The 252,975-nt window shown below is 45.8% G+C and overlaps 38 protein-coding genes, 1 long non-coding RNA gene, 1 other non-coding gene and 3 pseudogenes across 52 annotated transcripts in view; 22 read left to right on the top strand and 21 right to left on the bottom strand.

Moving 5' to 3' along the window:
• Positions 1 to 16,039: 16,039 nt before the first annotated feature.
• Positions 16,040 to 17,020, bottom strand: LOC140222080 (uncharacterized). The gene has a single exon (XM_072292262.1). The coding sequence runs from the start codon at positions 17,018 to 17,020 to the stop codon at positions 16,040 to 16,042; it is 981 nt and encodes a 326-aa protein (XP_072148363.1).
• A 257-nt stretch (positions 17,021 to 17,277) lies between these two features.
• LOC117847110 (uncharacterized) lies at positions 17,278 to 20,300 on the bottom strand. 2 transcript variants are annotated; one of them, XR_011897702.1, is made up of 4 exons: positions 20,075 to 20,300; positions 19,902 to 19,955; positions 17,871 to 19,226; positions 17,278 to 17,693 (listed from the first exon to the last, which is right to left on the bottom strand). It is a non-coding gene; the product is annotated as an uncharacterized lncRNA (long non-coding RNA). The 2 variants fall into 2 exon arrangements; XR_011897701.1 differs by having other exon boundaries at positions 17,279 to 17,693; positions 17,871 to 19,955; positions 20,075 to 20,284.
• A 1,085-nt stretch (positions 20,301 to 21,385) lies between these two features.
• On the bottom strand, positions 21,386 to 24,297 carry LOC140222325 (G-type lectin S-receptor-like serine/threonine-protein kinase At2g19130). The gene has a single exon (XM_072292528.1). The coding sequence runs from the start codon at positions 24,029 to 24,031 to the stop codon at positions 21,482 to 21,484; it is 2,550 nt and encodes an 849-aa protein (XP_072148629.1). The 5' UTR covers positions 24,032 to 24,297; the 3' UTR covers positions 21,386 to 21,481.
• Positions 24,298 to 25,214: 917 nt separating this feature from the next.
• LOC117847478 (G-type lectin S-receptor-like serine/threonine-protein kinase At2g19130) lies at positions 25,215 to 28,047 on the bottom strand (annotated as a pseudogene).
• A 2,500-nt stretch (positions 28,048 to 30,547) lies between these two features.
• On the bottom strand, positions 30,548 to 33,234 carry LOC117850347 (G-type lectin S-receptor-like serine/threonine-protein kinase At2g19130). The gene has a single exon (XM_034732177.2). It carries the CDS (start codon positions 33,112 to 33,114, stop codon positions 30,634 to 30,636), a length of 2,481 nt encoding a protein of 826 aa, XP_034588068.1. The 5' UTR covers positions 33,115 to 33,234; the 3' UTR covers positions 30,548 to 30,633.
• A 5,357-nt stretch (positions 33,235 to 38,591) lies between these two features.
• Positions 38,592 to 40,338, bottom strand: LOC117850055 (G-type lectin S-receptor-like serine/threonine-protein kinase At2g19130; annotated as a pseudogene).
• Positions 40,339 to 50,181: 9,843 nt separating this feature from the next.
• Positions 50,182 to 56,200, bottom strand: LOC117849768 (uncharacterized). The gene is made up of 8 exons (XM_034731435.2): positions 55,648 to 56,200; positions 54,864 to 55,556; positions 52,010 to 54,222; positions 51,665 to 51,934; positions 51,499 to 51,579; positions 50,893 to 51,004; positions 50,742 to 50,808; positions 50,182 to 50,641 (listed from the first exon to the last, which is right to left on the bottom strand). Exons 1-8 carry the CDS (start codon positions 55,748 to 55,750, stop codon positions 50,536 to 50,538), a joined length of 3,645 nt encoding a protein of 1,214 aa, XP_034587326.1. The 5' UTR covers positions 55,751 to 56,200; the 3' UTR covers positions 50,182 to 50,535.
• A 1,168-nt stretch (positions 56,201 to 57,368) lies between these two features.
• On the top strand, positions 57,369 to 62,827 carry LOC117849755 (uncharacterized). Its single transcript, XM_034731423.2, has 14 exons — positions 57,369 to 57,527; positions 58,470 to 58,514; positions 58,628 to 58,719; positions 58,815 to 59,637; positions 59,747 to 59,814; positions 59,947 to 60,029; positions 60,192 to 60,291; positions 60,488 to 60,573; positions 60,675 to 60,757; positions 60,859 to 60,995; positions 61,087 to 61,197; positions 61,297 to 61,590; positions 61,678 to 61,800; positions 62,214 to 62,827. Exons 2-14 carry the CDS (start codon positions 58,508 to 58,510, stop codon positions 62,601 to 62,603), a joined length of 2,397 nt encoding a protein of 798 aa, XP_034587314.1. The 5' UTR covers positions 57,369 to 57,527; positions 58,470 to 58,507; the 3' UTR covers positions 62,604 to 62,827.
• Positions 62,828 to 63,172: 345 nt separating this feature from the next.
• LOC117849756 (uncharacterized) lies at positions 63,173 to 66,613 on the top strand. Its single transcript, XM_072292261.1, has 9 exons — positions 63,173 to 63,380; positions 63,657 to 63,782; positions 63,857 to 64,029; positions 64,685 to 64,766; positions 65,339 to 65,520; positions 65,626 to 65,747; positions 66,105 to 66,245; positions 66,349 to 66,433; positions 66,539 to 66,613. The coding sequence occupies exons 1-9, from the start codon at positions 63,173 to 63,175 to the stop codon at positions 66,611 to 66,613; spliced, it is 1,194 nt and encodes a 397-aa protein (XP_072148362.1).
• A 1,220-nt stretch (positions 66,614 to 67,833) lies between these two features.
• On the bottom strand, positions 67,834 to 70,192 carry LOC117849627 (probable calcium-binding protein CML22). Of its 4 annotated transcripts, XM_034731245.2 has the most exons (5): positions 69,417 to 70,192; positions 68,971 to 69,201; positions 68,700 to 68,899; positions 68,427 to 68,601; positions 67,834 to 68,353 (listed from the first exon to the last, which is right to left on the bottom strand). In XM_034731245.2, the coding sequence occupies exons 1-5, from the start codon at positions 69,481 to 69,483 to the stop codon at positions 68,238 to 68,240; spliced, it is 789 nt and encodes a 262-aa protein (XP_034587136.1). In that variant the 5' UTR covers positions 69,484 to 70,192; the 3' UTR covers positions 67,834 to 68,237. The 4 variants fall into 4 exon arrangements, with proteins under 4 accessions (XP_034587136.1, XP_034587135.1, XP_034587132.1 ...); XM_034731244.2 differs by having other exon boundaries at positions 67,834 to 68,601; positions 68,971 to 69,248; XM_034731241.2 differs by having other exon boundaries at positions 67,834 to 68,601.
• A 154-nt stretch (positions 70,193 to 70,346) lies between these two features.
• Positions 70,347 to 76,066, bottom strand: LOC117849625 (T-complex protein 1 subunit zeta 1). The gene is made up of 15 exons (XM_034731240.2): positions 75,779 to 76,066; positions 75,192 to 75,255; positions 74,865 to 75,000; positions 74,033 to 74,184; positions 73,896 to 73,943; positions 73,711 to 73,803; positions 73,264 to 73,370; positions 72,764 to 72,878; positions 72,597 to 72,683; positions 71,849 to 72,053; positions 71,671 to 71,765; positions 71,180 to 71,248; positions 70,959 to 71,066; positions 70,741 to 70,859; positions 70,347 to 70,630 (listed from the first exon to the last, which is right to left on the bottom strand). Exons 1-15 carry the CDS (start codon positions 75,910 to 75,912, stop codon positions 70,555 to 70,557), a joined length of 1,608 nt encoding a protein of 535 aa, XP_034587131.1. The 5' UTR covers positions 75,913 to 76,066; the 3' UTR covers positions 70,347 to 70,554.
• A 9,022-nt stretch (positions 76,067 to 85,088) lies between these two features.
• On the top strand, positions 85,089 to 93,529 carry LOC117849717 (protease Do-like 2, chloroplastic). The gene is made up of 21 exons (XM_034731364.2): positions 85,089 to 85,315; positions 85,449 to 85,568; positions 86,196 to 86,249; positions 86,511 to 86,584; positions 86,896 to 86,959; positions 87,188 to 87,232; positions 87,902 to 88,009; positions 88,298 to 88,375; positions 88,988 to 89,054; positions 89,214 to 89,272; positions 89,920 to 90,019; positions 90,296 to 90,375; positions 90,999 to 91,055; positions 91,203 to 91,306; positions 91,936 to 92,023; positions 92,115 to 92,200; positions 92,290 to 92,314; positions 92,413 to 92,484; positions 92,577 to 92,627; positions 92,708 to 92,768; positions 92,855 to 93,529. Exons 1-21 carry the CDS (start codon positions 85,154 to 85,156, stop codon positions 93,097 to 93,099), a joined length of 1,800 nt encoding a protein of 599 aa, XP_034587255.1. The 5' UTR covers positions 85,089 to 85,153; the 3' UTR covers positions 93,100 to 93,529.
• Positions 93,530 to 94,158: 629 nt separating this feature from the next.
• Positions 94,159 to 96,398, top strand: LOC117847488 (uncharacterized; annotated as a pseudogene).
• A 128-nt stretch (positions 96,399 to 96,526) lies between these two features.
• On the top strand, positions 96,527 to 98,927 carry LOC117847489 (pentatricopeptide repeat-containing protein At3g05340). The gene has a single exon (XM_034728702.2). The coding sequence runs from the start codon at positions 96,862 to 96,864 to the stop codon at positions 98,704 to 98,706; it is 1,845 nt and encodes a 614-aa protein (XP_034584593.1). The 5' UTR covers positions 96,527 to 96,861; the 3' UTR covers positions 98,707 to 98,927.
• A 1,088-nt stretch (positions 98,928 to 100,015) lies between these two features.
• LOC117848743 (uncharacterized) lies at positions 100,016 to 101,942 on the bottom strand. Of its 2 annotated transcripts, none has more exons than XM_034730267.2 (2): positions 100,683 to 101,942; positions 100,016 to 100,390 (listed from the first exon to the last, which is right to left on the bottom strand). In XM_034730267.2, exon 1 carries the CDS (start codon positions 101,859 to 101,861, stop codon positions 100,698 to 100,700), a length of 1,164 nt encoding a protein of 387 aa, XP_034586158.1. In that variant the 5' UTR covers positions 101,862 to 101,942; the 3' UTR covers positions 100,016 to 100,390; positions 100,683 to 100,697. The 2 variants fall into 2 exon arrangements, with proteins under 2 accessions (XP_034586158.1, XP_034586157.1); XM_034730266.2 differs by having other exon boundaries at positions 100,676 to 101,939.
• A 150-nt stretch (positions 101,943 to 102,092) lies between these two features.
• On the top strand, positions 102,093 to 104,584 carry LOC117848744 (small ribosomal subunit protein mS33). Its single transcript, XM_034730268.2, has 2 exons — positions 102,093 to 102,364; positions 104,335 to 104,584. Exons 1-2 carry the CDS (start codon positions 102,141 to 102,143, stop codon positions 104,423 to 104,425), a joined length of 315 nt encoding a protein of 104 aa, XP_034586159.1. The 5' UTR covers positions 102,093 to 102,140; the 3' UTR covers positions 104,426 to 104,584.
• A 1,154-nt stretch (positions 104,585 to 105,738) lies between these two features.
• Positions 105,739 to 113,548, bottom strand: LOC117848111 (uncharacterized). Its single transcript, XM_034729429.2, has 17 exons — positions 113,117 to 113,548; positions 112,776 to 112,954; positions 111,787 to 111,850; positions 111,505 to 111,546; positions 111,355 to 111,417; positions 110,571 to 110,620; positions 110,463 to 110,490; positions 110,215 to 110,292; positions 110,005 to 110,115; positions 109,866 to 109,926; positions 109,240 to 109,353; positions 108,652 to 108,770; positions 108,180 to 108,237; positions 107,261 to 107,299; positions 107,118 to 107,158; positions 106,422 to 106,548; positions 105,739 to 106,131 (listed from the first exon to the last, which is right to left on the bottom strand). The coding sequence occupies exons 1-17, from the start codon at positions 113,546 to 113,548 to the stop codon at positions 106,010 to 106,012; spliced, it is 1,728 nt and encodes a 575-aa protein (XP_034585320.1). The 3' UTR covers positions 105,739 to 106,009.
• Positions 113,549 to 114,051: 503 nt separating this feature from the next.
• On the bottom strand, positions 114,052 to 119,963 carry LOC117849900 (sodium/hydrogen exchanger 1). Its single transcript, XM_034731634.2, has 15 exons — positions 119,793 to 119,963; positions 119,228 to 119,433; positions 119,013 to 119,131; positions 118,290 to 118,387; positions 117,270 to 117,329; positions 117,113 to 117,159; positions 116,835 to 117,029; positions 116,638 to 116,684; positions 116,462 to 116,528; positions 116,143 to 116,243; positions 115,928 to 116,029; positions 115,363 to 115,501; positions 115,216 to 115,278; positions 115,010 to 115,093; positions 114,052 to 114,743 (listed from the first exon to the last, which is right to left on the bottom strand). The coding sequence occupies exons 2-15, from the start codon at positions 119,396 to 119,398 to the stop codon at positions 114,396 to 114,398; spliced, it is 1,641 nt and encodes a 546-aa protein (XP_034587525.1). The 5' UTR covers positions 119,399 to 119,433; positions 119,793 to 119,963; the 3' UTR covers positions 114,052 to 114,395.
• Positions 119,964 to 120,854: 891 nt separating this feature from the next.
• Positions 120,855 to 122,439, top strand: LOC117847251 (asparagine--tRNA ligase, cytoplasmic 3-like). Its single transcript, XM_072292527.1, has 2 exons — positions 120,855 to 121,508; positions 121,859 to 122,439. Exons 1-2 carry the CDS (start codon positions 121,041 to 121,043, stop codon positions 122,291 to 122,293), a joined length of 903 nt encoding a protein of 300 aa, XP_072148628.1. The 5' UTR covers positions 120,855 to 121,040; the 3' UTR covers positions 122,294 to 122,439.
• A 506-nt stretch (positions 122,440 to 122,945) lies between these two features.
• LOC117847252 (glutathione S-transferase 4) lies at positions 122,946 to 125,293 on the top strand. The gene is made up of 5 exons (XM_034728423.2): positions 122,946 to 123,050; positions 123,418 to 123,472; positions 123,614 to 124,451; positions 124,553 to 124,601; positions 124,687 to 125,293. Exons 3-5 carry the CDS (start codon positions 124,302 to 124,304, stop codon positions 125,151 to 125,153), a joined length of 666 nt encoding a protein of 221 aa, XP_034584314.1. The 5' UTR covers positions 122,946 to 123,050; positions 123,418 to 123,472; positions 123,614 to 124,301; the 3' UTR covers positions 125,154 to 125,293.
• A 1,936-nt stretch (positions 125,294 to 127,229) lies between these two features.
• LOC117847694 (glutathione S-transferase 4) lies at positions 127,230 to 129,051 on the top strand. Its single transcript, XM_034728945.2, has 3 exons — positions 127,230 to 127,706; positions 127,818 to 127,866; positions 128,462 to 129,051. The coding sequence occupies exons 1-3, from the start codon at positions 127,554 to 127,556 to the stop codon at positions 128,920 to 128,922; spliced, it is 663 nt and encodes a 220-aa protein (XP_034584836.1). The 5' UTR covers positions 127,230 to 127,553; the 3' UTR covers positions 128,923 to 129,051.
• Positions 129,052 to 130,673: 1,622 nt separating this feature from the next.
• On the top strand, positions 130,674 to 132,508 carry LOC117847544 (glutathione S-transferase 4). The gene is made up of 3 exons (XM_034728764.2): positions 130,674 to 131,448; positions 131,557 to 131,605; positions 131,758 to 132,508. The coding sequence occupies exons 1-3, from the start codon at positions 131,287 to 131,289 to the stop codon at positions 132,225 to 132,227; spliced, it is 681 nt and encodes a 226-aa protein (XP_034584655.1). The 5' UTR covers positions 130,674 to 131,286; the 3' UTR covers positions 132,228 to 132,508.
• A 1,267-nt stretch (positions 132,509 to 133,775) lies between these two features.
• On the top strand, positions 133,776 to 134,941 carry LOC117847665 (probable glutathione S-transferase GSTF1). The gene is made up of 3 exons (XM_034728909.2): positions 133,776 to 134,067; positions 134,164 to 134,212; positions 134,358 to 134,941. Exons 1-3 carry the CDS (start codon positions 133,912 to 133,914, stop codon positions 134,816 to 134,818), a joined length of 666 nt encoding a protein of 221 aa, XP_034584800.1. The 5' UTR covers positions 133,776 to 133,911; the 3' UTR covers positions 134,819 to 134,941.
• Positions 134,942 to 135,082: 141 nt separating this feature from the next.
• LOC117847666 (pectinesterase inhibitor 8) lies at positions 135,083 to 135,960 on the top strand. The gene has a single exon (XM_034728910.2). The coding sequence runs from the start codon at positions 135,083 to 135,085 to the stop codon at positions 135,650 to 135,652; it is 570 nt and encodes a 189-aa protein (XP_034584801.1). The 3' UTR covers positions 135,653 to 135,960.
• Positions 135,961 to 136,183: 223 nt separating this feature from the next.
• LOC117848110 (protein SRC2) lies at positions 136,184 to 137,499 on the bottom strand. The gene has a single exon (XM_034729427.2). The coding sequence runs from the start codon at positions 137,129 to 137,131 to the stop codon at positions 136,292 to 136,294; it is 840 nt and encodes a 279-aa protein (XP_034585318.1). The 5' UTR covers positions 137,132 to 137,499; the 3' UTR covers positions 136,184 to 136,291.
• A 4,030-nt stretch (positions 137,500 to 141,529) lies between these two features.
• Positions 141,530 to 148,352, top strand: LOC117847744 (PWWP domain-containing protein 1). The gene is made up of 2 exons (XM_034729022.2): positions 141,530 to 142,362; positions 145,824 to 148,352. The coding sequence occupies exons 1-2, from the start codon at positions 141,630 to 141,632 to the stop codon at positions 147,983 to 147,985; spliced, it is 2,895 nt and encodes a 964-aa protein (XP_034584913.1). The 5' UTR covers positions 141,530 to 141,629; the 3' UTR covers positions 147,986 to 148,352.
• Positions 148,353 to 149,242: 890 nt separating this feature from the next.
• Positions 149,243 to 150,825, bottom strand: LOC117847745 (1-aminocyclopropane-1-carboxylate oxidase). Its single transcript, XM_034729024.2, has 2 exons — positions 150,550 to 150,825; positions 149,243 to 150,420 (listed from the first exon to the last, which is right to left on the bottom strand). The coding sequence occupies exons 1-2, from the start codon at positions 150,655 to 150,657 to the stop codon at positions 149,590 to 149,592; spliced, it is 939 nt and encodes a 312-aa protein (XP_034584915.1). The 5' UTR covers positions 150,658 to 150,825; the 3' UTR covers positions 149,243 to 149,589.
• A 7,501-nt stretch (positions 150,826 to 158,326) lies between these two features.
• On the top strand, positions 158,327 to 159,930 carry LOC117851022 (1-aminocyclopropane-1-carboxylate oxidase). Its single transcript, XM_034732923.2, has 2 exons — positions 158,327 to 158,653; positions 158,775 to 159,930. Exons 1-2 carry the CDS (start codon positions 158,546 to 158,548, stop codon positions 159,603 to 159,605), a joined length of 939 nt encoding a protein of 312 aa, XP_034588814.1. The 5' UTR covers positions 158,327 to 158,545; the 3' UTR covers positions 159,606 to 159,930.
• Positions 159,931 to 161,543: 1,613 nt separating this feature from the next.
• LOC117848411 (uncharacterized) lies at positions 161,544 to 163,977 on the top strand. Of its 2 annotated transcripts, none has more exons than XM_034729814.2 (5): positions 161,544 to 161,843; positions 161,949 to 162,125; positions 162,234 to 162,880; positions 163,039 to 163,293; positions 163,381 to 163,977. In XM_034729814.2, exons 1-5 carry the CDS (start codon positions 161,823 to 161,825, stop codon positions 163,838 to 163,840), a joined length of 1,560 nt encoding a protein of 519 aa, XP_034585705.1. In that variant the 5' UTR covers positions 161,544 to 161,822; the 3' UTR covers positions 163,841 to 163,977. The 2 variants fall into 2 exon arrangements, with proteins under 2 accessions (XP_034585705.1, XP_034585706.1); XM_034729815.2 differs by having other exon boundaries at positions 161,552 to 161,843; positions 162,234 to 162,874.
• A 390-nt stretch (positions 163,978 to 164,367) lies between these two features.
• Positions 164,368 to 170,784, bottom strand: LOC117848410 (cullin-1). Its single transcript, XM_034729813.2, has 18 exons — positions 170,517 to 170,784; positions 170,251 to 170,350; positions 168,742 to 168,927; positions 168,611 to 168,658; positions 168,086 to 168,289; positions 167,930 to 168,007; positions 167,671 to 167,760; positions 167,506 to 167,586; positions 167,330 to 167,392; positions 166,992 to 167,027; positions 166,829 to 166,915; positions 166,592 to 166,741; positions 166,446 to 166,501; positions 166,054 to 166,336; positions 165,812 to 165,955; positions 165,513 to 165,731; positions 165,244 to 165,411; positions 164,368 to 164,824 (listed from the first exon to the last, which is right to left on the bottom strand). Exons 1-18 carry the CDS (start codon positions 170,654 to 170,656, stop codon positions 164,723 to 164,725), a joined length of 2,235 nt encoding a protein of 744 aa, XP_034585704.1. The 5' UTR covers positions 170,657 to 170,784; the 3' UTR covers positions 164,368 to 164,722.
• Positions 170,785 to 173,399: 2,615 nt separating this feature from the next.
• On the top strand, positions 173,400 to 178,124 carry LOC117848283 (probable serine/threonine-protein phosphatase 2A regulatory subunit B'' subunit TON2). The gene is made up of 12 exons (XM_034729626.2): positions 173,400 to 173,583; positions 174,137 to 174,228; positions 174,555 to 174,617; positions 174,740 to 174,838; positions 175,001 to 175,159; positions 175,447 to 175,518; positions 175,639 to 175,771; positions 175,870 to 175,934; positions 176,085 to 176,160; positions 176,305 to 176,406; positions 176,541 to 176,733; positions 177,574 to 178,124. Exons 1-12 carry the CDS (start codon positions 173,415 to 173,417, stop codon positions 177,812 to 177,814), a joined length of 1,464 nt encoding a protein of 487 aa, XP_034585517.1. The 5' UTR covers positions 173,400 to 173,414; the 3' UTR covers positions 177,815 to 178,124.
• LOC117851086 (small nucleolar RNA snoR104) lies at positions 177,179 to 177,297 on the top strand. The gene has a single exon (XR_004639451.1). It is a non-coding gene; the product is annotated as a small nucleolar RNA snoR104 (small nucleolar RNA).
• Positions 178,125 to 178,567: 443 nt separating the features above from the next.
• LOC117848282 (anaphase-promoting complex subunit 7) lies at positions 178,568 to 185,899 on the top strand. Of its 4 annotated transcripts, none has more exons than XM_072292526.1 (18): positions 178,568 to 178,772; positions 179,039 to 179,107; positions 179,331 to 179,381; positions 179,485 to 179,622; positions 179,721 to 179,783; positions 179,900 to 180,015; positions 180,178 to 180,262; positions 180,820 to 180,879; positions 181,832 to 181,877; positions 182,267 to 182,340; positions 182,551 to 182,601; positions 182,703 to 182,903; positions 183,013 to 183,060; positions 183,258 to 183,351; positions 183,427 to 183,572; positions 184,249 to 184,478; positions 185,204 to 185,264; positions 185,408 to 185,899. In XM_072292526.1, exons 1-18 carry the CDS (start codon positions 178,704 to 178,706, stop codon positions 185,492 to 185,494), a joined length of 1,689 nt encoding a protein of 562 aa, XP_072148627.1. In that variant the 5' UTR covers positions 178,568 to 178,703; the 3' UTR covers positions 185,495 to 185,899. The 4 variants fall into 4 exon arrangements, with proteins under 4 accessions (XP_072148627.1, XP_072148626.1, XP_034585516.1 ...); XM_072292525.1 differs by having other exon boundaries at positions 182,968 to 183,060; XM_034729624.2 differs by lacking the exon at positions 183,013 to 183,060 and adding an exon at positions 182,968 to 183,012 and having other exon boundaries at positions 178,571 to 178,772.
• A 2,316-nt stretch (positions 185,900 to 188,215) lies between these two features.
• Positions 188,216 to 191,555, bottom strand: LOC117846810 (uncharacterized). Its single transcript, XM_034727900.2, has 7 exons — positions 191,198 to 191,555; positions 190,233 to 190,299; positions 189,718 to 189,764; positions 189,180 to 189,267; positions 188,788 to 188,921; positions 188,605 to 188,703; positions 188,216 to 188,517 (listed from the first exon to the last, which is right to left on the bottom strand). Exons 1-7 carry the CDS (start codon positions 191,417 to 191,419, stop codon positions 188,443 to 188,445), a joined length of 732 nt encoding a protein of 243 aa, XP_034583791.1. The 5' UTR covers positions 191,420 to 191,555; the 3' UTR covers positions 188,216 to 188,442.
• A 1,732-nt stretch (positions 191,556 to 193,287) lies between these two features.
• On the bottom strand, positions 193,288 to 198,119 carry LOC117849608 (double-stranded RNA-binding protein 2). 3 transcript variants are annotated; one of them, XM_034731220.1, is made up of 5 exons: positions 197,741 to 198,119; positions 197,015 to 197,147; positions 196,634 to 196,881; positions 194,972 to 195,191; positions 193,288 to 194,714 (listed from the first exon to the last, which is right to left on the bottom strand). In XM_034731220.1, exons 3-5 carry the CDS (start codon positions 196,877 to 196,879, stop codon positions 193,552 to 193,554), a joined length of 1,629 nt encoding a protein of 542 aa, XP_034587111.1. In that variant the 5' UTR covers positions 196,880 to 196,881; positions 197,015 to 197,147; positions 197,741 to 198,119; the 3' UTR covers positions 193,288 to 193,551. The 3 variants fall into 3 exon arrangements, with proteins under 3 accessions (XP_034587111.1, XP_034587110.1, XP_034587109.1); XM_034731219.2 differs by having other exon boundaries at positions 196,634 to 196,914; positions 197,015 to 197,152; positions 197,741 to 197,882; XM_034731218.2 differs by having other exon boundaries at positions 197,015 to 197,152; positions 197,741 to 197,882.
• Positions 198,120 to 204,990: 6,871 nt separating this feature from the next.
• LOC117848474 (transport inhibitor response 1-like protein Os05g0150500) lies at positions 204,991 to 211,131 on the bottom strand. The gene is made up of 3 exons (XM_034729900.2): positions 210,435 to 211,131; positions 206,676 to 207,168; positions 204,991 to 206,228 (listed from the first exon to the last, which is right to left on the bottom strand). The coding sequence occupies exons 1-3, from the start codon at positions 210,932 to 210,934 to the stop codon at positions 205,449 to 205,451; spliced, it is 1,773 nt and encodes a 590-aa protein (XP_034585791.1). The 5' UTR covers positions 210,935 to 211,131; the 3' UTR covers positions 204,991 to 205,448.
• A 7,250-nt stretch (positions 211,132 to 218,381) lies between these two features.
• Positions 218,382 to 226,383, bottom strand: LOC117849799 (ATP-dependent DNA helicase Q-like SIM). Of its 2 annotated transcripts, XM_034731492.2 has the most exons (15): positions 225,462 to 226,382; positions 225,124 to 225,343; positions 224,936 to 225,046; positions 224,543 to 224,732; positions 224,063 to 224,366; positions 223,709 to 223,902; positions 223,486 to 223,542; positions 222,360 to 222,440; positions 221,939 to 222,002; positions 221,125 to 221,224; positions 220,964 to 221,047; positions 220,747 to 220,834; positions 219,888 to 220,001; positions 219,537 to 219,629; positions 218,382 to 218,920 (listed from the first exon to the last, which is right to left on the bottom strand). In XM_034731492.2, exons 1-15 carry the CDS (start codon positions 226,060 to 226,062, stop codon positions 218,600 to 218,602), a joined length of 2,622 nt encoding a protein of 873 aa, XP_034587383.1. In that variant the 5' UTR covers positions 226,063 to 226,382; the 3' UTR covers positions 218,382 to 218,599. The 2 variants fall into 2 exon arrangements, with proteins under 2 accessions (XP_034587383.1, XP_034587384.1); XM_034731493.2 differs by lacking the exon at positions 222,360 to 222,440 and having other exon boundaries at positions 225,462 to 226,383.
• Positions 226,384 to 227,178: 795 nt separating this feature from the next.
• On the top strand, positions 227,179 to 229,217 carry LOC117847466 (uncharacterized). The gene is made up of 3 exons (XM_034728682.2): positions 227,179 to 227,439; positions 227,526 to 227,601; positions 228,038 to 229,217. The coding sequence occupies exons 1-3, from the start codon at positions 227,398 to 227,400 to the stop codon at positions 228,997 to 228,999; spliced, it is 1,080 nt and encodes a 359-aa protein (XP_034584573.1). The 5' UTR covers positions 227,179 to 227,397; the 3' UTR covers positions 229,000 to 229,217.
• A 5,097-nt stretch (positions 229,218 to 234,314) lies between these two features.
• On the top strand, positions 234,315 to 236,749 carry LOC117848495 (bifunctional protein FolD 2). The gene is made up of 5 exons (XM_034729924.2): positions 234,315 to 234,473; positions 234,593 to 234,776; positions 235,811 to 235,968; positions 236,079 to 236,291; positions 236,398 to 236,749. Exons 1-5 carry the CDS (start codon positions 234,381 to 234,383, stop codon positions 236,626 to 236,628), a joined length of 879 nt encoding a protein of 292 aa, XP_034585815.1. The 5' UTR covers positions 234,315 to 234,380; the 3' UTR covers positions 236,629 to 236,749.
• A 54-nt stretch (positions 236,750 to 236,803) lies between these two features.
• LOC117848494 (histidine--tRNA ligase, cytoplasmic) lies at positions 236,804 to 240,526 on the bottom strand. Its single transcript, XM_034729923.2, has 6 exons — positions 239,123 to 240,526; positions 238,825 to 239,004; positions 238,202 to 238,594; positions 237,804 to 238,085; positions 237,420 to 237,560; positions 236,804 to 237,340 (listed from the first exon to the last, which is right to left on the bottom strand). The coding sequence occupies exons 1-6, from the start codon at positions 240,476 to 240,478 to the stop codon at positions 237,038 to 237,040; spliced, it is 2,655 nt and encodes an 884-aa protein (XP_034585814.1). The 5' UTR covers positions 240,479 to 240,526; the 3' UTR covers positions 236,804 to 237,037.
• A 3,433-nt stretch (positions 240,527 to 243,959) lies between these two features.
• LOC117849909 (ferritin-like catalase Nec2) lies at positions 243,960 to 245,257 on the top strand. Its single transcript, XM_072292524.1, has 2 exons — positions 243,960 to 244,660; positions 244,761 to 245,257. The coding sequence occupies exons 1-2, from the start codon at positions 243,986 to 243,988 to the stop codon at positions 245,142 to 245,144; spliced, it is 1,059 nt and encodes a 352-aa protein (XP_072148625.1). The 5' UTR covers positions 243,960 to 243,985; the 3' UTR covers positions 245,145 to 245,257.
• Positions 245,258 to 245,599: 342 nt separating this feature from the next.
• Positions 245,600 to 248,013, bottom strand: LOC117849910 (small ribosomal subunit protein eS4). The gene is made up of 5 exons (XM_034731647.2): positions 247,858 to 248,013; positions 246,936 to 247,013; positions 246,667 to 246,847; positions 246,484 to 246,581; positions 245,600 to 246,212 (listed from the first exon to the last, which is right to left on the bottom strand). The coding sequence occupies exons 1-5, from the start codon at positions 247,858 to 247,860 to the stop codon at positions 245,775 to 245,777; spliced, it is 798 nt and encodes a 265-aa protein (XP_034587538.1). The 5' UTR covers positions 247,861 to 248,013; the 3' UTR covers positions 245,600 to 245,774.
• A 3,871-nt stretch (positions 248,014 to 251,884) lies between these two features.
• LOC117849599 (phenylalanine--tRNA ligase beta subunit, cytoplasmic) overlaps positions 251,885 to 252,975 on the top strand; it is a 7,243-nt gene continuing 6,152 nt past the window's right edge. Inside the window, exons 1-3 of the mRNA XM_034731204.2 lie at positions 251,885 to 252,043; positions 252,142 to 252,197; positions 252,285 to 252,388. Of these exons, the coding sequence (XP_034587095.1) occupies positions 251,986 to 252,043; positions 252,142 to 252,197; positions 252,285 to 252,388 (218 nt within the window). The 5' untranslated portion in view covers positions 251,885 to 251,985. The remainder of the gene's footprint in view (positions 252,044 to 252,141; positions 252,198 to 252,284; positions 252,389 to 252,975) is intronic.

Genomic DNA, 252,975 nt, shown 5'->3' with positions numbered 1-252,975 from the left:
GCAAAGTTTAAATCTTGATATGCGTGTGCGCCTTATAAAGATAAACAGAGGGAGTATATTTAGCATGCAGAACAATTTAAAATAATATTAATGGTTTTGTCATGAAAACATTCCCCATCATCATCATCATCATCATCATCATCATTATGATACTCATGCGTAGTACAAGATTTGAATTTTGATACTCATTTCACCTCTTTCTCTCTACCTCGAACTCAAAAGACAAGGACACAACAATTAATTTGCCTGCGACAAACTGGCGTTATGAATGAGAACTCGCCGACTTCTGGTCGAGAGGAAAACGTCACAGAAATTTTGGAACTTTTATTCGAGTAATTGCCAGTTGCCATGACCAAGAAATGACAAGAATCTTACAAGCTCAACAAATAACAAGCCTAGGATGCATAAATGCACGCTGCCAGAAACACGCCTCTTGGCTCACGCGCGCATGCCAGCAAGCATCACGCAGGCGGTGGTTGGAAGCTGTAACTGTTGCCCCCCTCGCTAGGCCCGGAGGGAGGGATGACCTTTCTCGCCGCCAAGCCGCGCCGGCTCACCAAACTTCCCGGCAACGGCCAGGAGCCGCCGTCAGACGTCGCGGCGCCTGGCGCTTTGGAAGAAGAAGCAACAACCTTCTTCACCAGCACGCCGGCAACGACGGAAACCTCGAGCAGCTCGACACCAGTCGCCGGCGCTGGCGGGGCAGATGGCGGCGGGGTGGGGGTATTGGAACGCGCCGCCGACGCCAGCGAGACGGGCATTGCCGCCGCTGGTAGTAGAAGCAGAAGCAGCAGCGCCGCCGGCACTCTGGTGATGGTTGTCGTGTTGTGCATGCTGCCCATCCCTTTTTCTCACTCTCTAAATAATCTCCAAATTGTAGGGTTGAGTGAGACAGTGAGATTCTTATAATCTTGTAGATGGATTATTTTTTATAATCGATGCAAGATTTTAGGATATATATAGATCCCATCAAGATTGTTTTAATTGATTTCTATAACCTTCATGAGATCCAACAGGCCCTAGGTCTAGTCACACAACATGTTCTTAGATGCAGAATGAACATATTGCAGCTTTTTGGGCCTAAGGTCTTGCGGCTCTAGATCGTTATGGCTCGGCCCACTAGCACGAGATTGATATTTTCCTGCACATACACTACAGATGAATAGTTTTCAATTTCGTTCAATCAATGATATCATGAGCATATATAAGCTCACAAATTTGTTGCTCATAGTATAGAAAAATTAAATCCTATGCTGGCCTCTTTAAAAAAATTGCACTCAACCAATTTTAATTAAAAGTCACACCTCTAGCATTTTGAAAGAAAAAACTCTCAAAAAAACAAGACCGAGCCAAAATGCAGTTAAGCACTAAGCCTCTTTAAGGACAACCACCATGCTTGGCCAAGATATCCATAGCCTTGGTCTCGAGCGACTCGGTAAGCTCTCTTTAGATATGATCTCTTGCTCTCCTTCCATAGAATGCTCTAACACCGGCGACCTCTGTGTTGTTTTGCTTGTTTGGTAGTTTCTGTAGGCAGTCTTCGTTTCGATGTTTTTTTAATCCTACATGTTGTCAGTTGTATGGGTCGTAGTTTTCAGTTGTATCAGTTGTTCCTTTAGTTACGTGTTTAGATGTGGGGTGAGTGGGGTTTTTTGTTCTTATGCTAGAGATCATCTGTTACTGCATGCGTGGCATCTTATAATTGTGTTATAAGATTTTTCTTGAGTCTGCGTCGTTATAATTCTGCTAATGAAACATGTGCTCAGGGACGTTTGCATAAAAGATGTTGGATATATTTTTTATTATCACAGTCTCACAGAAACATCAGTCATCACCCTGTCCGATATCATTTTGACAAATATTATTGCTCATAAACCATGTACTCGATCGTCATCCTACGGCTTCCTCAGCGCCGACGACAAGTCGGCAGGGTCCTCCGGCAACGCTGCCGGTGCCCGCTCATCTACGGATCGGCGGGCAAGTCCATGTCCAGGTGCCCACCGGAGTGTGGAGGAGGTTTGATCGGCGACGGGTAGACGATCGGCGGGTTCCACGGGGTTTGCGGCGTCGGGTAGATTATCGGGGCTTCCCATTTGCCATGACCAGGATGCTTGCGCACCGCCTCCGACACCGTGGAGGAGAGCATCAGCGGCAGCAGCATGAGGAGGAGCGCCGCCGTGGCGGCCGGCGTCGTCGTCGTCGCGTTGCTCTTGTGCCCGGCCGCCGCCATTGTCGGTAGCAGCTGGCTTAGCCTGAGCTTCTTTCGATCGATCGATGCTTCTTGGATGAGTTGTGCAAACTCTGCTCAAGGGGGGCGGTTATCTATAGTGTCCAGTCGCTGTCTCGATTTGATTACTGCTTGAAATTGAGTGGGTTAGTTTGGCAAGCGCGATGCTTAACTTTAGCATGGATCGATTATTGCGTCGGCTAAACTAGGAGGTGATTTAATGTTTGGTTTGAGCGAGAGATGCTAAAACTAGCAGTGTCTAGCAGGACGATCGATTACTTTGGAATGAATTTTAGTGCTCGTTATTTATAGTTTCCCTTTGTTTCTCCTTTGTTTAGTTTTTTCTATATTCGAAACATAACTTCAGGTCTTCAGCTAGTACTGTTTACTACATCTTATAACTTGATATCAATATGTGTTATTTTCCCTTGCTGCAAATATATAAGTTGTTTCATATTTCCATCAGTCAAATCCTTTTGCCTTTGACCACCGCTATGTATAAAAGTGTTACATAGATTGACAGTGCAAAGCTAATGTTGGTAATAGGTTGACCGTGAAAAAGGTTTTTAATAAGAAATCCCATATACTTTTTTCAAGAATTGCATGTCCAAGTTGTACCCTGTAAACAATTGCGTGTCATTGTTGAACATACTTGTGATATCACAACCATTCACATCCATCGCAAAATTTATACAGACCAATATATATAGGTATGATTTGAGATTTGACTTTGCGACCAATATGTTCAAAATTGTACCACTAACATTTTACAAAGGTCTGCAACAAGTACGTTCAAAATTACAAAGATTGGCTATACGAAACTTACATTACCAATGCCTTTAAAAATGAGTTATGATTTTGCAACTCTGGCTAATCACAAATTGGTCTCAAACATTTATCAAAGAATAAATAAAAAAGAATAGGTATGATATCACTAAGAAACAATCATCCAGCTTAGTTTAATTTACAAGATCAAATGGATGCAATTAGCTTAATTTTTATAGCTCGTTCAAGGATATAATTTATTTAGTAAAATACGTTAGGGTCCTTGAATTTTTTTTCCTGAATTCTCACATAAAGGAAACTAAGTGGTTCACTCTAAAGACAATGGTCAGATGCACGTTCTTCTAATTTGTTTCCCGCGAACGTATTCGGAAGCACTCCATGTTTTCAGCTCCACTCCAAAACCTTAAGCCAAACTCCCTGGTTCCACCAACTCCAATTCCAGAAACAACAACGTAGACCAGGCTTGATCCGAATTCTGAGCATTGCTGGGCCGGTCGTGAAAATGTTTACGGCCGGCCCTTCCTGGCTTGTGATCTGTGGCCCAAAAAGGAAATGGAAGCAAGACGGGCCCACATACATGACAGCTAATCTGGTCCGAGGACGTCATATGTTGGGCCATTCCCACGTTAAAGGTCCAACAATCGGGCAGAGAACTCACCTTCCATGCGCCCCATTTTATCCCGATTTAAAATTGGTCTGGGATAAAAGGTTCACCAACCGGGACTAAAGCTCGGTCACTGGCGGGGGCTCACCAATCGAGACCTTTTATCCCGGTTGCAAAGGCTAGTGGAAAAAAAGACCCCGAGAGACCTTTTATCCCGGTTTGAAACACCAACGGGGTGGCTGAAGGAGGACTAAATCCCTCGAAACCTTTGGGTCCCCCACGAGTTAATATAAAAGGATTGCATCTCCTATATAGTCAAATGTACTGTGTAGGTGGGATGGCAAGGAAGCTACGCGTGAGGCTGAAGGTCGTGGGTTCGAATCCCACGCAACGCGCACGCGCATATATCGCGTGACTTGTGTGACGTGCACGTGTGGGGGGCCTCCCGGGATTTTTTTTGCAGCGCCTGGTGTGGTGACCCATTTTATCCCGGTTGGTATTATCTCTTTTATCTCGATTGGTTTATCCCGGATGTATTTTCGAGAAATTTGCACCCTACCAACCAGGACTAATACCAAGTTCGGTTAATGAAAATCAATCACACGCTGGCATCAACTTTCAGACTTGAAGAGCAACTGATGGACAAAACAGCAATCACATTTCTTTTGCGCACTTGAATGCGTGCTTACAACATACCGCTATACCAAAGACAGTTTCACACAGTGATAACCACAAGCATAAACCTTAAGAAACTCTTATTATTCCTCAAAACATTCAGTCACCCTACGGCTTAATTGCCCGGCGCCGACGGCCAGTAGGTCTGCGGCTGCGGCGCATCCGGATAGCACCCGCCGGGGCGCCCGGAGGGCACTTGGATAATGTACGGCGATGGAGCCGCCGGCATCGTCACTTGCAGAGGCGACGGTGATGCGTCTCCTTTCTTCTGCGGCGGGGGAGGGTCGGGGAAGGGATAGATGACGGCGCTTCTTCCACCTAAGTGGCGCGCCACCGCCGCCGCCGTTGAGGACAGCATCAGGAGGAGGAGGAGTGCTGCGGCGGCGGGTGTTGCGGAGCTCTTGTGCGCGGCCATTGCTGGAGCTCACTGCCCGTGGCTGAGCTTCTATGGATCCGGTCGGTGCGGTGCTCGGTTGTGTAACAACTTGTGTTGCATGGAGCCGCGGCTATATATAGCATAGTGGTTGCTCGCCAGATGGCTTGAAGTGGAGTGCGGCGGTTGCTGCGGCCTAAAAATAAACTGCGCCGCCTTACAAAAGTAAAGGTTTGATCGCTCAGCTTACTAGTAGGCATGCAAAAAAAAGTTTGTCCTGATCATTTTGGATAGACCTAAAATCTTGAAAAATAAACTAGAATAACATTTTATACAATTAATCAGCCGAATTAGAAAAATACTATCTGGTATCCACTCACACCACTAGCTAGCAACCGATCAAAATTAAGTTTTGCCACGGGACAGAGGATAAATCTGTACGAAACAAAGATCTTGCTATATGTTCCAAGATGAAAACATGACGATTTGACATGAACAATTTTGCTACATATATATACTTATTCGTCAGATAAAAACGTTTTCTCTCGGCACTGATGGCTAGTAGACATGCGGGGGCGACACGCCCACGCCGGGCTGCTCGGAGGGCACGTGAATAATATTGGGCGCCTAGGCCACCGGGGTCGGGGTCGGAGGATGGTTCGGCGGCGGCGGGTAGACGATTATGGGATCGTGGGGGAAGGGAGGGGTCCTTCCGACCGGCCGGCGTGCCGTTGCCGCCGGGGTCGGGGCTGGAGGATGGGTCGGTGGTGTGGGGTAGACGATTATGGGATCGTGGGGGAAGGGAGGGGTCCTTCCAGCCGGAACGCGCGCCGCCGCCGTGGTGGAGGAGGAGAGCATCAGCAGCAGCGGGAGCAGCAGGAGGAGCGTTGCCGCGCCGGCGGAAGTTGTGGTGGCGTTCTTCTTGTGCGCTGCCATTGCCTGAGCTGCCTCTGGGTGCTTCTTGGACGTGTTGTTTGCGAGCTAGCTGCGTGCATGGGGTGTTTTATAGTGCGGACACTGAGATCCAAACGTGCCCGAAGGATTTCCACCATTTACTGCTATGCGATAATGCCATGATGACTGTATTGCAGTACATAATTGAGCAAGGATTTGCGTCGGCTAAATACATAGGGGAATCATTTTCGTGCCTGCATTAAGAGGGCGGGCTGGAAATGATGAATTATGAGCGCTTCCGCTCCCGGCCCGGCCCGCTCCGACATGTTTATGGCCTTTCTGGGCTTGAGGCATGAGGCCCGAAAGCAAATGGAGGGAGAAAGGCTGGCGAAGAAGAGATTAGCAAAACAACGCATCGGCCGATACCCTTCCACCTCTTTCCAGATCCCTCAGCTACAGTTGAGAGAGGGCGATAAGACGGCGCAGATATGGCGCCGATTTCCTCCATCCCCCCTCCACTCCGGCGGCCGGATCGGCTCCGAAGAGGATGGGGAACGGGGATTCAGGTGGTCGTTGTATATAGTCATGCCTGGTATAGGTAGTTTAGGTCTAGGCGGTGTTCGTAGGGTGGAGGCAGCGTCATGGAATAAGCGTCTCCCGCTCCTTCTCCACCTCGCTAGTATGTGTTCCGGTGCCAGCGAAGAGCTGTTGAGGTGTGAGCTCGTCGGATCTGGAGATCTAGTGGCTGCTCCAGATCTCGTCAGGTTTTCTTCTTGTCCCTCCCTCGTCTCTGTCGTCATTGACGACCTTTCCGGCGGGAGTCTTGGGAAGTATGTCTACCAATGCGACGAGAAATCGGGTTGGCTTTTGGTTCCCACCTATTCTGGTGGTTTGGTTCCCGTTCGGGTTGTGTTGTCATCTGGTGAGCTGGGCTTGCTTGTGGTTCTTGAGGCGCCAGATCCCTTGTCTCTCGACGATGTGATGGCTGGTGGCCATCTTGTTCAGCCAGGGCTTTCAACAGTTATAGAGTATATCAGTGTTCGATGTGCTGTTCTTAGTGGCAACAAAAAATTGTGATGTTCCTTCGTCGGGAAGGAGGTCAGCTTCAAGTTGCAAACTTGGTGCGTCTCCTCTCCAACCTTTGGTGCGACAGGAGTGCGTCGTGTGCCTACTCCGACTGCCGGCGGCGAGGACTTCCGGAGGATCTTGCAAGGACTAAGCTGTATTTTTTCTTCTTCAAGGGTGTCTTTGTAAGAACTGTAATGTAAACATTAAGAAATATATGTGAAATATAAACCCGGTTTCAAAAAAAAAACAACGCATTGACGTCTAAACAATGAGATATAACACTGATGGCTGATGCGTAATTCTCCTGTTCAAATGAAATCCAAGTGCTGTGAAAGTTCAAAACATAACAACGTGAGTACCTGATAATTCACATCATGAACTCATGAATTCCATCAGTAACAATTATTTACTGCCAAGTTCGATCCAGTTATCCAAAAGATCAAAACAAAACCCAAACAAAACAAAAGGATTATGCTATTACAAAGTACGATTAGCACGATGAAGGCTCAACGCATGACAATGGCGGCACACACATCAAAATCGCCACACACGCACGCTCATCAGATGTCGATCAAGTACGTGTCATCTAGGAGCTACCAGCCCGCGCGCTGTCAGCAGCGCCGGGACTCAAGCGCTCGTGGTCACTGGCGGAGCGGCGGCGGCGGCGGGGGGTCGCTGGTCTTGGAGTTTGGTCCATTAGGAACCTTCCTCAGAACCGAGAAGTCGTCGGTGCTTGTGGCCGCCGCCGGCGTAGGTGGCGGATCGCTGGTCATGGGGTTAGGTCCAATGGGTACCTTCCTCAGCACCGGGAAGTCGACGATGGAGCTCGTGGCCAGTGCCGGCGGTGGCGGGGGATCACTGGTCTCGCGGTTCGGTCCAGTGGGAACCTTCCGCAGCACGGGGAAGTCGACGACGGAGCTCGTGGCCACTGACGGCGGCGGCGGCGGGTCGCTGGTCTCGCGGTTCGGTCCAGTGGGAACCTTCCGCAGCACCGGGAAGTCGACGTCGGAGCTCGTGGCCACCGCTGGCGGCGGCGGCGGGTCGCTGGTCTCATTGTTCGGTCCAGTGGGAACCTTCCGCAGCACCGGGAACTCCTCCGTGCTCGCCGGCGGCGGCGGCGAGCGGCGCGCGGCTGAAGCGGTGGAAGTGAGCATCAACATCACCAGCGGCAGGAGGAGCAGAGGCAGCAACGCCACGGCGGCGTTCTTGTGCCCGGCCATGGCTTGCTACTGGAAGTTCTTGTGCTTGTGGGTGTCGTAGCAACGCTCCACGGTGTACGTATTTATAGGGGTCTCTGGCACTGCGAAGCTTGTAAAAATGGCAGGTTGATAATTTGTTCAACGCTGAAACGATTACCTGGCGGTAAATTCAGTATACCAGTGCGGGAAATTTGGCACGGTTACCTAATATAATCACCACCAATTAATCCTCTCAATCAGTCTCGCTGAATTTTCTCCTCTGGGCCCGGTTTTGCTTTCCATTCTCCTGGCCGTGCTGCATGCGCCAAATCAATTCAAACCAAACCAGAATTAGGAATGATTTCGTTTCTACTCTCAGCCTGGTGGCATTTGGGACATCGTGGATCTACACCTTCGTTGGGCCTTCACCGGAATGAGGAATGCAGGCCCAATATAAATGAGGCAGGGAAGGGGAAAAACATTTGACTATATATCAAAATGATCATAGTGTCCGAAATGAACAGGACACTGGAAAAATTCGATTATCATAAAAATTGAGACGTTGAAGCTCACTCATGCTGGTATTGATCGGGAATCTAAAAGTCATGTGTCATGAAAATCTCCGAACCATAGCACCATGACAGAGTGTGATGTACTGGGCTTAGGGCAATTACTTGAACTATGAGGGCGCATCTTGTGGGTTAAGACTTCTGCAACCGTTCTTCGGTCCCCTTGTGCGATTTACCGATTTTATCTGCAGAATGAGACCCGACCCAGCAATACTGGCAAAACAAAGGTCAGATTCCCGTGGTCAAGCTAAATTTCAGTGCAAATTGAACATGGATTATGCTATCGAGGATAAGTAAAGATTTTAGTTTAGGTTTATAATAGCATGACTGTGTCTGTGTGTACAGGGGAGACAACGTGATCGGGGCGAGCAGCTTGTGCGTGGAAGGGTCGAAAATAATCCGAACGATATAAAACTGAAAATATGTTAGGAAATTGCCCAAAAGAAGATATAAAGACCCAACCGAATTCCAATCTTTTTTTAAGAGGTACCCCTCCGCATCGCTCTCAGGTGACGGGAGGGGCGATTCCGTCGCCCACCAAAAACTCCCCACCAGCAGCTCTAGCCGGCCGCCGCCGCCACCGCCGCCAGACGGCGCGCGGCGGCGGCCACGGTGGTGCCAAAGCCGTTGACCAACCGCAACCCTCTCTCTTCACCTCCCCCTCGCTTTTCCTCTCTATCTTCAAGCGTGAGCAGCCATTTCTCCGGCGAGATGCCATTCGTTTGCCAGCTTTTGAGGCCCCAGCTCGACGTCTCCAGCCCGGATCTGCCCCCTCCAGCCCGGATCTGCCCCCTCCCTCCGTCTTCCGACTGAGGATGGGGGAGCTCGAGGGTCCCTGTCCAACTCCGGCCCTCAGCGGTGGCGGCTGGAGCATGACTCCCCCCTCACCGGATCCGGCCTCTTGCGATCCTAATCCGGTCCCTCCGGTGGGGGAGCTCGGGGTACAGAGCTCACGTCCAGCTACTGCTCCCCCGGAGTGGCGGCGAGCGAGATGGGGCTGCTGTTGAGGTGGGGCTCTGTTGCCTTTGGGTTCCATTGCCCAGCGACGACGGCGGCCAACTCGACTACCCTTCACCAGATGCAGCTTCCTGGTTCCTCTGGTGGGGGAGCTCGGGGCACGGAGCTTGTGGACCTCCAGCTCTGATTCCCCCGATGTGGTGGTGGTCGGGGCTGCTGCAGAGTGGAGGCCCTGTGCCTCTGGGCATCAGAGTCCCACGACGACGGCGGCCGAGGGCGACCTGTCCTCGGTCCTCATGTCCCCTCCGTTGCCGCCGCCACCTTGGCCAGTTAGGGACTCTACTCGGCGCTCTCAGCATGTGGTTGGCCATATTCCACAGCACGTCAATTGTAGCCGGTGGCCCTGGGATTGCCAGGAGAAATCCAAGCATGGCTTTGTGCCGTGCCGACAACAACGACACGCTCAGGTGCCGTTCTTCCTCCTTGGAGGTGTTGTTTCGAGGCGTCCCTGCCCACATGTTTTGGATGCATTTGCGCTGGTCTGGGAGGTTTTGTTCAGGAGAAATCCTAGCCTGGTTCTGCACCAGTGTCGTCATCAATGACGCCCTCGGGCACCATTGTCCTTCTTGGAGGCGATGACGAGAGACCACTCCCCATTGGGACCATGTGCACCACTTTGATGAAGGCATCGCTTTGGAGATCCCCTCGTGCCGCCATCATGACCGCTAATGGTTTTGGTGCTTCTCGTTCTACATCACCCATACACTTCTTTGATCTAGCGACTAATGGTTGTTGACCTCCGTCGTGATTCCCTAAGTGTTCCCCATCTGGCACCTCTATTCCGTCGGCTGTCTCCTTGTTGATGGTGCCATCAAATCTTATGCCGGGTGGTGTTTCCACCTCTATTGCCATTCCCCTCGAGGTTTCCTCCCCTTGTACGGCGTTGGATGGCGGTGAGCCCGGATGTGCGGTGAATGGTGTTACCATCAGCTTCAAAGGAGATCATCGTGTCCGATGAGTTTTGGTTTGCGCACCTCTTGCCACCTTTAGTCCCCATTCCATTGGCTTGGCTCTCAGATGGAAGGTGACACTAGAATGACGTAGCTACGAGAGGTGGACTGGATGTGCAATGGTCACGGCGCACTTGGCGAGCATGTTGTTCAATGGTGACTCTAATTGGCGAGTATGTTGTTCAATGGTGACTCTAATTGGCGAACGGTGGTTGTTCTTTTGGCCTGAATGATGGCTTGTCAATTTGAAGTGTCTGTGTGTTTGGGTTTTTTTTCTCCCTTTTGTATTCCAGTTGTAACCTGTGTTTTATGTTGCTGAAAATCTTGTACTAATTTTGGCCTACCCAAGACCTTTAATGCGGGATTCTCTCCCCCGTCAAAAAAAATCTTTTTTAAAGAAAAAATCTCACAGCTCATCTCCATCACTGGCTAATAATTAGCTCGATCAGCGGATCAGCCACTGGCCACTGCTAATCGTGTCAGCGACTACCAAATCTGCCATTGACAGCGCAGCTTCACACTGCGCACCCAGCAGAGGCTATCGAGCCCCCTATAAATATCAAAGCAAGGTCGCCACTATACTCGCAGCACAAGCAGAACAGGAGGGTGTGTACTGGTAGCAGAGAACAGCCAGTTGCCATGGCCGCGAACAAGAACGTCGTCGCGCCGTCGGCGGCGGCGCTGCTGGTGCTCCTTCCGCTGATGATGCTGGTGTCCACGGCGTTGGCGGCGCGCCACTCGCTGGTGGGGGCGTCCCACCTGGCCCTGACACCTCCCTACTTCCAGCGCCGAACTCCCCCTCCGCCGCCGACGGCGAGCGCAGACGACGACGCCTCGCCGCTGAGGAAGGTTCCCAGGGGACCCGACCCCAGCCCGAACGACCCCTCGCCGCCGCCGCCATCGGCCCTCGTCACTGCGAAGCTCCCTCTGCTGATCGGCGAGGAGGTCGCATCGGAGCATCCTACAGGGTATTCGAGAGACTCCATCGACGGACCGAAGCCGACGGTGGAACACTAGCCAGCTTCCCGGTGCCGGACAAGACGTAGAGCGTTTGCTAAAATAAACGAATCGATGTATATACATCGATAGATTGCTCGAGAAAAGAAATGGAGATCATGGAGGTATTGTATTTGTGAGGTGTTTCTGGATGCATGCGCCACCGCCTTTGTTTGTTCCTCCATGCTTCGTGCAGAAACTGCTTTTGTGTAATGGCGTGATGCATCTCATATACTGACCGAGTGACGCTCGTGTCAATTACTCCATGGAAATAATTTGCTCCGCAAACGCAAATTACTCCCATATCTTACAAATCTACAAGGTAACTTCTTCTACTGGCAGGGGTAAACTAATTTCCCAATAATCCATCTCACGGAATTTCTCCTGCCGACACGATGAAATACGGTTCTCGTGCAAAATTAGGCCGTTGCTGCTACAAATCTTTCTCCAATAGAAGAAACTAACCAGCCGGACAAATTGAAGTGACAAGAAAATGCTTCAGGCCAGTTCTGTAGTGAGTTTATAACGATGCTCACCTCACCATGGAGGATCGCATCACACCTGATGACCTCCGTCTCCGGCAATCAATCTGTTCCTGCGTCCACCTTGACAAACTCAAGTGTCATGCCATCGTCGTCACTCATGTCTACCATATGTTTTTTTTCAAAAGAAAAACTTTCCCGAAGCTCTCCACTAGGTAACAGATCAGTTCAACAACTCGGCCACCCAACAAAGACTCGGTTCCCAACCCATGATCAGGGGCCCATGCAAGACTAATAATCCAAGCTCCGCTCCAAACCTGATCACATATAGGGTTGCGTGGCATGAACCAGCAACTATGGTAAAAAGTGACAAGTTACGTGACTAGATTCCCAAAGATTAAGGGGTATTACACCCCACTAAAATTTAGCACCTGTCACATCGGATATTTGGATATAGGAGTATTAAATATAGGCTAATTATAAACTAATTGCACAGATGGAGTCTAATTTGCGAGACGAATTTATTAAGCCTAATTAGCCCATGATTTGACAATGTGGTGCTACAGTAACCATTTGCTAATGACGGATTAATTAGGCTTAACAGATTCGTCTTACGAATTAGCACATGGTTCTGCAATTAGTTTTATAATTAGCTCATATTTAGTTTTCCTAATTAGCATCCGAACGTTCGATGTGACACTGCTAAAGTTTAAGTATCCAAACACCTTTAGCAGATGAAAACTAGATTTTAACAATGACGTGTAGAAATGTAGGGTTTGACAGGACAGCAGACAGAGAGAAACCTGTCTACAGACTTCTTGGACTAGCGTTCACTGCGTGGTATTGTACTGGTATAGTACAAGGATGCCTTTTAACAAAGGAAAGGTTTATAAAGTTATGCTATTGCTTCCACATGTCCTGGTCTCATAAGCTGAAATTGTCCAATGGAGCAATATCACACTCCTGATTGTCCTAAAATCTACATGGACTATAGTATGTGGGAATATGTTTCATTCTATTTCAAATGGTTAAAGGTGTCTATTTTGGGGCATTCTTAGTTAGTCAAGTCCTTGAGTAGTACATATTTTAGTTTACCCATTATCAGGTCTACTCAAAACTTCATCAAAACACTTAGGGGGCGTTTTCTTCCACTGACTTATTTTTAGCACGTGTCACATCGAATGTTTAGATACTAATTAGGAGTATTAAATGTAGACTATTTACAAAACCCATTACATAAGACGAATCTAAACGGCGAGACGAATCTATTAAGCCTAATTAAGCCTAATTAATCCATCATTAGCCAATGTTTACTGTAGCAACACATTGTCAAATCATGGACTAATTAGGCTTAATAGATTCGTCTTGCCGTTTAGATTCGTCTTATGTAATGAGTTTTGTAAATAGTCTAGTTTAATACTCCTAATTAGTATCTAAACATTCGATATGACTGGTGCTAAAAATAAGTCAGTAGAAGAAAACGGGACCATAATCTTTTGGAATCGTTGAACTCCAGCATCACCTTTAGTACAGAGTTGTCAGAATATTTCCTTCTCCTTAACAGATTAAAATGCGACCAAGGTGATATGCTTTCCCCTCTTCATACAGAATAGAAGAGTGCTTGTCCCTATCCTTTACGAAAATCAACAACATTTTCCATTTGTTTCCCATATAGCAGAATAGATTACCTTCTAACCTATTACAGATAATGTGCAAAGACTTACAAAGTCATAAGCTGTAGATGCCACGTCATACTCCTTCCGCCTGAATGCCATATCTGAGAATAGCTTTTCTTCTTTTACTTTGTCGTTCATCCTAAACAATTAAATAAAAAATTTAAATGCAACCCTCATTGAAGATTCTAGAGCAAAACATTGTTTTCTAGGATTATTTACACAAGAAAAAACTTAAACATCTCTATCTCTAAAATTCTTTATAGGTCGGTAGCTAAAAGGCTAGCTCCTTACACATGCTTATGCAGCAATGCAAGTGCATATGCTACTATGCCGAGATGTCAAAGCCTCAGAGCTCTTAGCCTCCAATCTTCATCAACCACAGAAGCCTAATACTAGAATGGGTGTATAAAATTTGGTATTGCAGATGAGTATTGAGTGGGGTCTCAAATAAAATTGATATATCAGAAGAATGGTTACTATAGTGATTACTTCTATTTGTTAATGTGGGGTTCTATTTAGAGTTTTGGACACAAACATGAAAATCAAGGTCTTATAAAGGACCAAACTCAAACAATAAGAGATTCAAAGGGAATCATACAAAATTAAAGGTCCAAAAGTAGCCTCAAAACTGAGGGACAAAAGGGGTCTCTCTACTTCAACGGAATATCACAGTAAAGCAGCCTATCGCAACATTCAAACATCATTTTATGACAAGAGCATTCCAGTTATACATAACATACCAATGGCTTTGAATTTTTCAATTTTGCACGCGAGATTACTCCATCAACACTCCAGTTTGGGACGTCTGGAATTGGCAAAGTCAAGGAAACAGCAATTTGACTTCGTCTCTGCAATCATTTAAGGCAGCAAGCTCTATTGGCAACCTACCCAGCTGCAATAGGAAGAGGGGACAGTCATTTCTGTAAAATTAACAACAAAATTCAACAAATAACTTAAAGGTGCCTAGAATTGAACAAAGAAACCAGGATATAGAGAATTTTGGAGCAAGATTTCAAAAAGAATTTAACACAACAGACATATACTCTCAATTTTCTAGCTTTGGAGAGTGGTGCTGTTAAAACTATGCTATTGACAACTAGTGCATGTTGACATGGGGGAAAGATCTTCCATGAGAAAGGACTCAAAGAGATGTACTAATGCAAGAGTTAAGACTAACGAAGTAACAAGAATATCTAGTTATATCCTGCTTTACACAATTACACGTCTCCACTCTCCATCAGTTATACAAGAAGTAGCCACATCATTTGGTCCACGACAACACCAGGTAGAATGCATGCTGTGATAAATGTATTGATATAAAGTATAAACTAATAGAATAGAAGGCAAAAGAGAAAAATATCCCTAATGGTTAGGCACAAATGTAATGTATTTTCAAAGCAGCCAAAAGTCATTGCTAAAATAGCCACCCAACACAATCAAAGAAGTTGGATAATACTAAGGATAGAATAATCAGGAGAACATCTAGAAAATATGTAAAACATACATCATCTGGAATGTTAGGGTCTGCTCCAGCCTTTAACAGTAACTGAATGAAGTTGGTATAACCTCCGCGCTCTGTAGCGATCAACAGAGGGGATGTAATAGTACCTTTGCCATTAACATCAGCACCAGCCTGTGAAAATGATTGTACAATAGAAATAATAAAGTCCATACAGGGAGATCAGGCTGTGAGTGCATATGGAGCTCATCACTGATTTAACGACTGCCAACCTCCCCGCCTTGCTCATGAGCTGTGCTTTCCATGTTGGGATAGTGTTGGATATCTTGTCGATAAGTGGTTGGAAATGCAGCTTTCTCAACCTACCCACTGCTACCGGCAGTCCCAGATATTGGATTGGGAACTCAGTTAGCTGTGCAGGGAAAAAATTCCTGATCCTGTCGATCTGTTCTTGTGAGCAGGAGATCGGTGCAATTAAGCTTTTTTGTAGGTTCGTTTTCAGGCCCGAGGCATTTCCAAAGAAGTCAAGCACCTGCTTTATTGTGATGACGTCCTGTACGTTTGGCGTTGAGAAGATGACCACGTCGTCGGCGTACAGAGAGCACTAATGGTGGATGCCCTGATCAGCCGGGGGAGCCAAAAGCCCCTGTTGTGCAGCCTTCTTAAGCAAGCGATGCAGCACCTCCATCAGCAAACTAAATAGCATGGGGGATAAGGGGTCCCCTTGCCTTAAACCCCGTGCGTTGTGTATGATGTTGCCTAGTATGCCGTTCAGAATAACTCGAGTGGTGGCAGTGGAGATGAGTACCGACACCCAGTCACGCCATTTATCCCCGAAACCCTGTGCTTGGAGTACTTGCAACAGAAATGGCCAGCACACCGTATCAAATGCCTTGGAGATGTCTAGCTTGAGTAGCAAGCTGGCCTTTCTCTTTCGGTGTGAAGCTTTCGCTGCCTGTTCGACAAACTTAAAGTTGTCATGGATCGAGCGTTGTTTGACGAAGGCACTCTGATTGACATCAACCAACTTATGTAGCTCAGGTGCTAGCCGATTAGACAGTAGCTTTGCCACCAATTTGGCGAAGCTATGTATGAGGCTTATTGGCCTGTAATCTCCCGGTGAGGCAGCATCTTGTTTCTTGGGCACTAGTGTTATCAGGGCGCTGTTGAGCCGGCTGAACTGAGCACACGCATTTCGGTAGAAAAGCGTTGAGTGCTGCCACCACATCCCCTTTAATCATTGGCCATGATGCTTTGTAAAATTTTGCAGTGAAGCCGTCTGGTCCGGGAGCTCGTTCATTTGGCATACTTCTGATCGTGTTCCAGATTTCTTGCTCGGAGAAAGGCGCATCCAGGTGACCAAGCTCGAAGGCCTGAAAGTCCAGCGCCAGGAGATCAATGTGTTCTGTTCTAGCTGAGGGCGTCCCCATGATCGCCTTGAAGTGATTGAACAGGAGCTGCTCTTTGTCTTCCTGGGTGAGCCCGACAGCACCATCGTGCTCTAGTTTGACAATGTGCTTCTTTTTTATGCTGTAGCTCGAGTGCATATGAAAAAGCTTCGTATTTGCATCCCCCTCCCGTAGGAACAGCAATCGTGTACGCTGCCTCGCCATAGTTCGCTCAAGGGACGCCAGGCCAAGTGATTTGCACTTTAGCTGTTTCCTGAGGTCCCTTTCATCAGCAGTAAGGATTCTTTGCTCTTGTGCTTTATCCAGCCAGAGAATGAGAGTCTTCGCTACAAGGAGCTGTGTTCTGATTTGGCCAATACTTCGACTGCTCCATTTTTGAAGCTCTTTCGCCGTATTCTTGAGCTTGTGGTCCAGGCAGACAAACGGATCCGAGGAGGCGCAGCGAGAAGACCAAGCTCGGGTGACCGTGTCCTGGTAGCCAGGCAGTTTCGGCCACCAAGGCTCAAAATGGAAACGGCGTTTCACTGTAAACATAGCATTGGTGGCGAGATGTAGGGGGCAGTGGTCGGAGGCATAAGAGGAGAGGGCCTGAAGGAAGGCAAACGGAAAACGCGCATCCCAGTCGATCGAGACCAGCACCCTGTCCAGTTGCGCCATTGTTGGATCCTCTCGTTCGTTACTCCAAGTATAGCGGCGGCCATGCAAATAAACATCTTTGAGTTGCAGTTCATCGACGAACCGCCGAAACCTCCCTAGATTGCGCCGGTTTATGTTGTTTCTGTTCTTGTCAGACGCACGCAGGAGGAGGTTGAAGTCGCCGGCGATAACCCACAAGGCCGTGGCGAGTTGCTGAACAGAACGTAATTCGTCCAAGAACTCCACCTTATCTGCTTCTGGCTGAGGACCATAAACCGCTGTTAGACTCCAAGGCGCGTCCTGCCCGTTTACCGTCACTGTGGCAGTGATGGAGTAACGTCCCGCGTGCAACAAGGTGCACACGGCGTCCGGGTTTTTGCAGGCGATCAGAATGCCCCCTCTGGTGCCCGAGGCCGGCAGAGAGACGAAAGTGGAGAAGCCGCTTCCTAGCATCTCAGCAACAAGAAAAGAGTTGATTACATTTAACTTCGTCTCTTGGACGCACACAATGGAGGCGCCAGCTTCGGCAACCGCATCTCGTAGGACGTCGCGTCGACAACGGGCGTTCAAGCCACGAACATTCCGCACCAGCACGTTGACGTTTGCAGCTTCCATGGCGTGTGGAGACGACCGGCAGTGGAGCAGCAGACGCGCCGGACGTTCAGGCGCTCACCCGTCCTGCCTGGGCCGCAATCTGCAATAGTTGGGCGTCAGACAGCTCGTTAGCCATGGGGGAAGATATCCCTGACAGCAGCAAAATGCTGTGGCTGCATTGCGGTGGACAGAAATTTGTCAAATTGTTGCGAGGAGATGCAGTCAGCATCAGCATCTTGGCTGATGACGCCGAGCTTCTTCATGGTGAGAAGCTCACCCTTCTTCGATGGCCGGATTGTGAGGTTCAGAGGTTTGCTCGCGAGACGATCGCTTCGTCTTGGCGTCGTCGTCGGCATCGCGGGTATGGGCGCAGCTGGGGCGAACTTCCTGTCCACCAATGGCGTTTGAACGGCGAGTCGCAGGCTGTTTATGAAAGCCGCTGTCTTCCGTCTTGCCACCGTCGAGGAGCCTGGCGCAGCAGGCGAGTCCGGAGGCGCAGTTCGTGGGGCCGGCGTGGCCGGGGATGTCGGACTGCCTGGCTGGCCGTTGGAAGGCGGTGGTGTAGCGCCGCGCGGTGGCGTGGGTGTGGCCGCGACAGTCTGGGCGGTGCACTCATTTAGCTGGTCGGTCACTGCATCTTGCGGGGGAACGTTGCTCGTGCGCGCGCGCCGGGAGTAAGTTCGAATCGGTGAGGTGTGTTGCGCGGGTCGTGGCACTAGGCTGGCTGTGCTTAGCGGGTGTTTGGATTCATGTCACATCGACTGTTTAGACACTAATTATGAGTATTAAATATAGGCTAATTACAAAATCAATTTCACAATCCGACTAAATCGCGAGACGAATCTATTAAGCTTAATTAGTCCATGATTTGATAATATGGTACTATAGTAAACATTTGCTAATGATGGATTAATTAGGCTTAATACATTCATCTTGTGATTTAGTCTAGGGGTTCTGCAATTAATTTTGTAATTAGCTCGTACTCCTAGCATCCGAATATTCCACGCAGGATCCAAATACCCCTACGCTGGGGTCTTGCACCGGCAGGCAACAACTTCGATCAGCGTAGGATCTTCATGGCGCCTAGTTGGGCTGGGCTGCCGTGGCAGCAGCTCAACAGGGAGTAGCTCGGCGCTAGCAGGCGTAGGGGGATCATATGTGTGTGAGTCACGAGCCTGCGTTCCCGCGCCTGGAAGGACGCACTGTAGCGTCGTCATCGTGCCAGGGTATGGGCGCGCCGCTTGCTGGTCAGCAACAGTGGCACATGTCGCCGTCACCTCACGTCTTGGAGCCTGTGCCGTCACGGGAGGGCGCGGTGCTGCTGTGTTCGCCGTCTTGGCGCCCAAACGCGTTGACTCAGTCGCCGTCGCCGGAACGCACCCTCGGGGCCGCCATTGCCGCGTCGACGGCCTCCTGGGGGAAGACACCTGGTCACGGCCGAGTCGGGGGAACGAGGGAGAAGCTGCATGCGCCTGCTGCACCGTGTGCGACGGTGGCGGCGTAGCGGCAACTCTCCTAGCACTCGGCCCGGACGGCGCGACGTCGTCGGGGTTGTAGCTGGAGCCATGCTTGTTAGTATAAGAAAAGACTGCTGCTCGGTTGCCAGTTCCTATGCCAAGGGTCTTGATGATGCCTTTCGCTCAAAGCAAACACAAAAGTAAAATTATCACGCTGAGGAAGCAAATAATCACACAATCACAAACCACAACCTCACCAAAATGAAGGTAACGAAGCAAGATGCAACAAACACAGCATTCTACAAGACGCATATCACAAAGAATTACATAGTACTTGAGAATATGTAAATCGAAGAGGATGGAATTATAATAATGGTATATCCCACACCCGGTCAAGCACTAGAGTTAAGATCAATAAACTAAGGGTGTGATCCTGCAATCACTATGTGACAGAATAATTTGCCATGTACACCAGTAATACAAAGCCCAATGCTAATTCATGATCAGAGCAGAGCAGAGCAGGCATATATCATAACCTTTTTTCAACAAATAACTTCCAAAGACACGGCGCAATGAAATGGATTTTATAGCCGAGGTACACGCATCATCATTGCAGATTAACTCCGAAGAGGTGATGTAATCAAGTTTATATGCAAGCGTGAACACAAATCAAACATGGCATAGCATCAGGGAGGTAGCCGAAACAGCCCAACACCAAATTGAAATGGACCGCGTAATTCGATTCCGCAGGGGCGCAGAGGAGCACGCAAGGGCAAGCAAACTTCACAGTTCACACTGGATCAATGGATCGAAGCGGTGAAGAGGAGAGAGTATGGCTGGCTGGTGATTACCTTTGACGCGGGCGAGGTCTCCGTCGAAGGCAGCCTTGAGGAGAGCGTCTTCGGCTGCAACACACATACACACAGAGCGCGCGAGAATGAGAGATCGCCATCAGAAATCGCGCCCCTCTCGAGATCAGTAGAAGAAATGGAAGGGGAAGGGAAAGGGAGCGTCGACACCGTACTGTTGCCTTCGATGGAGGAGCGGCAGTAGATGAAGGGCGCCGCCATGGCTCCGCTCTCGCCTGATCGCCTGGGCTCGTCTCGTGGTGGGGAGGGAGGAGAGAAGCTTCCGGTGGAAGGAAATGGAGGAAACCCTGCGCCGATCCGCGTTGTGGGAGTGGGGTTTCTAGAGAATCTCTCGAACAGACTGCCCATTTTTTACTATCTCTATTTTTTTTATTTTTTTCTATTTTTTGACTTTTTACAGACTGCCCATTCAGGTGTACCTTGAGTAATGGGCTCGGCGTACCAAGAATCGGTGCACGGGGCACTCGGCTGCGCGCGCGTGGGGATGGAGATGGGTTATGGAATTTCGCAGCCCAGTAGCAGCCAGCCAGGCCCCCCGAATGGGCCTAGGTCCCGGCAAGCCCCCAGCTGAAACGCGAAAGCTGTTGCGGCGGCGACCGGCGACTGACGGCGGAAGGCGATGGGATGGCGTCGTCTTCCATTGGCGGTGGTGCCGGACGTCATCGCGGTGACCTCTACTATGTGTCCCGGAGCGGCAGGCAGCGGCCACGGCTAGCCTTTGGCCGGAGCAAGAACCCTTCCCCCTTCAGGATGGATCGTACTGACAAATTGAAACCAACTGGTACTCACTACACTGTTTCAGTTACATAGCGGCACAATTTACAGTCTTCACCTTGGAAGATCACATCTGATCAACTGCATATTTTCCAGCTCTGCGTAGTTGTATCTTCAGCTGTGACTGTGAGGTCTGAAGATGAATTGACTTGGAAGATCACATCGCACCTGAATACCTGATCAATTGCACATTTCACTGAAAGAGAATGGGAGAGGGATTCTTCAGATGTACCGTTGTATCTTCAGATATAGATGTTCTTCAAAATCCACAGCTCTGAATTTCATTGGACAGCAAGTGCTCAGCACCAACCTGAATGCTAAGCAAGAAGCCAAGAACCAAACACGAAGCAATTGCATTGGTGGAGGCAGGTTTGCTGTGGCATGATTCTGGGGTCGGCCAAGCAAGGGGCTGGCCATGAAACCAATCACACCCTTTGACATCTAAATAAAAAACCTGCTCCAGGAAACTCTGCTCTAGATAACAGAGTAGAACAACTCGGCCAGCACACATGCCTGCAAAGAAGTGACATCTCTCAGCCGAGCAGTAAGTAGTGGCAGACATCAAATTCTCCTTCAATTTAAGGTTACATGTCGACTCACCATTCCATAAAGCATAAACATATTTCGAGGTTTGCTGTATTTTGATCAATCATAAGAAAATCAGTAGGTAAAGGGAGATCACAGGCACCATAAAACAAATAGCAATGGCAAGTTTGCCAGCTCCACATTACATCTTTCAAATTTGCTGAAACAATTTTTTTTACATCAATTACAAAGTACTTTAATTATTAAAATGAAGCTGCATCAGAGCCTTGCGTTATTGCTGCAAGTAGTCTTGGCATTGGGGGTATCTCAAACTCCTGGAGACCCTCAAGAGCCCGAACCACTTCAACCATTTCCGGCCGATCAAACTCACTATCTTGGATGCACCAACATGCAACTTTGCAAACTCTTACAGCCTCTTGCAGATTGAAATCACCTTGTAACTGTGGATCCATCAAACTCTGCAGGTCTCCCTCATGAAGTTTGTCAATGGCTTGCACAGGGAAATAAGCAACATGATAACCGTTACTACTGTGTACTTCTGGTGAGTTCCTCCTTCCTGATATGATTTCCAACAGTACCATGCCAAAGCTATAGACATCAACTTTTGGTGTGACAGCGACACCGCTAAGCCACTCAGGGGCAAGATACCCTGCAGTGCCTCTGAATGTAGTTAGAACTCGACTGTAATCCCTTCCTACAAAGGCTGCCATCCCGAAGTCTGCAATTTTAGGAACAAATGATGCGTCCAACAATATGTTTTCTGGCTTAATATCACAGTGTATGATGCATTCGTGGCAACTCTTATGCAAATAGAGCAATCCTCTAGCAACTCCTATGGCTATTTGATACCTGGTGCTCCAACTAAGGACAGGAGCATTGCTCTGAAATAGATGGCCATCAAGAGACCCATTTAGCATGTGTTCATACACAAGTAGTCTCTTATCACCTCCACAACAAAAACCAATCAATTTAACTAGGTTGATATGCTGGATCAATCCGATTGAGCTCACCTCAGCCCTGAATTGCTTCTCCCCTTGTCGGGCACCATCAAGCCTTTTCACTGCTATAGTAGTTGAGTCACTTAACACTCCCTTGAATACAGATCCAAAACCACCACCTCCAAGCCTCTCGGAGAAATTTTTAGTAGCACGGCATAAATCATTGTATCTAAAGGCTATAATTCCACCACCACTACCTTGAATGCCATGTAATGGCACACCACACAACTTGAATCTGCTCCTCCAAATCAACAACAGCACGAGCATTAGGAACCCCAAACTAGCAATGCAAGCAACAATAAGAACTTTTGGTATTCTTTTGTTATTTTTTGTAAAACTTTGCAAATCTCTTGCAGCAAGGCGAATGTAAAGAACATCTTGAGAAGTAATGCCATTGCCATCATCCTGATTTACATTAAGCAATTCTCCATGCCATACAGAGCATATACTTTTGTTATAGGCATAAGCAGTGCAGGAGCAGTCGTTGAGGCAAGCTTTTGCGCAACTGCTTTGTGTGGTGGCATCTTCTAATCTCCGGGGACCATAGGGCAGTGTAACATGAGCTATAGGGTGGAACACATCTGTGGAACTTGTTGTGCTTTTGTTGCTAGCAATGCAGTCTAAAGGAGTATTTCTGGCACACCCTTCTGTTAGATCATCAAGCTGCCAATCCTGAGGCGACTTTTGATAGAAGCTCTCCATACAGTTACAGAATGGACTCGAATTACCATTGCAGACCGTGAAAGGTCCACAGACGGCATACGTTGTGCAGAAATCAGAAGGCTGGGCATATATGTTCTGCCAAGACTCTGTGGCTTGCGACCAAACTTTCAGCTTAAGTTGACCAGTAATGTCTACTGGAACGAATACAGAAGATGATTCATCCAACAAGGTGTACGTGAAGTACACCTCTTTGTCGTTATCAACATACGTGGGCTTAAGTAAACCTTTGGTCCGTGGATCCATTTCTAGCAGTGCACTCAGTGCTGATACAAGTTCTCCTAATTTTCCAGATGGCCAAGACCAGTACACTACAAAGGGGGGCTTGCGACTTCTGAGGAGCAACACTCCGTTGGTGTCTATTTCGACAGAGTATGAGCCAAGACCTGGATCAATCATGCTCTTCTTTGAGATGAACTTGTGGTTAAAACCAGTGACCTTATTTCGGCCTACCTTGGCGCCAGGAAGCCCAACATCCGTTGGGTCGTCAAAGCTCTGCCATAACGGTGCTTCATCAGATAAGGTTTCCGGTATGAGGGCAAGGTTTCCATTATTCATGAGAACGGCACTAGTGGTATTGTTTGTGCTATTGAAAACAACGCCAGTAGTAGACCAGATTATGGATTCAGTACTGGCATTATTGTTAAAGATGATGACAAGATTGCCATCTCTTGAAATTTTGAGCTGTGCTTGCTTGAGGTCATGGTCAGTGATGGGCTTCTCCCTATTAGCGATCCAGACAGTGGTAAAAACTGGTATCTTATTGAACCATATGCCAAGGTACCAGCCGGGGGAGGAGGAAGTGGTGGTGGTGGTGGTGTTGGGAGACTTACTGGTGGTGCCTGGGCTTTGCTGGAACTGGAAGAAGCCAAGCGCAAACTTGCCGTTTCTTGATATGAGCTTGTCACCAGCGGCAAGGGCCTCACCTGCTGCAAGAGTATCACCATTCGCAGTTGCAGCGAAACTTGTGTGCAAGGAAGAGAAGAGAAGAAGCCCTCCGAGTAATATGTACAGGGGTGACATGGCCGGAGAAAAGCTGGAGAAGTGACTGACGATGGATGGATGGGCTGCCATTCAGAGAAGGTAGAAGAGGATATATAGAGAGTGGATGCATCGAATGTAATGAACCTTCGACTGCAGCTGCATGCATGATGCATGTTCAGCTAATGCAGAAGAATCAGCAACGACCCTGCAGGTCCAACTGCCTGCATTTTCAGCACTACCTATTTTTGTTGCGAAGATCAGCACTGCCCAGTGCCCACCAGCCTGCCAGTTGTACAAGCTAATTGGTACAACCAGGCCACGAGGTATTCCTTAACCCCAAAATAGGCATCACCTGATCGACAAAGGCTATGCTCTGGTTACCAGTTTCTATGGAAATGTCATTTCAAATAAAAGGATTTTATGTTATGAAACTATTTTTTAAGGTGAATAGAACAACAATAACTTTATGTTCCCAATCTACATGATTTTTTTATCATTTTTATTGATAAAAAACCATACAAATTTGACCGGGCAGAATCCTAAAGCTGTCTCAAATTTCAGATCAAAGGGAGTCCCACAGGGGGGGTGGGGGGTGGGGGTGGGGGTGGGGGGGGGGGGGGGGGCGTGGGCTTAGCCGCCCTATACATTCTAGTCATTTATTTCAAAAGAAAAAAAATTCTAGTCTCCCTCAACTTAATTGACCAGGCAGGGCTGCCAGCCATGCTCAATCACGAGGCTTCCCACCAAGCTGCAGGTGCAGGTGTGCAGCTGATGCCTCCTGGCTCGCGCAATACATGGAGCTGAGATGCTGCACATGGTACATGCGTGAAAGAGTACAGCTTCACATTCATGCCATGTTCTGGGGCAGAGAATTCTAATTCTGAATGTTTAAAGCACCCAAAATAACAAACAGAGTCTCCTCCTGTGAGGCTCAGAAGAAAGTACAGAGATAGCAAGAAGAAAAGCCCCCAAAACCTTCATCCAAAGAACAGAACTTGGAGTCACTTTGACATCTATATTTTTTTTATAAAAAAACAGCTCCCAGAAGCTCTGCCCTAGATATCAGAGCTGAAAAACTCAGCCAGCACACATACCCTGTGAAGAAGTGGATCTCTAAGGCAAGCAGTCAGTGATGGCATACATACAATTTTCCTTCAATTTAGGATATGTCGACTCTCCCATCAATAATGTTTCTAGCTTTGCCGTACTTTGCTACAGCCAGTCATTAACAAAGTAAATAGGCAAATGGGAGACAACATGCACCAAAAAAAAATAATTAGAAACTGCAAGCTTGCCCTTTTATTACTTCAGCTCCACAATACAGCTTACAAATTTGCTGAAACCACTTTCCGGAAAAAAAAACCATTGCTGAAACGAAAAAGAAAACACCAAACACAAAGTATTGACGAATTATTACACTGAATCAGAGCGTTCCGTTATAGCTGCAAGTAGTCTTGGCATTGGGGGCATATTGAGCTCCTGAAGGCCCTCAAGAACACGGACCACTTCACCCATTGTCGGCCGATCACATTCATTGTCTTGGATGCACCAAAATGCAACTTTGCAAACCCTTTCAGCCTCTTCCAAGTCGAAGTCACCATGTAACTGTCGATCCACCAAACTCTGCAAGTCTCCCTCATGAAGCTTGCTGATGGCTTGCACGGGAAAATAAGCAGCATCATAACTGCTCTTACTGCACACTTCTGGTGTGTTCCTCTTTCCAGATATGATTTCCAATAGTACCATACCAAAGCTATAAACATCAACTTTCGGTGTTATAGCAACTCCGCTAAGCCACTCTGGGGCAAGATACCCTACAGTTCCTCTGAATGTAGTTAGAACTCGGCTAAATTCCCTTCCTACAAATGCTGCCATCCCAAAGTCTGCAATTTTAGGAACAAATGACGCGTCGAGAAGTATGTTTTCTGGCTTAATATCACAATGTATGATGCATTCACGGCAACTCTGATGCAAATAGCATAATCCTCTAGCAACTCCTATGGCTATTTGATACCTTGTGCTCCAATTTAGGATGATAGCATCGCTCTTAAATAAATGGGCATCAAGAGACCCATTTGGCATGTGCTCATAAACAAGTAGCCTCTTGTCACCTTCGCAGCAGAAACCAATCAATTTCACTAGGTTTATATGTTGAATCAACCCAATTGAGCTCACCTCAGCTCTAAATTGCTTCTCTCCTTGGCGAGCACCATCAACCCTTTTGACTGCAATTGTAGTTGTTTGACTTAACACTCCCTTGAATACAGAACCGAAACCACCACTTCCTAGCATTTCTGAGAAATTTTTAGTTGCGCGGCCTAAATCGGTGTACCTAAAGGCCACAATTCCACCACTATTTTGAATGCCATGTATTGGCACACTGAACCATTTGAATCCGTTTCCAATCCAAACCATCAACAACACCATCAGCATTAGAAACCCAAAACTAACAATGCTTGCACCAATAATAACTCTTGGTATTCTTTTGTTGTGCTCCCTCAAACTTTGAAAATCTCTTGCAGCAAGACGAAGGTAAAGAACATCTTGAGAAGAAATACCAATCCCATCGTCCAGATTGACATTGAGCAATTCCCCGTGCCAGACAGAGCATTTACTATTCTCATAGGAATAAGCGGTGCAGGAGCAGTTATTGAGACAAGCTTCTGCACAATCAGTTTGCGTGGCAGCATCTTCTATTCTCTGTTCGTCATAGGGCAACGTAACGCGAGATATGGGGTGAAACACATCTGTTGAACTTGTCTTGCTTTTGTTGCTACCTATGCAATCTAAGGGAGTATTTCTAACACACCCTCCTGTTCGATCACCAAGGTCCCAATCTCGAGGCGATTTCCGAGAGAAGGTCTCCATACAGTCACAGAATAATGGGCCCGAATTGCCATTGCAGACCGTGAAAGGTCCACATACAGCATATGCTGAGCAAAAAGTAGAAGGCTGGGCGTATACAGTTTCCCAAGATTCTTTGGCTCGCGACCAAACATTCAGCTTGAGCTGACCGGAGATGCCTATTTCGACGAATACAGAAGCTGATTCATCCGTTTTGTTGTACGAGAAGTACACCTCTTGGTCATTTTCTTGATATCTAGGTGTAAGCAAACCCTTGGTCCGTGGATCCGAGTCCATCAACCCATCGAGTACTTGTACAAGTTGTGCTAATTTTCCTGGTGGCCAAGACCAATACACTACATAGCGGGATATGCGACTTGTAAGGCGCAACGCCCCATCAGTGCCTACTTCAATTGAGTATGAGCCAAAACTTGGATCAATTAGGCTCTTCTTAGAGATGCCAAACCTATTCAAGCCGATGACCTTATCCCAGCCTATCTTTGCTGAAGGAAGCCCGACATCTGCTGGGTAGTCAAAGCTCTGCCACAATGGTACACCATTCGATGGGGCTTTTGGTAGGACGGCAAGGTTTCCGGTGTTCATGAGAACGACACTGCTACTTCTTGTTCTATTGGCAATAGTGCCATTAGTGGTCCAGAATATGGATTTGATCCTGGTATGATTGTGCAAGATGGCGACAACGAGGTCGCCATCTGTTGATATTTTGAGCCGTGTGGCCTTGAGTTCGGATTCGGCGATTGGCCTCTCCCGGTTAGCAATCCACACGGGGGTGCAAACCGGGATCTTATCGAACCATATGCCAAGATACCATCCGGGGGAGGAGATTGTGGTGTTCTTGTCGGTGGACTTACCAATGGCAGCGAGGCTTTGCCGGAAGCGGAAAAAGCCGAGCGCGAACTTGCCGTTTCTTGAGACGAGCTTGTCACCGACGGCAAGCGCCTGGCCTGCAGCGAGAGTGTCAACATTTGGCGTCGTCGCGGCGGAACCGAAAGGATTGTGGGGGGCGAAGACAAGGAAATAAGCCCAACCAGCAGTACTATGTAGAGGGGAGCCATGGCCGGACAAGTGCTGTGCTGTGCTGTTTCGGAGAAGAGGAGCCTTCATGTGTATATATACAGAAGAAGGCTAACTGTACGTGACGCACCAGAGGACGGCCGCATTCATGTCCAGTTGACGGACGAGGAACACAGTACGGCGAGCCGGGAGCATCCCTGTAAGCGCGGTGGTTGACCGTTGACCTCACGGTTCCTCGTCGTGGTGATGCCCTGTCCTCGTCGGCGGCTTCGAGTCCCTGACGGAAACGCCTTGTCGTGAAGGACCCGGCGCAGGTCGTCGATCCAGTACAATGAAACAGGCTAGCAGCATGGTGCTGTCGCGTGGGATAGCAAGGGGTCGCTAGAGGCCACCCGTCGTCAAAAGAAAAATCTCCAAGTGATCAGTGTAGACAAAACATACAATGTTATCAGGATGTATAGAAAAGGTCAACAAATAGAGTAGCCGATATAGGTAGGGCAAACAGGCTGGCTTGCTTGACATGTAGTAGTGCTCGATTCGTGCGAGGCAATCTGTCATCAAGCTAGCTAGCTCCTTGCTCGTGCAATATATTGGCACTGCAAGCTTTTTAATGGTAATCATTCCCCTCCCGTCTCTATTGTTTATGATTATACAATGCTTTAGTGGGTATGAGGAAAACAAACTTGGATGGTTCTACTCATATGGGATTAATCCTAAGTTGATGTATTACGTATCTCACAAATGCGGCTATTTATTATAGAGCTCTTTTACAGTACACAATATTAAACTATACTAGTGTTCGAGAAGATTTAGTATAAAAACATTCGATGTTCATGATTAATTGTATATTACTAAAATCTTCACATGTGTTATTAGTAGTATACATGAGTAGTATAGGTAGTATAAGGGTATCACGGTAAAAAAACACAAATAGCATCACTATAATTTTATTTTTGACACTAGCATAAAGTTTAAAAAACCATTTCATTTGAAATATCAATTTTTACAATAAAATAATTAATGAATTATCCATAATAATGAATGGTTAGATCTTATATATACTTACATACCACTGACTAGTAGTACCGTAAAAGAGCTTAATATGTCTTAGTATCCAAATATGGTATAGAGTTTTCACTCTCACACATCTTTCTCTTTCTCTTTTAAAAAAAAGAACATGATACAAATTCACTATTGCGCACACACGCTCGTATCTATGAACTGTCTACAATAAACTGGGCAAATAGATTTGAGATGGATAGTCATCATAGGTGCGTCGATGTTGTTGAACATGTCATCTACACATTTAAACATATTTCTTGGTGGTTTTAATGAAACCAGTTTGATGGTGCAGTATTGATGAATTTTTCCATAAACTTGACTAACTTGGAAAAGTTTAACTTAGAATAAAACTAAAATCATGCTGTCCCCCCCCCCCCCCCCCCCCCCCCCCCCAAACGGTGGCTCCCCATCGCCAGATCCTCCATGACCACTCCCACTCGCCATGGTAACATGTTGGAGTAAGTTCCCTCTGCCTTCACCTTCTCCGTAGGCCATCCTCCGCCACCCTCACCGGCGAAGGCGAGAGCCGCATTGCCGCCCTAGCACCAACCACAGAACTACCTTAACTTCCAGGTCCCTCGTCCTTCCATCTAACTACATTCCAAATCCTCAACCTTATCTTATGGAATCCCCAAATCGTGTTGGAGAGAGGGTGGAGATTGAGGGAAAAAGTAACTTGAGTCTTTCTTGCTGTTTATTCTTGAAACCGGGCGGCAGGTGTGGTCCGTGTGCTGTTCAGCTGGCACGGATATGCAGGTGAGAACACCAAACATGGCGTAACATGCTCATAGTCGTCAGGGCTGCGCGGAATGCGCGGCCGGATGGGTCAAGATGTCTGGCATTGAGCTCGGCAGGAGATGGTGTGAACCAACGGGTTTGCGCTGGTCAGGGTGTTTCGAGGACGACGACGACTACAGGCAGGAGCCTAACTGACAGTTCAGTAACGATGGGCACATCAACCAAAAACCCAGGCAAATACTGTAGTCGGCGACGAGAAGAAACAGTCTGGCGACAGGACAATTCGGTCTGGTGCTGGACGCATCATCCATCGATGAAGACTGTTTATATGACGGGGTATTCTTCACACCTAGTACAATGTATAATTTACAGCCCACCAAGATCACATCACACCTGAACAACTGCACATTTCCCTGAAAGAGAATAGGAGAAGTATTCTTCAGAGTTCAGAGATAGCATTGTATCTTCAGATGCGGCTCAGAAGAAGTCTTATTCTGAACGTTCAGGGCACCCAAAGTAACAAACAGAGTCTCCTCCTGAGGTTCTGAAGAACGTATAGAGACAGCAAAAAAAAAAAAATCCCTCAAAATTGCGGAACCGCTCCTTTCTACCAGAGAACCGAACGCGGGGTTACTTTGACATCTCGGGAAAAAAAAAACTCACAGTTGCTCTGCCCCGGATAACAGAGCTGAACAACTCAGACAGCACACACATACCCTGCAGAGAAGAAGTGGAATATCTCTAAGGCAAGCAATCAGCAGTGGCATACATCAAATGCTCCTTCAATTTAAGGATATATGTTGACTCTTTCATCAATATGCAGACACATATTTCTAGCTTTGCCGTATTTTGCTAGAGTTAGTCACTAAAACAGCGTAACGTAAATAGGCAAATGGGTGACCACATGCACCAAAAAACTCAATTAGATATTGCAAGCTTGTCCTTTTATTCCTTCAGCTCCAAAATACAACTTCCAAATTTGCTGAAACAAAAATAAACATCAACTGCAATTATTACATTGAAGCTGCATCAGAGCGTTCCGTTATAGCTGCAAGTAGTCTTGGCATCGGGGGCATATTGAGCTCCTGAAGGCCCTCAAGAACACGGACTACTTCACCCATTGTCGGCCGATCACATTCATTGTCTTGGATGCACCAAAATGCAACTTTGCAAACCCTTTCAGCCTCTTCCAAGTCGAAGTCACCATGTAACTGTCGATCCACCAAACTCTGCAGGTCTCCCTCATGAAGCTTGCTGATGGCCTGCACTGGGAAAAACGCAACCTGATAACTGCTCTTACTATTTACTTCCGGTGTGTTCCTCTTTCCGGATATGATTTCCAACAGTACCATACCAAAACTGTAAACATCCACTTTTGGTGTAATAGCAACTCCACTAAGCCACTCCGGGGCAAGATACCCTGCGGTTCCTCTGAATGTAGTCAGAACTCGGCTAAAATCCCTCCCTACAAACGCTGCCATCCCAAAGTCTGCAATTTTAGGAGCAAATGATGCGTCGAGAAGTATGTTTTCTGGCTTAATATCACAGTGTATGATGCATTCACGGCAACTTTCATGCAAGTAGCATAATCCTCTAGCAACTCCTATGGCTATTTGATACCTTGTGCTCCATTTTAGGATGATAGCATTGCTCTGAAATAAATGGGCATCAAGAGACCCATTTGACATGTGCTCATACACAAGTAGCCTCTTATCACCCTCACAACAGAAACCAATCAATTTCACTAGGTTGATATGTTGAATCAACCCGATTGAGCTCACCTCGGCTCTGAATTGCTTCTCTCCCTGACGGGCACCATCAAGCCTTTTCACTGCAATAGTAGTTGACTCACTTAACACTCCCTTGAACACAGAACCAAAACCACCACCTCCTAGCCTTTCTGAGAAATTTTTAGTAGCATGGACTAAATCAGTATATCTAAAGGCTATAATTCCACCGCTACCTGGAATGTCGTGTAACGATGCATTGAACCTCTTGAATCTGGTCCTCCAAACCAACAATAACAGCATGAGCATTAGTAACCCAAAACTAACAATGCTTGCAGCAATAATAGCTCTTGGTTTTCTTTTGTTGTTCTTGCTCAAACTTTGAAAATCGGTTGCGGCCAGGCGAAGGTAAAGAACATCTTGAGAAGAAATACCAATCCCATCGTCCATATTTACATTGAGCAATTCCCCGTGCCAGACAGAGCATTTACTATTGTCATATGAATAACCGGTGCAGGAGCAGTCATTGAGACAAGCTTCTTCACAATTGCTTTGCGTGGTAGCGTCTTCTATACTCCGAGGATTACCAGGCAATGTAACTTTAGGTATAGGGTGGAACACATCTGTTGAACTTGTCTGGCTTTTGTTGCTAGTTATGCAATGTAAGGGAGTATTTCTAGCACACCCTCCTCTTCGATCACCAAGCTCCCAATCCAGTGGCGATTTCTGAGAGAAGGTCTCCATACAGTCACAGAATAATGGGCGTGAATTGCTGTTGCAGACCGCGAAAGGTCCGCAGACAGCCGGTGCTATGCAGAAATCAGAAGGCTGGGCGTATACAGTTTCCCAAGTTTCTTTGGCTTGCGACCAAACATTTAACTTAAGCTGACCGGAGATGTCTATTGGGACGAATACGGAAGCTGATTCATTCGTTATGGTGTATGAGAAGTACACCTCTTCATCGTTATCTTGATATGTGGGTTTAAGCAAACCCTTGGTCCGTGGATCCGAGTCCATCAACCCATCGAGTGCTTTTACAAGTTGTGCTAGTCCTCCAGATGTCCAAGACCAGTACACTACAGAGGGGGAGCTGCGACTTGCAAGGCGCAGCGCCCCATCAATGCTTAGTTCGATGGAGTATGAGCCAAAACCTGGATCAATTAGGCTCTTCTTTGAGACGAACGACCAGTTGAAACCGGTGACCTTGTTACGGCCAATCTTTGCGGTAGGAAGCCCGACATCCGTTGGGCAGTCAAAGCTCTGCCACAACGGTTCTCCACTAGATGGGGTTTTTTGCACGAGGGCAAAGTTCCCGGTGTTGTTGAGAACAGCACTGATACTAGTATCTGTGCTATTGGCAACTTCAGTGAACCATAGTCTGGATTCAGTGCTGGTGTTTTTGTTTAAGGCAAAGATGACGAGGTTGCCATCTCCTGAGATCCTGAGCTGCGTTGTGTTGAGGTCGGACTCAGCGATTGGCTTGTCCCGGTTAGCGACCCAGACGGTGGTGCAAACCGGGATCTTGTTGAACCATATGCCAAGGTACCAGCCGGGGGAGGAGACGGCCTTACCGGCTACGCTGTGACGGAGCTGGAAGAAGCCGAGCGCGAACTTGCCGTTCCTTGAGACGAGCTTGTCGCCGATGGCGAGCGCCTTGCCTGCCGCGAGCGTGTCGCCAATTGCAGTTGCGTTGGAGCATGGAGCAGCGGTGTGCAGCGAAGAGAAGAGGATGAGCCCGGCCAGTGCTACCACGTAGAGGGGAGGCATGGCCGGAGAGAGAGAGTGAGGGAGGGTTGATGGCAGAGAGCTAGGAGTATATATGCATAGCCGTGCGTGCTGATGCTGTGCTGTTGGGAGGAGGAAGAGGGGGCTATGTGGCTTTGTGTTTACTGTTTAGAGAAAAAAGTCTCAGCTGAACAGTACGCTTGACAGTTTGACACGGCAAGGAAGGATGTGACTGAAAGCTCCATGGACGCAACGCAACGAATAGCGCGTGCATGAACGTCCAGCTGATCATCAATCTGTCAAATTAACCATGACCGTTGATCACGGCAGCGTCCGTCGCTTGCGGGTCAAATAGTTCATTAAGACCGCGTTGATGATGACAGCAACGGTGACTTGTGTGCCGTCGTAATCGACAGTGCTCGGTTTTGGCAGCTCGTTGCTTCGGGTCCAGGGAGTCGCGCATGGCGTGAAGAACCCGGTGACCGGGTCGTCGATCAAGTAGGATGGTGATGTCGCGTCGGGGCGTAGGCCGGAAAGGACGACAGAGGCCGCCCGTCGGCACTCGGCAGCAGCATCTCCGAAGGCTACAAAGTTTCCAACACTGCTGATCGATGCAGACACACACGCACACTCGCTCTGTTTTCGGGATAGCTGCTCCTTTGCGCAGTGCGATCGGCACTACAGAGACAGACTTCTCAACGCGGCCACTCCCGTCACATCTCTGGAAAACTCTCTATGGTCGGATACAATACTAGACCTTCCTTTATCAGAAAAAAAATATATGGTCGGATACAATTCAATACAAATACAATCCGATGGTCTGAAATTTTCTGGGCAAGCGGCGGTCGCTGTGCCGTTCTTTTTCAGCGGCTGGCGCACACCGGCCGGCGAGAGGTCTCGGCGGATATGTGCGGCGGCGAGGTGACTCGCCAAGAACATGTGCCGGGCAATTCTAGTCTCCGTCGAGTCAGCTTTGAGCAAGCTGGATGACCTCGACTACTCAGGCAGCGCCTGCACCAGTTTTTCCAATGAAGATTCCAACTGCCTTCATAGCTCGGTCCATCCACGCACGGAAGTCAAGCACGGGGCGAGGCTTCCATCCCAATCCCAAGCAATGAAATACGCTGCTGATGTGCAGCCTCCCTCAATATAACCATCGCATTAATTTGGTCCAGCCACTGCCAAACAAAGGTGGGCATGGAAGTTTGGAACACAGTTGTGAAGTATACAGTAATAATCAGTTCACCACGCCTACGTACGAGTGTAGTTCAGAGTTTACCATGCTCACCTTTAGATGAATGGCGACCATCACCTCACGCCTGAATCCTCGTCTCCAGCAATCAACTCACAACTGGTCCTTGTCATCGTACTTGAGCCGCTGAAAGATCATTCCATCATGCATGGTCGTCCGGAAGAGCGGTGAGAATGAAGATCGTTAGTCAAAGCTCAGAACTGACCATAGGAAATCACAGTAAAAATAATAATGTCCTCCTGAGGCGACCGAGAACGTAAAAGGACAACGGCAATGCAGCCAAAAGCCACAAAAATTGTTCAACAACTCCCATAGAACAAAAAACCTGAGGCATGTCATCTGGACAAAGGAAGATAGCAAATGGCACCAGCATATTTCTAGTTGAGAGTAGTTCCATAATTCCTGATGCACGTCAAACCAACATACTTGAAAAAAATATAAAGCATTAGTGCTGTGTCCGTGCGAATGTGGTGGGAGAGCTCCACCGTACCGCCTCCAGAGCAGTTTTAGGAATGAACTTCTGAACAAGTATGCTTTAGGATCACACACATATTTCTAGTCCTGACATAATTGAGACCATTCAAAAAGAGAGAGAGACCCATCATATATATAATTTAACAATTGAAAACCTGCCTTGCTTTATTCCTTCCAATCCACATTAGAAATTTGAACATTGCTGCAAACTATGAAGCATATGTGACAGGTACCCTTAGGAAATGGGCTTAGGGCAATCGGCATCAAAAGGCCAAATGCCTAATAGTTGAAAGCATCCTAGAAACGGCCCAGATGACATTGCGGTCCACCACCCGACCTCCCTTGGTCGGAAGTTAAGAGTCATGACTCACCGGCTCAGCCAACTCGGGGGCGGGGTCCGCAAGGGGCCCACAGCACCTCACCCACTCCTTGACTCAGGAAGACCTGCACTGTACGAGAGGTATTAAATGCGAGGCGTGACCCCGCCGACCACTCCATGCCAAAGACATGACCGGGCAAGGGGAGCTAGCCTTTAACCAGGAGGTCCGAGGGTAAGACTACACCCTTTGAACCGCCTAGGACGGCCTGCAGGACGAGGCCACGCACAGCCGTACGTGCCCATGTGCCCCGACGTCATCATCACCTTCGCCGTCAAGGAGACCATTAAGATCAAGGACCCGGTCCCGTAGGCGAGGTGGGACCCAACGACAGACATCATGGTGAGGAGCAGCTGTGAGCGCACTAAAGAGGTCGGGGAAAGTCGGGACGAGCGGCACGTCCCGTCCAGGCCACTAATCTAGGGGACATGTCTGTTGAACTTGTTCTGTTTTCCTTAATATTGCAATCTAAGGGAGTATTTCTAACACACCCTCCTGTGTGGTCATCAAGCTCCCAATCCTGAGGTGATTTCAGAGAGAAGCTCTTCATACAGTTACAGAATGGGTTTTAATTGCTGTTGCAGACTGTGAAAGGTCCACAGGTAGCATACGCAGTGCAGGGAATAGTAGGTTGGGCATATAATGTTTGCCAAGACTGTCTGGCTTGTGACCAAACATTCATCTTGATCTAACCAGAGATGTCTAGTAAGGCGAATATCAAAGATGGTTCATCCAATAAGGTGTATGTGTAGTACTCCTCTTCATTGTTATCAATATATATGGGGCTAATCAACCCTTTGGTCTGTGGATTCGTGTATAGTATCGCCTTGAATAGTGGAACAAGTTTAGAGGATAATGAATTTCCTAATGACCAAGACCAATACATTGTAGAGGGGTTACGGCTCCTTAGGATCATTGCCCCATTGGTGTCAAGTTCAATACAGTATGAGCCAAGACCCGGATCAATCAGGTTCTTCTTTGAGATGTACTGACGATTCAAACCGGTGACCTTATGACCTGTCAAACTTGGCGACAGGAAGAAAAACATGTGTTGGGTAGTCAAAGCTCTGCCACAACGGTTTGTGTCTTATTGATAATGTGAGTGGACCAGATTACGGATCCAGTGGCATGATTTAAGATGACAAGATTGCCATCTCCTGAGATTTTCAGCTGTATTAGCTAGGTTGAGCTTGGGATTGCTGATTGGCTTGTTCCTATTAGCAACCCATACAACGGTAAAAATACTGATGATGCCTTTTTTATTTTTTAACTTTCAGTGGCACGAGCACTGCCTTTCATTTAAGAAGAAGAGCATCTAGTTTGCGATTACATAAAAATGAGGATGCCTGAGCTTGGCTGGAAGAAGCCGAGCGCAAACTTTGTTTCTTGAGACAAGCTTGTCACCGACAGCGAGTGCTTGGCCTACCATGAGAGTATCATCATTCCCACTTGCAGCGGAGCATGGAGCAGGAGTGTGCAAGGAAGAGAAGATTACAAGAAGCCAATATAGGGGGTGTTTATAGGGGGTGTTTGTTTCTTTAGTCGCTTCTAAAATTTCTGTCACATCGAATGTTTAGATACTAATTAGGAGTATTAAATATAGACTAATTACAAAATCAATTGCACAGATGGAGACTAATTTGCGAGACGAATCTACTAAGCCTAATTATTCCATGATTTGACAATGTGATGCTACAGTAAACATGTGCTAATGATGAATTAATTAGACTTAATAGATTCGTCTCATGAAAACTTAGCCTCCATCAGTGTAATTAGTTTTATAATTAGTTCATGTTTAGTTCTCCTAATTAGCCTTCGAGTATTCGATGCGACATAAATTTTAATCCGGACTAAAGATCCAAATACCCCATAGTAATATGTTGAGGTTAGGCATAGCCGCATGGGGAAGAGAATTGGAAAAGAGAGGTACTATGACTGACTGACAATGGATGGTTGACTGCACGATTATGCGTGGCGTGGTGCCCTGCTCCGATTTTTGGACTTCGGGGGAAGAACGAGGAGGAGACATATCTAGAAAGAGAATGAGGTTGATTCAGCTTGCTGATCAGGACAGCACTACTGAAAACCACCTGTTCTACTCGGTAGTGGAAGTGCAACCATGGGCACCCACGCGCTCTCTTTATTCTATACAATGGCTATATTTTCCGGAGAAACCACGGGCTAGTCTCCGGGTTGCAGCCTCTGGTCAGCTTTGGTCCTAGTAGTACTCTAGTGCAGGATACGATCGAGAGAAGAGCATCAATGCATCATAACCAAGGCTTTCAATAACGAGCTGGCGGTTGTTGCCGTCCGGATCTCTCGATGCACGGTGCACAGTGGCGGGGGCAGGAATGCAGGATTCGACCGAGCCCGGGGTCCACGGCTCAAACCACACATGACACACCAGGAGCACAATGGGCACAAACACACAATTTATCGAGAAATTCTACAGGATGCAGTTCAGATGGTTTCAGATTGCAGTCAATGCAAATGATTCATGATCCGCTAATTCCAGCGATTTCATCTTTGGATCGGCCTACTTAAGTCTCAAGTTAAACAGTGGATGGTTACCTGAGTCTTTGGCCAAAGAACCCTGCATGGCTGCAATGCCATGGGGGTGGCCGCAGGCCCGCTGTCTGAACGCTAGCCCCGATGCTCCCTTCTCACTGCACACCGGACCGGACCGCGGGCAACGGAGAGCGCGGAGTGCTCGGCGGACGGCGGCGCGGAGTGCTCGGCGGACGGCGGCGCGGCCGCACGGGCACTGGTCCCCTCCGCGCGCGGAGTCAGGAAGGGCAGCACCTAGCGGAGGCAGGAGGGCTAATGCAGAACGCCGGCAGCAGGCACGAATTGTCGAGCTGAGCGGCGGAGCCGAGGTCCGACTGTCCGAGCAGAGCAGGCCGGACCGCCGGAGAGCGAAGCACTGAGCAGCGGCGGCGCCACCGTGGAAAGGGTTCGCGTGGTGTCGTGGCCCGTGGACCTGAAGTGGTCGCATGGTGGGCTACTGGGCTTGGGCTGCCTTCTTCTGGGCCGAAAATAGGGAGGTGCGTGGTAATTTTTTAGACCAGAAGAACCGGGGCCATGGCCCATTTTAGCCCAGCTCTGCCTCTCGTGTATACAATCCGGGCGGGTGTCCAGTGTCCTTTGTTTTAGCCCTAATAAAAAAAACATTTCCCAAAAAATACAGGGATCAATTGACCTTTTTTATTTTGGAAAGATCAGAATGCCTGAAAATGAACTGCAGGTGGGAGAGAGGAGTGTCTATGAGTAGCTGTTGATGGATCTGCAGGTGTGTAGTGCTGGGTGCTTCTCTGCTGTTGGGGGAAGGAATAAGGGATTAAGGGGATTGCAAGTTCATAGAAAAAGGTTGAGCAGAGTTCGCACACACTGGTTCTTGTCGTCTAACTCGAGCTGCTGATTTTTTTAAAGCAGAAGTCGCCATTGGCTACAGTGTAGCCGAGCCCTGGTAATCAGAGGATCATCAATAAGAACAGACCAAATAAACAAACAGTCCGCTGAGGTGCTGTACAAAGTGCAAACAATAATGCAGAAACAAACAAAACCACGAAATTTGCTTGGAGGTCTCCAACTCCCATCCCAGACCTATGACTGACAGCTGAAGGAAGGCTGAACGAACTGAACATCTGAAAATAAAGAATGATGTTGTCTACTTTGACATCTGAAAATAAAAATCAACTAGAAAGAATTTATGAATTATTACATTGAAGTCACATCAGAGCGTTCTGTAATAGCTGCAAGTAGTCTTGGCATTGGGAGCATATCAACCTCCTAGAGACCCTCAAGAACCCGGACAACTTCAACCATTGTCGGACGATGAACCTCGTTATCTTGAATGCACCAACATGCAACCTTGCATACCCTTTCAGCCTCTGCTAAATCAAAGTCATCTCGTAACTGTGGGTCCACCAAACTCTGCACATCTCCCTCATGGAGCTTGCTGCTGGCTTGCACTGGGAAATAAACAGCCTGATAACTGTTGCTGGTGTATGCTTCGGATGAGTTCCTTCTTCCTGATATGATTTCCAACAGTACCATACCAAAGCTGTAGACATCAACTTTTGGTGTAATAGCAACTCCGCTGAGCCACTCTGGGGCAAGATACCCTGCGGTGCCTCTAAATGTAGTCAGAACTCGGCTAAAATCCCTTCCTACAATTGCTGCCATCCCAAAGTCTGTAATCTTAGGAAGAAATGATGCATCTAAAAGTATATTTTCTGGCTTAATATCACAATGTATGATGCATTCTCGGCAACTATGATGCAAGTAGGACAGTCCCCTAGCAACTCCTATGGCTATTTGATACCTGGTGCTCCAGCTAAGGATAGTAGAAGCATTGCTCTGAAATAGATCGGCATTAAGAGAACCATTTGACATGTGCTCATACACGAGTAGCCTCTTATCACCTTCACAGCAGAATCCAATAAGTTTGACTAGGTTGATGTGTTGGATCAATCCAATTGAGCTCACCTCGGCCTGAATTGCTTTTCTCCTTGACGGGCACCATCAAGCCTTTTCACAGCTATAGAAGTCCGGTCACTTAACACTCTCTTAAATACAGAACCAAAACCACCTCCTCCCAGCCTTTGTGAGAAGTTTTTAGTAGCATGGCCTAAATCAGTATATCTGAAGGCTATAATTCCACCACCACTACCTTGACTTCCAAGTAATGGCACACCACACCACTTGATTTTTTTGCTCCAAAACATTAGCATGAAAATTAGTAATCCGCAACTAGCAATGCCTGCAGCAATAACAATTCTTGATCTTACTTTGTTGTTTTCCCCCAAACTTTGCATACCTCTGGTAGCAAGGCGAAGGTAAAGATCATTATCAGAAAAATTTTCAATGCCATCAGTTTGACTTAGACTGAACAATTCACCATACCAGATAGAGCATCTGCCACTGCTATAGGAATAAGCAGTGCAAGAGCAATTATTAAGACAAGCTTCTTCACATTCACTCTGAGTTGTAACATCTTCTATGTTATGGGGGTAAGAGGGTAATGTAACATGAGCTATGGTGTGGAACATGTCTGTTGAACTTGTCGTGTTTTTGTAACCTGTTGTGCAGTCTAAGTGAGTATTTCTGACGCATCCTGCAGTTGGATCATCGACTTCCCAATCCTAAGGTGACTTTGGAGAGAAGCCCTCCATACAGCCACAAAATGGATGCGAATTGGCGTTGCAGACTGTGAAAGGTCCACAAGCAGCCAGTAGATTGCACTAATCAGCAGGTTGGGCATATATGGTTTGCCAAGATTGTTCAGCTTGCGACCAAATATTCAGTTTAATCTAACCAAAGATGTCTATTGAGACGAATGTGGAAGATGATTCATCTGATGAGGTGTACATGAAGCACTCCTCTTCATTGTTGTTGACATATGCGGGTTTAAGCGAACATTTATTGATACGTGGATCTAAGCCTAGCAGCCCGTTGAGTACTGATATAAGTGTATATGCCAATTTGCCGGATGACCAAGACCAATACACTACAAAAGGGGGCTTACGACGCTTATGGGACAACATCCCATTGGAGTCTAGTTCAAGGATGTAAGAGCCAAGACCTGGATCAATGAGACTCTTCTTTGATATTAAACGCCGGTTCAAACCGGTGACCTTATTCCGGCCTAACTTGGCACCAGGAAGCCCGACATCTGTTGGGTAGTCAAAGCTCTGCCACAATGAGGTTCCATTCGATGAGCTTTCTGCTATGAGGACAAGGTTTCCATTGTTCATGAGAATAGCGGCAGTAGTAGTGTTTGTGCTAGTTCTTGTTGACTTGTTGACGAAGTGAGTAGTGGACTGTCACACCCGGTTTCTGAACAAAATCGAATGCATCGCATATGTGTGCCAGGATCCGTTCTCACACATATGTTGACATCATCAGTGAATACATCAAAGACAGTGCTCAAAAACGTACATAAACCAATAGGAACTTTATTACACTCAGCGTGATAGACACGAAGGTCTTTAATCGTTCACCGATAACTTAACACGCGCACACACACTTTGCGCAGCTTCTCCACAGGCTTGACTAGTGAACGCCTGCCTCGAACTCCTCGAAGTCGTCGAAGAACTCCACATCGTCACAAGCTTCTGAACAGCGTTTGGGCAAAGGTGAGTACACTTATGGTTGGTACTTAGCAAGTGGGGGAAACATGCAAGGCTCACGAGGAATGGCTCAAGGCTTTAAGCGATTAGCATTTTAGTTGGTCAAATTTTATTTAGCAGCACCTAATTACTAGATGTAGGTTTATACCAACCCAATTAAGCATATAACATTAACATTAACCCAAAGGTAAAGGTAACACAGTTTAATCTCATCTTTAAGTTCAATTATCATGTGAGGGTCCAAGCCGCTCTTAACCGTGAGCACGGCTGATATATCAGTTTTCACTCTGCAGAGGTTGTACACTTTACCCACAACTCGTGGTCCCCCGTGTCGCCCGGGTTTGCAAAGCCCTTAAACACTTCCTTTGGTGAGTGGCTAGGGGGGTCCACTACGAAGCCTTTACAAAGACACGCAGGTAACTGGTAGCCCGCTAGAGTTTCAGTAGCGATGCGGACCACAACCCGTTAATGAGATAGCACCTTAGCGAAGGCTACTGCTCCGGATCGTGCACCCAACACCTTCCCCCTCCTTGCCCTTTCGGTAAAGCCACCAGCTAACCACATGCCTAATTATTCGGCTAAGATCAGGGCCATGTGATGTTGTGGTTGTACTGTTTTCTTGGGTGGTTCTCCATGTTCCGATTAAAACAAGTGTTCTTGCAATTAAACATGTATAGCAACATAAATAAAACATGATTAACATTCTTCTCATTATTAAGACATTACCAGCCCAAATTAAGCGACTAGCAAGTCTACCCAACATGATTAAACAGGTTTTCAAGGAATAAGGATTAAAACTAGGTAAGTCCTTAATAGGCATTCCCGTCAAATTTATGCACATACAAGAAATAAATAAAGTGTTTAATCATGATATTATTGGGACAAAAAGAACATGCAGGGGGAGAATACCACTTGCCTTCCTCGGCAAACTGGGAGTACTCTTCTTCGAACGGTGGCTGCTCCTGAACTTGCTCCTCCGCGAACGTCACATCGTCTACACGATCACACAAGGCAAGCAAATAAAGAATGAGTAAAACAGTACAACAAACATATGCAAAGGCTTACAACAAACTCCTAAAACTAACGTTCATGCAGAGACGATAGCGTGAGCGCGAGAATCGTTGAAATCGGATTTAAAACGATGAAGATATGAGATAAACAAGTTTCAGGGGCTAAAACAGAATTAACTATATACTTCAGGGGCTAGCAAGGAAGTTTAGAAAGATATACTGAACAGAACATGTAATTACAGAAAAGAACAAGGTTACATGTGCAAGATTACATGGCTCGGGTTAAAAAGAAAGAATACAGGAACTTCAGGGGCTTCTCTGGAAGAGTGGCAAGACACAAGGAATAAAAACAAAAATAAACAGAGACTCCAGGGGCTAGAACGCGAAAACTCCATCTTCTTCCTCCTTTTACCAGAGGCACGGCACAGCCATTTAATCTTGATTTTTAACCATTTAAATAGTTGTATCCTGATTTTTAACTTAAACATTTTAGGCAAATTTCATTTAATGGAAATGGATTTTTAATAGTCATGTTCTGATGTTTATATCTTCTCAGATCTGATAATTTTTTATTTGGTATAGTTGTATCCCTCGACTGCATATTGGCATGAAACTTTCAGCAATCAAATTTCTGGATCCTATTCAGATAGAGGCAATCTCTCGGAAGTGTAACATTGATGAGGGTTTGATTGTTCAAGATGTACAAGTTCTTATTCTGTGGAACATGTCCCTTTGCTGTAATGTTTTTTTACTGGTGCACATTATCAAAGTAATTTATTGCCAAAGTGAACCACAGGTGTCTGATGGGTCAAGTGCCGAGAGGCAAGGAATCAGGACTGGTGATATCCTTCAATGTTGGAATGGAGTGTATATTTCTACCACAGTTGAGGTAGGTGAAGTAACAATTTATTATGTTCCCTTTAAGTGAACAGAAAGAATAACCACGAGCCACTAATAAAGCAGACATAAAAGGGACAAAAAAGCGAAGATATTAGCAATTGTAAATATTGATGAAGATGTTTATTTGGTGGTGGATAGAAATTATGTTTCACGCATCTGCAATTCTTGTTGCTGTTGTCAGTTGGAGAACCTCCTATTGAAAATAGGCGAGGAGCATTTGGACAAAGGAAACAAGATAGATTCCAATGTGGAAGTTGAAGTAAGTTTAGTTAAAACAAGTCATTTGTTTTAATTGTGATTTAGTCTGCTATTTGTTACAAAATATTTCTTTGAGCAAGGATGTCACACAGAGGCTCAAACATCCAACTGTAAGACTAGTAGGAGTATCTGCATGATTAAAAACTAAAAACATTCAGAATTTGTCCCTATTTATTTATCTGTATTTACACACCTTTTTTGAATGGGGAGACCATAGAGAGGCCTGAATAACATTAATTTATATTTTCAAGGTAAACTAGGCAGTTATCACATGAATGAAAACTAAAAAGGTTTAGACTTTATAGTATATTGCAGAATTTTTTATGTTGCTCTTCTACCTTGTGAATAACAAGGATTTCACATACTACTTCCATACTATATTAAGTGGTGTTTTACTTTCGAAAATTCTGCTGTTTCTAAGTGTTCCAAGTAGATTGATGAATATCTTCATAAAATGAGCTTCATGGAACCCTCTGTCTCTTTTATCTACCTAAGACTGAAATATTGATAATTGCTATTAAGAAATATATTATTTTAACTTGCAGGTTGGTATATTTCAAACACACAATGGTTTGGGTTGCACTAAAAAGCTTGCAGTAAAAGTATCTCATGACAGAGAAGTGTTTTCAAGGGGTATGCATTTTTAAAGTTTACAGATTATGCATTTACGTTTGTGGTTGGGGTTGATACAACTATAGGACTTTGCCAAGCATTTATTTGCAGAAGTTGCATGTTGTGTGAAAATGTTACTTGCAGATACTTATTTGTTTCCTGTCATTAACAATGGTGTACTTATTTGTTTCCCTTCATTAACAATGGTGTTTCTATTCTATAGGAACATATCCTGTCTTTGATGGAATGTCTAATGATTATGTGTGTGAAGGTAAGTTAACTTCATTGTTTGCTTTTAGCTGCTACTAAACATCAATAAATGAAATAAAGACAGGTCAAATATGTTAAAGTCAATAGCTGTTTTTTACAGCTTAAACAAATATTTTTTATCTACAAGGAATAAGCAATGCTTTTAAATTGCAGCTTAATTCTTTCTTTTTGATGATGATTTTTATGTAAAAATAATAATTGTAGTGATGCAAGATGTGCAAATAAATTAGTTTGGTATAAATACTTGTACAGTTTATAAATTTTTTGAAGCTAATTATCCCATCAAGAAACAAAGTGACTGCAAAAACAAATTGTCAATCTAGCACTTCTCAAGTTTGATCTCTTAGATGGATAGTTTTTAAGTTTTGCTACTGCTGGTTTGAAGATTTAAGCAAATTTTGCTGGTTTAAAGTGTTAATCAAAATATGCTGGTTTGAAGCTTTAAGCTCTTAGATGGATGTGTGTTTACTGAACTAGATTCAATGGCGTGGTTGATCTGCAAATTTTCTGGCAGTTTGTATGTTTAACAGATATAAGTAGAATATATAGGGGATGATCTGCAATAGCATTTTCTAATGCTTGTTTCATAGTTCATCAATTTATATTAAATTTGGCAACAAACTTCTGAAATGGAGGAAATAAAAACCTAAGTATTCTAGGAAAGCCTTGAGGTAGTGTCATCTTTAGCTGACCACAACTTGCTTGGATTAAACGTTTGTTGTAGTTGTATCATTTAGTTAGAGCTGCATAGAGTGCAGCACCTAACTACTTTGGAAAGGAATGTGTGCGCTTATCATGTGAATAGTATTATTTTGTAAATGCGTCAGTAGCTGGCAATGAATTGTTTTTGTATACAGAGGAAGGAGGCACTTCATGTTAGAGGGGATGTTCATGTTTGCGATGACTGAATGGTGGCCTTTTTCTGAGTATGTAAGGACTGTTATGCTAGTAATCTATCATTCTATCCCTTTATGTGTCTATTGTGACCCAGCAATAATGATCTTTTTTTTACTGCCAGGAGACAATCTCGGGCAACATGGAGAACAAAGACAATGACTATGTAAATGTTTTGTCGTTTGCTTGAATGGAGAAGATTGTAGAACATAACGTATCGACAAATGTAGATTGTTCCTTCTCTAGGAAAAAGCTACCTCAACTCATAAAATATTAGGGTTAGGTATCGTAGTACTTCCTGCATATGACTTGTTCAAAACCTCTAGGAATTGTTGCAAGGAAGATATATGTAAAACTTTTAGTTTTTCCTTGCTGTTGTTGACTGCGTACGGTTGCAACTTGCAATGCTCTAACGTGACTTGGTATTGTTTGTCACGCTAGTGCTATGAGTGTGTTTTACGGGGTCGCGTCTGTCTTGCTTTTTCTCGCTACTGTTTTACTCGGAACGATTAGTTATTCACTTGCGCATGTAGTCCATACTAGGCATTGGTAGAGTGAGGTGTGCTTCGTTGTTTTCGTTATAAGTTGCAGTGGTGCTCTAGTTCCCAAATATCTCCTTAATCGCCCTCGCTCGGCTGGAGAGAAAATCTGTCGAAAACTGTTTATGCTGCACTAGTTGAACTCTGATGTTGCAAGCATTATTATATCATGTCAGTCCATTCACTCTGTCTACAGAGGTGCTGTGCTAGGAATCCCCCGAAGAAAGGTGAGCAAGTGAAGCGAACGATGCGTCCAGATACCCAAAGGTGCTGTGTTGGGAAGAATGAACCATACTGCGGAGCCTGGACGATGCACTCCCAAGTTCAACACTCAACTTTGGTAGTAGCTCCTCCTAAATATCTCGCCGGACGTCACGCGCCACGTACTCATTGTTTTTTTTTTGATAAAACTAGGAAGCAGTCGACGACAACGTTCCTAGTAATCCTTGGGATGTAAGCCGTTCTGGTATAATGTTTGTGCGGAAATGGCGCCTTCTGTACGTACAAGACTGTACTGATCAAGAGCGGATCACCAAGACTTACGATTGGCGGTGTAAAATCGAGAAAACAACAAGAAACCCCTGTTCTATCAACCAACCAACCATCATGCATTTCCGATGTATCAACAACCCCCTCAATTACGTACGTGTACGTAGCAGACGTTGCCACTCTCGATGTCTTCCCAAACTCACACCGGCGGTCACCATGCGAAATCAGCACACGACCGCGTCTCTTATGCTTTGTCAGATGTGCATCGATCGTTTGCCGTTCATCTGCGTTGCACGAATATCAAAACAATGTTGCCCCTCCTCTCTCGTTACGTTGTGCCTTGACTCTAACCTAACCCCATCCAACTGAACCCAAAACTCGCACGAGAAGATATGAATATATACGGTGTCATTTCTCAAGAAGAAAATGACGAACACCAATTAGATTACTTGGAACGCACGGAAGAGGTCGTTGTTTCGCGAAACAGTCGCCTCATGAGCTAGATTTAAAACCACGAGACAACTTCCCCATCATTATATGAATCGTGGTTGCCATGCAACTCATAATATTTCTTATTTTCACAAATTAAGGAAATAAAATTACTACGAGACAACCTAATAAAAAGACAATATATTATGCAAATTATTTTTTAAGTTGTCTCAACATTACATCTTGTAGCTATTTATATACCGCGTCCTGTTCCCGTTTAGAGATTGGGGAATCTAGTCATCTTGTAGCCTGAGCTATTATGTTAGTTTCTGTGTCAGTAATCGGTGAAAATGTGACGGTTTGCGAGCGGTGTCAGGTTAGTACCTATCCACCGTTGGTTTAGCATTCAAGTAATCCTTGTATAGGTGGGCATTTAGACTTAATTATCCTAGGATTAGCTTTATAGCTGTCATTAACACCTATGCCTGCGTGCAGATCATGGACGGAGGTTCACTCTTAGCCTGTCCAGTGAGACATCACCTCATTTATGTAATCCTCAACTATATAACCCTTTAGGCACTATGGGCTTATTTATTTGAGCTGCAGCTTTCGGCGCTAGCTCCAACAGGGACTCCAGCATGGAGAGCTGCCACATACTCCCCAGATCCATTCAACAGCAGCGCACCAGAGGAACCCTTTTCTGATGTGATGTTCACCTCGGCAAGCCTCATACTGTAGCCAAAAGGATTTCCAACAGACACAGAGCTGATCAATCGCCCTGGGTGCGATGCCTCCCCACTTACTGATGTCCGATGCCGATTTGGTGGCCAAGACAGCATAGCAACCCTTTGAAGCGGACCTGGAGGATTTGGGGCAATAGAAAGTATGCGGTGACTTTGGTTGCAGTAGTTTGCAAACTGTCCTCTCGGTACAGATAGAAGAATCAGATCCTTTGCACAACTTATTTGAGCCACACGTGCTTTACAGTAGATTCTCGCCAAGTCTTCCCTCATCTTGAACCTTTGCTCACGATGGTCACACAAAATCCTTGCTTCAAAGAGTTATTCAACTTGCTTAGCTGTGATTGGACGAGTAGCATTGAAAGCAGGACCATAACGTGGGCACATGTCAGTATCCAAATGTGTCTGTTGGCATCTTTTATAATGGAACCAGTTGAATAGTGACTTTCTTGACTTTCCTTCTCCCTTTCAAGGATTCTCTCTGTATCAGCACTGTGAATTTTATGGATTGCATTCCACCTTGGAAAAACCAATTGCTGCTGGTGAAATTGAGCAATTGTATCAGACTTTTGTGATAATCTTTTATGCAATGTTATGCGCACCCTTAGTGCCTAGTGATCAATCTTTTTTTCCTAACAGATAACTAAGTGTCTTCATGTTGTCTTTCGGGTGGCAAGAGGTCAAATGATGCATTATTGCAATGAACCTCACAAATCGGTGATTTTTTAGTAGCAGATCTGCTAAGGCATTGAGGCATGTTGTTATGTTATCTTGGCCTTTATCTTGACATCGGACTACTGTTCATGGTCATATCTCACACCGTGGTAGAACCATCCCTAATATATCTAGAGACAATCCCTATGGTTTCACAATGAGATTGACTGAAGTTGACATTACATCAGAGTCTGAAAGTTTAGGAGCTCCGTGTTTTGATGGATGGGGCGATAGTGTTTGTTTCGAAATCAGCACCCCGAACTTGACACCGACTTCCTACAAGTAGCACCAAAGTAGTATTCTACCACTTCTTTTGTAGACCCTTACCCACACTACTTCGAGAAGGCCTTCCCACTGACATCAATGTGGGAGACTAACTCTTTACAAGGAAACTTAAATCTTTATTCACTACTCAATTTGATACAAGACTCACTTGCACACTCTTTTTGTGACTATCCTACCATGACACCACTATACTACATGACTACCTTGCAATCTCCTACTTGAAACTCTTATGTCATAGTATGGCTAGGAGGGAGGGAAGCACCTCTATTTATAGATGCTCATGATCATTGTGATGTTGCCATATGACAACTTCCATACTCTTCCATACAAAATATCCTAATTCTAGAACCCTCATCATCCTTATCTAGTTTTCTTATATTTTTACCATGCTAAAATATCTAGTTATAGAGTATTCTACACTTCACCATGAAGTATGGCAACTATGAATCATGTATTCTCTCTTATTTTTTAAATCTTCTTAGCTTGCCGTAACCTTATCCTTATACATGATAAAATTAACCTCTTGACATCTCCACAATCTTCTAGAGTATTCCAAATACACATTGCATGTTTCAACAGTATTGGAGTGCTACATGGTGGCGATGGGCGCTTCTCATACTTTATTCCTCTGAATGTGGTTAGACAAACTTGGGCACAGTGGGGTAAGTACCAACGCATCCCGTTGCTTTATTTCGTTACATTTAAAAAGGGCTGTAAATGTTTCTAACATTGATTTTGTTGTATTTGCAGGCTTTGGCATGTATGCTGATGAATGATTCTGAAGCCTTCCGAAGGCTTTGCTCCAGAACTACCTCTTTCAGTTGCTCCAGAACTACATGCAGCATTTATCTTTCCACCAACTCTGTAACAAGTCCGGTTACCTGCAGTATGTGTGCTTGGGGTCCAGTGTAACCTTGAGCTGAGCAGTAGTTTTCACTTTTCACTGTTCTTGTGGCTATTTATATACCGCGCCCTGTTCCCGTATGGGGGAATCTGGTCATCTTGTAGCCTGAGCTATTGTGTTAGTTTCTGTTCTTGTCAGTAATCGGTGAAATTGAGTGTGGATGTCGATGCCACTAACTAGCTGCTGACTGTGCATCCCATCCTGCTTAACGATGGTCAAAATTTAAACAAGGTGTTGGCAATGGTTTTGGTTGAGCTAAGTTTCAGAAATTCCTACTCATTCACCACGAACAGATATCCGAAATGACATTCCGAGACAGTACGCACGCTTGACTGGTGTCCCTGCTTAGGACTAGGTGTTCTCCTTCCGCTGGTAAGACCGCATTTCACGGGCACAAGGTCACATTCACGCGAGATACGCGCCTGAAAGTCTGTTAGTTCGTCCTGTGTCGTTGCATACATGAGCAGAGCACTACTAAGTAATGGCAGTATAGCATAGTCCAAGAGCAGCAGAGCACACTTGCGCTAATTTCCGAACACGCTTAGATTTGTTGCCTGCTCGACCACACCCTTGCAGCACCCCTCCTCATCAAACAGGCTCTAATGATGTGGGACTTGCTGGTGGCATATGTCGATCTGCATCCAGCAGCCACATATTCATTAAGTAGAGTGCACACGCATACTCATCCTAGCTTGATTGCAGGTAAAAGAGAAACCACTTCCAAGTTTGTCTGATAAGATTTTACACCTGATTTAGTTTCCCCAGCTTGTCACCAACAGATTTGTCACCTGCATCACTACATTGGACTTCGACCGCCAGTCAAGACGCGAGTACAGCCGAATGTATACATTTCATCAAACAACACTCCTTTAACACACTTTCATAGCAGTTTCAGTTATAAGCGCCAGGTAAACGCATGATCTGAAGCGCAAGGGGAAAAAAAAAGGAAGGCTACAAAACATGAACACCAACATTACAAATTTACAGATGAGCAAGACTCCACGTTCTGCACAGGGCAAATGCGTTTGCGGTACATTTACAGTGGTCTAGAGCTGGAGAGGCTAGGGGATGAGCAAGCATTCATTGTTTGGCCTGACATATTTACACTGGTCTTGAGTGGGGAGACTGGTGAAGCAGGAGCATAATTTAGCTGAAAATAAAATATCTGCACCACCCATGTTCTCCTTAGCCACGGGGACGCTTGGGTACATGTACAAACCGGTCACGGACTGTGTCCTTCAACCACCTCGACGAGCGGGTCTGCCTGACTCGGTCCGTGAAGAGGCGGTGCCTGTGCAAACATCACCAGAGAAAGAATGTTAATCCACGGAGGAACAGTAATGGAGAGAATGCCTGGTTCAATGGTTGAAAAAAGCTTAAGGTTCGCTCACCTCTCGTACTCCAGCTTCTGAATGACTATACCGTTTAGTAGAAGCTCCGTGCTGAAAATGATGGCACCTATTTGGTACTCGTGTATGTTAGCTGACTGCCCAGATTCTCAGAAGGAAATATTATGCAAAGTATGGTGTAAGTAGTTCTTACCTTTCTCAAGCAGCGGTGCGCAAGTTTGGTAGTCTTCTTCACATGAGATAACCAGTAGGTCATCAGGTACATCGTTTTCCTTCATTATAGATCGCCCTACCCTCTCTAGTGGCTGTAAAAACAAAAACAAAAGTTATGCAAAATCCTATTTAATTTGCCACGTTTGAGAACAGCGTACAGGTCTGCCAAGGGCATAATACAAGCTTTCACATCCCAACTAGGTTCAGACTTCACACACATGGATGGATGATTGCATAAATTTGTCCCTTTGAAAAGTGTAAACATGGGAGGGTTCTTTTCCCCCGAAGACTACGCAGGATGGCAGGAGAGTTGTGTATCTTTTTCATTATAAGAAGGAAAATAGGTAAAGTTTACAAAACCAGCAGTCTGCATATTACATGGAATTAATCATTTTGGGTGGTGTTGAAAAGGCATTAGTCAAAATTGAACCAAACCAAGCACTTTGATATTTTAACCAGTAAGGATCCCCCTACTGTTTCCTACAAAAATGAATATTATACATCCTAGCTTACAAATCATACAGCAACATGTAATTTAAACACGAAGAAAAGCTTAGAGTATTTTGGGAAATAAAATATAGCTAACCTGTCCTGATGATGCTTTAACCAAGCTAGTCACCACTACTTGACTTGGTTTCACATTCGATGTTACAAAGACTCTTTTTCCCTGCACAAATGATTTTTCAGTTGAAAAAACAATTTTTTTATCTAGGACAGGCAGAGATGAAATAGAATTACAATATCCACTGTACCAGCAGAAGAGGATGCTTGACAGCTGAGGCCAGTGACATAGGCATGCTGAAACCTAACTCCTTTTCTTTTTTGGCATCCCTCAGAATATACTTCCTCTCATCAATAAAACAGCCTGCTTGTCCACAATTTTCGAGCCACATTGATGTAACTACTGGCTTGCCAAGAGTTATTGCTTCTAACATATTCCTTGTGCGGAAAAAACTATCTGCCACAAAGTGTGTTGCATCGGCCATGGAAAATGCTTCACAAACTCCCAAGCGTGCCAAGATCTGCAACATAGGTCGTCATGAATATACCTCATTCAAAGTGATTGCTATCAGAATGTAAATAGAAGTATAGTTTACCTTTTTCTGACGCTTGATCACATCGTCATCCAAATGATGGCTGAATAAAATACTAACAGTAGCCATATCCATCCTTCTTCTGGAATCATTTCTCTGCTGATTTGATAGCGCACTTTCAGGATCTAGCTTCAGTAATTCTCTTGCAACAGAAGACTTTGACAAGCTTCTATTTGAGCCTGTTGATGGATTCACAGGACTGAAAGTGGGTGACAGCTCCTTAACAACTTTTGAAGGCGTTCTGATGACACTATTCTGAACTTGAGCATTGCTTTTTGGTGATTTGCTTGTATCCTCAACATGGGAGGATTCCTTCAGTCTCTGTGCAGAGCTACTGAGATCAGAAGTTTTCCCATCATCTCTTACAGAAGAATTAAGTATAGGAGAAGCTATAATACTGGACAGGATAGAAGCTGATCTTCCATTGGAAGGTTCCCTCTTTGCATACTTTAGTAAATCAGAAACACTTCTTACAAAAATTCGCCTTTTCTTGGATGGTCTTGCCACTTCTGCGGGTATTTCATGTTTTGCGGCAGTGGTAGGCTTTGACCGCACCATTGCTGTAGGTGTTCTTCGCTGTTTGGGGTGTGATGGGGAACCTCTGCATGGAACATCAGTTGTTGGCTCAACTCGGCAAGCTACAAGGTTTTGAACATTATTTACACCGGTACGTTGTGTGCTACCATTCCTAGACTGCTGAAGATCCTGATCATCATTTGCACAAGTATGTTCTGCACTTTCTTTTTCAAAATGACTCGAACCAGATTCAGTTGTTTTCTCACTAATCAAAGGTTTCTCCGGATTATTCTTAATATGTTTTTTTTGCACTTCCCCAACAGTGGAGCCATCACCTGTCAATTTCTTGCCTCTCTTCAACTGCTTATTAGAACATAAGTCGGTAAATTCAGAAGGGTCATTCCTACCACAATGCCTAGTGCGGTGAGCAACAGGTGTACCACAGTACTTGTTTTCATCGATAAATTTCTTTGAAACTTTGCTCTTCAATGGTACAGACTTCGTCTGCTTATGTTTTATTTTCACTATACGTTCTGAATTTTCTTGCATCTTTTCTTTCTGAGGGTTGGTGTTGGACGCAGTTACTTTTCTTCTTTTGGAACGTGTTGTGACACCTTGGATGCTGCTAGTTCTCTTTTGAGGAGAATCATTCTTTGAATGACTTTTAGCTATTCTAGACTTCTCAGCTCTAGTATCTCTATCCGACAGAGGTTGACCTTTAGCGGGTGAACATTGTACCAGTGCTTCCATAGCTTCAACAGCCATTTGAGTATCTGGACCAACATCATGCAAAGCTACATCAGCCTTTTCCTGTTCTTCTTCCAAAGGTTTGCCATTTGATAGATCATCCAGGTCCTTGAAAAGGTTTTTCTTAGTCCTGTTTCCAGAAGCCCGCTTACTCTTCACATCACTTTTGAGTAGTCTTGAATCTGACAAAGGAAGAGTTTCAGACCTCCCAGGTAGTTTGAGACTTCTTTTGTTCTTGGATTCCCCTATTTTATTTTCTCCGGGTGAATTTTTTGAGGACATCTTTGCCCTGGTAGAATGGCTCCTTTGTTTTCCTCTGCCAGCTGGTTTCTGCAACAATATGTCTTTGTTTTTACTGAAAAAATCACCTCCTCCATCATCTTCACGGCTATCCACCCACTCAAATATTTCTGCCTTCCCATTGGAACTTCTACCAATGTCAACCTTCTCAGCCAACATTAAAGTCCCTCTCTTAGTTGAAACACGTGGCTTTGCCATTTCCAATTTGTTTGGGGTTGTTTCTTGAGATGATAATCCACCATTAATTGAAATCAACTTATCCACAACATCAAAAGCATTTGCCTGTGACAGATCACCAGGCTCCTGTGATCCAATATAACTTAATCCAGCAAGACATCTGATGTTGCTTTCACCATCCTCAGCTGTCGTGTCAGCAAAAAGCTTTTTTGCTGTTGAACACTTGTCTCTGCTCTTAGTTCCATCTTTATCATGGTTCTGTACATAACCACGGGAGTCATTATCAATCCCACCAAAGGAGGTGCTAAACGAAGTAGATTCATCTAAAATTTTTGGCAGGGGATGTATTGCACTGGATGAGAACTTTTGTTTCCCTTGCTGCATACCATTCACAGACATTGTGCCCCGAGCTTCAGAAATTCCACATGTCCGTACAGATGCAACACGAACAGAAGGCAATTTCATCTGGATGTGACCTAGATGTCGACAAATGATGGCATTAGGATAATTTTAAGTTACAGTAAATTCCAGATTAAGTTTAGGAAGCAAAGCATTTTGTAGAAACAAGGGTAGTATAAAATAAGAATCATGTGCAATTCTTCATGATGTTAAAACTGGAGATCCAAAACATTTTTGCCATTTGAGAATATTGTTTCCCTTTACTTGCCTTTGAGTAAAAAATAAAGCATTGGTAACTAAAATTGCCCCCGCGGTGAATATGTAAAGCTCAACCACTCTATCAGGGAAAACAGAGACCAAAATGTAATAAAATCTCAACAAAGCACCTGTACCTCTAATGCATACATAAGAGAGTACACATTGTGATTGTCCAGTGTTCAACTAAACATACTTCTGTTATCGGACGAAACCATGACAGATAAGTTCTGATTCTAAAATAAGAGACAGAACAAACAGTCTGGAGACTGCTCGACAACTTGATAGCTTTACGCATCTCTCAATGTAAGAACTATAAAAGCTACAGGGCACTTCCTGTAAGAATTACCTTGTACATTTTATAGAATGATCCTAATGAATTGTTACACTTAGAACAGATACATATTGTTATATTATCTGACAAGGGTAGGAATAATAGCACAGTAAGTAGCTGGTAACTAACCTGAACCCGTGTCACCCTCCTCATCTGTTGAAGCATCAGATTCTACCAAATTCTCATCGCCACCAAGCTTCTCAACCCCCCCATTTAACCCCTCAATATTTCCTTCCATTCCCAACTCCACATCCATTTTATCCATTCCTGACTTTGCATCCCTCTCATCACCAGACAAGCTCTCATCATCACTCAGTACTTGAGTTCTGTCACTCAACTCATCATCACCTATCTCTTCATCAGAGTCTTCAACCAACTGGGTCTTGCCCCACTCATCGACACTCAGTTCATCACCGCCATTTACTCCATCCTCCTCTTCTTCCTCCTCAGAATCCTCAACCAACTGGGTCTCAACCATGCCACCAACACCATTGTTCACTCCATCCACCTCACATTCTTGAATCAACTGGGTCCTAGTCCAATTACCGGCATTATCCTCTGCGCCACCACCATCATCCCCATTTTCCACCTCCAGCTGCGTCTTCACTTGGTCACCATCATCACAATCATCCTCCTCGCCACTCTCCACCAACTGTGTCTCGCCCCAATCGCCAGCCACATCCTCCTCTTCCTCCTCCTCCTCATCCACCCCATCTACTAGCTGGGTCTCAGCCTCGTCCACGGGCTGCGTTTCGTCATACAGATCACCATCATCGCCCCCGCTCTGTGTCGCATCGCTGTCGCTGTCGCTCGCCGGAGAACCTAACCGCAAGGCACATCCAATAACCAAATCAACACCTTGACGCCAACCGGTCGAACAAACAGAAGCAATGAACAAACAAGGCGCGCTCACCAAACGGAGGCGTCCCGCCGTCCAGCACTTGGGTATCCCCGCCGCCGCCGCCGCCATTGCCGGCCGTGCCGCCCATCGCAGCAGGGGAAGGGGCGGCCTTCATACGGGAGATGCGTATTCAACCGAACCCCCAGAATATTCGCACGAAGAACCGCGCCAACACCTCGGCAAGATTGTATCTTGCGCGCCGAGGGGGAAGAACCCAATCGAACCGCCAATGTATTGGCAAGATTATATTGGATTAACAGGGAACCACCGCGCAGGCGCGCAAATCGACAACGAGATCGACGGAGCGAGAAAAGAAAAAAATTGGAACAAAAAAACAAAACTGACACCAAAACAACCCGTCCGGAAACAGTGAAGCCCGGGGCAAGGGGGATAGGGGCAGGGCGGTGCCTATCGCCGGACCCCGGTGGGGGAAAAGGGCCTGATTTGTTTGTGGGCGAGTTCGCTGGCGGCGAGGGCGGCGTCGGTGCGGTGCGCGTGGCGGATCGTGGCGGCGGGAAAAGAGGAGTTGGGGGAGCGGAGAGCGCGCGCGGGGATAGGAACAGAAAGGGGAAAAAACCCAAACCCTGGAGCAGTGGAGCGTCCCTTGCGCTCGCCGGTTCGAGTTTTTCGAGGGAAAAAACCGGCCGGTTCGGGTGGGTTCGCGGGACCGTCTTGGAAGCGAATCAGGGCGCGCCAGGTTTTCCATAATCCGTAGTCGCGTTCGGTTTCTGATTCGAATTTCGGTCACTCAACGGTATGTTATGCCATTTTTTATTTGAATGACAAACGGGTGTTCCGCTTGGTTTGGCTAGCCAAAACTTACCGTTTGGATTCGCAAAACGAAATAGAAAAATAGTGGAATTCCATTCCAAATGAATAGATTTTGTTTGCCAAATACTCTCCGAGGAATAAAGGAATTACGGGGGAGTAAATCACGACTTGGTCTCGGTGAAAAAAAAATATCTTCTTTTCTCAGATTTATATTTATACTATTAAAAACATGACCCTTAGTAGAGAAATTTAGTGATGAATTAATCTAAGTGTTGCTATGTTATAAAGAACGAGAAGGGAAATGTGAAGGAGTTAGACAAGTATACATTTAGCCTTTTAAAAAATGTTCAGTTTTCTACTTATAATTATTCAAAAATAGTAATTTTTCAATCAAAAGTTGTGCGCGAACTGTCCTCTTGTGTCGAAGTCATGGATTCAGCGTTTTTCAGTTAATTTATTTTTTTCAGTGGTAAGGGACATGACCATTAACAATGAGACGCCATCATGTTGCGATTATGCATTATAGTGCCACTTGCTGCATAAACTTTCCAAAATTGCGTTCCTTTTGGCAACGAAAAATTCCACCGTGAAACATTTGGGTGGCAAAAGGACATATCTCAAACTTTGAGTGACGCTTTTCTTAAGAAAATCCCTTCGTGAAAAAAAGAAAGTGACCAAGCAATGATGACCTGAAGGGGCTTTTCGATGTTAAACTGTTTATTAGATGATGTCATGAACTGGCATGATGATCTACAACTGCAATCCTTTTTTTTAGAGAAACCTACAACTATACCATCATTCATCATGCAAGTAATAAATGGTCGTAAAATGTGCATAACACGGCCCAAGATACCCGTACTTGAGGCCCGCATCCTTACTGTTGGTGTTATCCCACAATTCTGATCAAAAGCCCAGTGGCCCAGTTAACCCATCTCCTCGTGCCTTCAAAGGAGTTTCTCCCCTCCCTTCTCCGGTTCTCCCTCAGCGGCGGCTGCGCTTAGGCGAGGAGCCGAACCGAGCACGCCGCCGCCGCCGGGGCGTCGTGGTCACCGGGTTGGAAGCGGGGCGTTAGCGAGCACGTGCCTAAGAGGCGACGGCGGCGGAGAGGCAGCGTTCACCAGGTTAGTACACCCCTCCGTCCCCTCCGCCGCCACAGCAACCGCCGGTTTCCCCCTCCTCTCATGCACCACGCCTCTCGTCCCTTTCTGCATCGTGAGTCCGTCGCATCGGCCGCCAAATCGAAACCCTAGGGCCTTGCAGCTCTCAGGTCCGGCTCCTCGCCAGACAAACCCGCCCGCCCAGGCTTTACCAGCGCTGCTGGGCGCTAGGAACCCCCGGCTCGACTCCGTTCTCCGCCCAACGCACGCCAAGGCACCCCGCGCCGCCCCAGCCCCTAACGCTGGAATAGTGCCGGCCGGCGGCCGTCTTGCGCGCCAATGCGGGCCCCCGCCGTCCGGTGACCCTGCTGAGCGCCTGCACCCCGCCGACGCCCCGCGCCGCTCTCGCTGGTACTGCTGCTATATTCGTACTCCTTCACGATTACAGTTGCTGCTTGCTCTGTGCGATTCCCTTAATTTGATGCCTGTAGTCCGATTTAGCATCATACGTGCTGCTCTCAGCCAGTCAGCCTCAGCGCAAGCAGTCAGCACATCCCCACTCACCCTCGGTTACTTGTACTGCTAATTACATTGGTTTAGGGAGCCTCTACTGACCCAAATAATAATCAGTTAGCTACTTTCATATTACTTCATTATTTTGTCTTAATCAATTACTAATCTAACTAGTATATGTTGTTCAGTAGTTCAAGCATGTTATCAAATTTCCACTTGCCCATAACTTTTCTTTTTCTTGAGCATGACTCGGTATCAGTAGTTTGATTTCCTTTCGGTTTTGGCCCTAGTCTTGGTAGAATCCTGGCTCGCCAATGGCTGGAGCCTGACCGACACAGCCGTCGTGGCAACCCTTTTTCCTGAGAGAATGATGTCTTCTTCTTTCTTCTGTGATATCTGATCCAATCTATTAATCCGATAGGGAATATTAATCTCTTGTTACCCTATTTGCAGCCCCAATCGATTACTCGTCAGGAGCACTTGGAGTAATCATGGCAGGTAAGGTTTTTATCTGAGTCTCAAATAGCACATTCCTCTTTCTGTGCATTTGAGCATGCTCTGTGATGAATTATCACTGATGATTGGACGATTTCCCTTGGTGCTCATTCCAGGGAAATCTGAGCAGAAATCTCGGAAAGAGAGACGGAAAGAGGCGAGATCGGAGAAGCAGAAGCTGCGGTTTCTCTCTTGGGTTCAGCACCAGGTGAGCTTGCTAAGCTTCTGAGAAGAGAGTGTGAAATGACTTGTTTTGGCCTTCTTTACTGTCTTGATTCTGATGCGCAAAATTTATCGAGTTAGGGTGGCAAAAAGAAGAAGCTGGCAATGCCAGCAGTAGAGCCAAGCCCAGCAGAGGAGAAGAAACCAAAGAAAGAACCTGCTGCTGTGAAGAAAAAGAGGAAGAGGGAAGTAGAGGGTAAACACAAGCCCAAGTCGAACTTTCAGGAATATCTTGAGATGGAGATGGGTGGAGCTGTGAGCATGGAGGAGGATCTGGAGATGGAGAGGAGGCTTGCGAAAAAGCTCAAAGTGAAGAAAGGAAAGTTGGGAGGTCCGGATGATGGTATGGATGAACTTTTTGCGGACCTTGGGTTTGGTGGCGACTTCGGGTTGGATGATGAAGCAAATGCGTATGATTGGAATGTGGAAGATGACACTAAGCTGGACAGAAAAGGGAAAAATAAAAAGAAGAAAGTCGAAAAGGATGACATGGAGACAGAGGAACTGAATGTTGGGTATGAAGAGATCGATCGGAAAAAGAAAAAGAAGAAGGTGAAGGAGGATGACATGGAGACGGAGGAACTGGATGTCGGGGATGAAGAGAATGAACGGAAACAGAAAAAGAAAAAGAAGAAGGTGAAGAAGGATGGCATGGAGATGGAGGAACCTGATTACGTAAAGAAGAAGAAGAAGGTGAAGAAGGATGACATGGAGGTTGAAGATCCAGATGACGGGGGTGTTGACATGGATGAAGAGAATGATGGGGCAGTTCTGGAATCTGAGGATGGAGAGGCTAATGTGATTGCACCCACAGAATCAAAAGGGAAGTATGTACCTCCAAGTTTGCGTGCTGCTTCCAATTCAGAATCAGAAGAGATTGCTCAGATGCGTCGGAGAGTAAGAGGTTTGAGCCTAAATTCCATCTTTTATTTGCTTGATGCGTCACATTTACTTTTTTTTTTTGGTTTTGCAAGTATATTCCCTTGTATGACCTAATGTTTGATGTGCATCAGGACTTCTGAACAGACTCTCAGAGTCAAATGTGGAGTCTATTACTCAGGAAATTGCCACGCTTTTTCGAGTATGGTCCTTTGACTAATTAATCTCTTGATTCTTCTAAGTGTATGTTACTGTATGTCTTACAGATTTTTTTGGGTATTGCTTAATTGTGGGGCTCTTTTCCCCCCGGTTTTGTTGTTTTATCTATCAACAGTCTGTTCCACGAAGTGTTGGCTCTCAGATAATTGGTGATGAAGTTTTGGCTAGCTGTTCCCGAGGACCTCGTGGCAATGAACAGTTAAGGATCTTCCTTATTAATCAGATATATATTTTGTTTAGACTGATTAAGCATGAATATCTTGTTCTACAAACCCATTTTCGTGTGCTGTTCTAAGGATCCTGTTGGAGTTTGATATAGTTTACAGTTTACTCCTAGTAACACTTTTGCCATTTGAGCAGGTATGCTGCTGTTTTTGCAGCCTTTGTTGCAGGCATGTCTTGCTTGGTTGGTCTTGACTTCAGCGCCAAGATCCTTGCGTCCATTGCTAAGACGTTTGAGGTATGTCTATTCTGATTATGAATAAGCATGACCTATTAAGTTCTCTGGCTACTCAAATACCCCTGTATTAGCATTCTGTATATCTGCTTACCTTCAGGATTCTTGAATCAGTTTCTCTTATGTGATGATACCAATGGAGTTTTAGACTTTTAGTTAGATGAGCTGATCTTTTTCTCTCTCTTGTGAGTTGTGACAGGATGAGTACTCAAAAGAAGATGGTCTATCTCTGAGAAATCTTACCTTACTCTTCTGCTATCTGTGTATATTTGGTGTCATCTCAAGGTCTGTGGTTTGAATGGAACAGTGTACTGTGTTTCTGTAAAACCCCTTGAAGATAAAATATCCTAATATTCACCGATGCATCCTGTTGTCTGATATTGCAGTGATCTCGTGTATGATCTTCTATCAACTCTGAGCAAGCGCTTGACAGAGCTGGATGTCTCTACAGTAGTGACCATCCTACAGTGTATGACATTATATCAACCATTACAACAATTCCTGTATAGCCATACCCTCCTTTTCTGTTTCTGAGTGAAGATGGGAATATGCTTTCATCTGGATGGACAGGCTGCGGAATGAAGCTGCGGGGTGATGATCCAGGTGCTATGAAAGATTTTGTCCTCGGTATTCAGAACTCTGCGAATCAGTTGAAATTGCACTCTGGTGTTCGAGAAGACGGAGAAACAGAAAGACACGGCAAAAGAGTAATTTGTCTTGCTCAATACACCTATTTAAGAAGCATTATTTTCCAGCTAGGTTTAAATTTCACTGACTGGTTTTAAACTTACCACCCAGATGGAATTTATGCTCAATACCATATGTGACATTAAGAACAATAAGAAAAGGCCTAAAGATGATCCTTCACACTCCTCAAACCATACTCGAATAAAAAAGTGGCTTCAAAAGGTTTGTACCAGAACAACTTATCCGTCATCTGCAGTTATGAATTGTGATTTCACAATGCAGTTAACACTTTATTTTTTTTCCTTTTCTACACACTGACAGCTTAAGGCAGAAGATGTCCTCTTGCGAGGGCTAACATGGAGTAGGCTTTTGGACCCTGATAAGAAAGGGCAATGGTGGTTGTCTGGGGATGTTCCATCCACAGCAGGTAATATTGAAGATGTTGCTGCTGTAATAAGCAAGGATGTTGCGGAGACACAAAAGCTTCTTCAGCTTGCAGCAGCTCAGCGGATGAACACGGACATACGAAGAGCAATCTTTTGTATTATAATGAGTGCCGAAGACTATGTAGATGCTTTTGAGAAGCTCTTGAGGCTGGGCCTTTCTGGGAAGCAGGCATGCATTAATGCTTTTGAAGATGAGTTGTTCTGTATGTATATCACAATATTAATTATTTATCCCTTTTCCTTTGTTGATATGCAGGATCGAGAAATTATAAGGGTCATTGTTGACTGTTGTCTGCAAGAAAAGATGTTCAATAAGTACTACACTGTCCTTGTTTCCAAGCTATGCAGCCATGAGAAAAATCACAAGTTCAGCTTGCAGGTATACTGTCATATTTTTACCATGTTTGCTACCTATGTTAATGCCTCAGAAATTACTCTTTCTAATAGCTTATGTACGTTTATTTTCCTTAATATATTTTAGACCATTCTTTTCCGTAATAAAGAATCTTATAGATGAGACATTTTTGCAGTAGGATGAATCAAACATTCTACTATGACAAGCCTAGACCTTGGTGAACTAAACTTGGCATTTTTCAAATATTTCATATTGGTAACTGATGTGAATACCACATTAGCATTGCAAGACTGGTAGCCTATATGGACAAATGCAGATTTGGATAGAACCCTCTAGGCTTTGTGTTTAATTCTTGTAGCTTTCTTTCAGCATAGGTGGTGACATAGCTTTGTTTTTTCTGATTATGCATTCTCTGGTTTATTCTGGTGTTATTGCAGTACTGCATCTGGGATCATTTCAAGGAGCTAGACAATATGGAGCCAAACCGAACCATGAACCTTGCAAAACTAGTTGCAGAGATGTTGTCAAATTTCACCCTCTCCCTCGCAACTTTGAAGGTTGTCAACCTGTCAAACCCAGTGGAGATGACTCCGGAGAGGATCACCCATTTCCAAATGTTGTTTGAGACCTTACTACGGAAAGACGATGCGCTGGTGTGGAATGTCTTCACCCGTATCGCTGGTCTTCCAGAGCTCGAGATATTGAGAGATGGCATTGTGCTGTTCATCAAGCGGCATGTGATTGCTGAGGACTCTGGGAAGGACTTGGCTAGCAAATTCAAGATTGCAAAGAAGGCACTTGACAATGCTGCTGGAGTCCTGATGTAAGTTGCATGGGAAGTGGGGTTCAAACTTCAAAGTCGGTGCCTTCCAAGCCCATTGCCATTTTTTGCATCTTCGACACCCTTGTTTTCATTTTTCGCTTTGTTCTTTCGGAGAAAGAAAGGATAAAGTCCTCCCTGTACCCATACTAGGAATTAGAGAAAATGCTATCCCGAAGTTTTACATGAAGTTCCATCCGGTCCTAACAACTTCGGATCGAGTTGCAATAATGCGTTGTTGCTCAAACCATTTGCATTGCGCGTTAAAAAAAAATTGAAATGCCGCCAAAATTGCTCCTTGCATTACATAACATATATAACCGAACTGGAAATCTGTCGCTGGTTAAAAAGGAAAACATTAGGGAGAGGCCAGGAAAATGTGGCGTGCATGAAGGCTCCTCGTTGTCGATCGTCCTGTTTGAATGCATTGCGTTTACAATGCGCGCGGCTTTAAACCCAATCCCAGCCGATACGTCCGGAACGGCGGCGTGATACACTCGGAGGCAGAGGATCGGAGTGATCGCGCTTGAGATCCCACTTGCCACCCACATGGACGGCGAGCCCCCTGTCCCCGCAATGGCGGCCGCCAGAGCTTGGACAACCCCCGCAGAGGAGGAGGAGGCGACGGCGGCGGAAGCTTCGTCTGCCACAGCGGCCAGCAAGAGGCGACGTCTCTCCTCTCCACAACACCCTCGTGGCATGCCGCCCACACCGGCGGCTGCAGGGGAAGCGGCCGCCGGAAAGGAAGAGGTGGAGGCCGTGACGGAGTCAGTTGCTGCTGCAGGTGCCTTTATACCCAACTCTCCCATCTGCCGGCCGTACATGGTGGAGTATGATTCCAACGGAGAGGAACTCAGCGAACCATCCCTTTCCCCGGACCCAGTGTTATCCGAAGCCTACGAAAAGGCGGAACAAAAATACTCCAAGAAAATAGGTTCTAATTTCAGTCCACCGTTTCCTCTGTGTACTGTCTAGGACCAAAGAACAACAACTGGTGTTTAGATAAACATCATCCTTTTTTTCACTTTGTTTTTTTCTTTTCTTGTGCATGTATGTGTAGCTCAACTACCCAAGCTTCCGACATTGGACGATGAGACTTATTTTGATTCAAATCCAATTCAAGAAAGTGCAGCAGATACAATCCTTACAGCCTCAAAGTTCGTTTTGGGGCTCTCTGCATATATCGGTACATGGGATTCTTGTATTTAGTTGCACTATATACAGAGTTTGTTGTCATTTCCTAACACACGGCGTATGCAGATGGTGTGTTACTAAAACAATGCTCGGGAATTTTGATGGAGTGGAGTGAGGGCACTGGAACCATTTTAACGACTGCGGATCTAATTTGCTCAAGGCATCAACATGTGGATGAGTGGTTAGGCGGAGAAGAATATGCTCCAAATGCTGAGGTAAGTTTTTTCGAAATAAAGAAAGTAGTATCTTCTTTTAAGAGAGCAATTTATATGTGTTAATTTTAAGCATAGTTTGATGCGCCATATCGAATAATAAGAAAATTCAACCCAAAGTGGGAGTGGCAGATTGTCCGTTAAAGGTTCTATGCACATTTTTACTTCTGTACCATTCCTTGATATCTCTGATGGTGTAGATAGCTAAAATATGATAACTCCCTCTCCTTCTCTAGATGCTTTAGTTGTAAATTTAATTGATTATGTTGTGCATTTCTATAAAGGTACTTTATGCCATCTTCTCTTTGCAAGATTGTCCTTAGTTAGGATCACTCCCTTCTTCTTATGGTATTTGAAGAAGGGAGTGATCCTAACTAAGGACAATCTTGCAAAGAGAAGATGGCAAGGTAGTACCAAGTGTTGTTTTTGCAACGATGAAGAAACGGTGCAACACCTATTCTTTGATTGCCATTTAGCAAGATGCATTTGGAATACAGTTTTCTTTTCATTTGGAATTCAACCGCCTGTTAGTGGTCCTAATATGCTGGGTTCTTGGGCTAGAGATTATCCCTGGAAATATAGAAACCAGATGATTGTAGGAGCTGTTGCACTATGCTGGGCTATTTGGTTGAATAGAAATGATGTGATGTTCAAAGGAAATACCACTAACTCCTTTTTGCAGGTAATGTTCAGAGGGACTTATTGGGCAAGGGCATGGGCGATGCTATCTAAGGAGGAAGAGAAAATTGATTTGAAGAAGAACTGTAGCAGACTTGAAATTACTGCTTTGGATTTCTTCCATAAATATGGATGGAACTTTAGGAGAAGATTGATGTCTTAGGCTGTCTGGCGTCAGGGCAGATCTTGAAAGGTTTATGTGCTGATGGCGTGGGTCTTTCTTCAGTTTACCTGGAAGCTGTCTCTAGATCTGGGACCTTGGTCTGTTTTAGTTCGATCCTAAGAAGTATCACAGATCTTGTTTAGTCTTGTCTGAACTCCGTTTTGGAACCAGACTATAGACCTAGGAGCTTGGTCTGTTTTAGTTCGATCCTACCTTGTTTAGTCTTATCTAAACTGTATTTTGGCTCTAGTAGTTTCAGGAGCAGCCTGAGAGCTGCTTGTTTTGTGTCCAGGTTGTAAGTTGGTGGCTGTAGACATCCAATTAAGGATGATCGAGGCCGGACAATGTTCCTTAATCTAAAAAAAATCAGAAAGATAACATCATGTATTTTCCAACTTTTGTTTAGGTCCATGTTCAGTTATTGCATATGGATGATACTTAGGTGACGGGTAAATTGGTGTATTTAGACAAGCAATATTGTTTTGCTCTGATCAGTACCTATCGATCCACCAAAAAGGTTACCTCGTTTTAGAAAGGAAGTGATGTTTGCTGACGATATTTTTCTACTTGGAAGAGATAAGTTGGATTTGCAGATAGGGGATGGCAAAGTGCTGAACAAAGGTGCAGGCTCGTGTCAGCGTCACCATTACATGTACTACGATGGTGGTATATTTCCGGTACAATTCATTTCTGCTTTGAGATTAAATTATTTGATTTCTTTTTATTTTGATTTGCATGCCTACACATGCTGTTTTCTAATATTAACAACACAAATATTGTAGTGTGGTTTTGGAGGGGCAGTCATAGACTTGGAAGGAGATGTTATTGGAATGGTACATAGTTCCATAGATTTCATACCTTCTTCAACCATTCTCAAGTGCTTGCATCTTTGGAGGACATTCAGGTATGTTTCTGTTTTATTTCTATTTTCTATAATATTGCTCAGCCCTCTTTGAATATAAGCCTTTTGTTAGTTCATGGTTTGTAAAAGGCTAGTTAGGATGAAACTGTGTTTTGTCAGCACCATGTTGACCGAACAAGCTCTAAAACCCTGTAGGAGCTCATATGAACAAGTTTTTATAGGTTTTTTTTTCCTTGGGTTGGGCGGAGGGGTTAAATCAAAAGACACTTTGAACTTTGTAGGCTTATATTCAAGATCGAATTATCTGGTTTTGTTTGGTATACACACGTCTGTTTGTAACTTTTGACTACTTGGTTGAAAATGTTTGCTGTCATTTGCCTACTTTGGAATCTAATAAATAATTATTTGGTATAGTTGTGTCCCTCGGATCCATCTTGGGATGAAGTGTCTTGGCATCAAATGTCTAAACCTTGTCAGTAAAGAGAAGATATCTCAGAAGTATCGTGTTGATGCTGGTCTTATCATCGTAGAGGTATTGATTGTCCATCCATAAGTAGAACCATTTTCTCATTTTTTTTAAATATTTATTTTTTATTGTTATGCATAAGGAGTTATTTATTTCCATTGAAGCGTGGGTGTCAGGAGGATCTAATGCTGAGAAACTTGGTGTTAGGATGGGTGATATTATTCAAGCTGTGAACGGAGAATGCATTGCTACTGCAGTTCAGGCATGTGTGCATTATAGATTAATTATGTTCTCTATAAATGTTATGAAAATAAGTCCTGTTTCATGCATACTTTATGATGATGACATATTTGGTCGCTGTTTTTAGTTGGAGCATATGTTGCTGGATATATGCAGGGACCATTTGGAAAAGGAATTGGCTGTGATTCTGACGTGGATGTAATGGTAGTGGTAAGTCCTTTTAGATATCATATTCTTTTAGAAACTTCTAGTCAAGATCTCACCGTGTCGACAATGTCAATGTCGTAAATAACTTGCATTTTTGTGATCGGAGGGAGTAATTTGATAGGAGCACGTAGAAATCAGTAATACATATACCTGAACGCTGACCTAGGCTATCAATCTCCTTTTAACTATTATTTGGATTACTGTTACTTTTTCACTTTTATATCTTTGTTAGTGGCTCAGGCTTTCATCTCCATCGTACACCAATTTGCTTGTAACAAGCTCTGTGGTTGTTGTATGTCTTTGACATTGAAATAATCTTGTTCCAGATGTTTATCAGCCGCACTAAGTATTCTATTTAAATTTATATTTGTAGCTTGCTGTATTCAACACCACGAAACGCGTCTCTGGCAGAATACAGTTAATGGCAAAACTGTCTCATGATGCGGAAATCATCGCAATAGCTATACATCTCCTTTCAACTCTAGACCAATCTCTAGCCCAGTAAAGAAAAGAAGAAGAAGAAACATCTAGTCCAATATCTGTCAAAGCATTTTAGTTAGCGTTTTCTTTTGGGTGGGGCTGACGCTCCAGCATGTGGTTTCGTTTCTAAAAATCAAAGTTCAGAGTTATAGACATGATAAAACCTAGCACTCTTGCGCAGTCAAGTGAAGTTCAATTGTTATATAGGACTCGTTGAGTTCTTAGCGATTCTAGTTCAAATCTATGCAGATCATGGTAAGGTCCAGTTTTTCTGAGAGGAAACATAGTTCGTCTTCAATTCTATGATTGGGATATACAATTGAGAAAGAAAATGCTTATAGGATAACATTGACATAGATTATTCGTCTAGCAAATAGTTTACTGTTTAGGTGAATACCCTATTTCTGCAAGAAGTTTCTACCTGATTCTAACATATAGTTTACTGTTTAGGTAAATACCCTATTTCTGCAAGAGACCTTTCTACCTCAATTTGACAAAGCTGGTCCAGGCAAGTTAATTTCCCCACATTAAGCGTGTCTGTTCCAACGCATCTTTGTAGTGCTTTGCCTGTCTTTTATGTACGCCAGTTGACTCCTCTGATAATCTTTTTTACTCTGGGAACAGATTTATCTTTTTATATGCATTGATTGTAAATTTTGACTCGCATGACAATCCCTTGGTTGAGAAGTGATAATATTTCCACTCACATGCATCTTCAAACAGGTGGTGACCAACTTGGTGAGAAATGAAGTTTGTTTAGTCGTCTCCTTGAAGGACTTGCACTTTTGTGTAGTGCTAACGATGCATGAATGTGGCTTTTTCTTCCCTTGGAAAAGATAGGGCTCTCTTAATCAAACATTTGTCATCGAATCCTATAAACCCCTGATTTAAGTCATGGTTAGGCTCTTTGCACTGCTGCTAACGTATTTACTTTAAGAGCCTATTCGGGTGGTTCTTCTCTCTTCCACACATGAATTTCTCCAAAATCCGAGTGTTTTTGTATTTATTGCATATAACAGTACATGAACCATCCGATCTGGAAAGGATAACACCACCACAAGTCACCCTTTGGTTTTGAACCTAGCTGGACTTGCAATTGGATGGTCATCGGTTAAAACGGAGGCGAAAAGGAAGACACGCTAGGGAGAGCCCTCGTTGCTTGCGTCGTCTTCGGTCTCGTGGCCTGCCCATCTGATTATGGAGTAGAGGAACTCCTTGAGGTTCACCTTCCCGTTCCTGTCGATGTCCATCTCCTCTGCAAATTAAAATAAACGCAAGCAGAGAGAGAGAGGGATGAAATGAATGGCAGCTGGAGTAGAGAGTGGTACTGAATAGCTGCGCCGTGATGTGGCTGGGTGTCCTCTCCTGGTGCGACTCCTCGTTCATCCTCTGGGTGACGTCTTTCCTCTTCATCTTGCCGTCGCCGTCCTTGTCGAAGAAGAGGAAAGCGTCGATGAGCTCGTCGAAGACGTAGTTGAGCTTCGCCGACTCGAACTCGGAGACCTGAAGACCTTCCACCATTGAGGACGCACGATGAGCTAGTCCTCATCGATCGCCATGGAAATTGTAGAGAAAAAGGAACAAGAAGGAAGAGCACGTACGCGTCGCGTGACATCGGGGCCGAAGAGCAGGTACATGAGGCAGAGGAGGACGACGAACTCCTGGAACTGGATGCCGTTCCGGCGGTCGATGTCGCAGTAGCGGTGCACGTCGTCGGCCTCCTCGTCGGACATCTGGACCTGGAGCTTGCCCAGGCAGCGCCGCAGCTCCTCGTTGTCGATAGTGCCGTCGGAGTTCTCGTCTGCAACGCAAGCTCTTGAGACCTCCGCGTTGCAAAAATGCAGGCGTGCTCAGAAGAGGGGCGTCAATTACCGTACTGGTCGAAGACGTCCTTGATGTCCCGGAGGCCGTCCTTGAAGCGGGGCAGGCGCATGGTGATGCTGTTCACCGACCGGAACGTCCGCTGCCGGGACCTGGCCCGCTCCCGGAGCGCCGCCGCCACCTTGTCGTCGAGGTCCTTCTCCACTCGCCGGCGCTTGATGGGTTCCATGCACATGGAAGCCACTATCCCCATCGCTGCAACTGGCCGCCGATTCAGCTGACCTACTCAACGGAAGGAGGAAGCGCAAGCCTTTGTGACCTTGTGTTGCCTACACAACATACTAGAAACGAACTGCATAGCATTCACGCCTTTGTGTGGAAAATGACTAGATCCCAGAGACCATAGGTGAACAGAGAGTGGCTATTCTTTTCAACTTTGACCGCGGGAAACATATATAATTTTCACATTTACCAAGGAAAAATAGAAATTGTGTCACCTGAGAGAGAAGAAGGGATGGAAAGCGTTTCCGCCGCCTGCTGAAGAGTTTGCGTGCGAATCGCCATGATATGAACGAAGCCGCGTGTGAGCAATCTCTATCAGACTGCAGCGCCGGCAGGAGGCGAGGCAGAATCTGATGCCATGGCTCAACACTCAACAGCCTGGACGTGATAGCTCCTCCTGCAGTTGCCTCTTGGTTGGATACTCGAATGCCTTTTCAACCTTCCTTCCGTAACCACCTGGAGTAATTCTGAAGAAACGTCAGTTGCTCTCATCTTTCCGGAGAGAATATATCCTTTCCATTAGAGAACTCCAGCGACAGCCTCAAATATCAAGTGGGTTCTCTGTCCTTTCCATTTTGTTAACATCGTAAAAGTGTCTCTAACTCCAACAATAGCCCAAAGGATAGAGGATCCTAGAAACCCCAGGAATGAAAGGTGGAGGAGGGAATTTAGAGGTCTCCCTAAAATAGAAGGTGGAGTGTCTCCAACTCCAATAATAATCCCCAAGGACAGAGGACTCCCTAGAGACCTCCACAGAATGAAGGAAAGAATTAAGAGGCTTCTAGGAAGTGAAGTAGAGGACCTCCCGGAGTGCTTTTTTTTAACTTACCCTCTCGTTTTTTTTAACTTACCCTCCAGTAGGGAGTAGAGTTGCTGCCTGCGGATAAGCTGAGCCAGGCGCCACGTTTTCGGTCACTAGTTTATGGTAAACAATTGGCTCCGTCCAGTAACACCGACAAAACTGAGTGATAATGAAATGAAGTTCATCTAAGCTAGCAATATCAGCGTATGATTGAGATACAACCACCTTCAAAAATTCCTACCACCGGCCTATACAAGTAGAAAAAACGAATCATACAATTCTCCCGTGCAGCAGGCCTCAATGACATCCCAAGTTGAAATATAAGCACGCGGTAATCCCAAGATTGAGGAACGGAAGAAAACAGAAAAAATAACACTTGTCACAGAGAATACAAGTGCAACCTGCTACGTGAAAAGGGGCGATTAACTGGAGCCCCAAATGTATCTATCACTCAGGTCACGACTAAGCACAAAAACAAAAAAAACGGGGGGAGTACAATAGCCAAACAAAACCCATGACATCTCATGATCTCAGCTAGGCGGTGACAGTATCTAAGTCGGTTTCCTCATGTTGCGGCCTGCCCTGATAACTTCATCCACCAGCAGCAACTGAGACGCAATGATGGGTCTACAGCAAAGGGGGGAAATCATTAGCTAGCTGCTAAAACATTAAGGATGTTTAGACAGCATAGGCTATAAAAACATATAGCCACAAAAACTGATAGCTGCATCACATACCCGGAGTTTATGATTTGACGCTTTACAGAGTAATTATCGAAGATGCCTTCCATTTGGGGATCAATTGGTTCCCCTGAGTGATGGTTCAGTCCCACGACCAATCCACGGTCGTGCTCGTTCTTAAAAAAATAACAAAAACAGTCAAGAACTTCCTGACTTCAAAACTTAGAAAAAGTCTAACAGAAATAGGGGCAACATAAAAGTATATGTTCACATACCTGGAGGGAAACAATGACATCTTGGGTATCTAGACCAGAGTTTTCTGCTAAGGTCTTGGGTATAACAAGAAGAGCTTCCGCAAACGCTTCCACCCCAAGTTGTGCTCGCTGTTGCCAAGATTACGATATTAGCCAGCAGTTCATTTTTTCCTTGGGAAAAAACCCAGCAGTTCATGTTGCAGCAGTAATTGTAAAGCATATCGTTGGTTTAGTGCACTTACTCCTTTGACGGTCTTCTTCACATTGTCAAGAAGATGTTTCTTTGCAGCAACCTCAAAAGCACCAGCACCCTACACTTGCACAAAAGTGATGAAAATGATAAGATAAACAGTTGTCTTTTACAGAAGCCAGGGTCTGAGTGCTCAATTGAATCCAAAACAAATACTTATACCTCAGGACTGATGGAAAAAAGTCAATGGTGTCATATTTAAGAACAGAGGGAATCAAACAAGAAACAATACAGGTTGCCCACGATAGTAAACAGGATGTGTAAATCAAGGCAAGTGCACCGGAAAATTGTGGAGTGAACACCACACAGGTTGCAAATTTAATCAAACTCATCATTTGCACAAGGGTATTGAGTTATCAATAACACCCAGAATTAGCAATTGATTTTTTTCAGAGTCAACAATGGAGAATACATAAAACCAAACCCAGATATGTTTAACTAATGCCTCCTATCCTTCACAATGGAGAAAAACACAAATCTTACCAGCACAACTGCTTCATCCTCAACTGTATTCTTAACAGATCTTAGACCATCACGGACAGCATCCTTGATTTGTGCGATGGTATGGTCATTAGGTCCTGGATATGTTAAATTTACATTCAGTGCACAGCTAAATAAGGGTATCAGAAAAGGCAATACTGTTTCTCAACAATAAACTAACCTTTAATCAGTATAGTACAAGAGAGAGGGTTTTTTACATTCTCCACAAATGTGTACTTTTCTTCTCCAAGAACATGCTCATAGACAAGACCAGCCCAGCCAAGACAATCTTCAGTCAAGTCATCAACTGAATTGACAGCTTCACCTCCACATGCTAGCACAAGCCTCTCCATATTCCTCCTCTTTGCTCTTCGAAGAGCGATAATCTGTACATGCAAAATCATGTCAAGGATGCCCCAAACAATAAAATGGATTTAACAGCATAGATCATGCTATTAACAAGCTTTCCATGCAAAGAGTTTACTCTCAAGTAACAATAAGTTACATTGTGGAAAACGGTCTCCAAAATGTTTAACCCATCAATGTCTTGCAATATATTTGTTAGGATAGAAAAATTATAAGATGAATATCTTGCAACATTTTATATTGCCCTGCCACATAGTATGTGGAGACTGAAATCAAAGTTTAAAATAATTAGATTGCATGCAACCTAAAACATCAAATCTTGGTACAGGAGAGAATAATTGCCAGGTCACTATCAAGCGATAACCTCACATTAATACATGGACATTTGTTGATTTTTCAATTGTTTGCCAGCACAATTAACAGCACAATTTAACCAGCCAACACCTAATTCAACTGTTAACTTCATGAGATCCATATTATTAACTGAAAACCTAGAACTATTCGAGGTTGAAGATAAATATTTGGATCTTGGAACCACCATGAAAAAAGTCAGAATAGATTACCCCTGCTCGAGCCAGGAGATCCAGGGATGGAGGGTCAATGCCCTTCTGATTGATGACCACGAAGTTTTTGTCGCCTCCAGCACAAACCTACATGCCAAGAAAACATGAAGAATGAAACCCTATACTAGTATATTGAAAAGTTGAGCTCTGGTTACAAAACAAATTACCTTGTTTTTCAACTCAATGATCCGCTTGACACGTTCATCAACTTGGCGTCTCTCTGCAGCAACCATCTTCTCTCTTTGGTCTGCGTTTGAGTAGAAAAATCCCGCGTTGATTTCGCTGAAAAATAAACATGTCAGTCAAGCAGTTGCCTTCATCAGTGCATGAAAAACAAAAACTATTTCTAAGCAGCTTGTAAGCCAACTTATTGATTTGGCTCACGGCATAAAAGAAACTGAGAGCTGAAGTTTAAAGTAAAGCATTAAAACTTCACATAACCGATCATACAAAACAGCATTAACACTTAAGTACAGATTTAATGGTTCATTCCAACAAAAGCATAGCCAGTGGTCTTCATGATACATAATATATGGACAGCTATACAGATCACACAAAAAAAATTTCTCTGCACACCCTTCTCATATTTTTGGTGCAGCAAATTTCAGAATAAACAAGCCGCACTGAAACGAAATATCAAAAATAACACATTATTACTGGTATGCACCTTTTCTCATATTCTAATGAAACATTGCAGGTCAAGATGTAACAGTTCTCTGCCCTGCGCTTCATGTCCGGGTGCCGGGAACCATGGTCCAGAACCAGACCCTCAACCTGCAAGAATATCAAAGCAGAAAGTTAAATATTTGACATCCCATCCAGATATAAACTTATACTACCTCCGTCCTTAAATATATGACGTTTAGGACAAGCTAGTTAGTTAAAAAATGAACTAATTTGCTTGTCCTAAACGTCATATATTTAAGAACGGAGGGAGTATTACCATATGTTAATCCAGATTTATATGCATGTTGATATATTAACTAGAAAATGAATAAGCAGGGAGCTGAGTTCACAAGCTGATGTCTAAACAAGATTGGTGAATCCATTTTATAAACGGTACTATGAAATTCAGCGCAATGCCATATATAGTAATGAAAACTGAAATTCGTACCAGGCGGGTGTCAACATCAAATTTGTGACGCATGTGCATTATTTCGACCATAAAAAGATCGATGGGCTCCTCTGGTTTGCGAATGCATAGAACCTATAACAGAGTTACACAAACAATTCAAATATGCTTAAAAATGAAGAGATGCAGAAAAGTTTCCATAGAATATCTACAAGAGACAAACGTACTGCATTCACAACAATATCCGTCAACTGATCAGCCAATCCTTCGTACAACTGCAATATAGAAACTCCATGTAAAACTTGAAGGGGAAGTGGTACCCAGGTAAGTTTCTTATGCTGTGACAGATGAATGAATGTAATACCTTTGTCCTAAGAGTTGTTCTTGCGATCATTTTCAAGGTATCTCTGTCAGGTTCATCACCAATAACAACTAGTGTCTTGAATTTCTCGAGAAACTCAAGTGTTGCTCGCTTAGCAACATCAAAGCCATCAACCAAAAATCTTGGATGAGTACCTACAAGAATATCAATTGGTTACTGTACCATTAGAAAATAGATAATTAGCACAAAAAGATACAGCTTCATCCTATAAGGGCGTCTTTCCTGCGAATAGGGCTTGTGGGAACTTTTTGGCTAATTTGTAAGCCCGGTAAATGCACAGCAAGTAAAACACAATGAGCTGCACAAGAATTTCTAATAAGATTTTGACTGCATGTACTGAGTTCTAATAAGATAAAACAAATTATTAATGGTGGGCAATGCATAATCACATGAAATATGTAGATAATGTGGTATCCCTAAGCCATTAACTAGTACTTCACCCTCATAGGAGCTTTCTTTTACATGTGATGAAATGAAGATGCATACCTATGCTGCGCACGCATTTTTAGCCTTGATTCAATAAAAAATGTGTCAATTCAGGAATTCCAACCACAGCCTGGATTAACATTATCCAGAAAAGCTGACATCAAACCTAAACTTGTACTACCGAATTGCAGCTATATCTGACAGAAGTGTAAACTGTAACTAAAGAAAATCAACGTAGGGGCAAGATCACCAAATACGGTTGTCCATTGATCCCTAAATGCCAATAGGACATCTCAAAGACAACAAACAGGCTTCTTAAAGCTCAAAATTATATCAGTGTACCAAACCAGAGAAGTAGTACATGTGTTCTAAAACAAAATAACCAGACCTTCATCGATGCACCGCTCAGACTGCTTCATTAGCTCCCCAATGAAAAGCACGGTAGAGGTCGTGCCGTCACCACTGGTATCATCCTGTGCCGTGGCCGTCCTCGCAATCATGATGGCAGTAGGGTTCTGAATTTGCTGTAAATAAATAACACAAAACGTCAAAAAACACAAGACCAGAGTGCATAGATCATCAAGATGTCAAAAGAATGTTCAAGTTCTGAATTTGCTGTAAATAAATAACACAAAACGTCAAAAAAAAACACCACCAGATTACATAGAGCATCAAGATGTCAAAACATTGTTTTTTATGGAAGGTAAAGCTGTACCATTTCCCTCAAGAGGGTATTCCCGTCCTTGGTCAGCTTGATGTCACCAGATCCACCAACAAGCCTGAGCAGTACAAACAACAGCAAATTAAATTCAGATACAGCAACCAAATACAGTTGATGAAAAAGCACCTTGTAGAACAATAGTTCAATATGCCCGAACCACTAGCTAATTATCAATGGCAGCATATCAAATCAGAACCCCCTGAAGCATTACCAAAATTAGAACACATTTGCGCTCTAAATCTGAATAACTACCACCAACACCAAGCCATTCTCTTACTGATAAACAAATGTATTACTAAAAGGAGATCCAAGAAGAAAATTCCCGCACCCTATTTCAAATCTATGGAGTAGATCGAGGGGGGACCACCGACCGAGCAGCAAAAAACAAAGGGACACGTCTCAAATCTACAAGTGATCAGGTGCATCTCTAAACCTAGACCCATTCCACCGCACGAAAATGAAGGATCAGACTATAGCAGAGAAGAAACCATATGCTCCCGCGAATCTAGCAACCGCCCGCGCGTGATCTGGCGAGCGGCGGTGGCGGCGGGAGAGGGGAGAGGAGGGAGCGGGAGTTTTACATCTTGATGGTGCCGTTGGGGCCGAGGTTGGTCTTGAGCACATCCATGAGGCCCTTGGCGGCGTTGATGTTCATGTGTAGCGCCGCCGACTTGTTGAGCACCTCGGCGTTGGGGTTCAGCACGCGGAGCGACATGACTGATGCCTTGCCTCGCTCGCTCGCTCCCCCCGGAGATCTCGCCGGCGGCGGCGGCGGCGGGGAGGTGTGGGGAAGGAAGCGCGAGGGCGCGAGGCGTGGGGGGGAGGGGAGGGAAGCGGAGCGGGAGCAGTAGGGTTTTGTTGGGCGAATGCAGTGTGGGGCACTGGGAGTTTGTTGTTCGGGAGAGGTCGAGACGGCGCTTGATGGCGGCGGAAGCCCACGGGCTGCGATGGGCCGTGCTCTCTGTTGTGGGTGGGAGAGGCCGGTTGCACGAACAAGTGGGCCTCAGCCCATGGAGCCCCTCAACCTCATTTGTGAGTGCGTCTCATTTTCTGTTTTCCTCCAAAAAATGCATCACGTCTTTTTAGAGCAGATAGCGTCACATTGCTACATTAGCTACGATGAATAATCGCACATGCTGATATGCATACGATCAAATCCACGGGTACATCAAGAATCTAGGTTTTGGGTCGGTGATGCGTTTGGCAGAGATTCCATAGCTAATTTTCTACTAATTCCAGCAGAAGTCTATCAAAAGAAAAAGAAAGGTGATTATCTGCTGATTCTGTGAGGTGATTCTCTAAAATGAACTAAGAGGAGGGGAGCTGGAAAAAAGTAGCTTCTCCTGATTATGTGAAGTGATTCTTCATCCTAATTTTAAAAGTTTATGCTAAGTAATCAAAGAGAATCACTTTCAGCTACAGAATAACTTCTTCTCTTAGATAATCAGCTCCCATGAGAATCAAAATCAGATAGAGCTCTACCAAACAGACTTGTAGTGGTGGGGCAATAAGAGGTTGACGATTAGCGAGGCGGCATAACCATGGTGGTGTGAAGAAATATCTAGTATGTTTCCAGTCTCTAGCATGAATGTGACTAACCAACAAATCTGCTTGTGCCGTGCTGCCGAGTGAAGAAGGCATATGGGTTTGGGTAAGGTACAATCGCATTTGAGTCTTTCTTCCTCCATATTCACTCCTCATTAAAAAAATTCATAGAAAAGACAAACTTTCCAAATTGCAGTTCGTTCCGAGTTTTCTAGGTTCATAGATGTTTGTATACATTTAGATACACACTATATTTAGGTGTATAGGAAAAATTATGCACCTAAAAAGCTAAAACGACCTACAATTTGGAACGAAGAAAGTATATAAGAAATAATTTGAAACGGAGGGAGTATATAAGAAATATAAAGTTCGAGACCTCTTGGTGTGAAGTATTTGATTGTATGATCAGTGTTACGAGGAGAGAACGATTCATTCTTTTTTGAGACTATAAGAGGGAAAGAATATTTTTTAGAATTATATGTACCCAACCCGAGCCACCATGTGCATTAGTAACCATGACAGAGTTTTGCCGGATTAACAGGTCCAGGACCAATGAGCCTCGCTCTCTCATCGTCGCTCTGCATAGCGGCACATTATGACGGTGTGGAATATCTGGTAGGGGAGGAATCGAAGAATATTTGAAGGTAGAGCGGCATCGCCACCCAGGTGGCGGTGTTCATTAAGCAGGAAATGGAGCTGCGCGGGCAAGCATGCGGCTCGCCGGGAATAGTTTAGTTTTAATGTTATCGCGTCCTAGTTGCTTTGAGCTCATGAGTTTAATTTTATTTATATAATAAAAAAACCTATGTATCAGACTCTATTTCTTCTCCTACTTAAATGATATATCAGTGCTAAAAAAAAGAAGAAGCACATTACAGCATCAAACGGAGTGCATACACTCCCAAAAGCAGCCTCTTCAAATCAACACCAAAATTACACGAAAAAGTCTTCTTGTAGGAACCCGTGCAGATTCTCGCCATCATTCCAGACAGAGCAGGGGAAAGAACATTAGCACCATGAGAGTGGTTCACAAGATTAAGGTCCTTTGGGTTCCCTGGACTACAGTTTAGTCATGTCGCATCGAATATTTAGATACTAATTAGAAGTATTAAATATATATTAATTACAAAAATAATTGTATAAATGAAGACTAATTCACGAGACGAATATATTAAGCCTCCATGATCTGACCATGTGTTGATTCAGTAAATATGTGCTAATCATGGATTAATTAGGCTTAATAGATTCATCTCGCAAATTAGCCATGGTTTATACAATTAGTTTTATAATCAGTTCACGGTTAGCCCTTCTAATCAGTATCTAAACATCCGATGTGATTCGAACTAAAAATTAGTCCATGGATCCAAACATCCCCTAACTTTACCACAGTTTAGGTCATAGAAATTCCTCCTTTGACATAGGCCATGTTTAGATCCATCGTCTAAAATTTAGCTGACTAAAGTTGCGGCCCGAACAAGCTGACAAGACGAATGGCGCGCATCTGCGTTCATTAGTTGCGGGAGAAGAAGACCGGAGATCTTGATGGTTCCGACTTCCGGGTGTTCAGTGGGACGATGTGGCCTTGATTGCAGCCGGGACGGAGGGTGGGGGATGACGGAAGCTGCGGCGGGCCGTCCGGACGGCCGGCCGAGGAGAAGAAGCCGATCTGAGTCTATCTGCAAAATTTGCGATCCAATTATATAGAAAATAACCCTGAGTTTGAAATGGTTACTGTAGCACATTGTCAAATCATAGATAGATTCATCTCGCAAATTAGACTCCACCTATGCAATTAGTTTTGTAATTAGACTATATTTAATACTCCTAATTAGTATCAAATATCCGATGTGATAGGTGGTAAAGTTTTGCAGAGAGTATCTAAACACCCACTTAGGGGGTGTTTGGGAGCACTTCACTCCACAAAAAATTGCTCCACTCCACCAACTTCAAAAAACTCGCAGCCAAACGCGTCTAGCTCCAGCAACTCCGGCTCCAAGAAAAAGGTGGAGCAGGGGGTAGATCCACGTTTTTTGTGGAGTACCTCAAGAGGTGCTCCAAAAACTCCATCTACAGACCTCCTCGTGGAGTTGGTGGGTATTTACCCACCATTGCCACTCGTTACACATGGTACCGGTTCGGGAAACAAAAAAAAGGCTCCCGTCGCACTCGTTCCACCGTGCCGCTGCCGCGCCGCCCGCCCGGCCGCCGCCGCCCGCCCGGCGCGCCGCCCGTGAACTTACAGTCTTCAACACTGTGGTAGCAGGATGCTTTCGGGTAAAAAGCATCCATGAACTTACAGTCAACCCGTGATGATTATGGCAGTTCCTTCACTCATTTTTGTGGGCAGCTGCGCGTGATGCTACCGCTAATAAAAAAAAGAGTTCGTTAAGTTACTGATCGTTGCTTCTGAACTATCTTTGTAAATGGAAGCCCGGATTTTAGTAATGCTCCGTGCAGTATTAGTGCTAAACTGTGCTACCATTTTTTCCCCTTTTCTCTCTTACAGCACAGTGAAACGCTGTTCTTGCTCAGATTTACCTACTGGAGCGCATTCTGTGTCCTGGAACTGAGAAGAGGAGAGGAGAGGAGAGAGAGGAAGAAGAGAGGAGAAAATAGAAGAGTATGACATGTGGGTCCGTTCACAAAGGGTAAAATAGACCATTCACAACAAGTGCTCATGTTTTTGGAGCTGGAGCACTGCCATCAGCCAAACACGTGCAGCAGCTCCATATTTTTTTGGAGTTGGTGGAGTGGAGCTAGGAAAATGTGGAGCTGGTGGAGTAGAGCTGGTTTTTCTGGAGTGGAGTGCTCCCAAACACCCCCTTAGTATAACGTGGGGCCAGAATTCACCAGAATGCTTTAAGGTCAGCTCCTTTAGTATATGTAATAGTATATATATAGCTGGCGGGGTCACGCTGACGCCGGCGAGCTCTCCCGCTCCCGCCGGCGACGTTCCATCGGCGATTCGGCGGTCCCCACTCATGGACGTAGTGTTGATTTTGCTCGGGCGTCAGGAAAAGCCCACCTCTGCTCCATGCGGCGCGGAGGCGTCCGTCTCGCCCGGAGCGCCGCCACACACCGGCTGATCTCGCGTCCCTGTACTTCCTCGTCGCGGCTTTCATTGACCGGTCTCGACGCGCCGTCAGCTAGCCCCACCACGAGTCCGCAAGCTGCTTTAGCAACGGTAAGCAACGGACCCGCGTCATATTGCTAAGCAAATCGATTTCCTCTGGTATGGTCCATGGATGTCGCTTCTGAAGTTTCTACAGGAGCGCCCTTCTCTTCTAGCTGAAGAAGGAAGCCTGAACCCGAACGTTGTTCAGGCTGGATTGCTGGAAGCGCTGGAAGAAGCAAGCGTTGATTCATTCTGAAGTATGTGAACTGAACCTGGAGCTGGGGTGTCATGCATTTCTGGCGCTCGCAGTTGGGTGCTCCATCGGTGGTGGTCATGAGTTCATGACTCATGAGGCCTGAACTCTGAACCAACTGAAGAAATGTGTGGCTCACTTTTGACATTGTGGCTTCTGCCACTCATCATATAAAAAAGAAGGAAAGAAAAGAAAAGCATTGTGGCTTTCTGGCCTGTGAGTACATGTTCAGAGAATCAGAGCCTCAGAGTCAGAGGTCAGGGCTGGGTGTTCATAGGAACTGTTTTGGGATCACTGATGAATGATGATGTATTTTTTCGGAATACTTGAATGATGATGTATTGAGCCTATAGTTTTTATTGTCTGGGTTGAGAATGCTCATGTGCGTTGCAAATAAAGTCTCATCTTCCCATAAGAAGATTGCTCAGCTTAAAAGTTTATATATTTGACCTGCAAAACATGTAATAAAGCACATCTCACCTGAATCTTTTTTCGATTGTAGTTGGTTTAAAGCCATTTATTTTCATAATTTGAGAGGCCATATTTTTTAAATATTAGCACACTGAGCCTAACAAATTTGACCTTTTAAGAAATGCCCTAAAACAAAAATGAGCCAAGGCCCCAGGGAGGGTATCAAAATGCCCTCTCGCTCTCCTGTTCTTGAACAAGGGGGCGCCTCGATTCAGTGTTCCATGCATGGGTGTACTTAGTACTCTGGTGTCAGGAACAAGACAGGTAACGGATGATAAATGTCAATATTTAGGCAAGCATCCTGTCGATGTATATGTACTGCGAGAAGAAGTTGGATCAGCTAAGCTATGATATCATATCATAGAACCCATATTTCCTGTTGCTACTAGAAGTCATATCTCTTAGTGCCAATTGCTGATCTTAATTCGCTTCACCCATGAGATCAAACACAACTTTCAGGCTTGACACATTCTGAAATGGCCTTGCATTTTGCCCCGTATTTATTCAGTAGGAAGTAGGAACTAGGAACTGAAGCTGTTATGAAGCAGAATAGCATATCACAATATAGGAAGCTGAAACTGATATGGGCACAGCGCACGTGCATGCTGACAGCCTCAAGAGATCGATGGAAACGGGATGGGCGGATGGCTTCATCTTACAAACGCTTTCGGTGAAATCTCAAGCACTGAAGAAGAACATGCGCGTTAGCATCCTGCAGTTGCAGATAATCAGTGGCAAGAAGATTTCGTCGGGAAAAAACTGGCGGTGAAATCTGAATCTGAAGAACTGGAGAACATGCTAATCTGCGTACGTCCTGCAATTGCAGACAATCGCACGCCGCTACCGCACCTGCCACTGCCCTTGCGTTCATAGCTGCGCGCGTTCCGGGGGAAGACGAACGCGAGGTGCGAACCATGGCCGCCATGCCCAGCCAGTGCTTGCGCAAGCGCGCGCGGCCCGGACACGCGAGCCTCCGGACTCCGGTGTCCGGTAGTTGCGGGAGCAGAAAGTGGAAACGTTGATGGTTGCGGCCTCCGGCTCCGCGTGTTCTTCCCGAGATTGGTAGGCGGTATGGGGCCTGGTGATTCCGGCGGCAGGGACGGTCGGACGGAGGGTGGGGATGAACGGCAGCGGCGGCGGGCAGGGCACCTCGGGCGGGCGGGAGGAAGGAGGAGCCCATCCGAACAAGGGGTCTATCTGCAAAACTGGATTGCCATCGCGATTCAAATTAGGGATTATTTAAAAAATATATTGGAGTCTATATGTAAATATTTGGATCGCGATTATTAATCACGATCCAAATCAGAATCAGAGACTTCTTCCATCCCCACCCGCAGTCCCGCACGAGCCTCCGTCCACTCGCAGGTCACAGGTACAGCCGTGGTGGCGTCCACCGGCTCACGTACCAACTATCGGAGAGTTGATCCCGCGTCAGGGTAAAATCCCTCCTCTTCTTCATGCGCCGCCTTGCCGGAGCACCGCCACACAGCCGGCGGCAGACGTCCCCTACGTGGCTTTAATTTACTTCCTCTTCCTCATGGCGTATTTCAGACTTTCCAATACGCCCTCGGCAGGCGGCACCGCGGCACCGCTTAGCTAGCTAGACCCGCTGCAAGCCTGCAAGCTGCAATGCATCCGCCACGGTGAGCAGCAGAACAGCGCCGCTTCAGATTGTCCGGCAAGTCGATCTCCACTGGCACCTTCTGAAGTTTCTTCGGGGGTGCTCTTGTCTTCTGGTAACTGCAGCTCCGCTGGCTGAAGAATGAAATGAGTCTGATCGACTGATCCTGAACGTTGTGCAGGGTGTCCTTGTGCAGGCTGGACTAGCAGGGAGCAGGGGTTGCAGCACAAGAACAGGAGCGTCATATCATATGCCTTCCTCGACACTCCGCGGTCACCTGCACCATCAGTGGAGGTCCTAACTAAACAACCATCCACGCAAACTAAAAGAACTTGAACTCTGAAGACGCAGATCATTTCTGAAGAAGACGTTTTCTCATTCTAAAGGCGTGTTTCACTATTTCTACGTTATATCCGAACTAGAAGAACAGATTATAGATGTCTTCCATTCGCCATCTAGCAGCTATTATTTGATTTTACCATTGTGTAACAGTTAAACACTAACTCACTCGCTTGCTCCATAAACCTCTTTATGGATGACGAGATTTACCAACTACTTTCTTCTTTTACCTAGCATGTGTTTGGTTCTGGGACGAGCCAGGTTGGGTTGGAGCCGATCCCTTTTGTGAGTTGGAGTCGACACATGTCATGCTTGGATGAGAGGGATGAAGAGGGATAGGTTGGACCCAGTCTTTTGTTTGGTTGGAGGGTTTGAGAGGGATAGGATGAAAAACATTTTAACACCGTTAGTAGTAGGTCCCACCTATCAGCTGCGGATCCCACGTGTCATCCTCTTTATTTTTTACTCCATCTTCTCCCCCAGGTCCTCCCGGCACTTGGCTCCCCACACCGCTGGCTCCGCTCCCCCGGCGCCTGACTCCCCACGCCGACGGCCTGCTCCCTCTGGCGCGCCGGCTGCTCCTCCTTCTTCCGTGCCAGTAGCCGACCCCTCCCTCCCTTCCCACGTCGGCTCCCGCTCCTCCCTCTCCCACGCCGGCCGTCACCCCCTCCATCTCCTCGCGCCGCCGGCCGCCCCCTCCCTCCCTCTCCCATGACGGGGCTCGAGCTTGCCCAACCGGCGACGATGGAGATCGAGCTTGCCCGGCCAGTGGCTCAAGCTCGGCCGGGGGTGGTGGAGCTCCTCCTGGGCACTTGTTCTTGCGCAACCGTGCTCGCCTCCCTCGCCCGCGCTCGGATGGAGCAAGACGGCGTTGAAGTGGGTTGAGATGGTCCGCTCAATTTGGGCAGACCATCTCGACCCAGATATGAGGGGAATATTCCCATGTGGTTTGGATCCAACCCACATCTTTTTGAACCAAACGCGGGACGACGTGGGTCGAACCCGTTCCAATCCACGTTGACGTGGGTTTGTTTGGTTTGGGGTCGAACTGGGTTGGAACGGGTTCGATCCCTGTTTGGTTGAAAATGTATCTGGGTTGGGTCGGACCCAGGAGGGAATATTCCTCCTAGATGCGGGTCGAATGCATCCGCCCCAAACGAGCGGACGCACTCGACCCACATCAACGCCGTCCATCCGAGTGCCAGGAACGTGAGTGGGAGGAGGAGCGTTTGGAACCCGAGGTCGGCGTTGAGCGTCGAGGCGGGTGAGGTAGCCTACGTCCTCTAGGTAGCCGCATAGGCCCTCCACCACCCGCCGCCCGGGCGTCCCGACGGTGCTCTTGCTCCGCCCGCTGCCACCGCCGCTAGTCGGGGTCGTCGCACTCTCCAGCATCGAGAGCCCGTGCAGCGTCGCCGGGATTGACACCAGCTCCGACTCGCTCGCCGCCCCCTCCGCCACTACCGATGTTGGCGTCGCCATTGCCCACGGCCCCGCGCAGTGTTCTTGGCTCGGCACCGCGGTGCCCCGAGTGAGACGAGAGCGAGACGCGACGCCTCTGCCCACCTGCTCCGCCGCGCCATACCGTTGACATCCGCACCAGCACCACGCTCACCACTGCCGCATCGTCCTCACATCGTCCTTGCTCCACTGCTCGCCGTCCTCCCGCCATTATTTGGCGCACCCAACCGTCGCTCGCCCGGTCTTATCCTCGCCAAACCAGCCGGCTCCTTTTATCCCTCTCTTAGTCTTCTTCTTCCTCCAGCCCAAGAAAACCCGAACAGAGCAAGCTCCATCCGCTGGCAAAAATCCCCGAGCTCCACCCCACCATTCTCAAATCACCACCGCCCACACTTGCTCAGATACCTACTCCACCTCTCCTTGCCTTGCGCTATGGTCCCAAGCGCTGGGGATTGAAGCTCCAGTGGCCGCCATTGCCGCCAGCTGCCACCCCCACCTCACTGTCGAACCCCATCCTTCCGGTCCTCTATTCTCCAACCAACTACACAAACCAAAGCGAGACAAGAGTGAAGGCCGGCATGGGGTAGCGAGCCGATGGCGCCGACGGCGTGGAGGAGCGGGCAGCGCCGGGTAGTGGCCATCCGGTGGAGAAGCATAGGCGAGTGGAGGGAGGATGAAGAAGATAAGGAAAAGAAAAGAGGATGATAGATGGCCAGCAGTTGACAGGTGGGACCCGTTGCTAATGGTGTTAAAATAGCATCTATCCCATCCCTCTCAACCCCTTCAACCAAACAAAAGACTAGAACGAACCCATCATCTCATCCAAACAAACCCAACTTCATAAAAGTAGGATGAACATAACCTGTTTCGCTTCATCCTAAAATTAAACAGTTTAAATTTTACGTGATGATTTACTTCATCCTAAAATTAAACAGTTTAAGTTTTACGTGATGCTGCCTCCGTCCCACGTTACTATTCCTTTTTTTGGGCGGTTTTGTTTCGAAGCCAACGTACTGGACCGAAGAGCACGCGCGCCGCACGTGAGGCTCCCCAACTGAAAAGGAGTAGAGAGGATAAGGAGCTCGGCGCTCGCTTCCGAGGGGAGGGAAACGCCCGAATCAAACCCCGCGCGTCCGCGTCGCAGAGCAGCAGCAATGGCGTGCGTCGCCGCGCTCGTCGCCTCCCCGGCGCTCCTCGCCTTCCCCTCCACCGCCTCGTACTGCTCGTGCCGCCTCCGCCTCCGCCCCGCCGTCGTCGCCCGCGCGCCGCGCCAGCAGCAGCCGCGAGGCCGGCGCGCGCTCCGGCGCTTCGACGAGGTGCGTTGCGTACTTGCGTGTCGGTGCCAGTTTCTCTAGCCCGCCGCGTGCGAGCACGGGGTGGGCTTCTGTGGAAGGTGCGGCGCTGACTGACATTCGGCTGTTGTCGGGGTGGGGTGCCCCGTGCTCGCAGGTGGAGGGGGTGTCGAAGAAGCGGCGCGGCATCGGAGGAGGAGCCGGCGGCGCTGTGGGGTCGCAGGCGTCGTCTCCGCGAAGGGACAGGGGGCTCGCCGTCGACTTCAAGGAGTCGCAGGTCCGAGGCGCATCGAATTGCTTTATTTTGTTTTTTACAGGTTGCACAGTGCGTGCTGGAGTATTGAGTGCAGTGGTAGATCGAAATAGAATGAGGTGCCAATTAGCTTTTCTATACAATGGAATAAAATTTATCCCAACCTCTAAATCTGGAGATGCACGCAGCGGTGGGTGCCAATTAGCAAAATGGATGCATATTTATTTGATGTTGGGTTCAGCTCCACTTAGTTACTGCTTCAACATCGATTGACATGCTTACTGGTGTTTTGGCTGGGTGCTTTGGTTACCATTTGGTATGTTACACCGTCTTCTACATAGGTTGTATGCTGGGGGCTTGGGTCCGAGTCTGTTCAAACTATTAATTTGAATTTCCCCATTCTAGATTTGAGTCAATCTGTACCTCAGCTCTTAATTCAGTCTGAATCACCCATGGTGGTGTTCATATCTATTTCTTGTGTGTGTGTGTGACTTGTGATCACTAATCAGCACACTTCCTAGTTCCTACCCATGTAGATTTCTTTTCTTTTTCTTCTTTTGAGGAATGACTGTATTCCACATCTATAGCTGTTTCAGTGTTGCCACCAAATCCTAGAAATCCTCTCTTGTGCTAACTGTTCTATTATACTAGGTTGCTGAGTTTGATGATCTTGAAGAGGACAAATTCCTTAATGCTGTTGTCAAGGTAAGCTTCAAGAGCATGTACCTAATCGTTGGTGATGCTTCTTTTGCTTGCTTTTCCATATTATAGTTAAGCTATATTTTATCAAGATAAATTTATGTGTGTGCTAACTACTGCTTGTCAGTCATATTACGACTGGCTTTTCAGTATATTATGTCACGCCACGCATAGTGCTCTATATGCTCAAAGATCTTGTTCTGTTGAGTAAGAATTTGCTTTGTTTGGTCATGTCCTTTTCGTCTAAACTATATTCTCTTATGTTAGGTCTATTGCACTCATATCGCACCCGATTATGGTCTGCCTTGGCAGAAGCAAAGGCAACATTCAAGCAGTGGGAGGTAAGTATTGATCTAATATGTGTGTATCACGTTGAATTGTTGCTTGTACTTCTTCTAGGTAAAATTTTAATCTATCTGTGCGTTTCTTGGCTGGTGGGGAATGTATGCAGGCGTGGAATACAAACTATCATGCTGCAATTAGTGATTTCATGATTTTGTAGAGATTAAGTTGCAATGTCTCCTTTCTTGTACTGATTAGACTGCTTGTAAACTATATATGCATAAGTAATGGTGTATGATTATCTTGACGTATATCTGTACCTAAATGTTTTGAACTTTATGAATCACACGTCTTGAACTTTGTTTTACAGTGCTTTTATGATTGGTGATGGCAAACTCTTGACGAATGCACATTGCGTTGAGCATGACACCCAGGTGATTATTTAGCTAGACAGTTCTATCTCTTCACATTTTTGTTTTACATTGGTTTCTCACTATTTTTTTTTCTGCTGAACATTTTTGGCTTAGAGTTTTGAATTAGTAGGAGTTACAGATGAATTAATTGAAATTTCTGCTGATATTGATGTACCATTAGTTTTTATCTACGTATAAGAGTTTATGTATGTCAGTCATATTGTTATGTAAGGCTGTTTCTCAACACAGGTCAAAGTAAAGAGAAGAGGAGATGACAAAAAGTATATTGCCAAGGTAAAACACATGTAGCAATGCTGCTTTCATGATATTTTGTCAAAATGTTTGTATAATTGTGAGATCATGTATCATTCACCCCCAGCCACCCCCCCCTTCTGATAGCTAGATTAGAGAGCTTCGATCCTACAACAATGAATATTGTCACTCTCCTTGAAGTATGATTGATAATTATTGGTTTGTTCTGACATATCTGAATAAAGATTCATTCTTATAAGTTCTACCCTCCTTGATCCTTGAATGAACCTTCTGTTCATTTTCTTACAACTAATATCCATCGCAAGCCAACTTAGCTTTTCAATTTCTCCCTGTCGACTCCATTCCACTGTACCAGTGCGATTGGCTGCTGGAGGCTCCAACTTTGGGACTTGGGAATTCTTATAAGATCATAATTATGATTGTTTTTCTAAATTTCAACATCACTCTTTTGAATCAACAATAAAAAGTATGTAAAATCTCCCCCAAATGTAACGGTTGCACACTTGCAGAACTTCTGAAAGAGAAAACTCATTATAGCCATATTGTAGATACCACATATGCTTAATAATCTTTTGAGCAAGGTATTTTCAATTTGAAATAAGACCGGATATTGGTAATGTGTTCTTTACTACTTTACTTAATTTTATAAACTTGATTTGGTAAGATGTCAGCTGATAAAGTGATTTGCAGGTTTTAGCTAGGGGCATCGAATGCGACCTTGCATTGCTGTCTGTGGAGAACGAGGAGTTCTGGAGAGGAACAGAGGCACTTTCTTTTGGGCGTTTACCATGCCTTCAGGTAACTAAATTATATTCATGATGTGTTACTGGATCTTTTATCCTCATTCTAATATGGGTATGGGATTTTCTCATTTTCTTGCCACTTCCAATTGTAATAATGGCTCATGTAACATGTACTGCTTCTTAAGATCACATCAATACCCTATAAAAATTTCTGTCAGAGATGAAGTCATTTTCACTCCTGCAAACAAGATAGAAATTTATCATACTGTTTCTTGTTATATATGAAAAAGTCTTGACACTTGATGCTGTATGACATTGTTCTTATGGTTCAAACTTAACACAGGATTCGGTAACTGTTGTTGGATATCCTCTTGGTGGAGACACAATATCTGTAACAAAAGGCGTTGTATCACGCATTGAGGTGCTATATCTTGGATCCTTCATTTCTCCTGTATCTGGTTTTTTAAATGAATTCTTTCCAACTCCTTCCCACCAAACAAGGAGAAAGGCAATGATATTTCATGCATGCAATAACTGTCCCAATTTTCAAAAAGTTATAAACCCTCAGAAGGCTCTATGTTGCTGTCACCTGATCCCGACTTCTCTTTAGTTGCCTACCGCTTGTTGGTAGGATTAGGAACAAATTAGGCTATGCTTGCTCCCTGTCATCCGATCTGTGATCATTTGTTTGGAATACTGGTCCATACCTTTTCATTCTCCAGTCATAAACTGCCATCGTCTTCTAATGCTGGCTAGGTTCAGCCATAGTCATTTTGGTCTTCAGTACTCAAATAAAAGGTCTAGGTAGATTGTTAGTAGTTTGTTGAATAAAATAAAATAAAAAAGTGACTAGTTCTCAAATAACTTCATTTTTCCAGCATTAAGCTTGTATGCAGAAACATAACCAAATAGAGCATTGCTCTACAAACATTCAGTCACTGAAGCATGGTTTGAAAATGTTTTCTCATAATTTTATTTGATGTGTATTCAATTGAATGGATATACTTACACTATATCCTTTCGAATAGCCCAGGTCACTCCATATGCACATGGGACATCAGATCTTCTTGGCATTCAAATTGACGCAGCCATAAATCCTGGTTTGTCTTTTATATCTGGTTTTGACAAAAATAAAATTTCCCCTACTATTCTGTTATTTGCTATATGATGAATTCAGAGCATTGACCTAGCTTTCTTGAGACCTTACGGGTATTCCTGGAAATGATGAGCTGATTTTGTTTTCCTAATCTTTTGTTCAGGAAACAGTGGTGGACCAGCCTTTAATGAACAAGGGGAGTGTATTGGTGTGGCATTTCAGGTACTTTTACTCGGTCACATTACTGATACGTAGACAGGTGATGCATGGATATAATTGATGTATAACCTAGTGCACCAAAACAGACTGAAAACTGATCTAGGTAGATTTTAGTTTAAAATCAAATCGCTATTCACCTTTCTGAAACTGGCTTAGTTTTGGATTCTGCTGTGCTCAGGTAATGATCACTCTAGTCTGAATGAACTTAGACTTGTTTTTATCTTGCTTATGGATCAGAATCACATGCATTATACTCCATGTCGTAGCCACTTTGATCACTTTATTTGTTCACGAATGCTTTATACTCCATGTCGTAGCAAATTTCTTATTTTGCCCTTTGCAAATATCTCTTAAGTCCTCACCCCCACTCCAGCATCAATGGGTGAGTGCATGATAAAAAAACTATTATTAAAGTTTGCCTATATGCTTAGATTATGAAAGGCACTTTGATCTTGTTGGATAAAAATAACGATTGCCATGGTCACCATGTTTGATCAAAGGTTCAAAGATGTCAAGTATTTGTGAACAAAGGTAGAATTAAGCATGATAATGCACAATTTTTGGGAACAACAAATAGGTAGAGTTAGTGAAAGAGGATGCAAGTGATTTTTTTTCTTTCTATTCACTTTCTCATTATGTGTTTTGTTTAGGTGTACAGGTCAGATGAAGCTGAAAATATTGGATATGTTATTCCAACTACAGTTGTATCCCATTTCTTAAATGATTTTCAGAAAAATGGAAAGTACACAGGTAAAGTATCTTTTTTTAAAGCAAGCTAAAACAATATCTGCTGTACCAAATTAGTTGTAGCTTTTTACTTATTACAATGTATTCATATATTTGCTTGCATAAGTTTGCTTGTACATTCAACAAAACATTTAAAATAGATGCTATCTTTGCACTAGTTATTAAGTGTGCAAATATTGAGGATGCGTTACTTAGTAAATTTTTGTAACACTATGTTTTTGTGAGGCGTGTAACTGCAGTCTGTTGAAGCTGTGCTCAATGTTTTCTAACAATATGTAGGATTTCCTTGCTTGGGTGTCTTACTTCAAAAATTGGAAAATCCGGCGTTGCGTGAAAGCTTAAAAGTACCTTCAAGTGAGGTATGCTATCAGTATCTGATGAACTTCACCTTGTAAATATTGAAGTATCAATTTTCACTCTGATGCACAAATGATTCAACCGGTCTTTCCTTGATGATATCTATATAATTTGTGGTTGCACTGAGCATCTTACATACTGCATAAATGCTCCTGTGCCTCCATGTTTGATTAGCAAGATTTTGTTGAGAATGGTTTCAGTTATCACACACCATGAGATATCTTGAATGGCAAAATAAAATTCAAAAGGAAAGCATGACAGAGAGATAAATTTTGCTTGAATTCTTTCATATTCAGGAATTTGACTGAACGAGTGTAGATAACTCCTTTTTGTTACTTGGACCTCAGTTGGCTTTAAATAACTCTAAGAATATTTAAGGAAGATTTCACTAAAAGATACATTTGAGGAAGATTTGCTACCAGCTTTTGAATCGTTTATCCCAGTGGCAGATCCCTTGATGGACTTAAGTGTTATTCATAACAAAAGTTGTTAGTTAAGGTTGTTATAGAATTATTTGAAAAAAAAGTGTCTTCTGAATACCTCTATTTAGCCCTTAGCCTTGAGCACAGCTCTAAGCTTAACCCAGTGCTTTCCTAAGACATGGCATTTTGCTTTTCTCTTGAAGGGTGTTCTTGTTCGTCGGGTTGAGCCTACTGCTCCAGCAAGCAGTGTTTTGCGAAAGGTAACGTGCACTAACTAGATCCAGTTCACAGATTTGACCGCCTTTGGTTTTCCTTGTTTTCCTTTGAAATGACTCTTTCTAGAGTAACGATATCCAGGCTGTATATGGTATCACCTGTTTAAGCTGATCAGATTGTTGCGTATCCAGGGAGATGTAATAGTTAGCTTTGATGGTGTCGCAGTAGGATGTGAAGCAACAGTACCTTTTCGGTCCACGGAGCGGATTGCTTTCCGCTATCTCACAAGCCAAAAGTAAGTTCTGTCTTATTCCTGATAACTTTTATTCTTTTGCTAATATGTTTATGTTGTTTCTGCAAAAAAAAAAAACAATGTTTTTTGTGTGTTTCTTAAAAAAAATTGTAATGTGCCAGCTGAGCCTTCCAATAGTACCAATTTTTATGTTGTCCAAGATTGTTTATACTTTACTATGATCCATCTTTTATTGACAATAATGAAGGGATCTTATGTCCACATGTGAGTATACGTTTTATGCATGACATGATTTGTGCTTTTAGTTTGGATGGGTTAAAGTTTTCAGTCAATCCCACTGGCACGGAGTGAAAGTTCCCCTGCCTAACCTCTGCAAGTGAGTTGGGTACTGCAGAATCACATAATTTGATAGAATTTGATTATCCATGTACCTGCCCTTGTGATCCCTTTTCTATACATTACAAGCCTCCTCTGGATATGACATATGAACACTAAGTTACAAACTTGACCAATCTAAGGCCATCCTCATTCTGTTTCCATTGCAACATGTATGTTCTATATATCTTATAAATTTGATATTTTGTTGCATCTTTATTTGAAATATATGGAACTAAATTTTTTTCTACACCAGAGCATGCATTGCAGTAAAATTTGATGTTCTCATTATTCAGGTATGCAGGTGATATTGCTCAGCTTGGAATAATTCGGGATGGAAATTCCATGAAAGTCCAAACTATTTTGCAGCCAAGAAAACATTTAGTATGATACTAAAAGCCCTTATCTTACCAAAAATTAGAAATGCAAATTTCACCAATGTGCATTGTTTACAAGAATCTTTTTGTTAAATAAGGTGCCGTTTCACGTCGAAGGGGGCCAACCTTCTTATCTGATAGTTGCCGGCCTTGTATTCACACCTTTAACAGAACCATTTATAGAGTAAGTAATCAGTGGACTTGCCCCTTTAAGCCCTGGTTGGTATCATAAACCTTGTAGTTACTAAATCATAAATTTCTATTCATGTGCAGGGAGGAGTGTGAAGATACACTTGGGGTAATTTCACCATTAGCATGATAATTTTGCTTGCAGCTTACTTTGTCCTAAATATTTTGTATTTCTTACTTTTATTATCATCTTTTCTTCATATACAGTTGAAATTGTTGGCAAAAGCACGTTACTCTCTAGCAACCTTTGAGGGGGAGCAAATTGTTATTGTATCACAGGTACGCTATTTCGTGGCTAGTTTAATTGACTAGTTCTTTCTGCTGGCTATGCTATTATGTCACTGAATCATTGATTCATCACTGCTGTCTAGGTTTTGGCACACGAGGTCAACATCGGTTATGAACATATGGGCAATCAACAAGTAAACCTCCTCAACTTTTAGCTATCTTTCTTATGCTTGTGAATTGCATCTTTGGGTTCACTAACCAATAATGTTACCAGCTCATAAAACTAAATGGAACTGCCGTAAAGAACATCCACCACCTTGCTCATCTTGTGGACAGTAAGTGCTGATCACCTCGTGTTGAGTGACCTCCCAACACCTTCAGATTCCTTCTCATCTTATCATGGTTCAATGCAAATGTGCAGCTTGTAAAGACAAGTTCCTGACGTTCGAATTTGAGGATGACTTCCTCGTTGTTTTGAATCGGGAAGAAGCGACCGCTGCATCGTCAGACATTCTCAAGGAACATGCCATCCCCTCTGTACGGTCATCTGATCTATCTGAGCCATACGTAGAAACGAAGACTGAGGTCCAAAAAACAAGCGAAGATTTCGGTGAAAGTCCCGTCACAAACTTCGAAATGGGAATTGATTGCCTCTTGTGGGCTTGACCGTACCTTTTTAATGGAAGAACAACTGGGAACAAAGTTTTCCGTTGAAGCTGCGGTAAGGCCAGTGAAGTGCAAGCATCTGCCGGCAAACACCGGCTGCGGAAGCACTCCCCCATTGTGATTTGTGGGGGCATACGTGCCTCGCTGCGGCAAAGCCGAGTCATGTTGTATGTTAGCATAGACAGAATTCAGAGTTATGTTGTACACTAGGAGCCATAGAGTGATTTATTCATCTTCATTTTTTTAGGGGGTTTATAGGAACTGAGAAAGGGCTGTGCAATTTGGCCGTGAGCAATCATGTAAATCTTCGGACGTGTACAATACATCGTCCAGAAATTTTGTTGGTTTGCTCCTGTTTTTGTACTACCCGTCACTGATTGCAGAACAGACTGCAGGATAGCCAGGATGTTAAGTTTCCTTTTGTTTTTAATTGTTCTACTAGTAATTGGAGCATAACGTCGTTTTTCCTGGCTTAAATTACAATTCCAACGATGCCGAACAGGCTCTCATGTTGCTGATATAAAAGAGAACAAACTTTTTCACCATTTACAATGTTCAGTTGTGAATTGCGATTGGCCATACTGGTAGCTAGGTACTCCCTTCGTCCCAAAATACTATTCGTTTTGACTTTTCTAGATACATAACTTTTGCTATGTATTTAGATATAATATATATCTAGGTGCATGTCAAAGGCTATGTATTTAGAAAATCTAAAATGGATAGTAATTTGGGATGGGGTGCATGTCAAAGATTATGTATCTAGAAAATCCAAAACGAATAGTAATTTAGGACGGAAGGAGCAGTATTGAATACTCGAGGACTTATGTGGGTTATGCAAGATGATAATTCGGGGAGCTATATGCTGCAGTTCTACAGCTTTCTGATTTTGATAATTTTACATGGAGCCTGTGCTTGCATTTTACATGAAAGCTAATGCAAATATGTTGCAAAGTTACTCTCTCATGGGCATGGGCTCGCCTCCATTCGCAAGATCACTTGATCATTTGCTATCCTTGCACGAGTGGCACACGATTATTTGCTGTGCTCGTGAAAACACGATGGCACATGAAGCAAATAGCGATCCCTGTCTGATAAGAGAGCACCAAATCTAGGCCGAAATGTTGCAGGTGTGCAGAAACGGGCCGCATGGCATGGATACGCTAAAGGAAACGAAGCAAAGGCCCGTGACGTAGCCCCCCATCGAGTCAGAGGGTTCCATCCACCCGACCGAGCAGCTACCCCGCCGCCGCTTCCGATCCTAACTCCGCTGATCGCCGGTGAAGATGAGGAAAACGAAGGAGGAGAAGAGGACGCTGGGCATCCTCGCAGGGTCCGGAGACGACTCCGATGGCCCCGACGAGGACCCTTCCAGCATCCAGATCAACGAGGACTACGCGCGTCGTGATGAGGCGCCGCAGCAGCGCCTCGAGAAGCGCAGGGAGGAGGGCCTGCAGCTCCCCGCCTCCGAGGAGTCGTCCGACGTGGAGGAGGAGGACGAGGAGTCGTCCGAAGAGGACGACGCCATCATCGCCTCGCGCCGCGTCGATCGCCGCATGTTCGAGGACACTCGTCGTCCTCGTCGGAAGACGAGGCCGAGGAAGAAGAGCTCAAGCAGGAGAAGAGAAAGGTCAACAAGGAGAAGCCTCTCTACCTCAAGGACGTGAACGCCCGCCACCTGCTCGACGAGGGCACCGAGGCCACGGCGCAGACCGGCCGGAGCAGCAAGTACGACAGGATCGCGTACCACGGGCAGCAGAAGAAGGGACTGGAGGCTTTCCTTCAGGCGCAGAAGGAGGTTCTTGGCGATGGCGATGACGATGATCTGTTCCAAGTGAAGCCCAAGGTCGGAGCTGGTGATGATGATCACCATGAGGAGGAGGAGGAGGATGAGAAGCATACCATGGAGCTAGCTGGTGAGGTTTTCGGCGATGACGAGGAGCTGGACGAGAACGAGAAGTTCTTGAAGGAATTCTTCCTCAAGAGGCCGTACCTTGAGTCGGGGAAGGAGGGCAAGTCCTATCTGAATGATATTCATGAGTTGTCGGAGGAAAAGGAGCTTGAGAAGCAGGAACAGTACGAACATGCTCATAATTACCGGCACGATGAGGCCGTGGCATCTGGGGCAGTGGTGGCAGACCGGGTGACAGGACATTCAAGGGTTGTTGAAGGATCGGCGAGGAAGAAGGAGAGCAGCAGGAAGCAGCAGCGGAAGAGCAAGGGGGAGCGGGCAGCTCAGGCTAAGCAGGAGCAAGTAGAGGAGCTGAAGCATCTCAAGAATTTGAAGAAGAAAGAGATCGCAGAGAAGCTTGAGAGGATCCGAATGATTGCCGGCCATGATGCTTGTCGTAAGCTTGGTGTTGATGACTTGGAGGAGGATTTTGATCCGGAGGATTATGCAGGAAAATGCAGGAGATGTTTGGTGACAGTTATTATGAGGCTGATGATGTTGATCCGGAGTTTGGAAGTGGCGAAGAGATGGATTTAGAGAAAGCTGATTCTGGCAAGGAAGATAATTTTCTTGAGCTTCCTAAGGGCTGGAGCTGGACTACTGGCCAATCTAAAGACGATCAGTCTACTGCCACTGATGGGGAAGCTACGAAAGGGAGGATTTCTCTCAAGGACAAGGTGGAGCTTGGGAAGGAGATGAAAGAGTACTACAAGTTAGACCATGAGGATACTATTGGAGATTTGAAGACTCGGTTCAAGTACAAGAAGGTTAATCCCAACAGTTTTGGCCTGAGTGCCTGCGAGATACTGGCATCAGATGACAAGGATTTGAACCAGTATGTTCCTATGAAGAAGCTGGCTCCTTACAGGGAGAGTGAATGGAAGGTGACGTGTCATAAAAAGTTCAGCAAGGATTTGATCCTTGGAGTTCAGAAACAAGAAGGGAAGGAGGACAAATCTAGCAAGAAACCTGGGTCTGTGGAAGGTCCCAGTTCTTCAGAACCAGACAATGATAAACCGATGGATGAACAAGAGGAAACAGATGCCAAGAGAAAGTCCACCAGGAGTGGACGAAGGAAGCGCCGGAATGGAGATCTAAAGATGTCAACTAAAAGAAAAAAAGGCGTACGGAATAATAAAAGCCGAAACGTCCCAAGAGCCATTGAGCTTTGCATTGAGAGCCTAGTTTATATCATCAAAGGAATCTTTGCTTCTTCTTTTATGCATCTTAGTTTAGGAGGGTTGAAGTCATGGTCGAGTCTTATTTCTTCTGGTTTGGGAACTGCAAGCTGGTGTCATCCAACTTTAAACATTTGTTTGTGAACCAATATAATTTCACCGTCTTGAAGTTCGCTGGTATTATCTTCTCTGTTATATATTTTTGCTTTTTTTCCGGATTACTCAACAATTGCAATTGATGAGCAGTGAATTGAACACTGATCGAGGCTGTGTCCACATGTAGAAAAAGCATGTCTGCAGAATGTTCCATCTCTTTCGTTTATGTGGTGAACTGGTGATGCTTGAGGCTTGAGTTGCAAAACAGCAAAAGCCTGATGAGTTTGTGCCACGGCAGGTCAGACTCGGAGCATCTGCGATAGATGCCTCATCAGCGTGGATAGTTGCTTCAACGACTGCAAGAACTTCAACTAATTCGTTGCAAAACCCTATCGTTCCTAGCATAGATCTTCTGACTTCAACTTTTCTGAACTCTTAAACTCCATTCAACTAGGTACTTCGACCAAATCAAAAGTAATCAGGTGCGTTCCCGGGGAGGTGGCCAAATCTCCTTCAGGCTCTGCAGTCTGCACCGCCCGAATGAGAGATGCGCGGTCCCCGCTCCTCAGCTACGCCCACCTCAGCGGCCTCCTCGCCCGCTGCGGCCGCGCCGGGGACCTTCGGCTCGGCGCGGCGCTCCACGCGGTCGTCTCCAAGAACCCCGCCCACTTCCACCTCTGCGCTCGCCGCGCCGATCTCTGCCACGTGCTCGCCGCATGGAACTCCCTCGTAGCCATGTACGCGCGCTGCGGCCGCCGCGGGGACGCCGCCAGAGTGTTCGACGAAATGCACGTCCGGGACCCCGTGTCCTGGAACTCGCTCCTCGCCGCCTCCTCCGCGTCGGCCTCGGATGCGCTCGCGCTGCTCAGGCGGATGCTGCGCGCGGCCCCGGGCGCCGGCGCGTGCGACCACGCCACGCTAACCACCGTCCTGTCCGCGTGCGCGCGCGCTGACGGGGGCGCGGGTGCCGCGTCGCTCGCCGCGGTGCACGGGCTGGCAGTGTCGTGCGGGCTCGACGCGGGGGTGTCCGTCGGGAACGCGCTGGTGACCGCCTACTTCGAGTGCGGCTCCCCAGGCTCGGCGGAGCGGGTGTTCGGCGCGATGGTGGAGAGGAACGTCATCACGTGGACGGCGATGGTCTCCGGGATGGCCCGGGCGGAGCTGGACAGGGAGAGTCTCTCTCTGTTCCGGCAGATGAGGCGCGCGGTGGACGCCAACAGTGCGACATATTCAAGCTCCCTGTTGGCTTGTGCTGGATCGCTTGCAGCCAGGGAAGGGCAGCAGATTCATGGGCTTGTCGTCAAGGCTGGGTTTGAGACTGACCTCCATGTAGAGAGTGGGCTCATGGATGTGTACTCCAAATGCGGGTTGATGGAAGATGCCCTGAGAGTGTTCCGCTCTCGTCAGGACCCTGATGAAGTGTTCTTGACAGTGATTCTTGGTGGATTTGCTCAAAATGGACTGGAGGAGAAGGCATTCGAATTGTTTGCTGAAATGGTTGGCACGGGAATTGTCATGGATGCAAACATGGTTTCTGCAGTTCTAGGGGCCTTCGGTGCTTCTGCGCCGTTTGCTCTCGGGAAGCAGATCCACGCACTGGTCATCAAGAAATGCTTCGGAGGGAACACCTATGTCTGCAATGGTCTGATTAATATGTATTCCAAATGTGGTGAACTAGAGGAGTCTGTCAAAGTGTTTGATGGAATGCCGAGGAAGAACACCATTTCATGGAACTCCATCATTGCAGCCTTTGCCCGACATGGCCATGGTTCGGAGGTTTTCCGGCTGTTTGAGTCCCTGAAAGCCGATGGTGCCAAGCCCACTGATGTCACTTTTTTATCACTGCTCCATGGATGCAGCCATGTTGGATCAGCCAAGGGACTGGAGATACTGAATTCGATGTCATCACAGTATGGAATCCATCCAAGGGTGGAGCATTATGCTTGTGTTGTCGACATGCTTGGCCGATCCGGTCTGTTAGATGATGCGAAAGCATTCATAGAAGATGGACCCTTCAAGGACAACCCTCTTCTTTGGCAGGCCTTAATGGGAGCTTGTAGCTTCCACGAGAACTCAGAGGTCGGGAAATATGCTGCAGAGAAGTTGCTTCTCTTGGCCCCTGACTGCACTGCTGCTTATGTCTTGCTATCAAAAATCTTCTCATCCGAGGGCAGATGGAATGACAGAGCCAGGATCATGAAGAGGATGAGAGAATTGGGCTTGAGGAAGGATACTGGCAAGAGCTGGATTGAGCTCCAAAAGGAGGTCCGATCTTTTGCCATCAGGACCTCTCACCGTGATTCTGCTGGTGTCAATAATATGATGCTGCAGTTCTCTGCAGCTTCCAGTGATCAAGAAGATCCAGTACAGAGCAATGCTTCGTGAAATGTCGTGCGCATTTTCCGTCCTAGTTTCTTGTGTGCATTGTGCATATCTGATTTGCAATGGGCATCATACATGATTGTCAGTACTACATGGTTCAGGGATTTCTTACTCATCATATCTGACCTGAAAATTGTACAAAATACATTCTGTTTTGCTTCATTATTTGGTGTTTGCGTCCATATTTGAGAAAAATAAAAGTATGGTGAGCAAAGGTAACTTAACTCACACTAGCAAGGTACTAATTCACCGAACCTTTTGAGTGATGCAATCTTGTTACAACTGAACCTTGAGTGATGCAGGAATAGGTACACTAGCGCTGTACAGAATCTGGTCAGAAGAACAAAGCAAAATACGACAAAACCTTTGCGTTAACAATGTGTCCTACTCGAGCTACGGCTGATTTTCACCGTGCTTACCTGCACACGTGCCAGACTGACGGCGGACACAGGCATTAGCGACGGGGAGGGAAGACTTCTCGAACTTGGAGGGAAGACTTCTCGAACTGAACCTCCTCTATATGTTCCCTCCGCTTCTGACGCCCGCTTTATGTGTTGCCTCGTAGGCAGGCAGGACTGCAGGAGAAGGCTTCGGAAATGGGGTATTTTGGTTTTTTTAAAAAACTATCTCAGTCTGGCTAAAATCTCATACCTTTTCATGGGCCATTCAAACACCACCTACGGCCCTACGGCTTCATCCGTGGGCCTAAAGCCTTTTAAATAATGGGCGCGTGATCATGCTCCATGAAACTAGGGGTGTTTAGCTCCAGATTAAAGTTTAGTTCCAGTCACATCGAATGTTTGAATACTAATTAGGAGTATAAATATAGATTAATTATCAAAGGTTAATTTGCGAGATGAATCTATTAAACCTAATTAGTTCATGATTTGACTCGGTGATGCTACAGTAAACATGAACTTAATTAGACTTAATAGATTCATCTCGCGAATTAGCCTTCATTTATGTATATTTAATACTCCTAATTATTATATAAACATTCGATGTGATAGTACCTCCTGAACCAACCAGATTGCAACTCCTCTTGGGACTAGAGTGGCAGTAGCACACTGAGCAAGAAGAGACATGGGTGCTAATGTCACCAATCAACCTAGGTAATAGAGATCGCATCAACACCAGGAATCCACTCACATTCATCATGGCACTGTATGGAAAACTCAGTTTCTTTTCCAACGAAACTTCCAACCTGGATTGCTGGTTTGCTGCAAACCAACACATAATCTCAGGCCAATAACTCATTCCCATGGCTGCGTAAAAAAATTCTTCATAGAGAGGGAGACGACACTAAGGCCACTAATACCAAGTTACCAACTGATAGGTCATTGATCATATGAGCAGTATGAAGTGATACATAAATCGGCGCAATACAATTATATTAGCACCATAAAGCTTCAGCCAAGCTTTAGTTAAAAAAACTAAGTACAACATTGCCTGATGGCATAATACTGAGTACTAGTGCACCCGCCGACACAATTTGAGAGAACATTTACCATCGTAGAAAACAAATATAGGATACACACAAAGCTGAAACTTGTAGGCACATCTAGAGCAGTTGAGCTGTGATAATCCCCGACACTTCATTCGGATAATCAAGTTTCTTCCTTTTCCTCCGCCGCCTCTGCCAAACTCTTCATCACGCACTGGAGCTTGCTGCCACATTCTGACATTCCTGCATCAAATTCACAAAATTCAGTTATACCAGAAGCCCCTGCATCACTCAAAAAGTTCAGCTCTACCAAGATGCTGCACCTAACAAACTAACCATATCGTATTTGGGGAGTACTACAACACTATCATATTTTTCTCTATATAGTAGTTTCAATCCTTCAGATTTTTCTCAATATAGAAGTTAAAGTTTCAATCCTTCTTAAATGACTCAAATTCTGTAACATCATGAATGTAACACTTGTTGAGTTTATGCAGACTGTTACTCAGAGTTGCATGAAGTGCTCACCACTGACCAGTTCCCCATTTCATCATGCGCCTTGTCCTGCAGGATTCAAGAAAGAAGCCGGCCATGCAATTGTGTAAGGATAGATCAGTGCCGCCTCACAATCCTTACTGGGCAACATCTTGAACTTCATAGTTTCAAGATCAATGGAGAATAGATGATTCCACTGCCGCAAGAACACAATGCCAGTAGCCACTCCGATGACATCCAGCTCATGCTGGTACGAATCCACTGAAGGATTGATCATCTCTGTCAGCACCTTGTGGAACCTCACCGACTTCTCCACCCGCCTCCATGCCATCCCACCATCACCATCTGCGGTGCCAGTCCACACCTCAATGCGGAAGCCACTCATGGTGAGCAGGTGGAGCACATTGGCATCCTCCTCTTCACCCCTGTCGACGGTGTCAAAGCTAAGCTCCCGCAAAGCAGGCGGGAGGTCGAGGACGGAGAACTCCATGGACACCGTGCTGAACGCCACCATGCGCTCCCCACCGTGGAGCCTCCAGTACAGCGACCGGTTCGCCTGCATCGCCCGGGAGCCGGCGGCTAGGTCGGTCTGGCACGCGACGCCGGCGACGTCGGCCCAGGAGAGCTCGCCGGAGGATAGGAACAGCGCGCGCAGCTCCCCCGATGCAGCGTCGCGCGAGACGCAGACCACCCGGAACTCCGAGGAGTCACCATAGTCGGCGAAGAGGCCGTACCCGACGGCGCGCCCGGCAGGGGGCGCCGGGAGGGAGACGCAGCGGCGGGAGACCGGGTCCGCGACGGCGAGCTCCTGGGACCCCATGTTCTTGAGGAGGAGGCGGCCGTTGCGGCAGTCCAGGTGCTCCCACGCGGCGGCGCCGAGGCCCAGCCAGCCGCCGCCGGGGAGGAAGGAGAGGGCGAAGTCGCCGTTGGCGGCCGCAGCCGCGGACGAGGAGGAGGATGGGGGAGAGAGGGGGAGGAATTGGAACTTGCCGCGGCGGCGGTTGGGGAATAGGAGCAGGCAGCCGAGGAGGCGCGGGCAGGAGGAAGGGTGGCGGCGGCGGAAGCGGCGGAGGAATGGCGCGCTGCGGGCGGCGCGGAGGAAGGGCTTGCAGGCTGCGGCGGCGCGGAGGAGATCGGCGGGGGTGGGGAGGCGAACGAAGACCTCGCGGAGGAGGTCGTCGCCCAGCGCGACGACGGCGGCGGCGGCCGCCGGAGCCATGTGGCGCTCCTGGACCGAGATCGGAACGGCCAGGTCACTCCACTCACTCCTAGGTTTCGGACAAGTCGTGCGCACATGCGAAGAAGGCGAAGAAGCACAGCGAAATGGAAAAGGAGCCCATCATATAGCCCAGGTTCCATTCCGGGCCAAGCCTTGCACTTACCCATCTGGTCCAGCCCAATACTCCAGAAGCCCACTAAAACCCCAACAATACCGGGCGATCTGGGCCGTCGGTCCGCCAGATCGCGAGCGAGCGAGAGGGAGAGAGACGAGGGAGAAATGAGTGCGGCGGTGGGCGGGCTGCGGCGCCTGCTGGCGGCGGCGGCGACGGCGGGGGCCGCGGAGGCGCGGGCGGCCATCTTCGGCCACGCGCTGAACCCGACGGGAAAGCGCGCGGCCACGAAGCTGCTGCGGAAGAAGATGGTTGGGGACCAGGTGGCGCAGTGGTACCCCTACGACATCAAGCGCGACGACCCGCTCGTCATGGCGCGCGAGGAGAAGGAGTAAGCACCCGCCTCCCTCCTCCCGCTTCTCCGCTGCCTCTGATGCTCGGTCGCAGTAATCATCACGCTTGGTTGCTTTGCTTGTGCTCGCCATGAGTTCCTCGACGTGCCTCGTCCTTGGTGACTATCAGTGACGCCGGGGATGTGTTTGTTGGTATGCCTCAGTGACACCAAATCGTTGAGTTCGCAAGATTGGTGCTAGTTCTTGATTGTTGCAGCTAGGGGTTAAGGTTCCCCAGCTCCATTTGGAGCATGGTATTCCTTGGCATGGAAATTCAGTGCTTTCGCCTGAGGTGCTTATGTTCGCTGGAGCAAGTGGTGTTCACTCACGCTTTGACCGGTCAGCACTCATAATTACCTTTGTTTCTGGTGTGGTGGGTTAGGCAGCTAGATTGCTCAGCATGTGTGCTTGGATGGTTTCAACCGGTTTGGGAAAAAAACAGGTTGCTCACCCCCTAGCACGCCTCTAGTTTCCTTTTGGTGCATTTTCGACATTCATTGCTGCTACTAATGTCGATCTGGTGCATATTTGAGTGACAAACTGTGTTACATTCAGTACAATGATTGTTCTTATTCACTTCTCACAATAATCTATACCTGCTAGTGCCTTGTTGTTATTGACAGGATAAATCATAATTTTTTGCTACACTACCGCCCTGTTTGGATAGGGAAGATTTGGATCCAAATATCTAGGATTTGATTCGGAATGAACTAAACAAAAAATTTCTAGAGCAACCCCCACTTCCAACCACTCCTCAGGGATTTGGTAATGTTGGATAAAAGTTGATGTTTGGCATGTCAGGAGATATTTAACATAACCATACGTTGGTTGTTGCAGGGGAATGCATTTGTTTTTCTTGTAGCTTTTGTTTATGTGCCTATGCATTTAGGGGAACTATAGCACAGCACCACTGTTGCTTGTCTAGATGGGCTTGTGCCTGTGAAATGTAGATTTGGTGTCACCATGGTATACATTGATAGCTCTCAGCCCAAGAATGTGTTTGTTAGTGTGCCAGGTTGCATTTTTTCAATTTTCATGCCTTACTAGCTGTTAGCCCATTTTAAGATACGGCAACTGACATGTAATGTATATCTATCAGTATTGATCCAAACCTTTGACTTGGTTGATTTATGGCAAAGCACGACATGGATCATTCAACATTTTGTCACGTTAAAGTTTGTTCACCTAATCAATTAATTGTGGTGGATCATGCACTTGGGCTTATTTCTTCACAGCAGACATGAAGTACCAGTTTGCACTGCTTCATCTACTTAGTTTTACATTGTCATTTTATGTTACCATGACTTGAAACCCAGAAATCACTGACAAATTCCCTACTGGGTTTTGTTGGAAACTTTGGTTTATTTGGTATTGATTACAGGGAAATTGGTCTGGGAGTGGTCTTAGTGGTTGTATCATTTGACAAAGAATATATAACAAATGCAATATGAGTAACCTGACTCATTTTTACTTCTTCAGAAAGCCAGAGAATTCTTCAATGTTAGATTGTATCTTATTTGCAATTCCTGCATTCTGGGTGCAATAGGAACCTTGTGATATTGTATCAATATAACTCTGTACACTTGTCTTGTTCAGTGTCGGCCAGCCAAAGTGCTGCTAGTTTCACAATGGGAATATGGAATGTGTTCATACTAAAATACTTATAAAAATGCTAGGCTGGTGACTGATGTTTCTTTCTGCCTGGAGACAGAAACTTCATGAGAGCTGCCAGGCCACAAGCTAAAGCACTGTCACAATTGCCATGAATGAAGCACGATATTTGTATCAGTGCATCCATCCTGAACACCATATTGTTCATGTTTTTCCTTCTTGTTCGTCTTCATGACATATCACAAATTAACAACAGATGAAATGCTTGCTTTACTTATTGGTTGGAAGAACTTTCCTTTTAAGACCATACTATGATTTATGAGCATTTATCTTATGGGGGCATGTCTCGTTTCCACAGGCGTCTGTCCAAGCTGGAAATGCTGAAGCGTCGTGGCAAGGGTCCGCCGAAGAAGGGCCAGGGAAGACGTGCGGTCAAGAGAAGCAAATAATCGCCACACTGATGCCCAGTTCTGTTTTCTGGCGTTTGCCTTGTTTGCATACTGCAATGTTTTCTTGGGTGACGATAGATGAAGAAACCCTCACTGTTTGCTCAAACAAGTTTAGTCTACGACTGATTTTCAATGAAATCGCGTTCCCCGTTTGAAGCATGATGCTTCCAAGTTCCAAAAGTTCTCATGATGCAAACAAGTGGCAGTTGCCGCATTGCTGTGGCCCTGGGTTTCATAAAGTTTTCAGAATGAACAAGATGTCTTTCACTCAAGATGAGGGGAAAAAAGTCCAAACCTGAACGAAAGATGCTCAAAACTATTAGCATCGTACAACATGGAGACTTGAGCTTCTGCGTCCGCATGCACGTCACGTGAGAAAAAAAAAAGGCACACAGAATGGAGCGCACAGCCCAACCGAGCAAGCAATCCCATTCCCAACGCTGCAGCCGCCGGCCGGCTCGGCGGCGTCTAGAACTCGACGCGCACGGCGTCTGCGCAACTGCCGCCGTCGAACACGCCGGCGGCGGCGCCACTGCCGCTCCCGTCGCGCTTACGAGGCACCGGGAAGCTCAGCACACACGCGAAGTCGCTCTCCTCGCCGTCCTGCGCGGCGCGCACGGCGACCCTGACGCTGATCCACCCCTGGGCGCGCTCCCGCGCGAGCGCCGCGGCCACCGCGCGCGCGCCCCGCCCGGGCGCCACGCGCTGCACGCCGGCCCACGCCACCGGCAGCGTCGCGCCGCCGCCGCCGCGGCTCAGCGTGAACGCCGGCAACGCCACGGCCGCGCCGAGCTCCTGCCCGGCGTAGAACGGCGCGGCCCTGACCCCCGTGTACCGGCGGCGCGGGTGCACGCCCGGCGGGCCGTCGTCGAACCGGAGCACGGCGGAGAGGTTGTACGCGAGGGCCGAGGCCGCGGCGTCGAAGGACAGGCGGCGGAGCTCGGCCGACGCGACGTAGGGGGCGGCGTGGTGTGGCCGGAGGAGCAGCCGCGGGAGGAGGGACGGCGCGAGGACGAGCACCGCCAGGAACACGACCAGGGGCGCGAGGCAAGCGGCAGCCGCGGCTGCCACTGCAGCAGCGCACTGCCGCCGCCGCTGGCTCGCCGGCGACAGCGGCTCCATGGACATGGCTCCAAAGATCGGGAGTGCAGCTGTGCAAGTACAGGATTGTGTCAGTGTGTGAGACCAGAGTTCAGGTTTGTCACCTAGGTAGCTTCACCCTGGAAGCTTTGCTTTGTTCCTTAAAAGAATAGACCCCCCACCATTGCAAAAGGAAAAAGGAAATCAAGCAATGCATAATATTCTTGTTGCAGTAGAGTAAGCTGGTGGAAAGCATGGCGTCTCGATGACTCCATGATTAACACCTTTTGCTTTCACAGATCAATTAGCACCAACATAAAATAGATGATTTGAATTTTGAAAGGAAGGGTTACGGGATATTTTGATCAATTTTTTTTACATGATGGTACCAAGCAAAAGGCGATAGACACGATGAACGGAATCATCAGGAGGGTTCTAGGGCCTCTGACGGCACAAAATCGGCACTAGAGCCTTGCTCCATCTTATGCATTTGCTAAATTTGTTTTAAGCTTCAGATCCAGTTGGACTCCCATGATTGCTGAGGTCGTCATTGAGAGCTCTCCTGGTTGCATCCCACAGCTGAGACTCAATTCCCAGCTTCTTCAGCTCGTGGAGTCCTCTCTCGACTTTGTACAAGATTGCAAAGGAAAAAAAAGAAAAAGAATCAACACTGATTTCATTGACTTCAAATTTAAATTCAAGCTGTGGAGTGCTCTATAAACTTTTATACATGACTGGTGGAAAAAAAATCAATAATGGTTTCATGGTGACTTCAAAATTTGAATTTAGAAAGACATTAGATGGGGAGAACTGTATGTAACTAACATCATCGATCCACTTATAAGAATAAGATAAGAAGATCATGGTTTTATTAGTTCATGTTTCACTAGTGCAAAGAATGAAAATAATCTAGTACCTTCTATGACGTCGGTTGTAGTAACTGGGTGTTTGCTTTGTTCTATCCAAAAATGTAGCCGCTCATCAGCTATATCTTCTTCTATGTCGTGATTTTTGGCCCGCCTCCAATAATAGGTCAACCATGCCTGTAGCGTATTTGTCAATTCTTCGATGCAACATTTACTGGAAGTCAAAACAGGAGGACACTAAACAAGAAGCTTACGAGAAAATAAGAAGCAAAGTTATGAGGTCTTTTCGCATTATGTTTGTTTTACATTTATCTTTATTAACTCAAGCGACTTTGTTAGGCACATAATAGAAACTTGTATGGAATTAGGAGACTGGGTTCTTGATGGTATATTAACTTCAATGATGCTGTCCTTAAACTGATCCCACGGTGTCATTGAGGTCCATATAGACTATAAAAATGCAGATGAGGGCCCCTAAACTTGTGTGATTAGAGAGACTCATCTCTTAGCAAACTGTACCGCATAGACAAACACATGCTTATAGAGACATCTGGACCACAGATGGCAATGCATTTAAGAGTTTAGGGATCTGGAATTCTGAATGACACCATGGAACAGGTTTAGGCTTTAGGGACTGAGTGTGCATTTCACTCTTATTATTTAACAATGGAACACAAAAGAATATTATTGCTGGCCAGCTAAAAAATTTGAACAACATAACATATTGGTGACATATTGTCTTTTACCTGCTTGAAGAGTACATCTTCTCGTTCTTCCGCACTTAACTCTAGGACCAGGAAACATACAGTGAACATAATTAGGAAAGAGAATTGATATATTGCTCTTCAAATGTCATGGATGTAAAAATAAGTAACGAGAAATAACCAACCTAATGACTCGGAAGGGCTCCGACCCTCAGAAGCTTGACCTGTTATTGCAATCTCAATTCTTATGAAAAGGTAAAATCTACTCATCGGACAACATCAAGTCATACCATAGCACTTATTGCTCTTAAGTACAGGTGAATTATGCATGATAATTCTTGGAAATGGCTCTCAAAACCAAAAAAACGAAATTGAAAGGACGTGAACCCAATATTGACCTATACATCTCCAATGCAGTTCGATTTTGACTCAAATATTTTTACTATTGTAACATTTTATGTTTGTATGCCTCTCCATTATCACGTCGCATAACTGCTGAGGAAAGAACTGTAAAAGCCTTTAAAACTCTAATCATGCCCTCTAAACAGCACTCTCTCTTTTGTAAGAAACTCATGCCATAACTCGATCCTTGTTTCTTCAAATCACCCCTAACCAAAAAATCACTTAGAATTAATCTCTTACTCCCCAATAAATCTCTCATTTCAAAAATATACATAAACTTCAAAAATATATTTATCATTCCAATAAATCTATATGTACATTCAAACCGATTCTTCATGCTGCTGGGAATTTGAATGATTCTACATGTATATTCCACAAACAGGCTCATATTAAAAAAGGTCTCTTGAGGTAACTATATAGTTTCTGATACTCTATGAGTTATCAATCGTGAATCCAGTTACAAGAGAAAAGCACTCAACATTTTGCAAGTTATGCTACACACTACATGTGCAAATACTATCATCATCTCATTGAGTCTCTGTAATCTGGTTATTGCAAATAAGAGATTGTTGCTTTTATGCATTCATCTTCATGAATGCAAATAACTAGTTATGGTTATCTATTGGCAGTCCAGGGAAATATTATACATAAAATATTAGTAAGATGAAAGTATAAGAAATGAGTACATTTTGGAAAAGCCACCTGAGAGAGGTTTGATATGTCGATTTTCTGCCAAAGCAAGCATGATTGCATCCTCTACCTTCAAAGGGAATATCACTTTATTATTATGGCACTTTGAATAGAAGCAGAAATATAGTAATGTCATTTTTCTAAGAATATGCAAAAGCTAATTCAATTGCATATATGTTGCATTTACTATATACTCTACAGAGATGCACTAGTTACTCTAGCAGTGACACAACAAAAATTCAAAATATTCTGAACAATTAACTAGAATAGAGCTATTTTGAAAAGTGGCAGTCAATAACTTTCATATTCTAGGAATTTATGTACTTCAATTAATAAACCTGAAGAGGATGAAACATGACCAGGAGCAGAACTTTTGTAGCCTGTATTCATATCTCAGTAAAATTGGTCATGCTGGCATGCTGTTGAAACTTGAAAGTAACATGTAGGTTGACACAAAATTATAATGTTAAGTATTGAGAAGAACCTTGAGCGAAGCTAATTCACGCAGCCCTTTCTCAACTGAAAGCATGCTCTCAATGTTGCCATCACTAGATATATCATTTACATCGGACATTTTACTTCTGCTATCCATCTCAGTGTTATCTGCCACCACATGAATTGTGAGCAAAGAACGGTGCTACTGCTATGTGACTTTAAAAGTAACCCTATTTCATTCAAGATTATTCTAAAGACAGTTAAACTACTAAAATAAGCTCTTCAGATGGGATTTTTTAGCACACATAGCAAAAATAAGCTCCTATCATTTACAAGCTGAAAGGAAACGACGTCATTTACAAGCTGCACTGCACAAAATGTAATGTGGAAATAATCCTATTTTGCAGCCAGAAAACGAGAATAGAGAGTCAGATTTGAGCAACTCTATTAACGTCATTTCCAATTTTTTGGTATGCAGAAATTGGCCGCATTGCTTCATTTCATTACAACCAAGTCACTATGTAAAAAAGAATCCTGCTGACGGTTTTTCAGTTGTTATTTGTCATTTCCTGTGGGTTCAGGGTCTCGGCTCCATGTTTCACAATAAAACAAAAATAGATTTTGAAAGAAATATGACCTGATAAAGTTCCATCTCTTGCTTTCTGCCCAATTGATAGGACCGCTTCAAGTGCGAGTGGGGCAAATGAGGACCAGTATTCTTGTTTTTCTTCAGCAATATCAGAATGTATCCCTAATGGGGAAAAACACCATTAGCCAAAACCAGCCGTTATAACAAATTAAATATTACATACATGGCAATTGTCTGGTTGTTCATGGAAGAAGCACATTTTTTTTCTCAAGGAACATATCAAATTTGAAATTGGCATTAATCTTCTTTGTAGCGGAAATACCACACAAATTTATTATAAAAAACCAAAGAGAGATTACAAGTATTAACTTGATGAAATATCAGATAAGTCTAGTGCTAAACAGAAAATAAGTCAAGCGGTAGCACAAAAATATGAAAGACAAATGGGGTAGATAAGTATGCATCCTAACCCATTAGCTATGGTTTTTTTTAAAAAAAAACTTTTAGCTATGGTTGTGCCAGCTGTTACAAATTACAGTGGTGGTAAGTTTCTGTTTGAAGATTATGTTAATTCATGAAGACATAACATTTGAGACAACAATTAGAATTCAGGAAACAGGGTATACTCCCTCATTGCAAAAGGAGTATAAACAGTGCAAAGTTGATCTTGGTACCAAGTTTAGAACATAACGTCCAGTAGCGGGCCAGCCAACATCTCTTTAGCACCACCTCCTCCTGATTAAGCATTTTCATGAACAATTGTAATGATAAAGCCACAGACAAAAGGTGCTAATATTATTACGTAGTACGCACCATCTCTTCCTGCGACAAGATCATTCTGTTGGCTGTTGCTTGAAGAGATCCCAGTTCTGATTTAGCACTTTTTACTCTTCGAGATACAGATGTAACGGCATTATTAGCAGCCTAGCCAACAGCGTAAATAAAAGTTTATGATTGCAAAACATGATACCAGAAAATTCATTCAGCAACAGATAACCAGATTCAAGGAAAGATCCAATCCACCTTTGCTTCAGACTTAAGGGTTGCAATCTCATCACAGCTCGCACTACTAGACCTTCGTGAAGCAATTCTCATAGCAATCTAAGAGCGAAAAAGGCATCAAGCTCAAACAGACTAGTAAGCAAAAATTGATCACAAAGAGCTTGAGAGTGCACGCGGTAATAATCAAAAGGTAATTAGAACAAAAGCAAACATGTCTCTCTAGTGTTCCTCAAAACTTTGAGCAGGAGAAGCTTTCTATGGAAACATACCTTTCTTTGTTGTAGTGCTGCATCCTTTCTGTGAGCCAAGTTGAAAATATGTTTTAAAATATGAGACAGGCATTGATAATAAATAGTATATTTTAGTAAATAACAAACCTGCTAATCAAAATTGTTTCTGTTTCTACCGCATCACCAATATCAGACGCCTAACATTCAGAAACAAATATTGGTAAATAGAAACATGAAAATAATACAATGAGAGTACCACTACATGCATATACTTTGACACAGAGGGCTTTCAAAGAAGGAAATAAGCTAATGAGGTTTGCAAATCTTGTCTGTTGCTCAATATGAGACAGAATGAAACTGTGTTCTGGTGCTGTTGTGTTAGTAGGCCTACGGAACGGCAACCAAAATCCCTCATTTACAGTTGAAACATCAGTCTTTACTGTTAGTTCACCAGTAGAAGAGTTAAGTTTAAGGAACATAATGTGCGATTTCTTATGTTCCAAGAGTGGCTGACAGGCAAAATATGCTAAAGGAGTTTTTTTTTTCCATAGCCCTTGGAAAGATACCAAACTATAACTATGAAGGTACCACCATTTGGTACCTAACAAGTTATGACTAGTGGTACCTCTGAATGGATGGTAAAGAAACTCATGCCAAAATGATAGTTCTGGGCTTTTGGCCTCTGATCTTTTTTCCTGGGTTATATTTTAAAAAAGAATGACACAGGTATATTGGTGTCAAAAGAATTCCACCTAATGAAATTAATCTGTACTTAGTAAGAGGAGACCCTAGCAAAAATCTTCGTCTATAGTCCAAACGGATTATACTAGCATAGATCCAGCCTTCAAGGTGAAAACTAAAAAAGAGCAGTATGATTCAATCAAGAAGGATGAGAAGCCAAAATTTAATCATCATTTTATCATGGAAAGACCTCTCTCTCCATCTGCATGGATTTGGCATCTCCATCCTCAGACCTTTCCTCTGCAAGGTGAAGCTGGGAAGATGCAAGTAAGATAAAAACGAGGTTGGCTGCTTTCAACATGTTAAAGTACAAAAGTAGAATAGAATCGTGACATCTCACTTTGTCATGCATGCTTTCATTTTCCACTTGAAGCGTGTTAATCTGAAAAGGAGGAACATAAGAGCCACAGTGGCATTCCAGATTAAGCATAAAATCTTTATGTGAATGATTGACAGCTGTTTTGACAGTGTCAATAACAATGGATAGAAAAGGATTGTGTCATGGAGAAGAGAGAACACATATAGCAGGTTAACCTCAATAGTAGTAAAGAGAATGTTATGCAGATGAGCAGATCATAGCATTGAGATTTTATACAAAAAATACATTCAGGAAAGAAATTACCTCGTCATGAAGAGAAGAAGATGTCCGACGACCTCTCATTGAGCTTCCAAGATCAACTGATCTCCTAAGAATGATGTAGCCTGTATTACTTACCCAGCGATCATAGAGAAAGAAGAGCGATCATAGCCTAAATGGTTCTTTTGAAGAAAAAACAAATACTTATCTTAACTAACACTGTTAGAATAGTTCTGAAAGGAATGCCAAAAAAATAACCATGACTAAAGTTTCTAATGATTTTTTTCCCGAGTCAACTGTAATTCAATCAATGAGTGTTATCCAATAATGTGGCATGAAGTTGCAATGGTTTGTGCTGATCATTTTAGACAAAGACTGTCTCAGAAAACCCCTGGTTTGGTTTGGACTCTTCAATAATGGCCTATCCTATTTTAGCATTGCTCAATCGATTTATTTCAAAATAAATTATGTTGGTGCATTTGAATCCACCACCTAATTGCACATATGAACCTTTTGTAAGTTCCAGAAGCAGTGCCTGTAAGCAGAATCATGAACTGTGAAATGTATACCAAAGAATCATGGTAACAGTCCAAGAAAAAGGTTCATGGAAAAATTGCACCAAAATCTGAAATTTAGCAATAAACTACTCCATTAATGTATTTTGCAGTGTCACTAATCACCAAATGAAGAATTAGCACACTACCCCTATCCTTTGATATTTACCACAATTATTCCATAAGGGAAACTATGACACGATACATAGACGGACAGTCCTTGGAAGATAAGTTGTAGCCTCAAAAGCAAACTAGCAACTAAACAGCATGGGAAAACTAATCAACTGCATAGGGCAGGCACTTGGAACACAGACATGCTGAAATACTAAATTGAGTTAGCAGAGCGCTCCCATAATTGGAAAACTCCATACAGGCCTAGAACACTGATGTTCGCTCCAATATGTATTAATGTAATGCACCACGAAATCCTTCACGCATGCGACCCAAAATTAAACACTTGAGAGCAGGACAGCCCATTACCTCTGCTCCCTTCGGTTGGGTATGGGCGAGGGCAACTCTGACCCCGCTCCCGTCCCTGCTCCACTTGTCGCCGGCCGCTTGATCGATGGTATCATGGGGACGGACTTCCCAGCCGTGTAACGGTTCGTCAGCGACGGCGGCCGGCCCACCTGCGTCTGATCCGCAAGGTACCGGCCTATCTAAAATGCACAGAAATTGCACGCCACCACTTAGAGCGCATCACGCAGGTCGTGAAGAACACAGCTTAGCATCGCAAATGGCATGCAGAACAAATGCCAACGGATCGACATGCAATGTGGCACTGAGATGGCATGTAACCGAGGGGTAGCGGTGATGGTTACCGAGGGGGAAGGGGATCGGGTGGAGGTGCGGCGCGGGGTCGAGGAGAGCTCGATGGGCGGCCCGGAGAGCTCGTAGTCGTCGTCGTCGTCGCTCCCGCTGCCGCCGTCCCCGCCCGCACCTCCGCCGCCGCCGCCGCCCATGACCCGCGCGAGGCGCTGAGCGGCGGCGCGCGCGGCGCTGTTGTGCGCGCGGGCGCCGGCGCCGGCGCCGACCCCCGCGCGGCGTCCGGCGGTGGACGCGGCCCCGACGCCGCCGAGCGACCCGGCCCGCGCGTGGCGGTGGACCGGGGACGAGTCCTTCGGGGACCCGCCGGGCGACGTCTGCGCGCTGCTGCCGCCGGCTGGGCTCGCCGGCCGCGCGTAGAGGCCCCGCCGCGACGCGTACCCCAGCCCGCCGCCGCCTGGGCTCGCCGGCCGCGACAAGCGATCCATCGGAGAGGATTGGGGGGGAGCTCGCGATGGGATTCGGTGGGGGAGGAGGAGGAGGAGGGGGAGGTGGTGGGAGAGATGAGCGGGCGGTTCGCTGGTGCGTCCGCTCCGAAGGCGGGGGCGTAACGGTCTCGTCTCCCGAGACTCGAAATGGTTGTGGTCTGGGGGGCAGGGGATCTTCTGCGGCGTGTGTGCGCCTGCGGCCATTTCTGTGTGCGTTTCGAACCTTTGTTTATCTTCTGTTTTTTTTACCCTTCCAATTTGCCTCTCAAAAAGACTCGTCCCTCCCAATAGGTTGCAAGTACTTGTCATGCCTCAACCGAAGTTGGGTTTGCTCTAAAGTTCCGTAGAGGTGTAGAATATGCCCTTTCATTTACTCGTATCTTTTAGAATTCTAGAGTGCTTTCATATGCTCTACTTTCACGCATATGAGTTTCTTTTACCTCATTTTCATGGCATATATATTTACCCCAAGAATGTTAAATACAAAAAAACAAGATCTGCAGTGCATCAAACATTCTCAATGAGGAGTTCTTGCTTCAAGAAAAAACTCCATTCAGGAGGGGATACAAGGGAGAAATTGTGCAGGTCCATTACAATTATCTGAGAGCATGTCAATATGCCAGCATGCGATTATTCTCTTTGAACAATATGAAATTTACAGATGAATTGTACTAATCTACAGTGAGGACTGGCTCCCAGAAATTTACAAAACCTTATGTAGCTCTACAGGTACAGAAACTATCTGCACAAGAAACCACAATTTACACCAACTGGTTCAGAGAACAAAATAGAGTGGTATCTGCCTGAACATTTACAGAAAATTGTCTACGTCTTCTGCTCCTCTAACTCAACTATGATCTGTCTCAGTCACAGTGCCCAGATGAGAATCAGGGTCGCTCGGCTCCACTGGCGATCCGGGCACAAATGGAACGAAACCTCGCCCCCCGAACATTGGGCGCATGAACCGATCGTCAAACTTGCGCCATAGGCGATGGACGGAGCGAGTTGGCGCGGTGAGAATAAACTGCAGGTTGTACTGAGGGGAGGAGATCTGGCCTACATCGAAATCAGACCCCATCATGCTAGTGAGGAGTGGGTCCAGAATTGACTGGCTTGAGAGCAGAGATGACGTGTTCGGGCCAGTCCTTGGTGGGATGAGGAGAGTAAGCAGCGGCTTAGTCAGAAAACCAAAAACCTGAATCAAATGATGGCATACAAATTAGCAAAATGGCACTCTCATTTTTCTCAAGAAAACAAAGTTGTCAATCCATGTCGATGGGCCATTCATCTGATTTGCATAAAGAAACAAGTATAAAAAGTATTGCATGAGGTGTTATTGCACTCATAGTTTCGGCGTCATCTTCTGTCTGGACAATGTGTAACTTATGCACATATATGAAGATAATAATAGTGTTCAAGAAAAAAAAATTTGAAGATAATAATAAGATATAGCAGTCTTACCATTGTGCTGAAGAGAACAACAATGACTGTACTGGTGATCATGATAGCATTAACTCGCACCGCAGTATGACCAGATGCTGTAAACTGCAATGGTTTACAAGGACTAATATAAATCGGAGCCTATAGGTGCTCAAGCGTGGATATGTAAAAATCTGATTGCAGATTCAAAGCACTTTCTAATGATGAGAATTCGGTTCAAAAATCACCTTGTTATAGGCAAGTGCAATTGATACTGCTCCTCTCATTAGACCCGCCCACCAGATGATTACCTAAAGGAAAATACCAGAAAGTTAGCTCCTGGTTTCCAAGGGACGCAAAAATGGCAGAAGCATGAAAAAAGCTCAAGTACTAACTTGTTGCTTGAAGGAGATCTTCGGACGTGCCTCCTTTTTACTTAGGTTGGATAGGAAAGACAAAGGGAACACAAATGCCGCTCTTCCAACCATAACCAAGCCCAATATAATTGCACTTAAAGCAATTGGTTCTTTAGGACTGCATCATAGGAGAAACAAATAAATATTAATTTGGGAGAAAAGGTCATCTTAGAAAAAGCAAGGACAAGACATCCATGGGAGCTGCTGTTGTGGACCTATACTCAGCACTCAACGGCGTCCACTTGCCAAATAACAACTAATAGAAATCTGAAGAATCTGATTCACCGAAGAATTTCCATTTTTAAAAAAAAAAGACTACACATTCCTCTTGCCAACAACAGATCCAGGATAACAAGAACATTTAAGTCAGGACTAACATAACAGCAGCCTAAATGGAAGCAGAGCCAATAGCATCACACATAGTTTGTTCAAGATAACTAGTAACAGTGTGGAAATTTGTAGAGATTCTCTTACTAGTATGTTATGTATGTTGATATATCTAGTCCGTAAAATATCATCATTTAATATCAACAGCAAAAGGTACCTGCTACTAGCTAATTTCCACTTTTCAATGTCCAATGCATCCATCCCAACATAGAGAAAGAGAAAAATTTCTGCAATGAATGATAAAGTTGCAAAAGTATGCCTGCAGCAAGAAGAAGGTAATTCAGTAAGGTAGTGTGTGTGTATATATATTGTTTTTTATATAAAAGGAACCACAATGTTTTCTAGTAAAGCTGACTAGCAGAAAATACATACTTAGTGGTAACCCTAGAGCTTTCTGTCACATTATGCCAAGTGTAATGTGACATTACTATTCCACAGAAGAAGACGGTAAGAATGCCACTCAGGTCCAAAAGCTGAAATATGGAAGAAACGATCAGAAAAATCTTGATATCAGGTTGTTTGCAAAAGGCTGCTGAAAAATAAGAACAAAGGTTGCATATCAACAGAAACTGGCGATTAAAGTTTAAATTAAATATATTATCAATATCATATGATACTCATATACTCTCCTATTTACTAGCAAGAGTTGCTTATCTCTGAACTTCGGAATTCCTTACATTCAGGCACTTACCATTGACAGCATGTATGAAAGGTATGCCATGAGCATCATGATAGAAACTTCTCTATCAGTTGAATGCCTACACATCACCACAAGCATTAACTCGCACTGAGTACCATCACGTTATTTTGTAGTAAAAAGTAAATCACAATAAACCACCCGAAAGAACCATAGAGCTCTGTACAGACCTTGCAAAACAAAGCTTCTTGATAACGTACGCGCTAAGCAACCCAGTCTGCCATGAAAGAATACTGCCAGTCAGTCAAAAGAGGCATGCTCAATTCATCAAGGTAGATTGCTTGGGGTTTCCAATGTAGTGTTACTTTGGCAGTATGAGATTACAATAAGACATCGCAACTCACAAAATTAGCAGGAGACTACTTACAGCTACTCCAAGTATTGTGCTGGTGAAGAACAGATAGAGAAATTTTCCGATGAAATTCAACAGAACAAAAGCATCAAAATGACCCATATCAAGGTTTTCAATTGCATTGAAGAGAACAACAGATGTCGCATCATTAACAACACCTTCACCAAAAACTAGACTATAGAGTAGGGGTGTTTCATCCTGGTTAAGCACCTGAAAGTAAAAAAAAAATGCAATTAAATTGGCTTCCTATCTCATTTTATAAGATAAAGTCGGCATATTGTTCAACAAGAAACCTGTAAGGTGCAAACAGAATCTGTTGCAGAGAAAATAGCACCAATTGCTGCACATATAGGTAAAAAACAAAAAACAAACAAACAAACAAATATCAGCAAATTGGCAATCGCATCCATGGACTAATCAGCGAGTGAAAAGGTCAAGAATATATCCAACCAAGATAATCCCCAAGCTCGAGTGGACCAACATCAAGTTTCTTGAACAATCCAATAGCACCTGGTATGTCCATTAGACAAAAATCTTAGAAACCTGAGCAAGACATCAAAGTTCGAGGGCTACAAGGTTTGTGCACATCATGCTTGAAGATAGTTTCCTGAAGGAAGATGACCTCCACAAATGAATGGGTTTCAGGACTAATTATCATCAATCCATCGTATGGTTGCCAACTATCAACAAGCATAGTTTATTTTAGCATGTATCTAAATTATCTCACTTCATGAATATTTAAAATGTATATGCAAGTGCGCATTTCAGTCTTTTGAATTTAAAGAATTGACTACTTTCAAGTGTCCATTGTCAGGTGCCCTAGTCAGTATGGTTTACAAATAGTGGGCATCCATACAGTACTAGATTCACCTCTTGTAATGGTCTCAGGATACTTATGCTAATTTAAAAGGAGAGCAAATCCCAGAAGACACCAGCCCTACCCTGTAGGATATCTATCTATTTAACACTCCAAGTTGTTGATCCAGGTTCTAAAAGCCTTTTGTTTAGACCTGTTAACTTACTGAAATACTATCCCACATGGTACACTAAATATAACCAAGAAACTGGAAAGTTATTCTCAGCAATGTACACCTAACCCTGCCATAATAGCTGCATAGGAGTTATGGGTTTTCATTGCTAATAAACGAATTTATTTGCTATGTTAGCCTTCAAATATTTTATCTTAAAATCTACAAGATATCATTGACTGCAAAGCAAGGACTGAAGGAAAGTTTCCATCTAAAACACTAAAAAGATTTGGAGTTAAAAAATATATTGTCGTGGTAATTACAAAAGGCCAGTGCTATATAGTTATTTTTTCAAACCTATAACTAATCCTAGTGCCTTCAATCATATTTTCCTCAAAAATGTTGTGTAATTGCTAATTTGAAACATTATGTGTTATGACCATACATGTGAAACAAAAGTAAGTAAGACCTTGCAGATTGCACAGGTGGTTTAGCAACTTACCAAGAGTGATTATTACAAAGGAAATCAGAGTCCCAACAGCACCAAACAAAATAATTGTCATAAAGTTGCGGAAGAATTGTTTCTTCTTTACTTGAAACCTGATAATGTGGAAAAACATTCAAAAAGGTATACTTTGGAGCTTAGACAAACAGTGTGCAAATTAACAATAGAATGTTTTAGCAAGTTCTGCAGATAGTCAAGCTCAGTACTGTTAGCCTAAATTACTGAAATAGCTTACCACATTCAATACAAATGATTAAACAAAGGTGTGCTTACTGATCATTTGAACCATTCTTCACTTATACAAGGGTCCCTATAAGCATCTGATGCAATCATCTAAAGATCCAAAGGAAACTTTGTATTTCAGGAAAATCGATTGTCTATTGGAGTTTATAGCGAAGAATGAAGATAGCGAATTCAGGGTTTCACCATAGTGTAATTATGACATCCGGAGGAAAGAGAGTGTGTTTGAAGTTGGCTATATTTTTTGTGTATTCAGCATTTACCGTTTAACCACTAACATTTCATGGCTTTAGAATCCCAGAATTGCATATTAGTCAAATGATAAATTGATCGGAATCAACCTACCCCAAATTGCTTAGGACTAAAAGGCTTTGTTGTTGTTGATATATATTGACCAGAATCTAAACCATCTGGTTCATAGACAAAAAGACTCGGTTCCAAAAGGAAATCCTAGACCATCATAGTACTTTGCAAACTCACCCAGCATTGAAGATTATCGGCGGAAGCAAATAGATGAAAAAAAGGTCCTCGCTGAACACAAGGATGCGTGAATTTGTCCCATTAGTAGCGAGCAGAATCACACCTCCAGTGAGCAGACCCTACAAGCAACACGGCACAATTTAAGAAAGAAACTCAAACCAGTGCTCACTGAAGCGAAGCCACAAACACCTGGACTGCAAGAGCAGAGCGCCCACCATGACAAGCGCAGTGATGGACTCGTTCACCCATCGGTTCCCTTCCAGCAGGTGCCCGATGACAATGCAGCTGCAGAGCAGCGCAATGAAGATGTTGATCGAAACGATCGCGGTGCGGTCCGAGACCGCGAGGCCGCCGGTTTTGAGGATAGCTCCCAAATCCAGCCCCATGCCGCCACCTCAGCGGATCCACAGCTCCAAGCAACCTGCCAACAGCAACAAAAAGAACAGGGATGTCAGTGACTTGGCAATGTTGAGTTGGATCCTGTGCTTCTCGCCCACCCATACAACGTACGATGCTCATACTTGCAAGGAAGGAACTCAATCATTGCTTGAATAGTGTACTTTTTGATTAACTCTGAACTAGCAAAACACCTCGAGCTTAATTACCAACAAAGAAACCAGCTGAAACTAGATAAGCAGAAGCTTCAAGCTGAGCAGCAACACTATTACCAAATAAAGAAGCCAATTAAGCCACCTTTTAGCAGAGAGCAACTGCGAATCCAACCAATAAATAAACCGGTACCAATTCGAGAACAGAACAAGAACTCAAGAAGCTTTCTACCTCGTCGCTGCTGCAGACTTTCACGAGGCGCCGGCTGGGTCCGGGGATCTGAACCGCGGGGGAGAAGATCTGGACGCCGGTTTCGCGTGGGTTCGGTGGGAGATTCCGCGGGGCGGGGAAGAGGGGGAGGGGGAGTGGTGGAGTCCCGCGCTGGCCATGAGGCTGAAAGCGAGGCGGGTCAATTAACAAAAAGCAATCCACGCCGCCCCGGGCGGGGCTGGGCAGGTCGTCAAGCGCCACGCCACCGCGCGACGAGCGCTGCCGCGGCGCGGAGGGGCGCACGAGGATGACGTGTGGGACCGGTCCTTTCGGGGCCCCGCGTGTCGGTCACCGTAGATGGTCATGAGCCGGGTGCACGGGAGGGGCTCGTGAGAGGCCGACGTGGCCGGTGACCGATGGACGACGTGGGCGCTCGTCTCTTCCGGTGGACGACGTGGGCGCTCGTCTCTTCCGGTGGGGACCACACTGACAGTGCCAGCACGGCGATGGATGAGGCAGCTGACTTGTATGCTGCCCGCTGATGAGAGCGAACAAGCATGGAATGGAAGAAAAAAATTCATGATGGGCTATCATAGCACGGCTCATCATACATGATCATATGTTTTCTATAAATTTTCCACGTTTATTCTTTTTGCTTTCTCGATGTTTTTTGAACTAGTTGTTCATAAAATTATTTTTCCAAAATATTTTTTTCTCATTTTTAAGCCTTTTTTATATTTCTTACATGTGATAAGCTATAAATGGGCTTTGATGGCCCACTAGACCCATTATGCTTTATGTTGGCTCTATTAGGCTCAAATATCTTGTCCTAAAAAAAATGGTTCAAATATCTCACGAGCCATGTCACAACAGCTTTGGCACGTGGTGGCACACCTACACAACCCCATAATAAGACAATTTTGCATTACACTCATTTATTTTTAATTCACCATCCAACGAGATCATGGGTCACAAGATTGTTTACAAACTCTATGAGGTGGTCTAATCCGGGTCCCAACCTATAAGATTATGTTTCAAATCGATTTTCACCCTGAATCAAATTTGGGTGTCTAGTAGTTTGATAGTACTACGCAAAAAAAAATCTTTTTTTTCCAAATAGGGGCATTTAAAAATTTTAGATGCTAATCCGAGGGCCTTGGATTTGAATCCGGTCCCTACTTGATCGCGTACCGCAAAGCAGACGCGCGCCATCTTAAACCCTACCCCTCTCCGCCGCCCGCGCCGCCACCTCCCGCCGTCGAGCGCGCCATGGCCGACCCCGAGCCGGCCGCGCCGCCGATGGTCGATCTCGCCGCCGACCTGGAGCCACCGATCTCCCGCCCTCATATCCGCGACATCCTCGCCGCGGGCGGCGCCCTCGCCGGCCAGCGCGTGGTCGTGGGCGGCTGGGTCAGGACGGGCCGCGAGCAGGGCCACGGCACGTTCGCGTTCCTCCAGGTCACCGACGGGTCGTGCCTCGCCACGCTGCAGGTGATCGTCCAGGCCGCCGTGCACCCGCTCGCGCGGCTCACGGCCGCGGGCACCTCGGTGCTCGTCGAGGGTGAGCTCAGGCGGCCGCCCGAGGAGTCCAAGAAGGCCACGTTGGACATCGAGCTACGTGTGGACAGGGTGATCGAAGTCGGGGAGACCAACCCAGCCACCTACCCGCTGCCTAAGGGCAACATTGCGCTCGACACACTTAGGGACGTCGTCCACCTCCGTCCGCGCACCAACACGGTATAAAGGCCGCTGCCCTTTTTGCGTTTTTTTTTTCAAGAATTCATCTTTCAATTAAGAATTCTCTGATCAGATTATCTTTCACTGTAGAGGTTTCTCGGTTGTGATTCATAACAATTTAGTGTACTTAGGCTCTACCATAGTACCATCAGAATTTCTTGCTTGTGTCATCTGGACGGGAATTTTCTTGGGGATGTAACTGCTAGGTGTTTTTTGGAATTATGAAATGAAAACTCCCCTTTTTGGCTGTAGTTGACTACGGTGATGTGCTTTTTGACTATTTCTGTTGTCCCAGTTCTTATTTTGAGTGAGAAACAGTGCATGAAGGTTTTAGTTCTAATATTTTGCAGATAAGCTCAGTTGCCCGGATAAGGCATCAGCTAGCCTGTGCAACCCACAGATTTTTCGATGAGAATGGTTTTCTGTACGTCCATACACCCATAATAACCTCAAGCGATTGTGAGGGTGCTGGTGAGATGTTCCAAGTCACAACTCTTTTCCACCAGGCTGAGAAACTGGAGAAGGAGCTGAAGGAGAATCCTGCTCCATCCAAAGCAGACATTGAGGCTGCTAAGCTTACTGTCAAAGCGAAAGGTGATGCAGTTGCACAGCTTAAAACAGCAAGAGCTAGCAGCCAAGAGGTATCTGCTGCTGTTTTAGAGCTTACAAGTGCAAAAGAGAATGTTTCAAGACTGGAAGAGAGGTCTAAGCTGAAACCTGGAATCCCGGGCAAGGATGATGGATTGCTTTTGAGAATGACTTCTTTAAGCGTCAAGCTTTTCTGACTGTGTCAGGTCAGCTTCAGGTTGAAACTTATGCTTGTGCAATCAGTAGTGTATATACCTTTGGACCAACGTTCCGGGCAGAGAACTCACATACATCAAGACATCTGGCAGAGTTTTGGATGGTTGAACCAGAAATTGCATTTGCAAACTTGCAGGTGAGCTGCTTCTTGATGACTAACTTTATTACTTTGTGGTTCGCCACCTATCAAATTGGATCATGGGGTTTTGTGTGGACATAACTAATGTTAAACTTGTATAAATTGTGTCACAGGATGATATGAACTGTGCAGAAAAATATGTACAATACCTCTGCCAGTGGTTACTCGATCATTGTGAAGAAGACATAGATTTCATTAGCAAAAAATACGAGAGAAACAGTAGACATAATCAAACTGCAATTGACCGTCTGAAGCTTGTTTCCTCAACGCCTTTTGAACGTATTTCATACACAATGGCTGTGGACATTCTGAAAAATGTGGAAGGACATGAGTTTCAGAACAAGGTTGAATGGGGAATCGATTTAGCATCTGAGCATGAAAGGTATGTGGAAGTTGTCAGTTGATCTTACTGGTCTTCACCTGATTTACCTTCTTTGATTGGTTAACTGTAACTACGTATTCTGTGAAGGTATTTGACTGAGGTGATATATAAGAAGCCAGTTATTGTTTATAACTATCCCAAAGAAATAAAAGCATTTTATATGAGGCTCAATGATGATCAGAAGACTGTTGCTGCTATGGATGTTCTTGCGCCACAGGTATAGATCGAATTGTTGAAATGTCTATGATGCTGTCCATTGTTCACTGAAGTGCCCCACACCATTCTACCCTCAATCAGCATGGATATAAGCAGCTAGATTCATGTCTGCTCTTAGTAGAATATAACTATTTCTTTCTGCCTTTTAGAATTCAAATATCTCTGGATTCTTTTTTCGCCTTTTCACCAATTACAAAGAACTAAAACTGCATATAACTATATTAAGATAACAATATTTACATTTTCTGAAATAGCTGTATGCTTGCAACTAGATGCTGGATATTTTGCTTTGCCTGCTTTGTATTAGTTTGAAAGTGAGCTTTGTGGCCGATGGTTTCTACCTAACCATAAATTATTTTCCTTGGTAGGTTGGTGAATTGACTGGTGGAAGCCAGAGGAGCATCTAGATGTCCTGAAACAGAGGTACCGACTTACTCAATATAATTTTGTTTCTATCAGGATCAATATTAGGTTTCATTTGCTCGTCGGTGGAGGTAGCAAGCAGTTTTGTCCATCATTGGTTCACGAATATTTGCTGAACATTGTCCAATATTTGTTCTACAGAATTTTGGATGCGGGATTGCCCATCACCCCTAACGCGAGCTAGGCCTTGTTTAGTTGCCCAACTTTGGAGATGCAAAATCACTGTTCTAGCACTGTAGCACACTGTAGCGTTTCGTTTGTATTTGTGAATTATTGTCCAAATATTGACTAATTAGGCTCAAAAGATTCGTCTCGCAAAGTACAACAGAGCTGTGCAGTTAGTTTTTGATTTTATCTACATTTACATTTAGTACTCCATACATGTACCGCAAGTTTTATATGATAGGAAATCTTCTTTTTATATAGTGTCAAAGTTGGGAGTGCGGAGGAACTAAACATGTCCCTAGTCTGCTTCACGGCGAGGCGGTGACCTCGACGTGCAGGGTAGAGTGCCCATCACCCCTGACGCGAGCTAGTCTGCTTACGCAAGCAGCGACGTCACAAGTGTAGTAAAAGGCCTCGTTGACCCACGACCAATCCACCACTTCCTCTAGCACCTTCTTCTTCCCCGAGCACCGGCAGGCAGCAGCGAGATCTAGGCAGCAGCCATCGCTCCTCTTCTCCCTCCTGCTCCTGTATAAATAGCAGCAGGCAGGGGCAACCAATTCCATCAACTCGTATCATCGTTGATATCTCTTGCAGCGTTGGGTCTCTGTCACACACACAGGAAGCACAGGAAGCTAAGCTAGCAGTCGCGAGAGAGCGAGCCATGGCGCGGCCCAAGGTGTACGGGTGGGCGATCTCGCCGTTCGTGTCGCGCGCGCTGCTGGCGCTCGAGGAGGCCGGCGTGGACTACGAGCTCGTCCCCATGAGCCGCCCGGACGGCGACCACCGCCGCCCGGAGCACCTCGCCAGAAACGTCCGTACCTTCTGCTTGTCCCCCCAAAACAGCCATCACTTTCTTTCACTCATCAGTCATCGACTGACATGCATCCACTGATGATCTTGTGCTTGCTGCAGCCTTTCGGTCAGGTGCCCGTTCTTGAGGACGGCGACCTCACGCTCTTCGGTAAGCTAACTTACTCGATCGGTGTGTGATATTTCGCTTCGATTTCATCAGAATTTCTCAATCCGGGATGTGGTTGTGCTCGCAGAATCCCGAGCGATCGCAAGGCACGTGTTCCGGAAGCACAAGCCGGAGCTCCTGGGCGCCGGCAGCCTGGAGCAGTCGGCGATGGTGGACGTGTGGCTGGAGGTGGAGGCGCACCAGCTGCACCCGGCGGCGGGCGGCGTCGTGGTCGAGTGCGTCTTTGCGCCGCTCCTCGGCCGCGCGCGCAACCAGGCGGCCATCGACGAGAACCTCGGGAAGCTCAAGAAGGTGCTGGAGGTGTACGAGGCGCGGCTGAGCCAGAGCAGGTACCTCGCCGGCGACTTCCTCAGCGTCGCCGACCTTAGCCACTTCACCATAATGCACTACTTCATGGGCACCGAGTACGCCGCGGTGGTGGAGGCGCTCCCGCACGTCAGGGCGTGGTGGGAGGAGCTCGCGGCCCGGCCGGCGGCCAGGAAGGTGGCCGAGTTCATGCCGCTCGGCGCTGGGCTCGCCAAGAAAGACGAGTGATCGACGAAGTAGTGAACTAGTGATGTGTTGTGCTTAATTTCCTTGATGTGTTGTGCTTAATTTCCTTCGAGTGCACTTTTGAGTTTGTATTCTCGTTACGTTGCTTCCATCTTCACATGAATAAAAATTTCTAGCGTGTACGTCGTGTTTAAAAAAAAATATTCCATCACATTTAATCCAAGTTAGCAAAGGGTATAATAATGGCATGCAGTTCGCTTTATGGCACGCAGTTCGCAGCTGGCCTTGAAATAATCTCAGTGAAGAATCTCATTTCAGGTCTTCTTTAGTTCTCGGAGTGGCAAAGTTTGCATTTTACCATAAATACGCAACTGCAGCATTTCGTTTGTATTTGTGAATTATTGTTCAAACATTGACTAATTAGGCTCAAAAGATTTGTCTCGCAAAGTACAATAAAATTGTGCAATTAGTTTTTGATTTCGTCTACATTTAGTACTCCATGCATGTACCGCAAGTTTGATGTGATGGAGAATCTTCTTTTTTGCATAGTGCCAAAGTTGGGAAAGGGGGAAACTAAATAGGGCCTCAATGTTTTCAAGATAGCCACATTAGCAAGAGTAAATGAAACTATGTTTGAAACTATCATGGCAGTTCGCATCTGACCTTGACGTTAGGCTAATAGTGGAGGATTTTATTTCAATGTTTCCAAGATAGCTACATCAGCAAGAGTTGTTCGGATGCTAATTAGGAGGACTAAACATGAGCTAATTATAAAACTAATTGCAGAACCCTGTGCTAATTCGTGAGACGAATCTATTAAGCCTAATTAATCCATCATTAACAAATGGTTACTGTAGCACCACATTGTCAAATCATGGACTAATTAGGTTTAATATATTCATCTCGCGAATTAGACTTCATTTGTGCAATTAATTTTTTAATTAATATATATTTAATGCTCCTAATTAGCATCCAAACATCCGATGTGACATGTGCTAAACTTTAGCACGAGGTCCAAACGGGGCCATATGTTTGAAACTGTGTTGCAGTGCGCGTTCGTTGGACCACTAAGAAGAGCCTTTTCGTACACGACCAATTAGGAGTATTTTGCGTTGGAAAAAAAAAACTTTTCCCATCATCCCATTTTGAGACGAACTAAAATTTATATATTAACGCAAGTACCAAAAATTATGTACCAAATCCCACATTATAATTTTAATTTAGTACTTCTTGGTACCTTCGTATGAATGCATGAACAACCATAAAAAAAACTCATCCAACAAAACCTTGATACCTTTTTATGAACCATAAGAAACTCATCCAATAAACCTTGGTTACCCCTTCTAATGAACCATATAAAAAAAACTCATCCAACAAACCCTGGCTTATTAGGAGCCCTGCACAAGCGTGTCATATGTACATGCATGCCGTGTGCTGCGTCCACAACAGCTGCGACGCGGCCGTGACGAAGGCATGGAGACTTGGCTAGAGTCAAGAGAGAGGAGGAAATGCCAGAGCGCCCATCCGTCCGCTAGGTAAAACTTAAAGGCCACCGGCTAACTACTAGCAGCGGCGAAGTATGTGTGCAGTTACTGCAGAGCAACCGGCTCCCTCTCGCTCCATGCGTGCGACCATGTCAACAGCCGATCGAGCGCAAGGAATGGCGTCACGCGCTTACTAGCTATCGCCTACCGGTCTACGGAAGAAAATTGGGGTGCGGACTGGATGCAAAACGCATCCGGTGCATACCCAGTCCGTTCGGTGTCGACGCGTGGAGACCGTTTCAGGGGTGGTTTGGATACGAGGTAGGAGGGTCACATCGGATGTTCGGACGCTAATTAGGAGGACTAAATATGAGCTAATTATAAAACTAAATGCAGAACCCTATACTAATTCACGGGATGAATCTATTAAGCCTAATTAATCCATCATTAGCAAATAGTTACTGTAGCACCACATTATCAAATCATGGACTAATTAGGCTTAATAGATTCGTCTTGCGAGTTAGACTCTATCTGTGCAATTAGTTTTATAATTAGGTATCAAACAAAGTTTAAGGGTGTGTTGCCTCAATCCGTCGGTTGGCACCGCTTCGCATCCGTCATTTCGCGGCTCCAGGACTCGGCTCGAACCGATGGACAACGCGTCGGCCGAGCGGACTGGGTATGCACCGGTCTACGGCTGACCACTGAGCACCGGTGAATTGAATGCACGCTGACCGCGGGCGCAGCCTTAGCCAAGCGAACCAAGAGAAGCACGCACACCACTGAACGAACACCTCCGGCGTTTACTAGAAGAAGAAGCGCATCGTCGTCGTCTCTCCCAAGCCCAGCCAGCCATCCCTGCCCAAAGGTTCACCTGAGGTAACAGATCCCGCGACGAGCTGATCGGAGCACGACAGGTAAACGGCGGAGGGTACGTGCACGGTGCTTGCGGCGGGCGATGGCGGCTGTGATGAAGGTGCACGGGTGGGCGATGTCGCCGTTCGTGTCGCGCGCGCTGCTGTGCCTGGAGGAGGCCGGCGTCGGGTACGAGCTCGTCCCCATGAGCCGCTACGCCGGCGACCACCACCGCCCGGACCACCTCGCCATGAACGTACGTACGTTTCTAACGCTGCAAATTGAGCCGGCCGCTTGTCATCCGCCGCCCCTCCGTGGGTTAACTGACACGATCCAGCTGCCCTCTTCGTGCCTATTGTTGTTGCAGCCGTTCGGTCAGGTGCCGGTTCTTGAGGACGGAGACCTCACCGTCTTCGGTACGTTCATTCAGTCCTTCCCTTTTTTTTCACCCTTCTTTGCTTGATATATCTGATCGACGAATTCTAAGCTGTAGACGAATTCTAATTAAGCTGTAGACGAATTCTAGCCGTGATCAAGTTGTCTGTAAGTTGTAGATTTCAGGTTTTAGTAGCCCCCCATGTATATCCTCATGACGCTACGGAATAAGATGTTCATGGGCCACCAGATATTATTTTAGCCGTCAAGACATGAAAAGTAACTATGGAAAATTATCAAAGACATTTCCCAACGTAGGTGATGATGTCGTATGTATCAGCTCATAAAATTTTAACATGATGTATAACTCGTACGAGGAGAAATAGAACAGGTAACTTTTTGAGCCAATTAACTGGACCCAATTTAAATGGTTTGGTGGACTAAATCGAGCCAATATTTTGTATAAAACGAATTGTTCAGGATAGCAAAATAATCCATTTAAAACATATTATATTAGTATCTGCTGGATATTAATCGAAGGGACAAAAAAGTTGTAATTCATGATCAACAAAAAATTCAGAGAAAAGAAGGAGCACCATAAAGTTCTCAATGTATGCATATTTCCTTCTTTATCAGAATCTCGCGCAATCGGAAGGCACGTTCTTCGCAAGTACAGGCCGGAGCTCCTAGGTGAAGGCAACCTCGAGAGGTCCGCGATGGTGGACGTGTGGCTGGAGGTGGAGGCCCACCAGCTCCACCCGGCCATGGGCGCCATCTCCGTGGAGTGTTTCGCGCCTTTCCTCGGCCGCGCGCGCAACCAGGCCGTCATCGACGAGAACGTCGAGAAGCTGAAGAAGGTGCTCGAGGTGTACGAGGCGCGGCTGGCGCAGAGCAGGTACCTCGCCGGCGACCTCGTCAGCTTCGCCGACCTCAGCCACTTCACGATGGTGCACTACTTCATGGCCACCGAGTACGCCGCGGTGCTCGACGCGCACCCGCACGTCAAGGCGTGGTGGGAGGAGCTCGCGGCGCGGCCGGCGGCGAGGAAGGTGGCGGCGTTTATGCCGCTGGATTTTGGGGCGGCCAAGGAGGTGTGATATGAAATGTATCTGTGCTTTCGCTTGTGTGTTGTGGGATTGATTGTATCGATGAACGATGTTTTCGCTACATTTTGTTTTGTACTTACCCCCTCCGCTTTAAAGTAATTCCAACTTTATTAGAAATTATAGAGAGGATCACAAAGATTTACGACATCAAATAGATATATTATGAAAATATACAAACTAATGGTACTTGGTATCATAAATATTGGTACTTTATTGGATAAATTTGGTTAAACTTGAGATGTTTTGACTCTCCAATAAAAATGGAATGACTTATAATTTGAAATAGAGGGAGTATTCAATAAAAATCCCCATTTTGGGTGGAAAATTTCCACTAGAAAAATCATGGGGCCGAACAAACGCCCGGTCCCCGCGTCACCCGGTGCCGCCTCCCTCACCTAGCGCCGCTCGCCCCTTCCCTCCAACTCGCTGCCAGCAGAAGCCCGTCCAGCTGCGATGAGGGCGGCGGCGGGCATCTCCTCCCCCATGAAGCCTCCTCCTCCTCCGCATCCTTCACTATCCCATCCTCCTGCTAATGCCGTGCAAGCTGCCCCAAGTGGCCGTCGCCCTTGGGTCGGCGGCGCATAGATCCAGCACCAGCATGCTCGGATCTAGCGCCTCCCAGGCTATTGGAGCCTCCCTTGCTGGATCCATGGGACGACGTTCATAGGGTCCGGTCCTCGTCTCGTCAGGCTCAAGCTTTACCAGGCTGTTGCTTCGTCGGCTCGTCAGATTAGGCTTCCACTTCACTAGCGAGGCCCTGCTTGTTGCCCTGCGTTGTACCACGACGGTCCATGGGGTGAGTAGCACGTGGTCACCGGGACGCGCTGGGAGTGAGGGCCCTGTGGACTCCGGTGCTGTTTTCAGCAGTGCTGCGTGCGCGCGGCGTTCGCGTAGTGCCACGGATCCTGGCTAGGATTCCCGGCTCCATTGTTGGCCACCATTAGGGACGACCGCGATGACAGCGTGGGTACTTCCAATTTCTGTAGGTACTTTGTCTTCCCTATTGGCAGCCAATAGCTAGAGCTTCACCATTCTTGTTGTGCAACGAAAGTGCCACGCTCGGTGCATGGGAGGTGCCCTACCTCCGCTTGTAGATCTGCCGAATCCCTAGGTGTCTATGGCTCTCTTTGCTCCCTCGCGGTGGTTCGGTAGCGAAAGCGTTGCGCTCGGTGCGCAAGGAGGTCGCTGACCTCCGCACGGTCCACCGACAAGGAAGCATGTGAGTTTGACCTAAGCTACAATGTCTTTTTCTTCTCTTGGTCATGGCCTTGACTTGTGTGGTTGCTGGCTTCATCCACGATTCGATATGTGTCTGCTTTCTGGCATCTCTGCTTCGTCATTGCCCTCTTTGTGAGTGGTGTTATCAAATCAAATGCTAGATGCGCTCATTGTAGCCGACCTTTCCTCCTTCAAGGCTTCCTCCCCTTGTTAGGCGTTGGATGGTTGGTAGGTGGAGGTCTGGATGTGCGGCGAAAGGTGCTGCCGTTAACTACAAGGAAGGTCGGTGTTTCTAGCAAAGTTTTGGTCAGCGTTCTCTTTCTACTTTTAATCCCCTTTCTGTTGTGGCGGTCCCTCATTTATTCAACCTCATTTATTCAAGGCTTCCTCCCCTTGTTGGACGCTGGAGGGCGGCAGCGGCGAGGCGTAGTTACGAGGGGTGGCGGGTAGCACAATGGTTGTATAAAGCTAGCAAGTATGTTGCTTGGTTTCAGTACTATGCGAAGAATGGTGGATCGTTTTCGACCTCTACAAATCATGGTCTTTGCATTCATTTTGGAAGCTGCGCTCCTCTTTCTTTCTATTGTCTTCTTCTTTATTTGTTGCGTTGTGGTGGTAACTTAGGACGTAATCTTTATGTATTCTTCCCTGCTCGAGCTGCGCTAGCGGCTGTAATTTAGCACTCCTTTTAATGACAAGTTCAGACTGGCATCTTACCGTCGTAGTCCCGTAAAAGAAAATCCCCATTTTAAAGGCCTCGCGAGCAGATCAGGATGTTAAGTACTACTGGGAAGATCTGAAGATGACAGCTGCAAGACAACGCTGCAAGACAACATGTGGGTTGGTCAACTAGGGACGCAACGCAACTACGCAAGCAATGACGACACGCAAGCAATGGTAAACGCAGGTTTTACTTGGCTGCGGCTTGAAGCTATCCAAATTCCTGGTTCGCTTTCTTCCTAGCCACGGTCAAATCTCCTCACTGGTGGACTGCACAGCGGGAGCCGGGAGCAGCATAGCGAGCAGAGAAGCACACATCGATCCAAAAATTGCCACTGCTGCCGTGCTGCGTCGACTGATTTGATCCCTCAGAAGCGTTCGCCGGATCAGAGATTCAGAGGAGCCGCCGCGGCGGCGATGGCGGCGGCTAGTAAGGCGGTGAAGGTGTACGGGTGGGCGGTGTCGCCGTACGTGGCGCGGGCGCTGCTGGCCCTGGAGGAGGCCGGCGTGGAGTACGAGCTCGTCCCCATGAGCCGCGACGCCGGCGACCACCGCCGCCCCGATCACCTCGCCAGAAACGTTCGTGCTCCGCACCTCCTAGCTTGCCTCATCCATTAATTACTCGCTTCCACTTGTCGATCAGTCGCTCGTCCGGTGACTGACACTCGATCTTGTGCTTTCTTGCAGCCGTTTGGGCAGGTGCCGGTTCTTGAGGACGGCGACCTCACGCTCTTCGGTAAGTTATCGATCGCCTTGAGTTCATCGGATCGGTGTCAATCAGACAATCAGTCACAATCTTGCAATCCGCAAATCATGTTTAACATAAGAAGGGGAATTTAGAGGGAAATGAAGAGGAACAATCGATCATCATGAGATAAAATCGTGCAGAATCCCGCGCGATTGCAAGGCACGTTCTCCGCAAGCACAAGCCGGAGCTCCTGGGGGGCGGCAGCCTCGAGCAGTCCGCCATGGTGGACGTGTGGCTGGAGGTGGAGGCGCACCAGCACCACCCGGCGGCGGGCGCCATCGTGATGCAGTGCCTCATCACGCCCCTGATCGGCGGCGAGCGGGACCAGGCGGTCGTCGACGAGAACGCCGGCAAGCTCCGGGCGGTGTTCGAGATCTACGAGGCGCGGCTGAGCCGGAGCAGGTACCTCGCCGGCGACTTCGTCAGCGCCGCCGACCTCAGCCACTTCCCGCTCATGCGCTACTTCATGGCCACTGAGTACGCCGCGATGGTGGAGGCGCTGCCGCACGTCAGGGCGTGGTGGGAGGACCTCGCCGCCCGGCCGGCGGCCAGGAAGGTGGCGGAGCTCATGCCGCTGGATTTTGGGCTGTCCAAGAAAGATGAGCAGTGATGAACAGTGTCACGCGTTGCTTGTGCTACTGCTTTCAGTGTGATAATAATAATCTTAGAGTTTCGAGTGATTTTTCTTTTCAACTTTTCACAAGAATAACAGAAGTTTGATGTAAGGTTTCGCTAAACGGCTTAACGCTAAACAGTCCCTTGTTGTAAGAAGTTATGGAGTTTCAAGTAGTTTTTGTTTAAAATTTCCATAAACATCAGAAGTATGGGAGTTGATGCAAGATGTTCAGTAAACGTTTAATGATAAACAGTCAACTGGTGTAAGTTAGAGAATTTTGATTTTAAATAGTTCCTGTTTGAAATTTCCACAAGAATAACAGAAGTCCGGGAATTGGTCTTAGCTTTGAAATTCTGAACAGGAGTCGCAATAATTTGGGCGCGAGAAGCACGCACAACTGCACAAGCTAGCAATGAGAAGAGTTGTAAACTTGTAATATGTAGATTCTGCCGATAAAATCTCCTATGGTTGTAAAGTTGTAAAATCGCATAACTTGGCAACCGTACACAAGACAGAAGACAGCAAAGGAACCGTGACGTCATTTCCAGTGACAATGCAGGAATCCCGATGCGAAATTCAACCCCAACAAGGCCACAAACTCAGAAAAAGAGAGAGAATTTTTTTTTAAAAAAAACTACCGCTGAATATTTGGAGCTGCAATTCCTTCTTGGGCGTGAAGCTAGAGAAAAGCCCATCGGTTTGACTACAAGTTATACGACGACCTACCCAATTTCCACGCGACTGACAGTGACAACAATACAACATGATTGAAATCGTGCTGGGTGTTTGAATACCCTGCTAAACTTTAGCATCAGTCATATCAGATGTTTGGATACTAATTAAAAGTATTAAACATAGTATAATTATAAAACTAATTGTACAGATGGAGTCTAATTCACGAGACGAATCTATTAAACCTAATTAGTCCATGATTTGATAATGTGGTGCTACAGTAACCATTTGCTAATGATGGATTAATTAGCCTTAATAGATTTGTCTTGCGAATTAGACTCTATCTGTGCAATTAGATTTGTAATTAGCTTATGTTTAGTCCTACTAAGGGGGTGTTTGGATACCAGGTGCTAAACTTTAGCAGTGTCACATCGGATGTTCGGATGTTAATTAGGAGGACTAAACATGAGCTAATTATAAAACTAATTGCAGAACCACTGTGCTAATTCGCAAGATGAATCTATTAAGCCTAATTAGTCCACATTGGACTAATTAGGCTTAATAGATTCGTCTCACGAATTAGACTCCATTTGTGCAATTAGTTTTGTAATTAGTCTATGTTTAGTACTCCTAATTAGCATCCAAACATCCAATATGACAGGTACTAATTTTTAGTAGGAGGAATCCAAACAGGATCTAATTAGCATTCGAACATTCGACGTGACTTTACTAAAGTTTAGCTCCTCGTATCAAACACCCTTTATATCTCCTCTTTTAATCGAGCATTTCCCTTTAATTAAAGATGTACCTGAAAGTGTTAGCCCTGACACGCGCCGAGAGATGTAGGTCCCGTCATCGTCTTGAGCGACCAATATGCTAGGAACCTTCCTCGAAACTTCCCGCTAGCTACCTGCTACAGTCAGTAGTCACCACCACGATAGATGAAGCATAAATTCGGAGCTGCCTGATCGATCGCCGCGGCTAGCTAGAAGGCGACAGAGACGCCATGGCGGGCGGCGTCGTGAAGGTGTACGGCGCGACGGCGTCGCCGTTCGTGGCGACGGTGCTGGTGTGCCTGGAGGAGGTCGGCGCCGCCTACGAGGTCGTCCCCCTCGACATGGCGGCGTGCGAGCAGAAGGCGCCGCACCACCTCGCCCGCAACGTACGCGCGCTCTCGCTTCGCCCCCCTGGAATAGCAATTCGTCGTCATCTCTAAGCTAATCCTTGCGCTGATCTCGAGTTCATTCCGCCGTGCCAGCCGTTCGGCAAGATCCCCGCCTTGGAGGACGGAGACCTCACGCTCTTTGGTAAGAGCTACCAAAATTAGCTATGCGTTGGGCATGTCATCATCACTGAATGATTCACACACAGTTCCGATTTAATTTCTGACATGGATAAAGCATGGTTTCGATTATTATCAATCAAAATGGGCTGCTATTTCCCCCCCTCTAGAATCACGTGCGATCTCGCGGTACGTGCTCCGCAAGTACAGCAACGCCGCCGGCGGCGCGGACCTGCTGAGGGAAGGCAACCTCGAGGAGGCCGCGATGGTGGACGCGTGGGTGGAGGCGGAGGCCCACCAGTACCAACCGGCCATCTCCCACATCGTGCGGCAGTGCGTGATCCTGCCGATGATCGGCGGCGCCCGCGATCAGCGCGTCGTCGACGAGCACGCCACCAAGCTGAGGGAGGTGCTGCGGGTGTACGACGCGCGGCTGGGCGAGCGCGCCTACCTCGCCGGGGAGTTCGTCAGCCTCGCCGACCTCGCCCACTTCGGCTTCACGCACTACCTCATGCGCACCGAGTACGCGGCGCTGGTGGAGGAGCGCCCCAACGTCAGGGCGTGGTGGGGCCGCCTCTCGGCGAGGCCGGCGGTGAAGAAGGTGGTCGCGCTCATGCCCACCGACTGGTGAACCGAGTCCTGACAAAGGGTGGTGTTCAATTCAGATTTCAGACATGAATTTGACATAAGTTTGTGCCATGTCGATTGTAAAATTCATTGAGCTATCGGGATTGGCTTGCCGCCACCAACCTCATCACCGGACACCTGTTTGGCCTCTCCCTGTTTCATTCAAACCTCTCGTAGCCTCATCTCCTCTCTGCACAAACCACACTTCCACGCATATTGTTTCCGGTTATCATAACAAGAAATTAATCAAAATCACAGCAAACAAAGAATGAGGATGTCGATTGCTTCCTCTTTCCCCTTGGCGGTCACCGTGGCGGTGATCGCCGTCGTGTCGTCGGCATACGGGTTGCGCGCGGCGGAGGCGACGATCGAGGGCACGTGCGCGGCGGCCGCGGCGCGCGACCGGCGCGTGGACGCCGCGTTCTGCGCGCGGCGGTTCGCGGCGTACCACGGCGCGGCGGAGGCGGGCCCGTGGGGAATGGCCAGGACCGCGGCGCTCATCGGCGTCAGCCTCGGCGACGACGCCGCGTACGACATCGGCGAGGGCGTGGTCCGGCCCCCGCCGGCCGGCGGTGCCAGGGGAAAGGCGGCCCTGCACGAGTGCGCGCGGGCGTACGACGCCGTGGGCATGGCCTTCGCGGAGGCCTCCGACGAGCTCGGGGCGCGGCGGTACGCGGAGGCCGAGGAGAGGTTCGCGCGCGTCGCGGCGCTCGCGCAGCGGTGCGACGGCGTGCTCGCGGTGGCAGGAGCCAGGACGCCGCCGGCGTTGGCCAGGTACAGCGCCGACTGCCAGCAGATGGCCGTCATCGGCATCGCCATCACTAACCTCATCAAGTGATCCGTGCGCCGGTTTTGGTAGCTTCTCTGTAGAATGTAGATTATGATAGGAGTGCATTATTACGGTAATGTCCTTTACAGACTGAATAAACGTTGTTTAATGTAATCGCCGTTCAATTTCACCTCCAGATTTTGTCCATCCAGACATTTAATATGTGCAAGTTCATCTTCAGCACATTGATATTTAGGTCATTTCCTTGCCAATATATGCCAAAAGGAAAACAGAGAACATGAACCATCGGACATACTACCATACAACTTCACTAATGCAATGAAAATCATTTCAAAATGAGAAATTTGTGGATCATTCATAAACCATCGTCCCGATCGTCAAACTGATATTCTTTTCAACCTTCCAACGAAAGCTAACACAGTGTGATTTTCCGTGCCGGAAATTTACAAGAGAGAGAGAACACAGAAGAAACAAGAAGCAACAGAATTAGCCCGGTTGGTCATGAACATCATCCCCGTGTTTTGATATACACGTTAGTTGTTGCAGAGCTTGAACATTGCAGTTCGTGTTTGCTAGTACAAAATCATCCTGGATTCGCAAGGATGCCGACGAGATCAAGCCGTGTTGGACATCAACGGCGCCGCCGCGCCGCGTTTCCTTCTGGTCGATCGAGCGATCGCTAAACACTCAGAAGCCCACGCCGTCCATGAAACCGCCGTCGTACGCCCCGTCCACCTCCGCGTCGGCGATCATGTCGCCGATCATCAACCCCCCGACCGCGCCGCCGAGGAGGCCGAGGCCGAGCCCCGTGCCCATCCCTCCGCCGGCCCTCGCCGCCGGCGCGGCGCCGCTGCCCCCGTACCCGTACGCCACCCCCAGCGGCGGGGCGCCGTAGCCGTACGCGCCGTACCCGTACTGATGATGGTGAGGGTAGGCGCCGCCGTAGGGAGGCCCGTACGGCGGGTACGGCGGCCCGCTCCGGGGAGCCACCGGGTACGCCGTGATCGCGCTGGAGCCCTTGTGGTTGTGCCACTTGGACGTGGCCGGGTGGTCCGGCATGTACTGGCGGTGGGCGTACGGAGCGGGGGCGGCGGCGTCCGGTGCCGCCGGCGCGTCGGTGAGCTTGTACGAGATGTGGAGCACGCCGCGCTTGCGGCCGCTGACGGGGCTGCGGACCTGGTAGCTGAGGTGCCGCTGCTCGCTGCCCTCGGGAGCCGCGGCGGCGAGGTCGCGGACCGGCACGAACACCTCGCCGACGTCGCGGTCGCCGAAGGCGCGCTCGGCGCGGAGGAGGACGTGCAGCGCGAGGCCGCGCGGGTCGGCGGCGGGCGGGATGGTGAAGCGGAGCGGGGCGTGCCACATCGGGTTCCGGCCGCCCTCGCGGTCGGCGTACGTCCTGTGCGTCGGCAGCCGGGGGTCGCCGCCGGAGATGGACGCCACGGCGTACACGCGCATCTTGGTGAAGAGCGTCACCCGCTTGAGGTCCTTGGCCGAGATCAGCGTCACCTCCAGCACCTGGTACGCCATTGCCTTGGCGCCACGCACCGCCGGAGCCCGCAGCAGCCGATGTATAGCTCGTGCTAGAAATTCAAGGGAGAGAGGAGGAGGAGGAGGATCCTTGCTTGTAATATCACGCACGCAGTTCTTGCCTCTTGTGTTGGAGACTCGGAGGGAAAGGTGGAAGGTGAATAGATGGTAAAATGACGATTTTGGCCTTCCAGCTTCAAGGTCGGCTGGGGGCTTTGGGGGCAATTTTGTGCAATGCTAGGGGCTTTTGTTGGCGTGGCGATTGGGCAAGAATAGCTTCCCTCAGGTTAGTAGGGGTGGTTATTCTTAGGGCTATGGTTTAGTGGTAATCCGTCCACGACGGGTATTTTTGAAAAAGAAAATTTTTATTCTGCATGACTCAACCACGACGGGCAACAAGTTGGAAGGCTTTCCAATGGCGACAGGTGCAGGCGTGAACTCAAAAGGCACCAAAATGACGCATTGGGAGTTTGGAGTGGAGCGTGCGGAATTGACTGGTTACACATACAGGCACGATGTTTATTGAGCGGTGCAATTGAGGAATCGAAGCCTTATATGTGGGGGTTCCGGACTTTGGTTTGGGTTTGGGTTTCGAAAGAAGATGGGGAAATTTATTAAAACTAGCTATGAGAGCCATCAGTCATGGCGTCGCCTCCCAGGGCGACGGGAAGGCGACCCCGCCACCGCTGCCTACCACCTCCACGCAACACCCAGTCCGACTGTCGCCGCTAGCCATCCGGTGAGCGGCGGCGGCAGCCCACGGCGTAGTTAAAGTTGGTACCCGCTTACTGTCAGCTCCCCTCCTCCCTCCAACTCTCTTCTCCATTCCACGATTTCAAATCAACCACACGCAGGAACTGCATCTCGATGTGTTCCCCCACCCCTCCGTGCAGTCTTCCACAGCCGGAGCCAGCCTCAAAGGGCTCGGATCTGGTGCAGCCCCATGTGGCTGGGCCTACCATGACTGGACCTATGGTGAGGGTCAAGTCTGTTGATTGTGGTGCCCGGCGACAGCGGGCCCTCGTTCCTACTCTCCGAGGCAGCGACAGCCTCGCCCCTGCTCTCCACTGCGGTGGCGGCCTAGCTCCTGCTCTCCACCGTGGTAGTGGCGGCGGTGCTTGTGAAACCGTGGTCGACGACGGTTGCAGTGGCCGGCAGGGGGTTCCACACGGGCACGGCTTGCAGTGGGCGGCCGACTGCCCCAGCAAGCTTTGCCTACCGTGCAAGGCTAGCTGTAGGCAGACTGTTGCTGTGGCGTGCCCGGGCACCGTTAGCTGCTTTGCGACCAACTTTGGTCGGGCACGGTACCTGTGGCGTGAGGTGGTCCTGTTCGAGTTTCGTCCATATGCCATGGTTGGTCTTCCTCGACAATCCCGGAGTGCTGCTCTGGAATGGGTGGTGTGGGAAGATCCGGCGAAAGCCATGCCCAACTCCATGTTGGTGTGGATGACGACGACTCTCTCGGGCGCCGCAAACCTCCTTGGAGGCATTGTCAATATGATCTCCCTCGCAATCCAGAGTGACCTCTGGGTGAAAACTTTGCTCCGATTCTATCGGACGGACGGTGGTGGCATCTCTGATGTCACACCCTACTTGTAGGCGTCGTCTATGTCTGCTGATTGTGGCTTCTTCCACCTCCTTACCCTTCTTGAGTGTGGCCAACACTAGTTGTTGGCTTTGTCGTGGTTCGGCGAGTGTCCTCCTAAGGTGCTTCTGCTTCACCGACGCTCTCCTTGTTGGTGGTGATAGAAAATCAAATGCCGAGTGGTGTTTCCACCGCTTCTGCCATTCCCCTTCAAGGATTCCTCCCCTTGGACGGCGTTGAATGGTGGTACGTGGAGCTCGGATGTGCTGTCGGTGTCGCCACCAACTTCAAGGGAGGTCGTCGTATCCGGTGAGCCATGGCTTGGATGTCTTTCGCCTCCTTTAGTCCCCATTCCACTGGGTGGTTCCTCAGATGGAGGGAGCAGTAGGACGGTGTAGCTATGAGAGGTGGTGCAGGGTGTAATGGCCATGGTATAATCGGCAAGCACGTTGTTCGGTGGTGGCACTTATCGATGTTTGTCTTTCGGCTGTGTTGTGTCTCCTCTTAGAATTGTTTGCGAGCCATGTTTTTCTCGTTCTTGGTTGTGCTCATGGTGTTGTACTCTATTCTTCTCTAGAGTTGTACTCATCCGACCGTTCAGCGGTCAAATGCTTGTATGGTGCCCCGTACCAAAACCATTACCGGCTAACCCGACATCTGTGGTTTAATGAAATTCAGGTGGGGACTTTTTTTCCCCTGGTGACATCTAAAAAAAGAGTCATCAGCCATGCAACAGTGATGCGATTGATCCCTGAGCAGGAACCGTGAAAGGCTCAAGGCATGCTTAGTTATTTGCAGCAATTGGACAACTAATGGCTGTCCGGACAATGCAAATTGTTTCTTGTTGCCATAGAAAGTCAGGCTACCAATGAGGCGCCGGCTGAGAAGAGGTTTGGTTGGTGTTGGTGACTTCACCGTCGTCAGAGAGCGCCCGCTGTGGCACGACGCGACCGACACGCGTGCTTGTGGAGCGACGGCTACACCAATGTCGCCTACGCGGCGCCTGGACTAAAGGTGAATGGTGATCATGGTTGCGACGGTGGTGGTAGCATCATCGCCACCGTCCAACATGGTAGAGACTTCGTTCGGTGCTTCCCGCGTAATGTCCACCCTTGACGTCTGTGTTGTGCAACCTGCATTTGCATCTTCCAACAGGCTAGGTCTGAGCTGTATCGCGCGCGCGGCGAGGACTTCGACCGCGGAGAGGAAGAGCAGAGGACTCTCTCCGGTGGGGCACAGGGTGGTCGGACGGCTCCTCAGCTCGGCAGCGCTCCGGTAGGACTCCAAGGGTGGACAGTATTTGAGATGCCGTCGGGGGTGATGGTATTTGAAATACCATCTGCCCCCTTAGCGATGTAATGCGTCAAAAATATAAAATCCACAAAAAAATAGTAAATCCCTTAAAATGGCTACCCATGAATTGTTTTAGGGGAAATTAATGAACCAGTTCATATGAACTGTTATAGCGATTGACTCTACATAAGATGTGGCTAAATAGTGATTAGCAAGATGATTACATGGTTAAAGCACTATTATATGATACTAAATTATTCTTAAACCGAGGTGGGGATGATAAATGTACTGGTTTGGTTAGTTAAGGGGTCGATTTGCGCTAAATGAAACATGAGGAATGAACGTCACATTTTTGCAATAATGAAAAATACACTTTTTAATATAATATATACTCATCTTCGGGAAGAAATAACCTGCAGTCGGAAACTTGTGAGTGAAGAGAATAAAAGACAGTAAATTTAGAGATAGACAGATGCTTAGAGGCACATTATTACTCAATTATGAACATCAAATGTATGGCTTATCACTGGTGTAACCTCAATAGACATCTAATAACTAAAAATGTTAGCCATTGCTACACCGAGTAAGAAAAGGGCACCCAAATTTGCAAAACTTGTATTATTTATCAAGAACTTCTAATGGATCGATGCAGGACGAGTTCCCACTAAACCATTATACAACATGCTATTCTTCTAAGTTAGAACAACATAACTGACCAGTTTCAATCAACACGTCAATAGCCTTCACCTTATTATATCAGGACACCCAATAAATCTAATAGATCAAAACGTGAGCGCTACCCAGTTCAATAAGCACTACAAATTCCTTCACAGATTAGAAATTTGGTAGTCATCTTACCTATTATGTTATATTAATGAATCGATTAAGGCTTTTGTAAAAAACAGTATGTCAGTGACAAGTCACAAAAGGGGAGGCGTGGAACGCGTGCCTAGCATACAAAACTGGGATAAAACCGACCTCTACGTATAAAACCAATAAAATCCAAAAGTTATGGTGCGCATTCTGACACAAAACTAGCAGCACAAACTGAGAAAAAACTAGATCACAAACTGAGAAAAAACCAGATCCAGGGGAGGGAAAATCATTGATAGCCAAAAAAAAAGTAGAATGGGGTTTTGAATCCACAACCATAGCTGATATCGGTACGATATGCTTTAGCTCAATCTTGAAGTGGCAGAGCGTAACATCATTGAGATAGGTTACAATGGGTGGGAGGAGACAATGAAGGATAAAGATGGGACGTACGACATGACGCCATGTGGTTAGACACGTTTTCACGAGAGAAGGATATCGGGCATAGGAACAGAAACCTTGCGCAGATTATAAGAAGGTGTATACCGATCACACTTGTCGGCGTGGCAGGTCGAGTGCTAACACGTTATGGACGCGTCATCGCTTTTTAATAGTATAAATAGAAATAAATAGTATCGTAGTCTGATAGAGGAGAGGGAGCAGGGAAGAGAAGAGAAAATGCCAACAATGCCCCTTCTTCCCCGGATCCCCAACCCCAAATCCCCCCGTCCGAAGCCCAAACCCAAACCCAAGCCCGGACCGAACGACCCCGCATCCATCTCTAGGTTTTCGATTCCCCTCCACAGGATGTCCGACCCCGCCGCCGGCGGCGCAATCGTCCACGCCGACGGAGGCGGCAGCGCGTGGGCGAACGGCGGCCCCCTCTTCGGCGACATGGTCTGGGGCAAGGTGAAGTCCCACCCGTGGTGGCCGGGCCACATCTACAGTGTCGACCTCACCGACGACGAGGAGGTACACCGCGGCCGCCGCGACGGGCTCGTCCTCGTCGCGTTCTTCGGCGACTCCAGCTACGGCTGGTTCGAGCCGCAGGAGCTGGTCCCCTTCGAGGACCACTTCGCCGAGAAGGCGGCCCAGGGCGGCAGCTCCCGCAGCAGCTTCGCCGCCGCCGTCGCGGAAGCCGTCGACGAGGTCGCCCGCCGCAGCGCGCTCGCGTTGCTCTGCCCGTGCCGGGAACCTGGCGCGTTCCGCCCCCACCCCGGCGACGGCAGATTCTTCCTGGTTGACGTCCCGGGATTCGACTCCGACGCCGACTACCACCCCGACCAGATCCAGGCCGCGCGGGATCGATTCGTGCCGCGGAAGGCGCTGGACTACCTGCTGGACGCGGCCGTGACTCAGCAGGACGTGGCCGAAGCCGCCGCGCGCACCGTGCCGGGGATGGAGATGGCCGGGCTGTTCATGGCGTACCGCCGCACAGTGTTCGCCCCGCGCGACGACACCTACGCCGAGGCCTTCGGGGTGGATCCGGAGAAGGTGCTTGAAGCCGAGAAGAAAGCAGCGGCTGATCGAGCACAACGAGGTATCGACACTCGCATGCCCAATCCCAGTAGTTGCTCCATTAACAGTGTTGTTATTGTTGTTGCAACGTACTCCAATTCAATGGCTAGACAATGTTACCGCTGCTCGTATTGGTCCAGCAATGATTGTTTTGATGATGTGAATTGCAGAGTGGATCCAATTCAATTAGTTCCTATTTTTCTGTGTGTTGCATGTGTGATGTTGCATTTATTTTACAAAGATGAGCGTGAACCATTACTAGATTTCAAGCTACACTAGGCATGCAACGTTTTTAAACAAATGGTAACTTATTTTATTTCCCAGGACTCAATCCAACTTTGTAAAATTTGAGACATGCATGCATATATATCCTCCCATTGTTTGCATTTGTTCTAGAAGACTAAATGCGTGTCTGCATCTTTTCTTGTTCTAGCTGTGCTAAATAAAAAAGTTTTATTCAGGATCTTGTGGGCATGAAGTTTTTGAAGTATTGACTAGTTTGCATGTTTCACTGCAATGTTTGTTAAATAAATGGTAACTTATTTTGTTTCCCAGGATTCTCCGACCAAGTAAAATTTGAGACATGCATGCATATCCACCAGTTGTCTGCATTTTCTAGAATACTAAATGTGTGCCTTCAATTGAGGTCTCTTGTTCTAGCTGTGTATGCCACAAAAAAGTTTCATCCATGATCTTGTGGGCATTAGTTTTTGAAGTATTGACTAGTTTGCATGTTTTATTGCTATCTGTATGGACATGACATATGTGCCTTTTCTTGTAGTAGTTTTGAACTGTGATGCTGTTCCTTCCTGTTATAGTTATTGAGCACGTGCATCAGTTATCTGTTCAGTGCATCCATTAAGACAGGTCACATTAAAACATGGGTTGTTGTATAAAATATTGCTGTTTGTTCAAACAATTTAATTTTGCTTGTTGAGGTGGATGCACTTATGTTACGCAAATGACATTATGCATGCAGTCAGTAAAGAGCAATTAAATTCATGCTTTGTAAAGAACTGTAATAAACTGTGTAAAACTGATTCTGAAAGAAAGTATGCTAGCGTGCCTGTTTAATATGCTGGTGACTCATTTGATATTTGAGAATTGAGATACTAATAATGCACTGAGGTATTCCTGGATCTTTTTTTTTCTTTGGGTTCTGGATGCACCCTGTCCATCATTGGAAGCAGGTGTTGAGGTAAGCTGGTTGAGTGCACTTGTACATCCTGAAGGAAGGCACCAATTTGAGGTTCTTGCGCACTGCACTGCTCCGCTGTGGTGCTTGTAGCTATTACTCCCTCCATTTCAAGTTGTAGGTTGTTTTGACTTCTCTAGATAGATAGATTTTGCTATGTATCTAGGCATAAGTGTATATCTAGGTGCATTGTTAAAATCGTGTATTGAGAAAAGCTAAAACGACCTACAATTTGAAATGGAGGGAATATTATAGGTCTGTATAAAACATGAAGGTATAGCAGTCTAACTCTGATGTTAGAGAGAGAGAGATGTTCATCCAAGCATTCAGGGTCACTGATGTGAATAGGACTATTCTATCCACTACGTAGTGGAGCTAGTCAAGAATATGCACCATATAAGTAAATCGCAATATTTGTATACGAGGCAAGCCATACTTCACAGGTTTGGGGGAGACTTTTGAGTCCGGTGAAGCAAGTTTTGAGTCAGACTTGACGCCAAGGCTGAATCCGATAAAACGGTTAATACTGACAGAAGAAAACCTACAATAAAACATTGTGCATGTCATGAGTAACTGTGCCCAGGACCCCATGCCATGATTTTCTCCCTTACCTTCCCTTGTTCTTCCATATCTTACCACACTCTGCACAAGTTCTGCCCATGGTCAGTCAGTGTATTAGTAGTTCTTAGAGACCGAAATCCATGCGAAAATCTGGTGGGTTCTTGGCTGTGAGGATGCCCAGAGCAGAAAACTTGGTCATTGGATGATCAATGCTCCACAGAACCAGGCCTGTCTGAAGTCTGAACCTATTGGCAGTTTGCCAGTTTGGCACGTGATAGCCTGGCCTAGTACCTGCACAGATTGGGGCTGTGCAGGTCTAACAAGGTAAAATTTGGGTGGCTCCTTGCCATCCAGGTAAAAATTGGATGTTGTGTTGGACCTAACTTCTAACATCACAAATCTTGACCCCTCTACGAGGTAGAGCTCCCATGGCTTGAGTCTGCTGCTAGCTGCTGCGATGGAGGAGCCTTCTGAGTCCTAAAAGATGCAGCTCCAGTGTGTCTGTTGCTAATACTTGTTTTTTTGCACAAAGTTTGCAAAGCCTACGCAGGCAAGCTCTAGGCTAGAGGCACCTGTGTCCTAATGAAATGGAGGAGGGGAAACACTGACGTCTAATGGAGTGAGTCGTTTGTGGACAGAAAGCCTGGTCTGGATCTTGGAGGTCGACCCTGGGGTTGCTTTAGATAAAACAAGCCGCCTCCCAAGCAGTAGGATTAGGCACTGCTGAATCTGCTGCTTTCTCTTTCCCCTTGGTGGCCGATTGAGCGAGACGGTAGAGTAGCTTTCGTGCTCCTGCTCCTGGCCGGCCGGTCCACTAGCCAGCGTCGTCACCTTGGTTGGGAGTTGGGCCACGGGCCACGAGGTCGGCCTGTCTGTGGCTGTGGCCTAGTACCGACAAAATCTTAGAGCCGCTGCAGTTTCTTTTCTTTTTGTTAGTAGTCATGGCGTGCTGGTACATGTGCACGTTTCTTCGTGGTGTGGAAGACGAAACTGAGGCCCTGAAATTTGTTTATTTATTTTTTTTTTTAAAAAAGCCCTGAGACTTCGTTGCAAGCGTTAAGAGGGTCCTAATCCATCGTCAGCAAAAGCTCTTGGCTAAGAGTAGCGCGCCACTCGTGCCTGTTGCCTCGGCGAGAGATACTTTTTATTAGGGGACGAGACACATTTTGGCCAGGGAAGGGGACGTCGGACTGGAGCCTGTGGAATGTCATGGATGACGCCCACATTCTTCGGCATCGCTAAGCACATCAAATGCATCAATGCAAAGCCACTTGCTACAACAAGCTCCCGGAGACAGGGAGGCGTGCCAAGTCTGTCAGGATTCCTCTTTGAAAGGGTGCCCAAACAAAGCCTGCAAGCGCACGCTAGCGTGACGGTTTGGTCGTGCTAAAACGAGCTGGCTGGCACGTTTGGTGGGTTCAGATAGCCGGATGCAGACGTCCTAGCCCTTGGTGCTCCACTCCTGATCTGACATGTTCTTTGGTGCTCAATACCTTGTTTGCTTTTAGTCTCGACTGCTTCTGTTTAATCACTGCACTATAATCTACTCTTAAGTCTTAACATTCTTGGCATTGGCATTGTTTTTTTTATTGAATTTATTTTTTCATCATTTCTGAATATGCATGCCATTTTCATTGACTCGTGCCTATTCGGTCTTCCTTTCTCTTGCTGCATTGGGAGCATTGACCGAGTGACTGACTGACATGGCCTCCTCGTTCGCCTTGCAGCTCGGCCTCTCAAGGGTGGGCCCAGGAAGACGCCGGACCAGGCCACGCCGATGCCCGGCCGCCGGAGGGGCGGCGCCGGCGGGGCCGCCGCCAGGCTCATGGAGAAGATCGTGCCGGGGGCCTCCGCCATGAAGGCCAAGTCCAGCAAGAAGGACCAGTACCTGCTCAAGCGCCGGGACCCACCGGAGCCCGCGCACCGCCAGCAGCCGCCGCCGCTCCCGGACGCGCCGGCCCCGGCACCTCCTGCGCTCGACGACGGCCCGCCGGGGTTCCGCTCCGGGGACCCGCCCACGCCGCCACTGCCCGGGGGCACCCTTACCGACGAGGAGGAGTTCATGCTGCAGCGCCGCGCGCCGCTCGTCGAGGTCCCACCCGCTGCCCAGGCGACCGAGGGGGGCGCTGCCGCCGCGGCCGCGTCCGCCGCCGCCGACGCCGCGCCCAAGAAGGCCACCAAGGCCAAGAAGCCCCGCAAGCGCGAGATGGAGGAAGCTGCTGACGCGGGTCCCTGCGCCGCCGCGGCCGGCGAGCCCAAGAAGAAGAAGAAAAAGAAGAAGCTTAACGATCTGGACGGCGCGGTCCCCAACGTGACCGACCCCAACGGGCTTGACTTGGCGCAGGTAATATCGGACATTCGGAACCTCCCGCTCGCCCCCTTCCACGGCGCCGACCGTCGCATCTCTGACGCCGCTCGCTCCTTCGTCCTCGCGTTCCGCTCCAAGTACTACAAGAAGAGCTACGAGAACGACCCGCCCGAGGAGTCCAAGAAGAGCCTCGACAAACCCAGCGCCGCCGCCGCAGCAGCCGCCGACGGCCAGCCAGTGAAGAAGAAGAAGCTGGTCGTGAGGCCTGGCGCCGGCAATGACCCCACCAGAGCCGGCGTGAAGCGTGGGCCGTCGGACCGGCAGGAGGAGCTGGCCGTGAAGAAGAAAGCCAAGCTCGACAAGATCAAGACATTGTCCAGCGAGAAGAAGGCTGGAGGCCTGGAGCAGAGAGACAGCTCTGTCGCGTCCCCGGTTGCCCAGCAGCAGGCACGGCCCAAGGCCGAGACGGGTGCCGCCAAGAAGAAGGAGCCGGCGCCGGCTCCGAGGATCAGGACCCCGTCACCGACGGCGCTGATGATGAAGTTCCCGCTGAAGAGCACGCTGCCGTCGGTGGCGTCGCTCAAGGCGCGGTTCGCGCGCTTCGGGCCCCTCGACGTCGACGGCATCCGCGTGTACTGGAAGTCCCACATGTGCCGCGTCATCTACAGGTTCAAGGCCGACGCCGAGGCCGCTCTCAGGTACGCCAGCGGCAACGCCATGTTCGGGCAGGTGGACACCCAGTACCACCTCCGTGAGGTCGAGTCGGCGGGCCGGGAGCCAGCGGCGCCAGAAGCGCCACCCTCGCAGCAGCGCTCCGAGCTGCGGCTCATGGAGACCGCTGCGTTCAGGCCCGGTAGCTCCGGCAACGGCGCTCCCCTGCCCATGTCCAGGGCCGTGCCGGCGCGCCCGGCCGTGGGACAGCAGCCCAAGTCGATCCTGAAGAAGAGCACGGATGATGGCACGGCCGGCGCCGCCGCCAGGGAGGCCCCTCGGGTCAAGTTCATGCTGGACGCTGGGGACAGCAAGGTCGATCCGCCGGCACCGCCGGCCACCGGCGGCGCGGACAGCAGCAAGGCCACCAAGTCGGTCGGTTTCGCCCCGCAGCCACCCGCGCGCACCCTGCAGCCGCCTATGCGCCCCACGCAACCGCCCTTGCAGCAGCCTCCCCGCGCCGCCACCGCCGCCGCCGTCACCCAGCAGCTCCCGCCGCCGCCGCCACTGCCATACCAGCCTCGCCCCAGCGACGGGCTGCTCCCCGGCTCAGGCCAGCAGCTACCATACCCGCCTCGCCACACCGAAATGCCATTGGCAGCTTTCTCCAACAGCCTACCGCCACCGCCGTACCCGCCCCGCCACAGTGAGGGCCCGTCCGCCCTCCCTGGGCCCCCGCCGCTGCCACCGTACCCGCCTCGCTCCGCCGGTTTCCCCAGCCAGCAGCAGCAGGAGATACCCGCGTGGAAGAGGAGCAAGGAGGAGTTCAAGGACGAGGTGTGGAGGCTCATGACGGGGATCGCCAAGATCGTGGACCCGCTCACCGACAAGAACGGCTTCTTCCCCTACCACCTCTTCCGAGCGCAGTGAGCATGGCGTCTTCCTCCTCGTCGTCCCACCGAGCTTGCAGAAGAGAGGTCGATCGCGGCAGCTTCATGGATGGCCATGGAGCTAGCGAGCTGCTGCCGCGTTGTATCCGTCAGGCCCCAGTGCCAGTAGTAGTAGTAGCAGCGGTAATGCTAGTAGCAACGGTGACTTTGCCGGAGAGTGAGTGGGGGAGAGTGGAGAACGGCAGGTGCCTGTGGTAGTGTATGACTGTGGTTTTGTACTCTGGTTTGTGCGACAGCGTGTGTGCACTCCGTCCGTCGTCTAGAATCTGGGATAATTAGACTCTTCTATGGACAGAAATGGGATGGTTATAGTGCGTGTTGCCTTTTAAAATCGCCTTCGTTTTCAATTTGGTTGTTACCTTTTAAATAAAACCATCTTCGATTTCGATTTTCGACAAAAAAACACATCTTCATTTTGTGGCGTTTTCGCGAGGGCAAGGTGGAGCCATAAACTAGCGGCCTATTCGCTTCAGCTTATAAGCCGGCTGAAAAGCTGAAACGGCTCATTTGTTGTGAGAGAAAAATACTGTTTGGTGGTTGATAAGCCGGCTTGTCCCAGTACAGTGCCAGAATCAAGCGTAGTGGCGATGCTCCATCTTCAACCTTTGCTCCAATGCCTCCAATTCCTCGCTACCATCACAACAACTAGGCCCTTCCTAGTCTTGCTCGATTTGGTGCCAAGACCATCCGCGTAACCTAGCTCCCCACCGTAGTAATTTTGTCAACAGTTTACACTTCAATTTCACTGCACGGGGATTTAATTTCGGTGCCTTTTACAAGCAAGGTCATACTGTGTTTGCTTGTTCACAGCAAACCATTTGCCCCGGTTTGTACCAAACCAATCAAATGGTCGGCGTCTTATATAATAATGCCGAAAATGATTGGATGCTACTGCTGTTTTGTGTTCACATCGACTATTCTTCAACTAATAACAGACACATCGAACATGCAAATATAGAAATCATATATGTAATAAAACTGCTATTCCATTCATACACAGCAAACAAACAGGCATCTTTAGAATGCTAATATGGAAGCAAGGACTGCTCACTGCAGTAGCAGATATTTGTTGATCTCAGCTTCAAATTATTGAAATCGACTAGGAAGCGAGCAGTAAATGTATTATAATTAGCTAGCTGGAACAAATTTAGAGCAGATATATTGGTCGACCTCAATTGCGAAATCAAAACAAACAATCAAGGAATTCTGTGGCAACATTTCAAAAACAGCACTAAAAGAACCAAATTAAAATGCATAATTATGCACCTACATGTTTCGAACACGAGGAACAAGAGGATTACAAAGTTGTTATTCTCACAACACCATTATAACACAATCACTGTGCCACAATGAAAAAAAAAACTCAAAATAGGAGCCCAAATAGAAATTACTCCCTCCGGTTCGGTATTATATGACGTTTCCGACAGCTCAACATAGCTAATTAAAAGTCATTTTAGCTGTCTGAAACGTCAGGTAATCAAGAACGGAGGTAGTATTTCAAAGGCCATCAACTATACTCGACAAATAATAACCAGTAATTGAGGTTTAATCACCTTAACAACTACTAGATACTCTGGCAAAGGTTTAAGCCGCCGGAGATGACTTTGGCGCCTTGACGGCCTCGAATCTGGGCTCCTTGGCCTGGAATTTCTGCTTGGCGTACACGTCCATGTAGTCGCCGAATACGTACTTGGGGTAGGCCTCGCCGCCGGCCACCGCCGCCGGCGAGATGGTGGCCTCGTTTGCCGGGTTGTAGAAGGAGGCGATGGAGCGGCGGTTGGCGTTGCGCATGGGGAGGACGCGGTGCCACGCGCTGCGGTAGCGGCCGTTGCTGAGCACCTCGATCTGGTCGCCGGTGTTGACGACGATGGCGCCGGCGAGCGGCTGCACGTCCGTCCACTGGCCGTCCTTGAGCACCTCCAGGCCGCCGACCTGGTCGTCCTGGTACAGCAGGATGACGCCGCCGGCGTCCGTGTGCGCGCGGAGGCCCGTGATAAGGTCCGGGCGCGGGCACGGTGGGTAGTGGCTGACCTTGGTGCCGAAGAAGGGCTCGTGGCGGCCGTCGCCGGAGAAGGCGCGCTGGATGGCGCCCTTCTCAAGGCCGAGGTTCTCGTCCATGGCCTCCATGACGCGCCCGGCGAGCTTCCTCAGCTCGGCGCGGTACTCGCGCATGGTCTCCTTGAACTCCAGCGGGTTCGACGGCCACTGGCTGCCGTCGTGGATGTAGAAGATGTCCTCCCAGTCCATGTCGTCCACCGGCGCCACCGCCTCGCCGCGCCGCTCCGCCTCCACCAGCGCCTCCAGCGTGCGCACCGGCTCCGACGCCTTGAACCCCGCCTCCCGGACGCGGTAGCATTCGGAGCACACCTTCTTCACGCGCTCAAGAAGCTCCAGCGGGATGCCATGGTTCACAAGCTGCAGTTAATCGATCACAAAATTCCATCAGGTTTAACGAACCCAACGACAACGATGCAATGCGTTCTTCAGAGTTACAATCTCCATGAACGTGACTAGACGTTCGTTCATGTATCATCATGTCTGTACCTGGAAGAAACCCCACTCCTCGCAGCCGTTGGCGATCTGCGCCATCGTCTCCGCCCTCTCGGCGGCGGCGCCATCGAGCTTGGAGAAGTCGATCACTGGAACAACCATGGTTGACAAAGAAGATTAAGCTAAAGCTTTGATCTCTCTCACTGAAGCAGACCTGAACTCTTTAGACTTCAGATGTTGCAGCGGCTATTTCTTCAGTGAAAGCTGGTTTGCATGCAGCTGATGGCTTGAGTTCGGAGGCCATGGGTACGATTTTATAGGGGTCTGCAGGTCCGCATGTGCCAAACAGGGAGAAGTTTCTCGGAGGGCAGCTCGGTCGCCCCCATTTGATTGGAAGCTCATGCTGGATTGGATTCGGCAGCTAGGCAGGCCTGACTGATTGGGAGTGGTATCGTCATAGCCAGTGTCCCGTGACTTCTCCTAACCGAGACGATTCTGTCCCTGTCATGTATGACTTCTCTGAAAGCCATATACTTAACGAACAATATAATTGTAGCATGGTCTTCTTTGAGTGGATTGAAGCACAAAGAAAGCAAACCAAGGTTGAAAGATGTTCGTTACAATTTTTATTGGGAAGCTTTGCTTGACTATGTTGCTTAAGGTGCTCACCTCCTTCTTTCTCTTAAGTGAACTGAACAGCAGAGCTTTGCCATTAATTTCTTTTTTTTAAAAAAAAACTATGTTTCCCTTAGATGTGATGTCTGCACATGGCAGAGCTTTGGCATTATTAGAAGAAAAGCTTGTGTAAGGAGATTTTTTTTAAAAAAAAAATCAGCGCATGAATAGGAGCGGATTGCGGATCAAACAGGAACGTTTGCACCCGCAACTATTCAAGTGCTGTTTTTTTTTGCTCCACAAAAGTTTTTATTCAACCTTAACTTTTACATGTACATAGATGATTACATGCTTAGTTCATTTATATTTTAGTTGAAATTTTTCATGTATTCATTTAGCTGCTACCATTATTTGGTAATACAAGTAACACCTCAAGTAAAGGCAGCACTGGATATGTTCCCGAATCCTCGGGGGAAAGGGATGGCGTGGAGGCAAAAATGATACCTTTTCAAAGCAAAATATTTATAACCGATTTTGATAGGCATGGAAATTAGTTCACATTCCTCTTTCAATCCAGGTGGATTGGGCCAAGTGCATCTCCATCACCCGGTTGTCTGCTTCACTCCAATGCCTACCTTGTCCTTTTCACCTAATGAATATGCCGTCCAAAAATACCCCCAACGAAGGTTTCACGCAGTTTCTCATAGAAACACAGTTGCATTGTGCAAGTTAAACTAAACCAATCAAACAATAAATTCATTCAGTAAGTAGGTTTCGAACGAAGTTTCGATCATAGAATCGAGAATCTGATACTCAATTTCTCGGTCTAAGCACTCACTTGGAATCACAATCCACATTTACAGGTGTAACAACAAACGGAGGTAACAAACAGGGGCCAAAATGAAAAGCTTAGTGAGACCTGTATATGGCTATATGGATTCCCTCCTGTTGTAGATCGATCTAAATGCTAAGTAATTACTCAACTTCAATATATATTTATTCTATAGGGCATGTGTAATTGGGTTAAGTGTAAGAAAAATCGACGAATTAGTGGCACCTGTACTTTTGTATTTCAACAGTTCCTGTTCCTCGACATTTACATTGAAAGATTTACATTTTGACTAAATTAATTTTGAAAAAATTAATACTGTTGGCCCCTCCTAACAGTTTAAATTTTGAGTTTCTGACTCCGCTACTGCTTGTAACATTAACATAGCTTGCAAACTTTTTACCACTTAGCCCGTTTTAACTGGATATATACTGTACATCCCCATGTTACATGCCTATGGAGCTTGAACCGTATGGTGGATTGGCCACGCACGTTGGACGATGCTGACTGCTGACCATTGATCTGGTGACGTACGGCAGATGCATGCATGTTTAATTTGGCTCGAGAAAAATGTGAGCAAAACTTGTAATGTTTTGCATGCCTCGTAAACTGTTTCTCTGCAGATTGAAAGACTAGAATCCAGCTCATCATCGTGTTCTTCTGAATCCGTGTTTGCCATCTCCGAAATCCATCCACATCCGACCAATTCCATCGCCTGTTCTTCGGGCATGTGCCACGTGGTCGACCGTTGGCTAGTTCCTTGGGCCCTATATCAATGACCACTAGTCAGAAACAGTGCCAACTAATTTGCGCATGATTTCTTTATGCACAATTAGCTAGGTTTAACTTGGCTGTATATGATGACGTATGCAGATGACTTTTTCAAAACACACACGAGCATGCAGATGCATCTTCTTCATTGGTCAAAATGCCTTCGTCAAGAGAAGAAGAACAAGAAGATGACAAGTCTAAATGCACTAGCTAGAGAAAATAGACTATTTGGAGCAAGAACCCTTGAGGGAATAAAATAAAGTTCTTTCCATCCTATGATGAGTACTGTGGATTAGTTAATCCTACCTAATCAGTGCCTAATTCAACCATGACAATCTATATGCAGTAAAGCAGATTGAGACATTTGCCAGCCTTTGATTTCCCGGGCATGTAGATGGCATTTTAAAAATAGGCGCAAAGTCTTGTGCAGGTTTCCGTTTGCAGAGGACGTGATGTGACGACCAGGTGGTGATTGCAGCAGCCAGCAGGGATATTGCAAATTACTGGCTGCGGAGTGCGGATGGCACTGAAGAGATGTACCTGCATTTCACTGCTACTAATAAGTTCAGAAACAGGAGTAAATTTCCTCAATGTCACTAAAAATTATAGAGCTTCCCTCATTTCCATCCAAATTCGTCAAATACCTTCACTACCACTAAGTATAATTTTCAGTGGCGAACTGGCGACGAGGGAAGCACCATAACTTTCAGTGGCACTATTAAAGGCCAAACTAGGACTACAAAAGGAAAGTTCAGGCTACTAGCTTACTACTCTCTCCATTCCAAATTGTAGCTCGTTTTCATTTTTCTATGTGTATAAATATTATTGTGCATCTAGATATATCCCTCCGTTCCAAATTGTAGCTCGTTTTGATTTTTCTATGTGTATAAATATTATTATGCATCTAGATATAGTGTATGTCTAGATGCATAATAATAACTATGAACCTAGAAAAGCTAAAATAACCTACAATTTAAAATGGATGGAGTATTATAAAACGTAAGGCCAAATTAAACCGGAGGAAAATCATAGGTATAAAGCATTTTGCAACTTTGAGATGAAAAAATGTTTGCTTACTATACGAAACATTTGTTTTCAAGAACCGCGTAAACTAGATCCGTACATGGGTACATTTCCGGGATCAAAACAAAATAGAGGCTTTGGACCACTCAACTGGGCTCCCTGTCAAAAAACTTTTCTGGAAAGGATGCGGCTCCGTGTTTTACGCGAACCGTTCCACGCAACGGCGAAGACGACAGCGACCTTGACTTACATCTCTTCATCTCCGACGAGGTTTCCTAGCGCTCCGCCGTGGACACTCCAGTCTACGACGTCCAAGCCCCACTGGTGACGATCCTGTCATTGGCGGCCACCCGTAAATCGTCGGTTAGCCTGTTCCCTGCACCAACATCCATATAAACCCTAATTTCCTCTTAGGTTATAGCGTGCCACTTAGGACCCTAGTTGGATCATTTGTGTGACCGATCGTCGTTGGTCGGGGTCACATTTGTGTGATCGATCGTCGTTTTCTTTCAATGATATTGGGACACACTGAAGAGCAATGTCACATCAACAATGCTTGGTTTTCTCAATGGAGGGGAGATGCTAATTCTGAAAGTGGCCAACCCGCAAGAATTAACGCAATATCGGCCAATTTCACTGTGCAATGTGTTGTACAAGATTTGCTCAAAAGAAATGACTAATAGGATGAGGGGAATTCTTGATGAAATTATATCTGAGGAGCAGAGCGCTTTTGTTCCTGGAAGATTGATTACCGATGATGTGCATTCATTATCTCAGGAATAAGAAGGGGAAGACAGGAACATGTGCAATCAAACTAGATATGGCAAAGGCTTATGATAGAGTTAAGTGGGTGTATCTACAAGCTAACATGGCTGCTCTTGGCTTCTCCACAAGATGGAGGAATCTGGTGATGAGGTGTATGACGATAATATCCTTCTCAGTGCGAGTTAATGGATAGTTTTCTCCAGTTTTTAAGCCTTCACGAGGGATTCGACGGGGAGACCCTATCTCTCTGTATCTCTTCCTATTATGCGCTGAAGGCTTATCATGCATGCTGGAGGAAATTGGCCCAAGACTTATTGCGTGTGGAGTTAGAGTGGGCATACATGCGACATGGATTTCACATCTACTATTCGTGGACGATTGTATGATCTTTACATAGGCAACAAAAAGAAGTGTTGATTCGGTGGTGCAGATTCTTGAGGAGTATCACCGCGGTTCAGGTCAGCTGGTTAATTAAACAGAAATCAGCAATTTTCTATAGTGCAAATTGTGAGCAGGGAGACAAGGAAGCAATCCACGCCAGCTTACAGATAACAGTGGAAGCTTTGGGGGAGAAGTATTTGGGTTTACCGACCTCGGTTAGGAAAGTTTCGGATGGTCTTTTTTAATATATTTGAATATATTCTAGGCAGGATCAGGAATTTTATTTGTAGTTGGAGTGAGAACCTACTGAGTTGTGCTGGCCGGGAGGTTCTGATAAAGGCAAATGCGCAGGCGGTGCCAACCTATCCTATGAGTTGTTTCAAGCTGCTAGCTAATATTTGTAAGAGGATGGCAACTTACATCTCAAATTACTGGTGGGGAAGTTCAGTGGACAATCACAAAATTCATTGGTTGAAATGGAACAAGCTCACAGACCCTAAAACGGAGGAGGGTATGGACTTTCAAGATATGTCTCTTTTCAGTCAAGCGATGCTAGGGAAGCAGAGATGGTAGCTCTTGATTCATCCGCATGCACTGTACTCGAGGGTGTTGAAGGGTAAGTACTACCCAAATACTGAATTCCTCGGAGCTACTAGGCGGAGGAGGAGCTCGGAGACGTGGCGAGCTATTTTGTATGGGCGAGATGTGCTGAAGAAAGGGTTGATATACTGCATTGGCTTAGGATCATCGGTAAACATTTGGGAAGATAATTGGATTCCTGGGATATAATCTTTTAAACCTCGAATGGATGAGTTATTTGACGGGGATGATCGGAGATAGAATGTGGAGCTCATCCGCCAGGTTTTCATTGGGATTGATGTCGATCCTGAAAATTCAACCGAGCTGGACTATGAATGGAGATGTGGTGGCATGGGTGCATGAGAAGGGAGGTATGTACTCTGTGCGTTCAGCGTACAGGCTACTGAAAGAGGAGCAAGCGAGACACACTCAAGAGAAAGAAGGAGGTGGTGCGACATCGGAGGGTAGTAATTGGTGGAAAGTTCTGCAGAAGTTGAAGATCCTGCCAAAAGTGCGAATTTTCTGGTGGTAAGTGATTCTTGGCTTTCTTCCATCCAATGCGGAACTGAAAGGCATCATATATAGGAAGAGAGCCATTGTCATGCTTGCGGGAACCAGTCAGAGAGCTTATACCATGTGATAGTGGAATGCCCATGGGCGAGGTGATTCTGGGAGGCGGTGAAGAAACTCACTAGGAGGAAGCTACCGAACTTACATCAGGTGACGTGGGCAACGGACCTGCTGTTGGGTACGGTGTGCTCTAAAGAAGATGCAGCTGTGTTCGTTTGTGGGGGATGGTCGTTGTGGTCGAGCCGCAACGGACGCATGCACGGTAGGAATAGATGGAACCCAATGGTTGCAGTAAAGCATATTGTGCATATGGTGGAGGAGCTGATGTGCTTGGGGCATCGTGAGGAGACAGTGCAGAGGAGGCTGGTGGAGAGGTGGTAGCTGCCGGAGGAAGGGTGGGTGAAGGTGAACTCAGATGGATCCTTTGATGGCCGGATGGGGAAGGGTGCAGGCACCGCGGTGCTACGGGATCATCTTGGTCAGGTTATCACTGCACAGGCAAGATGGCTTGGCCCGTTGCAGGAGGCTCTAGTGGCGGAGGCAGCGGCGGCGCAGGATGGATTGGTGCTGGCTTCACAACTGAGGTTTCCAAAGGTCATCTTGGAATCAGGCAACTCCATCTTGGTGAATGCTCTGATATCCACAACGATGAATAGGTCGCTTATTGCTTTTTTATGGCATGATATCAGAGAGCTCTGCAGTCTTTTAAAGTTTGTTTAGTTAGAAGAGAGGCAAACTCTGTAGCAGATAGATGTGCGAAGGAGGTGTAGGATAACTCCCCTGTTCTGAATTAGCTGGCCTGCATTCCACAGTGGCTCCAGGAAGCAGCGGTCAAAGATTGAATGAAGCTCTCGTTCTAAAAAAAAATAGAAGCTTCATTTGGCACCCTCACATCACATGGCAGACCAATTTCCCATGGTCCCAAGCTGCAGATGGATTATTCGAACACTTGCAGAAAAAACACTGGAGGAAAGAAACACTCAGTCCACTGTAAATGACATGGACTGCCGGAGAAGGAAGGAGACGAGAAGTCCGAATTCTCACGGGAATGAGGAATCCAATTCTGTCCTCACAAAAACTCTTGCGATTTCCCCACATTTTCCTTGCGAAAAAGAACCCATGACGATACCCTGGACCATCCGTTCGGACAAGACGCGACAATGTTTTCTTTTTCCAGAGAAGGTTTTGCGAATTCCATGGACTCTTACGTCGTGCGATTCTTGCGAACCTTCTCAGAGAGGCCATGTTTAAGGCCACATTTTTGTTGATGGAAATTAGGCACAGGTTTTCCATGGAAGACGCCCCAAGACATCGGGAATAATGGTCTGAGAATTAACTTGCGGTCTAGGTTGGTTGAAGAGATTGTAACATGTGATGTGATGGTTCCATCGTAACAATGTGAGACAAACAACATGTTTAAAAAATTCCAGTACTTCCTCCATTTCATATTACTTTTCATTATTCTTTTGTTCTAACATTTCTATCTTTGACTACCAATGACTAGAGATTCGTACAGCTCAACATTGGAGAATTTACGTTTTTATTAGATTCACCATGAAAAATGTTTTGATAATATATGATTTGCATGTTGGTAAACCGTACGAATTTCTAGAATTGATGATTAAAGATAAAGAAATTTGGCTTATGACAAAACTAGAACGACAGCTAATTTGAAACAGAAAGGTACTTCGCATCCAACTGACCAGTCATTCATAGCGGTGAGCGGATGCAACAGTAGCCGTCAGCAGTTAATGGAGTGTCTTTGGTTTAAATAATTTTTTGGTCAACATACGGAGGTTCCTTATTGGTCAGTAATACTGAAAGGTTCTCTATTAATAGTTACTATGTTTCAACAAACTTACCTTAAGTTAACAATATATGCGCCGCGCTATTTTTCAAATATAAAGCCGCTGAGTTACTTTTATGTTGGTCGTCTAATTTGAAACATTTTCAGAAAATCGTATCCATCATTTTGAACAGTTTCCTCTATCGACGTTTCTTGCGTTGTAGTCCTGCATTGCCTGGTTAGCTCTCTGCTCCTATGAACTAGGACACGAACCATCGTCTATGCATGCTGACCGAGTCAAGGCTGCGCTGGCAATGTGCTTGAATGCTTGATGTTAGCTCGCAGGTCACATTGACAGCGACATCCTCTGGCATGTCTGGAATTTGGAATTGTGGTTGCAAAGATCAAGTTGCCACAAGCATCCAACGGCTGTGCCGCTGCCCAGAAGCTTCATCACACCTAGCTAGAGCGATGTCACTTCATCTCCATCTCAATGCCTGCAATGCTCGTGTTGACCAAATTATCAAGCTCATCCATCCATGGCGCCACTATATATATGGTGCCATCCATGGCCTCTCCATCTCAAATCCATCAGCTGCAAAACCTTCACTGAAGCATCAAAGCCCTCCTAGTGCTACAGCAACTGCATAAAACACTTCACTTCTGTTGCAATTGCATACAAACATTTCACATTCTGTTCATCTTCAATCCCCTGACACGCACAATTAACAATGGTGGTCCCGGTGATCGACTTCTCCAAGCTCGATGGCGCCGCCGCCGAGAGGGCGGAGACCATGGCGCAGATCGCCAATGGCTGCGAGGAGTGGGGGTTCTTTCAGGTAAAAACATGCGAGCATGTCATGTGCGTCACGAATTCGTGGACACTATAACGATGAGCACCCATTGCATTGTCTTGCTGTTAGATTGAAACCTGATGGATTTGTGATCGAATAACTGCAGCTGGTGAACCATGGGATTCCATTGGAGCTTCTTGAGCGCGTGAAGAAGGTGTGCTCCGAGTGCTACCGCATCCGGGAGGCCGGGTTCAAGGCGTCGGAGCCGGTGCGCACGCTGGAGGCGCTGGTGGAGGCCGAGCAGCGCGGCGAGGCGGTGGCGCCGGTGGACGACATGGACTGGGAGGACATCTTCTACATCCACGACGGCAGCCAGTGGCCGTCGAACCCGCCGGAGTTCAAGGAGACCATGCGCGAGTACCGCGCCGAGCTGAGGAAGCTCGCCGGGCGCGTCATGGAGGCCATGGACGAGAACCTCGGCCTTGAGAAGGGCGCCATCCAGCGCGCCTTCTCCGGCGACGGCCGCCACGAGCCCTTCTTCGGCACCAAGGTCAGCCACTATCCGCCGTGCCCGCGCCCGGACCTCGTCACGGGCCTCCGAGCGCACACGGACGCCGGCGGCGTCATCCTGCTGTACCAGGACGACCAGGTCGGCGGCCTGGAGGTGCTCAAGGACGGCCAATGGACGGACGTGCAGCCGCTCGCCGGCGCCATCGTCGTCAACACCGGCGACCAGATCGAGGTGCTCAGCAACGGCCGCTACCGCAGCGCGTGGCACCGCGTCCTCCCCATGCGCAACGCCAACCGCCGCTCCATCGCCTCCTTCTACAACCCGGCCAACGAGGCCACCATCTCGCCGGCGGTGGCGGCCGGCGGCGAAGCCTACCCCAAGTACGTCTTCGGCGACTACATGGACGTGTACGCCAAGCAGAAGTTCCAGGCCAAGGAGCCAAGGTTCGAGGCCGTCAAGGCGCCCAAGTCATCTCCAGCGGCTTAAAAGTAAAAAAAAAAAAAACATTAGTGTGGTAAAAAATAATTATTCATTTGTTTATTGGATATAATATAATATCCTGAAGAAATAAGTGTAATGTGGGCAAGTATCTGAGGTGTTTCACTGTGTTAACTGTAGTGGCATGGTATGGTGCTATATTGTTCTAGTAACAAGTTTGTTAAGTCTTTGATCTCAGGGAATAGGATAGAGTTAAGCACATGCACATCCAGCTCTTGGGTTTTTTCATGTACTTAAAGCGACAATAATAATTGTAAGATTAATGTTGTACTATTATTGCTCAAATGCAATAAAATGCGACCCCTTTACAGTACTCTAGGAAAAGTGCTACTCCTCTAGCTGTCATCTGTACACTAGAATTGTGATTGCCTCCCTTTTTGTTGGCCGTCCTCTTCCATCCTCGGCCATCCATCATCGATCTTAGATATTTGCGTTCCGAGAAGGAAGAAGTACATGTTTATGGCCCGGTTGCTCTTATTTTTAGCACCCATCACATCAAATGTTTAGATACTAATTAGGAATATTAAATATAGACTATTTACAAAATTCATTACATAAGTGGAGGCTAAACGGCGAGATGAATCTATTAAGCCTAATTAGTCCATGATTTGACAATGTGGTGCTACAGTAAACATTTGCTAATGATGAATTAATTAGGCTTAATTACTGTAGCACCACATTGTCAAATCATGGACTAATTAGGCTTAATAGATTCGTCTCGTCGTTTAGCCTCCATCTGTGCAATTAGTTTTATAAATAATCTACGTTTAATACTCCTAATTAGTATCTAAACATTTGATATGACATGTGCTAAAAATAAGCAAAGGGAATCAAACGCCCCCTATATTACATCCCTAGCTAAATGGAGATATCTTTTTGTGTTATTATGAGCGAGAATTACTTTTGTGTTATAATGTGGACCACTATTCGTGCATATCCAAGTCAAGTCCATGTGGCGACGGCCACACTGTCTTTTGCAACTTGTGGCGACAAGAGCACAAGGTGCTGGGCAGCCACTCACACACAGGCCCCCACACGCTTTTGTGTGGATGGAGTGGTCCACATTGTGCTAGTATCTATGCTAGCAAAGAGTTGTCCATACTCAACAAACCCATTGAGTACTTTGGGTTCCAAACACCAAATGCATGTCAAGCATATCATATAGCTTCAACCATGAACTTGTATACCTGTTTACAAGACCAATACTTTGTGTTGTATGTGAAGTGATTATTTAGGGATTAACCCCGCATGGGAAAATAGGGAATACCCTCTGAATTGCAATCGGACGGCTGTGGAGAGAGACATGTATTGTGAGATTTTATTTTGTTTTATTTTTATGTGCAAATGCAAGAGCTAAAGGAGAAAGATTGAAAGATAGATGCATAGCATAAACGGATGGGATACATAACCAAACATCACCACGTAATTGTGGCTTGTATATACAAACACAAGGGAATTCTCCTTCACCGCAAATGTGTTCATTATTGTATTATATATGTAGGGTTCAGATATAGTACCAGTACACCCCCCCATAGAATAATCTTGCGGTCAGTAAATCTCAATTCAGGAAAAGGGGTCGCATGAACAATCTTGGTAATGATATATAAATGAAGGGACCATCCATTTAATTGTTGGGATATTATCACCCAAAATATGTCACTTTTCTAGCCGTTGCATTAATCAGCACTTTAGATCTATCCATAATGATATAATTTTGTCTGATTTCCTGGAACACTTGATTTCTCTATCAAGAACATTTAATTTGTCTATTGTTTTTTTTTCTTTGACTAAATCATAGCAAATCTGAAGCGATAAATAGCACAGCGCATAAACAAATACAATTTGAGCATCTCCGGTGTCCTCTCTTGAAAAAAGATTGTTCGATCCTAAATGGAATATCAGCCATAGGAAGCATCAATCCAAAAGAATCAATATCTTCTCATTTTCAAATAAAAAAAGCCACCTCACTTTTCTTATTAGGAATAAAAAGCCCAATCAGTAGGAATTTGCGCTTCAGGCTATTTTAAAATGGAAATCACCAATTCAGGCTCCTGCATGCAGATATCTACTCAAATTAACATATTCTTCTTAAAAACCAGACACAAGTTAATTACTTTTTCTTTAAAAAGAAAGTTATCTTGCAGCTAGGACGGGGTAAAACCTGGCCCGTAACTGAAAGCTAGAGCATTGGGGGGCGATGCATCGATGTGGGAGCTTCCACCACTGGTTCGTTGCAAAAATTCAGGAACCTAAGCTGCCCGATAATTACGTGCTCGTATTAATCATCGTCCTCACTTGATTACCTTGTTCTGCTGCTGGTGGCCTGGCCAGCTGCTATCCACTCGGCTTCAGTTCCTCCGGCGACCCGCGGCGCGCACGTGCATGGCGGGCTACGTGCCGGCGGAGGGCGGCCGGGGGCGAGGCGCGCGGTACCCACCGCTGTCCGCGCTCGTCGTCTCCGCCATCGCCGCCTTCTCCGCGGTCATCGTCCTCGCCGTCGTCCATTCGGTAATTTATACAATACAAAAGGATCGATGGATCGATCGATCGCATCTTTGACCGCGAGCAATGCGGATCTCGCGTGGTGGCTGACGGCGGTGGGCGGTTTCTTGGCAGGCGTACGACGCCACGGTGTCGCGGACAAGGACGCTGCTGGGGCACAACCTGGAGCCGACGCCGTGGCACCCGTTCCCGCACGCCAAGGGCCGGCCACCGGCGCGCGCGGCGCTGCGGTGCGCGCCCTCCGTCGCCTGCCTGCCGCCGCTCGCGCGGCCGCGCCCTCCGCCGCCAGCGGACGCGGCCAACGCCTCGTCGTCGGCGGCGCCGCCGGGCATCGGTAAGAGGCGGCAGTGCCCGGCCTACTTCGCGGCCATCCGGCGGGACCTCGCGCCGTGGCGCCGCGCTGCCGGCAGCAGGGGCGGCGTGACGCGCGCGCTCCTCGACGAGGCTCGGCGGCGCGCGTCGATGCGCGTCACGATCACGGGCGGCGGGCGGCGGCTGCACGTGGACCTCTACTACGCCTGCGTCCAGAGCCGGGCGCTCTTCACGGTGTGGAGCCTGCTGCAGCTGATGCGGCGGTACCCCGGGCGCGTCCCCGACGTGGACCTCATGTTCGACTGCATGGACAAGCCGGCCGTCAACCGCACCGAGCACGGCAACGGCGACCCCGCCGCGCCGCCGCCGCCGCCGCTCTTCCGTTACTGCACCACCAGGGACCACTTCGACATCCCCTTCCCGGATTGGTCCTTCTGGGGCTGGTACTTGTGCGCTCGCGCCTCCGTTTACTTGTGCGCCGTGCAATAATTGGCCATCGTAGTCAGCACACTTGTTCTTTTTTTATTTGGCAAAAGAAACAAAATGGAACTGATAAATGATAAGGTGAGAGAACAAAATTGAAGGGTGGGCATGGTCGATGCTGCAGGCCGGAGACGAACATCGAGCCATGGAGCCGTGAGTTCAAGAGCATCAAGGCCGGCGCCAAGGCGACGAAATGGGTGGACCGGGTGCCGACGGCGTACTGGAAGGGCAACCCGGACGTGGCGTCGCCGCTGCGGGTGGCGCTGCTGGGCTGCAACGACACCGGCCTGTGGCGCGCCGAGATCATGCGCCAGAACTGGACCGACGAGGCCAAGGCCGGGTACCAGCACTCCAAGCTCTCCAGCCAGTGCACCCACAGGTAATTTACCATCATTGCTGGCTCGTACGCCAAACTTAACGATTGAGCTCCATGCATCGACCAGTTCACCGTATGACGATCTTGCAGGTACAAGATCTACGCGGAGGGGTTCGCGTGGTCGGTGAGCCTGAAGTACATCCTGTCGTGCGGGTCGATGGCGCTGCTGATCGACCCGCAGTACGAGGACTTCTTCAGCCGGGGCCTGGACCCGAGGGTGAACTACTGGCCGGTGAGCCGGGTGGGCATGTGCGAGTCCATCCGGGACGCCGTGGACTGGGGCAACGCCAACTCGGCGGAGGCCGAGCGCGTGGGGAGGCGCGGCCAGCGTCTGATGCAGGACCTGCGCATGGCCGCCGTCTACGACTACATGCTGCACCTGCTCACCGAGTACGCCGCGCTCATGGACTTCCGGCCGGTGCCGCCGCCCACGGCGCAGGAGGCGTGCGAGGGCTCTGTTCTGTGCCTCGCCGACGACAAGCAGCGGCGCTTCCTCGAGGCGTCCGCGGCGGAGCCAGCGGTGGACGAGCCCTGCGTGCTGAAATGGTGAAACGAGTTCCGGGCTACAAACAGAACCACCCTCTTTTAACTATCCAGAGGATTTAGGATATAGAATCAGTGATGATGTAGGAAAGGATGTCATTTCATAAAAAAGATATGTGCAAGTTTCAAGCGAATTTTCCAGCACTTTATGTTTCCAAAGCCACTCCTCTGAACTTGACATCGTATTGTCCACCGAGCGATCTGCTCTTGAACCAAAATGGATAGGCCAGATTTCACCTATTCTACGTTGCAAGCATGATCGGGCAAAACACGCCGCGACGATGTGATACCACCGCAAGCACGACACGTACAACTGTACAAGATACCAGGCGGAATGCCATGACCAGCCGGGTGCTTAGCCGCGAGCAAGCATCGGAGGCAAGCACGGGCAACTGCAGGAATCCAGGTACTATCAAAAAGCACGGCCGTCGAGGACCGCGCGCTGCCACCCGCAAAAACCAACAGGAGCTAGATTACGCACCTAAAACAAAAGCAGCTGTGTCATGGAAAGATAAAAGTCAAATAAGACCGAACTAAGTAACCACCATTTCATAGAGCAAAACACTTGCAAGCATCATCTCAGTTATCTGACGAGGGGTAGTATAAGCATGGCATAAAAGGCACGGTTGACGGTACCGGAGTGCCTCTCCTGTCCTCGAATCACCATATATCTAGTGTATGTCAACACGATTATCCTATTAGGCGACGAATGTACAAAATGCGGCCAGCCCGTGCTGTGGCTGGGTGGATAGGCTGCACGCACGGAAATGTCCAAAAGGTGCTGCAAATCATGGCAAAAGTTGTTGAGGCACCACGACACTGCAGGAGCTGCCACCCCGTGGTATTGCGCAAGTCTGGAAGCTTGTTTTGACTTGCCAACAACCACCAATCAAGCCAGGTATTTGTACATGTTCGCATTGTCCTTGTCGCGCTCCAAGTAGTCCCTCGTGATGAGATCCTCAATCCTCTTCTTGATCGCTTTGAAGTCAGGCTGCAGCATTACACAAGCCAAGTAAGGAAACAGACAGAAAACAACACAAACAGGTATTACCAAAATATGTTACTACATGAGATCGCACATTTCACAGCCATGCCAACTAGTTTAATTGATGTAAAAGACCTAGGGCAGAGTCCTGGGACAAATGCCATTCATACAAACAGCTACTTTAATGTCATTAAAAAAAGGGGGCAACTTCATCAGTCCAAAAGGGCAAGTGTCTTTTTCAGATGCAACGTCAGGTTACCAAACGTCCCCTGAGCAGAAGACTGCAACTGAAATCACCAACACCGATTGCAATAACTATATAACCATTTGTACCTCAAAATAAAACAAGGAACCTCCAGGAAGCAAGCATACAAGGACTAAGCTACTATGAACAACTTTTCATATAGGAGATCTGATGCTAGTACCTTGAACATGCGGCTGAGCTGCTCAACACATTCCGCGACAAGCTGTTGATGACCCATAACTTTGCGGCTCTTCATAATGCGCACAATTGAAGCGTCAATTGCATACCTCCTGTCTTTGTCAACGTCTTCAACAACCTTTTTCTTCTCATCAACAGGCGGGAGGGGAATCTGGACATAGCATGAAAAGAAATGCAATATTAGCATCACAGCAACTAAACTCTGATTGGTAGTCCACCAAACAGCAAAAGAAAAATTAAAATAGGAAATACCTTAATTCTTCTCATTCTGTCAGTGAATTTTGAATTGAACTCGAAAACATCGTTGGGGGAGATGGACCTATTTGCTGGTTCTTTGTTAAGAATCTTGTACTTCGCACAAGAGAGCGAATGGAGCAAGCGCACTACATCATCATCTGACAGGTTTAGTTGTGTTACAATCTCAGAATAACTAAGCCTGTCAGATCCATTGAATAGCAGTAGCAATGCAGCCTGCCAAAACAAAGCATGTCAAAACGCATTAGACAGGTTAATATATCTACTTACTGATACTGACATGATCCAAAATATACCTGATATGTCGTAACAATGAGTTCAATAGGCTTCAAATCAAACTTAGCATTGATGTTACAGGTTCCCAAGGAATAAATCCAGGTAAGCTTCCTGTGCTTTGTTCTTGTTTGGTAGAACTCCTTGAAAACCTCCACACATTTGACCTAAAAACATTGAGAAATATATAAATATTCACTTCAAATTGACCTATCATGCTCCTTGATACAAATGCATTGGTGCGATCATCAAACATTGAACTTACCATCTCAGCAGGAAGGTTAATATCAAAAGTTTTGTAGCTTGGCCAGAATCCTGTTGTCAAAACAGTAACAGCCAAATCTATTCCAGGATTCAACTCGGGATGTCCAGCTACAAACTCTTCAAACTTAGTTTGATGATCTCTAGCGACAGTAAGGTCCGTAACCATGCCCTCCATTTTTGAAGTAAACTGGCCCCCACACTGTTGTTTGAGCTTTGTCAGGATGCTTCTCTCATGTTCATCATTAGCACTTTTGTCGAAAAGCAATCTTCTTGCAAGTTTCTTCCTGCAAGACAGTTCACACAATACAAAACATAAAGCAAGTTCCAAATGGCAAAAGATTTCCTAATACAGACACAAGCATTGAAAATACCACTAGGGTAACAAGCACTAACCTATAGAACTCGGCAAAAAGATCTTTATCACTAATGTATGCCAGCAATCTCACCACCTGGAAACCAGTCACAACCACATGTTAAGTTTTTTTTTTTGAGGAAACCACATGTCAAGTTACTGCACACAGCAAAAAAAAAACAGATACCTTCTCAAGGGCATCTTCAATGGCTTCATCACTGAGCTTTTCACTGCAGCCTTTCTTCAGAATATTGTCGCAGAAAGTAGCCAGCAATTCAGCACTCGAACTGCCAGAGACACCCTTGTTACAGAAGACCTCAAAGGCTTCTTTAAGTGCCTGTAGTACGAAATATTTGAGAATTAAGCTATCATTTGCAATTTTGGGGCAACAGCAAAATGAAATGAGGGCAGATTGTTAACAGACCTTATGGAAGAGTGTATGGCCCTGGAAACAATCCGTCACATAAGCCACATATTTATCATGCAACTCGATGATTTTCCACACAAAAACCTAAAAGAAAGAATAAATGTCAGGTGACATAAACTGATAAACCACAAGCAAAGCAGACTGCAATCAAGATACACACCTGTTCCTGCATGCCAACCGTATCCTTCTTCTCTGGCTGTAATGCAATGAGTTGTAGAAAAAATTAATTTTAGGGAAGATGACTCAGAAAAGTAATCAAATAACACAGAAAAATCAAACAGCCAGGTGGCAGAACATCAAACATGCAAAATCACAGCGCAAATAAAAGAACTGTGAAATGAAAACCACTTAGCAGTGTGGCATTCAAAGTTAAGCTGTAGGTGGTCACAAACTATTAAGTGTACTTATAAAGCTATTTTATAGAACTCAATGTTGTCATTTGAATCATAACTGCTAAAAGGAAACATAAATAAGTTACTAGTTAAAGAAATACTGCACCTTCTTGTTACTAGCAGAATCTTCTGCTTGCTTGACCAAGGCTGTACCCTCATTTGTAACATGCTGCAGAGAAAAACATAATAAATTGGAAATTGGAACATCACATTTTCAATATAAGGAATGAAATGAGTGAGCTAAAAGAAAAAATTGAGACACTTCGTAAGGCAAATCAATACCGTTTTGAACATGTTAGAAATAGGCTCCAGGCCACGGGTGATTTTGGAGAAGAGCCTGTACATCCTAGAAAGATCCTCAACCTGCAGCAATAGACGGATGTAGTGAACATCGTTAGGAAATAAATCATGCATTCATCAAACAAAAAATCATGTTTTTAATCAAACCTTGTCATCACGAAGCAAAGCAGAACATCCAGAATGCTCCTTCTCCAACAGCGGAGTTGCATATTGAGCAAGCAATTCATTTTGCACTTTCTGTGGAAATAAAAAAAAAATACAATGATGTAAAGGCCACACAGGGGATATACATGTATCATTATTCAAGGAACACTGCAACATTCTGAATACAAAACTAAGAAATACTTTCATTTAGTAAAATATTAATCAAGAAACAGCAAATTGGAACACCAAACTTTCGACAGACCTCCAATAATTTCTGTTCACTGCTAATATGCAAATAGTGACCAACTCGCTCCTTCTCCCGCTTCAAACACTCCTCAGCCTAATCAAAGAGCATCATCCATTAAGAAAGTCATGCATAAATATAGATAAGAGCAGACAGTGACCTTCTCAACATTACCTTGATCATATAATCTGGACAGGAGTCCTCAAGAATCCAGCTTTGAGCCTTGACAGAGTAGTACTCCGTAGTATCCTTAAGCAAGAAATCTTCAAAGTCATTCTCGTAACAATCCATTTGACCCAACCCAATTTCAACAAATATGTCCAAAACATTCTTCAACAAAGCCCTGTCAATCTGTTCACCCTCACGCTCTTTGTCTATCTGTTGAAACGGAAAATAGAAGTATCATATCATGTAACTCCTGTTCTCAAACAGATGACGTTTAGGGATGTGTGCAGTAAATTTAATAAACTTTGACCAGTAATGTACACAAAGGTATAAGGATTTTTTACACGGATGGGGATTTTAGCAGTTTGGTCATGACTATATTTTCAACAAATTTCAACAAACATTGCTTCTAAAAAACATGGTCAGACATATTCTAGAACATGTCTTGTCCAAAACATCAAATAGAAAAGGATGGATGTAGTATATGCTAACCAACAATTTTAAATAAACTCGCATAAAGATGAAAAGACTCACCAGAGCTATCACTGCATCTTTTACTTGTCCTTTAATCTCTTGATAAATCTGTTACCATGAGTTAAATTCATTAGGACATGGGACATTGAAAAGGCATGCATGGAAAAGAAGCTGGAAATCAAGTAACATACCAACTCTCGGAAGCAAGTAAGCCCAACTTCTTTAAGTGGGGTGAGTGACCTCCTTGAGATGAAGTACCGATCAAGGTAATGAAAGAAACGTGAGAGCCACCGAACCATGACTTTATGGTTTGACCACCTCTGCACTAGCTCCCTCAACATAAACTCATCATGCTTCTCCCTTAGAGAAGGCAGTACCTGCACAAAGTTAAAATCAAGTGAGAAGACTCCCAGTAGCTAATAATAAGAGTGGAGAGGATAACAAAGAAACAAAGCATGCAATAGTTAATCAGTTCGATTAAACGCCATACAAAATCAGTGCACAGTTCACAAATTCAGTCTCCAGTCATGCTTCTGCAAGCTTGCAAATAGGTAGTCTTACATGGTCATATTCTAAGTATAAGAAATGAGCTGTGATGTAAGCACAGAACTGGTGCTACACAGGTCAAGTAACTAGACCAATTGTTTCACCAAATCAAGATGCTTACAGTTAAAACAAAGAGTTTCAATTATCCTGTAGAAATCAAGAGATGAACAAAATAAGATTAAGAGAGCTAATGGCCACCACTTCAGTACTTGCAAGCATAGGCAAGTTTTGTTTACCTCAAGAACAATCAAACAGATCAGAACAATTCTAAAGGAAGCGACCAGCTATGTGCACTTATTTTTACCCAAAAAGAAGTGCCTGCCTACAGAGTGGATGAAATCCTGCTGGATGAGCATTATGTGCTTGCTACCCTTATTGAGACCAAAACAGAAAATACAGGTTCCAAAAAAGAGCATATGAAATGGCCACAGCACTAACACGGGACATCTGATGAAATCTACCCCAAGATCCATCAGAACACCAGGCCCAATGTAAGATACCTCTAGGAGTACCAGGTTTCGAGTTTCTAGTGCAGCTTTGGCCTACCAAACGAGCAGATGATAATGAATAATGCAACTGAACCCACCTTCAAAACTGCAAAATGCTCACTTATGAATCAATGCAAGCCAGCCTATTGAGCACAGAAAGGCTTGAACCATGAGAAACAACGTGATAAATCAAATCAACTAATGATTGCCAAGCAAGCTGTTAGCACAGTACGGAATGAGAACATCCCAAATACATCAAGCACATTCTCGTCCCAACTTAGCAATCAACCAAGCGCTAATCCACCACCACCACCACCAACAACAACAACAACAACATAGCCTTTCAGTCCCAAGCCAGTTGGGGTAGGCTAGAGTTGAAACCCAGCAAGAGCCACAAATCAGGGTTCGGGCACATGAATAGCTGTTTTCTAAGCACTCCTATCCAGGGCTAAATCTTTGGGTATATTCCATCCCTTCAAATCTCCTTTTATTGCCTCTTCCCATGTCAATTTTGGTCTTCCTCTGCCTCTCTTCACATTACTGTCACGCCTTAGGGTTCCCACCAGATTAGGACATCTAACACTAATACCAAACTGCGCATACTAGATCATCTAGGTCGCACACGGACATTCGCATGAGCAAGGGGGAAATCAGCATGCGGCTCACCATGGAGGTGATGTACTCCTCGAAGGACTCGCGGTACTTGTCGTAGAGCTGCTGCGAGTAGTCGTGCGGCGGCTTCTGCGTGCACATGTTGTATATCGTCCTGCGAGAAGGGGACCAAAACCCTAGATCAGAACCGGATCGAAGCGGATCGAGACGGGAAACCCTAGAGGCCGCCGCGGCGGAGTCGGCGGCGGCGGCGAGGAGGAGGAGCGGGGGGGGGGGGGGGGGGGGGGGGGGGGGGGGGGGGGGGGGGGGGGAAGGCGTACGTGTAGAGCATCATGTAGTCCTCGGAGCTGAACTGCGGCTCGGGCTTGCCCTCGAGGATGTTCTTCAGCTTGGTGATGCCCTTCTGCATGAAGGCCCATCCCTCCTCCAGATCGATCGTCCTCCGCTCCTGCCCCGCCATCGCCGCTGCCGCTGCCGCCGCCGCGGGGAGCCGCAAAGCCTAGCGCCGCCGCGGGGGGGGGTTGCTGGTTCGCTTTTTGGGGGTGGGGCTCTCTGGTCTGCGCGAGGCGAGAGAAAGAAAGGGAAATGAACGGGTCGGGGGGAGAAAGATGAGCTGCCTTTGAGGAGGGGGGGTGGCCGTTCGGGTCGCAGCCCGCAGGTCGCAAGCAGGCACACGCCGCCGCGCCCCGCGGTTTGGCCCTGGCTTGGCTGGCTGGCTTCGAGTGGAAGGTTCCGTCTCGCCGCGTGTTTTGTGGGCAGCCGTCCGATGGCGATGTGGACGGCCCCGATGACGAGTGCGGACGATCTGATTTGTTGCGTGACAGTACTATACTTTTTTCCCACAAAGAAAGGACTAATCTAAGTCCGGATCTGTAATTTGCAGACAAAATTAAAATTATTTAAATATTTATATTTTTAGTCCAATTTATAAATAAAATGATTTATTTAAATACTACCTCCACCTCTAAATTCATATTTTTTGGGGGGAGTTACAATACTTAGCTCAAAGACATCCACAAATTTTATGGATCTGAGCTCTGCCAAACATTGTCTAAAAGTAAAGAGTTCGGTTCAAGGATAAATAAATGGATGAAGAAAATGAAGTCAAGCATGAGCGTAGCAAACTAAAAATCTCGGATCTTATGTTTGCATATGCAACTTTTATTATTTTTTTCGAGATTCCCATTTTGAGTACGTACGCTCCAAAAATGATATGAACACACAAGTATCCATTGCAAGCTGTCGTTGTGCATATAAGTGTCCACAACGAGCGTCCTTTCTAGAAAGCTTGGCGTGTCCATCCATACATGTAAACCACTCAAAATATTACCGCATGTGTCATCTTATTTTTTTAATCTCTTTTTATCTCTTTCAACATCAAAATATTTATTTTCCTTTTTATTGGATTTTTTTCAACTGTCGAAAAAGAAAATGGAGGGACCTTTCCTAAAAACATATCCGTTCGAGCATGTGCTACCAAGAAAGGCCCTACTTTAATGGAGTGCGAATAGCTCATTTCTGTATTGGAAGAAAAGAAGATGAGGACTGGATAGCAGTATGAAACTACTTATTAGATACCTACTTGTATTTCTCAATTATGAATTGAAGGCTTGTTTAGGAACCATTTGGGAAGGCTTCTTCTAAAACAGCTTCACCAGTGAAGCTAAAAATAATGGTTTCACCTAGCATCTAGTTCATTTTAGACTCATCTTACAAAACGGTTTCACGCTACAATGCCCCATTTTGCATAAAACAAGTGAAGCCGAAGCTAAAATAAGCCCTCCCCAACAATACCTTAGTATCAACAACTTGCAAGTCTTTATTGCATTTGTTGTTATCTGAGCCTCTCCCCAGTTTCATCTAATAAAAATTATTTAGATTATATTTCTACGCTCACGCTAACATAGCGTGGAATTATCTTTTGTAATCAAATCACAATGTTTATTACTTGTTGCGATGCTCCTTTCAATTACATGGAGAATTAGATTGGATCAGTTCTTCATTATAACCCAATGAAGTTAGTGGTTGTAATTTTAATTCTCTGGACAACACACGCATTTTAATACACTCACGAAAAAGAAATTGGAAGCCTATAGAGCATTAGTGATAACCTACATTGGCAAAAGAAAAGCTACACATATTGGTAATTGCTTTTCAAAGCTTATTGTTATGTTTTGCATGCATTGTGATTTTCTTATGCTCCATATATTGCTCTCTGTTTTATTTTTTAGCATATTATACTGAGCATTATAGCAAACATTTGGAGGCTTTCTTGGGCAAACTATAGCTAGTGCATGCCACAAAGACTTATCAAGTGACATCTGACCTAACTGCTTTTCAACACTCGTTCTTGTTGCGTGGTATCAATGTGATGTTTCATGTGTCGAGTGCTTCACGATATGCTTTCAACTTTACTATTGATATTTATGACATGGCACATATAAAAGCTATTAATGTGCACGAGCTTAAAAATGCAATAATGTTGATATAAACAATGATCAACGGTCATTAGCAAATTATTTATCATATAGCTAGTCTGCGGCAACACATGGAGTACCAACTAGCTACCGCTTACAACTTAGTTAAACTAGATGCATGTACGTGTTTGTTCCTCATTATATCTTTTCAAAGAAATCTCTTATTTTTAATATATTATTTTTATGTTGGTGAATACCCTACCAAACACCATTTCCTAATAAAGAAAATTTGATCGAGGCACTGAGCTTGTCTTCGAAGCAACTTACAATTTGGAATGGATGGAGTATCTCAATTCACCGATAATTTTTATGCCTAGATTTTTCAATAAAAGAAGTCAAATGCTAACTCATTGGTCTTATAAGTTGTAATTATGGTATAGTTTACATTGCTCCAAGTCCAATGCTATGCACACGGAATAACCCAAATCATTTGGCGCTATTCACTGCAAAATTTAATATTCATATTTTGAACAAATCTATCGTGAAAACCAAATAAAATTTGAACAATTTCTGTTCGACCATTTGCTAAGTCACACTCGTGCCGTCCGCCCACAGCCAGAGTGACGGTAAGTCGGTAACTGTGAGTCGTGACCGAGCCCAAGCCCACCCTTCAGGTTCCAGCTCCAATCCGAGCCGCGTCTGCCACCGACCCGGCCAACCTTCTAGCTCAGCCCGCCCCCCCGCGCTCCCCCCACCACCGCCCCCCCCCCCCCCCTCCCGCGATCCACCGCCGCGGCCGCGATGAGCACCGCCTCCGGCGACGGCGCGGACGCCGGCGGCGACGGGGCCTCCTCCGCGGTGGCGGCGCCCGCTGGGAGGCGGATCCCGCCGCCCTCGTCCATGCCGTGGGTCCGCAATCTACGCCGCTTCGTCGGCTCGGGCGCCGGCCTCGGATCCGAGGCCCTCATGGGTTAGTGCCTCTCGCTTATGCTCCTCCCTCAGCCACTGCGCTAGGCTTGGTCGGAGCTGCGCGCGCTTCGGATTCGAGGTGATGATAGGACTAGGGTTTACATGCCTCCTGTTTAAAATGTGTACGGTATGAAGGGGATTACATGATGGCGTTTCTGCGACGAGGATGAGATCTATGTGAAATGGTGCTTTATCAAGAGGTAGTGATGGGTTGGGAAGGAGATACATCTTGGACAACCGTTTGAGCTTGTGCCCATACTCATGATTTGATAATTGGACCGATTACTTATCCTCAGGATAGTGGCCAGTTTGTGCCAGTAGTTCTCTGTCAGAACTGGAATACGGATCTCTGTGTAATAATATAATACATTAGTTGCAGTAGTTTGGTAGTTCCTTACTCGTGGGCATGGGAAAATGATACCGAAAGCTAGCTAGCTCTCTTTGGGAACAAGCTCGAAATAAAATGCTAGACTACAGCGGTTGCTTTGTTAATCAACATATGCATTTCTCATTGCAGCGACACTACGCTCATGATTCCTTTTCAACGTATACAGAACTGGAAACAAAAAGGATATTGCTGGAGATCTTCAAGGAGCGGCAGCGAAAGAGTGCTGAAGCTGGTTCCATCCCAAGTTTTTACAAGAAGGTGACAATTCAGTTTCGTCAATGGACAAAGATCATTCTAGTTTTTTCTTTTTATACTCATAAGATCAAATTTGCAGTGTAACTTAGAATATGGCATTAGCAGCTCTAGCTGCTTGTCAATTGACAGAGATCGTTATAGACCCCCCCTCCCCCCCTTGTTGTACTCTTCAAGATAAAATTGCGGTTTAACTTAAAGTACGGCATTAACAGCTCTAGCTGCATGCATGGAGGATGGTAGTATTTTTTGGATTGTCTGAGCAATTCCGTCAGTCTTGATTCTGTAATCCAGGCCTATGGATACTGAACTATTTTTCTATTTTTATCCAGAAACCTGAAGAAGGATCCATTAGCTCTAGAGTTCAGAGGTTGGCCAAGTACAGGTTTCTAAAGGTGACATTCGACCATTCTTTTGATTTGGAGACATGTCATGTGTTTGTTTGGAAGCTTTATTTCGTTGGCATTTTCCTTCTCACGACTTATACCTTATGGGAGCCATTCAAAACCAATTACAGAAACAATCAGAACTTCTGTTGAATGCTGATGATCTTGATGCCATGTGGGTTTGTCTAAGAGAAAATTGTGTTATTGATGATGCCACTGGTGCTGAAAAGGTAATATTATTTTCTGATGCACGTATTTGCACACCACATTCACTTGGAAAGTGTCAGTTCTTGTTGCATTGTTACATGTGTGATATCCATTTATGTTTCTTTAGCTGTTTATGTGGCACTGCTTTTGTTATTATCTTGATTATTTTTTCTGGAATACTGCAGATGAATTACGAAGATTTCTGCCATATTGCCACAGTCTGCACGGAGCAGATTGGTCAGAAATGCAAACGTTTCTTCAGCCCTTCAAACTTCATGAAGTTTGAGAAGGATGATTCTGGGAGGATTGCCATCCTACCGTTTTATCTTTATGTTATGCGGACGGTAAGTTATTTCCACAAGAAAAAAGCAGTTAAAATTTTCAGCTAGTTTTGTCCCATGTGCTTCATTTTATTCTCTAAACCTCTAATAGATTGTGGGTTGGTTGGCACTCACATTGTTAGCATTTCTGTTCTATATTCTGATCTGAAGTTTTTTGGCCAATCAGTTATTCCGCTTCATTATTTATAACATCTTGTTTAAATAAATTGTCTGGCACCTTAGAATCTTATTGTGCAAATTATTATGGTATCTCCTATCAATTTTTCATTTCCTTACTGGTGCTTCTGCAGGTTTCTCTTACTCAAGCAAGAATTGATATGAGTGAACTGGATGAAGATTCTGATGGTTTCCTTCAGCCTCATGTACGGACACTCCAGCACATGTTGATGAGACTTTACACCTTAGAAGTGTTTTTCACGTCTAAATTATTTTCATAGGAAACATAAGCATGTATAAGAGGGCTCACTTAGTTATTTTCATAGGAAATGGAAGCATATATAAGAGGACTCATCCCCAATTTGGCACAATTGCGTGACATGCCCACCCAATTTGTTCAAATGTACTGCCGCATAGCTGCACGCAAGTTCTTTTTCTTCTGTGATCCACACAGACGAGGTATGAATAAAAGAACTAGATTTATACAGTTGATTTCTATCCAAAGCAGCATTACAAGTTTGATTTCCTATGTCATAATATATTGTTTATTCTTGCAGGGAAAGCATGTATAAAGAAAGTATTGCTGAGTAATTGTCTGCAGGAGCTAATGGAACTACATCAGGTAAAATTTTTAATGTATTATTGCACTGTTCAATGTGGTGAACTTGACTTGAGCATCTTGTATTTTCACAGTGTAATTTTGCTGCATAATTCACATTATTTTTGTGATTTGCGTGCTCTGATGGCTGATTCTCATCACTGATATTTCCAGGAGAGCGAGGAAGAGGTAACTGACACTGAACAGGCAGAAAATTGGTTTTCCTTAACTTCAGCCCAGCGCATATGTGGTATGCCAACTGGATTTCTCATAAATACTTATCCCCACCTTCCACCCACCCACCAAACGCACACAGAGAGAATTGCAATGGAAGAATATTTTTACCTAGATACAATGGATGCCTGTGTTTGATTTTTACTTTATGTTTGTTCAGATATGTTTCTTGCTCTGGATAAGGATCAAAATGGTACACTGAGCAAACAAGAGCTCAAGGAATATGCAGATGGCACATTGACTGAGATTTTCATTGAAAGAGGTTAAAATCTGCCACTGTTCTTATGAATCTTGTTATTGTTGCCTAAAAGCTCGTATACATTTAGGCATTGATCATGAACTGCTTTTAAAAAATTATTCGTGAATACATAACAATGATGTGGTTGTGCTTTTCAGTTTTTGATGAGCATGTCCGCCGGAGCAAAGTTGGAGGTGGAAACAGTCGGGAGATGGACTTCGAAAGCTTTCTTGATTTTGTTTTGGCTCTAGAAAACAAAGATACTGCTGAAGGCTTGACATATTTATTTAGATGCCTTGATCTTAATGGAAGGGGGTTCCTTACAACTGCAGATATCCACACTCTGTTTAGGTATGTATGGACTACTTTACACTGTGTAGTGTTGTTTCATTCTTATGACAGCTGTGCTCTGATTATAGACATACTTGTTCAGTTTGAACCCTTGTGGCTGCCATTCTGACCAATTTGTTTGTCTTGAAAGCAATGCAAAACTTGCTTCTATTTGATGTATTTTTTGTGAGAAACTACCCTGCCTACAAGTAACAGGGGAACCTCAATTAGGTGAAAAGAATAGACTCTTATAAACTACGCAAAGTTGGCTTGAAACTTGTTTGGGTTGATTCCGTTGCACTACCTATTTGTGTTATTCCAAGCTGCATAGAGTCATCCTCTCATCATTATGTTGCTGCATGTTAATTAAAAAAAAAGAATTTTGTGTTCAAGGGCACTGTGAAGTTAAAAGATTGAGCTCTATTTAAATCTTATTTGAGAAGCACCTGTACTCTGGAAGAAAAGAAAAGAGGATGTTAAAGTTAACATTCCTGCCTGATGCCATCTTCCTAGATTGAATCTGTCATTTTTGCGCTTGCTGAACGTTTAGACTGTTCTGCTAGCCTTAACAGGCAGGACATGAGTTACTTCAATAGTTAATTTCTTAACCACCAGATGCTGTTATGCCCTTCTGCACCCACAAGGCATTCTCTAGTTTGTTGTATTCACTGATTACACTTGTGTTACTTGTTAGGCTTGCATGCAGCGCTCTAAATTCTAATACAACACAATGCTAGTTGAGTCCTTTGTATTGAACTTGTTCTATGATCCTATTGCGGTATTGCCCCATGAGATCAGTATGCTGCGTTTATCTTACTTTTATCATTCAACTTTCTCATGCAACCTTGTTCATGTTCCCAGAGATGTACACCAGAAATGGATTGAGGGCGGGAACTATGAACTTTGCATTGAGGACGTGAGGGATGAAATCTGGGACATGGTGAAGCCGGCAGATCCTCTCAGGATCTCGCTATCAGATCTGCTTTCTTGCAAACAAGGTGGTACTATCGCCAGCATGCTTATAGATGTGCGCGGCTTCTGGGCCCATGACAACAGGGAGAATCTTCTCCAGGAAGAGGAAGAGCAAGTGGAAGAGGCATGAGTTTCTCACCAGATGCCAAGTAATCCTATCTGCTGCCTCGCAGTCCCGAAGTTCTCACAACTGCGCTGTATCAGTTACTGTAAGTCTGTAACCTTGATAGTGTACTGGATCAATATGCTACCAGTTCCCCGTAACTTGTAAGTGTTCTGTAGTGGTTTTTGGAACGTGTTGAGGCTAGTCTGTTTGGCCGTATGGACATGTACCTGGAGGGCCTGATTGTTTGTACATCCAAGCGGACAATTTTTATTTCGCGTTGCGCATGTAAGCCTATATAACTATATAAGTAATACGTTGTATTATGTTCGTGCAACTTTTGGTTGTTACCTGATTGCCTAGTTGATGCCATTTTTAGTACCTGTGCCTCGCAGAAGCTCGGGTTGATGAATGGTAAAGTGAAACCCCTACCCTGTTTACCCCGTGTGATCAAGAAAGAGAAAGCTCAACCTTTATCCCAGTGTCCTGTTTCCTTACGCTTTTCACAGAATGCAACAAGCATCGCTAGTATTTTTGTAAAGAATTACTACATTTTCTTTTTTTAGAGGATTGCATTTTTTTTTCTTTCTTTCCCCTTTTTCTTTTGAGCAAGAGAGGAAAAAGAAATCTGTTGGGCCTAAATGGGCCAGAAATAGCACACAGCCCAGATGGTGTTCCATAGCTCGATTTTTTTTTAACTAATCCATAGTAGGCCATAGCTCCAATAGCGCGATTTCAAATCCCTTTCTCTCTCTCTCTCCCATTCCAGTACAGTGCGAGCAAGACGACACAGACAGCGACGGCTCTCACCAGTACCGGATCAGCAAATCAAACCAACCAGGCAACCACCAAACACAAAAAAAATCCCCGCAAGAGCTCCGATTTCAAATTTCCCCGGCACAGCTCGCCGCCGGAGATGGAGGCGGCGCGGGAGTCCATGGCAGTGCTCCTCGATGCTGGCCTCTTCGCCTCCGCCCAAACTCTGGTCCGCGCCGCGATCCCTGCCTCCCCCCCTCCCCCCGCCCCTTCCGTCCACCCCGCTCTCGAATCTCTAGGGTTTTACCCCGAATCAGTCGTGACTCGCACGAGCGGCGCGCGCACGGGGTTCGGGGCCAAAATGTTCACCCCACCTTGTGTTCGCGCCGCGCGGGACCGCGTTGCCTGTGCGCTATAGCAAGGCTGGGTCGCTGCGTCGGGTAATGGAGCGAGGTTTTGCAGCTGTAACTGATTACTCGTTTCCTTCGCTTGCAGGGTTGTTTCCTTGTGTCGTCTGCAGGCCTAAGCAACGATGCTGGCATGTCCATGAAGGTGGAAAGCCTGGTAAGCTTCATTGAGCGGCAGCTCATCAAGTGCTGCTATACCGTGCATGCTGCTGTCACATTGTGGGAACAAAATGCATCAATTTGTTTCTGGACTGTTTATGTGCAAGTGCAAGCAAACGCATGGATTGTCCTACATATGTGGCATTTTGCTATGCTAATTCTGTTGCCTACATGGCCCAAGTTGTTCTTTTAAGGCTGATGTGCCTGTTGGTGTATCACAGGTGCTCCATGGTGATGCTTTGTATGGAGAGAAAGAGTTCCGCAGGGCACTGGTAATATTTCCAAAAAGCTTCCGATTAACTTACAACTCGTTGCTGCATTAAACATATGAGTTGCTGAAATCTTAGTTTCTAATTTCCCTTTCCTCCATGGTAGAATGCGTACAAGCAAGCTATGCAATATAGTAGAAGTATCCCTAGGCAAGCAACAAGTAGCATCAGAAGCTCAGTGTCCGCCACAGGCCGGTCACCTTCTCCAAATTCTTCGAATCTCTTGTCATTCAACGAAAACGAGGTGTGAATTACTGAACATGACATTTCATCATTTTCACATCGATATTTTTTTTGTCATGTGTAGCAAGCATCTCATTCAGTTTTGCTGTGCTGTTGCAGGTGAAGTTCAAGATTGCCCTTTGCCATTCTGCTCTATGTGAGCACCGTGAAGCACTGCAAGAGGTTCCTTGTTTTTCATTTACTTCTGTTTGATATTCTTTTTTTTTTCAACCTCAAATCCTGTTTTACGAGTACAGATAATGCGACTATGGCATGTTAACATTGTATGCTCTCTACAGATGGAAGGTATTCCTTCTAAAGTGAGAACGCTGAAAATGAATCTGATGTTAGGGAAGCTTTATCGAATATCAAGAAATAGCCGTTCAGCTGTTGTGTGTTATAAAGAGTGCTTGAGGTATAACATATCAAATAATTTACCTTCTAGGAGACTGAGTTCATCAACATAAATTGCCATTTTGTTCTTGTAGAGAAAGTTCTTTCTAAATTTGGTTACAGAAACCACTCAACTTTTCTGTGCTCACAAGGTTCTGTCTACATCTTCATACTTCTCTGTCAGGCAATGCCCTTATATTTTTGAAGCTATTACAGCTTTGGCGGAAATGGGGCTTTCTGCAAAGGAGTTTTCTTTATTATTTTCACAAGTAAGTGTACATTTCTTTGTTGATGGCATATTAGTTTAAATTTTGCATGTTATAGTTCATACCTTTTGCGTACTTTGTTGTCAGATTTCCTGGTTGCCAATTGTGTGTACAGTTTGAATGGGCTGTCAGAGTCTATTCATGCTTGGCCAGATTTACAACAAAAGCTGATAACGTGATTATACCAAAAGAACCTACCCCTTTGCATTTTGCATCAAAAGATGTTGACCTATCGATTTTATGAGCAACTTCCTGTTACTACAGTTGCTGAATGCTGAAGTTTTCTTCTCGTTTTGCACACAAGATTTACCTTCACAAAATTCCACATACATCACAAAACCACCATCCACCAAACCTTTTTTTTTACATTTGTTATGTACGTATAATTGATATGGCCTGATGGGTTTCATTTTTGTTTGACCACCAAATATGCAAGCTTTATCGAAATAATAAACCTCCATAAACTATTAAACAACTTGTGCTTAATAAATTTCAGTCTTTAGTCGTTCAAACCTCTGTTTTTAACTGAAAGCTTGAATTGACTGTTATTGTCCTTGTAGGCACCAAATAGAGGAGGCAAGCTTCCAAGTGACTCTGTAGATGCACAACGATGGTGGAATGTAAGTGAACACTGCTGCATCCCTATTGTAGATATGGCATGCACCAAGTTTACATTCAGTTGGCTGCTAGTGTTTCTAGGATCTAGGATATTATAGCATTTTGAAACAGTACCTTGAGGCATAAGCTTTCACTTTTTCGGAGTTTTATGGATTTCTCCACAGTCTTGACCACATTGCAAAAAGACATAGTTCACAGTTTAAAGCATCAGGGCATGAGTATTCATATCACTCAGTGTTTAATCTTTTACATGCTACTTTATCAAGTAACTAGACTGTGAATGGGCCTGCAGCCTAGTGGTTGACGTGTCTTAGTAGCACCCTAGTGGCCTGAGTTCGACTCCTCGTGGGAGTGGATTTTCAGTTCGACCCCTAGTGTCTTAGTAGCAGCCTACAGCGAGAAAATTCTTCTACTGCTAATACCTTGGGGGGAGGTTCCCCTAGGGCCGAGTTTTTTTTCTATCAAGTAACTAAACTGGCGATCGCCCTACTGTGTTTGATTTGATTTTCAGTTATCACATTAACTATTGGGCTAAAAACAGCACTTTGCACATATAAATGCCGGACTCTGCTAAATTGAAACAGTGAGCGGATGAATTCCTTGTCCTTTTAGCTTCATGGGTGGCTGTACTTCCAGCCCTTTTCTGAAGATGCTGATTGCAGAATTTGCTACCAATTGTGTATATCTGTTTTGTCACACCACCATTGATCAAGTGTGATCACATAACAATAAGAATATACCAGTCTTATAGTTATACCTAGCAATTCTATCTGTATCGAGAATTTATTAATCAACAAATTATATTTCTTTCAGAATAGTACTTGTTATTGCAGTTTTGACTAATTATGGTTTTCCATAAACTGTCAACTCATTCAAACATTTTGTTGTACCTCTTTATTCTTTCTATGTATTGGTTCAGATGATAATTCGCTTAAACCATTATTCTCATAACAGCGGTATGTTGAGGCGCAGTGTTGCATTGCTTCACATGATTATAAAGGTAATATTATTGTTCTTGTGCAACATTTTGTCTGAGGATTTCAACATATAAGTGCATAGTTGAATTTGTGGTTCTGGTCAAGAAATACTTCACATCATTCCTAAGGATTTCCATAGTTGGTTAGATGTAAAATGATGCAGGAACCTGTAGTGTGGACTCTTGTGCCACTGAGTGTAACTTTTTAGTCAACCTTTCCTGAACTCTTAGTTTACTTGTATCTACTGAGCATAAAGTTATAGCTTTAAACGTTGTGTTGCTAAGTTGTCATTTTTTGAGCGATCGATAATAAATATTACATTTTTTACCTGTATACATTGAACATATAGTTGCAGATTTTAACATGGTTCAGTGATATGTATTCATTTATAGTGACCACTTTGCTTTTATAGGTGGCCTTGACATATATCTAGAACTAATGCAACGATTCCCCAATAATGTGCATATCCTGCTGGAAATTGCAAAGGTTTGTCTTTCTTCCACTTTTATATTTTTGTCCTCCTCCTTATGTTGTAGACTCGTTAATGTACAAACAAATGGGTATCAACCATCAAGTTCTCTTAGATTTATATTCGTTCATATATTCCTTCAAGTTTGCTCTTACATATATCCCTTCAAGTATGATGCTGTTGTGCTCGTTAGTTTGCTCTTAGATTTTTGAGCTTCTTATCTGAAGGTTGAAGCGATTATAGGCAGGAATGATCAAGCAATAATGAACTTTGAGAAGGTAAATTGAATAAGTACAGACTTACAGGAACCTGCTTTTGGAAATCATGTGGACAAGTAACGGTTTCTCAGACCATTTCTTGTATTTGCTGGTTTTTTTAGGCTCGGTTGATTGACCCGAACATTATGACATATATGGATGAGTATGCAATTCTTTTAAAAACAAAATCCGACTACATCAAACTGAACAAGCTGGTACATGATATGCTGCATATTGACCCTGCAAGACCAGAAACATGTGTTGCTCTTGCAGCAATGTGGGAAAGAAAAGATGAAAGAAAAGCTTTGACATATGCAGAAAAGGTACGTACCTTGTAGCTATGTGTTCTTTCATCTAATTTTCTTACAACGTTTTTGTTTTCATCAGAGCCTTCGAGTTGATGATAGGCATATAACTGGTTATATTATGAAGGTAATACTGCAAAACCTTGCTCGATGCAAATGGAATTATATTGTTATGGTAATTCCTCTTGCGTTGCAATTTGGAAAGCATAACCATGGTTGGGTGGAATTGCAAAACACCTCTGTGTGATTGCTGGTTCATTTGGTCTGGGAAGTTCATGTATAGGTTCATTTCAGGATCACCATCTTCCCTTTTTTTATGTACATCATTATTTCCCTCATTGGTTTGCCATGTTTCCTTACTGTTCTTTGAAGGGCAATCTGCATCTTTCATTGAACCGACCAGATTTGGCAGTGACAGACTTCAGAGGAGCTCAAGAATTGAGGGCTGATCTTCGTTCTTATCAAGGTTGGTAGGTTTGGTACCTCTGATGTTCAAAATAATTTTTTTCCTATTGAGTCTAAATATTAGATATTCTCCCAGGTCTAGTGCGTGCTTATCTAGCACTTGCTAAATGCAAAGATGCATTATTCACTGCGCGTGAGGCAATGAAGGTTATGCATCAGTCTGCGAAAGCTCTGAAGCTAGTTGGTGACGTTCATGCAATCAGTTCCAGTGGGAGAGAGAAGGTAATCTTATTTTGCGATGGGTCATTGATTCACAAACTCTATATTCTGGGCTTCTGGAAGCAAACAGCGCCGGATAGGTTGCTGTGTTTAACTGGGCGAACAATGATACCACCTATATGAGGCACCTTTATTGCTTTAGGAAAGAATCTACATTTTGTTACTTATGGCCACTCCACCGATTAGGCAATTAGACAACATGTGACATTAGATCTTTTGCAATCAAATGCATCTTTAGATGTTGGTCAAGTGTTACCCAAGAAGGACTGCTATCAGATGTTGCCCCATGTTTTTAATATTTTACCATGTAATTCCATGGTAGTACCAATAAATGCGTTCATAGCTATAGCAATTCTTCTATGTTAAACTATGAGAATGTTTACCAGTAGTTCATATTACTTAGGTATCTTCTGACTTGGCCATCATTTTTCATATTCTACCTTGGAGGATTGCTGTTAATTGTTAAACTGCCAGTCAATACATATACATGTTTACTGTAGTCAAGGAACTAATCTGCTTGTGCTTTCCTTTATCAACTAAGTTACTGTGACTTTATTGAAATGGATGTTTAGCTTTCTTCAGATGGCCTTATGATTTAACTTTGTATGCTATACTATCCCTCAATGACAGGGCAAGTAGTACTGATATAAATATAAACACACCATTGCATCACCTGCAGGCAAGAAAGTTCTATGAATCTGCCATTCGTCTTGAACCTGGATTTCTCGGAGCTGCATTGGCCCTGGCTGATCTGCATGTTGCGGAAGGACGTAATAGGGAGGCTGTTATGCTACTTGAAAAATATCTACGACAATGGGCAGATGATTCTCTACACATCAAGCTGGCTCAAGTATTTGCAGCAACAAATATGCTTTCTGATGCACTTTCCCATTATCAATCCGCATTAAGGTGTGTGTTTTCTTGGGGATTTGAAATAACATTTCTGCCATAACACTCGTCTATTAACCCTATCTTCGCTGTTGATTTAAATCCTGAAGACCTGGCCACATGAATAGTCAAGATTTTGTTTGTGAATATGTATGAGTGAATATGAATCTAGAGGTACAGTTTCAGTGATAGTTCCTAGAGTTGGGTTTGTATATCACCCACGAAATATAAATACATGGTGGAAAAGCTTTGTGCTAAATCGTGCTTTGCCTTCATTTTTCAATTGAAACTCGACTCTTAATGTTAGTACCATGGTTTAGCTAAAAGCTCAGTAGCCTAGCCAGGGTGGGATTGGGCAAATTGACTGATTTGTATTTTTCAAGTTTCACCTAGTTTGCAGACAACTGAAGCAATTACCTTCCAGCATTTCCCTGCAATGGCAAAACTGCACGCCTGCATATGAAAAGTACCTAAGGAACATTTGATATTTGTACTTTATGTATATGTGTTCCAATAGGCTCAGTTCCAGTGTACTTAATCCAGTTATCGGATACAAAATTGACTGGTTTGGTGTTGTCACTACTGGTAGTTGTAAGGGAGCTCCAGCTGCAGTTACTGACTGGTGGGAACTAGTTGATTTAGGTTTCTAACCCGTGCTTAATACTCTGCCATGTGCCTACTGTGCTGTTTCTCTCATTTGGTATTAATGCTCTAGCTGAAGAAAGGGTAACCACTTGACATTTCAGGATAAACCCACAAAATGAAGCTGCAAAGAAAGGATTGGAGCGCTTGGAAAAACAGATGAAGGTCTGCAGTTTCAGAACCATATATATCACGCTGACTAGCTACCCCAATGCTTAGTTGTTTCGTTTTTGCCTCGTTTACTCCGTTTCTGAATATCCCACTGGAGCAAGATAATAAACACGCCCGTGTTGAATTCTCATGTGCAGGGAGTAGACCCAGATGCACCTGAAGAGGACGAAGACAACGAGGCTGATGATATCGACGCCGACCAAGATGAAGCTGAGCTGCTATAGAGAAACACTCTGAACTCATCATGGCAACTCTTGCCTCCAAAGAGCAACGTCTGGTTGCACAATAGCCTCATCAGTCAACAGGCACGGCAACTGGACCCATGATTATGTAACTTAGAATATGAGGTGCAGGTGCTCCAGAGCCGGCTTTGCTGTGCCGTTTGTTTATAGCCAATTTTCGCGGTCAAAATGAACGGGTATGGCACGATGAAGGCTGTAAGCTAGTAGGGTAGGGCCATGAAAGTACAGTACGATCAGAACCTGGATTGTCTTTGAACGCCTAAGATCTGAGTTCGAACAGTTCATTGCAGGAGCATCTGACGTGAGAATGTTGGAAATCTAACGCGGGTCCAGGCTGTACACATCAAAATTTTGAAAATAGAATCCGGGCTGAATTCTCTCTCCATACATATTGTTGCCCCTCTAGCCTGTTGTGCATTCTCAATGTCTCATGGATTTCACCCAAGAAGAGTTGCTGCAGGATCATTGTTCCTTGTAGGTACTTGCTGAAATCAGCTAAACAAGTTCTTCTGTCGATGAACATACTATACTTGTTTAGACATGATCATTTAAGAGACATTCGAACAAAAGGTGGCAGCAAGCCAATTCCTGCTGACAAACAGTAGCATTTCATTGTCAGACCACGTAATTTTAAATCACAAGGAAGTACAAGACGCATGCGCCAAGAATTTTGACATCGACAGCATTTTGACGTGCTTTTCCAGTCACCTTGGCCTTTCCCCTCTTTCCTCGGTTCCTCATTTTCTCCTGAGTAAAGTGCGCTAGCAGTCCCTAAACTTGTTGCGCTGTGTCAAGCCGGTCCCTAAACTTGTTGCGCTGTGTCAAGCCGGTCCCCAAACTTGCAAAACGGCCAACGGCCAATCAGGCCCCTAAACACTGTTCGGGTCTTATTAACGTCCAATAACGGGTTTGGACCCATGAGACGTATGACGTGGCTATCTATGTGGCTCCGAGATCCACAAAACAGCTAAGGCGTTGACTAAATCCCTAGCGCCGCAAAATTCGCCTTTTGTCGCAGCCGCAGCTCCTGATTCCCCATCGTCGATCTCCCGATTCGCCGCCGCAACAGCCGAATTTCCTCATCATTCCATGGCGCGTCTTCAAGCTCCTCCGCAGTAAAAAACAACGCAAGAGGCCACATCTACCCCTCATCACCTGCAACGAATGCGGCCGCCACACAGTGTTGGAGCTAGAGGTGAAGACCGATGAGAATGGGAATCAGGGCCGCATATTCTACAAGTGCCCTGCTCGCAAGGTTTGTATTTCTCTAAATTTTTTCACATTTTCAACTAATTTTGTCGCGTTGTCGGCTGAATTGGAGTGCCCCTAAACACTCTTCCTCTGTTCAAATCAGTGTAAAATAATGGCAACTTCTCACCAGCTATATTTTCCACGTACACAACCTTATGAGGACTCAAAACCTTTGGCAAATCTACCACTGGATTTGCAACTACATCATCCCATGGACAATCCTCCATACTAGCTTCATGATCAACATACACTACTAAAGTCTTGCACTTTTCGATCACTGATGTCATAACATTGGTGTCATGGTCTGATGCAATGATTCTCAGCCCATTAGCAAGTATTCTCCCTGGTAACAACCAATAAAACTTGATTCTTGGATCATTTTGATATCCTAGTTGCTGCAGAAAGTCCTCAAACCAAAGCAGGAATCATGTATCGGTCTCTATCCAATCAAACCAATCCAGTTTTTCACCACCATATGACCTCAGATGTCCAAACCCAACAAAGAACCCACCATGGTGAATCTCAATTGTGAACTCCTCTCTACCGGAACCTACATTGCAGTGAAATAGCCACAACATCAAACACATCAAAAAAACCAAAACCCTAGGAATTTTCCCCAAATCTGCAATCTCATGTCCAAAATTGAAATATTCCTACAACAATCTATACAAACGAGATAGTACTCCTAACCCTAGGATCCTAAAGGCAGAGGCAAAGATCAACTCACCATACTCGGGTGATGGTTCCCCTTTCCCTTGCAATCGCGCCACCATCCTTACACGTCGCGGTGGCGGACTGCTCCAGCTTCGGTCTCTTCCTTCCACACTCCGCAAATCCTTACGCCGCCTCCCTACGATCCCCCTCGATAGCCGCCGCCACTCCCACCTCGTCGACGAACAACCAAGAGGTGGCAGGGGATTGCGGGGTACAAATGAGAGAAGGAAAGCATTTGACGGGCTTCTCTGCAAAATAACGATACCTTCCCTACTCCTGACCACGTTGGTGACACGGTGGCAAAGCCACGCTAGCTAATCCCGCGTTTTCCCATCCGATTAGACGTTAATGAGACCCGAACGGTGTTTAGGAGCCTGATTGACCATTTTGCGAGTTTGGGGACCGACTTGACACAGCGCAACAAGTTTAAGGACCACCAACGCACTTTACTCTTTCCTCTTCTCTTGCGAGTTCCTCTTGCTCTTCTTGCTGATTGCCAGCGAGGAGAGGAAAGCTCCCTGGACATAGGGAAGCGTGTTTGCGGGGCTTGCTGACGCTTATAAAGATGCGAGGATGTTTTTCCAAAAAAAAAAAGATGGGAGGAACTGTGAAGCCGGGACCGTGCTGGGCCGCCTTGTGGGCCAAGGCATACTATTTTTTTGAGGGCAGGCCGTGCGTGGCACTACTAGTGAGGAAGGTGCTACACATACTGACATAAAAGCAACAAGGAAATCAGAATTAACAACTCATGTGCAATCTTTATTGGTTGAATAAAAAGGCGCCCAATGGCAAACCAATGCCTTTATTTGTAGCACATGGTATATGAAGTGTCAAAATGTTTTCTGACGGCCAAAATGGGGACATACCACACACACATATATTATCAAATATTGCAACTGCTGAAGGATACTCCTCAATGTTCTGTGCATGCGGCAGTCACAACAAAACCTGAGTGTACAATCATCCTAGTTCTTCTTTGGGTACTCTCTAGCACCGAATATGGTTGATCCTACCCTTACATTTGTGCTGCCCATTTCAATCTGTAGACAACACGGAAACAGTAAATATTGTTAGTAATGCAGCTACTGGCATATCACATCTCTTCTCTGTTCTCAATATTTTCTTACCGCTTGCTCAAAATCAGCAGACATGCCCATCGACAACTCGCATTGCTCTTCGGGTATGCCAAGCTCCTTGCAAACCTCTTTCCGGCAATTAGCCAGTGTCTATGAATTTAACAAATCGCGTGCATGTTAGCATCCTGACAGGCATATCACTCCAGATAAGTTGTATCCCAGGGTATATATTACCTTGAAATTCTCTGGAGTTGAGGAGTAATCAAGCATCCCGATTGTCATCAAGCCAGAAAACACAAGGTTCGGGCAGTTCAATTTGACATGCTTAGCCAATTCCACACATCCTGACGGATCTACCCCGAATTTTGCTGCAAAACAGACAAAAAATTTCAGATTTATACTCAATCAAGAGACAGGACAAGTGTACTGTCATATATCAAACTTAGTATCACTTCCAAACACTTATCAAAGACTAGAACCTGGAAACAATGAGGAATACAGGTTCCGACATTCAGAAAATTCAACCATAACATCCCCAAACAGAATACTTTTCAGGCTTCAGAGATTGCACAGACATTAGAGAAAAGGTTCAGAATTGTATTGAAAAAGGAAACTAGAGTACTCACATTCCTCTCCACTAGTGTTGACTTGGACCAAAATCTTAAGGGGTTTTCTCCCCAAGTCAGCTACCACACGATCAAGACGGCTAGCAATCTGAAAGAATGAACATTACACTTATTCTGGTTACAGGTGCAGGATCAAGAATACCAAAATCTATCGAAATAACTGTGACACCATCTATTGTTTTTTAGGTCCTAAATAAATGATGCAATAAAATCTTGCTCGATTATTTTTGATAAACACGAAGTCTATAAAAACATGATTGAGCATACATTATGAATGGCCAAATCTCACTAGAAATGACAAGTCCTACTGGGACGAAGATAGGCATGAAGACTGAAAAATGTCGTTTTCCCTTTTTCTTGACTCAGCAAAGGATACCCTCTTAATAAAATTTCTCGAACATACCCTCTTAATAGAATTCTAGAAAGAAACCAAAATGAGTGGACTGCTGATGAGTAAATGCCTCAAATGTGAGTGTACAATGAAACCAGAAAGAAATGAAGTTGATGAAACATAAGGAAAGATAGATTGACCACATACCTTCTGGTCATCTACACTCTCAACCATATCAAGATTTGGCACGCCAGCTAAAGGTTAAAGAAACACGAAAAGAAATGTAAGCTTGGACCACAAGGCATAAGATATTCAACGTGCGTATAGAATTAGAACTATTTTGGTAAATATAGGTAATAGTGTGCGGTGTAAGTAAAACAACTATCTAGGCAAACGAAAATTGAGCAACTGGGAGTTCAGATTGAGATTCTAACATAAACAAGAAAACAGATGCTCCTCAGTTCTCTTTGTTATTCTAGGATGCGCCTACAGTAAAATTTTTGAAACCTCGACCACTGCTGTGCATAGAAGTACAGATTTTTCACATGAAAATTCAAAATGCAATTTGGTAGACTAGACATCAAATGTACTTCAGTAGTGTCACTATTGTTGTATTTTGAATGAGTTCTAACATATAACCAGAAAAACAATTATCAAAGATGTTCATAGAACATATCTATGTCTTAAATGACATGTAAGAAATATCAGACAGTAGTACAAACCAAGTAGGGCTCTGGCTTTGTTGCTTTGCAAGTTCCCAATGAAGTGCCACTCGATATCCTCAGGAAGCTGTAACAAGAAGAGCACTTGTTTAGACAGTTACATGTGCCATTCACTGCAAGGACTAGGAAGCATGCGGAGTGAGAATTCCTGAGCCATGAAAACTTGAAGCTGTAGACGCTGGAACCATTGAAACTTACAAAAATCCGCCAAAGATAACAAACAATTGTCAACTTCTCAGTGGCTAATGGATAATTATGACTAAATCTTTGGTCCTATATTGTTGTAGAATAAAAAAATGTAAAAATATGGAAGTGATTGACCAAATGATGTCCAATAAGATACCTGAATTTTATACCCTCTGGTGCTGATATATCATCTCATCTTAAATGGTGATTGATTTTCACAGCAAATTGTGAGTATTGCCACCATATTAGCAAAGATGTATTTGAATACCAACAAAGCTTGTAAATACTTTCCAGGATCAAACAAGGAAAAAGAAATAGATATTTGGATATGCCTAAAGATATATGTTCCATTGCATAGTTCAAATGCATTCCGAAATGATACCTTAGCAACTCAAATTATAGCCATGCCAAATTACCTATTCTTCTGCACAAGCTACAACTGTAAAGATAAAAACTCTTTGATACCCACGTGACTAGTGCAGAACCACCAAAAATGCACAAAGTTAAATTTTCGACGAGTGGAATTAGCAAGCTGATGTATCAAATTCCAGGTTCCAATAAGCAATTCGCTGTTTTACCAAGACTATCTCCTACGGCTGTTGATCTCCTAATGATGCAGTTACGAGGACTCAGCGCCATGCTTAATCAACAAGCTGCTGACTCGGATTCAGCGTTCCAATCGGCAATTCGCGTAGCGAGGTGACCAAAGGAAAGATTTTGTTGTTGCGACTCGTGAGCAACCGAGGGGTAGTAGAGAGGCCAATCCAATTCAATCCAACCTGAGGCGCCTTGTCGATGAGCTCCTGGACGTAGTTCTCGCCGAAGCAGCGGTGGCCAGCGTCGTAGACGCCGCGGATGACGGGCACCGGCTTGGTCTTGCTGACCGCCACCACGCGCACGGACCCCGGCGCGCGCCCCGCCCGCGCCGCCGCCTGCTGCGCGCGCGACAGCACCGAGCGGAGCGCCGCCGCCGCGCCCTCCGCCGCAGCCACGGACGCCATCTCCTCCTCCGCCGCCCCCGACGATCCGGCCTCCGCCGCCGACGCCACCGCGAGGGGTTGGTAGTGGCCTGGTGGGAGCCGCGCTCAGAGACAGAGAGTCAGAGCTCTGATTCCTCTATCAGTCTGTCTTGGTAAGTTCGAGCCTTCGAGGACTCGGGTGGAATGATTTTCGGCTCTTCTTTTTGACCATTTTTTCCTCCAGAAATGCTCGTGGCCGGAAATAGTTTTCTAGACGGTTCCTAGCATTTTAAAATTGAAATTATGAACAAGGTCACAAGATGCTAATTCAATGGATAGGGTTAGTGGTGGGATTATTTTGCAGTTAATCTCCCCACTCGCCGGCCACTTTTGATGCAGCACATTTTTCATGATATGCAAAAGTAGCGGGCGGGTGGGAGGTTTAACTGAAAATAATCTCACTACTAAACCTATCCATCAGATTAGCATCTTGTGGTCTTGATTTATAGTTTCCAAGGTTGCATGGGGTAGATGGTTTCCACCATATACGTTCCCTTTTAAAATAGCTCAATTCCCCTTGGCCCATGCAAAACACCCTTCATTCCTCCAGCATATGTTTGGTTTTGGGACGTTCCACGTTTGTGGGTTGGATCCAATCCATCTCGTGTTTGGTTGAAAGGGATGGATTCAACCCATTTCGTGTTTGGTTGAAAGGGTCGAGACGGGTCGATTGGATGTTATTTTAACACCGTTTGTAATTGTTGAACGTGGATCCCAAATGTCATCCACTATAATTCTTTTATCCAACTTCTTCTCCACTTCTCCCCCGGGCTCCTGGGCTCGCCCTGCCGCCGCCTCCTCACGGTTGCACGCCCGCGGCCGCTGCCTCCTCCCGGGCTCGCCCCGCCCCTGCCGCCTCCCCTCTTTGCGTCTCTGCGTCTCTCTACGCGGAGGCGGGCGGGGGCTGGCGGGCGCACAGAGGGCGGCGACGGGGGTGGCGAGCGGAGGGCGGCGGCGGTAGGCGGGCAGCGGGGCTAGCGGGAGGGCGGCGGGAGGGGCCGAGCGGAGGGCGGTGACGGGTGGGCGGCATGGCCGGCGGGAGGGGGTGGGCGGAGGGTGGCGGGAGGCGGCGGCGGCCGAGGCGGCTGTGAGTCGATTGCGTCCGCTCGTTTTGGACGGATGCATTCGATCCGCATCTAGGAGGAATATTCTCTCCTAGGTCCAACCCAACTCAAATGCATTTCCAACCAAACAGGGGTCGAACCCGTTGCAATCCACATCGACACCAAAACCAAACACACCACTACGAAACCACGTTTCCAGCTGTCTAGCGAACTTGGCAACAATCTTTTCTTAAACCACATTTGTAAGAGCTTAGAGTAACTCAAGCAGTCTCTTGGTACCACTCTCAATGGCAAAAAGGGGTTATTTTTGGGGGGTTTAGACTGTACCAGTCTCCCAATTTGGCTTTCAATCTTAAAAGAATTACTAAGCAGATGCATATATACAATGCATGCCATGCTTAGGAATTTTTGGTTGTGATGTACTGATATGAGGGTTCGGCCGGTTTGTTTTCAACATTAATGGAGAGAAGGATTTAGGCATACATGGTCTTTATGTTTTCAAACTAAATATTTTGAAAGCTATTGGTAGTCATATTTTAAAGTTTGACTTAAAATCGGGCAAAAGCGTCATGCATATAAATATGACGCAAATGTGTGTGGTGTGAAGGACCGTGAGATTCCAAAAGGGAAAAAAAAAACTGCCCTTGTTGCATCATGCTAGCCTTTGTTTATTATCCGGTCTCTGAGGATTTATATATAGAGATGCAAACTGAACCCCCAAGCAAAAATTCAGCATCCTGTCAACATTGGGAAAGAAAGAAAAAAAACATCAACATTCAGCACACGAGGAAAAAACTGTACGCACTATCTATATTATAACTCGTTCACTTATCTTGACAAGGAGGAAGTGTATCCGTAGAATCTAAAAGCGGTGCGGAGACCGACTCCTACCACACAATTCTTACAAGAATTCAGAATCTAACTAAAACACAGAGGGGAAAAAATGAGAAGGGAAAAAGGAGGAACAAAAACTGAGATGCTGCCAAGTGGCAGACCTAACTAAAGCTCAGCAGAACCAAAACTGTGGCTCAGACATGGAGCTTACTGAGTTCAGAGCTCGCTGTTCGGGGCTCTTTCTCCATTATTCGTATTCCTGGGAGTTTCTGGGTCCAAGCAGTTCTGGGCAATGGGTCGTACTCGAGCTGCTCCACCAGGTGTATTCACCGCATTCGGCCTAGCTGAACACACTGGAACTGCAGTTCTGACTGTAACAGAGGCAGCCAGCCAAGGGTGTCGCTGCTGGTATCCCGAAACTGGTGAGTTTACAGGAACTGCTGCTCCAGATCTGGGCGCAGCTGGTGAGCGGGAAGACCACAATTCTGGTAACGAAGACCGACTCGTTTGAGGAGGATCATCATGCTGAACAGAGCTAGTATAATGCTTTCGCTGGATAGAACCATGGGCTGGAATAGAAGGGTTAACCCAAGATGGTGACGACTTTGGCTGTTGTCCTTGGGACTTATTTGGCTCTGCATGCTTACTGCCCAAAGTTTCTTTTTCTTCATTCGGATCCCGCTTCTGTAAAGATGGATGTGCGGTGGAGCTTGAGCCACTGCGAGGACAAGGGGAAGCACTAGTCCCAGTACAGTCTTCTTTCCCTTGAAACTTGTGCTGATCACCATATTGGGAGAAGACAGCGGCATCAGGAAACTCAACTGTTTCAGCATGATCTTGCCTTCTCTCATGAATTTTGGGAACAGTAGCTGGCAAAGGACTTCTTGGCACAAAGGTGACAGGGTAAGGCGAGAAGTACCTTGGGAGGCCAGGAGCAGCTTCAGGAAAACATGGAAGAAGACCTACTCCATCTTGGCAGGCAGTTGTGGCAAATTGCCCCCGAGGTGAGGTGTACATGGAGAGCAAAGCTGCTGCTGGTGGGAACCTCGTATTACCCAGAGATGGTACCATTGGAAAACGAGGTGCTGGTTGTGTTGCTTGCACCTGGTGCCACATATGGTACATTGCTTGCTCCGGTGGAACACTAGGATAAGCCTGATTTGGTAAATGTGATCGGTATGACGACGGGTTTGGTTTAGCATAAGATCTTCGTGATGATGGACGGTTATTGCTTTGCTGTTTTTCCTTTTGATGTAGCGTCTTGCCGCCATTTGCCAGGTTCAAGCTTGCAAGAGTACGAGTAACTATGGCCTGTTCGTGCTCCTCATCATCCTGATCAGATGGACATGATGAGGACGACGGCTCACCTACCCGGGGCACTGTTAGGAACAAGAAATTTAATAGTCAGCAAACATATTAAGTTACAATAAATAAGAAATTTCTCTGTGCACAATTATGGATAGCAGATATGATGATTTTGTAAAATATGCGATGACTTTTTCTTGTGTTCTTGCATTCAAGAAAAGCTTAAAAACTATTCTTACCAAAGTTGTGCCCTAAAAAAATGCAATGGAAGGCATGACCGATGCATGAAAAAATCATGCATCAACGAACTGGAGCTGGTAAAGGTACTCACGTTGCTTTAGTTCAGACCAGGCAGCCATTGCAGCATTTTTTTGAGCTTGCTTCTTGGTCTTGCCAGGATTGCCAGTAAATGTCTTTCCTGCCAACTCCACTGTGCATGTGAACACAGGTGTGTGACCTGGCCCCGATCTAACAGTAGTGTACACTGGAAGTTTTAAGCCAGCTCGATGAGCAGTCTCCTGAAGTAGATTCTTGTATATCCCGGTTTCATCCTGTGGAGTAAACAGTGTTAGCACCTCGACTTCAACAGCATTCCTCAAGAGGTTACCTTGTAGCACACATGCCCATTACAATTGAATTGTAAAGTAGGGAACATATTAAGTAGCAGTAAGCACAAAGGTAATCTAACCCCCAATCCAAATACTGAAATCAAGATGGCATCAATGAAATAAGTATTGGGGAAAAAGTTCACAAATATGCTACCTTGAAATTTCAACCACTTGAATCATACTTACTGCAAGGCAATGAGGATGGGACGAAAATTTTGTCCAATTACCAATCCAAATACTGAAATGCAGACGACATCAATGACAAAACTATTGACTATTGATGTATATGCGGAGAAAAAGTATCACAAACATGCCACCTTGAAATTTCAACCACTTGAATTGTACTTGCTGCAAAATCAGGCAATGGGGATGGGACAACTAGCAAGTCAACATCACACATCATAAAAGAACTGCACCTTCCCAACCAATCCATCATAAATAACAACTCCCAATTTGACTTATTGCAGTAGGAATTGTCAAGAATAGTGAACTGTTAATATACTCTGCATTGGGATTTGGCAGTGTCTGACACATATCCGCAAACCAGATGAAATTGATTGTTCTTTGACTTGAGGAAAAGGCAGGCTTACAACTCACATCCATGACACTTTACAAATGTCCATGGGCAACACAAATAGTAAAAATTTTACAGTCTTGTTTATGGAATATATAAAGGCTGACATACTAGTATTCAGCGAGTTTTGACTTAACATGAAAAAATATTTTAATAGAAGAAACGGGGATGGTATGTAGCAATTCTAATCTAGAATGCTAAGTGGTCAAATATTTAGCCTATGCCAAGAACACTCATCAACTTGACATGGACAATAATTCTACATGACTGCAATGTTCATTGGAACTTATCCATCTTCCGTCTTAGAACCAGACAAAAAAAAGTCAGCTGGAAGAAGCATACGCATAGCAAAAGATAGATTGCAACAAGGGCTGGGTGCCTAGCCCTTCTCAAACATATAGTACTGCACCACAGCTAACCTGCAGAAACATGACTTCACAAAATCAAGAGCTAAAAATCTTTGATTTCCACCTCCAGTGCCTTAAAGAGTGAATGAAAAAGATTCTCTAGGATGATTATATAGTTCTGTGATGATTATGCATGTGGTAGCTAGTGATTGATAGCCAGCAAAGATGCAAGTTGAGATCATCTGCATGCTACTAAACTTTGGTAGTAACCAAGCAGGCAAGCAAGGGTATTGTTTAGCACATCCTACAGTTACAAATTACAGTAAGATCCAAGGCGAGCATTCTTCTGAGCTGTTGGTCTACAGATTTCTCTTGCTAGGATTTGCAAAAGGAGACTGTCCATACAAGCAACATACAACGATTTCAATGGAGGATAGGTTTCCAGAGGCATCAACAAAACTAACCAGAACTTTGGCGGCCAGTGTTGATGAAGGCCCCCTTTTTGATAACTCATTGAGCGCTACCTCAGCCGCCGCATGCTCTGCCTGCCGCAAAGTAGAACAAAACACTGGGCTCTCAAATGTCTCTCCATTGAAATTAACTGTGGCCTTAAACCGGGGTGCATGATCTGGTCCCTCCCGGATGCACGCATAGGACGGTAGATTGAAGCAGCTCCTCTGAGCAAGCTCCTGGAGCTGGTTCTTGTACATGCCTGCAAATTAAGCAGCAAATACACATCTAATTGCTGCACATATAACCATTACATGCTCACAAGGGGGAAAGATCACATCTTGCTGCATAAACAATATGAACAAAAGCATCTCATGACACAAAGAAGCACATACCGCCAAACTGATGTGCCAAGCTAAGCCTCAGACTTGATAGCCGCTTCTTCCCATACTCTCCTAGCCCTTGGTAAACCCTTGGCTTCCACTTGCTGCAGCAGATAAGATGGAACAATAACTGCCGCTGTACCCACTGTCCTGCAGAAGAACAAGTCCCGGATTAAAGTTTAGCAATAAACCAAATGCTGGGCTTGCAATAACAGGCATACGAGACGAGATGAATGCGGCCTCGCAGGAAGATTCTCTGCTGACGGTTCACCAGTAGCCGCGCAGCAGAGGCAATAAAACAGCAAAGGACAGCAGCAAGAACACCGGATTAGGCATCATCGTTTACTTTCTTTGAAATAAATTGGGAAGCATCACTCCAGTTGGCCGTACCAATCAATGCAGTTCCACAAGAAATCAAGGAAGCGGCTCGAACCCCCGGGCCGACAAACCCGGACGGCGAATTCGCTTCTAATCACCTAAAAATCCCCAGAAATGATCTGACGAAGGGCTAATCCCCGAATTGGCGAGTGAGTAATCCCACAGAGGGCCGAATCGGCAAAGGAGTCGCCTTGACCGGGACGAAGAAACCCCGCCCGCCGCACAGGCGAGATCGACCAAATCCCTCCAAGAACCGACACCCCTCATCAGATCACGCGGATGCCCAAGAACCGAAACCACGAAACCACACCCCCCCGATGCGAGAAGTACCAAACAGAGGAAACAAGATAGCCAGCCAACCTGCAAACACCTTCCTGATTCGTCCTCCCCTCTCCCTCTGCAGCTCCAACAGAGGCAATCAGCAAGGCAAAGGAGGAGATGAACCAATGAGCCCCTCAGAATAAAGATTTCCCTTTTCTCCAGAAACAAAGATGATTCTCCTTCCGGGTGGGGGTTCGTGGGATCGAGGCGCGGGCTGCTGCGACGCAGCCTCCGCTTGCCTCTCTGCGACTCTCTCCGCCTACTGCTGCCGACTACGACTGCGAGACGACGAGACGAAGCAGCTAAGCTGGGAGCATTAGGGGTAACAGTGGCAGCAGTAGTATGATTACGAGATTGGGAAGGGGGCGTGTTGCTTTCGTGGGGAGCCTTTCTTTGTCTGCGCTCTCCCTCTCCCTCTCCCTCCTCCCCGTGTTTATGTGTGTAATAATCTCTCCTTCGGCTGCCATGTGCGCATCATAATTTACACTCGGGATTAAGCGTCAGCTGTCATCATTCCGATTGACTAAATCGAATCAATTCCACTCCGGTGGAGCACAGACCTGAGTGACAAGTAAAAAAAATAAGGCCAAAAAATAAAGGAAAAAAAAAGAAAAACCGGCCTGAGCTGACAGCTGAGGACAAAAGAACTGGGTACCATTACCGGTTCAGCAACACCCATGTTCTCCTTCAGTCACCGCCACCATGCTGGGTCAAAGACTCAAAGCCTCGAAGTGACAGGAGATGAGACCTTCTCAACCAGTCGAATGAGTATTCTGCCAACAAAACCAAATTTACAATGTGAAAATCGCACGGTATGGGCAATAATCTTGTAGGTTATCTAACTTAACTTAGGCCTTGTCTGGTCGAGCTTACGGTGCTCCGGCTCTGTATTGCGCAGTAGTGTCAGAGGAGCTGGAGCTAGAGGAGCCACAATTTGTGATTCCTTCGCTAGATACGAGAGGAAGTGAGAAATGAGAAAAGAGGCTCCAAGTTACAATACTACTATAGTGACGCTACTTTGAAAGTTAAAGAGGAGTCGGAACCCGTGAAACTACACCAAACTGGCCTTAGTCACTGGGAGGCTCCTGTCCGTCCTTTTCCTCCACCTCCACTCGCTGCTTCTTTTGCTACTTCATTTCCTCACTTCCAAAGTGTCTAAATTTTTTCCCAAGAATTTCCAAAAAATTTAACTTGGCAGATTCTCATTCTAACTTGGCAATAGCTAGATGCCTGTACGTCTGGGAACGGTATATAAATGCATTAACATTTCCATTGTTTTCTGAAATCAGCCGGGCTGTTTTCCTACTGTTTTATCGGAAATTCCAAGAGATTTACCCGTTCAAATTTCGACCGGTCAACGGCCCACATAACCCGGAAGGCCCACTCTACAGCCCACCAGTGGTCTTTGCTTGTCATTCCTCCCATCGCTCTCTCCTTGTCGGGTTCCGAGGGCGTTGGTGGCTGCTGGTTCTGCCATGAGAGGCGAAACAGAGCTCTTCCCACGCGAACTGTCGGTATGTGTTAGTTGGACTTGGACAGGAATGTGAATTTATAACAAGTCGGGTTAACGATGTCTTCTCTACCGAAATATGCTAATGATATTTTCTTTTTAATATAATCGGCAGCTCTTTCATTTCCAAAAAAGAAAAGAAAAGAAATATGCTAATGGTGTTCCCTCATGGCGTTTCAGGTAGTAGAGGGAGCCTGGATCGTTGTTCAAGGAGTGATGTGCCCTCATGGGGAAAGAGAACAAAGGAAGGTAACAGATATGAAGAGCTGCTCCAGTGCATTCATCAGCGAATTACTCGTGAGATGAAATCAAACATTGCTGAGAGATTTCAGCAACGAGGAAATGAAACAAGCACTGGACAGGATAGGTGATCCCAAAGCACCAGGAAGCGATGGTGGTGAAATGCCAAAAGGATGGAATGAAACAGCGGTGGTGTTAATTCCAAAAGTAGCCAATACAGAGAGAATAAAGGACCTGAGACCCATTAGCTTGTGCAATGTGGTGTGTATAAGATTGGATCAAAGAACAAAAGGAGAGGAGTTGATGGCTATGCTGCGGTCAAGCTGGCGGTCAAGCTGGATATGAGTAAAGGTTATGACCGAGTTGAATGGACTTTTCTGGAGAAAATGATGCTGAAGAGAGAGGTGAATTGGTGTTAAGATATGCCCAGAGGCACCGAGTGTTAACCACTTATTGTTTGCTGATGATTCACTGCGACTTCTGAAAGCTAATGATCCAAGTGCTAGTCATCTGCAAAATATTCTATCTCTGTATGAGGTTTTCTCGGGACAGATCATAAACAAAGACAAGTTTAGCAAGAACACAAGAGAAGAGATGCTGACAAAAGATGCCTGATGATAAGGTTGGACATCAAAACTGAAGCCAGGAATGAAAGATATTTGGGGTTGCCGGTGTATATGGGTAAATCGAGAGCAAAGACTTTTGCCTATTTAAAGGATAGAATCTAGATGAAAATACGAGGCTGGAAGGAAAAGCTTTTGTCTAAAACAGGCAAGGAGATACTAATCAACAGGATGAGGAGAATAACCGATCCGGTGCCGGTGGTGCGGCGCCAACCCACCGTGCCTGTTCCCGCCACCCGCATGCCCGTCCACCCGGTTCCCTACACCACCCGCGACGTCACCCCGCCACCGTTCCCGCCGACTTTCGATCCGCTGCACCTCATCCCGTCCTCAAGCTCCACCGCCCCCGACTTCGAGTTCACTCCCACACCTCCAGCGGCTGTGGCGGCGCCCCCCTCCCCTACTCGCTACGCCCCGCTTCGCCGCTCACCCAACCACCACCACCTCCCGGCGCTCGTGGATGTGCGCGTCCTGGGATCTCCCGTTGGGAGCGCACCCTCCGAGGATGCTGGCTCCGCCGGGCGACGGTCCCCGCCCCCGGAGGCGTCGCCCGTCCGGGTCCAGGCCGCGGTGCAGGCTCCCGTCCCGCCCCTCCACGGCGGGATGGACGACGTCGACGACTTCATTCCTGGAGACCTCCCCTCTGACGAGGAGGAAGTCGACTCGGATGGGTCCCCCATGCGCACGGCGTCGGTGGATGGCCCTGAGGACCCCGACGCCGACCTCTCGTGGATGCCGGAGGGCGACATGGAGTTCGCGCACCGCGTCGCCTACGTCTTCATCAACGAGGACGCCCCGACCGCCAACCCTGCGCCGTACATCCGCGCGGCGATCTACTCGGTGGCCAACGCGGTCCACTACAGCATGTTCCCCTCCTCCGTCGGCTCCATGATGCTGGTGTTCGACTCCAAGATGCTGAGGGACGCCGTGGTGGAGGAGAGCCCCATCATCCACGAGGGAGGCAGGGTCACCTTCCAGAAGTCCGAGGAAGTCTCCAACCGCTTCCTCGCCATACCTCAATGGCTGGTGGCGGTTTTGGCGACCGGCTTCCCCCTGGAGCACTGGAAGGCGCGCAACATCCCCGCGGCGTTCCGCAAGCTTGGCACGGTCGTCGAGGTCGACCCCGAGTGCCTAAATGGCGACTACTCCTCCATGCGGGTCGTCGTCGAGCGCCTGCAGGTGCAGCACCTCCCTGACGACCTCTGGGTGGCCCGGTTAAGGTGCTTACCAAGATCCTGACCTCACGGTTACAACAGGAAATCCACAAACTTATTGACATAGATCAGACAGGCTTCCTCAAAGGACGATCAATCTCAGAGAATTTTGTCTATGCAACTGAGCTGGTGCAGTGCTGCCATAAGCGACGACACCCCACCTTGGTGCTCAAGCTGGATTTCGCCAAAGCATTTGACTCTGTTTCATGGGATAGCCTGCTTCGCATCCTGCATGCCCGTGGATTCCCTGATACCTGTAACAAGTGGATTGAACACCTCCTGACTTCATCCCAGTCAGCTGTCATGGTTAATGGCTGCCCAGGCCCATGGATCACCTGTAGAAGAGTCCTTCGGCAGGGAGACGCACTCTCCCCCTACCTCTTTCTGCTTGTGGCCGACGTCCTGTAACGTCTGCTGAAACATGACGGCTCCGTTCGTCACCCGATCACCGACGGCCCGTGCCCTGTACTGCAGTACGCCGACGATACCCTGATCTTGGTGAGAACAGAAGTAGCAGATGTGCGCCGCCCGAAACAACTGCTCGACACATTTGCTTTGGCAACCGGCCTGAAGATTAACTTCTCCAAGAGCACAGTGGTTCCCATGCATGTATCTACACGTCTGCTGCCCAGGCTAGTTAGAATTCTTGGCTGCAAACCAGATGTCTTCCCCCAGGTTTATCTAGGCCTTCCACTGTCCAACAACAAGCTGCCTCTCTCAGCTTTCACAAACTGCTGCACCGCCTTCACCACCCGGAAGGATCTGCCTGGGCTACTTGGGCGCGAGAGCGAGTTCAGCTTCACTCTCTGCAAGGGGAGGTGGAAGGCACACACTGGCAAGCGTTAAGGAACCTGCTTCCTGCCTACCGATGCATCACACGGGTTCAGCTAGGGGATGGCAGGGCTACGGACTTCTGGAATGACATCTGGGAAGAGGGTGTTCCCATGCCATCTGCGTTCCCGGCCCTCTACAGCCATGTCACAAAACCTGGAACTACAGTGAGGGACATCTTGGAGAGAGGTATTCTCCACACTCTTGCGCCACGCTTGAGCACCCAAGCAACACAGGAGCTTCAGGCCCTCGAAGAACTACTTGGAGACTTAACTCTGTCCGACGAGGAAGATGTACGCACGTCCTGCTTTGAATCAGTGGAACACAGGAGCTTCAGGCACTGAATGTGACATGTTCAAGTTCGTCTGGCGCAACCATGCCACACCGCGTGCCAAGTTCTTCGGTTGGCTCATGGTACAGGACACGTTACAGTGCAAGAAAAATCTGCTGCGAAAGAATATCATCGACTCGGCCACTTGTGATCTATGTCATCAGGCAGAGGAGGATGCTGACCACCTCTTCTCGGCATGCCCGTTCGCCCGTCAGTTCTGGACCAAGTTAGGATGGCCAGAATCTTCTGTGCCCTCCCCGGCCACCATCTGGCATACTGTGCCTCCCAGGGAAGTCCCCGTCACTAAGCTCTCCACGTTCCTGCTGCTATGCTGCTGGCGTCTGTGGAAACACCGTGTTCCGAGGGCAACAGCCCAATCTTGGAAGGTTGCTACACGGTTGCAAGGAAGACTGCCTGCTCTGGCGCGGGCGATTGCCTTGGAGGCACCGTGCTGTTGTGGGTATTTGGTGTAGTGGTAAGCGGCACAATGTGTTGGCCGTGTCATTCGCTCTAAAGCAGATTATGGATGATGATATTTGCTGACAAGAGGTACGTGATTACTGCCTTGTCCGATTGAATTTTAGCTTAGCTGAGCATGGAGAAAGCCGCATGTATGGTTGTTTTATGTTGATGAACTGGCTGCAATCTTGTTGTATCAGTTACTCGCCACATTGTTAATCTGCATGTTGATAAAAACGGGTTCCCATTTTCTTGGTCCAGTGGAAACGGGACATTTCAGTTCAAAATATCAACAAAATTGTAGCATCCTTTGGAACCATGGTGAACTGCAGGGGGGGCATCTATCCGCCTAAATGCCGCCGCCGCGGCCGAACCGCGGGGAGGAGCGAGCACAATGAGCGGAGCGCGAGGAGGAGCCCAAGGCAGCGGATAGGCGAGTGGGATCCGGAGGCTAGAGGCGGCGCAAGCCGAGGTCGCCGCCGGCAGCGCGGGCTCCGTCGGCTTCCCCGACGCCGGTCCGGAATATTTGCAGAACACCTGGATCGCGATTAATAGTCGCGATCCAAGGTTATTTTCGTAAAACCGCCTGATTTGGATCGCGATCCAAAATGGTGGTCTTTTTTAAAATACCAGAACGTATATTTGCATAAAGCCCCCATGTCCGATCAGCTCCGCCTCCGGCACCGACGGCCGCCGCCGCCACCAGCGCCACCGTCTGCCCTAGATCCCGTTCCAGCCGGAAGCGCAAGGTCCCATCCTTGGCTCAAGCCCTGCCCTGCCACGAGAGCTCGACTCCTTTGCTCTGACCTCTGAGCCGCGCAGCGAAGTCATCGGAGCCGCACGCCTGAACTCACGCGGCCGGGCATGGCGGCATCGTCTCCTCCTAGAAAACGGCATTGCCGCAGGAAGATGTGGACCTTGAGGGCCTCCACCACTGCTGACAGGCTCCAGCACCTTGCTAAGGACTCCATCGTCTCCGTCGGGGTCTCCGGTAGCCGAACCGACGTTGGATTCCAACCCACTTCTCCGTCTGGACCGCGCTTCTTCCTCACACATTGCTCCATTGCTCGGCAAGAATCGAAGGCTGGTGCTGAATTGCTGACTGGAAGAACTGGAATTTGCATGCTGAATCTGTGAGGATCCCAGAGCTACAGTTGCTGATTGTAGGGATGAGACTGATTTACAACATGCCTCTCCCGAGCCCACACACCCGCTGTAATCTGCACTCCACCAGAAAATCTCAGCAGGGTTTTTCTTTCCTTGGCAAAGGCGTCATGGCATCAGGTTCCATTGAAACCGGCAACTACGAGGAACCAGATCGACTTGGACAACGAAGATCATCATGTATGATGAGGTGAAATAGGTGTATGTGCTAGGCAGCTAGAAACGGTGGTGTGTTCTGCATACTGCAATCTCCTCCTCACTGACGTTTCCCGCTCAGAAAATCATCATCATGCCCTGAATCGATAGCGTCTTGAATCCAACGCGCACGAATCCGGACTGCGCACAGAGCCATTGAACTCGCATTGTAATTTGGCAGCACCCAATCGGTTACAACGCTTTTGGTTTTCAGTGAAGACTATCTTCAGAAGAGGCATTTTCTGCTCAGAGAATCCAAGCACACGCATTGAAGAATCCACGCACGCATTTTGAGCTGCTACGTACTTGCTTCTGCACCACACTACATGGATCTCAATGTCCTTTTCAAAGGCAACGCATCCATCCGTTAAAATCAGGATCCATCGTATGCTTGGCAGTGCCAGTGTGCAAACTATGCAAGATTCATATGGCTAAACACAAGCTGGCTCACAGAACTAGGAAGATCCATGTGTTCAGCACTCAGCCGATACCACATGGATGGATACATGTCATTACATTATATTCACTGTGCCATAGAAAAACACCAAGTTATGCTGCCCTAGTGGTAAATTTTACATTGGCTTACAAAGAAACATCTTGCAGCCAACAACAGATTCAGAAGCAATTTAAAGTTCACTAGCAGCCACAGGAGGATACTACAGACTAAAACCCAGCCGGGTACATTTCTCCATAACCCCGGGTGAAATAAAGGGCCACAGACAAGCTTGAATTATTCTACATTCACAAATCACTACAAGTTGGAGCGACAACCCATAATTTGAGAGGGGAGGTCAAAAAAGCAGAGGCTCCTGGTACAATTGTTCTGATAGCACAAGTACACTGCGACATTGGAATGATCCCATATTTTTTTATACATGAAAAGAACTAAACACGCTAAGAAAACAAATCCAAGTTTTCTCAAGACGCTATCTAGTAGTTTCTGTAACTCATCCAGTCTCCTCCCTACAGTTATTAACACCTGAAAGGGGCCCCGAGTCTTGCCCTTAAACTCGCAGCAACAGTTTACATCTGAACAGAGATTATGATGGGGGTTATCCAGATCACCAGCCTTTCTACTTCAAGGAGACTATCCATGTTATGCAAGGGATGTGTTGAAGGTACAAACCAGACTGAAAATGGATGCTCCATAGTACCTTCCCTTACTGCAGGTCGCCACCCCTTAAACAATCTGGACCCAGGTTGGTGTGTCAGACCTTGGACCTGCAATTGTCCGGTAGACATACATCGTCTCGGCGGGGCTCTCATCTGTAAGTGAGTCCAAGGGGCATGCACGTCGAGGATCATTCATGACCTCCACACTAAGGCGAGGCATCTTGCGTGCAAGCTGTCGGCATGCGCCCAGGGTCAGTGAGCACGACGACATCCAAAGGGATCGCATTGTCTCCAGCTTGGCAGCATTTGCCAGCAAGGGCTTATCACCGAATGGGCAGTCCCTGATCTCCAGCTTCTTCAAGCTCTTGCAGCCCGAAAGGATGTAATGAAGGCCCAAGTCGCTGTTCCCAGCAAAGGCGATTGAGAGCATCTCGAGACGATCAGCATGTGCCCCGATGGATTTAAATACACGGTCTGTGAGAAGGCCTGAGACAGAAAGCCGCCTAAGGCCCTTGCATGATTCCACAATGGCACTAAAACCTGCATCAAGAGGCTGATGCGTGATGTAATCTGGTGTATGTGGCTCTATGATGCATAGGCGGAAGCAAGTGAAGTTGGGCCGGTTCTTTGCGATGGTAATAAGGGCCTCATTGGTCATCCGTCTGCAGAAGTAGAGGACTGATTCCAACATCGGGCAACCAGCAGAGACATCAACAAGACCTCTTTCAGTCAATGAAACCTGCTCAGCTGCATCGAAAGGAGAAGAAGGGAAGACCCGCAACTCCTGCAGTTTATTACAAGATGATGCCACAGCAGCAAGACCGTGGTCCTCAATTAAATCCATCACCTGAAAATTGCAGCTTTGACATTTAGAAGAGAATCTTCAAGAATATGTATGCTGCTCTAAAACAAAGAGAAGCAATTCATCAAATAGCACTTTGAGAATGAACTGAATCACTGTAGAAAACCTTCTATGGCATATTAATTACTGTGTTGTCAAACAAGGTTCATGTTTCACAAAAAAAACGCATTAATTCCAATAACTTCATGTGATGCTTCAACATACAATGTCATGACATGCACCCTAACCAAATAGTGGTGCTTAGTGCACTAAAAAGCATATGCACAGGATCTAACGCTTTACTAAAACAATTGAAACAACATTTATGCAGGTAATTTCACTTCCTAGAAATCAAGTGTCCATACCAATATGCATGCAACAGCAGTTTAAACTTCAAAGGTAAATTTCAAAAACTTCTCAGCTAAATAAAAGATGTGCGCAAGGGTTGCGTACCCATAAGAGTTGCAAATTTTTGCATCTGCTAACGAATTTTATCAGTTCGGGGCCTCGTACAGTAGCATAACTCAGATTTAGTGATGTGAGGCCCTCGCATACGCAATAAAATGCTGGCAGGTACTCTGGAACAGCATCCCAAGCCCCAGAAAGCCTTCTTAGGTTTTTACAACCAGCAAATGCTGCTTCAAGCTTTGAAAAGAGATCCAGATGGTAATCCGCAGAGAATCTTCCTGTTCCAAGCTCTACAATCTGAGGAGCTTTGCGAAGAAGGCTAGCAAGCTTGTCGAGAGGTATAGAATTGTTGAGCTTGAGAGTCTTGAGGTTGCGACATCTGGTTACCAGTCGTTCAAGTACAGCTATATTAACATCCCCCTCTAAGCATGAAAAATTTAGAGTTACCAACGAAGTGAAGGATTCCGGAAAGAGACTGAGCCAATGAATAGAGCAATCCTCAATCTCATTCTCCTGCAGGTCAAGTTCTCTTAGATTTCTGCAAAGAGAGTATACAAAAGTTAGCAGTTGGAAATAACAGTTTAATAGATGACAAGTCATATCTTGAAAGAACTATGAAAACTGGAACAAGGGACAATGGCCAGCGCTATCATCACATTCAAATAAGCATGGAGATTTGCGAGGGAAAAAACACTAAAAAGAACTACAGGTGCACTCAACTACTGCAGGAAAATCCTCAAAGCACAATTGGTTACAGAAACTTACAACTTATACCTATCATTAAGCAAACATTTTCCTTATATTTTCTATTTGTTACTCCAGTTATATGTAACTTGCTTAAAGATCATTAGTGAATCTTAGTCCCTGAACTTGAACAAAACAAATTACATCATGTCATTCACATGAATACATAATATCCTAATTTGCTATTGTTTGCTATGACTTCTACACTGCAAGGGATAGTTCGGAACTTCAGATACATTTCAAAGGAAGCTATATCGGGAGAATTCACATAAACTACGCCGTGCAACTTTACCAGTCTTTGTCAAGTTACAGTCATGCAAAATCACTGCATTGCATACTGGGAGAAAGAATGTAAACAAAAGCAAACAAGGGACAATTATCAAAAAGCTGACAGACTCCAACAGTCAGCACCAACAAAGTCACAGTTCAGAATTAATATCTTCCGCAAGATTGGGAAGACTCCCGCATTGGTCGGATGTTAAATAAAGGAAGCAATAGCATAGCAGCAACAGAGACAATACTAGCTTTCACTGAGACTTGCCAATAATCAGTTACCCCAAAGGCATAAAGAAGGGCAACTCGTGAAACATACTATCGGTTAATGTGAACAGCACTCAAAAGCCAAAAAAGGAGAAAGAAACAGCTAATAATTGTAGAGAGCGTATACAAGTCATATTGCTTTCCTGGCATATGCCGTAGATGCCTGGGATAAGCTAGAAAATTGAGCTCGCTACTCCCACTTTTTTAGGTTATTTCATGCAGAAATAATATTCAACATAGAACCATCCAGAAGCAGGTGCAGCAAATTGAGGTGCTTTACAGGACTAATCAGTATAAAGAAATATTCCTCAAGTTATGGCTTTTCAAATAAAAAGGCTTATTTCACAGCCAGAGAGCACCTACTTCCGCTGGTACAGGATTAATTCAGAAATCTCTCATAATGGTCAGCAGATATAAAGCAGATACAGCAACAAAAAGATTAAGGATTTCACAGGACAAGGAAGCAAAATGACTGACATGGAAAAGCAATGTGCTAAACAGTGTAGTCTTTAGACAACAAAACCAGGCTTTTAATCAGTAAGGGGCATTATCGTCAGTAAAATAAACACCTAGGGCCTTCATGAATTTCAGGGGACACACCAAAATTTCAATGGAAGCAGCCAATTTTTTTAGTTGACCGAAATGTAACCTACTTAGATCTACATGGTTTGTACATAACCTGCACTGCAGTCCCATCCCACACCCATTACAAAACTAATTATTCTGAAACTACAATGTGAGCAAACGATACATGTAAAAACTCTAAATTTGCAAATTATAATTATTGATGTTGAAGAACAGCTGCATCCAATCATAGGCTTTGACTACTACTCCAATTTTAATCAGAATAATCAAAGATATGCACACCCAATTTCCTCGATCAACATTTCGGGTGTTACAAGAACCCTCGCGGAAAGAGATAAAGGCTAAAGCCAACTCAAAACTAGGTCTATAAATTATCAGGTAATCAAAAAAATCAAAACAAGTATGCATGACACTTGTTTCTAGTACAGAATACAAATTTGTGTATTTACAGTTACAATCACAAGAATATGTGTTATCCAGAACCAATCTATCCTCATCTTGTACAACTACAGAAACATATTTGATTGAGTCAGAAACCTTTTTTGCATCTGCACAAGGCACCAGTTATCAGAAACCAACCACACTATCAGGTCATCCATTTTGATGTGTTTCTTGTCACAAGCAAACAATACAAATGGTGGTTGTGCGTAAGGATTTGGCACAGTAAGGATCAAACTAGTAAAAAATCAGCATCTTCGGTGTCAGATTCTTCAGCTTCCTTTTTTTCTAAAAGGTGGGACTTTAGCAAGATCCTAATCCTTTCTGGAGAGATAAAGCAAGTTCTTCGTAAGTAAATTTCTTGTGTGCGATTCAAATTCAACAGTCGCACTAATAAAGCAAAGTGAATGTGCTCCTATTTATAAGTCCTCGATGCAAACATTATCCATATAGGAGAAAATACAACATACTTCCACCTAAAACAAGTTAGCAGCTAGAACTTAATGACAAAAGGGAGGCACGCACAACAACACAAATGGGAATCTATATGTAAAAAGCATGCTGAAAGACTTGATTCTTTGAATCCAGGTAGAAGTTTATATCAGGACGGAACTCATTCGAATCTCAAGCATAAATGAAAAGCAAAACAGTTCAAGTCAGATCTAGCATCTCATGAGGTGGGGAAATACAATTGTTTAAGTAAAGATTGCGTCCAATTGGTTCTAATCTTGAAACAACCCTATCATTTTGGTGGAAAGATAAAGGGATGCATCCATCATTGCCCAGCAAATAGAAATGTTTATTCTGCCAAACCCACAGATCCGTGGAAGAAAGCAAGAAAGATAGCACCTCCACAGACCAATCACTCAAAACCACAGTAGAATCCAGAGTCAAAGCTTCCCAAGAGAAAAATAAAGCTTACTGAGGAATCCAAGCTAAGAAAGGTCAAACTTTTGATGGTGACATGAGCAACAAATTGTATCAAAGTTCACTAAAAATCCTTTCTGCCAGAGTAAAAATCATTCTTTTGACACAGTCACACAGACAAGTAGGAATCTAAAATAGCACACTAGTCTTCACCTTGGGGCAAACCCTCAAACACTCCAGATCACACTAGAACAAATTGAACGTTTACCTTTCGTCAATGAACACCAAGAATAGATCAAATCTAAAACTGGAGCTTAGCACTATTCGCAAATACTACTCAACAAGCACGCAAAAGAAAGATCAAATGCTTAGCTCAAAATCATCAAAAGTAGTTCATCCTTATGATGAAAGCCAAGTTCAAATCATTTTCTCCTAACCAAGAAATGCTTTAGATCACAAAAACACAAAATGACACCAGGAAATCTTGGAGCTTTTCGTCATAGACTCCTCCAAGTTTCCGAAGAGAAACTCCCATAGAGCTCAAATCTTTTTGGAAGGAAAACCAAGAACCACGCAAAGCCTTAGTTTTTACGGAGTAGCTCAAATCTCGGCCTGGATGCGCGGCCTCACCTGCAGCCGGCGGCAATGGCAGCGAGCCCCGCGGTGCTGAATCCCTCGCAGGAGACGAGGCGCAGCACCTGGAAGTTCCTGAAGGAGGCCGCGATCATCTCGAGGCAGTCGTCGGTGACGACCATGCGCTTGAAGCTGAGCTCCTCGAGCAGCGGCCACCCATCGGCGGCGGCGGCGACCCATGGCGCAGCGGCGGCACCCCATCCGGGCGGTACGAGCCCGAAGTCCGCGAAGTGAGGTTTGCCCTTGACCTCGACGGCGCGGACGGATGGGAAGCGCTCGACGGCGTCCTGCGGGGACGCGGCGTAGCAGTTGGCTACCGCGAGGCGGCGGCGCGAGCGGCGCTCGGCGCGGAGCCAGGAGCGGCAGGCGGCCGCGGCGGCGCCCCGGTCCGAGTCCGCGGGGAGGAAGGAGAAGGCGTGCTCCCAGACCTCGTCCGGGAGTGCGTGCCACGGCGGCATCGCGGCGGCTGGTGCCGCGCGCGAGCCGCCGCGTCCCATGGGGGCGGCGGGGGCCGTCGGATCAGGCTACCCGGCGGCTGGGACGGGCCGGGGGAGGAGCTCTGCGGGTGGCGGCGGTAGGGCTCTCACGGGGGAAAGCATCTGGCTGCGGGAGCTGGAATGGGGGGAGCTAGCTGCAGCTGAGAGGAGGCCTCCTGTGGTCTTCTCTTCAGCTCTCTCTCTCTCTCTCTCTCTCTCTCTCTCTCTCTCTCTCTCTCTCTCCCTCTCCCCCCTCTTTCTTCATTTTTTTAATTTCATTTTATTTTTTTGGTAGAGTGTTTTATTTTCTTTCATGCTGCAATTTTTTCCAAAGTCTACAGCCTATAGGGAGGGGGGAATGAACAGTGATGGGAGTGGTGGTAGGAGGAGAGGGTCTTGTTCAGTTTGGGGCTTTGGGGCTGTTCCCGGGATTCTCTGTGGAGCAAATGGACAACATCAATATGTGGTTTCTGAGACCTTTCAATTTGAGGTCTGTAGTCTTTTAGGTTAAAATTGAAGTTTGTGATTCTTTATATTCAACAGCAATAAAGTCTGTCTTGGAGTTTGAAAAATTTTCATATTCCAAATTGTAGACCTAGATAGCAAGCACTTCAATTCTTCTCCATATTTAGTAATTGGAAATGTACTTATGTAGGTTTTTAGGTCAAATTAGATCCTTGTCCAACTAAGATCATTAGCATCCAATGTTTCCGTTGTTTGTTGGAAACTAAGATGATTCATAAGCATGTCTTGTTGTATTGTGACTAATTTGTCTTAACGTTGAATCATCATACAACTAATTGATCGCATGAGAAAAAAGATTAAAGTAAGCATGTTTTGTCGGTTTCCAATTTTTGGACAAGCACATAAATATGCATCAAGATTTGAAGGTAGATAAGATATGACATTGCTTTAGTCTAGACTTTACTGGTTCTTCCCCGCTCCTCTCCTTTTTTCCTTTTGTCGGTCCCTAGAATTTGCTAGACCATCGTATCAATAGATGCTAGAATCAAAGGTTCATATTTTCCATGTTGCCATCATTGCTAGTTTCTTCGCAACCACATATGTTATATATAGTGGTTTTTTTCTTTCACGGTCATGTTTTAATGATGCCCGACATGTTTGCCACTTTTTTATTAGTCGCTAACTTGACATAATGGCTCTTAACTTGCAAGCTTTGATTCTCCCTTATATTTAGTAAAATACTTCTTTATGCTAGACTTTGTGCATGTATGTGGACATGTGTATTTCATTCTATAGGGTTCTTCATGTTTCCATGAGTGAGTCTATTCATTCTCCCAGCGTCTCCTTAGTTCTCATGAACTATTTTACTCAAATATGCAGTGAAATCTAAAGGAAAACGATTGAATGCAGCTTCACCGGTTCAAAGCGATGCAGTTGAAGCCACGCTCATGTTCTGAGACCTTGGGAGGAGGCGGAGGAGGAGGCGCAGAGGATCCTGCAGGGTTGGGGATGTGGTCCCACGCAGAGTGGGCAGTGGAGCCATCAGCGCCATGGCAGCATGTGATGGGGGCCGGGGCATGGGCCTCTGGACCTTTTACTGCCCCGGTGACAGCAAAATTAACCAAAAGATATCACGAGCTATTTTTACCTTTCACCTTTTTTGACCTGCCTGCCCCCGGTCCGTCCTCGCTCTCAAATCCCAATCTCGAGAAATCATCCATTCTCGCCTTTTTCACTGTTGGAGCCATTCCGATTGCAAACATCTCTTGGCAGCCGGAAAACACACCGTTAATCTTACTCCAATTGTAGTAACATGAATGTAATGTAACTATGGTCCATAAAAAATAAACTGCTCACATGCCTGGCAATCTGGTATTATTAGTAACTAAATCATTACTGAAATATGGTACTAGCAAGAGATAATATCCTAGCGCCGGCCACCAACTCTCATATAAAATCTTTGTGCCAATAATGCAAGCTCAAGGCATCAAGCGCGTATTTAGGAGGGCAAAATTTTGTGAAGCTAAAGAGCACATACACCCGGTGCTTAGAGGCAGTTCTTAGCTGAGAAAACCTTTTTTTTCAACCATATCATTTACACCTGATGCTTGAAAGGTGGATAGAGTACGTGCAAACAAGGTGGTTGAGTCTATTTTAACACCAATTTGCGTGGGGATTAACTTCTAGTACTGGTGCTTAATTATATTTACAATATTCTCTCTTTAAGCATTCAGGTCTAAACATCTTGCACCGTGTACATGCTTTTTAAAGATTTTATATTTCTAATGAATCCCGCTAAATTGTACTAACAGTCACCAAAAAGCTGTCATGATTGGTAGATAAACCACTGATCAGTAAGTAAATAATCTTTCCTCATCCTATTCAGTGGTAACCGCGTCGCAGATTTGAGCCACCCGTAGGGAAAAAAAAGTATGGCAAGCAACAATTGTTTGCAATGTTGCACCGTTCCTCCTTCCAGGAGAAAATACTCCTCGGTTCCAAATTACAGGTCGTTTTGACTTTTTTAAGTTCATATATATTATTATGAATCTAGATATACACTATATCTAAATATATAATAATATCTATGAATAAAAAAATTAAAACGATCTAATTTGAAATGGAGTGAGAAAAAATTATGAGCAAAGGAAGTTTCTTAGTAGCAGGAGTGTAATTCTCCCTGACGGTACTGTAGTGATGCTACACCTGCCATCTAGCGAGAACCCACTGTCATCTTCAGTAATCCTGCCCCATGAGGCCATGACAGCACTGCCATTAGCTGATGCAGCATTTTCACTCGCCCCTGCTGCCTGCATCTGCATCTGCATTTGTTTATCTGCGATAAACATTTCCTGCATACCAAATGCCTTCCAAGAAAATTCCCTTTTGCAAAGAAAAAAATTATATTACTGCTACAAGAAACAGTAGCAGCTTGCAAATAAATTCATCTACCAGTATACTCCATTTTTCTCTCTGAAAGTAGACGGTCATGTTACACCTGTCACCCATCATCGCTATCTAATCTAACCCACTGTCATCGTCCCGATAGTCTAAGGCTAGGTAGCAACCTTTAGCCCATATCATATCGGATATTTAGATACTAATTAAGAGTATTAAATATAATAGTATTAAATATAAACTAATTACAAAACTAATTGCACGGATGGAGGCTAATTCGCGAGACGAATCTATTAAGCCTAATTAGTCCATGATTTGATAATGTGATGCTACAGTAATCATTTGCTAATGATGGATTAAATAGGCTTAATAAATTCGTCTCGCGAATTAGCTCAGGGCTTCTGCAATTAGTTTTATAATTAGCTCATATTTAGTCCTTTTGATGTGATAAGAACTAAACTTTAAACCGAGAATCCAAACACATTAGCATCCGAACATTTGACGTGACAAGAACTAGACTTTAAACTGAGGATCCAACGCACCCTGATCTAACCGGGCGGTAGAGTAAAATACACTGCTACTAGCTGTAGCAGCATTAGCGGGTGGTAATTAATTAGGGGCCGGGCGGCCATTAGTTTAACCGGCGATGGTAATCTCGACGTGCGTGGTGTTTTGCGAAACCTCCGAGAGGCGTGAAGGGAAGGGGAGAAAAAAAAGGGTTTCCGCCTGCGGATGCACGCGCCGGCGGCCCAGCCCCGCTGCCGCCGCCGCTAATTGCCCCGGTTAATTAATGAGCCCGCGCCCCTCGAATCCCGTGATCAGTCGCTCGCTAACCCCGATCCAGATCAAATCCGCCCCGATTCACCCTCCCTCCCCTCCTCCCTGCTACTGTAGCAGAGGGCTTCTACTAGGAACCATGGTAAATTGTTAATTGGATTGGGTTCCTCTTCATTGCTCGTGTCTTCTTGTCACTGGCTAGACATGGATTGGTTTTGTCTTCGACTTCCATCAAAGTGCCCAATAAAATTGGTTTTTTCCCTCAAGAATTTGCAATGCGATCTATTTACATTTAGTGGCGCAGAGGTAATTGTACTAATTACATGGTAAAAACTGAAACAAAAAAAAATGACGGCAAGAAAAACACTGCAAAGTTAGGACAGATCAGTCTGCGGTACTCCCCTTTTACAGCAGCATGAGATGAGATGAGATGAGGTTATTGCAACAGGCAGTCTGCTGTTCCTGTGCCTCACCGTTAGGCTTTAGTACTGACCAGAAATGGTCCAAATGATCAGTGTTCCCTCCCCTTCTCGACTCCTTGAGACGACCGGTCGTCCGGTCCCCTGTGTGCAACGGCGAGCAGTGCCAGTGCCATTTTTGTCTCACAACTCGTGTGTCTCGACTCGGTTGAAAAATCATCGGTCCATTCTTATTCAGGAAATCGAGATCGTAGTGCTTGTTTTCTGGCTTTAGCGTGTGTGGATTCCTCGTTGATCGCCCTTATTGGGTTTGAAGATTTTTCTTTCAAATTTTGTCTTAAGCATATAAGCCACACAAGTCTAATCATCATTGTGATGTCACTCAACATCAAGCAAAAAGCAAACTATCGTTTGATTTGTCACGACACATCCAGTACAGTTACGAAGCTGAACACAAACTACACGAACCATGGGGATTAACCCCATGTTTACGGATATTGTTAGGTACTTGAGTGCATTTTAACCCTAAATCAAAACCATCTCTGCAAAGATGGTCCTCAGCTCATCACTGGGATGATGATACCAGTGGTACCCTGCTCCTTTTCGTAGGAGAGCTTCATGTTCAGCCCCCTCTCTCTTTCTCTCTCTATTAATTCTTTGGCCGGCAAAAGGCTACAAGGCGGCAGCACTATGCCCCCACCCTTTTCCTACAATATTTTTACACTTTCCACCCTCTTAATCTTCACAAAAATATTTTCCAAACACTAGGAAAACATTATAAACCTATCCGAACACACGGAAGAGGAGGAGGGCGACACGTGCATGATAGGAGCAAGCGATGGGGAGGGGATAGGGGGGCATGGGCCCCGCCGTCCAGATCCGATTGACCAAATCATTTGGGCGGTGAGATTACGTGAACGCCCCTGGGTGACGTCACTGCCCCGGCCACCGGTCTTTTTTGCTTTTTCCACCTCTCTCGACCTCTCGCTTTTGGCTGACACGGTGGGCCTGCCGGCTTTTTCAAGCTCTGCTTTTCTTTTTTCCTTTATTCTTGTATCTCTGTTTCGTGGATGGAGGTTTATTATCTCATTGAGTTTTGGTTTGGCATGAGACGGTGAATGATGGATACGTGTCGACTGGGGAGAGTAAAATCGGTGGATTATGCGTGCGATTGGGCTGGGCTCCAATCCAATCCGCTACCGATGTTGATCTGATTGAAAGGAGTGTTAATCATAGACGGGTAGAAATGAAGCTTTTTTAAAAACACAATATAGACGAATGATCTGTTCGGCTGGACTTATAAGCCGGCTGATAAGCTGAAACGACTGATTTGTTGTGAGAGAAAAACACTGTTTGGTGGCTGATAAGCCGACTGATAAGCTGAAGCGAACAGGCTCGAAAAATGCAAATAGTTTGGATATGACTTTGGAAACGGAGCTTTTTTTGAATAGTATTTGTAGTACTGGGCTTCAGGTTTTTTTTTGCAATATTCTAAAACTTTGACTTTGGAAAAGGAACGCTACAAGGACGCCACCAAACGGTCTCCTCGCGTGCTCCGAATCTATCCTCAGGTCAGGCTTCACGCGCACGGTTGTCCTGCTTGAGAAACGTCATAACCTGCAGGTAATTCCTACCTGTGAAAATGTGGAGATGTTCGATCGGTGTATGTGTCTGGCCATCACATTAACCTATAAGATCATGGCATTTCCACGCGCGCGATGAGCTCCAATCCAAGCCGCTGCCGATGTTGATCCGATTGAAAAGGAGTGTTGATCATGGACAGGAATATAGAAAACAATGGAAATGAAGAAGCTCCTTTCTTTTGAACAATGTACAGAGGGGGTGTAAAACGAAGCTTTTCTTTTAAAAAAATACAATATAGATGCAAATGAAGTTGGATACGAGCACAGGCGAGAATATTATTTGTAGTTCTGGGCTTCAGGTTTGTGCAGTAACCTTTGACTTTGGAAAAAGGAAAACTACAAAGACGCCACCTCACGGCCTGCCCCGCGTGCTCACGGTTGTAGAAAAGTAGAAAACAAATCCGCGCACGGTTGTAGCAGATTCCAGTGGATTTCTCCTTAATTCCTGCTTGCGAAACATCAAGCATGTCATGCGAAATGACTTGCAAGTAACTCCTACCTGTGAAAATGCTCGGTGTCTGTGTGTGGCCATCGCATTAACCTACAAGATCATGGCTTTTAGGAGGAGATCCGGCAAACAGTGTTGAGGAGGGCTGAGGAGTAGCATCTACGAGCGAGGCGAGGCCCCCCACCACACAGCTAGCCTTGGAACTGCAAATGTTTTTGTTTTGTTTTGGCTTGAGAGATGATCACAGTTGACACAAAAAGGCAGGCAGGCAGGCAGGCAGGGCAGGCCGGCAAGGCGATCTACCCGACCCGGCCCATGCTACGCAACACCAACGCTACAGCGCGGTCGATTAGACGGCTCCCTCACTCATCAAGCGAGGCCGCCGCATCGTCGTCCCCACTCGCACAGCGGCACAGGCCCAATAACCCATGTCCATGTCCACCACCAAAAGGAAAGCCTTCCTGCAGCCACACAGCGCCCGCCGCTGTATCGCCTGCCCCACCTCCTCGCCGCCAGCCGCGGAAGCAAGCAAAGCACGCATCCACCACCACGCTTGGCCGCTGCAGCTTCGGTTCCAGGCGGCAGGCTTCTCTCCGCTTTGCCACCAAACCAAACCAAACCAGGATGACGCAGCGGCATCCGGTCCAATCATCCATTGGCTTCTGTTTGAAACGAAGCACAAGCAGGGGCACAGCACAGTGTGGCGCCGCGTGACCGAACGGGTGGACGCGGGATCGAGGGAGCGGCCAGGTCGTCCAGCGATCTCATCTGATGTGAGGGCGGCCGACGGGACTCTCCTCACTGTTCCAGATGGATCGGCTGCGGCCGTGGTAGCATGTACTAGTAGCCTAGCAGGCCTCTTTAGGCGAGATAATACCTGCACATGCATGCGTGTAATTCCTCCGATTCACGTTCAGAGAACTGTGCAAGACGACTTGAACTCGACTGATTGTATTTGTATGGTTGCCTGAACAGTGCTCTCATTATCCTCCTCGTCATCGTGGGTTTTCCCTACAACAAAAGGGGTACTTCCTCCATCTTGCACAGTAAAATAATACTATGCTACTAATAATAACCAAGCAAATTTGGTCGAGGTAAAACTGCCTAGTAGTACACAAATTTGATCGAGCAATGAATAGGACCTAGCTCATCTTTGAAACTACGGCGACAACATCAACAACGTCTGTCTCAGAAACTACTCCCTCCGTTCCAAATTATAATTCATTCCAACTTTCTCGAAGAGTCAAAGCAGTCAAAGCATTTTATGTTCGATCAAAATTATAAAGAGGATCACAAAAGTTTATGGCACCGAATAAATATACTATAAAAATATTTTTATTAAAAGAACTAATAGTATTTATTTGATATCACGAATGTTAGTAATTTATTGTATAAATTTGGTCAAATTTGAGATGTTTTATTGTAATTCGGAACGGAGGGAGTAGATCCCGCGCCTTACTCTACTGACCAAGCACCAACCTAACCGACTGATTTCCTCACCGCGTGGTCTCACTCTCACCTCACCAACCTTGCAGCATCACCGCCTCCGCTTCCTGGAGAGTATCGCAGCCAGCCTCTCCTTCGCGGTGGTGAAGCCCGTCGGGTGCTGCTGCCCAGCCTGCCCAGAGCGTCGCATCCTTTTCCTACGCCCGGTCTTCCTGCCGGCGAGGCGCTGCCGACGGATCTCGGGATCGGCCCAGCCCCTGCCCCATTCAGAGGCATCAGAGAACGGCCTTGGATTGTTCATCGCCAGTAGCATTGCCGCGTCCGGGTGTGCGTGCAGAGGCTCCTCTGATCCTGAGTTCAGAAACTTTAGCCCCTCTTCTGTCAGCTCCGGGTGCTGGATTGAGACGCGAGGCTGCAAGCAAATCCGTTATCAGAAAAAGGGATGAAGTGAAGGTAATATCAGGAACAGATAAACTTCGGTGCCAAATCATAGTTCAGTCTACAGTCTCAGTGGTGACAGTTCTCGACAATTTCTCAGAGTTTCTACAGCAACAGGCATTCAACGCCGGAAGGAACTGTACTAGTTCACCTCTAACATACTGTTGTCGCGTGATTGATAGGTTGTTGCTTGGTGTCTATCATTATATGGCATAATAATACATAACAGTTAATCAAATAGTTGCTTACTACTCGCTTATCCTATAGGATGGAATGACTTTATGAGCCAGTTTATCAGTGGAAGTTTCCTTGTTCTAGATGGCTAGATGCGTAATGTAGAACCGAAAATGTTTCAATAGTTTCTAGAAAAAATGGCATGAAGCAGGCAAAAAGGAGTCACATTAATAGCACGTAGAGGCTGGACATGAAAAGACAGGACATCAGATTTTGCAATGGTGAATGAGGATGTAAGAACCAAAATAAAGAAACACCACTTGCTTCTAAATGTCGGCAAACTGTGTCATGAACAGTGACACATTTTTCATGCCACGCATCAGAACAACATTTAGGTACTAAAGTAAATTACTTACGGTTTCAGCTGCTTCCTGTATGTATCTCATGCCTTCTAATATACGAGAAAGGCCTTGCCACCAGATCTTGTCAGTTGCAGTGTACCTAGGAAGCTATAAATAATCTTTAATCACAACACTAGTTTTGGCAATTACAATTAAGAAACTATGGTTATCAATAGTTTTGCCAATTGCAATTAAGAAGCTATGGTTATCATACTAAAAAAATGATAAGTGAAACTATAACCCAATTATTTCTTTAGCTGTATGAAAATTTTATAAATCTACGGTCCATGCGTAAAAAGACCAGAAGTCCCTGTTTATTGCTACCACTTCTGTAAATTTAAGAAACGGAAAATCATTAGAACAAACCTTTTCCCGTATATGACTGACAACCATTCTGAAATTAGGCGCCTCCCCAAACCTTCTCCGGCCAGATCTGTAATGGGGTACACTGCTGCAAATCATATCTTCTGTTTCATCACCCTGGATAACAATGATTTACATGAAGTTACAACAATATAGAATGACCAAAAGAATGCTATGTGACTAAAATTATGCTGCGGTTATTAAGAGCACATCAATTTACTTGTCACAAAGGGAAAATGTGAAAAATCTTGCACCTTGAAATTGCAGCTTGTGTCTATCTATCCAAGTTAACAATATAACTAAATAACATTAGAAGGGATACCTCCTCATGTTACTTCTAACAATCTATCACGTTGACTGTGTTCCTTTTATCAGTTATGCAACCAGGCACTTTTAGATTATCAGCAATGTAAAGTTTCTACTGGAATAAAATTTTCAACACCACCAAGTTTATACATAAATCAGTGCAGTAATAGTAGTATTGAAAGAGAAGGCTGCTCCATGGCAAATTGTAAGTTTATAACTAAAAAGCTCTTTCCCCTCCTAAAAGCCTAGGGGGAAAAACTGAATGATATAAGAGCCCGCAACTAGATATGTATCAGATTTCCTCGAAGACCACAAAAAAAAGAAGATTGACACTGTCAAAATGAATGGAATTATTGGACTGTATCCACATTATCACTTTCAACTTCATGCAGAAATTAAACAACAAAGCTCAAAAAGGTATGACTAAAGCAAACCTACTGGCTTCCTCAACAGCCAAGTTGAGAGTTTGTCATCTCCTTACAATTTGTGACATTACATTATTAGAGTTCAGAACTACAATAGTATATGGTCACCAAGATTTACACTGGATACTCACACTTCGGCCTCGGAGCACATCCATGAACACAACTGCTTCTTCCTTGAAATCATGCATTTGAGGAGGGCCATTAATACAGACATCACACCTGAGGTCAAAAGTGAAACACAGAGATAAAAATGTCTGCAATTATGAATACAGCCTCACATGAAATTGCAAGAAGCACATCCTTGATTTCATGATTTGTATAAGAGACACGGAGGAAGTAGGAAAGTACATGTCACATCTATGAGGACCAAATTCCTCTCCGAAGTACTTCACTAATATTTTGGCTCTACATGTTGAAGTGTTCAAAGAATAGCTGCAACACAAATGTATAACATTTAGCAAATACACATGCCATGCCATCACCAGGGCTTGATAGGTAGAGAGACATACTGAAAACAATCACGTAGCATTCTATATGCAGCCTTTGTCTGTTCCTCACTTCTTTTATTAGGAAGGAGCGTTGGTGCTCTCAAAAAATTACAATATAGAGCTGCAGACGATAGGTGGGTGGAGTGACACAGGGTAAGAGAAAATAAAGCAACGCTTGACAACAATAGATAAAAGTAGTTCATGGTAAGGAAAGCTCTGGTTTTTAAGGTAGTACTTTGAATAAAAGAGGAAGGTACAGCTGGGAAATTTTCAGCATATAAGTCCACTAAAATCTATCGCATCAACAACTTCCGCCATGCAAACAGCATAAGCATGTACCGGATGATACCCTACAGCTTTGCTTGTAAACTCAAAAATTCGAACACAGTCAACCAGATAAGAAAATACAAAAAGTTGGCATCGAAACTTTCAAATTAATTAGTCCATCTACAGATGCATGCATATTTAATGGGAAAATACTGAACAGGGAATACTTTAGTACAACGACGCCAGTAAAGCTCCAAACTCATCTTAACCTCTGGTATATTCAAAATTTATGATCTTGGTTGTTTTTTACCAGTTTTTAGCTTGGTTATGGTAAAAACTAGAACCAAGGTAATGGTGTTAAAAATACTTTGCTTAGGAGGCCCATTGTCATCGCAAAATGATGCCTGAAGGCTTCTTGTAGTAGTTGCAGGTAAGCATAAATAATACATGTACAACTCTCAAGTTAGCATATGATTCATCATATTCTTCACAAGGTCTACAAACAAGTCAGCAACATCATGTCTAAGAAAATTGTAACAAATTTGAAGCATCACAATTCACAACTCACTGCAATCTGACAGCTTTCCATCTCTACCAGCACGGCCAGCTTCTTGGTAATATGCTTCTAAACTCTGCACCAATCAACTAAATACTGGTTAGAACTCAAACAAAAATTAAAAAAGAAAGAAATAGAAGAAAGGTCAATCCAACAGCGAAATCTCAATTCTAAGGGCTGGTTAGAATTCCTAGCTTGGAGGCACACATTTACAAGTTCAGGTGCGTAGCTCTGTCTGACATCAACACAAGCAGAGCAAATCTTGAGATGTGTGTAAAGGCCTTCTAGATATGTTTGAAACAAGTTTGTAAGGCATCTGCTTCTCTGGCTATTCAAACAGAACAATTTATTACGCATTTTCACTAAGCAGGGTGTACAATGACGTGAATGGTGAAACTGTGTTTGGAAGTTAGTACTAAAGTACTACAATAACCTGTGGGAAACCATAGTGAATAATTCTTCTGACATTTGATTTGTCAATTCCCATGCCAAATGCTATGGTAGCCACCACAACCTACATAGAGAGAGGGTCATTAGAGTTGGGGGAAAGGGCAGTGGGATTTGACAAAGTGTGGCAGATATAGAGAAAATATAGAAAACTTCTATAGGCATGACTTCAGATGGTATATGTTGTTTACTCATCTTTTTTTAGACCAGCTCTTTAGTCTTTACTCATCCTTCTGAAAATAAGTCTCTAACAGTTTTGTGAATGCGAGTTCTATATCATCTTCACAAATAGAGACATGAAAAGTTGATTTTGCTCATGGCTCTGAGCTAATGTAATTAAAGGAACTACATAAGGCTAGACTGCAAGGGTTTAAAGATCTCTAAGAGCTAGAACAGTATATTACTAAACAATCACTTCGGCACTGCATACAGGTGAAATAACCTATGCACCAACATTTCAACAACATTCCATATCAAAACAGGTAGTTTCGGCAGCCATGTAGTATAAGAGCCACAAAGCAAGAACTAATAAAAAAATGACTACATAGAGCGAGGATTCCATAAGTACTGAAGCATGGACCACACCATATTAGGATCCAGGATTTCAGGACATTTCTCATTTTATTCAAGCTATCTTCACAAGGATTGGCACAGCCTAGTAAAGAAAGGTGTGAACAAGGCAATAGGTACTACTGTACTAAGAGATAGTATTGTTGAAATATCAAAAGAGCCTGCTCATCTGAAACATATAGGTATCAATTCCATATGTACAGGCGTTGATTTAATAGGACAAGGCCACTTAGCTATATCCATGCTAACTGCATCTCATGACTAGTAATCTTTATACATTCAGTACTAAAAAGGGTTGCATGTCACAAATAATAAGTTACAAATCTCTGTAAAATGGAGTAAATAATAAATTCACACATCAATCATTACTTCAGCATGTCTAATTGAAAAAAATATAAACCTCTCTTTACGCACGCTGCTGTCTACATGCAGAAAACGAGCACATAGAAATCGCATCTAATAGCGGAGATGTGCTGCACTTCCCATAGCATATGCAGTCATTCTGAGATAAAACACAGACGAAGTAAGGTAGCAGTTACTACCTCCAAGTCATTGCAATGGAACTGATGATGCACTTTCCTCAAATGAGATTTAGGCATCTGAAAAGAAGTGTCAGATAGCTCCAAATAAATTACAGGGTTATCAGTATTAAGAGAATAGATAATCATATGTACAAATGGTTCACACTTATGACTTACTGATTCCCATTTTGCAAAGAAAAAAAGACTAATTTCCTCACGCATACAGAAAAACAATGATGTTTACCTTTGCATTATATGCTGCAGCTCTGAGACCAGATTTGCAAAGGAAGTTAGCTAGTTCAACAGTTTCTTTTCTTGTGGGTACATAAACAATTGTAGGACCTTGATCCAAACATCCTGACAAGCTAGTTTCATTGGACTGAGCAGGGAACGCAGAGCTCTCAGGTTGCAAGCCTTCAAGGAACTCCCCGCATGAAACTAGAAGAGAAAGCAAGTGTCAATCCAAGGAACTCCCCACATATACTCAAAAGAAAGACAATTTCAAAAATAAGGTCCAAAGTACTTTTTCTTAAATCACTGAAACTGTACACTCAAAAGCAAGGTGCCATACAAAGTTATTCATCAATTAGTCCATTACCATCAAAATCATCAGTTCCTGGATACAGATCCAACTCATTTTCGGTGTTTTCTTTTACCAAAGTCATGCCAGTTTTTGATTTTCCAACATTCTTATTCCCACAGCTTGCAGAACCAATATTTGCATCTTCATAATCAGATGCACTATCATTCAGAGAGTCATAGGAACTGCTCTCAGAGTCAGGGTCAATTTCATGAAGAATTTGCTGCTCTTTCCCCTGAAACTTCCTTGAAGCATTATATATCCCTATCAGTTCTTGGAAGTCCTTTCCATATGATGAGGCAGACGTTTTGCTGTGCTTTACCTGAAACCAAAATTGAAAGGGGAAGTAAAGATTGTAAGTAGCACGATTAGCAAATCATTGAATAAGATAACTGTTGATCTGCATATGAACTAAGTACAACGTTCTACCACTACTGCTGTTGTATCCCATTGGAAGAACATAAAAAGGAAAACTAGCATAAAACTATATTAACTCACACTGAACCGGAGATTTGGCCGGAAAAAAGAAGTCAACACAATCGTTGTATCTCCTGACATTTTTAAGGACTTGACAATGTCTTCTCGTACAGGAATAGTTGCAGTAGCTGTCAATGCCATCAAAGGAATATCATGCTTCAAGAACTTCAATTTGCTGGAATTGAAATTTTCTCGCAGCACAGATAATTTCCTGTAATCGGAACAACAATTTTTTAAATACTAAGAGTTGTAACATATTGTGAGAAAATAGCAGGCACATGTTGGTTGTTAAGTACAAAACGAAATTAATCACAGTTCGCCATAGGCAAGCATTAAATAGTGATGACAAGGCAACACTAATTGGCAAACAATAACTAGCACCTTTAATAGAGGATATCGAAAACAAGAGCAGACCTATAGTCAGGTCGAAAATCGTGTCCCCATTTAGAAACACAATGAACCTCATCAATGGCAAAAAGTGCAATCCCTGGTTTTTCTGCAAGTTTCTTCAAAGGTTCCATTAGTCTGCAAGTAGAGATGTTACCATGATAAGCACAGCAACACATTAACAAACTTTAGCATACCAAAAGCAGAACAATTACCTTAATACTGTCTCAGGACAAACATAAACAATCTTATACATGCCAGCCATCGCTTTACCCTCAACGCGACTATCAGGTTGCCCTGATCCAAGGAAGCATGCCGATATCCCATGCTTTGCGAGTTTCAGGCACTGATCGTGCATTAGACTTATTAAAGGTGAGATCACCACCACAATCTTTGTCGTTAGTAGAGCTGGGATCTGAAAACAAAGGGACTTTCCTGCCAGCAGAGTCATTCATGTAAGAAAAGGAGGCCAAATTGGTAATTGTGTAATGACGAGGAAACAATCTTTGGAATTACATTACAGAAGAATATGAAAGAGTGTTAAAAAATATACCCGATCCTGTTGCTGCTAGAACAAGACAATCCTTGTTGGCGAACCAAGCATTCAAAACTTCCATTTGGAAGCCTTTTAGGGAGGAAAATCCGAAATGCTTTTGCAACACAGCACTAATTTTCTCCTTTTGGTCGCAATTTCCTCTCGAGTTCTCAACCAAAGATTGCAATTCAGGTCCCAGTTTGGAACAAATATCACCACCCACTGGCACGCTGTGATCAACAGGAGACTCTGAACAAGGAAACGAAGTGCTCGCTTCCCGACCAGACTCGTTTCTTCTTCCAGCAGCTGAGGCAATGTGATCGGTAATGCTGGGCTGTCTCAGCCTTCCTCTAGGATTACTCAATTTCGTCCCCTTCCCAGCCGGCCGCGGCTGCGCTGCCAACGAGGCGGGACGGCTTGGCGCTCCCCCTCCTCGCCTCGCCTGCCCCGCGCCGGCGCTGGGCCCGCCCAGCAGGACCTCGAGCACCTCCGCCCGGCGCGGGCCGACGGCGCCGACCGCCGCGGTGATATCGTCGAAGTCGAAGCCCATGTCGAGCAGCTCGGCGATGAGGCCGTCGGCGGACACGTAGCTCCCGGTCCGGGCGGCGCCGGGCTCCATGTCGGACAGCAACGGCGCGGCCACTGCCACCAGAAATCAGCGAGGCCGCAGCAAACCCCCCCGAAATGGCGACAGCGTTCAGCGATTCGAATCGAGATTTTTGGGGGCCGCGCGCCCGAAATTACCGGTGGAGCTGGAGCCGGACGCCTCCGAGCGACGCCCCTACGCCGCTCTGCGCCCTCCGCCGCCCACGGCGCCGGGCTGGCTCGCACCAGAAGCCGAGTAGAACTTCTAGAGGCTTCTAGAGAGGAGGGGAGATGGGGGAATGCGAGGGTTTCCGTTTCGAATCGCGGGAGGAGGCGCGCCGCGCGGCAGGGGAGGGAACCCGCAGACAGCAGGATTGTTTCTTCACGGGCGCCTGCCACTGGCACGTGGGACCATCGTGACAGTACCGCGGGCCCCGGCCCAATCGGTTTTCTAGTGGGGGGCCGGCCCAGTTTGGGGACATGGTGGCACCGCAGTGGCCCAACTGAGGTTGAATTATTTTTTTCCCAGATTATAAAAGAAAGTGGAACACTCGGGAGCACGACCAGTGTGTAATTAGGTGAGTCGGAAGCCTCAGTCGTACGTATATCCCTGTTGAAAAGAGAGCAAATTCCAAAAATGCAATTTTTCATTTTTTTTAGTTTTATCCTAAATTGAATTTATTTAATTCTGGACAAGTTTATAGAAATTTATATAAAAGTCTGCAATACAAAATAAATACACTACTAAGATATATTTTATGGTGGATTTAGTGAAATCATTTTGATATGTAGATGTTTTATTTTTTTACGAACGTGATTTAACGAACAAAACTAAAACGACCTATATCTTAGAATTGAGAGAATATTATTTATCCGCTAGATAATTCAGAACGATTACTTGGACCTTTTAGAAAATTATCATTCGAATTTTTGCCATCATGCTTAGTATATGCTTAATTTTTAGAAAAAGGACCAAACTGCTTTGGCCTAACACAACAAGAAGACCAACGAAACAAAAAAAAATTAACATGGGCATCTTGCAACCGGCACATGTGGGGAACAATCATCTCACCACCAAAAAACGCAAAAATAAGATTTATTTTATGAAAAAAGGACAAAGAAAAACCTAGAGAATTATTCACCCCTGCTCCCAGATGCTATTTAGTCCAGTCCTGCCTCTCCTCAGGGCCAAACATTGCCACTTTCTTCTGCCCCCCTCTTGGTGCCACCATTCTCTTCTTTCACAGCTTCCACACTTTCCCTCTCTGCCCATTTCTTCTTATTCTCCTGCGTCCTCTCACCTTCTTCCATCTCCATCCAGCTTCCCCCTCCTTCCCTCCTCTCCCCCCCCCTCTTTCCCTGGTCTGCCATGGCGGCTCCTGAAGAAGGTCCAGAGCCGCTCAGGTATCAGGTAAGCAGTTCAGAGTTCAGACTTTAACATGGAGTTCTTGGAGGCTGATTCTTGGGTTCTGACTGCACTGGTTGTTCCATTGGCAGACTCTGGCCTTGAAGGTGAGCATCCACTGTGAGGGCTGCAAGAAGAAGGTCAAGAAGGTGCTGCACAGCATCGAAGGTGTGTGTTATTCAGTTTCCCAAATCCTTAGCAGTCTTTTTCTCTGAATCAGATTTGAAATACTTTAAAAATGAAGATAAGCTTGAACCAGTCTTTTCTTCGTTTTCTTCTTTGTATTTGGCGTTTTTTAATCGTATATGTTTCTGAGATCAGAAGTGCTAAGCCATTTGTGTTCACGAAAGGTTCCCCTGTTTCTTGCACTGAACAGAAGGTTTGAGCTCAGACTCAGAGTGCTTCTTGCACTAGCTCTCTTGTCCATCTCCATTTCCACTCCTCCCCTGTTAAACCCCCTGCGGAATTTTCACCCAAAACTATATTCTACATGTTGCGAATTTACTACAAATTCATTTTCGCTTGTTGCTACAATGTTGTTTGTCTGAAATATTTGCTGCACTGAGCCACTGACGCATGATGCCATGATGCTCCTCATTCACAGGGGTGTACAAGACGGACATCGACATGCAGCAGCATAAGGTGGTGGTCATCGGCAACGTCTCCGCCGACGCGCTCGTCAAGAAGCTCCTCAAGACCGGCAAGCACGCCGAGCCGTGGCCGGAGCCTGTTCCGCCGTCAGCGGCAGCTGCCGATGCGCCCGGCGGATCCCCAGGCAGCGGAGGCAAGAAGAAGAAAAAGAAGAGCAAGGGCAAGAACCCCGCGAACAACAACACCAACAAGCCCGCTGATCCGGCGCCGGCGGACGGCGGGAGCGGCCCCTGCCCCCCGGAGAAGCAGGACAAGGCTGAGGGCGGCGGCGGCGGTTCGTGCGATGAAGCGTCCGATGGCGAGCACGATAAGCCTGAGGGCGGCGGCGGTGGCGGCAACGGCCCCGCAGGCGCCGGAGACGCGCAGGATGGCGGTGCAGGCGGCAAGGTGGCCCCTCTCGCCATGACGCCGCAGGGCCCGCAGCCCGCCGCGAACGGCAACGGCAATGGCGGCGGCGGCAAGAAGAAAGGCAAGAAAGGCGGCGGTCACGGCAACGGCAATGCCAATGGCAACGCCAACGCCAACGCAGACGGCGCCGGCGCAGGCGCCGGTGCAATAGTGGAGGTCCACCCGCCGCCGGACGCGCCCACGAAGCCGGGCGGCGGCAACTCCGGCCCTCTCACCGTCGTCGACGCCGGGCCGTACCCTCCGCCTCCGGGCGCGCCGGCGATGAGCTACCCGGGGTACTACGCCGCCGGGGTCCACCCGCCCGCTTACGTCATGAGCTACAGCACGGCGCACCCGAGCTCGGCGCTCCGGAGCAGCGCCTACTACCACCCGATGGCCGGCGCGGCGTACACCACGGCAGGTGGCGGCGGCGGCGGGTACTTCTACTCGACGGCGCCGGTGTCGGCGGCGCCCGGGTCGTACTACATGTTCAGCGAGGAGAACGCCAACGCCTGCAGCGTCATGTGAGAGAGGATTGTGTTAATCTATCGGTTAAGAACTTGAAATTCAATTGACTACTATGTATAAGATGTTGCAAAAAGCCTGGCTGTGCTAGATTTAGATTATGCTTTTGTGGTGGCCAAGATCGAACTGGTTGTAAGTTTGCTGCAACCTGCAACGTTTTGATGTACCTGGAGAAATATATGAATTTTAGAGTAGCTTAGCAACATGGAATTGCACCATCACCTGTTTGGTTGTTCATTACATTTTGCTGCATAACTGCACATATAGTAGCTAGCTATTCTTTGATCTGTGGCCAAGGAAACATGGTGTGGAAGGTACACTAGGAAGAGATCCGCAGTTGAACACAAAAGTTTTTTTGGAGATGCAAAAAAATTGGCTAATAAAGTGTTTCTAGTAGTCTAATCGTGGTAGCACTAGCTATATGAGGGTTTTTTTTCCTTATGTTCCCCTATTCGGTTACAAATATACTACTCCATCCGTCCCAAATTACAATTCGTTTTGAATTTTCGAGATACATTACTTTTGCTATGTATCTAGACATAGTATATATCTAGGTGCATATTAAAAGCTATGTATCTAGAAAAGGCAAAATAAATAGTAATTTGGGATGCAGGTAGTATGTTGCAAAGGTCAACGGTCTATATTTGTAGTTAAAACAAACCAATGTACAAGTTGGGCTTCAAATGTTCTTCATAGTCAAGGATAGCAACGTGGCATATATGGTACGCCAGCAGATTTGTATGCAGTTGGCTTACTCATTGGCAAGTTGGGAAGAATAGATACTCCAATTTCAAAGATGAGGATTCTGTTTGCAAGACTATGTCATGGTAAATTCTCTATGGGTCAACAGAAAATGTCAAACTTATGTCTCAGTAGCTTTACATTGAAGATAGTCTCAAGACATTAGATGAAAAGTTCTTTAAATGACACCAGATAGTGATGAGAGAAGCAAGAAAATGCAAAGGTGATTCATATGATCGAAAACATTTCACTTACCTTTGGGCATGTTGATAGTGGGAGAAACACGAAAATGCAACCATGGATACTTTCAACGACTCATCAAGTTTTGCATATGTTAAGATTGAGCTACTTGAATCATGAACATGTTTAGAACTCAAATTAGTTAGAGCTCATTCAGTTCTTCCATTGAGCGAAAACATGTCTAGAACTAAACTAACCACAGTGCAAGAGGCTAAACCAAGTCCAACTAGGTTGTTGTTTCAGATACTCCGTAGGAAATATGTCTATTTACCCTTCAAGTGATCTTTGCAGCCGAATAAAAAATTGTGACTTACAACTACAATACACATGGAAGTTAAGTAATGGGTTAGAAAGGCACTTTTCAAGCCACTAACGAGGCTTAGAGCAGATCGCCATGTTTAATTATTCAAGGACGCCTATCTTTGAGCTTTTAGAGATGCATGGAGAGTTTTTTTTATTGAAAAAAGCGTCTCAGTACGATGCTTAGCCTAATCACTTGGTCTATATTATGCTTAGAACCGTCTCTAGAGACCTTAAAAGAATGGGTTGATTGGAGATGGGGGGGGGGGGGTGCGGAGAAAAAACAAAGCCAGAATCAAATGATGGGACCCAAATCCAATTTCAAAGCCCTTTTAGTCAAATCAAGGCCCAAATCTTTGTGGATTCAAGATTTACGAAGCAAATAGTCTAAGAAAGCACTACGGGACTTGAGGCTAGTTATTTAGATTAGCCCTAATGTATATTCATCTTTACACTATGGTACTAATTTGAGTGTTTTTGTTGAATCCCCTTTTTGAATATTTAAAATTCAAAGAGATCAATAAATAAAGTTTATTTGATTTTAGTCTGACAATAAGCACCTACACCCTCATCATTTTTAGTAGGTGTTAGGATTTTAAAAAGGTCTTTAGAGGACCATCAAATTCTCTTACAATATATTGGCAATCGCTACAAATCAATGTCATGATGAAAGATCTTTGATATACAGATTTATTCATATAACATTTATACACTAAGCATGTATATAATTATGAAGTTTGACTTAAAATATGAATACACCTATTAATTTCATACATAGGGAGTCTATCATTAGAGAAGAAGAAATCCCTTTTCAGGGAAAAAAGACAGCTCAACAACGCCTTCAGCAGGGACAATTTGAACCTAGAACCTGCATCACAAATATGGTTTCATGTAGACAATTTTGGTTTTCACATTTCACAAGATGTTTTGCTGATTACCACATTGGTACAGCTTAGTATTTGTTTTTCCGCTTAAAATAACTTTTTAGAATGAGTTGTTACCAGTTTGAGTACAGCAGGTTTGCAGTGCCCAATGTTAGGAAAGTTGGCAAGATTCTTCCGGAGAGAAAGCAACAATGAGAAGGTTTGCCCACATCGGTTTTCCAATGTTCTTCCACCAAGGCAGCCCCAGTAACAAACAACACAGGAATATCACAGTGATATATGGTACCGGAGGACTCTGTTTTTCTTAAAAAAATGGAACACTTTCCCATGCATTACGAGAGGTACAATGTTCTTGTCTTTTGTTTCCTTCCTCTCTCTTGAACGGATTCTTGGCATGCTTTGTTCCCTAACCACCTACTAATATAATACGCTTAAGCTTCACTAGTCTCTTGACCAAACCAAGGCAACAAAGGACAGGTTTGTATGCTAGCACTTAGTAAGCTCAATGCCCTATAGAAAATGCAAATGAAAAGTCTAATGCATTTGTATTTCTCCAAGGTTAGTCTAGTCCCATAGCCATAGGTTTCCCCATTCAAACTCGCTTTGCGGGTTTCGGGTCATCGAATTTTACGGCTCTTTTTGGATCTTTCGCCTCTCGAAAGGTTAATGCCCATTCAGTTACAATTGATTATACCAAAACACTTTTGAATGTTGAAAACCATAACTTGGATCAAAATCCATATAGGGATGAGTTCCTGTATTAGCTCCAAATAATTTCACGAACATATAGTAACACCCCATGGACATATATACAATTCAAACATGACCATATAGTAATAAATAGTTATTTTGCCCGTGGCCATACAATCACATGCGTCTACTAGAGATCCTGGACTCATGGTGCGTCACATAATCAATCAGTCTAAAGCGTCCGAATTTTGAACCGAAAGTTAGGAGAGGGGAATGGCACGAGACAATGCCTGCCTCTCTGCTGCCTCCTGAAAATGCATGAATGTGAATGACACGCCCAACTGTGTGCAGGTATGCATAGTGGCATTGTGCTGCAGGAAGGCAAAGCAGCCTCTGACAAAGAACAGCCTGTGTGTCCTTGGATCACTCGCTGATTTGCAACAAGGTACATTTGATGTCACTTATCTCCCCTTTTTATTTCTCCTTTTCCTTTTGGGACCCTTTTTCAGTGAACTGCATCTTAACCTGAAGGTTGCAGAGAATTGACTCCTCTGATGGATGGATCGCCTGAAAAAAAATGCAGAAAAGATATCTGAAAAATCTCTTTGCTTTTGATGTACATGTCAGTAGCTTTCACTGTTTTTTTTTCAAAAAAAAAAAGAGAAGAGCATCAACTGTGCAGCCAGGCTAGGTACATGCGTGGATGTACCTTGCTCTTGTTCCTGGACACTTTGATATTCTCCTTTTTACTTTGTTTCCTTTTATATATTTCTTGAAAATAAATTTGATGTGTGCTTGACCCTGGGCCAGTTTGGTGTCAAAGGGAACCTTTCTTTCTTTCACTCTCAAACTTATCTCCACCGGCTGATTCTCAAGGGAGGGGCCGTTCCATGCTTCATCCTTTTATCTGATAAACTGATAATGCATATGGCATCAAAGGCTCGCAGACCAACATATTCTCATGTCAGGAAATGGAAAAGAAAAGGGGTAAAAGAAAGTGGCATTCTAGGCTGGATATGTTACTATGTTCAGGATAAGGTGTATGTCCACATATTCATAGAGATCGATGAGTGTGCAAGTGTTTGCAGCTGTACTATGTTTCATAAAAAAAATGTTACAGTAAGTGTGAAAATGCACATATTACTCCGTAAATGAGTCGTTTTCGCACATCTGAAAAATACACCTCATGTGCAGTATTTTCGAGAGATTTTACATATTGAAGGTCTAAGCCCGGAGCATAGGAATTGGAGACTAAAAATGAGGAGAATCGATTGTTAGGCTCAAGAGTCAGGACTAAATATGAAACTATTACTTTCTCTGTGTGTCCGTGTGTGTGCGCGGGCGCGGAGAATGAAACTACTACCCTGCATAAGTTTACCTAGCTTGTGATTATGAACAAGAAAAATATGTGTAAGATCTTGCAGCACTTTATTTTGAGTTGGACCCCTTACATGATAATCATTGCTGGACCCTCCCTGATGTTGATGAGGTACGGAATTGTTTCTCAAAATGCAAAAGAAATGAATCGCCAGTACTGGCTAAATTGATGTTTATGCAGGTCCAAATCTTGCCCCTAGATCTTCATGTGATCCCTCTAGCACCATCCAGAAAGTGGAGGAGGGAATCTGGAGAAGATTGGTGCATCAGTCTCCATACTATATTCCCATCATCTATAGATCCCTGGTAGTGTGGCTGGTGCTGCATATGCTTCATCCTCTCTAACCTCACTGGGGGTATTTTTTTGGTAGCATCTTCCCCTCTTTCTCTCCCCTGCCCGTCGACAACATCAAAAGAATCAGAAAGCAATCCAAACTCTATCTACAGTCTCTACCATGAGCAATTGGATTGGTACATACCAAATATCCACGCATCATTGGCTCTTCATCTATCCATGGACCAGACTGATATTCCATGAACAGGCACCAGGAGGCTCTGTTGCGACAGCATGACTTAGGCACCTTTGGAATCGCAGAAACTCTCGAAGTTATAAACTGCATCTCAGCAACAACATTTCCATATTCTCGTTGAGGACTATTTGGTTATCAAGATTCTAGTATAGAGCATGTTTGGTTGCTTGGCCTAGTTGTATGCAGGTTTAGATCCCATGCTAGCCCAATCTTAGCATCATATGAAGGGCCAGTTCGGTCGAGCTCTCGCCAACTCCAGCTCCGGCTATTGTAGGTGGCAGGGTGTTGAGGAGCTGCAGCTGGAGCCGGAGCTGGTGGAGCCATAATTTATGACTCCAGCGCCTTATGTTTTAAAAACATAAGAGGAGAGAGAAAAAAACCTTCGGTAAATGGTACGCACCCAGTAGGTGGCAGGTGAAGTTGGAGCCGTTTGGAGGCCGACCAAACTGGCCCGAAATATGATCATGTTTGACTATCCAGGCCCAATAAAGAGGGCCTATGTAAGTATTTGGCCCAATGGGCCAGGCTCACCTACCCACTCAGCCAAAGATTTCTTCTCGCAGGTCTCTAATCCCCGAGTCGTCGTCGCCACTCACTCGCCCAGACGACAGCCACCACCGCGATGGCGCAGATCATCGACGGCAAGGCCATCGCCGCCGACATCCGCCGCGAGGTCGCGGCCGAGGTCGCCACGCTCTCATCTGCCCACAACGTCGTAAGCCTCCCCACTCCTCATCTCCCCTTCCCTCTCCCGCCGCGGGTGCGTTCTTTCTTGGATCGGGAAACGGGTCGGGACTGAATAGCTAATGGCGCTGTGATGACTCCCGCGCGCAGGTGCCCGGGCTAGCGGTGGTGATCGTGGGGAGCAGGAAGGACTCGCAGACGTACGTGAACATGAAGCGCAAGGCCTGCGCCGAGGTCGGCATCCGCTCCGTCGACGTCGACCTCCCCGAGGACATCTCCGAGCTCGCGCTCGTCGCCGAGGTCCACCGCCTCAACGCGGACCCCGCCGTGCACGGTACCGCATCCCTTGCTTTACTTCTCCTCTTCCGGTACCCTATCTGGGGCCGCAGAAGAATACATATGCTTGTGTTTTCTGGTTCTTATGCTTGAGCATGCTGCGAACGTAGCCATTGTTGCTTTGCCTACGATTCATCAGAATTAGATGCTTAGATGCTCACTTGTGCTATCTGATGATGCAGTGCCTATGGTGATACATCCGCAGGCCTGCAGGTTTGCAGTTCAGTGGATTTGGTCTGATCCTGTCTCTATCGAGTCTATTCATCTCTGGTTCCATACTTGGAATTGGAATCCTTGAGCGTGCTATGGCATGCAGCTAGATTTGAAAAGTCATCAATAATACTGTTTTCTGCTCTCTACAATGTGGGCTGTCTCTTAACCAAGGGTATGCAGATCCCAATTCACTCCTTGTTTGGAGTAGTCAATCACTAGATTAGGCCTCAGAATTTAGGTATTTCAAGTTGCAAAGTTGCACAGATACTTAAGGGAGTTTCTGAGTTTGTAAGTTGTTTTTTTTTTTGAAAAACCAAAAGTTGTTTTGTCATTCTGTTAGAACATAGCAGGTTTTGTTTGGCCAAGTTCAAGTATCAAACTAGCACGGCCATAGAGAGATGAAGCATTGCTTTGATTCAGTTGTAAATGAGAAGTTATAGCTAAAAAAATATGGCATGATCGATCTAAGTTGAATATCTTGATATCTTCCCAGAAATCTGAATTTTGGAGTTCTGCACTTGGTCAATCAACTTGTCACTTCATAACTACAGAGATGAATGTTCCAATATGGGAGTAGTCGAGTAGGGGACTAGGGGTTTTAAAAAGAATGTCTCTAGCTTCCTTTGGGTTCATAGAAAGCCAACAAGTTTTAGTTGGCTACTGCTAGTACAAGACAGGTCCATGTCATGTTGATTCATGTCTTGTTCTACTACCTGTATCAAAATTCTGACTATGACTACTTCGGTCTCATAGAATCAAATCCTTGTTTCAATTATGAAGGGCAGCTATTAACTTTATGACTATGTGCTTTGATTCCAGGCATCCTTGTGCAGCTTCCATTGCCTAAGCACATCAATGAAGAGAAGATATTGAGTGAGATCAGCATTGAGAAAGATGTCGATGGTTTCCATCCTCTCAATATTGGCAAACTTGCAATGAAAGGCAGGGAGCCACTTTTTGTACCATGTACACCAAAGGTATTGAAACAATTTGCAGAGCATTTTACATCAATACAACAGAACACATGATAATTTTTATGTTGTTTTCACGTGCAATTCCTACCCATGGTGTCGGTTTTTCTTTGAAGGGATGCATGGAGCTCTTGTCACGGAGTGGAGTTACCGTTAAAGGGAAACGAGCAGTTGTGGTTGGCCGCAGCAATATAGTCGGGCTACCTGTATCCCTTCTCCTTCTGAAGGCAGATGCAACAGTATCAATTGTGCACTCACGGACCTCGAATCCGGAAAGCATTGTCCGCGAAGCTGACATAGTCATTGCAGCAGCTGGGCAGGCTATGATGGTGCGTAGCTTCACAACAACAAATTATCAGTTTTTGCAGCATGATGCAGTTCCTGCAATTCATCGCCCATTGCTCACTGAGTCAATGTTCCTTTCTTGGTTGTCAGATCAAAGGGGACTGGATCAAGCCAGGCGCTGCGGTTATAGATGTTGGGACGAACTCAGTCGACGACCCTACCAGGAAGTCTGGGTACCGGCTCGTCGGTGATGTGGATTTCGCAGAGGTGAGCAAGGTCGCCGGTTACCTGACGCCAGTCCCAGGAGGCGTCGGCCCAATGACGGTGGCGATGCTGCTGAAGAACACGGTGGACGGCGCAAAGCGGGGAATAGTCGAGTAGGAAGCATTTCATCTCGCTCTCATATTCTGTACGATCTGTAATGCAAGGATGGGAACTTAAAAAGGTTTTGTTATCCCGTTTAATAAATGCAATAAAATGATTACTGGCTTTGCTTCTGTTATTTAACTACCAAAAAACTTGCTATTTGAAGTACAAAAGGTACATTTTTTCTACATCAAAAGGGAAAGCTTTGTCATGCTTGTATAATTCACAAAATGGCGCAGCCTGATTCAGTACAATGCATTGGAATTCAGGGATTCGAATCACCACCACAAGTGAAGCCAACCTGACTAAAACACTCCCATCAGTTTAAATCCAAATGTTGGAATGTCATTTCCCCAACTTTTGGACTCACTCGCCTAAAATGGGTGCCAAAAAAGATATGAGATCAACGCCTAAAACTTCCCTTTTAGGGTTTACTCAATCTCTTCTTCAGCTCTTGAACAAAATCCTTCCTGTCAACCTCTTCTTCCTGGTTGGCTTTAACATCCTTCAACTTCACACTTCCTTTCTGCATCTCAGACTCACCAACCAGCACCATCCAAGGAATGCCTGATTGCAAGGCATACTTGATGTGGTTCGTCACCCTGGTAGTGAGCTTGAACTCTGCCTTTATTCCAGCACTCCACAGCTCGCTCACCAGCTCAGCAGCCAGTGTAAGGTCCTTTCCAAGGATTGACACCAGCACCTCTGTCTCTGTAGCACGGATCGTCTGCAATTCAAGATCGCACAGTTACTGCAAGTCCCTTTGAAACAGGAAGGGTAAAATGGTGATTGAGACATAGCTATACCTCATTTCTTTCTTTCTCCTGTTGCTCCATGATTGCAAAGACCCTCTCTATTCCTAGGCTGACACCAACAGCAGGGATCTGCTTACCGCTAAACATACCCACAAGGTTGTCATACCGACCACCAGCTGCAATGGAGCCAACCTATTGCCAAATACAGTCAGTACAGGGATCAACTAAAATGGTCTTCAGCTCTTTAGTCAGAAAAAGGCATATGTACTTCCAATGTTCCAGATAATAGAGAGTAAAATAAAATTTGAGATATAAATCAGTTTTGAATACATTGATCACCAACATATTAAGTGAATGAACAAGAACAATATGCTTTACGGCCACTCGTAATATTAACTGGCAACATCAACATGCAGTGATAAGTGTGGGTCTAACCTGTGTGGCACCCTTGAACACAGCTTCGTATATAACACCTGTATAGTAATCAAGGCCCCTAGCCAGACTTAAGTCAAAAACAATCCTGTCTAACGCATTTGCTTTCTCCAGAGCTTTGAATAATATCTCGAGTTCATTCAGTGCAACAACAGACCCTTTGTTCTGCATGAACTTGCTACCCTCCTTTCTCAGCTCCAGCAAAACTTCCAATGGGTGTCCTCTAGTCTTCACTAAATTGCCAATTTCATCTGCAGTTTCATTTGATATACCTTTCTCATCCACCTGATTCAACATAACAAACAGTTACGACTATGATCCGCATATACACATCAAGGCAGCACAATAAATAAAAAATAATGAGACCTTAGCTTAAACCAATAAGTAGTTCAGATGCTTACCAGCTCCTTTTTCACTTGTTCAAATGTTTGCTTGTCCAGCTTGTCAATGCTCGAGCAAACTGTTCTGAACTTTTGAGCAGGCACACCACAAATTTCTAACATTCCATCAAGCAACTTTCTGTGATTTAATTTTATCTCGTATGTTCCAATATCCAGCTGATTCAGCAATTCAGTCAAAACTTTGATGACCTCAAAATCCGGTTCCATAGGTTCATATACACCAGCAATGTCAAAGTCACATTGATAGAATTCCCGATACCTTCCCTTAGATGGATTATCTCTCCTATATACTTTTGCTATTTGGTATCTCTTCAGTGCGCTTATGTTATTCATCGCAACATATCGGGCAAACGGAACAGTCAGATCATAACGCAAAGAGCAAAGCTCACCACCCTGCAGGTTATTTGATGGTAAGACATCAAACCATCACTACAAGGATAATACAGGGAAAATACTGCAACAAAGTATGGTTTGAGTGTCCCAATATTGGCAATGCAATTCTTAACCTCACATGGGTGAGTTATAGTAAGAGCCATTGCATGACAATCAAAATATGAACAAATTTCTTTTGCCAAGTAAGACATGAGACCAAGCTAAATAGTAAGAGGACACTGAAACCATACCTGATCAGCGAGGTCATATATCAACTTCGAATCTTCACCATATTTGCCCATAAGGGTTTCTCTCAGCTCAAATACAGGTGTATCAAGAGCAGTAGCACCGTGCATCTTGAATACACCTGTTATAATTGAAAATGCACGCTCCCTTATCGCCATTTGCTCTTTCCCAAAGTCGCGTGTACCCTAACAGGAGTCAGCATAAACATTCAGAGGAGAGAGAACGGAACATCAATACAATCTAAGCACCAATAATTCAACCATATAACTAAAGCAGACCTTCTGCAAACAATATGATTCTCACCTTAGGAATTTTAGGCAACCTCCTTACTTCATTGCTCTCAACAATCTCCTTCACCTTCTCCACAAGGGACTCCAATCCGGGACACTTGGGGTCAAACAACAATGAGAGAGAGGTCCCCCACTCTGCAACCAACGCAGAATTCACGGAAGCAATAGCACCTCCATTGTTTACATGGTCCTTAAGCAGCATCAGCACAGCAGAAGTGCCCTTCCCCAGAGTTTTCTTCTTCTTGCTCTTCTTGTCACCCTTCGCTTTCTCACCACCAGCCTGTGGCTTCTCAGCTGAACTGCCCACTTCGTTCTCAACAGCAGCTTGGGGCTTCTCAATTGAACTGTCCCCTTCGATCACCGCCATTGCCACAGCTGCCTCCCAAGCAAGGAAGTCCCTGAACTTAAGCAAGTGGTTGTACACCCCCTTCAGGACCGACACTGCATCTGAATCAATCAAAACCCTGTCAATGCTGACGCCACCAGTAAGTTTCTCCCGAAGCTCAGCATCAGCAATGCTCTCTGCGCAGAGTCTTGCCCGAGCAACGCTCATCTTGCACAATGCCTGCACTGCTCTCGCGAGCTGCGTGGCCAGCACAACCAACGCCTCCTCCTTTCCTGCACCAGTTTCGCCCGCATCCCTCTTCCCCAACTTCACCGGGGCGTTGAGCTCGATCCGCACCCTCGCGTGCAGCGCGCGCACCGCCTCGCGGAAGATCCCGTTCACGGTGGGCACCTTGGCGAACGTGGCGGCGGCGGGGGCGGGGGCACCTCCGGCGCTGCCTACGAGCTTGGAGCCGAAGACGAGCATCTTGATGTCGGCGGCGACGTCCGCCTCGTCCTTGGCGGAGAGCCCGTCACCGGACGCCGGCACGTCGAATGACGCGACGTCCCCGCGCGCGGCCTCGCAGGACAGCGCGGCGACGGCGTCGGCGACGCGGGCCAGCGGCGTGGCGCAGCAGTCGATCAGGGCCGCGAGCGCGACGGCAACGGGCGCGGAGGCCGCCGCCACGGCGGCCTCGTCGCGGGACCCCAGCGGCAGCGCCGCGGCGACGTCGAGCGACTCCGCGAGGCGGGTGGCGGTGGCGGCAGTGACCAGCGCGGAGGAGGAGTCGGATGCGGTGAGGAGGAGCTTGTTCAGGAGAACCGCCGCCGCGACGCGCGATTCGGCCGGCGCCAGCGCCGCCAGGGCGGCGCCGAGGGAGGCGGGGGTCTCCTGCGGCGAGGGGGCGCGGGTGGAGAGCGGCTTCAGGGCGGAGGCGTCGATGGCGGGGGAGGCGAGGCCGAGGGAGAGCGCGTAGACGGCGGCCGGCGACAAGGCGGCGCCCTTGCCGCCGAGCGTGACGGTGGCGGCGGCGGAGGACGCCATTGAGACTGATGCAAAACCCTAGAGCGGGAGGAGGAACAGGATCTGATCTGATGAGTGATGATGGACGGCGAGGATGCGCTGTCTTAACTATCGCAGCAAACGTTGTGTCCAAGCCACCGGTTACGCCATTGTCAAACTTTTTTCTGAAGAAGAAACTGTTGCAGGAAACGTCATGCTCAAGCCACTGTTTCTGCAACTGTCAAGAATTAAGAAGCCGACCAAAATTCACACAACTGAAGTTGAAACTTTGACAAAGAAATAAAGTGTTCTAACTGAAATGGCTTTGAGTATGTCTCCAGCATGACTGGCACAGTGGTAAAGCGAGTAATGTTTTGTATTTTAAGGAATAATAATTTTCAGAATGGAAGCAACGTGCTTGTCAAGAATAATACGCCTATGATATATTTGTAAATTGTAAGATATATCGTAGTCTCTCACCGGTGCTATAGGGGTACAGTTTGCATGTATGCATTTATAGAGGTGAGTATATGCTTTAGGAGGTTTGAGTATGTTTTTACGCTTATAGCCTACAAGCAACTAAAACAATAAACTAATCACACTCCTACGCAACATGTGACTATGTTTTTCATTCTATGAAATTCGACAACGTTAGGTTAGAGATTTAAATTCTAAGGAAATTACCATAATTGCCTAGGCAAGGACAAGAATATTCTGACTTCAGCCATTTTCATATCTTAGAATAGCCGAGATAGCCTGTATAGAGCTTTAAAGATGAGTTACTAAGGCTTAGAATCGTGAATGGTTTGTAACAAAAAAAAAAGGTACAAGGCGAGAGTGATTGTACCTTACTGATGACGTAATGACACATCTTTCGGCCGTGTTAACATAAACTCAATTCCGTTAGCATCATTTTTTTTCTGTTTGGCTTACTCTACATAAAAGATGTAGCTGAACATCGGACTGGTTACAAAGACATGATCACATGACCTACAGAACGATGGGCCGTCTGCTCTCAGTTCGAATAAGGTGGAGACGCTTAAGCGCTTGCTAGTGGGTCAGAGTTCTCTCATCGTCAGGTTTTCTGGTGACCGCATCAACGCAAGACATTTCGCTGGTGCATTGCTGGCTGCCAACTCCAAAGAGTCTCAATATAATTCACCATAAGTATTTCGACTCATTGGTTGTATTGGTGTCTTGCTCGTCTTGAAGCAACAGAACAGCATGCATTTTCAGGATGAAATGGAGAACATCTTAGTAAGGGAGGATGAGATTAAACATAGATGGCAAGAGTATTTTGATAATTTGCACAATAGTGAGAATAAGAACACAACTTTTTAGTTGGATGACTCTTTTGATGACACCAACAGGCACTTTGTGCGGAAGATAAAAAAAACTGAGGTCAGAGAGGCGTTGAAAATGATGAAAAGTAGTAAGGTGATGAACCCGAATGGTATCCCAAGTGGAGATGCCTCGGGCATATAACCATAGTATAGCTAAACAAGTTGTTTAACCATATTTTTCGGTCAAACAAGATGCCGGAAGAGTGAAGGATAAGTATTGGTACCAATATACAAGAATAAGGGAGATATTCAAAGTTGTACTAATTACCGAGGAATTAAGTTGATGAGCCAGCTATGGGAGAGAGTTATCGAGCATCGTTTGAGAAGGATAACATGGATCTCTATGAACCAATTTGGTTTCATGCCTGAAAAGTCAACCATGGAAGCTATTTCCTTAATAAAATAAGTTATGGAGCTATATAAGGAGAAGAAGAGAAGGACCTACACATAGTTTTCATTGACTTGGAGAAAGCGTATGACAAAATACCAAGAAATGTTATGTGGTGGGCTTTGGACAAACTTAAAGTCCCAACGAAGTACATTGGACTTATTAATGACATGTACAACAATGTTGTAACTAGAGTCCGAACAAGTGATGGCGACACAGATGACTTTCCGATTAGAATAGAACTGCATCAAGGGTCTGCTTTGAGCCCTTATCTATTTGCCTTGGTGATGGATGAGGTAATAAGGGACATTCAAAGGGATATCCCTTGGTGTATGCTCTTCACGGATGATTTAGTGCTAGTTGATGAAAGTCGAGCAGGAGTAAATAGGAAACTGGAGTTGTGGCGGGAGAGCCTAGAGTCAGAAAGTTTTAGACTCAGCAGAACTAAAACTGAATATATGAGATGTGACTTTAGCACTACTACACATGAGGAGGGAGATGTCAGTTCGGAAGGCCAAGTAGTGCCCAGGAAGTATACATTTCGATATTTGGGATCAACACTACAACGAGATGGGGATATTGATGAGGATGTTAGTCATAGAATCAAAGTGGGGATGGATGAAGTGGCGCCAAGCATCAGGAATTTTATATGACAAGAGGGTACCATTGAAGCTAAAAGGCACGTTTTATAGGACAACGATTAGACATGTAATGTTGTATGGTGCAGAATGTTGACCTGCAGAAAGACGACATGTCCAACAGTTAAGTGTTGCGGAAATATGTTGCGTTGGATTTGTGCTCATACGAGAAGGGATCGAGTCTGGAATGAGAATATACGTGATAGGTTAGGGGTAGCACCAATTGAAGAAAAGTTTATCCAACGCCGGCTGAGATAGTTTGAACATGTCCAACGAAGATCTCCGGAGGCACCAATACGTAGTGGAACCCTAAGGCGTGACAATAATGTGAAGAGAGGTAGAGGAAGACCAAAATTGACATGGGAAGAGGCAATAAAAAAGAGATTTGAAGGGATGGAATATACCTAAAAATTTAGTCTTGGATATGGGTGCTTGGGAAACAACTATTCATGTATCGAACCCTGATTTGTGGTTCTCGCTGGGTTTTAACTCTAGTCCATCCTAACTTGTTTATGACTGAAAGACTATATTGTCGTTGTTGTTGATCGTTGAACACTTTCGGTCCAGTGGGAAGGATCTTGGAGGTGAACGATGTTGGATTCAATTTGACAAATCGTCCCTTATCATTTTTGTTCAAAGGTAGTCAGCTCTCCTTTTTGTTTTTTAGTAATTTCAGTTTGGAATATCTATGGGGCATAATTTTCGTTGTAAAATCTCTACCTGAGCTAGTCACTGTAACTCGCTTTCCTTTAATGATGCGCAGGCGTGTTCTGGGAAAAAAACTCAACTAGACTTATTTGATCTCCATATTGTGCCATGCTGAAGATTCTCCCAATCTGATTGACACGGCACTTTCAATCATATGGGAAAAATAAAACAAAAAATAACTGTCGGCGAGAAATATTCGTAGTTAATTCATTTGTGAGCAGGGTTGCAATAAACGAGAATGGTAAAATTGTGAAGAAAATACCATTAGATTTGACGAAAAAATTTCGAATCATCTTCCTACTTCCATCTACCAATCTGCAGTTCTCCATATCCACGCAAGCATCCCGTGGCTTGCCAAAACGCATGCTACCCCCTCACTCCCTCCTAAACCCACACTAACTAAAACTAACCCCTACAAATCCACGCGCCGAGCAGACCATCCCGCTCCCAACCCAACCAAACCAAGCCAGCCATGGCACGCGCGCGCGACGCCGCCCTCCTCCTCCTGGCGTCCGTCCTCCTGCAGCTCGCCGCGGCCACCATCGTGCCGAGCGCCCCGGCCGCCGCTCCCGAGGACCCGCGGTGCCGGGCGACGGCGCCGCGGCGCGGCGCGCTGGCGGTGTACCCGAGCGACATGGAGCAGCTGCAGTTCCTGCTCAACGCCAAGTTCGTGGAGGCGGAGTGGTTCCTGCACGCCGCGCTGGGCCGCGGCGTCGACTTCCTGGACCGCAACCTCTCCGCCGGCGGTCCCCGGCCGTCCGGGGCGCGGAAGGCGGCGCTCGACTTCCGCACCACCGAGGTCGCCGCCGAGCTCGGGTACCAGGAGGTCGGCCACATCAGGTACCAGACAATCGTCCATCCCCCCAGGCAAGAACGGCAAAATCCAGCACGAGTGACATTGGCAATGGCGTGGTCTTGCAGGGCGATCAGGCAGGCCGTGGGCGGGTTCCCGCGCCCGGCCATCGACCTCGGCGCCGACCGCTTCGCCATGGTCATGGACGACGCCATGGGCGTTCGCCTCGACCCGCCCTTCGACCCCTACGCCAGCTCCGTCAACTTCCTCCTCGCATCCTACGTCTTTCCGCACATCACGGCCGCGGCCACCATGGGCATCAGCTCCAGCCTCATGGGCTTCCTCTCCAAACGGGTAAACCTTCCCTCAGTCGCAATGGCTGAATGAAACGAGCCTGCTGAATTCAATGGCTGGATTAACCAACCCTTGGCCGGGGATTGTTGGTGGCGTGCAGCTCCAGGCGAGCATCCTGGCGGTGGAGGCCGGGCAGGACGCGGTCATCCGGCTGCTGCTGTACCAGCGCGCCGACGAGGCCGTGCCGCCGTACCAGGGCCACACGGTGGCGGACTTCACCCGCCGGATCTCTGAGTGGCGCAACCGGATGTCCGGGTGCGGCGCCAAGGACGAGGGGGTCAAGGTGCTCGACCGGCAGCAGGGAGCAGAGCGGCGCACCATCAGCAACATCCTCGGCGCCGGCGACGACTCGCTCGGGTTCCAGCGCACGCCGGCGGAGGTCCTACGCATCCTCTACGGCTCGCGCAACGAGCAGATCCCCGGCGGGTTCCTACCCAGGGGAGCCAACGGCACCATCGCCAGGGGATTCTTCCAGCTCGCGTAGATTCAATTCAGCACAGTATCACGTCTTGAGTTCAGATACAACTGATCCTCCAAACAAGAAATGTGAACGTATTATTTGATATATGGATAAAACACAAAAATTTCAAGGGATCATTCATGCCTGGTTACGGCTGTTTCGATATGATATCAAGTATCTACAGGAACGGGAAGAGTTCAGAACATCAGAGGGCACAAACATGAACACAGCATGCTTAGGCACGGCCGGTTCTACATGATATTAAGAAACTAAACCGACAGAATTCAGAACATCAGGGCACAAACATGAACGCCACATGCTTAGGCACAACAGATTCCATAAGAATCTAAACCAACAGAATTCATATCATCCCAGGGAATAAACATTAACATAACGAGTACGAACAACCACAGCGACAATGACACTCATAATTCACAGAAGCATTTCAGAGCAACCAGGGCAAACAACAACCAGAGACATGTTCTCGAAAACGCACTTGATAAGATAAATAGTCGCATTACAGCTAGCTGCAAACACATGTTCGCGAATCAACAACCATCAGGCAAAACTTAAAACAGGATAGTCTGGGAAGATAGTTCTATATCCTTGCAGATAAACTCGCTATAGCAAAACTCAAGGCACATTCTGAGGAATTTATGCGTTGGCAGCAGCCTGGGCAGCGGCATCCCGCTTCCTCTGCTCCTCAATAATGCTGAGCTTGATACCCTTGCCCTTGGGCAGGCTCACCCACGGCTTGTTGCCCTTGCCGATGGTGAACACATTGCCAAGACGGGTGGCGAACTGGTGGCCCAGGGCATCCTCAACGTGGATGGTCTCAAAGCTGCCCTTATGCTTCTCCCTGTTCTTGATCACACCAACACGACCAGTGTTTCTTCCACCAGTCACCATGACAACGTTGCCAACATCAAACTTGATGAAGTCAACAATCTTATTGGTCTCCAGGTCGATCTTGATGGTGTCGTTGGCCTTGATGAGCGGGTCAGGGTAGCGGATGGTGCGCCCATCATAGGTGTTCAGGTATGGGATGCCCTTCTGGCCAAACTGAACAGACCTAACCTTGCAGAGCTTGGTCTGTACACAGAACAATCAAACATCAATCAGCATTCACTTGAAAATTGGGAAGGCGCGAGGAACTTGAGAATTCAGGATGAAATTACAGGAAGTATATGCTAAGAACCAAAAAACCAACGCAAACTTGAATCGGATAGCAAAGAACATCAAGTAATTAAGAGTATAATAATCAACCATATTAGGTATATCAACTGAAAACAGTATCCTATACGCTAACAAGATCATGCACAACAGGAAAAATGAGAAATTTACAAAAGGGAATTGCTCTAACCTTGGCATCCTCATCCCTGATGGGGTGAAGACGGAAGCGGCCCTTGGTGTCATACAGAAGCCTGTAGTTCTCATTGGTCTTGGGGATGGAAATGACATCTGCCAAAAAACAAATGCAACAAATCAGTAACTACATAGCAAAGGTAGGAAGAATCTTTCTGCAGGTTGGAAGATCAGAGCATACCCATGAACCCAGCAGGGTAGGTCTTGTCAGTCCTGACCTTGCCATCAACCAAGACATGGCGTTGCATCAGGATAGAAATAACCTCACGGTAATTCAGAGCATACTTGAGCCTGTTCCTGATGATGAGGATCAGGGGAAGGCACTCCCTGGACTTGTGAGGACCAGAAGATGGCTTGGGGGCCTACAGAAAAGACGAAGTTGACATATCAGATTGCTGGACAGATACTAAATATCATAGATACAAAGAACTGAAACTGCTGTGGACTTACAAAAGCTCCACCAAGTTTGTCCAACATCCAATGCTTCGGCGCATTGAGCCTCTTGAGATGCTTCTTCAGACCCCTAGCCTGGATTATAGGTAAACAAAAACAATGATCAATAGACAACACACTACCATATTCAATAAGTCATGATTTGGGTCAAAAAAACTGCCTAGAGCTTTACAAGAGACTCCATTTAAGATATGATAAGAGATCAGCACAACCAGTTTAGCGGTGGATAAAACAAAATGGACATGCATCTTCATATTACATAACAGCAAGATAACTAGCAGTACATAAAATACAATATAACTAAGCATTTACATAATACAGGCTAACCCAATTACAAATAAATCAAAGAAGCAATTCCAAGTACCATTCTATAATTCAGCAATCCATGTCATGAAAACACTATGTTTAAAACTCCAGACATGCATGGTCGAGGGCCCTTCAACCAAACCGTCTACTTCCTAGCACCATCGACTCAGCACTCAAGTTGCACAACTCATATCTCAAACACTTCCACCAGAAAACTATTACTCCACCTTACCAGTCAAATCATGGAGCAACCCACTAGGAAGACTGGAAAGTGGAAACTGATCTACAATATACAGCCCTATTATTTCAATTTTTCCCAATCAACCGATCAACCCTGTAAAACCGAGTGGAAACCACATTTAACAGGCCATGTGAATCGGGCCCCTGTGTTCCAGAGCGCAGGAACCAGGCACACCCTCTACGACCAAGCGAACCATGAATCACCACCACGCGGCGGACAAACAACCTACCCGGACAAGAAGAAACGAAGCAACAGGACGAATCTACAGCGGCGGCGCCACGCGCGGCCAAACAAAGGAGACCCCGGCACAGATCTGTGCGAGAGCGAGCGCGCAAGGCAGCGGAGTGGCACGGGGGGGAAGGCGGCGCTCACCATGGTTGCGAGCTTGGGGTGGGTAGCCGCTCCTCGGCGTCGCTTGCAGCTGCTCCTCCTCCTTCTGCTTCCGCGCCGCCGCCGCCGGGATGACAAGAGTGGGAGAGCGAAGAGGTTGGGAGGCTATATATACTGGTTGGGGTAGGGTTTTAGTTTGCGGGATTCACCGGTTTGCCCCCCGTGACGGGCCTTATTGGGCTTTTGGAGCATCGTCGAATTGGGTTTGGCCCAAACTATAACTGAACGGCCGTTTCTGTGTCGGTCCAATTGAGATTAGGATGGTGAGTATCGCTTTTCGTTTATTTTTTTCTTTTTTTTTCCTTCTCCGGTGATCCTTAAAATATTCTAGTTTTTTAGAAAAAATATTCTAACGTGTTATCTAGGCTCAGAGTCCGTTAAAATGCAATCTCAGTTTTTAACTCGTTAAGCATCTGACTGGAAGGACAAAAAAAATTAGAATCCATGGACAAGGAAAACCCACCTAAAACAGTGATTTTCTTTGACAAAAGTGATCGGATACAAAGTAGCAAAAAGATGATGGAGGCAATCTTGCTCCACGGTTGACGCAATTGGTACCACTTGCATATACGACGACACTCTTCACCGCGACCTCGGACTTGGTCTTTGGGAGGACTTCTATGTACACCTTGCTGAACCCGCCGGCGGCGAGCATGTTCTTGTTCTTGAATCCTTGGGTGGTGTTGGACAGATACTTGTAGGATAATACTTTCCAAAGGCCGAATTCGACCTCCCAATCTTCTCTGAGCTCGACATATGCATGCGAGCCTCCTCCGCAGGAGTAGAGTGACTGCAACGCATGTAGCCAAAGCTCCGATCTTTGCAAAAGAAGTCTCACTTCCAAAAACATCTCCGATCGAGTGTAATTTTCTCAAGTCTTTCCAACCCAAACTTCAATGCACAGTAGGTACGTAAGATATTCATTGTCCTCCATACCTGATTAGTTAGAGCTGATGACAGCTTGATTTACACACGCTTGCATATACTCCATCCGTCCATCCATCCCAAATTATAGGTCGTTTTGAGTTTTTCTATATGCATACCTTTCACTATGCATCTAGATATAATATAGATACATGTGCATAGCAAAATCTATGAATTTACAAAAGTCAAAATTACCTATAATTTGGACGAAGGTAGTATAGTATCAAAGTGAACGGTAAGCGGACGAACATATCGTGGTCGATGGATGAGAAGCAGAACTTGAACAGGAGACTCTAGGAGGAATGCTCCTTTAATGGATAAAAAAATAAAGTCTCGGGTTGATCTTCTTGGATGTTTAACGACTTCGACTTCTTTTCATACTAAAATATTTTATAAACCTAAAAATTGTATGTATGTATGATCACAAAACTAAGTTCCAATACAATTTTGTACATGCAGTTTTTTTAGCAAGTTGCATGTAGTTTTCATTAGCTACCACTTCACTAGTAACGACCCTTTTGCTTCCGCACATGATAACATTTTAAAAGATTATGAATGTTTTTAAAGAGATGCAAGTATTAGAAGTTTATGGATAAATTTGAAGCCACATCCAACAAAAAGGTCTATCATAGTACCCATATACATACTCTGTATGGGGTGCCTTTTTTGAATAGAATTTCTAGGATTGATATATGCACCACGGTTGATATATGGGATGGATTGAGCTATGAAATTTGCGAATCTACTATAATATGCGTCCGGTGGTACGTGTGCTTATAATGATTAATCAGCAATTGTCTCTGTTCTTGACCTGAGCTGCTGTGCTTGTAATGGATTGAGGGACTACGCTGATTAATGGACTTGGATACGATCGACGAAACATGATAATGTTGCCTTCATGCTTCAGGTTGATAAGTTGCCTAGGTGTTGAGCTAGTTCACTGCCCAAAATGGAAAGATAATTACCGTACGTGATTTGAAGGGAGGAATTAGTTAAAAGATGCCTTCTGATCTGTTTATGTTTCTTTCTGATGGTCTCAAATGGAGGATGAAGTACTGAGTTTCAGGCAATCGAAGTGAGACAAAGCTCAGCTAGGCGTTATACATGCACGTGGATGGTAGTATAGCAGAGCCCTACGTTGTATGTCTGGCCTCTCATATCGACAGGCATGCTGTATTCAGCCGGCTTATCAGCCACCAAACAGTATTTTCCTCTCACAACAAATCAGTTGTTTCAACTTTTCAGCTGGCTTATAAGTTGAAGCGAATAGACCTAAGCCACCAAACAGTGTTTTCCTCTCACAATAAATCAGCCGTTTCAGCTTTTCAGCCGACTTATAAGCTGAAGCGAACAGATCCCAAAGGCTTGCATCGGATGAGGTTTTAGCTTCATTGGTTTTTCCTGGGGTGTCAATGCGGCTAAGCTTCTGTTTGTTCCATGTTCACTTCCAATGCAAGTGGTTACACATTGTCTCCCCCATCTTTTTTTGTTCTTCTACTTTTTCCTGATTTTTTTTCTAATGTTCTCACAAGAAAAATGATCCAGAAAACAACTCAAAAGATTGGCTTGGAGGGCAGCTCAGATACTGCTGCACGCCTGCACATGTCAAAGGATGCTTGGTTGCAACACCTAGTTGATCGAGTGGAAACACCACAGCGATGGATCGTAGACCCGTCTCTAGTTTGTCATCGATGTCTTCAACTTTTTTTTTTTGCGAAAATCGATTTCTTCAACCTTGCGACCATGATTACAAGCTATTTCCCCCTTCTATTCAGTGACTAATCTTTTGATGCACCCTCATCTTCATCCTGCAGCTTTCCTTAGATCCTTCTGGGGAAGGAACCACCCAACAACCGCTGATCCTAGCAATCACTTCCCGGCAATGAGCTAGAGTTGAGGATTAATATGAAGGGGTTCCACGGACTAAATTTTAGTCCCTATCACATCGAATGTTTAGATATTAATTAGGAGTATTAAACATAGACTAATTACAAAACCAATTGCACAAATAGAGGCTAATTCGCGAGACGAATCTATTAAGCCTAATTAGTTCATGATTAGCACATATTTACTGTAGCATCACATTGTCAAATTATGAATTAATTAGACTTAATAGATTCGTCTCGCAAATTAACCTCTATTTGTGCAATTGGTTTTATAATTAGCTCATGTTTAATCCTTCTAATTAGTATCTAAACATTCGATGTGACAGGAATTAAATTCCGTGGAACCAAACACCTCCTAGTAATAAGAGGCAAAGTGAGGGAATCGACGATCTGTATGGGCGTGTGAATTCTAAAGCATTTGGTGGCCAAGGTTTTGTTGTCCATACCTAGGCCATATTGGTTTTAGCTAGGGATTTTGAAAACCACCTTGTAGTTGTAGGTATTAGATTTTGGAAAACCAAGGGTCCAAAAGCTAATGGCTATTTGGAACCTGGATGGCTTCTTCCCCCTTTCTCACTTAGAGGTAACAGGTACTCATTTTGTAAAAAAAAAGGGTTGTTTTAGGATTGTCCTAGTTAAGCTTTTCTAAGTTTGACTAAGATTATAGAAATAACTACATATATTTATAGTATGAAATAAATGCCATTAGATGTATCATGAGATATATTTTATAATATACATATTTTATGCCATAAACATTGATATTTTTCTCTATAAATTTGGTCAAAGTTGAGAAAGTTTGGCTTAAGATAAATCTAAAATAACTTGTTTTTGGGATGGAGCGAGTAGCCGCAAATGGCATGACTGTCTGAAATACGGTGGAGAGTGGATCATAGGACTGCGTGATGGACCATGAAAGCTGGGAAAAAATTATCTATTTCCCCTTCATTCATCTTATATAAAGAACGTTGCTTTAAGAAAATCTTATAAAAAACTACTCTTCTAAGAACAGACATGGATCGCAAGAGCAGCAGATTGGCAACTGGGCCTAAATCCATTGCACATCTGGGCTGGTCCGCAGCCCCCCTCTCCGGCCCAGCGTGTTGCTTTCAACTACTTGCTGCCGTTCTGGGCTCTATTCCCGGCCAGAGCATTCCAAGTTTGGGCCAGTAGCTGCTCGGGCCCGCGGTTCTCCCGACAAACTGCCTCCGCCGTCGTCCTCGTCGCCCCCGACTCACTACTAGGTTTTCCTCCTGCCGCCGCCTCCTGGAGCGCTGCCGTATCTGCTTCAGCAGCCGCGATGCCGACGGTGGGCGTCGGCCGCGACCGGTTCTTCGTCGCCCTCGGCCGAGCCTACAGTAAGCTTATCTTCCTTCATTCTTGTCTCCACCCAAAACCCCAACCGTCCCCACCGCGGGAACTCGTAAACAATTCCGTGGCTTTTCCGATGCTGCAGCGCAGGAGGAGTTCGACTTGCTCTGCTTCGCGTTCGGCATCGAGCTTGACGATGTGGTGAGCATCTCTCTCCGCGGGCTCCCTCTCCCATCCGCGGTGTTGGTGTCTGAATTTGTGGGGTTTTGGGTTTGTGCGTGTGCGCAGACGACGGAGAAGGCTATTATCAGGAAGGAGAAGCACCTCGATGATGACGGCGATGTGGAGGGCGACGACGAGGTCATCTACAAGATAGAGGTCCCCGCCAACAGGTCAGTGGAATTTGTTCTGGTCAACGGAATCGATGCTGCGGGGTATCCAGCAAACGAAAACCGGTGAAAACTTGGAACATGAAAATACTGAGCAACTACATTATCGTGCACCAATTAAATATGGGTAATTCGGTTTTTGAGACACATAAAGGATCAACTAAAAATCTCTAGCAAAGATGCTAAATTGTAGGTCAGGTGACACCACCCCCCTGTGACAGATTTTGCCTGTCGAATGGGTTGGTTGCCGTGGTTGTAGCAGGGTATACATGGTTATAGTTCTATTCTATTTTGGGTCCTGCCCTCCCTGTGCCCTCATCATGCCTTGAATTGTCACGCCTGCGGTGCATGGTGTATTTGAATGTAACCGTCTAATATGTACTACACAATGTGCCTAATTACGCAAAACGAAGGCAAAGAGAACATGCCTGAAAGCTGTTTTTGCTGTATTTGATTGTAAGCAGGCATCTACTCCATAGTTGATTGTAAGCTGGCTGGTAGCTAATTTGTGTTGCACTGAGATCTGTTCTTTAGTTCAGTTGTTTGGTTCATGGAGAGTTTAGTATGTATGGAGTACTAAGTAAACTCAT

This window comes from Setaria viridis, chromosome 3 (genome assembly GCF_005286985.2).
Source record: "Setaria viridis chromosome 3, Setaria_viridis_v4.0, whole genome shotgun sequence".
NCBI classification, from domain to species: domain Eukaryota; kingdom Viridiplantae; phylum Streptophyta; class Magnoliopsida; order Poales; family Poaceae; genus Setaria; species Setaria viridis.
The sequence above is the reverse complement of the archived record's forward strand: the minus strand, read 5'-3'. Positions and strand labels throughout refer to the sequence as shown.

Excerpts from the sequence above, each read along its gene's own strand:
- LOC140222080 (XM_072292262.1), bottom strand. The coding sequence starts at position 17,020 with ATGGCGCAACTGGACAGGGTGCTGGTCTCGATCGACTGGGATGCGCGT.
- LOC117849627 (XM_034731241.2), bottom strand. The coding sequence starts at position 69,483 with ATGGCGATTCGCACGCAAACTCTTCAGCAGGCGGCGGAAACGCTTTCC. Across the intron at positions 68,900-68,970 it reads GGACGTCTTCGACCAGTACG|ACGAGAACTCCGACGGCACT; the intron begins GTAATTGACGCC and ends CTTGCGTTGCAG. Across the intron at positions 68,602-68,699 it reads GCCCCGATGTCACGCGACGC|GTCTCCGAGTTCGAGTCGGC; the intron begins GTACGTGCTCTT and ends GAAGGTCTTCAG.
- LOC117848494 (XM_034729923.2), bottom strand. The coding sequence starts at position 240,478 with ATGGCGTCCTCCGCCGCCGCCACCGTCACGCTCGGCGGCAAGGGCGCC. Across the intron at positions 238,595-238,824 it reads TATATGACCTCGCTGATCAG|GGTGGTGAGCTTTGCTCTTT; the intron begins GTATGGTTTCAG and ends AATAACCTGCAG. Across the intron at positions 237,561-237,803 it reads TGTTCAAGGGTGCCACACAG|GTTGGCTCCATTGCAGCTGG; the intron begins GTTAGACCCACA and ends ATTTGGCAATAG.
- LOC117848411 (XM_034729814.2), top strand. The coding sequence starts at position 161,823 with ATGTGGGAGCTTCCACCACTG. Across the intron at positions 162,881-163,038 it reads TCCTTCTGGGGCTGGTACTT|GCCGGAGACGAACATCGAGC; the intron begins GTGCGCTCGCGC and ends TCGATGCTGCAG. Across the intron at positions 163,294-163,380 it reads TCCAGCCAGTGCACCCACAG|GTACAAGATCTACGCGGAGG; the intron begins GTAATTTACCAT and ends ACGATCTTGCAG.
- LOC117847252 (XM_034728423.2), top strand. The coding sequence starts at position 124,302 with ATGGCGCGGCCCAAGGTGTACGGGTGGGCGATCTCGCCGTTCGTGTCG. Across the intron at positions 124,452-124,552 it reads CGGAGCACCTCGCCAGAAAC|CCTTTCGGTCAGGTGCCCGT; the intron begins GTCCGTACCTTC and ends TGCTTGCTGCAG. Across the intron at positions 124,602-124,686 it reads CGGCGACCTCACGCTCTTCG|AATCCCGAGCGATCGCAAGG; the intron begins GTAAGCTAACTT and ends TTGTGCTCGCAG.
- LOC117849909 (XM_072292524.1), top strand. The coding sequence starts at position 243,986 with ATGGCACGCGCGCGCGACGCCGCCCTCCTCCTCCTGGCGTCCGTCCTC. Across the intron at positions 244,661-244,760 it reads TGGGCTTCCTCTCCAAACGG|CTCCAGGCGAGCATCCTGGC; the intron begins GTAAACCTTCCC and ends GGTGGCGTGCAG.
- LOC117849799 (XM_034731492.2), bottom strand. The coding sequence starts at position 226,062 with ATGGAGCCCGGCGCCGCCCGGACCGGGAGCTACGTGTCCGCCGACGGC. Across the intron at positions 224,733-224,935 it reads GATTTTCGACCTGACTATAG|GAAATTATCTGTGCTGCGAG; the intron begins GTCTGCTCTTGT and ends TTCCGATTACAG. Across the intron at positions 222,003-222,359 it reads TTCACTATGGTTTCCCACAG|AGTTTAGAAGCATATTACCA; the intron begins GTTATTGTAGTA and ends TGATTGGTGCAG.
- LOC117848744 (XM_034730268.2), top strand. The coding sequence starts at position 102,141 with ATGAGTGCGGCGGTGGGCGGGCTGCGGCGCCTGCTGGCGGCGGCGGCG. Across the intron at positions 102,365-104,334 it reads ATGGCGCGCGAGGAGAAGGA|GCGTCTGTCCAAGCTGGAAA; the intron begins GTAAGCACCCGC and ends TCGTTTCCACAG.
- LOC117848283 (XM_034729626.2), top strand. The coding sequence starts at position 173,415 with ATGAGCACCGCCTCCGGCGACGGCGCGGACGCCGGCGGCGACGGGGCC. Across the intron at positions 174,839-175,000 it reads ATGCCACTGGTGCTGAAAAG|ATGAATTACGAAGATTTCTG; the intron begins GTAATATTATTT and ends GGAATACTGCAG. Across the intron at positions 176,161-176,304 it reads TTCAGCCCAGCGCATATGTG|ATATGTTTCTTGCTCTGGAT; the intron begins GTATGCCAACTG and ends ATGTTTGTTCAG.
- LOC117849625 (XM_034731240.2), bottom strand. The coding sequence starts at position 75,912 with ATGTCGCTCCGCGTGCTGAACCCCAACGCCGAGGTGCTCAACAAGTCG. Across the intron at positions 75,256-75,778 it reads CCCAACGGCACCATCAAGAT|GCTTGTTGGTGGATCTGGTG; the intron begins GTAAAACTCCCG and ends TGTACTGCTCAG. Across the intron at positions 70,860-70,958 it reads ATGTCATTGTTTCCCTCCAG|AACGAGCACGACCGTGGATT; the intron begins GTATGTGAACAT and ends TATTTTTTTAAG.
- LOC117851022 (XM_034732923.2), top strand. The coding sequence starts at position 158,546 with ATGGTGGTCCCGGTGATCGACTTCTCCAAGCTCGATGGCGCCGCCGCC. Across the intron at positions 158,654-158,774 it reads AGGAGTGGGGGTTCTTTCAG|CTGGTGAACCATGGGATTCC; the intron begins GTAAAAACATGC and ends GAATAACTGCAG.
- LOC117847666 (XM_034728910.2), top strand. The coding sequence starts at position 135,083 with ATGAGGATGTCGATTGCTTCCTCTTTCCCCTTGGCGGTCACCGTGGCG.
- LOC117848282 (XM_072292525.1), top strand. The coding sequence starts at position 178,704 with ATGGAGGCGGCGCGGGAGTCCATGGCAGTGCTCCTCGATGCTGGCCTC. Across the intron at positions 179,784-179,899 it reads ACCGTGAAGCACTGCAAGAG|ATGGAAGGTATTCCTTCTAA; the intron begins GTTCCTTGTTTT and ends TGCTCTCTACAG. Across the intron at positions 180,880-181,831 it reads ATGCACAACGATGGTGGAAT|CGGTATGTTGAGGCGCAGTG; the intron begins GTAAGTGAACAC and ends TTCTCATAACAG.
- LOC117849756 (XM_072292261.1), top strand. The coding sequence starts at position 63,173 with ATGGCGGCCGCCAGAGCTTGGACAACCCCCGCAGAGGAGGAGGAGGCG. Across the intron at positions 64,030-64,684 it reads GTTTTTTCGAAATAAAGAAA|GTAATGTTCAGAGGGACTTA; the intron begins GTAGTATCTTCT and ends TCCTTTTTGCAG. Across the intron at positions 64,767-65,338 it reads AATTGATTTGAAGAAGAACT|TACCTATCGATCCACCAAAA; the intron begins GTAGCAGACTTG and ends TGCTCTGATCAG.
- LOC117847694 (XM_034728945.2), top strand. The coding sequence starts at position 127,554 with ATGGCGGCTGTGATGAAGGTGCACGGGTGGGCGATGTCGCCGTTCGTG. Across the intron at positions 127,707-127,817 it reads CGGACCACCTCGCCATGAAC|CCGTTCGGTCAGGTGCCGGT; the intron begins GTACGTACGTTT and ends TTGTTGTTGCAG. Across the intron at positions 127,867-128,461 it reads CGGAGACCTCACCGTCTTCG|AATCTCGCGCAATCGGAAGG; the intron begins GTACGTTCATTC and ends CTTCTTTATCAG.
- LOC117847489 (XM_034728702.2), top strand. The coding sequence starts at position 96,862 with ATGAGAGATGCGCGGTCCCCGCTCCTCAGCTACGCCCACCTCAGCGGC.
- LOC117847744 (XM_034729022.2), top strand. The coding sequence starts at position 141,630 with ATGTCCGACCCCGCCGCCGGCGGCGCAATCGTCCACGCCGACGGAGGC. Across the intron at positions 142,363-145,823 it reads GGCTGATCGAGCACAACGAG|CTCGGCCTCTCAAGGGTGGG; the intron begins GTATCGACACTC and ends TTCGCCTTGCAG.
- LOC117849755 (XM_034731423.2), top strand. Across the intron at positions 60,030-60,191 it reads GGACCTCGTGGCAATGAACA|GTATGCTGCTGTTTTTGCAG; the intron begins GTTAAGGATCTT and ends CCATTTGAGCAG. Across the intron at positions 60,292-60,487 it reads CCATTGCTAAGACGTTTGAG|GATGAGTACTCAAAAGAAGA; the intron begins GTATGTCTATTC and ends GAGTTGTGACAG.
- LOC117849910 (XM_034731647.2), bottom strand. Across the intron at positions 246,582-246,666 it reads CTACCCTGCTGGGTTCATGG|ATGTCATTTCCATCCCCAAG; the intron begins GTATGCTCTGAT and ends GTTTTTTGGCAG. Across the intron at positions 246,213-246,483 it reads TCAGGGATGAGGATGCCAAG|ACCAAGCTCTGCAAGGTTAG; the intron begins GTTAGAGCAATT and ends TTCTGTGTACAG.
- LOC117849608 (XM_034731220.1), bottom strand. The coding sequence starts at position 196,879 with ATGTACAAGAACCAGCTCCAGGAGCTTGCTCAGAGGAGCTGCTTCAAT. Across the intron at positions 195,192-196,633 it reads CACTGGCCGCCAAAGTTCTG|GATGAAACCGGGATATACAA; the intron begins GTTAGTTTTGTT and ends TTTACTCCACAG. Across the intron at positions 194,715-194,971 it reads CTGGTCTGAACTAAAGCAAC|TGCCCCGGGTAGGTGAGCCG; the intron begins GTGAGTACCTTT and ends TGTTCCTAACAG.
- LOC117848743 (XM_034730267.2), bottom strand. The coding sequence starts at position 101,861 with ATGGCTCCGGCGGCCGCCGCCGCCGTCGTCGCGCTGGGCGACGACCTC.
- LOC117849900 (XM_034731634.2), bottom strand. The coding sequence starts at position 119,398 with ATGGGGCTGGATTTGGGAGCTATCCTCAAAACCGGCGGCCTCGCGGTC. Across the intron at positions 117,030-117,112 it reads ATTCTGTTTGCACCTTACAG|GTGCTTAACCAGGATGAAAC; the intron begins GTTTCTTGTTGA and ends TTTTACTTTCAG. Across the intron at positions 115,279-115,362 it reads AGATCTCCTTCAAGCAACAA|GTAATCATCTGGTGGGCGGG; the intron begins GTTAGTACTTGA and ends ATTTTCCTTTAG.
- LOC117846810 (XM_034727900.2), bottom strand. The coding sequence starts at position 191,419 with ATGGCGTCCGTGGCTGCGGCGGAGGGCGCGGCGGCGGCGCTCCGCTCG. Across the intron at positions 189,765-190,232 it reads CAAAGCCAGAGCCCTACTTG|CTGGCGTGCCAAATCTTGAT; the intron begins GTTTGTACTACT and ends TTTAACCTTTAG. Across the intron at positions 188,704-188,787 it reads CAACTCCAGAGAATTTCAAG|ACACTGGCTAATTGCCGGAA; the intron begins GTAATATATACC and ends TTAAATTCATAG.
- LOC117849717 (XM_034731364.2), top strand. The coding sequence starts at position 85,154 with ATGGCGTGCGTCGCCGCGCTCGTCGCCTCCCCGGCGCTCCTCGCCTTC. Across the intron at positions 86,960-87,187 it reads GCGTTGAGCATGACACCCAG|GTCAAAGTAAAGAGAAGAGG; the intron begins GTGATTATTTAG and ends TTCTCAACACAG. Across the intron at positions 87,233-87,901 it reads ACAAAAAGTATATTGCCAAG|GTTTTAGCTAGGGGCATCGA; the intron begins GTAAAACACATG and ends AGTGATTTGCAG.
- LOC117850347 (XM_034732177.2), bottom strand. The coding sequence starts at position 33,114 with ATGCCTCCCCTCTACGTGGTAGCACTGGCCGGGCTCATCCTCTTCTCT.
- LOC117848474 (XM_034729900.2), bottom strand. The coding sequence starts at position 210,934 with ATGGGACGCGGCGGCTCGCGCGCGGCACCAGCCGCCGCGATGCCGCCG. Across the intron at positions 207,169-210,434 it reads GCCATTGCCGCCGGCTGCAG|AAATCTAAGAGAACTTGACC; the intron begins GTGAGGCCGCGC and ends CTCTCTTTGCAG. Across the intron at positions 206,229-206,675 it reads AAAATTTGCAACTCTTATGG|GTGATGGATTTAATTGAGGA; the intron begins GTACGCAACCCT and ends TGCAATTTTCAG.
- LOC117848410 (XM_034729813.2), bottom strand. The coding sequence starts at position 170,656 with ATGGCGGGGCAGGAGCGGAGGACGATCGATCTGGAGGAGGGATGGGCC. Across the intron at positions 167,761-167,929 it reads GTGAACAGAAATTATTGGAG|AAAGTGCAAAATGAATTGCT; the intron begins GTCTGTCGAAAG and ends TTATTTCCACAG. Across the intron at positions 167,393-167,505 it reads TTTCTAACATGTTCAAAACG|CATGTTACAAATGAGGGTAC; the intron begins GTATTGATTTGC and ends TTTTCTCTGCAG.
- LOC117847544 (XM_034728764.2), top strand. The coding sequence starts at position 131,287 with ATGGCGGCGGCTAGTAAGGCGGTGAAGGTGTACGGGTGGGCGGTGTCG. Across the intron at positions 131,449-131,556 it reads CCGATCACCTCGCCAGAAAC|CCGTTTGGGCAGGTGCCGGT; the intron begins GTTCGTGCTCCG and ends GCTTTCTTGCAG. Across the intron at positions 131,606-131,757 it reads CGGCGACCTCACGCTCTTCG|AATCCCGCGCGATTGCAAGG; the intron begins GTAAGTTATCGA and ends AAAATCGTGCAG.
- LOC117847745 (XM_034729024.2), bottom strand. The coding sequence starts at position 150,657 with ATGGTTGTTCCAGTGATCGACTTCTCCAAGCTCGATGGCGCCGCCGCC. Across the intron at positions 150,421-150,549 it reads AGGAGTGGGGTTTCTTCCAG|CTTGTGAACCATGGCATCCC; the intron begins GTACAGACATGA and ends GATTAACTGCAG.
- LOC117848495 (XM_034729924.2), top strand. The coding sequence starts at position 234,381 with ATGGCGCAGATCATCGACGGCAAGGCCATCGCCGCCGACATCCGCCGC. Across the intron at positions 234,474-234,592 it reads TCTCATCTGCCCACAACGTC|GTGCCCGGGCTAGCGGTGGT; the intron begins GTAAGCCTCCCC and ends TCCCGCGCGCAG. Across the intron at positions 234,777-235,810 it reads CGCGGACCCCGCCGTGCACG|GCATCCTTGTGCAGCTTCCA; the intron begins GTACCGCATCCC and ends CTTTGATTCCAG.
- LOC117847251 (XM_072292527.1), top strand. The coding sequence starts at position 121,041 with ATGGCCGACCCCGAGCCGGCCGCGCCGCCGATGGTCGATCTCGCCGCC. Across the intron at positions 121,509-121,858 it reads TCCGTCCGCGCACCAACACG|ATAAGCTCAGTTGCCCGGAT; the intron begins GTATAAAGGCCG and ends AATATTTTGCAG.
- LOC117848110 (XM_034729427.2), bottom strand. The coding sequence starts at position 137,131 with ATGGCGTACCAGGTGCTGGAGGTGACGCTGATCTCGGCCAAGGACCTC.
- LOC117849768 (XM_034731435.2), bottom strand. The coding sequence starts at position 55,750 with ATGAAGGCCGCCCCTTCCCCTGCTGCGATGGGCGGCACGGCCGGCAAT. Across the intron at positions 55,557-55,647 it reads CGGCGGGACGCCTCCGTTTG|GTTCTCCGGCGAGCGACAGC; the intron begins GTGAGCGCGCCT and ends CCTTGCGGTTAG. Across the intron at positions 51,935-52,009 it reads TGATCAAGCGTCAGAAAAAG|ATCTTGGCACGCTTGGGAGT; the intron begins GTAAACTATACT and ends CCTATGTTGCAG.
- LOC117847665 (XM_034728909.2), top strand. The coding sequence starts at position 133,912 with ATGGCGGGCGGCGTCGTGAAGGTGTACGGCGCGACGGCGTCGCCGTTC. Across the intron at positions 134,068-134,163 it reads CGCACCACCTCGCCCGCAAC|CCGTTCGGCAAGATCCCCGC; the intron begins GTACGCGCGCTC and ends CCGCCGTGCCAG. Across the intron at positions 134,213-134,357 it reads CGGAGACCTCACGCTCTTTG|AATCACGTGCGATCTCGCGG; the intron begins GTAAGAGCTACC and ends CCCCCCCTCTAG.
- LOC117847466 (XM_034728682.2), top strand. The coding sequence starts at position 227,398 with ATGGCGGCTCCTGAAGAAGGTCCAGAGCCGCTCAGGTATCAG. Across the intron at positions 227,440-227,525 it reads CAGAGCCGCTCAGGTATCAG|ACTCTGGCCTTGAAGGTGAG; the intron begins GTAAGCAGTTCA and ends TTCCATTGGCAG. Across the intron at positions 227,602-228,037 it reads GGTGCTGCACAGCATCGAAG|GGGTGTACAAGACGGACATC; the intron begins GTGTGTGTTATT and ends CCTCATTCACAG.
- LOC117848111 (XM_034729429.2), bottom strand. The coding sequence starts at position 113,548 with ATGGATCGCTTGTCGCGGCCGGCGAGCCCAGGCGGCGGCGGGCTGGGG. Across the intron at positions 106,549-107,117 it reads AAGATGTACTCTTCAAGCAG|GCATGGTTGACCTATTATTG; the intron begins GTAAAAGACAAT and ends AATACGCTACAG. Across the intron at positions 106,132-106,421 it reads TACAACCGACGTCATAGAAG|TCGAGAGAGGACTCCACGAG; the intron begins GTACTAGATTAT and ends TCTTGTACAAAG.
- LOC140222325 (XM_072292528.1), bottom strand. The coding sequence starts at position 24,031 with ATGGCAGCCCATCCATCCATCGTCAGTCACTTCTCCAGCTTTTCTCCG.